This window comes from Geotrypetes seraphini, chromosome 18, assembly GCF_902459505.1.
Source record: "Geotrypetes seraphini chromosome 18, aGeoSer1.1, whole genome shotgun sequence".
NCBI lineage: Eukaryota > Metazoa > Chordata > Amphibia > Gymnophiona > Dermophiidae > Geotrypetes > Geotrypetes seraphini.
Genome location: NC_047101.1, coordinates 38,299,148 through 38,587,505, shown reverse-complemented (window position 1 = coordinate 38,587,505; position 288,358 = coordinate 38,299,148). Strand labels below are relative to the sequence as shown.

Genomic DNA, 288,358 nt, shown 5'->3' with positions numbered 1-288,358 from the left:
CTGTTGCCGGCTTCAGGCCTTGTTCTCTGCCGGGTCCTGCCTACTTCCTGTTTTCATGAAGACAGGACCCGACAGAGAGGAAGGCCTGAAGCGGGCAACAGCAGTGAATTGTGAATGCTGCTGCTGCCCGATGAAGTTCAGGACATCAGGACATCGGGGAAGGAGCAGGGAGAAATCGGCTGCTGGCTTGGGGGTGAGGGTAAGGAAAGAATTGTGGAAGTGGAGAAATTGGCACGATGGCTTTGTGGGGGCTAGGGGGAGAGAGAAAGAAAGGCAGAAATAAAGAGGGGTCGGGGGAGAGAGAAAGAAAGGCAGAAAGAAAGAGGGGGACCAAGGGGAGAGAGAAAGAAAGGCAGAAATAAAGAGGGGGGCCAGAGGGAGAGAGAAAGAAAGGCAGAAATAAAGAGGGGGTCAAGGGGGAGAGAAAGAAAGGCAGAAAGAAAGAGGAGGGCCAGGGGGAGAGAGAAATAAAGAGGGAGGTCAGGGGGAGAGAGAAAGAAAGGCAGAAATAAAGAGGGGGGCCAGGGGGAGAGAGAAAGAAAGGCAGAAATAAAGAGGGGAGCCAGGGGGAGAGAGAAAGAAAGAGGGGGGGCAGGAGAAGAAAGAAGAAGGATCAGAAGAAGGACCAGAGACTCATGAAAAGGTAAGAAAAATGATTTTATTTTCAACTTAGTGATCAAAATGTGTCCGTTTTGAGAATTTATATCTGCTGTCTATATTTTGCACTATGGCCCCCTTTTACTAAACCACAATAGCGGTTTTTAGCGCAGGGAGCCTATGAGCGTCGAGAGCAGCGTGGGGCATTCAGCGCAGCTCCCTGCGCTAAAAACCGCTATCGCAGTTTAGTAAAAAGGGAGGGGGAATATTTGTCTATTTTTGTATAGTTGTTACTGAGGTGACATTGCATAAAGTCATCTGCCTTGACCTCTTTGAAAACCCGCGGAATATAAATGATAATTAACATTTTCTCTGCGTACAGCGTGCTTTGTGTTTTTAAAATTTTATTGTTGGTAGATCATTTTGACTTGGCCACAAAGGTAAGGGGGAGGGAGGGAGGGGAGCTGCTGAAAGACATCTAGTAATCCTTGCTTGACTGTGCAGGGAATTATTTTTGTAAAATCATGTTTTGTTATGTGACTGGCATTATCTAGACTTTAATTTCTATGAATGAATAGAATGAAAATGATATAAAATTACTTGCTTGCGGGGACCGCGTGTTCCGGCTCACACAAGGAAGGAGGGGGTGAAAGGGAAAAAGTTTCTCTTCCTTGGAAATAGATTCTGAAGTGACCTCATCAAAGAAGACCAGCACCAAATGTACAAGAAATCCCTTAAACAATGTCAAAAGAGCCCAAAATAGAAAACTGCTACTGCCTTGAGACTCCATTATTGAAGGAATCAACTGGAAATCACAGAAGAGACAGGAAAAGGTTAAATGCCTCATGGAATCCTCAGGTACAAAACACAAACCAAATTGTGAATGAAATCAGAGCAGACAGTAAGAATTATAAAATTGATGTCATTATCCATCTGGAAAAAAAGGCGTACTAGAAATAATGCCTCAGCAATACAATTTTCAGAAGTTCTATTTGCTCATGGTAAGGGAGAAGAGAGACTGCTAGTGATGGTGGGGGGACTGATAGAAGATATGAAAGAAGGGTGGTAGAAAGAAACAGATGGTAAAGGAGGGAGGGAAGGGTGGTGGTGGAAAGGAATAGAACAGACTTTGAAAGAGGGTAGAGAGGAACAGACCCTGAAAGGAAATGTGGAAGGCAGAGTGGGGAGAAGACGCTGGAAGGGAAGAAGACAGATGCCAGACTATGGGGGAGCGGAGGGAAGAAGATGGGTGCTAGACAGGGACGGTGACAGGGCGGTGAATGGGATGGCAGTGGCGGTGACGGGGCGGTGAAAGGGATGGCGGTGACGGTGACGGGGCGGTGAAGGGAACGGCGGTGACGGGGCGGTGCAGAGGATGGTGGGCCGGGGACGGTGCAGTGACGGGGACAGATTTTTTCCCCGTGTCATTCTCTAATGAGGACTTCCCCATTGAGGAAGGTTTTAATGAGGTCGAGGTCAAGGATGAAGCTTTGGGCCCCACAGAAGAATTCAACAAAGTCGAGGTCGAGGCCGCAATTGAGGTCGAGGCTTTAGTTGAAGAAAAATCCATTCCCCGAATATTTTTTCAATCTAAACTTGACATTTAAGAGCTCGATTCTGAAGTGTAGCACATCGGGTGCATGACTCCGGACGATGGTTACGTCCTAAACACTGTACACACCACTTATGTGGGTCAGTAACACCGGCTTATGGGACCCGCTGACACCGGCTACACTTCTGAATCACAAAATCTTCTCGTCATACCGTCTTTAAAATTAATCAACACGTTGCGTTCCAATAACTTTGCTGTCACTGCCCCTACTCTCTGGAATTCACTGCCCAATCATTTGCGCAGTGAATCCGAAATAAAACAATTCAAATCAAAATTTAAAACATTTTTGTTCCAGGATGCCTTTGGACAATAACTGTCCTCTTAAGGACAAAACAAACAACCAAACAAACAAATTTTATCGCTTTTTACCCTAACCTATTGTATTTTCCTTTTTTGTTTCACTTTCTCTTTTACGATTGTAGTCCTTTCCTTTCTTTCCTATTGTTTGAAGTAAGTCCATTTGTCTTATCTGTTTTATTAAGATGTTTTGGTTTTATCTAGTACCCCTGCATTTTAATCTATTTTTATGTAAATTTTATATTGTACACCGCTTAGAAATTTGATTAAGCGGATTAAATTTTTTTTTAATAAACTTGAAACTTGATCCTGTGACCGGCCGGGACATCGAATGAAACACAGCCATGGCGAAATCGAAGCCTGCAGGCTGAGGCCGCAGACAAGGTCCCGCCGTGACACGACTGAAAAAATTAAACTTTTTTTAAATTCACACGCAACACAGCGACCCTGTAAATAAAAGAATTACATGAACTGTGGTGAAGAGAAGGCACGGGTTAGATCTACTCTCACGCAGAGCTTCTTGGCTCCACAGAAAAAGAGCTGAGTAGACGCACGCCCTACGTTGGGCAGGAAGGCAATCGCGCGGTGTGGCAGTCACAAACTTTCTAAAAGTTCTTCAAGCAAGTCTGCTTGTGAAGCTGTCCGCATCGGGGCTCCGAGGATGATGTCATTCATATGTTGAGAATATGCTGCCTGCTTGTCCTGGGATAATCAAAGTTTCTAAAAACGTTACCTTCATTAAACTGATGGATGTCAGGTCCCCATTCTGGTATTCTGATAGGAGCTCAAAACGACGTCTCTTGATATTGAAGACTCCCATGGTTCCATCACCACTGCAAAAATCAGAGCAACAAATGACAAGAGGAGACAAATGGAATGACATGAAGACATGAGTTGCTCTGTTGTTGTCTCCCATAAACCAACCAGAGCCATGTGGAGAATACCAGAAGGTAAAAGACCTGTGTGAGCAAGTCTCTATTGTCAGCTGCAATAACCGCAGACAGAATGATTCAGTTTATATGAAAAGAAACTACCTGTGGAGTATTGAGATTGGTCAGACAATTTCTGAGTCTCAATGGCCACGATTTTGGTCCTGAAGATTAAGATCTACAGAATCAGCATCTATGAGTCAAACTTGGATGTTTTTATTACATAGAGTTTTATGGACCCCTACGCGCTTACAAAAGATAGATAGCACTAGATCTAATAGATGCTGGCATTGTAGAGTAGAAGTTGGGACGTTAGATCACTTAATTTTTTATTGTCCCTGTGTAAATGCATTTTGGAAATTAATTTGGCCCCAAATTAATGAATTATTACAAAATCATGTAGGACTCTCATATGATACAATATTATTTGGTACAGCAATGAGAACTCAGAGTCCGATTTCAGCAAACAATAACAAACTATTATTAATATTGACAGGGGTCGCCATGCAACAAATAACTCAAAATTGGAAGGATTATACCAAATTAAACTATACATTTTGGTGGAATTCAGTCTGTCATATATACAAAATGGAAAAAACAATAGCATTAAAACAGGGAAATATTCATAATTTTAAGAAAATTTGGGAACCATTGACTCGTTATTCCAATGATCAGATTTCATAGCACATTAGTAATAGTTATATTAGAATGGGGAGGGGAATGTATATTATATGAAAATAAGAAATGAAAAAAGGGGAGGGTTATATTTTATATGATAAGATGAATTATTTGTAATCACAATTTCATATATTAATTGAATATAATATGTACAATTCAAATATTGTAAGAATGTAAAAATCTATAAATAAAAATTAAAAAAAAAGAAAAAAAACTACCTGGTAGTGAGAAGCATTTTTTTGTTTTTGTCAATGAGCATGTCGCTTATGTAATCGTCGTGGTTCTTCATCTCTAGGAAAGCAACATCTCTGCGGAGATCCCACACCTTCAGCACCCCACTGTCATCACCTGTAGCGATCAGGTTCTCATCTATCAGCAGCAATTTGTTTAGGGCAGCACTACAGAGAGCCCAAGACACAAAAATCTATCACTGGACAATAGGGGGAGATATGTTTGGTAAAAGAATGAGCAGTACTTCTGTTATACATCTTTATAGCAGAAGATAGTAACTCAGATAATAATAATAATAATAAAATGAATACACAATGGCCCAAATTCTGAAACTGGCGCCTAATTTGGAGGTGTCCACCTAGATAAGTGCCTATCTAAATGAAACAAGCTCAATAAAGCTTTTTAATTAGCAATAATTGAAACTTAAGCGTCTATCAAGAAAGAGCGATTCTGTAACAAGGCGCCTCTAAAAATTTAGGCACCCTTCAAAAAATAGGCGCTATGCATTTTAGGCGTGACTGTTACAGAATCGCTGCTCTTAAGCGTGCTTAAGCACTCGCATGGCTGCCTAACTTTTAGTTGTTATATATCAAACACTTCCCACTTTTATGAAAAAGTGCATAGTCTAGTCTACATACAGGAGGAGGCCTCAGTAATGGAGCTTACGCGTAGCCGTATTCAATGACTGGGGTGTTCAGCGTAGTGATTTAGCTCCTTTGTCTCCAATCATTGGCCATACTCCAGTATCTCTTATTCAAGTTTCAAGTTTTATTAACGTTTGATGAATCGCTTATACAAATTTTCTAAGCGATGTACAATTTAAAAGCCACTAGATAGTGGTCTCACGTACAATCACAAAACAAACTACATGGATCAATTAACATTTTAGCAATTGAAGTAGGGACAAACATGAATGAGGAGGAGAGGGGGGAAAAGTTACAATTTCGTTTTTTGTTGAAATTTACATAAAGGGAAAAATACAATATGGAGGGAAGGGGATTAATGAGTTTGAAAATCGTGACAGGATGTAAGGGGTCTAAAAAATGCAGAATTACACATCAAAGGCGTCTTGAAACAAAAAGGTTTTTAAAATTTTTTTAAAAGATAAAAGATCTTTTTCATTTCTAATATAACTTGGCAGAGAATTCCATAATTTAGGGGCCATAACGGAAAATATATCATTTCTTCTTGTGCCGATGATTTTCAAGGAGGGAATTGTAAGTAGGTTTGAGGAAGATGATCGTAGAGAGCGTGGAGCATTATATGGGATAATCATTCTTGACATAAATTGTGGTTCGTTGAAGATTAGTGTTTTATATACTAAGAATAGAATTTTAAAGTTAATTCGGTGGGAGATGGGAAGCCAATGTGATTTAATCATTAGTGGTGTGACATGATCATATTTTTTCGCTTTGTGGATTAGTTTTATTGCCGTTTTTATTGCCCTTAATCCAACCCGTTTTATTTATACAAGGTTTCTAATAACTTATTCTAATTTTTTATAAAAATTCCATAATACTATATCTTCCTTTGTTCATTTCTTTGCACTAGTTCATCTTCATGAGACTACACTAAAACTACTCTTCGTAATCTATACATATTCGTAATCTATACATACTCTTCGTAATCTATACATATTGAAAATATGTATAGATTACGAAGAGTAGTTTTAGTGTAGTCTCATGAAGATGAACTAGTGCAAAGAAATGAACAAAGGAAGATATAGTATTATGGAATTTTTATAAAAAATTAGAATAAGTTATAGAAACCTTGTATAAATAAAACGGGTTGGATTAAGGGGTTTAGAATAAGAGATACTGGAGTATGGCCAATGATTGGAGACAAAGGAGCTAAATCACTACACTGAACACCCCAGTCATTGAATACGGCTACGCGTAAGCTCCATTACTGAGGCCTCCTCCTGTATGTAGACTAGACTATGCACTTTTTCATAAAAGTGGGAAGTGTTTGATATATATGATCTAATGAAGTTTTCCCACCAGGGAATTTCAGTTTAGTGTGTTAACTTTCAGTTGTGCCTAGAGCTGGCCTATTTCTTGGGCGCCTCCAAAATAGGTGCCGCTCAGCACGAGTCACTAAACAGCAGCCAATTTTACTTGAATCGCGCTGAACGGTGCCTATTTCGGCGCCTAACTTTTGGGTGCTTCTTATAGAATTTGCCCCAATATGTTTCGCTATTATACACAGCCAGAGTCAAGTACAGTTTACAACATAACGGCTCTCTTTTCCTATTGGAAACAATGGATAGAGTAAATTATTAGGATCGGAGTAAGTGTAAAGATACCTAAAGCAAAACATAGTAGATGGCATATATGAGGGTAAATCAAAAAGTAAAGGCTGAATATATTTAACAGCTTTACTAGAAGGAACTGTGAGCAATTGAACATATTCCCATTCCAGCAGGGGAGAGCCGACGGAGGAGGGCTGCAGTCCGGCCATCGGACCAACGGTCGGCTCGGGGGCCCGTTCCAGCGGGGCACCCGACACTGTCTTCGCTCCTCCCCCATTCCAGCAGGGGAGAGCCGACGGAGGGCTGCAGTCCGGCCATCGGACCAACGGTTGGCTCGGGGGCCCGTTTCAAGCTGGACTTCAGTTTTGACTGTTTTGATTTGATTTTCACTTCTTTTTAGTTTATGATATATTTTTTCATCTCACTTATTGTTTTACCACTTATTTTGTTTTATTTTATCATTCAAATTTAATTTAAATTTCCCCAGAATTCTATTGCTTCAAGGGTTCTCCCTCTGCATCTATTCTTATCTCCCCTCTTTTTTCAACCTTTCAAAGTCCTTTAGATCATTGTAGTCCTGTTTATTTTCTTATTTTTCTTATCTATTCTCTATTTTATTTCTTCATTACTCTACTAATTGCCATTTTTCCAGGTACTTTAGTTAGATTGTGAGCCTTCGGGACAGTAAGGGAATTTCTAAGTACCTATTTTACTTATAATTTTAATGCACCCTATTGTCTATTTTTCTGTAAACCGCTTAGAATCCTAACGGAGTTTAGCGGTATATAAGAAATAAATTACATTACATTACATATCACTTTTCCACATAGTACCCATGCAATACGACACATTTGTTGTATCGTTCAACTAGCTTCTGCATTTGTGCAGAGAAGTTTCTTGGCTGCTCCCGATGCCAGGCGAGTACTCCTTCCTTTACTTCATCATACTTTGTCTTTTGCTCTCTGGGTCACAGTGATGCACCCATGTCTCGTCGCTGGTGACAATTCTCTCCAGAATACTTGGATCTTCTTCATACCATTTCAGGAACTGGGTTGCAACCTCCACAACTGTTGCTTGTGCAGATCAGTAAGCTGTTTGGGAACCCATCACGTGCAATCTTTCCTGTATCCCAAGTCATCATGCATTATGGCAAATGCAGATCCATAGTCAATATCCAAATTTGTAGCCAACTGAGACACCGTCATCCGTCTGTCTTCTTTAATCAAGGCATTTGCCTGTCAATGTGCTCTTGTGTGCGTGATATTGATGGATGACCAGAACGACCTTCGTTGGTTATACCTCTTTCTTCCCGCTATAAACCTTTTTACCTACTCATAAACCTTTCACTGAATCATGGTGTTATGACTATACTGAGTCTGAATTCAAAAGGGCCTGGGATAGGCATGTGGTATCTCTCGGAGAGAGAAAGAGATAATGATTATTGCGGATGGGCAAACTAGATGGGCCATTTGGCCTTTATCTGCCATCATGTTTCTAATATCAAATGGTAAATTTCCTCAGGTTTCACTCCCTCTGCCTAAAGAAAGCGCACTACTGCATGTTGTTTTTCGATGGTGCAATCTTGCAATGGAGCATCCATGTTTCTGACCTTGTGACTGCCACACAACTAAAGGCCAAGTGCTATAATGTACGAGTACATATATTGCATTTTGCTAGCTCTGTTCTGGTTAGCGTGTAATTTAACAATTGCCTTTAATTTTTGATTTGTCCTTGTGTTAAAGTATGAAAATCCCACAGCACTGTCATTGTTTTCTATGAACACATGGAAGAAAACCTAGATGCCTAGACCCCTTGAGTCTTCACCATTTCTCAATCAACAATCATGAAATACATGGGGTATGAATAATTAGAACTCTCTCTGAAGCAAGGAACTGGATCTATATATTGAAAGTCAGAATTATTGGACAGGTAGAAGGTTGGCTTTGTGTATGACATACCTGTGAGCTTTGGAGATTCTTTTGAGCAGTTTACCATCCTCAACATTTAGAATATGAATTGCCTTGTCCTTTGACACAGTGAAAAGCTCTAGAAAAGGGCAAAATACATTCATGAAGGCCTTCAATTCAGGAATAGTTTTAATTGTTTAGAGCAGCAGCTAAGAACTAGTGAAGCCAGGAAATGAATTCTACTTTTACCAAATGCAGATTCTTTATCTATTTCTAATCTTTATTATATCCCACAAAATAAAAAGATAATCGACAGAACCTGGAGTGGATCAATTTGTTTCAACTGAATTTGATTTAACAGGATTCCTAGAGGATTCACAAGATGTAATAACAACCAGAGCCACTCTGTTAATGACTTGATAAGAATTTAACATAGTAACATAGTAGATGACGGCAGATAAAGACCCGAATGGTCCATCCAGTCTGCCCAACCTGATTCAATTTAAATTTTTTTTTTTTTTTTTTTTTTCCTTCTTAGCTATTTCTGGGCGAGAATCCAAAGCTTTACCCGGTACTATGCTTGGGTTCCAACTGCCGAAATCTCTGTTAAGACTTACCCAGCCCATCTACACCCTCCCAGCCATTGAAGCCCTCCCCTGCCCATCCTCCACCAAACGGCCATACACAGACACAGACCGTACAAGTCTGTCCAGTAACTGGCCTAGTTCAATATTTAATATTATTTTCTGATTCTAAATCTTCTGTGTTCATCCCACGCTACTTTGAACTCAGTCACAGTTTTACTCTCCACCACCTCTTTCGGGAGCGCATTCCAGGCATCCACCACCCTCTCCGTAAAGTAGAATTTCCTAACATTGCCCCTGAATCTACCACCCCTCAACCTCAAATTATGTCCTCTGGTTTTACCATTTTCCTTTCTCTGGAAAAGATTTTGTTCTACGTTAATACCCTTTAAGTATTTGAACGTCTGAATCATATCTCCCCTGTCTCTCCTTTCCTCTAGGGTATACATATTCAGGGCTTCCAGTCTCTCCTCATACGTCTTCTGGCGCAAGCCTCCTATCATTTTCGTCGCCCTCCTCTGGACTGCCTCAAGTCTTCTTACGTCTTTCGCCAGATACGGTCTCCAAAACTGAACACAATACTCCAAGTGGGGCCTCACCAATGACCTGTACAGGGGCATCAACACCTTCTTCCTTCTACTGACTACGCCTCTCTTTATACAGCCCAGAATCCTTCTGGCAGCAGCCACTGCCTTGTCACACTGTTTTTTCGCCTTTAGATCTTCGGACACTATCACCCCAAGGTCCCTCTCCCCGTCCGTGCATATCAGCTTCTCTCCTCCCAGCATATACGGTTCCTTCCTATTATTAATCCCCAAATGCATTACTCTGCATTTCTTTGCATTGAATTTTAGTTGCCAGGCATTAGACCATTCCTCTAACTTTTGCAGATCCTTTTTCATATTCTCCACTCCCTCTTCAGTGTCTACTCTGTTACAAATCTTGGTATCATCTGCAAAAAGGCACACTTTTCCTTCTAACCCTTCAGCAATGTCACTTACATACATATTGAACAGGATTGGCCCCAGCACCGAACCCTGAGGGACTCCACTAGTCACCTTTCCTTCCTTCGAGCGACTTCCATTAACCACCACCCTCTGGCGTCTGTCCGACAGCCAGTTTCTGACCCAGTTCACCACTTTGGGTCCTAACTTCAGCCCTTCAAGTTTGTTCAACAGCCTCCTATGAGGAACTGTATCAAAGGCTTTGCTGAAATCCAAGTAAATTACATCTAGCATATGTCCTCGATCCAGCTCTCTGGTCAACCAATCAAAATTTGATCATGAAGACTTATTTTAAGAACAAGCAGACTAAATTTTGTGGGGATTTAGTAATGATTTTTCTAGATGTGGCTAAAGCCACTAGATTTAGATTTTCTTTCACTGAAAAATCATGTATTAGCATGTCACTTTTTATTTGAATTTCCCTGTAAATGTATTATAACATTTCAAGAAAAGGAATTTGTTTTTTTGGGATTCCATACAATTAGAACAGTTTTTGGATTTACAAGAACAAAAGAAATGATTATTAACTATTTTTTTTTTACTTGGTTTTTTTTTTAATTCTTTATTCATTTTAAAACTTACATTAAGTGCACAGTAAGTATCAAACAATTATAATACAACATCACTTGAAAAATCTTCAATATCATACACCAAGAAAGATTTAACCCCCACCCCCTCCCAGATTCATATATAACTTGAAAATTTTTTATTGGACAGAAATCATACCAAGATACATTACAATGAACTAGCCACAACAGACTGCAAATGGCAATGAAAACAGTACAATACAAATGCACAAGTCCACAATATAAGCCTCACAAAGCTAAGAACCATCAATCAAACAGTACAGTCCCTATCCAATCCCCTAGAAAACTAGGAAAAGCAAACCCTCTACCAGCAAAGCTTATAACCAACTAACAAACAACCAAACCCTCCCACCCCCCTCCCAAATAGGCTCCCAACCAACAAAACCCCGACCAACAATGGTAGGAAAACTGGAGAATTAGAAAAGAAAAAAAAAAAAAGAGCTCCCACCTCCCTCAAAACCCAGGTCAGCGTTCAAACTGGCGCCAAATACTATCGAATTTATGCTTAAGGGCGGTGAGTTTGTACAAAACATGGCAATGATGCAATTTGTCAACAACCAGCCTCCAATTAGGTTCATCAGGCTGCTTCCAGGAAGCAGCCAGCACCAGTCTGGCAGCTGTGAAAAATAATTTACAAAAACTCACTACCCACTCAGGCACAGAGGGGTCAAAGATGCAAAAGAGTACCATCTCCCACCCAACCCGTGGCTAACTTCCCAAGATAGCATGCAACAAGGTAATACAGGCAGACCAAAACTCACGAACCCAGGGGCAGTCCCACCACATATGCAAAAAGGAACTGAGCATGCCACAACCTCTCCAACACTCCCCCTGTCCCATTTTTGCAAACAGCACCGGGGTGTAATACCAACGCAAGAGCACCTTATACCCATTCTCAACAAGGGAGCAGCGATACCCATAGAGCCCACCTGAGAACAAATCCCCTCCCACTCAGGAGACAGTTTCCGCCCCAAATCACGCTCCCAAGCAACCACATAGGGGAGAGGAGACCCACACCCAGCAACCAAGCACCTGTACAAGGAGGATATAGCACCCTTCCGGATCACAAGACCTACCATCTGTTCAACCATTTCGCCTCCCAGGCCTCAAATACCCCCCCCCCCAATCCCGTCCAGGCTGAAACTCCAAATTATAGTGAAGGGGGGTGAACCACAAATATTTCCTACTATCCAACAACAAACCCCCGGACCATCTTCCACACCCTCAGAGTCACACAGATTGAGGAAAGAGCTCTCACCGCGTGAAAGCTCCCTGGGAGCCAAGGCAGATGCAAGAGAGGCACAGAAGCCAACTCCTCCTGTTCAATGGCCACCCAAGACTTACATTCCTGTGCCTGCCATTTAAGCACAGCCCGCAACTGGGCCGCCTGATAATACTTAACCACATTCAGCATGGACAGCACCCCTTCCCCCCGAAGCCGACAGAGCACCCATAGGCTCACCCGCGATCGTCTATGCACCCAAATAAAGGAAGACAATCTACGTTGCACCCCCTCCAAAGTAGAGCAAGGCACCCACAAAGGAAGAGTCTGAAAAAGGAAAAGAAGATGTGGGAGTATCATCATTTTCACGACTTCCATGCGACCTAGCCAAGAAAAGTACATCCCTTCCCACCTATCCAAATCAATACAAATTTGACGAAACAGAGGAACATAATTCAACTCAAAGATCCCCTCCTTCGGACCAAAACAGACCCCCAAATAGTGCATAGATTTTTTAATGTAATGTAATTTATTTCTTATATACCGCTACATCCGTTAGGTTCTAAGCGGTTTACAGAAAATATACATTAAGATTAGAAATAAGAAAGGTACTTGAAAAACTCAGCGAAAAGGGAAGAGCCCCCATAAGACCCCCCACTTCCACCTCCAATAATGTGACATTCAACAATTCCGACTTAGTAAGATTAACTTTAAAGCCTGAATCCGCCCCACAGGTAGAGAGCTCCTCTAGACATCACCAGCTCTTGAACAGTAAAGAGAAGATCGTTGGCAAACTCAGTTTGTACTCCCCTGAAGGCATCCGTTCATCAGTAATTCCGAGGTGCCCGAACCCGTTGCACCAGAGTTTCCACCACTACAGCAAATAAAAGAGGAGAGAGGGGAGAACCCTGTCGAGTTCCACGAGACAAAAGAAAGGGGGCAGAATAACTCCCATTCACCTTAATACACCCCAAGGGGTTCGTATACAACACCCGAATCAAGGCTAACATACAAAGGTCCAGCCCAATAGCTTCAAAGACCTTAAAGAGAAACAGCCACGACACGCAGTCAAAGGCCTTCTCGGCGTCAATCGATAAGAATACCATGGGCTGCCGCAACCGACGAACCTGCTCCATCAGATCTACCACCCGCCTAACATTATCCCCCACCTGCCTTCCTACAATAAATCTCTATTGATCAGGATGAATCAATCTAGCTCATCAGATGATCAGCCAAAATCCTAGTAAAAATCTTGATGTCGACCCTCAAAAGCGAAATGGGACGATAGGAGGCACACAAAGTTGGATCCTTCCTCTCCTTGGGCAAGAGGGTTATACCCGCCAATCTCGTAAAGAAGGGCAAATGGCTGCACAGCTGCCACGTATTAAAAAGATGAAGCAGTGGTGGGAAAAGCAAATCACTGAAACACTTGTAAAACTTTACAGTAAAGCCATCCAAGCCAAGTGACTTCCCAATCTTTATAGTCTTAAAAGCCTGGACCGTCTCAATAAGTGAAATAGGTCGGTCCAAACGCAAAGCATCAGGAACAGCAATTTTCCCTAAATTAGCCGAATGCACATAGTCCGCCACCCGATCAATATCTGGAATCATCTCCGGCCTGTACAGGTGCTGATAGTAATTCACAAAACAAGCTCAAATCTCCTCTGCACCCCTGTCACCTCCCCCCTATCACCACGTATCAACAAAATATTATTACGAGTACAGCGAGTCCAGTCTATGAGCCACCAATCTGCTCGCCTTATTACCGCCCTCAAAGTATTTTTGGTGCAAGAGCTAAAGATGATACCACATCATGTCCACAGTAAGCAGTTCCAACTCACTGCGCACCACTTTTAACTGTTGGAAGACCACCCAATCCCACGACCGCCGCTTATGGATGCTCTCTAAAGAACCTAGCAGCCTTAGCAGATGCTCTTCTTCTGCTCTCTGTAAACGTTTCCGAGAAGAAGCCAACGCAATAAGTCTATCCCGCAATGTCGCTTTCAGGCCCTCCCATACCGCCTCAAATGAAGCCTCACCATTCACATTGACCTCCAAATATTTCTGTAGCCAGCCCTCCACCTGCTGTAACACCGCTGGGTTATCTAACAACCCATCATTCAGGCACCAATATTTCTGTCGCACCCCCTCCAATTTAAGCCACAACGGAGTATGATCCGACCAGGTGAGGGGCTCAATACGAGCCTCCCGGACCCTCCGCAAGAGCACTCAATCCATAAAGATGTAATCAATTCTCGAATAGGATCCATGGACAGAAGAGTAATGGGTATAGTCCTGAACCCGAGGATATAACCACCGCCACCCATCCTCCAAATGAAGCTCCCTCAAAAACGCCCAAAACAACTTCCTATCCCACCTCACATAACCACCCTCACTGCCAGAGTTATCAATCAAAGGGGCCACAGTCAAGTTGAAGTCACCTCCTTCCAGGAGAGGTCCCTCCCCATGTTGAAGGACAATAGGCACCAGAGATTGTAGAAAGGTACCCTGGCCCTCATTGGGGACATAGACATTTACCAAAGTATATGAAAGGTACCATTAATAAACACCACCAGTAAAAGATATCTCCCCCCAGGGTCCCTCACCATTTTCTTAAGTTCCACTGACAATCCCTTAACAATCCACACCCCATTCCACTTAGAGGAGCCCACCCTAGAGGCCCAATAAGAAAGCGTGAATTTAGGGTGAGACATCAAATGTTTGCAAATGTGTCTCTTGGATCAAACTAATAGAAGCCCTCACCCACCCCAATTCCCGGTATAGAGCTGAATGCTTACTCGGTGAATTAAGCCCTCTAGCATTAATAGTGACTACACGCAGTCTATCTCCAGCCATTCCCGTCAAAAAGAAACCCAACATCCAAGTAGAGCCAATCCCCCCCACCCATCCAACCCAACCCTACCCCCCTTCCCCACCCCACACCCAACAGTGGGAATATCGCCACCTCCCACCACCACTGAAGAAGTAAACAGCCCCCTTGCCCATGACACTTCAGAAAGAATGACCTCTTCCCAATTCCCTCCAGAAGTAAACATTCACCCACAAGAGCAACCACACCCCAACCAGTTCCCCAAGACCATTCAAACTCCAACAGAAAACATCCCTTAATGAGTAGGCAGTCCATCCCTACAAACAAACCCCACAACACATGCACACTACAAAGCAAGCCCCCCATACATCCCTCCCAACACAATCAAACCTGCCCAACATAACCCACCACCCCTGCAGATACACCCCACCAGGCAAGCCCCCCCAGAGAAGACAAGGGACAGACAATAGTAGCACACCCAGGCCGAAGCCTGGTTCAATTGAGTCCCAAAACTAGTGCAAAGGCAAGTTAAATTTAATAAACAGATGATAAAGCCAAGTCCAACTAGCAGGGAGCTGAAGATTGCAGCAAGGCCGGTACAGGAGCCGCTCCCCAAGAGCCTCTGCCGGGCCACACCAGACACAGTTGGAGATTGCTCCAGCACAGGAACCTCAATGTCCTTTTTCAACAGCAAATCCCGAGTCTCCTTTAAAATGGAGACCCGAGTATGGACCACATTAAAGGTAATGAGGATCCCAAAAGGGAAAGTCCACCGGTACCGGACGTTCGCTTTCTGCAATGCCTGGGTCACCGACTTAAATGGCCGGAGAGGAAGCAAACGCGACCTTCTCTGGGCATGGCATCATGTGACCTCCAGCCCCATTTGTATTTTTAATGTAACTTCTTACTTGCCAGTAAAACTAATTTTTAAATATTTTTTCAGGCAATCAAAGAGACTAAAAGTACGAGGGGTATTAAACAATTTATCTACCTCCGTAGGAAAGAAGAGTTTTTTTTCAAAAAATTTTGTTTTATTTTTCAATATAATCCTGATAGCTCCATACACTTTTCCTGCAATGACTTTGTCTCCTTTGAAAATAATTATTTTGTTTGACCTTCAAACCAGGTCGTCACAGCTTCCTTAACGTCTTCATCATTTGAAAACTACTGTCCACGGAGAGATTTCTTCAAAACTTGGAACAGGAAATAATCTGAGGGAGCCAGATCAGGACTGTAGGTTGCATGGTTCAGCTGCTGAAACCTACATTCTCGGATAGCAGCCTGTGATTTTTGTGGCATGCGAACTGGCGCATTGTTGTGAAGAAGCAGCACATCCTCTCTGAGTTTTCCTCATCTTTTCTCCTTGATTGATTCCTGCAAAGTGATCATTGTGTTGACTTAACTCTTCCCGGTTATGGTTGTCCTGTGCAGCATGAACTCCAGAAACAAAAATCCTTTATCATCCCAGAAGAGAGTTCCCATGACTTTGCCTGCAGAATTTTCTGTCTTGAACTTTTTTAGGGTGGGGGATGACTTGTGCTTCCACTGCATTGACTCCATTTTGGACTCGGGATCTCTGTTATTGATCCAAGTCTCATCTCTGGTTACCAAACAATGAAAAGAATTCACTTTGTCTTCACAGAGTATTTCCAAGTTCTCCTAACAGCACTGGAGCCTCGTGGCCTTCTGACATGGCATCAGCATTCTTGGAACCCATCTTGCACTAACTTTGGACATTATTCATGAATTATTTTCCAAACTGTACCTACCAAGATGCCCAGTTCTTCAGTTATTCAGGAAACCTTAATATGTCTGACAAAATTAAACCCTTGACTTTTTTTTTTGTATTTGTCAAAATTTGTTAATACACTTCACAAAGAAAATAAAGAATGGATCTATATAATTAACACCTCAGAAATATCAAAACTTTATAGTTTTCATCAAGTCCCCATTATGAGAGGATAAACCTATATTACATTTAAATTATTTTCAAGGAAAAATTTAGCTCAATTTAATATAATTAACTTAATAATAAGAAACATTAAACAAACAAACCCACTAATTATGGTGACATTCCATTATAACTCCTAAATAAAGTCAATAATGGAGAAAGTGACATCACCGGACAAGATGGGAGCTTAAACATTGAGCTCCGATCTTAGCCTAAGCATATTCCCTGATTACTCTTGGTTTGGCAGTGGTGCGGGGTGCCTAAGTGTACGTGGAGTGTTGGAGGATTGGTCGCGTTTCAGATGGCTACTAAAAGATGCCAAGTTGGTGAGGGTATGGGCTCTCGCTGCCAATAGACAATGCTACCACCAAAAATGGACTAGATTTTCTACGTGGTGCATCTCTCATGATAAGGAGCCTCAAGTTTCCTCCTTATCTTCTGTTCTGGATTATCTTTTGCACTTATCCACCTCTGGCCTCAAGTCTACATCGATCAGAGTCCATTTCAGTGCAATTGCTGCTTTCCACCAGCCTATTGAAGGGAAACCCCTCTTTGCTCATCCGGTGGTTTCCAAATTTATGAAAGGACTTTTCAATGTTAAACCTCCTCTTTTCAAATTGACTTGTGAAGTAGAAAAGGCTGACATGGAATGATTTTGAAGATATGCATGATGGTTTTTCATATACGTCTTTTTCAACTCTATAGCTCCTATTCTATACTTTTAGTTTCATATGCAATATACAAGAGGTTGTATACCATAAACCATTTAGAGTTCTGCTGAAATTGAACAACTTATAAACTCAAATAAATCCAAGCAAAATAGAAGCATCTCACTTTGTCCATCAATGGAAAAAGCTGCATCCCGGCAGGATTTCAGGTGATGTCCAGAAGACCACAGCTCCTTGTTTCCTGCTTCCATGCACGAGTATGCATATCTGCAAGAAAGCAGAGTCTGTGTTAACCTCACTTACTGCATACTCTTCAGTCACTTAAGCAATCCCTCCAAAGACATCAGGATCTCTAATTAGAAAATGAAGGATGTAAATTAAAGAACTAAAGCTGGTACTGGACAGACTTGCACTGTCTGTGTTCCATATGTGGTGATTTGGTGTCGGACGGGCTGGGGAGGGCATTGTTGGAACTCTACTAACTTGGAACATGAGGATGTTACTGGCCAGACTTTATGGTAGACATCCTGCAAACAGGATGGTTGGATAGGATGGAATGAGCTTGGACGGCAACTTCAGCATTTGGAACCTAGGACAATATCAGGTGGACTTTACAGTCTATGATCCAGAAATATCAAAGAAGAGACATGTTAATTTAATCATGTATTTTTAATGAGTATAACTAATGGGCAGATTGGATGGACTGTTCAGGTCTTTATCTGCCGTCATTTACTATGTTAATATCTAAGGAGGGCAGATTTCTGAGCAAAAGCTGTGTAGTTTGAAATGGAAAAAGATTTTGCATGCTTCTTTATATCAAAATGATGCTATACTTAAGAAAATGACAATAAAAAAAAGTTGTGGATAGAGAGTAAGATCATAAGAATAGCTATATTGGGTTAGACCAATGGTCCATCTAACCAGTACCCTGATTCCATAGTGGCCAACCCAAGTCACAATACCTGGAAAACCCCCAAATAGTAGCAATATTCCATGCTATCGATCCCAGGGCAAGCAGTGGCATCTCCTATGTCTGTCTCAATAGCAGAGTATGGACTTTTTACTCCAGGAACTTGTCCAAACTTTTAAAAAAAAAACATCCTCTGGCAACAAATTCCAGAGCTTAACTAGTCTCCGAGTGAAAAAATATTTCCTCCTATTGGTTTTAAAAGTATTTCCCTGAAACTTCATCGAGTGTCCCCTAGTCATTGTAATTGATTCATTGTAATTGATTCATCTTACAAGCTGTCAGCTCTTTGGCTCTCATCAAGGGTATATGCAGGGTTTCTAATTAGAGAATGACACGGTGATTGTTACCCAAGGCTAGCCGCGAGTAGCCGCGGTTAACCTGCCAAAACGGGGAAAGAAAAATAGCAGTCGCTGCGGGGACGGGGACAAGGCCATTCACCTCCCCATGGAGCAGTGAATGGTCTTGTCTCCGCAGTGAGGCATCAAGGATCGCGCGATCGCCGCAGCCCCCACTCGCCCAATCGTAGCGTTTAGCCAGCTCTCTCCCTCACCTCACCTTATATTCCGAGTTTACCGGCTTTCTTTTTCTCGAGCCGCATGCGTTCAAAAAGCCGTGCATGCGTGGCTGCGCGAGTCGATCAATCTTCTCCTCTGACGCAACCGGAAACAGGAAGTTGCAGGAGAGGAGAAGATTGGTCAACTCGCGCAGCCGCGCATGCACGTCTTTTTTTAACGCGTGGGGCTCGGGAAAAAGAAAGCCGGCAAACTAAGAACATAAGGTGAGGTGGAGGGAGGGAGCTGCCTAAACGCTGTGATCGGGCGGGTGGGGGCTGCTGGACCGCGCGATCGTGTGTGTTCCCGGCTCAAACTAGGAAGGAGGGAGTGAAAGGAAAAAAAATTCTGGGCCAAGGGGATGAAGAGGGAAAGAAACCCACAGAAGGAAAGAAAGGGGAAGACAGGCAGGTGAGCCAGATGCTGGAAGCAGGGGGGGGGGAAGAAAGAGGGAAAGAAGCTAGATGGGGTTGAAAAGAAGAGACACATTGGTATGGAAGAGGAAGATAGGGGAAATCTGGACACAGGAAGGTAACAGAAAGAGGGAAAATTATGTGCATGGGCATAGGGGCAGAGACATAAAGGGGACATGTCATGGAGATGGTATATGGACACGGGAGGGGGGGCAATGCCAGATACATAGAGGAGATATTAGAAATGAGGAAAATAGGAACACAAAAGCGAGATGGTTTGTGGGGATGGGACAGGGACCGAGCTCGCAGGCTCCAGCGGCTTGCACAAATTACATTGTAACGTGCCACGAAAATAAGAGGGAGGGAGGTAGATAGATAGATAGGCCACGCGAGAGGAGCTGAAGGGTGGTAGAAAGGAACAGATGGTAAAGTAAGGAGTCAAGGGTGGTGGTGGAAAGGAATAGAACAGACATTGAAAGAGGGTAGAGAGGAACAGACCCTGAAAGGAAATGTGGAAGGCAGAGTGGGGAGAAGACGCTGGAAGGGAAGAAGACAGATGCCAGACTATGGGGGAGCGGAGGGAAGAAGATGGGTGCTAGACCAACTGGGGGGGGTGAAGGGACAGGCACAGTAACAGCAAATGGAAGAGGCAGAGAGAAGACACACAATGGATGGAAGGAATTGAATGAGAAGATGTGGAAAGCAGAAACCAGACAACAAAGGTAGAAAAAAAAAATTATATTTATTTATTTATTTTTTGCTTTAGGATAAAGTAGTATATTAGTTGTGCTGTTAAAAATTTATAAACAAAGCCCTGCCAGCTGAACATCTCTTTCTCTAGTTCAGCAGCAGGATCTTTGATTTATAAGAAAGGAATAAGCTAAATATTACAGTACTAAGGCTTATATGGATGTACGGCGACGGTGACGGGGCGGTGAATGGGATGGCGGTGACTGGGCGGTGAAAGGGATGGTGGCGACGGGGCGGTGAAGGGAACGGTGGTGACAGGGCGATGCAGAGGATGGTAGGCCGGGGACGGGGCGGTGACGGGGACAGATTTTTTCCCCGTGTCATTCTCTATTTCTAATTTTAGATTTTAGCTGATATCTCCTGATGAAGCTCAGTTTTGAGTGAAACGGAGATGCTCCATAGAGCCATTGATCAGCATCCCCATTTGTGATAATAGATTGGTAGTCACTTCAACAGAAATAAAGAAGGATTAATGTCTATAGAAGCTAAGTACCTCTAATATTTATACAAAAGCAAGTTTAATAGGAGTACTATTAGCGTTCATGGTGCTTGCTGAAACTGGTGAAAGCCCGCATGAGGCAGTCTTGACTTAGACTAGTTCTAAAAATCAAACTGTAGCAAGCACTTGAGATTTCTTTATCCCATGGGTAATCCTAATACTGATATCAACTATATCTGAGTTTCCAGTGCATGCTATCATGAATGGTTTAAAGATGATAAATGATTAAGAACATAAGAATTGACGCTACTTAGTCAGACCAGTGGTCCATCATGCCCAGCAGTCCGGTCAAGCGGCAGCCCTCTGGTCAAAGACCAGCGCCCTGAGACTAGCCCTACCAGCGTACGTCCTTGTTCAGCAGGAACTTCTCTAACTTTGTCTTGAATCCCTGGAGAGTGTTTTCCCCTATCACAGATTCCGGAAAAGCGTTCCAGTTTTCCACCACTCTCTGGGTGAAGAAGAACTTCCTCACGTTTGTACGGAATCTATCCCCTTTTAACTTTAGAGAGTGCCCTCTTGTTCTCCCTACCTTGGAGAGGGTGAACAACCTGTCCTTATCTACTAAGTCTATACCCTTCAGTACCTTGAATGTTTTGATCATGTCCCCTCTCAATCTCCTCTGTTCAAGAGAGAAGAGGCCCAGTTTCTCTAATCTTTCGCTGTACGGCAGCTCCTCCAACCCCTTAACCATCTTAGTCACTCTTCTCTTGAATACTACAAGAAGATGTAAGAAGTGGTTGATGAGTGACCAAATTGTATGAAAAGACATCATCTCTCTTCCTCATCATTTTTGTGATTAGGGTAATTTGGTTTTCCACAATTTCTGAGTGTGTGTTGTAATAAAATAATACTGCCTGCAAATTGCCTGTTGATATTTACTTCTGTATAATTAAGCAGACTGACAGGGCAACTGTAATTTTTTTCTCTTTCTGTTATTCCAGAGATAAGAATCCTTTTGATATGAAGGGCTGCACTAGCTATGATTGTAAGCCATGTAGGGCATATTTTGTTTAGGTAACCCAAAACAGTATTTGGTAATGATAGCAAAACTGAATGAGCAACAAATCCTGAGCAAAACATGACTTCACTTTCACTTCATTTATGGAGAACCATGTTATTGCCACATATATTTTAATGGGCTGGAGTTGCAATGTCTGACTAGGTCAAATTTGAAAATGTAGAGACAGGAACTCATTCACGAAAATAGGTTCACTAAGAGAACATACACAAAAACATCTCCATCCAAATCTCCTGCTGCTAAGATATCTTGAGTTGGGTGAAAAGCAACGGTGTTCACTGCAGCCTCAAAAGAAATGTCTTCTGGTGTATCCCGCAGCCTGGGCTCCTGGGACATTTCTTCTTCCTCCAAATCATCCTACCCATGAAAAAAAGAAAGAGAGAGAGAGCGAGTTTGCAAAAACAGATGCCAACTACATGGCAGCAATATACTAAAAACAAAGCTTCAGGATACAGAAGATGTATACACTACTGTACAATCCTATATAATAAAACGCTAGCCGCGCATGTGAACTCCTATCGGCGTGCTTCCATGATCAATAGGTCTGTGGCCGCAGGAGTGCGCATGCGCGAATCCCCAGCACCTACCTACACTCGCCGGAAGTACTGGACCCCAGCGCTGGACATCCTGCTCTCCTGTCGGCTCCTCTCACGAGCTGCACCAGCGTTGGAGAAGGCTTCCGATGCTGGCGGGGATCGAGAGGAGCTGCGGCGACACCTCAAGGGGCGGAAAGGGAAGCTCCGAAAAAAGATTCCAGCCGCTACTTTCTTTGCGGTCCCGACTGCCCCAAACTCGCGGCCCTCTTTGCATTCCAGTAGCAGCAACTGAGTGGTGGAGAGCAGCCCCGCTCCGCCCGTTGACCCTCCACAAACCTCCTGGCTCCAGCAGCGTAGGCAGCACTTTAAACATGCTGCTTCGTGCCCTTCTACTGCCAATTTCCTCTGCCGCATCTCTGATGACATCATCGGAGACAGAAGTGGGAGAGGAAATCGACAGTAGAAGGCCACGAAACAGCGTGTTTAAAGTGCTGCCTACGCGGCTGGAGCCAGGAGGTTTGTCGGCGGTGGGAGGGTCGGATGGGATGGTCAGGGGCAGGCCAGATCGAGCAGGACAACGCTGTAAAAGAAGGGGGAGGGGCCGAACGGAGCAGGCCAGATCGCGGTAAGAGAAGGGAAAGGAGGGTGGTGGAAATTGCTGCTGCTGCTACAGAGGGACCTGGAGGGGAAGGGAAATACCGTTGCTGCTGCTTCTGCACAGGAAAGGGGGGGGATAGGAGGAAAATGCTGTTGCTGCTGCATAGGGAAGTAGGATGGAAATGCTGCTGCACAGGGAAATGGGAAAAAATGACAGACAGACAGCGGGAGGAAGGGAGACAGAAAGAAAGAAAGACACAGGGAGAGGGACAGAAAGACAGACAGAGAAAGGAGGCCAGGGAGAGAGAGAGAGTCAGCGGGAGGGAGACAGACAGACATATATTCTAGCACCTGTTAATGTAACGGGCTTAATGACTAGATAAAACCCTAAACGGCGCATGCGCACTCCTACCTGCGTGTTCCGTATGTCCGTGGCTGGAAGGAGTGCACATGTGTGCCTACAACTGCCCCACACTCGCGAAGGGAGAAAATACAGAAACAAAGAAAGACTGACAGACAGCCAGGGAGAGAGACAGTAAGACAGGGGACCAGGGAAGAGACAGAGACACACAGGGGGACAGAGACAGAAAGAAAGGGGGGCAGAGACAGAAAGAAAGGGGGGCAGGGAGAGAGATAAAAAACATAAAGTAAGAAAGAAAGAAACGCCTCAGCGACCCATTGTGCTAAAAGTCTATACATCTATTCTAGCATCCGTTAATGTAACGGGCTTAAACACTAGTAATGAATAAACACATACCGTAATCTAAGCATAGTATATTTTTTAGGGGTTACTCAATTGAATGCTAAAACTGACCTATGGTTCCCAAGTATTATATAAAGAGTACTCACTCCACACACACGGCCTGATTCTATCTAATATAATAAAACGGTAAGCCGCACATGCGCACTTCCTATGCGTGCGTCCGTTTTCCGTGAGCTGTAGCACACATAGGAAATGCGCATGCGCGGCTTACGGTTCTTTCAAAGACGCGGCGGTGGCTACTCTCACGATCCCCGCCTGCGTCGGACTTCCGACGCAGGTGGGGATCATGAGAGGAGCCACCGCCGCGTCTTTCAACTAAAAAAAAAAATACTCGCTTTTAAAATCTTCAGGCGCGAGCGACGGCTTGCCAACTTCCCAACGCCAAGCACCCTTTTAAAATCTTCAGGCGTGAGCAGCGGCTTGCCGCACACGCCCTGACCTCCAAACCCCCCTGCCGGCATCTATTTTTCCTCCTCCTCCTTACAGCATTTAAATGAAAAGCGCTGCGCTGTGCTGCCACTGGCCTCAACCTCTCCTCTCTAATGCGGCCCGCCCTGTAGAGAAGACACCGAGGCCAGCAACAGCGCGGTGCAGCGCCTTTCTGTGAGGCAAGTAAATTTCTGTGGGGCATATGCACAGGGGGAGCAGGAAATGAATGCTGCTGGACGGGGGAGGGAAAAGGAAGGGAACAGGGGGAGCAGGCAAGGCACAGGGAAGAGGGGGAATGCTGCTGCACAGGGAAGGAGAGAATGCTGCTGCTGTACAGGGAAGTGTGGGTGAATGCTGCTGTACAGGGAAGGGGGGGAATGCTGTTGCTGCTACACAGAAGGGGGAATGCTGCTGTTGCTGCACAGGGAAGTGGGGGAGGGGGGGAAAGGGGGGCCAGGGAGCAATCTTGATTTGCTTTGGGGGGGGGGGGCGGAGACAAAAGGGGGCTATGGAGCGAGACAGAAAGATAGGCAGGCAGCGCACGAGAATGAAAAACAGACACACAGAAAGACAGCAGGCAGGAAGAGAAACAGACAGAAAGAAAGACAGACAGTGGGAGGGAGAGAGACGAAGAAAGACAGATAGACATATTCTAGCACCCGTTAATGTAACGGGCTTAATGACTAGTTGTATATATCACGCTTTAAAAATGGTGCAGACCAGTGCGATCCTATTAAAGCTATGCTTACAGAATCATGCTTAGCACCGGTATGCATCATCATTTTCAGACAAGCCCAGGAAGCGGCTATGGAGTTTACTAGTTCGCATGGATGATCAAACTGGCTTAACCCATACGGTCTTTATCAGCCGTCATTTTCTTATTTCTCGTTCACGCACCTTATTACTAGGACTATCCCTGTCTTCCTCTAGGATTGGAGCGGAACCCACATCCCTACCGCCAGCGGCCGCCATCTTCCCACCACGTTTCAGGGCTTCCTACCGTTTCACCAATCGCACGATAGCCCAGCACATAGAGGGCGTGTCTCACAAGGATAAATAACACAGTAGCCAATCATAAGTACAAGGCAGGAGGTCCTCCTCCTCCCCCCCCCCCACACACAGTTTCCGCCCTGATAACCAATCAAAAATAAATCCGAAAACTGTCAGCAACATCTCCATCGTCCAGTGACAAGGTCGTTGCCGTAGTAACTGAAGGAAACTATCGGCGAATGGGTAGAAGGGGCGGGAAGGGACGAGCCTCCGGTGGGTTGGTGCCAGCGTTGCATTGTGGGAAGTAGACGCGGCCTGGACACTGTCTGGGGCTGATATTTGGCGTCGCATTTGGAGGCTTTGCCGCTAAGCGGAGCGGAGCAAAGATGCCGGAAAAAAGCAGTGAGTGCTAGCCTTCAATCCTTCACTGTATCCGTGACATCCTGTTTGTCTGCCTTGGATGTTTAGATTGTAAGCTCTTTGGAGCAGGGACTCTTTTCTTCTTCTTTGTGACTAATAATGCGGAAAAGCGAAAGAAAATAGACAGGATCCGTCCCAAGCCCCTCTGGACTCTTCTGTTTTCACACATGCCCTGGTGTAGGCTGCTATTGGCGGGTCTCATTTTAAATAGTGGAATTCAAACCCTGGCTTTATAAAAGCTCACTTTTTCAAGGTTGCTTTTAGCAGCATCATGGGGTAAAGACCTAGAACAATTACTTTCGCCCTCTACTTATGAGGAATTTAGGAAACCTGTTCCTAAAACATCTTGACAACTGATCCACTTATCTCTTTCCTCTCAATAGCGACCTACTGACCTTTTGATCACTTTTCTCCTCAACAATGAATTTCTTGTCTAATTACTTCTCTTTCTTCTTCCCCTCTTGAAGTCAGTCGATTTGTACCTTTGCTTAATCTTTTGTAAACCGCATAAAACTTCACGGTATTGCGGTATATAAGCTGTTATTATTATTATTATTATTATTTAACTACTGAGCCCCACTCGCTTGCAAGCAACTATTCATGAGAAGCTCCTTAACCCCTACTTGTCCTGTTGTCTGTTGATTAGATTGTAAGCTCTTCTGAGCAGGGGTTGTGTTGAAAGGTCACTTGGACACTGAAGTCAGAGGCGTGAAGAAAGTACAAGAGGTTTATTCACAGCATGCCGGGACTCTAGTGCAGTGAACAGCCTGCCTACTAGAGTGTTAGAATCAGGAAATGCATGGACTTTTATGCCCTTTTCACTAAGCATATGCAAACTAATAACAGTATATGCAAAAACTACAATTTTCATTTATTACTTCTATAACTTTTCTACAATTATTATTGGTCCTAAGCCAGCACTTACGATAGGTTCAGGGATACAACTTATAGTCCTATAGGAAACTAGCTCATTTCTCTGCTTATCTAAATCTTACAGGTCTAAATGCTACATGTACAGAAGGGCAGGGCACATCATGGCTCAAACTCTTATCTATTCAGCTTACAATGTGGTAAGGCAGGGAGATACATTTCAGGCAGATGAGGTCAGTAGATTGTACACTGTTTTCAGCTATGTAGGCCAGAGCAATATTTTAAACAACAGTTGACCATTTCATGACCCTACAGTGTCTTGAATGTTCTAATGTACAGCGCTGCATACATCTAGCAGCACTATAGAAATTATAAGTAGTAGAGGTCCCCCCCTCCATATTTGCGAGTTCAGCACTCGCAACTTCAATTATTTGCGGGTTTTCATCTCTTTGACCCTCTCCACTTACTTTTTAAAGTCTGGTGGTGAAGCGAGGCGGGAGCGATCTTCTTACTCTTGAGCTGAAAACAAGAATGGCTGCAGGAACTCGCAGCGCCTAACTCCAAAGTAGGCATGTTTCGGGGCAGAGAAGAGCTTAGGCGTGACTCTCTAAATTGCTTAAGCATCTATACCAGGGGTAGGGAACTCCGGTCCTCGAGAGCCGTATTCCAGTCGGGTTTTCAGGATTTCCCCAATGAATATGCATTGAAAGCAGTGCATGCACATAGATCTCATGCATATTCATTGGGGAAATCCTGAAAACCCGACTGGAATACGGCCCTCAAGGAGGGACTTTGAGATCCCTGGTCTATAATGTAGGCTTTTAAAACCCTGACCTAAGTTATAGGCACCTATTAGGCATGATTCTGTAATGGGCACCTAAATGTGATTGACATGAGATAGGTGCCCAACTTTAGCCACCCAATTACAGAATCTGTCCCTTTATATCACTCCATGTACCTCAAGACATTTCCACAGGCATTATACCTATACTCTCCCCTTAAGCGCAAACATAGAAACTGTACAACCCACACATACCTCATAAACACCATCTCCCCTACACACAAACACATTCCTTCCATTCAAGTTTTTTAATGCTTGATGTCCCACCAAATAGGAGAACCTTTTAAGCAGTTTAGAATAAAATCAATTCAGCACATCTGCCACTCTACCAAGATAAATAGTAAAATATAACTTGAATCTCTCACACAGACATGACTGAACATGCTAACAGAGAAAGGGGAAATATGCCACTGGTGTGCATTTTTCAGTTTAAGTATTGATTAAAAAACAATTATTACATATCATTTATGAGTAAAATTCATTCAGTGGCAGCAAGGCTTATTTATAACAGAGCACTATGATGTCATGTTGGGTACGCTTATGCCAGTTGGTATTTTATACAAGATCTTTTATTTCTATATGTGGCCAAATACACTTAGGAATGTTTTCATAAAATGACCTTAATACTGCACAGTAAATTGTCATCTCAGTATTGCTAATATAGTAACCCTTCCCCCCCCTTTATGAAGCCAAGTTAGGGTTTTTTATTGCTGGCTATGGCAGTAAAAGCTCTGACGCTCATAGAATTCGTATAAGTGTTGGAACTTTTACCGCCGCAGCCAGCGATAAAAAATACGCTAACGCAGCTTCATAAAAGGGTGTGTGTAAATGTTTACGGTGCTGTAGAAACCGGTGTAAAATGCAGTATGTCAATTATCTTGAACCACTGAGGTTCCAAGGAGAAAAACGACTGGCCATACCTCCTGGCCTCTCCCTCAAAACTGAAACAAGCTGCAAACGCTCCTATTCACATTTCATACTCAGACTATGGTACACCAGCCCCCCATCTGTTAGAACACTAGATGGACTCTGGAGCTTCAGGAAGGCTGTGAAAACCTTCCTCTTCACAAACCCAGTGCCTTAAGGACATGCACTCAGAAATGCCATTCAGAGTCAATGCACCTACGGCTACCTACTCGCACCAGAGCTGCTTAGTGGATATGTTTTTTGTCATGTCTATAAATTATGTAATCTTTGTCCTGTCTCGATTATATTGTGGATGTACTTTGTAACCCGTTCTGGGCTCCTTTGGGAGGATGGGCTAAATAATTGAGTAAATAAATAAAAATTAATATCATTTAATACATATAAATTCTATATATTAATGTATAATCATTTTAGACAAGTTAGAATTATTAACACACGGTTGTTTCTGATGTCAAAATTTAATTTTTCTCCGTTTGTGTAAATTGCCTCACATATACATCCTAGTTTCCTGCAACATTTTTAATTTGGGTCCTGAAAACTGATTTAAGAGGCTCAGCATCAGACACACGTAGAAACCTATGATACTTTGGGCTCCCTTTATAAAGGCGCGGTAGCGGTTTAACGCGCGTAATACCACGCGCTAAACTGCTGGCCGCGCTAGCCGCTACCGCCTCCTCTTGAGCAGGCGGTAGTTTTTCTGCTAGCGCGGGGGTTAGCGCGTGATTAAAAGTTGTGCGCTAATGCAGCTTCGTAAAAGGAGCCCTTTGTATGAATAAGTGCTTTGAAAATGAGCCCCTTATTGTATTAAGTTTATGGTAGTATCCTGAATTTACATTATATTTTTGATTCCTCTTTCTAGTTGACATGTTTTCAAACCCTCTGGCCCCTGAAGGCCATGAGGTTGATGATCATCGATCACTTCAGTGAGTATTAACGTTATCTTCTCTCAACTTTAGAAAACTAGATGTATTTTGAGATAGATAGGTAGAGTCAACCTATTGGGTAATTGAGTAGCAAGATGATATCTTATTACTTGAATAAGATCTTTTAGAGGCATTCCTGTAAGCAAGTGAAGCTAACTTTACATACATTAAAGAGCAGGCATATTCTAACTTAGAATTTGTTTTTATTGGTACTTCCCATGTTTCTCAGCTGTGTTGTAAGTGATGCAGTAATATGTTATCAGCAACTACAGAAATCATAATATTCCTTGGTGTTGCAGACTTCCCTTATACAGCTGTGATTACCGTAGACAGCAGCATAGTAATTGAGAAGCAAAACCAGTGCTGGGCAGACTTCTATAGTCTATGCCCTGAAAATGTGTAGGAATGCCCCACAATAAACACACACACAATCTTAGAGTCAGGAGGAGACGCTCCAAATGAATGGTCTCTCCCTCTTTTTATTGAGAATCATATCTCCATTAATTACTTAGTTAATGCTCTACAAGGTTATAATTTCATAATGCATTTACAGTGAGGATTAAACCATTGTTTATCTATATCATGTGTGTCTCAAAGCTACTATCTCACGTGACATATGAATACATAATAACAGTTATAATAAAGTGATTTCCAATGTGTACATTTCTGATATGTCTCAAATCTTACTATGGCATGTGACAGTCCAAAGGTTATAATGCATGCTTCTTAAGCTCTCTTGATTAGCCTTGCTCAGGCAAAGTCTGATTGTTGCCCATATAAGGGATGCTTAAACAAGATAAGAGAAAAAGGGTAAATGTATGTCAGGTTAATATATAGCAAGAGTCAGGGAGGGGGGAATGCCTCAGTCTTCTGCTCAAGGTGCAACCCTTGTCCTTGCTTAGAATGTATATGTGGCAGGAGGGAGAAGGAGAGGGAGAGGAAATGAGAAACGGGGCCTCAGAACCAAATCCAGGCCTAGATCCACACACAGGCCCAGCTCCGCACACAGGGCCTAGGTCGGTGTGCCGACCCGGCCTGCGTTCAGAACCACCTGCGTGTTAACCCTGCCTGTGTTCTGATGCCCTGGATCAGAACTTATCAGATCTCCATCCCTACAAAAATGGCAAGGACAAATCAAGTGTGCATATGTACATGGACCAAACAAGTCTTTATCTGCCATCATCTACTATATTACTATGTTGCCCCTTGCTGAGATGTCAATTTGTTTCTGGGTTATTTACTGTTCCAAAATGTAAGTGCCTCTTGTGCCTGACATTCTTATGTGTGTTTTTCTGTGTTGTGACATCACAAGCAAATAGTGGTTTTCCTCTTGCATCCACTATAGTTTTAGTTGCTTAATTGATAGTCCATTTTTTAAAGCCAAAAGGAGTACCTCATAAAATCTACCTTGATGACATCATTGATGTGGCCTAGTGGTTAGAGCAGCTGCTCAGCACCCTGAGTTTGGTTCTCACCACAGCTCTTTGTGACTCTGGGCAAGTCACTTAACACTTCATTGCCCCAGGTACAAAATAAGTGCCATGGTAAAATGTGTAAACTGCTTTGATTGAGTAAACCACACAAATAAAGCAGCAGATCAAGTCCCATCCCCTTTATCCTTTATATATTGACAAAGTTAAAAGTATATCATTCAGAAAACGATTGAAAATATTACCATTGTCGTATACTGCCTCCTAGTCTGTTCATCTGTACCCCTACCCCCATTACACATCTGCCAACTCCTCATTTATGATATTTTGCTGCTCTTGGGTTTTCATTTTGTATCTTGAAAGACATCATAAAAATCCTAAAACAGGGTGAGGATTTTGAGACCATTCTGGTAGGAGACAGAGTGAAGGAACAACTGAGAAACAAGTTTATTGTGGCAATGACATATTATGTAATGATAACTGTTGGGGGTTTTCAGTGATGATACTCGTGTGCTTTTTTTAGGTCCAAGCTGACAAATGAGGATTTCCGAAAACTTCTTATGACACCAAGGTCTACACCATCAGCAGCACCCCCTTCAAAATCTCGCCACCATGAGTAAGTGACAGTCGAACTACCATATCGTACTGAAAGAACTTTGAGCAAAGCTGAACTACATTTACAATTTAGAAGCACAATTACAGTTTTAGGAACATTAGATTTTAAAATGAGCCTAAGCAGAAATGCTTACCACATAATGGATCAAATTCTATAAATGGTGCTGAAAGATTGGTGGTAGAAAAAAAATGGTGCTTAGGCCATTCTATAAACAGTGCTCAAAGTTATGCACCGTTTATAGAATAGTGCTTAATGCCAGGATCCGTGACTACCTGTAGGTGTAAACATTTATCCTAACTAAACCCTGCTGTAAATCCTTGCACCTAAATTAGGCACAGATCCCTCTTATACCATAAGAGTACGTATAAATTATGGGAATGCCCCTGAACTACTTATGGCTGTGCCTCCTTTTTGGAGCCTTGCATAAATATACATGTGTAAATTTAAATTGATACCAGCACAATTGCTAGGGCCCAATTATCAGCACTAATTGGCTTGTTCAATTAACTTACACGTGCCCAAATTTACACGCGCAATTTTTAATACCATTTATTGAATTGGGGGGAATGTGCTTTGTTGCCACTTCTAGGAGTAGTAGTGAGATTACTATCATGGTAGAACTTGAGACCTATTTTTGATTTGTGAGTGTACAGACTTATTTTTCTTTCTCTTCACTGTTGTGCTTTTATGTGCTTTTGCCTCCAAACAGTATGTTGTAGTCTTCTGCTGGGCAAATGAGCATTACTAAGCGACCTCTGAAAGAGGGGCTGCTAGTCTTTCTGACAAAGAGCAGTGAATCGTGTTTCATGCTCATTATATGAGAATGCTTGCTAGCTGCAGTTAGGCCCATATTCTATAAACGTTATGTGCAAAATGCAGTGTAAAAGAGGTTTGAAAAAAAAAAAAAAATTCAAGGCACCTATTGGTGCCTAAAAAAACAGCACCTGCATCGCAACTATGGAGGTGTTTTACAATGTCTAATTCTACTGTCAAATGTGGCATTAGGCATCGTAAAGCGCTTCCATAGGTGCGATTCGTGTGAAATTTAGGCGCTAGAATTGTAAGCCTTCAAAATCCTGGCCTACATTTCCAGCGCCTATCTTTCCCAAAGGCACGGTTCTTTAAATGGCGCAATCATGTGACTGACATGCGATTGGTGGCCATTTTTAAGACAGCTGCCGCCAACGGTACTGTCTATAGAATCCAGGCCTTGATGTTGACCACACCTTAACCTTCCAAAAAACCCATAGCTTTCCTCTTTAGAGCAGTAAAGTTAACAGCAAATCATAAACGATCTCTTTTCTTTGCAGGATGCCTCGAGAATACAATGAGGATGAAGATCCAGCCGCTCGGCGTAGGAAAAAGAAAAGGTAAATCAGAGAGGCAGCATGAAATGGAGCAGCCTGGAAACCATTTCATCTCAGGAGAGAAACTGATCTACAGACTGTGCCTTAAGGTGCAAAGATATGTTCTAGAAAACAAAGCAAAACCCTTTTAAAGGACAGTGAAATCCTTCCATTGTGCACATTTAGGTCTTGATTTTATAAGAAGAAGCATATGTGAAAAGAAGTGGTATGTGTATATGCTTATATTTTCTAAAATATGCTTGTACATTGCATCTTTGCCATTGGTCCACCAAGACTTTGCCCCAGGAACATCTGCATGTCAGATGTATATAAGTATGTGTCATCTTGCTGGTATGCCTATACTGCTTCTCAATTTTATAAAAGTCCTTTTCTGTATTAAAGAAGGCTTTACGCTTGGAAAATTACTCTTAAAATGATAAAAACATTTGCTCATGTTGGAGACATCAGCAGTGTTAGATTAACTGTGTTGAATAAAAAAATCTAGACTAGGAGTGGGCAACCTTTATACCCAGAGGGCTTCATGAATATTAGGACTATCCCTGGTGGACCACACACAAAATTAACAAATGAGCTATATAATTCACTGCCAACAAAACTCAATGTGATCACAAAACGAACATAAAATATTACCAGAATGGTCTATGCTTCTATTACTTTAAAGTTCAATTAAATATCTGTTGCTAGTCTGAAAAATTTGCAACATTGCCAAATCTCTGGAAAAATGACATTTCTTTAGCACTCTCCAGACCAGTAGAGGTTAACTTTACGATTGGGTATATATCTAATCATGACCAGCAGGTGGAGACTGAAAACAAAACTTTGGGACAGTATATCCTAGCCCCTCCTCTCTATTTCCCTCAGTCTTCTTTCAGTCTCCAGCAGGTGTTGAGTGATCTGTACCCATCTCCCTTGGTAGGGCTGTTGGAATTTGTTTAGAGGTTTATTGTCCCTGTTTTTAGCCGGACGGAGCTTGGACGGACTCTGTTTGGGGGTTCGTCCGACCTCGGGGGTGTCAAACCCGGCGGGTCACGAGCGGGGTCCCTCCCCCCACTTCCTCCACCTCCCCACATTTTTTTAGAGGAGCCTCAGCAGTAAGCCTTGCCCCCTAAATCAAGCAAGGCATATTGCTTCGAGAGCCTGTGGAGTCTGTTCTGTAAAAAAAAAAAAAAAAAAAAATCCTGAGGTAGTGCTGGTCTGGAGGGTTGTATCCCTTTAAGAAAACTGTATTTTACTGTATTTTTTCAACTAACCGGCACTTTTTTACAGCTAGGTCGCGTATGGAGCAATGAGCACTTCTAAAGGGAAAAAGTGCTCATTGTGCTCCAGACGCGAGGCACTCGCGGCCGGCCTGTGCAAGCGGTGTTCAGGCCGGTGCGGTGGAGGAGCTCCGTCGGCAGCGGCTGCAGGCGCCCAGAGCTCCCCGCCGATGGTGCCTCGCGAGTCGGCAGGGAACGGTGGAGAAGCCCGGTCTTCTCCGTCCGCCCACGGAGGGATTCCCCGAGCCGCCGACGGTCGGGTTTTAGAGGATTCCCTCTCAGCTGATATTTTGACAGCTGATGCCGGCTTGCCTGTTTTAGCGGCTGAGACTATTCAGGTCTCTCAGCCGCTGCAGGCTATGGAGGGAGCTGTTTTGGCGGGAAAGACGCCATCTTCTCTGTCTGGCCCCTCCATTTTGTCTTCCACCTCAGGTGACCTTCCCCCTGTTTTGGCTAAGCAGGGGCAGGTTTCTGCTGGGTCCCCTGCTGTGGCAGGGAGTCCCTTGGGACCCTCGGGGGGTTTTTTCCCCTGATTTTTTCTTTTCATTATGCAAAGCCTATTTTCAGGCGGCTGGGGGTCCCGGTTGCGCCCAGGGGGTCTCGGGGGGTGGGGTTTCCTCCGCGCTCCCTGCGGCTTTGCCTCTCTCGTCTGACGTGACGTCCCCTCCGCCGCCTCTCTTGTCCAAGCGTCCGCGGGTGTCGTGGGACGAGGATTTGTGGTCGGAGGAACGTGTCGGTCTGGAGGAGGACCTGGACCCTTCTGAGGAATTCCAGGACCCTCTGGAGGGGACGGAAGCTGGCGGCGGGTTGTCGGGTTTCCCGTTCTCCAGTGACGAGGCGTCCGTGGTGCGCCTTTTTCAGAGAGATGAGCTGCCTGACCTTATTCAACAGGTTTCTTCGGCTTTGCGTTTTGAGGACGCGCCGCCGGAGACTCCGCGTGTGGGGGACCCTCTGTTACGAGGGATCCGTTCCGTTTCCCGCTCTTTTCCTATGCATCAGGATATTCGGGATATTATTCTTGAGCAGTGGAAAACGCCGGAGACGCCGTTTCGGCTGGCGCGCAGCATGGCTCGCCTGTATCCCATTCCTGAAGGGGATCGGGCTACGTTAGCTTCGCCAGTCGTGGATGCGGTGGTCTCGGCTATTTCCAAGCGGCATACCGTGCCTGTTGAGGGCGGTTCTGCCTTGCGGGACTCTGAGGAGCGCAAATTGGAGACCATCCTTAAGCAAAATTTTCAAGTCTCTGCCTTTGGGGTCCAGGCGGCTATTTGTGGGGGACTGGTCGCTCGCGCCGTGTTTCGGTGGGCGGAGCGGGTCTTGGATCGAGAGTCTGACGACTGGTCTCTGGTGGATCAGGAGGTAGCGAAGATTGAGATGGCTGCCTCATTCCTCTCGGATGCTCTGTATGACTTGGTGCGGATCTCGGCTAAGTCCATGGCTTTTGGCGTGGCCGCAAGGCGTGTGTTGTGGCTGCGCGCTTGGGCGGCGGATGCTGCGTCCAAAGCTAAGCTTACTAAATTTCCCTTTCGGGGGTCGTTTTTATTTGGAGAGGACTTGGATAAGTTGATTCAGACTCTGTCGGACTCGAAAGTTCCCCGTTTGCCGGAGGATCGTGCCCGCCCGGCGTCTCGGGGTGGTGCGGCCCGGGGGCGTTTGCGGGAATTTCGCAAGTATCGCCCTGGGCGTGGGGCTGCTTCTTTCCAGTCTCCGGGGTTTTCCCGGGGTCGGTTCTTCCAGCGCATGCAGCCCTTTCGGGGGGGCCCGTCGGGGGGCAGGGAATCCCTCCGCCGGTTCCCCCGCTTCCCGTCCTGCACAATGACGCCTTGCCGGCGCCCCCCTTGGTTCCGGTGGGGGCCCGGCTGCGCGACTTTTTTCCCAAATGGGCCGAGATCACGTCCGATCAGTGGGTCCTGGAGGTGGTGCGGGACGGTTATGCCCTGGAGTTCGCCCGCTCTCTGCCGGATTTTTCCTCGCTTCTCCGTGTCAGACTCCTGGGAAGACGCTGGCGTTTCGCCAGACCCTTCAGCGCTTGCTAGATCTCAGGGCAGTAGTTTCCAGTGCCCCCCCCGGAGTGGGGCACGGGCAGGTACTCCATTTACTTTGTGGTGCCCAAGAAGGAGGGGACTTTTCGGCCCATCCTCGATTTGAAAGGGGTCAACAAGGCTCTCAAGGTTCCCTCTTTCCGTATGGAAACGCTGCGGTCGGTCATTCTGGCGGTTCAGCCGGGGGAGTTTCTCACTTCTCTCGATCTGACGGAGGCCTACTTGCATGTTCCTATTCGAACCTCTCATCAGCGTTTCCTGCGCTTTGCGATCTTGGGTCGGCACTATCAGTTCTGTGCGCTTCCCTTTGGGCTGGCCACGGCTCCCCGGACGTTCACCAAGGTGATGGTGGTCGTCGCGGCAGCCTTGCGGTCGGAGGGCATCCTGGTACACCCCTACCTGGACGACTGGTTAATTCGGGCCAAGTCGTTGCAGGAAAGCTCCCGGGTTACGGCTCGGGTGGTGGAGTTTCTCCGGTCGCTGGGCTGGGTGGTCAACCTTTCCAAGAGTCGGTTGGTCCCGGCTCAGCGTCTGGAGTACCTCGGGGTGCTGTTCGACACCTCCTTGGGGAAGGTCTTCCTCCCAGAGGCCCGGGTGAGCAAATTGCAGTCTCAGATTCGCCTGCTTTTGGCGTCCCGGTGTCCTCGGGCGCGAGATTTCCTCCAGGTCCTGGGGTCGATGGCGGCGTCCCTGGACGTGGTGAGGTGGGCGCGGGCCCACATGCGTCCTCTCCAGTATGCTCTGCTCCGGAGGTGGTCTCCCCAGAGGCACGGGATGGATGTTCCGGTTCCCCTGCGAGGCTTGGCGCGCTGCAGTCTGCGTTGGTGGCTCCGGACCCCTCACCTAGTTCAGGGGGTGGGTCTGGATCTTCCGCAGTGGACGGTGCTCCTTACGGATGCGAGTCTCCTGGGTTGGGGGGCCCAGTGTCTGGGTCACTCAGCTCAGGGAACCTGGTCCACGGAGGAGGCCTCCTGGTCGATCAACGTGTTGGAGACCAGGGCGGTCCGGCTAGCGCTGTTGGCTTTCCACTCCCTTTTGTTGGGCAAGTCGGTCAGAGTCCTGTCGGACAATGCCACGGCGGTGGCTTATGTCAATCGTCAGGGGGGGCACCAAGAGCACTCTGGTGGCGCAGGAGGCGGCTCGGCTCATGGTTTGGGCGGAGTCGCATCTTCTGGACCTCTCGGCCTCTCACATTGCCGGGGTAGAAAACGTTCAGGCGGACTTCCTCAGTCGTCACTTCTTGGATCCGGGAGAGTGGTGTCTCGGCGCCGAGGCGTTTCAGTTGCTAGTGCGTGCTTGGGGGCAGCCCCTGATGGATCTGATGGCTACAAGTGGCAACGCCAAAGTACCCCGCTTCTTCAGTCGTCGCAGGGACGGTCTGGCCGAGGGTCTGGATGCTCTGGTCCAACCGTGGCCAACGGAGGGGCTGTTGTATGTGTTCCCTCCTTGGCCATTAGTAGGCAGAGTACTGCTTCGCATTGTTCGCCATCCGGGGCTGGTGGTCTTGGTGGCTCCGGATTGGCCTCGTCGTCCGTGGTATGCGGATCTGGTGAGGCATCTGGTGGCGGATCCTCTTCCTCTGCCTCTCGAGTGCGATCTTCTGACGCAGGGTCCCATTCCCATGTTCGACCCGTCTCCCTTTTGTCTTACGGCTTGGCTCTTGAAAGGGGCCGCCTGAGTAAGAAGGGATATTCCGACAAGGTGATCTCTACACTTTTGGGGTCCCGGAGGCTTTCTACCTCTCGGGCTTATGTACGGGTTTGGCGTCTTTTGAGGAATGGTGCCGAGCGCGGGGAGTGGTCTCCTTTCGCGCTTCTCTGCCTAACATTCTAGAGTTTTTGCAGGATGGCCTGGATAGGGGCCTGGCCTGGTCTTCTCTTCGGGTTCATCTGGCGGCCCTGTCGGCTTTTCGGGGGCTGGTGACAGGTCAGCGTTTGTCAGCCATTCCTGATGTGATTCGCTTTCTTAGGGCGGCCAAGTTGATCAGGCCTCCCATAAGGCCCTCGATTCCCTCTTGGGATCTCAATCTGGTTCTCTCTGTTCTAGTGCGCCCTCCTTTCGAGCCGTTGGATGGCTGTTCGTTGAAGGACCTTACGCTGAAGTCGGTCTTTTGGTGGCCATTACTTCCGCTAGACGGGTGTCTGAGCTACAGGCTTTCTCTTGTAGGGCTCCCTTCCTGGAGTTTTCGAAGGAGCGGGTTGTTTTGCGGCCTGTTCCTTCCTTTCTGCCGAAGGGTAGTTTTCTCCTTTTCATGTCAATCAATCGGTGGTCCTCCCGGTCTTGGGTAGTCGGGAGGGGTTCTTCTGAGCAACGACAGCTGCGCAAGTTGGATGTCGGTCGGGTCCTCCATGCTTATGTGCAGCGGACCCGGGATTTTCGGAGCTCCGATCATCTCTTTGTGCTTCTGGCGGGTCCTCGTCGGGGGGCTGGCGCTTCTAAGGCTACTATTGCGCGTTGGATCAAGGAGATGATTGCTTCCGCTTATCTTCTGAGTCAGAAGCCGTTCCGGAGTTTCTCAAGGCTACATTCCACTAGGGGTCAGGCGGCTTCTTGGGCTGAGTCGTCGCTCGTGCCTCCGGTGGATATTTGTAAGGCTGCGGTTTGGTCCTCCTTGCATTCATTTGTTCGGCATTATCGGGTAGATGTTCAGGCGCGTCGGGACGCGGTGTTCGGTGAGCGTGTTCTGGTATCGGCCCTTCGGGGGTCCCGCCCGTGAGAGGGACTGCTTTGGTACGTCCCAATCGTAAAGTTAACCTCTACTGGTCTGGAGAATGCTAAAGAAGGAGAAATTAGGTTCTTACCTGCTAATTTACTTTCTTTTAGCTTCTCCAGACCAGTAGAGGTCCCCACCCTGTCTGTTGTTGTTGTTGTTGGGGCTGTTGCGCGGGCAGTTTTTGGTTTTTGCTGCGGGTTCTAGTATTTTTTCTAGGGCCGGGGAGAATTGAAGAACAGCGGCTGTGGCTCGGCTGGCTTAGCTGGCGAGCTGTGGGGACCTTCTTCCTTCGGGAATTTCTCCTCTGCATTTTCCAACAGCATTTTTGGGTATGTTATTTGTTACTCCTTTCGGAGTATTGTTTTTTCTCTCTGTTGTTTTCCAGTTCTTGGTTCTGCTTGGCTATTCGGCAGACTGAGGGAAATAGAGAGGAGGGGCTAGGATATACTGTCCCAAAGTTTTGTTTTCAGTCTCCACCTGCTGGTCATGATTAGATATATACCCAATCGTAAAGTTAACCTCTACTGGTCTGGAGAAGCTAAAAGAAAGTAAATTAGCAGGTAAGAACCTAATTTCTCCTTATGTGCGCCTTTTCTTCATATACTTCCCATGATCTTGTGGGCTACATAAAATTCAAAGGCAGGCCAAAGGTTGTCCATGCCTGACCTAGACAGTTATAGTCCTTATGTGGTGCTTCATTATGATGCAGGGAAGGTTACTTTTTTAATAGAAAAAGGGAAGTGTAAATGCATATACCAATTTTAAAGTCCATGGTATACAGCCAGTTTAAAAGAAAAGGACCTGACACGGGCCGTGTTTCAGCGTATCCGCCTGAATCAGGAGTCCACCATTCATTTGATTTTACATATATCGTAAAGCTTGATCATATTATGAAAGTAAAAAATAGACTGAAAAATGAACCACAAAAGTTTCCACCTAAATGTTGAAAATCCTGGCATCCTTCCTTTTTCGTGTGTGTACTTTTTTTATCCCAGGACAAGCAGGCAGCATATTCTTAACACATGGGTGACGTCACCGACGGAGCCCTCGGTACGGACCTTTTTAACTAGAAGTTTCTAGTTGGCCGCACTGCGCGTGCGCGAGTGCCCTTCCCGCCCGACGGAGGAGTGCGTGGTCCCAGTTTCTTCGTTTCCGCGGAGCGAAGAAGACGCGTGTGTTTTTTCAACGGCACGTTTTGAAACCACTTTTTTTGCCTTCCGCTCGCGCTTTTTTTCCTTATTTTTTCTTTCTTTACCTTCGGGTTTATTTTTCTTTGATTTGCAAAAAAAAAAAAAAAAAAAAACTTTGCTTTTTCCCTTCTTTTTCTTTCGTTTTTGCCCCGGCGGGGCCTGTTGCCAGTATACAGGCCTCGGGCTTCGATTTTGCGGAGGCTATCTTCCCCTTACATGCCCCCGCAGGTCGGTTTTAAGAAGTGCCAGCGGTGTGCACGCCCGATCTCCATAACTGACCCACACAAATGGTGTTTGCAGTGTCTGGGTCCGGAGCATCGGGCGGACTCCTGCACCCGCTGTGCTACTCTTCAAAAAAGAACCCTTAAAAAACCAAAGAATTCAACAAACTCTCCTCTTCGGCAGCCGAGTCGGCGATGGACTCCTCACCTTCAAACGGCGGTACCTCAAAAATCGGCACCGTCGACCTCGACACCGACCGACCCCGCATCGGCGTCGCTGGCGCCAGGTAAGCCGGCTAAGAAGCCTTCCTCTTCCCTCGAGCGCCCTCCAGCTACGGTGGCGACACCGTCCCTACCGGCATCGCACCGGTCCCGCAAACGCCCCGCCCCGATCTCGGTGAGTGCCTCGTCATCGGCCTCCTCATCGCCGGGGCGTGGAGCGGCATCTAAGGAACCGAAGAAAAAGAAAGCGGTTCCGATGCCACCCCTAGATGACCGTATCTCGGCCATCTTAAAGGCTCAACTCCAAGAACAGTTGAAGAAACAACTTGAGCAACTGTTGCCCACTATCCTGGCACCGCTCCTTCCGGTACCAGACCGGCCCGAGCCCCGCACCGAGCCCCCGGTGTCCACCCCTTCGGTACCGGTGAACACATCCATGCCGATCCTTTCGGCCCAACAACTTCAGGGCGATCCGGTGGTTCATTCTCAGGCCACATTGGATCCTCCTCGGCACCAGGCGGTACGGCATTCTTCTCGGGACCGAGATAGACGCCGGTCCGTCCTCCCCTGGTACCGTTTCGGTGCGCTCTGGAAAGTCTTTGTCCAAAACTCGCCATACCGCGCCCTCCACCCCGGTGTCTCGACATGCACCAGAAGTCAGGGACCCTGACTTATGGGAGGAAACTCCTCTCGGTACCGAGGAGGATCCCTCCTCATCTGATGAGGAACCATCGGCACCCGATGCCTACCTCTAAACCAGAGCAGTCCTCATTTTCTAAATTTTTGAGAGAAATGTCTGCTGCCCTGTCCCTTCCTCTGGAATCTGACTCAAAAAAGTCTCAAGCCTTTCTAGAGGCTCTAGACTTTGAGCAACCTCCTAAGGAGTTCCTCAAGCTTCCCGTGCATGACATCCTACGGGAAACGTTCTACAAAAAACTTGGAAAATCCCCTCACGGTACCGGGAGCCCCCCGTAAACCTGGACAACCTGTACCGTGTCATTCCCATATCCGGGATTCGACAAATCTCAATTGCCCCATGAGGTCCCTTCTGGTCGAATCCACCTTAAAGAAGACTCAGGGCTCCAGTGTCTATGCCTCTACCCCTCCTGGCAGAGAAGGTAAGACCATGGACAAGTTTGGGCAAGAGGCTTTACCAAAATGCCATGCTTGCTAACAGGGCAAACAACTATTCCTTCCATTTTTCCTTCTATCTGAAACATTTGGTCCAACAACTGTCTGCCCTCCAGAAGTACCTCCCTGAGCGCAAGGTCCCGCTATTCCAACAGCACATCTCTGGCCTTCTCCAAATGCGCAAGTATATGGTCCGCTCGATATACGACTCCTTCGAGCTCACCTCTCGGGCCTCTGCCATGGCCGTAGCCATACGTCGCTTGGCCTGGCTCAGAGTCTCCGACCTGGACATCAACCACCAGGATCGTCTGGCCAACGCCCCCTGTCTCGGGGATGAACTTTTTGGAGAGTCCCTGGATTCCACCACCCAGAAACTCTCTGCCCATGAGACCAGGTGGGACACCCTGATCAAGCCGAAAAAGAAGGCTCCGCCTGCCTGACCCTATCGGCCTCAAACATCTTATCAACGGAGGTTCTCAGCCAGACCACTCAACCCGCCTCCCCAGCAATCTCGGCGACCCCGTCAACAGCAACATCATGCTCAGGGTCGATCTCAGGCCACTCAACCTTCTAAGCCTCCTCAGCCTGCTAAACAATCTCAGCCCTTTTGACTCTTCATCTCCAGGGCATAGCCAGTCATCCACCCTTGCTACCTCTTCCACAGCCCATCGGAGGTCGTCTCACCTTTTCTCCAGCCGTTGGGAAGTCATCACGTCGGACCAGTGGGTCCTCAACATCATCCGCCACGGCTATTCTCTCAACTTCCAGACTCTGCCTCCGGACAACCTTCCCCGTAGAGTCTGCTCACACTCATTCTCAAACCCCCCTCCTCCTGAGGGAGGTTCAATCCCTCCTCCTTCTCAATGCCATCGAAGAAGTACCTCCAGATTCAAAGGGGTCAGGGATTCTACTCCCGCTACTTCCTGGTTCCCAAAAAGACGGGAGACCTCCGTCCCATTCTCGATCTAAAGGGACCTCAACAAGTGTCTGGTCAAGGAGAAGTTCAGAATGCTCTCCCTTGCCACGCTTTAACCCTCTTCTTTCTCAACACGACTGGCTATGTTCCCTGGGACCTCAAAGAGGCCTACACTCACATCTCCATCAATCAGAATTCTCGCCGCTACCTACGGTTCCAGGTACTGCACCACACCACTATCAGTACAAGGTGCTACCGTTCGGCCTAGCTTCCTCACCCAGGGTCTTCACCAAGTGCCTTATAGTGGTAGCGGCCTTCCTCAGGTCTCACAACCTCCAGGTGTTCCCCTACTTGGACGATTGGTTGTGAAAGCACCTTCGTCTCAACTCGTGCTACAAGCCACTCATCACACCATCTCTCTCCTCCACCTCCTGGGGTTCGAGATCAACTACCCCAAGTCGCACCTGCTTCCCACCCAGCGACTTCAATTCATTGGAGCAGTTCTGGACACCACGCTAATGAGGGCCTTTTCTCCCCTCCGATCGCCAGCGGACCCTGCTCCATCTCTGCCGTCAGGTACTCATGCACCCCTCCATTCCTGCCCGACAGATGATGGTCCTACTGGGTCACATGGCCTCGACGGTGCATGTCCCTTCCTCTGGCACGTCTCCACCTTCGTACGCCTCAGTGGACTCTCGCCAACCAATGGTCACAGACTACGGACCTTCTTTCTCGTCCCATCTCTGTGACATCATCTCTTCAGCAATCTCTCCAATGGTGGTTGAACTCCTCAAATCTTTCCAGGGTCTACTTTTTCATCTGCCCCCCCACTCTATGATCATCACCACAGATGCGTCCCCCTACGCGTGGGGAGCTCACCTAGGAGATCTACGCACCCAGGGACTTTGGACCCCACAGGAGCGTCGTCATCACATCAATTTCCTGGAACTCAGGGCCATGTTCTATGCCCTCAAGGCTTTCCAACATCTCCTCTGCCCTCAAGTCCTCCTCCTGTGCACAGACAAATCAAGTCGCCATGTACTACATAAACAATGCAAGGCGGCACCGATCTCGCCCCCTTTGTTTGGAGGCTCTGCGCATCTGGACCTGGGCCACGGACCGCAATCTCTTTCTCAGGGCGGTCTATATCCAGGGCGAACAGAACTCTCTGGCCGACAATCTCAGTCCGCATCCTTCAACCTCACGAGTGGATGTTGGAACCCTCCGACTCTGCTCTCCATCTTTGCATCGATGGGTGCACATCCGCAGGTGGACCTCTTTGCAGCACCTCACAATCATCAGCTGCCCCAATTCTGCTCCAGACTCTTCTCTCCTCACCGTCTGGCCCCGGATGCATTCCTGCTCGATTGGAGGGATCGGTTCCTGTATGCCTTCCCTCCACTTCCTCTGATGTTGCGGACCTTGTCCAAACTCCGCAAAGACCACGCCACCATGATTCTTATCGCACCTCGGTGGCCTCGCCAACACTGGTTCTCACTCCCTGCTCCAGCTCAGTTCCAGGGAACCCATTCTACTTCCTGTGTTTCCTACTCTACTTAACGCAACAGCATCAGTCTCTACTACATCCCAATCTGTCTTCGCTCCACCTGACAGCTTGGTTTCTCTCGGGCTGACCTCTCCGGAGAATCTATCTCAACCGGTCCGCCTCATTTTGGACGCTTCCAGGAAACCGGGCCACTCTCCAATGTTACCATCAGAAGTGGACCAGATTTTCCTCCTGGGTGTCTCCGGCATCATCAGGAACCCACCTCCTTAGCGGTGGAAACTGTCTTGGAATATTTGCTCTCACTGTCCAATGCTGGCCTCAAAACTACCTCCATCAGAGTCCACCTCAGTGCCATTACTGCGTTTCATGAGCCTATTCTCGGTAAACCCCTCACGGCTCATCCTCTGGTTTCCAGATTCATGAGAGGACTCTTCAATATCAAACCGCCTCTCAAAGCCTCCTCCTGTCGTCTGGGACCTGAATGTGGTTCTCTCAGCTCTCATGAAACCTCCGTTTGAGCCTCTTGCCACAACTTCACTCAGGCTTCTTACCTGGAAGGTGCTTTTCCTAATTGCCATCACCTCTGCCAGGAGGGTTAGCGAACTGCATGCACTGGTTGCCGACCCACCTTTCACTGTTTTTCACCAATGACAAGGTTTGTTCTACGTACCCACCCTAAATTCCTTCCCAAGGTGGTCTCAGCTTTTCACCTCAACCAGTCCATTGTGCTGCCCGTCTTCTTCCCTAAGCCTCACTCGCATCCTGGGGAAACAGGCGTTGCACACGCTGGATTGTAAGCATGCCCTTGCTTACTATCTTGATCGTACCAGAGAGCTCACCGAACAGCCCCTCAGCTCTTTTTGTCTTTCGACCCCAACCGTTTGGGTCGTCCTGTCTCCAAACGGACACTTTCAAATTGGCTTGCTGCCTGTATTGCTTTCTGCTACGCTCGGGGCCGGTCTCTCACTGGAAGGAACTGTCACGGCCCACAGAGTCCGAGCTATGGCTGCTTCTGTAGCTTTCCTCCGCTCCACGCCCATCGAGGGAAATCTGCAAGGCGGCCACTTGGTCCTCAGTTCACATACGTTCACTACTCACTACTGTCTGGATGCGTTCTCCAGACGGGATGGACATCTTCGGCCAATCTGTGTTACAAAATTTATTTCCTAATGGCCAACCATCCCACCTCCCTCTTTGTTAGCTTGGAGGTCACCCATGTGTTAAGAATATGCTGCCTGCTTGTCCTGGGATAAAGCACAGTTACTTACCGTAGAACAGGTGTTATCCAGGGACAGCAGGCAGATATTCTTACGTTCCACCCACCTCCCCGGGTTGGCTTCTTAGCTGGCTTATACTAACTGGGGACCACGCACTCCTCCGTCGGGCGGGAAGGCACTCGCGCACGCGCAGTGCGGCCAACTAGAAACTTCTAGTTAAAAAGGTCCGTACCGAGGGCTCCGTCGGTGACGTCACCCATGTGTTAAGAATATCTGCCTGCTGTCCCTGGATAACACCTGTTACGGTAAGTAACTGTGCTTTATAGACTGTGAAATGGATATGAAGGTTCCCTTTTAGAAGGACATGGTCATTCCTACCTTGGTGGTTGTATTGGGTCTCGTGACAGAAAAAGTTATTTTAATATGAGTAGACTTTTCTGTATCTCAGCATCTGTTTTTTACCAGATGTCTTCACTTTGTCACACTGTACACTTTTTTGGAGCTTTTTTGTAATTATAATTAGTTACATTTAATACCAGAAAATTTAAACATTTTTGTAAACTTTTTACTTTCTGCAGTTATTATGCAAAGCTGCGTCAACAAGAAATTGAACGAGAGCGAGAGCTGGCAGAGAAGTATAGGGACCGGGCCAAAGAGCGGAGGGATGGCGTCAACAAAGACTATGAGGAAACAGAGCTGATCAGTACGACTGCCAACTACAGAGCAGTGGGTCCCACTGCCGAGGCGTAAGCTCACTTGTGTGTTCTTCTCTCATTACATGGTAAACTAAAAGCAACCACTGGATAACGCAACACAATTTCATCCACAGGGATAAATCGGCAGCAGAGAAGAGACGACAGCTGATTCAGGAATCCAAGTTCTTGGGTGGTGACATGGAGCACACTCACTTGGTGAAAGGTCTGGATTTTGCTTTGCTGCAGAAGGTGAGGACAGAACTAGTAGAAAGGAAAATTAGAGGGCAGATAAGAGTTGCTAGAGGTTCTCTTAGGTTTTATTGATGCAGATCAGTAAATTCATGTCTATTTTTGGCACATAGTAGCATACAAGAAAAATGATTGAATTAGCAGATGTTTCAACTGGTCAATTTTTGTGTTTTTAAACGATGCTATATCGGGACATTTTAATGATCATTTCAGAATAAGGAGGCACTTCATATCCTTACTTGTGCACTGATCATCTCTAGCCTTAATTATTCTAATGTCCTGTAAATGGCTTACCCCACTTGGTTCTTAAATATCTACAGCTTCTCCAGAACAGTGTTGTTAGAATCAGATTATGCTACAACTCCTTTGCTAGAAAGTTACTGGTAACTTATAGTGTAGCAAGTCAAATTCAAAATTCCATTAGTGTTCAAGACCCTTAAAGTAGATCTGCCATGTATTTTCTGCCCTTTAATTCCACATTCTTGTGTCTGAGCCTTGCAATTACAGTCTGATAATTGTTTGTTTGTCCCTCCTCCAACGTGCCAGGCTTGATTCCGCTTAGAACCTGACATTTTACATTGTTGTCCCTCTTTTATGGAACTTGCTTCATCTTGAGTCATTGGTGCCCAGACTGAAAGCTATTCTCAAGGCTTACTTTTTCTTACGGGCTTTGACTTGGGCTGATATTGACTCTGGTAGCTGGAGACTTCTGCCTGTTTCCAGCTTCTCCTGCTCTTTTTACCTATTTGCTTTTGTTCCCCCCCATGTCTCTAATATTCTCAAATAATAGTATTGTAAAAAGATTTGTTCCCTTACAGAGGGCAATACAGAAAGTCTTGTAATAAACATAAGTACTACTATTCACATGGTTCAAACTTATCTTCAAGGTTTCGAGCTTACCTACTGTTATGAAAGATACACAAATTGTTGGTAACAAACTTTGAAATCGTACTAATGTAATCCTTCTGACTTGATTTGATCTGTAGGTATGTTAATGAGCCAGGTATGTCTGTTTTCATTTGTAAATTTATAACTCTAAAACCAGGTCTACAGACACCCCATAAAATATTCAGTTTTTTCTTAAGAAATGTTCACATATCGATGTTGAATTTTTTTTTATTTATCTCTGGAAAAGAAAGTGATGTAATTGCAGGTAAACAGCAAAAATTTTCCTTCATTTACTCATGAAACAAAAGATATCCACAAAAATGTGTATTCTAACTGAGAAATAAATTATAACACCCCCACATATTCTCCCACTTAAAGTGGATTAAATCACACACAGGTGAATCACATCAGGTGCACATGATTAGAACATCGTTACTCAGCATTTTGAAGGAGGTTTGCCCTATGTAGGAAGTAGGAGGACAGTAGGCTCGGGGTAGCGGCGAGAGTTCGCTCCGCCCCCCCCCCCCCACGCGTCACAGGCAGCGCCGGACTCCCCCTTGAAAAGGGGAGGAGCCAGCACGGCACACGCGGTGCCGAAGAGAGAGAGGAGAGAAGGGGAGCAGGAAGCAGAGGAGACAGGCAGCGTTGGTGCCGAGCACCGAAGAAAGCAGAAGGAAGTAGGAGGACAGTAGGCTCGGGGTAGCGGCGAGAGTTCGCTCCGCCCCCCCCCCCCACGCGTCACAGGCAGCGCCGGACTCCCCCTTGAAAAGGGGAGGAGCCAGCGCTTCACACGCGGTGCCGAAGAGAGAGAGGAGAGAAGGGGAGCAGGAAGCAGAGGAGACAGGCAGCGTTGGTGCCGAGCACCGAAGAAAGCAGAAGGAAGTAGGAGGACAGTAGGCTCGGGGTAGCGGCGAGAGTTCGCTCCGCCCCCCCCACGCGTCACAGGCAGCGCCGGACTCCCCCTTGAAAAGGGGAGGAGCCAGCGCGGCACACGCGGTGCCGAAGAGAGAGAGGAGAGAAGGGGAGCAGGAAGCAGAGGAGACAGGCAGCGTTGGTGCCGAGCACCGAAGAAAGCAGAAGGAAGTAGGAGGACAGTAGGCTCGGGGTAGCGGCGAGAGTTCGCTCCGCCCCCCCCCCCCACGCGTCACAGGCAGCGCCGGACTCCTCCTTGAAAAGGGGAGGAGCCAACGGTGCCCAGCCGTTCGGCGCGCGGTAAAGGCGCTCGCCTTAGCGAGATCGCCTTTGCGAAGGGCCTTGCAAGGGACGAGCGCTACTCTCAAGAACACCAGAGGAGAACAGACCGGTAAGGAACCGACAAGCACAGAAGATAAGGAAGAGACAGACACAAAAGAAACCAACCCGCACATACAATCAAGGTGAGGTAGAGCAGAGACAGCACACACGAGAGAGACAACAAGGCAAGAAACACAAGGAAGCAGCAGGTAAGGGACACAAGCACACAAAGGCACAGGCACTGTAACACAAACAGACTCACTCAAATAGGAAGACTGCAGTCAGGAAGTCAGAAGGTAAGGGGGAGGTAGGATCAGTAGGAAAAAGAGCAGCAGTAGGTCACAACAAATCACTCAGACAACCTACGAGTGAAGCACGAAATGGAAGCCCAAGGAAGTCAGAAGATGAGCTTTCCTGTCTTCTGTATCGACTGCAATATGTATGACTACCTCCCTTCGGGGATCCAGGCATACATTTGCGATCGATGCATGGAGATGGATAGCTTGAAATGTCAGGTAAGACTATTGGAGGGAACAGTGATGGAACTTGAAGACAGAATCCGAGCACAGGAGAAGATTCTAGTGGAGCACAGCCCAAACGACGAGGTCAAGGATCTAGAAATGTTCATAGAGGAAGCCCATCAGCATCACGTAGAGATCCCAGGGCTGGAAAACTGTACTCAGGAAACCCAAGTGAGGAGAGAAGACACCCATGCAAACACAGAAGAAAATGAAGACGAGGTAGGAGACAACCGCACACCAGGAGGAATAGTGAGAGCACAGGAAGATGTCCCCCCACCCAAAGAACAGGAAACAATTTCAAGAGTATCATTGGAGGGAGATGACAGGCCCTACTCCAAGGACGTGGACCTACGCCCCCCAAGGAACTCCCGAATAAAGAAGATGGGGATCATCGTAGGCGACTCCATTATACGACACGTGGACAGCCACACCGCAGGAGGAAGAGAGGACAGAGTAGTCACCTGTCTGCCTGGAGCAAGAGTAAAGGATGTGACCAACAGGATCTCCAGGATCATAGATGGCGCACGGGGAGTGGACACCGCTGTGCTTATCCACGTAGGAACAAATGATGTGAGCGGGGCGGAAGTATGACAGGGAAGAGATGAAGGGCCAGCTCCGCTCACTCGAAAGACAACTGAAGATCAGGGAAGGTGAAGGTGGCCTTCTCTGAAATCCTCCCTGTACCAAGAGCAGATGGAAAGAGACAAGGGGAATTGCAAGAGTGATCAACGCCTGGATGAGACGATGGTGCGAAGACGAAGGCTTCGACTTCGTGCGCAACTGGACGGCGTTCTGGGGAAAAAGCAAGTACTACAGAAGGGATGGACTACACCTCAACAAGGAAGGAGCAAGAGTTTTGGCAGGCAACATGAAGAAAGCAATAGAGAAGGCTTTAAACTGAAGGACAGGGGAAAGCGATAGTCGACCACCGGTCGATTGGCACGGACAACAGGATGCCCCGACTTAGGAACAAAGGACTACTACTCATACACAGAGAGGTCGACCCTCTACAGCCAACAAAGGAGAACAAGCAGGAAGGGACAACTCAGACACAGGAGGGGATGACCACACAGCAAACATGGGAGATAACACAGGAGCAGTAAAGGATACCGTAAATGAAACTGTAAGGACAGCCAAGAGTAGAAGGTCCAAAAAGGTAACACGAAGGGAAACTAGATGTATGTATACAAATGCTAGAAGTCTAGGAAACAAAATGGGAGAACTAGAGACGATAGGCAAGACATGAGAACATGGATATCATTGGCATAACAGAAACATGGTGGAATGAAGAAAACAAATGGGACACAGTACTACAGGGATACAAACTATATAGAAGGATCGAGAAGGGCAGAAAGGTGGAGGTATTGCCCTATATGTTAAGGAAGGAATAGATTCCTGTTGGAATGATTACAACAGACAGGAAAGAGAAGCTGGAGTCCCCTCTGGATCAAAATTCCTGGTCACAATGGCGCAGATACAAAAATTGGCCTTTACTATCGTCCCCCAGGACAGGCGGAGGTCACTGACTCAGAAATGATGGAGGAAATCAAACAAGTATGCAAGACAGGCAATGTAGTTATATTGGGAGACTTCAATTTCCCAGGAATAGACTGGAAACTAGGAGCCTCCAACTGCGGCAAGGAGGCCAAGTTCCTGGAGGTGCTAGGGGATTGCTTCCTGGAGCAAATGGTAAAAGAGCCGACAAGAGGCGACGCCACCTTGGACTTGGTCCTAAATGGTCTCACCGAACCGATAACAGAAGTAGAAGTCATGGTTCCACTGGGAACGAGTGATCACAATGTAATCAACTTTAAACTTGACATCGGGAAAGGGAAACATGCCAAAACCTTAACCACCACCTTAAACTTTAAAAAGGGTAAATACGATTGCATGAGAGCCATGGTAACAAAACGACTCGAGAAGATGGTGGACAAACTTGAAACAGTAGACCAGGCATGATGCCTATTGAAAAATACTATTGCAGAAGCACAAGATCTCTACATTCCGAGGATTTCCAAAGATCGGAGAACTAAAGGCAAAGGAGAACCGGCATGGCTTACCATACAGGTGAAGGAAGCCATAAAAGAAAAGAAGGACTCTTTCAAAAAATGGAAATGCACGAAGACAACTGAAGCCTGGAACAAACATAAAGATGAACAGAAGAAATGTCACAAGGCGGTGAGGGATGCAAAACAGGACTATGAGGAAAAAATAGCCCGGGAGGCCAAAAACTTCAAGCCCTTCTTTAGATACGTGAAAGGGAAAAAACCTGCAAAAGAGGCAGTGGGACCCCTGGACGACATGGGAAGAAAAGGGTACATCAAGGAAGATAAACAAATCGCAGACAAACTAAATTCCTTCTTTGCGTCTGTCTTTACGAAGGAGGACACCTCAACAATACCTGAAGTGGAGAAACTGTTTACAGGAGAAATAAAGGACAGCCTCACCACAGTTGAAGTGAACTTAGATCAGATATACTACCAGATCGACAAACTTAAAAGTGACAAATCCCCTGGACCGGATGAAATTCACCCGAGAGTCTTGAAGGAATTGAAGGTCGAAATCGGAGAGTTACTGCAAAAACTTGCAAACCTGTCAATCAGAACTGGTCAGATACCAGATGACTGGAGGAAAGCGAACGTCACGCCAATTTTCAAAAAAGGATCGAGAGGAGAACCGGGCAAACTATAGACCTGTGAGTCTTACATCTGTCCCCGGCAAGATGATTGAATCACTGATCAAGGATAGCATAGTTCAACACTTGGACACACACGACTTGATGAAACCCAGTCAACATGGATTCAGGAAAGGGAAATCGTGTTTGACGAATTTACTCCAATTCTTTAGGACCGTGAACAAGCAAATTGATAGTGGAAAGCCCGGTGGACATAATATACTTGGACTTCCAGAAGCATTTTGACAAAGTTCCACACAAAGGACTTCTTAGGAAACTACAAAGCCATGGCATAGAGGGAGATATACAAAGATGGATAGGCAAATGGCTGGAAAACAGGGAAGCAGAGGAGTGGGCATAAATGGGAAGTTCTCCGACTGGGAGAAAGTGGACTAGTGGTGTACCCCAGGGCTCGGTACTTGGGCGATCCTTTTTAATATTTATATCAATGACCTGGAAAACGGAACATCCCAGTGAGATCATCAAGTTTTGCAGACGACACAAAACTCTGCCGGGCAATCAGATCGCAGGAGGACAGTGAGGAACTCCAGAGCGATTTGTGTCGGTTAGAAAAATGGGGCGGATGAAATGGCAGATGAAGTTCAACGTGGAGAAATGCAAGGTAATGCATTTAGGCAGTAAAAATAAGGAATACGAGTACAGAATGTCAGGTGCAACTCTGGGAAAAAGGGATCTGGGTGTACTGATAGATAGGACCCTGAAGCCGTCGGCACAAATGCGCGCCGGCAGCGGCAAATAAGGCAAATAGAATGTTGGGCATGATAAAGAAAGGAATCTCGAGTAGATCGGAGAAAGTTATAATGCCGCTTTATAGGGCAATGGTCAGACCCCACTTGGAATACTGCGTCCAACATTGGTTCTCCCTACTTAAAGAAGGATATAAAACTGCTGGAGAGGGTGCAGAGACGAGCAACTAAACTAGTGAAGGGTATGGAGAAACTGGAATATGAGGATCGACTTAAAACACTGGGATTGTTCTCCCTTGAGAAAGGAGACTGCGTGGGGATATGATCGAGACCCTTCAAAATACTGAAAGGAATCGACAAAATAGAGCAGAAAAAAACTATTTACATTGTCCAATTTGACACGGACAAGAGGACATGAAATGAAGCTAAGGGGGGGCAAGTTCAGGACTAATATCAGGAAGTTCTGCTTCACACAGAGAGTGGTTGACATCTGGAATACTCTCCCAGGGGAGATTATTGCGGAATCGACAGTCCTAGGCTTCAAAAGCAAACTAGATGCATATCTCCTTGAGAGAGGCATATAAAGATATGGTTGGCTATAAAATAAGCCAGGTGTATACCTAGCAGGGCCTCCGCGTGTGCGGATCGCCGGACTTGATGGACCGAAGGTCTGATCCGGAGATGGCGCTTCTTATGTTCTTATGTTCAGACATTTAGTTTGGTGTGCTCATGACTGCTACGGTGAGAGTGAACACCATGGTGAGATCAAAAGAGCTGTCCAAGGCCTTCAGAAAGAAGATTGTAACAGCTTATAAGTCTGGTAAGGGATTTAAAAAGATCTCAAAAGAATTTGACATTAGCCATTCCACAGTCCGGAAAATAGTGTACAACTGCCAACATGCCCAGGTCTGGCCTTCCAAGCAAGTTGACTCCCAGAGCAGACCACAAGATGCTAAAAGAAGTCTCTAAAAACCCTAAAATGTCATCACAGGACCTAAAGAAGACCTTAGAATTACAGGGTTCTAAGTGACAATTTTCATTATTTTTAACTCCGATGACTTCCGGGTTCTATCTGACATTATCTTTATATTATCATCATGTAGTATTTGGAGAAACTCTGTTCTGGTGTTAAATTAATAAATAAATCAGCACATGTCATTGAACATCAAATTGCCCCACAAACCTCCACTTCAAATTCCTGAGAATGACTTTCGTTACAGTTAGAACCATGTAATTCTAAGGTCACGTCTTGCTACTGTTGATGTGAAAGTGCATGTTTCTACAATCAGAAAGAGACTGTACAAATATAACTTGCATGGGAGGTGTACAAGGAGGAAACCTTTGCTCTCTAAGAGAAACATCAAGGCCAGACTGAAGTTTGCCAGAGTGAGCATAGACAAACACCAGGACTTCTGGAATAGTATTCTATGGACAGTTGAATCTAAAATTGAATTATTTGGACACCAGAAAAGAGGACATGTTTGGCGTACACCAAATACAGCATTCCAGGAAAAGAACCTTATACCAACTGTGAAGCATGGAGGTGGAAGTGTCATGGTTTGGGGATGCTTTGCTGCAGCAGGACCTCGCCAGTTCACCATCATAGAATCCACCATGAATTCTACCGTGTATCAGAGGTGCTTGAGGAACATGTGAGACCATCTGTAAGAAAAAAGCTGAAGCAGAACTGGACCCTGCAACACGACAATGACCCAAAACATACCAGTAAATCCACCAAGGACTAGCTGAAAACTAAGAAATGGAGAGTCCTGGAGTGGCTGCGTCAAAGCCCTGATCTTAATCCCATTGAGATGCTGTGGGGTGATTTGAAACGGGCTGTACTTGCAAGAAACCCCTCAAACATCTTGCAGCTGAAAGAATTCTGCATTTAGACTGATGTCAGAGACTGCTAGATGGCTACAAGAAGCATCTCACTGCAGTTATTGCAGCCAATGGGGGTAATACTAGCTATTAGGGTGTAGGGTGTCTTTGATTGTTTATTAGGTGTTTATATCAGATTAGGTTTTATTATTAGGGTATCAAGGTTTTATCTAAGCGGTTTTGCAATCAGGTACTTGAGTCCTAATTTATTCCTCAGTTAGAATACACATTTTTGTGGATATCTTTCATTTCATGAGTAAATGAAGGAAAATTTTTGTTGTTTACTTGCAATTACATCAATTTCTTTTCCAGGGATAAAAAAAATTTGACATCGATATGTGAACATTTCTTAAGAAAGAACTGAATATTTCATGAGGTGTCCTAATTTTTTCACATGACTGTATTTGTTGCTGTAAAGGTAATTAGTTTTGATATTTTTTCTAGCTAATGTTTTTCTGTTAAGGTCCGAGCAGAAATTGCAAGCAAGGAGAAAGAAGAGGAGGATTTGATGGAGAAACCACAAAAGGAAACGAAGTATGTGCCTGAAGAAGGACGGCTTCATCAACTTGTTGACCAGTACTCCCAAGTCTCTTTCCTGGGGGGGGGGGGGTCTCCTCCAAGTACCGCCCCGGACATCCTGTATTCGTATATAAGATTTTTGTTACCGATATGCATCACATAAGAACATAAGAGTTGCCTCCGCCGGGTCAGACCAGAGGTCCATCGCGCCCAGCAGCCTGCACCCGCGGCGGCCCATCAGGTCCATGACCTGCTAAGTGTCCCTGCCTTTCCTGTACCTATCTCTATGTCTATCTGTCCCTGCCTTTCCTATACCTATCTCTATGTCTATCTGTACCCCTCAATCACCTTACACTTATCCACATTGAACCTCATTTGCCATATCATGGCCCATTTCGCGAGCGTGTTTATGTCACGTTGCAGGTCTTCGCAATCCTCCTGCGTCTTCACTACTCTAAATAACTTTGTATCGTCTGCAAATTTAATCACCTCACTTGTCGTACCAATTTCCAGATCGTTTATAAATATGTTGAAGAGCACGGGCCCAAGCACCGAACCCTGCGGGACACCACTGGTGACGCTTTTCCAGTCCGAGTATTGTCCATTTACCCCCACTCTCTGTTTCCTATCCGCCAGCCATTTTTAATCCACGTGAGTATTTCACCCTCGATTCCATAGCTCGCAATTTTTCAAAGTAGTCGTTCATGCAGAACCTTGTCGAACGCCTTATGAAAATCCAGATATACAATGTCGACTGGGTCACACTTGTCTATCCAGCTGTTTATTCCCTCAAAGAAGTGCAGCAAGTTCGTCAAGCAAGATCTTCCTTTGCTGAAGCCATGCTGGCTGGTCCTCATCAGATCGTGTCCGTCAAGGTGCTCAATGATGCTGTCCTTTATCAGCGCCCCCACCCATTATAGAGTTACGCATAGCGACGCTCAGCATCCTAACTTTTAGGTATTACCAATTTATGCCAGGGTTTTCTATGCCTAAAGTATGCACCAGTATCGGACCCTAATGGCACATGATTCACAAAGAGGTGCCTAACTCAAAAGCACACCCATGATCTGCCCTTAACCACGCCTACTTTTAGTGTAGGCATTTTGGGTAGGTGCCTAACTTTCAATTAAGTTCAATTATAGCTGATTGTGAGGTGTTGAGTGCCAATAAAGGCACTGATTATGCCTATTGCTCACTTAAATTAGATGCTAATTTCGGCACCTAATTTTAGGCAGACTTTATAAAATCAGGGCCTAAGTGCTTTTTCTCTCTTTCTGCAATGTGCCTTGGGGTAGAGGAGAGGTGGAATTACTTAATAACATAAAAATTACCCTACTGGGTCAAACCAAAGGTCTATTTAGCTCAGTATCCTGCTTCTAACACTGGCCAATTCAGTTGACAAATACCTTACAGAATCCCAAACATAAGAACATAAGTAATGCCTCTGCTAGGTCAGACCAGAGGTCCATCAAGCCCAGCAGTCTGATCATGCGGCGGCCCATCAGGTCCAGGACCTGTATAGTAATCCTCTCTCTATACCCTTCTATCCCCTTTTCCTTCAGGAAATCATCCAATCCCTTCTTGAACCCCAAAACCGTACTCTGTCTTGTCACGCCCTCTGGAAGCGCATTCCAGGTGTCCACCACCCTCTGGGTGAAGAAGAACTTCCTAGCATTGAACATAAAAACTGCTGCTACTGGGTCAGACCAGCGGTCTATCATACCTAGCAGTCCGCTCACACAGCGGCCCTCTGGTCAAAGACTATCCCTGACTAAGACTATCCCTATCAGTGTACGTCCTTGTTCAGCAGGAACTTGTTTAACTTTGTCTTGAATCCCTGGAGGGTGTTTTCCCCTATGACAGACTCCGGAAGAGCGTTCCAGTTTTCCACCACTCTCTGAGTGAAGAAGAGTAACAAGAATCCATGTTATTGATTCCTGGGGATAAGTAGTAGCTTTCCTGTATCAAACTTAATTTAAAAAATTTTTTAAATTAAATTTCCAACAAAGTGCAAGAAAAACATACGGAAGCGTTCATCAAAATCTCTCACATGTGCACAAACCATTCCCCCAATCCCCTCCCCCCCTTTATATAAAAATAGAGTCCAGTAACAGCTCAGGAAGTATGGGGTCATCTTCACAAATTCAACAATGTAATGTAATTTGTAATGTAATTTATTTCTTATATACCGCTAAACTCCGTTAGGATTCTAAGCGGTTTACAGAAAAATAGACAATAGGGTGCGTTAAAATTATAAGTAAAATAGGTACTTAGAAATTCCCTTACTGTCCCGAAGGCTCACAATCTGTTACGAGCATGGGGAGTAAGGTCCATCCAGAAATGTTCCCAAGTCTGATAGAAGCGGCGGCCCGGACCATCCTCTCCAAAGAGGCATGTACAATCATCAAGGATCTCCATTGAATATAAGAGTGCGGGTCGCGGGACAACTAGTTAGTCAATATAGCTTTTTTTCCCCATCAGCAACACTCTGGTCACAAAGGCTGTCATCCCTTTAGGCTTTGGCGTTGCTATGTTATAATAACCAAATAGTGCTCTTGGTGTAGGAGACCATCACCTGCCCCAGATAGATGTAGTATATTGTCCAAGTCTATGCCAGAACTGCAGAATATGCTTGAGCAAATTTTGGACAATTATGGTGTGGAGTGATTCCCATCTGGGATGCTCACTCAGGGGAAATGTAAAGTCTCAGAACAATCTTCAATTGTAATTCCCAGTAAGAAACATTAGAGGATACCTTCTGGATATTTTTAAACACTTGTTGAAACTGCTGTGCTGTCAAAGAGCATTGCAAGTCTTCCGCCCAGGATGCTGCCAAAATGTCCAAATTCGGCCCCGGTTGGCTGTCCCTGAGGCTTAGGAAGTGAAAGCGAAGTGGTATTCTCTGTTGTGCTCAAAGACTAAAAAGTTCAGAAAGTGCTTCCCGACTTTCCTCTGTTAAGTGTTCTGCTGGTAAAGCGTGAATATAATGTCGTATCTGATAATAAGCAAAAATATCCGATGCCGGTAAGTCAAACGTACGACTTAATGCCGGAAAAGTAGCCATCCGTCCCTCATCCGAAAACAATTGAAAAAGATATTGTAATCCTTTCGTTTCCCATCTTTTAAAGGAAATATTTTGTAATCTAGGCAAAAATGAACAATTGCCCTGGATGGGCAAATACATAGAGACCCCAGGAGACAACTTAGCAGATTTACATACCCATTGCCAGGTCCGCCTAGCTGGAGCAAATATAGGGTATTGTGCCACCACTGGGCGGAGCATCGGGTCAGAGACATGTAAGAAATAGCTGATATAAGGGGCTAACAAAGATAATTCTAATGGAGTAGCAGTAAAATAAGAAGTACCTCTAAACCATTCATTAATATTAAGGGGTCACTCGGAGAAATTGAGAGGGGACAGGATTAGAACAAATGCGAGGAAGTTCTTTTTTACCCAGAGGGTCAAGAGTCTCCAACCCGTCCCCCCTCCCCCATTCCTAGTCAAGTACAATTATAGGCCCACACCAAAGTGGCCCTAGAGGTGTGAGAGATCACAAAATAATGCCTCCCCAGGTCCCGAGTCTCCACCTGGACCCTTTAGTAGAAGAATCTCAAGATATACCTAGAGAAGGAGTATTCAAGTGGTTAACAGCATAAACATTTTTTTTTTTTTTTTTTTTTTTAATATTTTTTATTCTTTTTTTTAAATTCTTACATCAAGTGAAATACATGTAATACATTCAATTATGAAAAAACACTTGAAATTATTATTAAATGTTCTTACAATGTGAATTAAATAAACCCTTTATCAGAATTTTATATCATATTAATATTACAATAGTTTTCCCTCCCTACCCCTTCTATATGTTCTATACATGTGTTATTATATCTGATCAATAGAATAATTTGTCAATGGTCCCCATATTTTATTAAATTTTTTAATATAACCTTGTTGTAAAGCCAATACTTTTTCCATTTTATATATATGACAAATTGAATTCCACCAAAAAGTGTAATTCAATTTAGTGTAATCCTTCCAGTTCTGAGTAATTTGCTGTATAGCGACCCCTGTTAAAATTAATAAAAGTTTATTATTGTTAGCTGAAATCGGACTTTGTGTTCTCATTGCTGTTCCAAATAATATTGTATCATATGATAGTCCAACATGATTTTCTAATAAATTATTAATTTGGGGCCAAATTAATTTCCAAAAGGAATTAATGCAGGGACAAAAGAATAGTAACAGCATAAACATTAATTATAAAAGAAATTGTCAGTAATAATATAACCTGTCATAACATAATCAACAGTACCAATTCATAAAACAGATGGAACAGATAACGCTGAGGAGCCATAGTCCCTGTGACTCCCCGGTGCCACCAGACTGAAAGAATAGTGGCAACCCAAATTTGGTATGCAAACCAAATCAGTCGTCCCAATCAAGTAGGGTCCGATTGGTAGCACATGGGTGTTCAAATAATTAGCTGCCTCCAAAGAGGAATCAAAATTATGCCATTGGCCTTGGTAATGGATTTGCAGAACTGCAGGGTAAAGGAACATAAACCGTATCTTTTTCTATGCCAGAGTAGAGCAAAGTGGATAAAACAATTTTCTTTTCTCAGTCAACGCCACCGAGTAATCTTGAAAAATCCGCACTTCAGAGTCCTCATATTTCAATGAGTCCCGTATTTGCGCAGGATTTCAACTTTGTGGTTGTAATTAAGTAGTTTGGCGATGACCATCCTCGGACGCATCTCCTGGGCTTGCTACCTTCCCAACCGATGCACCCGTTCCAGGCGTATGGGGCCCATTCCGTCCCGCATGGGAAACATATCTGTAAGCCAGGTTTCCATAGTTTGTAACAGCGCAGATCCTGATATCGTCTCCGGTATGCCCAAAAAGCGACGGTTGGATCTGCGAGAACGATTTTCTAAATCTTCAAGCCTCACAGCCTGCGTACGTGCTAATTTTTGCAGGTCTTGAATTATTTTATCGTGGGCCCCCTGTGTATCATCTAGCCTAGAAACACGGGTTTCAAGGTCCGTTGTTCGGCGGTTGGTGTCTGCAAGTATATTTTCTAGCAGAGTAACTGCTCAGACAGGCGGTCATTTCCAGGCTGCATTGCTGCTATGACCGCCAGCGTGATGTCTCGCAGCACCTCTGGTGCTAGGTGGCTGACCGCGGCAGGATTTGTTGGCGCCATTTTGTCCGCGACTTGAGGGGGACGTTCGCGGTCTTTTTTTGCAGTTCTCGTTGTCATCGGCGGCACGGGAGACAATAAAAATCTGTCTATGTGCCATTACCTTAATGATTATTGTCTCCCAAAGGGCTCTCGCACAGCTCGGGGCAGTGAAGATTATCAAGTAGAAACTCGAGGCCCGGGAGCCCAGGCAGCACACGTCTGCCTCAGCTACTGCATCATGTGATCTCCCTTCCTGTATCCAACTTAAAATAGTTTATATAAATGTTTTTTTTAAACCTATTGTACTTTTTTTTTTTGTAAATCTTTTTTCATCACGTACAATAAGTATGATAATACATAAACATTTGCACATTGAGACTATCACTTAATATTCAGCAATAATACCAATCATAAAATCTTATCTCCCTCCCTTCCCACCCCTTCATAATAAATAATTAAATTACTTTGTATAAGATGTTATACTTAAAATCCCCCCCTCCCTGAAAAATTAACTTTAAGAATTAAGGGAAAAAGAAAACCATTTGTGTTTACCCGTTCCCACTTCAATGAGGGTTTTATAGATTGTATAGGTGTACTGCCTGCATGGAGGAAAGGAGCAAGGGGAGAGATGCATATCTATGAATTGCTTCCTAGGATTTTGTTCTACATTTAACTGCAATGATAGTAAAGGATGATATTAAGGAGGTTTTAACTTTTTAAGTTGTTTTGATTTATTGTATAGTGTGTTATTTTTATGTATGTTATCTTGGAAACCACTGAGACTCCAGGCGGTGTATACATTTAAAAAAAAATAAATAAATAAATTTGCCTGAGAAGAGGGAGGATAGTTGCCTTGTGCCTGCCTAGGTATGAGCGATGCAGAAATAGAAGATTAGATTAGATTAGGATGCTGAGAAAAAAAAAAAAAAAAAAAGTAAAAGTACCTGCATGTAATAAATGTAAACCTCTTTGGGTACCCTTTAAACTTTTAAAAAACTTTTTTTTCTAGGAAAGATGAAGATCCAGAAAATAAAATTGAATTTAAAACTCGCTTGGGTAAGACTAAACATTCTTTTTCTTGGACATATTGCTGCAAGTTTATTTGACTGTAGGATAATTGTTCTCTTAGCCCAGAGCACGTCTGAAGGGACAGGATATATATGCTGGGCAGTTCAGCGACTGGAAGATGGCTCAAGAACAGGGGTTCTCAACTCGGTCCTCGGGACTCACCTAGTCGGTCAGGTTTTCAGCATACCCACAATGACTCCACATGAGGGAGAGAGTGCATGCAAATTTATCTCATGCATAGTCATTCTAGATCTCTTGAAAACTTGAGTCATTCTTGGATATCCTGAAATCCTGAGGACTGAGTTGAGAAACTGCTCTAGAAAGAAATATGGATGGTTGTATTGTATTGATGGTTGTATTGTGAAATTTAAAAATGATCATTTTATTTGTAATCGAAAAGGACCCTGAATACCTTACTCTGATGTGGGGATCCAGATTTCATCATCTTTTTACATTTATTATTTCTTTTGCTTGTTCAGGTCGCAATGTGTACCGTAATCTGTTCAGGAACAAAGCTTATGAGAGGAATGAGCTTTTCCTTCCGGGGAGAATGGCATATGTGGTGGATTTAGATGATGAGTATGCAGATACAGATATTCCAACCACACTGATCCGCAGCAAGGCTGATTGTCCTACCATGGAGGTAACATGCATGACACAGCTCCACTGCGTATTCTGTGTCTTTCTCAGCGATATTCTGCTACAGTAGTTGATAAAATTAGATCTTACAATTCTACTGATGAGAGAAACCTATCTAGTTTTGTAAGGCAGATCCTTTTGCTGAAGAGTGTAAACAGGCCCACTGCTGTGAACTGTGAAATTTTACACTTGCATTTTGGTGGCAATTGAATAACAGGATGCCTTGCTTTAGATGCCCTTATATAGCTTACTGATCGCGCATATATAGCTTACTGGCATCTGGGCACTAAGGGCCAAATTCTATAAACGGCGTGCCGGTTGTAGGCAGCCAACTGATTCCTAACCAGCCAATTGGGACACATGTTTTTTTTTTAAAAAAACCTCGCGAGGCAGGCCACCTATATTGTAGGCACCTCCGGGAGCCTAGGGAGACACGTAAGTTCGCCTATGGCTAGGCATGGGCGTGCCTTGGCCTGGAAGTAGTCTTAGGCGGCCGTATTCACCTCCCTAGGCCCACGGTAGATGCGTACAATGTAAGCTAGAAAAATGCTGGCCTACATTGTAAGCAGATGCGGCCACTGAGCTTATCATAGCAAGGGATCTTCCTGCCACGATAAGTTGAGCAGCCACTTGCCCCCCCCCCTCTTTGGAGTGGCCTAAAGGATCTGGCCAATTAGAATTTTAGGCCACTCCCAGTGCATCCAGAATGCACTTCGAATGGGGCCTAAAAGTCCGGTTGGCCCAGGTGCCTAAGGCCAATTAGGGCCTAAGGGCACCGGGAAGGGGCAGGCCCACCAGTTGGAGGCAGGAAGGATGCCTCCGGACGGCCAACAATTTAAGATCGGGGGGTTTTCTGGGGGTGGTGATTTGGCAGGGGAGATGCCCGCAATGTTCAGGTGGGTGGGGGTGGGGTTCCGGCAGGAGGGTCTGGGCATCCCTCCTGCCAGAGGTCTTTGGTTGGGGGGGGTGCGGAATGCTGCTAATCTTATCGTGACAGGGAAATCCCTTGCTGCAGTAAGATCAGCGGTAACCTGATTCTCTAACCGGCACCTGTGACATGGATGTCGGTTAGAGAATCGGGTTATTAGGTGGGCTTAGGCAGACTGGGCATCCTATGCAAAATCCAGCCCTAAGAATCTGCTATAGAATAGGAACATAAGCCAGCATCAGCCTAACTTTATGTACCAACAGTTATACCAGTCTTAGAGCTGACTTCTGGTCTGTAAGTGTGACTAGGATTTGTGTAACAGGAGAGATGTGAATTGTGGAGGTCCCTTGATTCACATGAGCAATTGAGTCTAAGCTGGCAAAGGAAGCATGTACATGATCTGGAGTAAGTGGAAGTAGGCCTTGGGCCTAAGGAATTGGCGCCTTCAGAATTTGGCACCCAGGAGCTGCTTGGGCCAGGACCATGGAATAGAAGCAGCATCTTTTCTTCTCCTCCTTCTCTTCCTGCAAACAGAATTCTGCAGGATGGAGGAATTCTTCGCTGCACACAGAATTCCCACAGGAGTGTAAACTTAGAATTGTAGCAGAGAAGCTTCAGCTTATACTTATCAATCAGTTTGGGGTATGAACAGTTTCCTGGAGGAAAGGTCCGTAGTCTGTTGTTGAGAAAGACATGGGGCAAGCCACTGCTTTCTCTGGATCGGTAGCATGGAATGTTGCTATTTTTTGTGTTTTGGCCAGGTACTAGTGACCTGGATTGGCCACCATGAGAACGGGCTACTGGGCTTTGATGGACCATTGGTCTGACCTAGTAAGGCTATTCTTATGTTCTTATTCTGTAGGTTACATGCACGTATGTGGGTGCCTTGCCCATACTCTGTTCCTGTGTATGCCCCCCTTGCATTTAGACATTATAACACTTATACGTGTATCCCGATGGAAATATCCCATCTAAACACTATTCCGTTTATGTGCATATACTAATAGATGGCAGTATTCTGTAAAATTATGCACCCTGTTATAAAATTGCTCTTCTGCATGCAAAGTTTGTTTTACTTGTGGAAAATGCCTCTTGCAAAATATAGGAAGGGGGCTGTGCTTGTAAAAAGTAGGTGCACAGAAAGCATCTTCTTTTTGCAATGTGAACATGGATATTCACTACTACTACTGCTAATCATTTTCTATAGACATACGCATTGCTGTACAAATTATTTGCAGATACTTTTTCTGCCCCTAGTAGGCTCACAATCCTAAGTTTTTGTACCCAGGGCAATGGAGAGTTAAGCTACTTGCCCAGGGTCATAAGGATCTCAATCCACTGCACTAACCATTAAGCTACTCCTTAATGTGACCCTGGATGTACACACATCTTTATGCATGCCTCAGAGCAATTATAAATTTACCGTATTTTTTGCTCCATAAGACACACCTGACCATAAGACGCACCCTAGATTTAGAGGAGGAAAACAAGAAAAAAACAACATTCTGAACCAAATTCTCCCTGCCAGGCTCTGCACCCAACCCCACACTCCTTGCCAGATCTGCACCCTGTCCCCCCTGCTTTCCAGGCTCTGTAACCTGTCCCCCTCTTGTGGTCTAGTGGTAGGCCAGGACAGGGCAGGCGGGGACAGAGCACAGGGCAGTGCCTAGTGGTTGGCAGGCAGGTTGGGACAGGGCAGGCAGGAAAGTCTTTCTGTTTCCTGCTCAACTTTGGAAAATGCACATCTCTAATACCTTTACATTTTTTATTTCCTCTTTTTTTTTTTTTTTAAAGCAATTCACATGTCCAGCACAAGGCCTCTTGCCTCAGCTGTACATTTGTTGTAAATTTAAAATAGTGATTACATATACAGAATGGAAAGATCAATAGCGGTGCAAAATGGAAATTATAAAAATTTCATTAAAATTTGGGAACCATTAAAGTCCTTTTGTCATGATTGATGCCATTTTCTAATATTTCTATATTTAATATGTAAGATAAGGGTGGGGTGGGGGGAGGGTTTCTATTACATGAAAAATAAAAATTACTAAAAGGATTTCAGGATGGGAGAGGGAGGGTTATATTTACAACTATAAGTTATAATGATAAGATGTACAAGTGGTTAAATCTATGTTATTGTGTTGCAATTTTTGTACACTTGATGAAAGTTTTAAAATGAATAAAGAATTATAAAAAAAAAAAAAAATAGTGATTAATTAACTGTAATTCCAGCAGGAGGGCCCCTTTCCCCAGTACCTTTCTGCAGATTCAATAAACGATGCCATGCAGTGCCTACATTATAGGCACCACTTGGCGTGGTTGTCCAAAAAAAAAAAAAAAGCGCCATTTATATAATGACGCACAGCAGTGCCTAAACAGACTTAGACATTGCTAGGCATCCTAGACATAGGTGCCACTCCATTAGGCTAGCTTTTCACTCTCCTAATTTGGCAGTGCCTATGTCGGACGCCTAAGTCGACCATGCCTATTTTTTAACATAGGTGTTGTTTGGTGTGGGAGGGCGCCTCCATTTAAGCATCGCTAGGCATACTAAGGGGTCTTTTTATCAAGCCGCGCTAGCGGGGTTAGCGCGTCGGACATTTCATCACGCGCTAACCCCCGCGGCCGGCTAAAAAACTAACGCCTGCTCAATACAGGCGTTAGCGGCTAGCGCGGCAGGCGGTTTAACGCGCGGTATTATGCGAGTTAAACCCCTACCGCAGCTTGATAAAAGGACTCCTAAGAGTTTGGCGCCAAACTCTTAAAATTGCTTAATAATTTTTTTGATTGGCTTAAAATCAGCAATGGTCAATTACCACACCAATTAAAAAATTAACATTTGGTGTGGCTGCAATTACGGCGCCTAGCAGCACCTAATATAGACATTGTTTATAGAATTTGGGGGTAAGGGCCCATTTTACAAACCTGTGATAGTGATGCTGCTGTAGTAAATGCACCAAAGAAAAACTGCAGACGATGTACACGATGCAGGCAAGAATTTATTGTACCAAAGTTAAAATGCAGTAATATAAAAACCTTTTTACCAACCAAGAGACCCAACACGGTCCATGTTTCGGACAACACGCCTTTGTCAGGGGTCCTAATAAATAAAAATTGATATACTAAACACAGGGAAAGAAACATGCAGTGAACTAAAGATTAATAAAAATTATTAATCTTTAGTTCACTGCATGTTTCTTTCCCTGTGTTTAGTATATCAATTTTTATTATTTTCTATTCTTTTATTTTGTACTGTGGTCTCTCAATATATATCAGTGGTCTCCAACTCAAACCCTTTGCAGGCCACATTTTGGATTTGTCGGTACTCGGAGGGCCGCAGAAAAAATAGTTAATGTCTTAAAGAAATGACAATTTTGCATGAGGTAAAATTCTTTCTAGTTTATAAATCTTTCCTTTTGGCTAAGTCTTAATAATAATATTGTCATTTATAGCTAAAGAGACATATGATCAAGAAACTGTTTTATTTTACTTTTGTGATTATGATAAACATACCGAGGGCCTCAAAATAGTACCTGGCGGGCCGCATGTGGCCCCCCAGGCCGTATGTTTGAGACCACTGATATATATCATCTATCCCTGTTTATGTCACATCATCACCTTTTCTTTAGGCATGGCATGACAACACCTTTTTTCATTTCACTTATTTTTTTTTATATTGCCTAAATCATTTCAGTATTGCATTTTTATTTATTAGGACCCCTGACGAAGGCGTGTTGTCTGTGTTGGGTCTCTCGGTTGGTAAAAAGGTTTTTATATTACTGCATTTTAACTTTGGTACAATAAACTCTTGCCTGCATCGTGTACATCGTCTGCAGTTTTTGTTTGGTTCTCCTGCAGATTTGGTTAGATTTCTTTTTGTTGCTCTGTAAATGCACCAAAGACCATGGGAATTTAATGGGCTTATGTGTATTTAACGCAGCAGTCCTATTTTATTAGAGATTATATCTTTACTAAAAACTCACCTTTTGAAAAAAACCTTTTAAGCCAGGTGATTGCAACACCATGAAGGTCTACTGGACTCTGCAGTAGAGAATGACACGGGGAAAAATTTATCACCGTTCCCTGCCCCGTCCCCGCGAGCTCATTCCCTGTCCCCACCCTGCAAACTCAGATCCCACCCGCACAAGCCTCAAATAGTTATGATTTTATACTGATCTTATTTTATTAAAGTATAAAAAGAGACATATTCTGTACAATTGTAATTTTATAAACACAAATAATACAGAGTAAGGATCAACAAAACCCCTGTCTCCCCTCCCTTTCACAAATATCCCCTCCACTATTGTGAAAACTGAACAAACCAAATTACTACAGAATGCTACATAGAAAAATCAAGCTAACAGAATACTTCAGTCACACATGGCAGGACTAGTGTTAGGGAAGTGCAACTAGGGCAACTGACCCCTGGTCAGAGAGAGATCCCTAAGCCAGCGGGAAGTTAAAGAAGCACAGCCTGGGCTTTTCGGTACCAAGTTATGTCTAATACCAGCTCTAGCAGGATACATATTTCAAATCTGAAATATTCTAATCACAAAATATAAAATAATTTTTTTTTTCTACCTTTTGTTGTCTGGTAATTTTATTCTTCAAATCACATTGGTTTCAGGTTTTGGTTTCCTTCTGCCTTCATCGTGGCATGGCTGTCTCCTGAAGGTAAAATAGGCCCAAGAGGAGCTGGGGAGGAGATGCTGAGTCTGACACGGGCACAATTTTTTTACCACAGGAGCAAGACTTTTCACCGCTTCCATGGGTCTGTGAAAGTTCTTGTCCCCATTCCTACGTTAAACCACTTGCACATGTCCCCATTACACAAGATTTACTGCGGTGACCATGGTTTACCACGGTAAATGGTCCCCATGTCATTCTCTACTATGCAGTCTATTTTCCTCTATCCTGTCATCCCTCCTTCCCTCCCGTAATTTGTCCCTTAACATTTTTCCTATCTGAATTTCTGCTACTTTTCCTTTCTTTTATCTTTCCTATTAAAATTGGCATTCTTTTCTTATTTTAATATAAACTTTAAGTTTGCTTAGTTATTATTTAAGGTATATCAAATAAAGAAAATCATAATCCATAATGTATCAATTTGAAAACAGGTCAAGGCAGTTTAAAAGATGCAATTCCCAACTCTTTTAAATCCCTAAATTGTCCCACTCTTAAACCTGCACTCAAAACTCCAAATATCCCCACCCAAAAAACAAAAGAAAAATCTGCCACCCCATCTCCAAAACATAATCCCCAGTAACTCCTCTGCCATACTTCACAACTGCCTAACCCCCCAAAAACTACTTCCCACAACTACCCGTAAACTATGCCAACCCCTAAAAATAACCCCTTTACAAATACCCCTTGCCCCTAAAAATACATAGACTGGAAATGAAACTCCCCTAAAACTAATCCACTGGTAATGCCCCGCCAAACCACAAATTGCCCCAAACCAAAACTAGTCCTCGCAACTACCCCTATGTGGTTCAAAGTTTCCCGTCCACCTAAAATTTCCCAACCCACAAGTGCCATCCAACTCTTCCATCCTGCCTCACAGACAACAACATATGAAATTCATAGACCCCAAAGATGCAAATTTTACCCCTTCCCCCTATATTTATCCAGCATCGGGCCATGCAGTGACTGCCTGATGCTGGCAGTCCAACCAGATATTCAATTTCAGGTTGAATATGTGTTTTCATTTTTGACTGCAGCAACTTAAGCAGTTAAGTCGATATGAAGTGCTTAGTTAAAGATAGGCCTGCTATTTATGAGGCCTATTTATGGTGCTGAATATTCACACCTAACTGGCTTTGTCGTACTGGTTAGCGACTGTCCACTAAATGCGGATAGTCAGCAGGAGATAACTGGTTATTTCCCACTGAATATACACAATTAGGTGGTGTAACGCTGATAAATAGTTTTAAATATCAGCCAGACAGTGAATTTATATTTCCCTGTTTCTTTATATAATTTCTTTGCCCTTTAAAAAAAAAAATAATAATGGTAATGTGAAAACTACTTCAATGATTAGATATTTTTCTTATTGGCTGCTTTAAGTATTGCCAAGTAATATCTGTTGTTGTGGGCGGGGCCACATTAAACCGTTGTCAAACTTTGCAGGAGCCCTGTGACATCTGCTCAGAACTTAGGAGTTAGGAGTGCAACCGTTGGCATTTTTCTAAAAGTCAGACTTTTGTATTCATGTTCGGCAGGTTGAAGAGTCACAGCTGAGGTCAGAAATAGATAAGTTTTATGCTGGGAGGTCTTAAATAAATTTAATAGTGTAGGGCTTGCAAAAAAAAAAAAATATTGATAATTTTGCGCTCCGCTAATTAAGATGTATTCATGGCTCTAATTAATTTAGCAAAGTGTACAAAGGCAGAATGATCCTAGTGAAGTTAGGATGCGAGTAGAAAATGAGTACAAGAATTAAATCCTGTGAAAAAATATATCATTTTTTATTACAGATCTTCTCTTTGTTTTACAGGCACAGACAACGCTTACAACTAATGACATTGTTATCAGCAAACTGACTCAGATCCTGTCATATTTAAGGCAAGGAACCCGCAATAAGAAGATGAAAAAAAAAGACAAGGGTAATTTCTTCTTGAAGTTTGCTTCCTTGATTTGTTTCTCTATGTCTTGCTGCATCACTAAAACAGAGATAAAATATTCCTTGCAAACTCATCAAGCTGATTTACCTGCCAGGTTAATGTGCAGGGTTCGAGAGCTAATCCAAGGAAGATTGTCCTGGAGGCGTTATGGTGATGAACACTATTTAATATGAGCTTTTAATATAGAGATATAAGCAATAGTGTTCTATCTGTGCTGGCGAAGAAGAGGTTTGTCCTGAACCAGTGTGTGTACAGGTGAAGTTAAAACAAAGAGAACTGCAGACAGAAGTACAAAGATGCAGGCTAAATTTATTAAACCAAAATCATGAATGTGGTTGTACCAAACCAAAGGACCCGACACGGTCCGTGTTTTGGTAAACATGCCTTCATCAGGGGTCCCAGGTGGATAAGGTTTCAAATAAGGGTGGAAAGGGTAAAATTTGTATGTATTATTGTTAATTATGACAGAAATTCAAGTGATGTATTTAATTTCAATTGTCAATTTATTGATACACTTGTTGTAAGATATAAAAATGAATAAAGATTTTCTAAAAAACAAAAAACCACAAAACAAAAACTTAGCCTGATAAAATAGCAGTGACAGCAATGAAAGCTGTCACTGCTATTTTATCAGGCTAAGTTCTTGTTTTGCGGTTTTATTTGAAACCTTATCCACCTAGGACCCCTGATGAAGGTGTGTTTACCGAAACACGGACCGTGTCTGGTCCTTTGGTTTGGTACAAGGTGGTCACATTAACCGCATTCACGATTTTGGCTTAATAAATTTAGCCTGCATCTTTGTACATTTGTCTGCAGTTCTCTTTGTTTTGGCTTGTGCTCTTTTTACTGCAGATTGTGTTGGATTTCTCCCCCTTGTTGTTCGCTGTACAGGTAAAGCTTGCAGATTTTCAAGAAATTTGTGTTTTTTGTTTTCATTACGGACATTTTAATCAGATTCTTATAAAGCAAGAGCAACGGTGAAGATATTTTTTTTTCAGTTGTCTGCTCTGTCTGGCTAGAAAAGATACCTCTTCCCCCCTCCCCTCCCTGAAATCATAAACTGCAGGTTTGTACCAGTACATTTTTGGTGGTAATCTCTATTGGAGATTCTCTTTTTAGTTACCTTGGCTCTGCAGAGTTGATGTAAAGAAATAGACCAGTGATATGAGAGGACAATTTAGTTTACTAATGAATTGTCTGTCATTTGTAGGAAAACTGGATGAAAAGAAAGCCCCAGAGGCAGATATGAAGTAAGTGGATTGTCCGTCATCCTTCAGTCTGTATTGAAATTAGATTTCTTCTACAGTCAACATTTATGATTCGAAGCTTTTCAAATGCTCTGAAATTAGTGGGCTGGACTTTACCAGTGTTTATGGATTTGTGCCAGCATTTCTTTACCTCATCCTGTTGAAAAACAATACAAAGTTTTCAGTAATGTAAATGTCAGGTCTGTGGTTAGCCTCTACTCTAAATCTGGCCCTGGTTGATCCTCGTTGTGAAAAGTTGTTATGCCTCAGAGGCATCATATGTGTCCATTAGAATGGAGTCAATACTAATGCATCCCTTGATTGGGATTGTACCTTTAATCAGTTTCCCATTTCTTTTTAGTAGGAGTTGACTCCGTTGTTTACTGCAATGCAGCTTCCCTGTGTTCTTCATGTTTGAACCGATCTCCTTCTAGAGCTGTCCTGTGGTATTAGTGTTGTACTTGACTGCGGTGGGGACAGGATTGTCCCCCCATGCAGATTCCAGCACTACCTTTCTTTGCTTTCCATCTACTGACACCTTTTCTAGGTAGCCTCAAGGCAGCTCTTAAAATTCTAGATTAATTTCTGAATAGCTTTTTAGCAGTTGTTAACAATGTTTTAAAGTATCGCAATTCACAGCCAGTACTTATCCTTTCCAGCATTTTTGAAGACATTGGAGATTATGTACCAACCACAGTGAAAGTTCCACGAGAGAAGGACCGAGAGAAGCATAAAGAACGGGAACGTGACCGAGTTCGGGAGAAAGAGCGAGATAAAGAGAAGGAGCGTGAACGAGAACGAGAACGAGAAAAAGAGAGGGAGCGGGAACGGGACAAGGAGGAAGAAAAGAAGAAACATAGCTATTTTGAGAAACCCAAGGTTGATGATGAGGTAATGACTGGGTATCAAATCCTTTAATCCTCTAATCAAGATCTGGTGTAGATCCTTAATGGTATTTCTTACTAAGAAATGCTGTAGATTGTATGTTTGTTTGGAAACAGTTTTTTACTATTTTACTCATTTACTACTTAAAGTTAATATCTGAATTCTGGCTTATAAATAAATCAAAATCATCAAATCTGGGATATATTGTATATTACCATATATACTCGAATATAAGCTGACCCGAATATAAACCAAGATAACCTTTTCTCCCCCCAAAAAGGAGGAAAAAAGGTTCACTGAAATATAAACTGGGGGTATGTGGGTGTGTATAATATTCAAGTGCCCTGCCCTGCCTGGCTCTGAACCCTGTCCCCGTTCCCTCCCTCCCTGCCCTGTGAGGAAGGAAAATAAGGAGTAAGAACTTTCCTTTTGATGCCTTGCAGGCCTCCACCGGACACATGCCTTCATCAGGGGGCCCTAATTTGAAAAGGATCAAACCAAACCGCAGCTGAAATAAACTTACCGTATATACTTGAATATAAGTCAATCCGAATATAAGTCGAGACCCCTATTCCCCCCCCAAAAGGAGGAAAAATGGTTGACTCAAATATAAGTCGGGCGGCTTAATATTCAAGTGTCCTGCCCTGCCAGGTTCTGAACTCAGCCCCCCTTCCTGCCAAGTTCTGCACCTAGCCCCCTTCCCTTCCTGCCCTGCACTCAGTCCCATTCCCTACCAGGCTGTGAACCAAGCCCCCCTCCCTGCCAGGCTCTGAACACTGTTCCACCTTCCGTGTACCCTCTTCCCCCTAAAAAGAGCCAATCTCATCAGTGATGCCACAATGGCTTGATTGTCCTGTACTCCCCTCTGCCCTCTAACCCAGCCAGAAGATTAACCCTTCCCCTTAACTTAAACCACCTAGTGGTAGGCCGGAACAGGAGGGATCCCTCCCGTCTCCTGCCCCGGCTGACACTAATAATTACCACCTTCCCTCCCTCGTGTACCTGTTCCCTGGTGATCCAGCATGTATCCCATGCTGAAATCCTCCTTTGTAAAGGTAGTAGCCAGCGGCACACTTGGGCCGACACACAGGAGCGAGCTTTTCGTGCTGCCGGCTGGCCCTGCGCCGCTCCTTGATAGGCTGCTGCGAGAACCGCGAATCCCGTGAGAACTTGCGGCAGCCTATCAAAAAGCGGTGCAGGGCTGGCCAGCAGCATGAAAAGCTCCTATGTGCCGGCCCGGGTGCACCGCTGGCTACTACATTTACAATCTTCGGGAGGATTTCAGTGCGGGATACATGCTGGACCACCAGGAACAGGTACGCGAGGGAGGGAGGGTGGTAATTATTAGTGTCGACCGGGGCAGGAGACGGGAGGGATCCCTCCTGTCCCGGCCTAAGGCAGGCCTGCAGGAAGTCTGGAAGGGTTTCGGGTGGTCACTGGGGGATGACCCAAATATAAACAAAGATGCAGGCCCAAAAATCCCGGTTTATATTCGAGTATATACGGTAAGCCTGTGTCTAACCAAATATATCACTAGAAAAATATCTCCGGCGATAAATTTGGTTAGACACAGGCTTAAGTTTTATTTCAGCTGTGATTTGGTTTGATACCTTTTCAAATTAGGGACCCCTGATGAAGGTGTGTTAACCAAAACACGGACCGTGTCGGGTCCCCTGGTTTTGAAAAAAAGGTGGTAACACTAACCGCAACTACAATTGTTTTAATAAACCTAGCCTGCATCTTGTTTGTTCAGTTTGCATTGGTCCAGCAGAAGGCTTTTAAATTTTTCATCCTCATAAAGCTTGCTCTTCAGTGGTGGAATGGAATTTGTGCATCTAATGCTACAACTGGGAGTCTCCATTTCGGTGCCTTGAGGATGTCTGGTTGGGGCCTGTTCTATAATGGAATCTAAGTAACTTGTTTCTGTTATAGAATACCAGTGTAATCTGGTATTGGTGTGCCTGCAGTTACTGGAGATGACGTCAAACAGCAACTTTTATTCATAAAGGAACATATAAAACCACAAATACAGGAGGACCCAACAAGGCTAGTGTTTTGGCGACCAAGCACCTTCCTCAGGATCCAATCAGACACTTGAAAGAACAAGTTAATCTTGGTATCCAAATGTGTACAAAAATGATAAATCTGATTCAGGAGGACCCTTTCGCCAAAGAAGTGATCAGCATCCTTATGAATAAAAGTTGCAGTTTGACTTCATCTCTAGAGTGGAAGCATCTTTCTGTCCTTTCTCTTTGGCTCTACTGAACGTACCGTGGGAACATTGCCTATTTTCTTTTGATGTGCCTGCAGTTACACTAGCCATAGCACTGACATAAGTGTGGATGCTGAAATGTGTCAGGAATTCGTGTGTCCTACCATATTCTGCAAGCCTTGCCCTTGGGAATTCCATGTACCATGGACTATTAAGTGGGTATTTTGCAGACTAGTGCTAGCATTTAAGCATGCAAGCATTAATATTTTAGACATTTAGATGCTCCTAGATTATACAATTGCCATTCACATGATCAAGTGTCATATTAATGTTTACTTATTAAGAAAGACTCTCCTTAAGCTTTGAAGGATAAAAAATTCCATGAAAAATGCAAAAATAACCTTATTTTTAAGTAATGTTCCTATAGACACAAATTAACTTGTTTTTATATATTTCTCTCCTTTAGCCTGTAGAGGCTGAGAAAGGTAAGTTATGAATATTTACTTGCTTATTTAACTTCTCTTTCTAAAATTAGTGGTAGGAATAATATAGAGAATACAAATTAAATGCAGCATGTATACAAATTACTAATAATGAATATTACCTAAAAATAATGAAATAGAACTTATTGTGATGCTGAATTCTTATCATATGGACAGCATTTAAAAAAATAGAACCAGTAATCACAGTTTTAACTTTAACATTCCCCCCCCCAAACACACACGCATACACACAACCCCCCCCCCCCCTCCAACAAGCCAGAACTGATAACCAGATAGGAAGGCTCCTACCGGGCTAAATTCTGATAACTGACTTTGCCACCAGTTAGTACCACAGAATCGTAGCATAGACCACTGCACATTATTTGGTTAGTGCCAGGGTAGGCTGGTGGCAGAGTTGTGATGGAGTTGAAACTTACATAATTAGTGGTGATATTCAGTCTGCTAACTGGGTGAGTGCCCATATAAAGTTAGGTTAGCAAAAAGGCTATCCTAACTTTATCCAGTCACTGATCTGAATATGGTCCGGCACTCAGATAACTTGAAGTGGCTTCTTAAAGACCTATTCTGTGCTGGTGCTGGATTAGGTCTCTCATTGCATATCTGATTCAGATTGAGTCCACAGAAGTCAGCACCTTTAAATTCTTTGACCACTTCAGGCTGAATAACGGGAGCTGGAGGAGCAGCAAGTATTTAAGGCCAAATCTGAAAGTCATATATTATCCCCAGAGGTGTTTACTCTAAAGTGTTTTCCAGAATCCTCCACCTGCTGTTCCTAGAATTTCCCTCCACTTTGTGTGCTGCAGCCCTTCTCCACAGAGCTTTTACTCCTACATTAACACTTGATCAAATGGGATAGTGAGTGGCCTACGTCCTTCTCCAAGAAGTATAGGAACCCAGGAATATAAGAGTCCTTTATGTTCTTGGATTAGGGTGGGGGAGGGAGAGACTATTTTTCTTGTCAGATTATGAAAGCCTAATTTGTTTTGGGGTTTTTTTTCTTCAGGGCCAGCCTCAGCCAAGGACCTGATTAAATCCATCAATGAGAATTTTTCTGGAGCACCTGGATGGGAGGGTGCAGATCCATATCCTTTTAGTTTATACAAATGCGAATACACTGGCAGTTTCCTGAATCCTAACCTTCATTCCTTTTCTGCCTCATGGGATCTTTCCTAAATCTACAATGTGTTCCAAGAAAGCCCCACTGTCTTCTGACTAAAGTAAAGAACACCGCAAATAACTTTGAGTGCAGTCCCACCTACTGTGCCTGTCGTGCAGATGGCCTTCCATTCCTATAATGTCTGTTAGAGAATGACACGGGGAAAATATTTGTCCCCGTCACCGCCTTGTCCCCGCAACCACCGTCCCTGTCACCGCCCCGTCCCCACGACCACTGTCCCTACCCCGTCCCTGCGACTACTATCCACGCAGCATCAATACAAGCCTCAGTACTGCAATATTTAGCTTATTCCTTCCTTATAAATCAAAGTTCTGGCTGCTGAACTAGAGAAAGAGATTTTCAGCTGGCAGGGCTTTGTTTATAAATTTTTATCAACACAACTAATATACTACTTTATCCTAAAGAAAAAAAAAAAGGAAATAAATAAATAGAATTTTTTTTTTTTCTACCTTTGTTGTCTGGAACTGCTTTCTTCATCTTCTCATTCAATTCCTTTCATCCACTGTCTGTCTTCTCTCAGCGTCTTCCACTGTGCCTCTCCCTTCACCCCCCCCCCCAATTGGTCTGGCACCCATCTTCTTCCCTCCGCTACCCCCATAGTCTGGCATCTCTGTCTTCTTCCCTTCCAGCGTCTTCTCCCCACTTTCTGTTACCTATTTCCCTTCAGCATCTTTTCTCACCTCTGTCTTCCCCATTTTTCTTCAGCGTCTTCTCCCCACTCTGTCTTCCCCAAACCCCATTTCCCTTCAGCGTCTTCTCCCCACTCTGTCTTCCCCAAACCCTATTTCCCTTCAGCGTCTTCTCCCACCTCTGTCTTCCCCATTTCCCTTCAGCGTCTTCTCCCACCTCTGTCTTCCCCATTTCCCTTCAGCGTCTTCTCCCACCTCTGTCTTCCCCAATCCCCATTTCCCTTCAGCGTCTTCCTCCCACTACCACCACCCTTCCCTCTCGCCACCTCACTGCCCTTCAGCATCTCTCGCATGGCCCAAGAATTTCCCTCCCTCCCCCTTACCTTCGCGGCACGTTAGTAACTTGCTGAAGCCGGCCGAGCATGCCTGCAGTCGCGTGTGTGTGGGCGGAAGCTTCTCCTCTGATGCAACTGGAAGTTGCGCCGCAAAGGTAAGGGGGAAGGAGGGAGATAGTTTCGGTAGGTAGGAAGGAGGGAGGGGGGCCACGTGCGATCAGTGACCGCGCGCATTTCTTCTTTTAACTGCAGGGACAAGGCCATTCACCACACCACGGGGCGATGGATGGCCTTGTCCCCGTGCCCGCAGTGAGCACTCCCCCCCCCCCATTTCGGCGGGTTATCCGTGGCTAGCCATAGGTAACAGCCACCGTATCATTCTCTAATGTCTGTGTCCATAGCATCTATCTACATTCTCTGTACCAGAATCGTATCGGTGTAGTCCAACTTTTTCTTCTTTACGTATGCATTTGTGTTTCACTATTTTTTTTTTAGTGTTTAGTGTTCTTCAATGCATTTCGGACCCTGCCTATGCAGAAACCCAAGATCAGACACTGCTAGGTGCACCTCATTCCCAGTTCTTTATCGTTCCTCCAGACCGGCACAGAAACGGATAGGTTTATGCTCCTCTGCCAGCAGGTGGAGACTGAGATACTGACTTTTGGCATCAGTACAAGTAGGCTTTGCAGTCCCTCTTACAATCAGTCTTCTTTAGCACTCTCCAGACCAGTAGAGGTTAATCTTTACGAGTGGGTATATATCCAATCGTGACCAGCAGGTGAAGACTGAAAACAAAACTGTGGAATAGTACATAAGAGATACCTTTCCCTATTCCTATCAGTCTTCTTTCAATCTTCTTTCAGGTATTGAGTGAGTTGTACCCATCTCCCTTGGTAGGGCTGTTGGAATTTGTTTAGGGGGTTTCTAGTCCCTGTTTTTGGCCGGACAGAGCTTGGGTGGGCTCTGTTTGGGGGTCCATCCAACCTCAGCAGTAAGCCTTGCCCCCTAAATCAAGCAAGGCATATTGCTTCGAGAGCCTGTGGAGTCTGTTCTGTTAAAAAAAAAAAAAATCCTGAGGTAGTGCCGGTCTGCAGGGTTGCTTCCCTGTCAATTTACTGTATTTTACTGTATTTTTGCACTAACCAGCACTTTTCTTCTAGCTAGGTCACGTATGGAGCAATTGAGCCCTTCTCCGGGGGAGTAGGACCCAATTTGGTCCAGACACGAGGCACTCGCAGCCGGCCTGAAAACGGCTGTTCGTGCCGGTGCAGTGGTGGAGCTCCGTCAGCAGAAGCTGCAGGCACCCAGAGCTGCCCGCCGATAGTGCTTCGTGAATCAGCTAGGAGCAGTGGGGAAGCCCGGTCTTCTTCCACCGCCCACGGAGGGATTCCCTTGACCGCCGACGGTCAGGGTAAAAAGGATTCCCTCTCAGCTGATTTTTTTAACTGATGCCAGCTTGCCTGCTTTAGGGCTGGGACTGTTCATGCTTCCCAGCAGCTACAGGCCATGGAGGGAGCATTTTTGGCGGGAACTTCGCCATTTTCTCAGTCTGGCCCCTCCATTTTGTCTGCAACCTCAGGTGACCTTCCCCCTGTATTGCTAACACAGGGGCAGGTTTCAGCAGGGACCCCTGCTGGGATAGGGAGTCCCTGGGGACCCCCGGGTTTTTTCCCCCTGATTTTGATTTTTTTTTCTTTGTGCAGAGCCTTTTTCAGGCAGTTGGGAGTCCCACGTGCGCCCGGGAGGTTTCAGGGAGTTGGGTTTCCTCCGCACCCCCTGTGGCTTTACTTCCCTCTTCTTTGGCGTTCCCTCCTCCTCCTCCCTTGTCCAGGCGCCCGTGGGTGACTTGGGATGAGGATTTGTGGTCTGAGGAGCATGTCAGCCTGGATGAAGACCTGGACCCTTTTGAGGATTTCCAGGACCCTCTCAAGGGGACGGCCGCTGGCGGCGGGTTGTCGGGTTTCCTGCCTTCCAGCGAAGAGGCGTCCGTGGTGCACCTTTTTCATAGGGATGAGCTACCGCACCTGATTCAACAGGTCTCGGTGCTGCGTTTTGAGGATGCGCCACCGGAGACTCTGCGTGTGGGGCACCCTCTGCTTAGGGGGATCCGTACTGTTTCCTGTTCTTTTCCTATGCATCAGGATATTCGGGATATTGTACTGGTGCAGTGGAAAACGCCGGAGGCGCCGTTTCGGTTGGCGTGTGCCATGGCTCGTTTATATCCCATCCCGGAGGGGGATCGAGCTACGTTAAAGTCGCCAGTGGTTGACTCGGTGGTCTTAGCGACTTCTAAGCGGCATACCGTGCCTGTTGAGGGCGGTTCGGCCTTACAGGATTCTGAGGAGCGTAAGTTGGAGGCCGTTCTTAAGCAGAATTTTCATGTTTCTGCTTTAGGGTTCCAGGCGGCTATTTGGGGGGTGCTGGTGGCTCGTGCCGTATTTCAGTGGGCTAAGCATGTCCTGGATGACTGGTCCTTGGTGGATCAGGAGGTGGTAAAGATTGAGATGGCTGCTTCGTTCCTCTGAAAAGCTCTTTGACTTGGTGCGGATCTCGGCTAAGTCTATGGCTTTTCGCATGGCGTACTTTGTGGATTTGCGCTTGGATGCCGCATCCAAAACTAAGCTTACTAAATTTCCCTTTCAGGGGTCTTTTTTTGTTTGGAGAGGACTTAGATAAGTTGCTTCAGATTCTGACAGTCTCTAAGGTGCCCCGCCTGCCTGAGGACCGTGCCCGCCTGGCCTCTCATGGTGACATTGCCCGTGGGCATCTGTGGGAGTTACGCAAGTATCGCCCTGGGCGTGGGACTGCTTCTTTCCAGGCATTCTTTTTTCTCTAACAATTTGATTTTTCAAATTTGCTTACCAATATATTAACAGGAGGATTATTAATATGACATTTCAAGCCAAAGGAAAACACAGGGTCATTTGCTTTTGTCATTTAAAATACTGAGCAATCTAAGACTGCATGGTGCCTTTATTGGGTAAATATCTCCATCTACTGATGGAAGGTCATAATCCACAGGTTTCTAGACTAGTCTGATGGGACTAAAGGAAACAATTAGCAAGTATGTTCTACCCTGAGGCTACTGTTCACAGTACTGTCTCTGAATTGCAACACTGGAGCAGAGCCTCAACCGGTCAGAACCTCATGTATTGTATGCAGGTAATGTTTATTAACAACTTAGAGACTTTTAAATGGATAAGTTAAAACACAGTAGTGTGAGTTCATTTTCACCCACTTTCTAGAGGGAATTAGGCTTCTGGAATTCCGATGTCCGTGTGTGTTTGTCCACAGTAACTTTTGTGTTTAATGTCCTATCCATCTCATGCTTTCTGTACTCCACTGCGTGTGAAGGAATCTTGACAGGGTTTTTTTTTATGAATCCTGTATCTGCATGAATGTAAGGCTCCATTAGTTCTGTGTGAACCTTCTTGTTTCTTGTTCTAGCACTACAAAGGTGAGGATATATTGACAACCTCAGTTATTTTAAGCCATTTATGCCTTTTTCTTTAACATTTGAAACTTTAAAGAAGCATGAAGACAAGAAGCAGCTGGGAGATTTCTTTGGAATGTCCAATAGCTATGCAGAGTGTTATCCTGCAACGTAAGGATCCAAAAGCAGTGAAGACTTTTACTTTTAGTACTCTAAATGTTTCAAGTTTTCGTAAATGTTTTTTTCTTCTGAGCACATTCTAGTACTACTATTTATTATTTATGAAGCACTACCAGACACATGCAGCTCTGTACACATGCAAGAGATGGTCTCTGCTTGAAGAGCTTACAATCTAATTAAGACACATAGGACAAAGATGGCATATACATGTTACTTAGGTGGTGAAAATATAAAGGACCACCAGCCAGTCAGGTTTTGGGGATAATCCTAATGAATATGTATGAGAAAGATTTGAATATAATGAAGGTGACCGGCATGCAAATCTGCCTCATGCATATTCATTAGGGCTATCCTGAAAACTTGAGTGGCTGGTGGTCCTCCAGGACAGAGTTGGGAACCACTGGACTAGAGTGCAAAGTACAAAGAAAAAGTTCAGTTATAGTAAAATACAAACTTCGAAGAGGTGGGATTATGTGGGATTTGCTAATCTGTTAGAATCTATGTGGCCTTGTTGGTATTACTTACTATTACTGATGGTTTCAGTAGTGCTGAAATACTTTTTTTTTACTATTATTGGGGTATGGGGCTCATTATTCTTTATTTTGACTTGGTCTTGGTCCTTTGCAGAATGGATGACATGGCTGTGGACAGTGATGAAGAAGTAGACTACAGTAAAATGGATCAGGTATTAAACATCATCTTTAGTACTAAATTTTGGCCCCACAATAAAAAAAATAGGGGTTGGATTAATGCTATTGTTTTGGAAAGTTATTTAATAATAATAATAATAATAATAATAATAATAACTTTATTTTTGTATACCGCCATACCCCGAAGAGTTCTAGGCGGTTCACATTATTTAGACAGAGATTACAAGTGGTTACATATCAAATTGATCATGGAGTAGTTTGACAGAGATTACGAGTGGTTACACAAATTGATCATAGAGTAGCAGACAGCAAGGAGAGAGTATTTACAAGTGATTACATATCAAAATGTTCATAGAGTTGCGAACAGCAAGGAGAGAAGTATTGGGAAGAGGAGGGAGAACAGGGGGGGCGAGGATCAGAAGGGGGGGGGAAGAGGATTGGAAGGGGCATTGAGGGTCTTGGTCTCGGAATAGGTGAGTTTTGAGTAATTTTCTGAAGTCGAGGTAGTTGTGGGCCTTGAGGACCATTTGGGCTAGCCAAGGGTTTAGTTTGGCGGCTTGGAAGGCGTAGGTTTTGTCTAGGAATTTTTTTGAGTGGCATAGTTTTAGGGAGGGGAAGGCGAAGAGTTGAATTTTACGGGCGTTCTTGTAGTTGTGGTTAAGGGTGAAGTGAGGGGTGATGTAGCTTGGGGATAAACCAAATAACGTTTTGTAGCAAAAACAGGCGAATTTGAATATGATTCTGGATTCTAGAGGGAGCCAGTGAAGTTTATGGTAGAAAGGGGTGATATGGTCCCATTTTTTCAGGCCAAATATGAGGCGGACTGCGGTGTTCTGGATCATCCTTAGTCTCCTGATGGTTTTCTTTGTGGAGCCTAAGTAGATGATGTTGCAGTAGTCCAGTATGCTGAGTATGGAGGATTGCACTAGGAGGCGGAATGAAGAGTCGTCAAAGTATTTTTTTATGGTGCGGAGTTTCCATAGAGTCGAAATACTTTTCCTGACTGTGATATCAGTGTGTTTCTCGAGGGATAGATGTTTGTCCAGTGTTACTCCCAGAACTTTTAAGGTTTGTTCAAGGGGGAATGTGGATCCTTTCACTTGAATAGTGGTGTCTTTGATTTTGTCATTGGGGGTTGCTAGGAAGAATTTTGTTTTGTCTGGGTTTAGTTTTAGTCTAAAGGTTAGCATCCAGAGTTCTATCTGACTAATTATGCTTGTGAGGGAGTTGAGGAGCTCTTGAGTGAAACTGGTTAGAGGGATGACTATGGTAATGTCGTCTGCGTATATAAAGAATTTTAGCTTGAGGCTTTGCAGGAGGTTTCCTAGGGAGGTGAGGTATATGTTGAACAGGGTGGGGGACAGGGGGGAGCCCTGTGGCACACCACAGGAGTTTTCCCATGGGTAGGAAAGAGAGTCGTTTTTGAAAACCCTGTAGGATCTGTTCCGTAGGAACCCATTGAACCAGTTAAGAACCTGGCCGGAGATGCCAATGTAGGCAAGGCAGTCTAGAAGAATGTCATGGTCGACTAGATCGAATGCACTGCTCAGGTCCAGTTGTATGATCAGGGCACTGGTTCCCCGACTGAAGAGTGTGTGTATATGGTCTAGGAGGGAGGCTATGATGGTTTCGGTGCTGTGGTTGGAGCGAAAGCCTGATTGGTTGTCATTTAGGATATCAAATTTATCTAGGTATGTGGTAAGTTCGGCGTTTACCACCCCTTCAGTCATTTTGGTGAATAGCGGGATACTAGCAATAGGTCTGTAGTTGGATGGGGAGCTAGATGGTTCTTTCTTGTTTTTTATGATAGGAGTTATTGAAATGTGGCCTTGTTCTGCTGGGAAACTGCCAGTGGTTAGTAATAGGTTAACCCATGCTAACATATTAGTCTTAAAATGGATTGGAGCAGTTTTCATAATGTTGGGGGGGCAGGTATCCAGTCTGCAGAAGGAGTTTGAATATTTGTTGAAATATGTGTTGAAGGTTGGCCAGTCGATATTTGTGAATTGATTCCAGCTTAGGTCTGTTCTGGAACCTGGGTCTAGTTTGGGCCTGTTTGAGTTGAGAAGGATTGGGAAGTCCCCGTGGGGGTTGGTTGGGGCAGGTATCGATGATCTTAATTTTTGTACCTTAGTGTTAAAGAAGTCTGCAAGGGTGTTCGCGGTTAGAGTGGGTTCGTTTACGCAGGTGTTGGCGAGGGTTTCGAGGTTGTAGAGGTCGTTGACCAGTTTGAAAAGGTTACTGCTGTTGTTTGAAACATTTCCAATTTTATGGGCATAGAATTTTTTTCGTTTGTTCTTGGTAAGGTTTTTGTAGTTTTTTAGTTTGAGTCTCCATGTAGTTCTGTGTTCTTGGGCTCCAGATTTAATCCATTGTCTTTCTGATCTTCTTAGGTCTCTTTTTGCCTGTAATAGCTCTGAATCAAACCATCCGTCCTGGATTGTCATTGTTTTTGTACAGTATGGATAAGGGGTTTCTTTTGTGAGCCTTTGATAACATAATAATATAGTATATGACAACAGATAAAGACCCGAATGGTCCATCTAGTCTGCCCAACCTGATATAATCTAAAAATTTGTTGGTTTTTTTTCTTCTTCTTAGCTATTTCTGGGCAAGAATCCAAAGCTCTGCCTGGTACTGTTTTTAGGTTCCAACTACTGAAGTCTCCGTCAAAGCTCACTCCAGTCCATCTACATCCTCCCAGCCATTGAAGCCCTCCCCAGCCCATCCTCCCCCAAACAGCCATATACAAACTCAGACCGTGCAAGTCTGTCCAATACTGGCCTTAGTTCTTCAGTATTTACTATTATTTTCTGATTCTAGATCCTCTGTGTTCATCCCTCGCTTTTTTGAACTCCGTCACCGTTTTCATCTCCACCACCTCTCTCGGGAGAGCATTCCAGGCATCCACCACCCTCTCCATAAAGAAGAATTTCCTTACATTGCTCTTGAGTCTACCACCCTCAACCTCAAATTATGCCCTCTGGTTTTACCATTTTCCTTTATCTGGGAAAGATTTTGTTCTACGTTAATACCTTTCAAGTATTTGAACGTCTGAATCATATCTCCCCTGTCCCTCCTTTCCTCTAAGGTATACATATTCAGGGCTTCCAGTCTCTCCTGATACTTCTTTTGGTGTAAACCTCCTATCATTTTCGTCGCCCTCCTGTGGACCGCTTGAAGCCTTTTTGTGTCCTTCGCCAGATACAGTTTCCTTGAAACTGTCATTATAGTTTCAGGACCATTTGTAAGTTCAGAAACATTTTATTGGCTCAAGAAAAAAAAATGTCAGAGCCTGTGTGGGCTCAGATAATGCATTTCCTTTAGATGTACAAAGATTCCAGGTTTTTCCAGGACTAGACAAATTCAGAAAACTTTCAGAGATCTTTGAGTCCCCTACAACCTCAATTTTACAGCCGTCTCTCTTCTATGAGAAACATTTTTAATATGCTCTGGCCCTCTTCTATTATAAGTCCTTCTCCGTTTAGGTGGGGAATAGCTGGGTTATGGTTCTGTTTTTTCAAAATTGTGAGCTTGTTTATTGCTTTATTATGCTGTACCTTTTTTTTTTGACGAGCTCAATAAATATATTTATTGATAAGTCCTTCTCCAAACTGACTTCTAATGGACCTCTGACGCACAGTTTTGTCTCTGTTTCAGGGTAACAAGAAGGGACCTTTGGGACGCTGGGACTTTGATACTCAGGAAGAGTACAGTGAATATATGAACAACAAAGAGGCTTTACCAAAGTGAGTGTGAATTTCAGACAGAATTATTGGATTCATATACTTCCAGTATTTTTTTCCTCCGAAATTGTAAACTGTATTTCTGTGGCTAGCTGTGCAGTTTTTAACAGAACTTTCAAAGAAGTATGATCTCCTCTGTCAACTCTTTCCATTCAGAGCTGCCTTCCAATATGGCATCAAGATGTCTGAAGGACGCAAAACACGCCGTTTTAAAGAGACGAATGAAAAAGCAGAGCTAGACCGACAGTGGAAAAAGATTAGTGCAGTAAGGACCACTTTTTCTTGGGGTTATTCCAGGCTTCACTTTGGGTTAAGGCCATTGCTAGAACTAAATTCATTCATGAGTATTTTCAGATTGGAAATACTGGTAGTCTGCATAGCTTTATTTAAACATATTTATATTATTATTATTTTTTCCCAATTTTTATTCATTTTTTCATCTTCCATCAAATATTATATCAATTAAAATTATATACATCACTTGACATTCTTATCTATTGTCATCTTAAAAACATAAATTAAACTCTTCCCCCACCCTCCCTTTCCACATTTATATTATTATTATTATTTTATTTTTTTTTAAATTCTTTATTCATTTTAAAACTTCCATCAAGTGTACAAAAATTTATAATAAATAAAATAAATCTAAGCACTTGTGCATCTTATCATTATATCTTATAATTAAAAATATAACCCTCCCCCTCCCACCCTCGAATCCCTCTACTTATTATATTTTCATATAATGGAAACCCACCCAACCCTAAATCTTACATAATTAATAGAAAAATATTAGAAAAATGGCATCAATCATGGCAAAAGGACATTAATGGCTCCCAAATTTTAATAAAATTTTTATAATTTCCATTCTGTACTGCTATTGATCTTTCCATTCTACATATTTGACATACTGAATTCCACCAAAACTTAAAATTGAGCCTACTATGATCTTTCCAATTATTAGTAATATGTTGGATGGCAACTCCAGTCAAAATCAATAAAAGTTTGTTATTACATATTGATATGACAACAGACAAAGACCCGAATGGTCCATCTAGTCTGCCCAACCTGATATAATCTAAAAATTTGTTGGTTTTTTTTTCTTCTTCTTAGCTATTTCTGGGCAAGAATCCAAAGCTCTGCCCGGTACTGTTCTTAGGGTCCAACTACTGAAGTCTCCGTCAAAGCTCACTCCAGTCCATCTACATCCTCCCAGCCATTGAAGCCCTCCCCAGCCCATCCTCCCCCAAACAGCCATATACAAACTCAGACCGTGCAAGTCTGTCCAATACTGGCCTTAGTTCTTCAGTATTTACTATTAAATATTATTATTAATAAACTTGCCCAAAATAATAGTAAACAAACATTCTGAGATCAAAATTATTCCCAAACTTAATGACAAAATTTCAGAATATAAAGATTCTGCATATTTTAATCTGTATGGAATGCATTTAATCCTTAACAAACTGTACATGTCTACATCATTTTAAAACAAACAGGAAGATTCCTTACATCTAAGGAACTCTAATGCCCTGTGTACTGAACAAATTTGGAATCATACTGAACATGGCATTTATATTGCAGTCCCCATAGAAGTAATTTCTGAGTATACTGAGCTATACTTTTGTGATTTGAATGCAAATTTAATTTCTGTATTTTTCTGTAGATAATTGAGAAAAGAAAGAAGCTGGAAGCCGATGGGTAAGTAAAATCTTTGTTCTTCCAAAGTAGGGAAGAAATTAATGGTGACAGACACTGAGAATCAGTAGAAACTTGATCTCTTTTGCAACAAATAATTGCAAAGAAAGTTTCTTTAGCACTCTCCAGACCAGTAGAGGTTAACTTTACGAATGGGTATATATCTAATCATGACCAGCAGGTGGAGACTGAAAACAAAACTTTGGGACAGTATATACTATCCTCCCTTCTCTATTTCCCTCAGTCTTCTTTCAGTCTCCAGCAGGTGTTGAGTGATCTGTACCCATCTCTCTTGGTAGGGCTGTTGGAATTTGTTTAGGGGTTTATTGTCCCTGTTTTTGGCCGGACGGAGCTTGGTCGGGCCCTGTTTGGGGGTCCGTCCGACCTCGGGGGTGTCAAACCCGGCGGGTCACGAGCGGGGTCCCTCCCCCCACTTCCTCCACCTCCCCACATTTTTTTAGAGGAGCCTCAGCAGTAAGCCTTGCCCCCTAAGTCAAGCAAGGCATATTGCTTCGAGAGCCTGTGGAGTCTGTTCTGTAAAAAAAAAAAAAATAAAAATAAAAAATCCTGAGGTAGTGCTGGTCTGAAGGGTTGTTTCCCTTTAAGAAAACTGTATTTTACTGTATTTTTTCATGTAACCAGCACTTTTTTATAGCTAGGTCGCGTCTGGAGCAATTGTGCCCTTCTCCGGGGGAGTAGGCCACAATTTTAGTCCAGCCGTGAGGCACTCGCGGCCGGCCTGAACTCGGCGGTTTGGGTCGGTGAGGTGGTGGAGCTCCGTCGGCAGCGGCTGCAGGCGCCCAGAGCTCCCCGCCGATGGTGCCTCGCGAGTCGGCTTGGAGCAGTGGGGAAGCCCGGTCTTCCACAACCGCCCACGGAGGGATTCCCCGAAGGATTCCCTCTCAGCTGATTTTTTGACAGCTGATGCCGACTTGCCTGTCTTAGCGGCTGAGACTGTTCAGTCTTCTCAGCCGCTACAGGCCATGGAGGGAGCATTTTTGGCGGGAACTTCGCCATTTTCTTTGTCTGGCCCCTCCATTTTGTCTGCAACCTCAGGTGACCTTCCCCCTGTATGGCGAACACAGGGGCAGGTTTCAGCATGGACCCCTGCTGGGGCAGGGAGTCCCTGGGGACCCCCAGGGGTTTTTTGCCCCCAATTTATTTTCTTTCTTTGTGCGGACTTTTGGGGGTCCCACGTGCGCCTGGGGGGTTTCGGGGGGGGTTTCCCTCCGCGCCCCCTATGGCTTTGCCTCCCTCTTTTCGTTTGGCGTCCCCTCTTCCTCCTCCCTCATCCAAGCGCCCGCGGGGGGGCTTGGATTGCGAATTGGTGGGCGGAGGAGCGTGTTGGCCTGGTTGAGGACCTGGCTGCTTTGGCGGGCTTCCAGGATCCTCTAGAGGGGACGCCTGTTGGCAGCGGGGCGGCGGGTTTCCCGTCTTCCAGAGCAGATGCGTCCGTGGTGCGCTTTTTTATTCAGAGGGATGAGCTTTTAGACCTGTGTAGCAGGTCTCCTTGGTGCTGCATTTTTGCAGTGGCGCCGCCGGAGACCCCGCGTATGGGGGCCCCTCTGCTTCAGGGGGTCTGTCCTGGTTCCCGCTCTTTTCCTGTGCGTCAGGATTTGCGGGATTTTGTGTTGGCGCAGTGGCCTATGGGCGCAGTTTCGTTTGGTGTGCGCCTTGGCTCTTGGGTATCCCGTCCCGGAGGGAGGTAGGGCTACCTTAATTTCGCCAATGGGGAACGCGGTGGTCTCGGCACTTCCTAAGCGGCATACCGTGCCTGTTATGGACGGTTCTGCTCTTAGGGTCTCGGAGGCGCGTGCGTTAGAGACTCTTCTTAAGTATGATTTTGATGTCTCTGCCTTTGGGGTCCAGGCGGCTGTTTGTGGGGAGCTAGTCGCTCGCGCCGTGTTTCGGTGGGCTGAGCGTGTCCTGGATCGGGAGTCTGATGACTGGTCTCTAGTGGATCAGGAGGTAGCGAAGATTGCGATGGCTGCCTCGTTCCTCTCAGATGCTCTTTATGACTTGGTGCGGATTTCGGCTAAGTCTATGGCATGGCCGCGCGGCGTATTTTGTGGCTGCGCGCTTGGGCGGCGGATTCTGCGTCCAAAGCTAAGTTTACTAAAGTTCCCTTTAGGGGGTCTTTTTGTTTGGAGAGGAATTAGATGAGTTGATTCAGACTCTGACGGACTCGAAGGTGCCCCGTCTGCCTGAGGACCGTGCCCGCCCTGCGTCTAGGTGTGGGGCTGCCCGGGGGCGTTTGCGGGAATTTCGCAAGTATCGCCCGGGGCGTGGGGCTGCTTCTTTCCCGGCTCAGGGTTTTTCCCGGGGTCGGTTCTTCCAGCGCATGCAGCCCTTTCGGGGGGCCCGTCGGGGGGGCAGGGAATCCCTCCGCCGGTTCCCCCGCTTCCCGTCCTGCGCAATGACTCCTTGCCGGCGCCCCCTTTGCTTCCGGTGGGGGCCCGGCTGCGCAAATTTTTCCCCAAATGGGCCGAGATCGCGTCCGATCAGTGGGTCCTTGAGGTGGTGCGGGACGGTTACGCTCTGGAGTTTACCCGCTCTCTGCCGGACCTTTTCCTCGCTTCTCCATGTCAGACTCCATGGAAGACGCAGGCTTTTCGTCAGACCCTTCAGCGTTTGCTAGATCTCGAGGCAGTGGTGCCGGTGTCCCCTACGGAGTGGGGCACCGGCAGGTACTCCATTTACTTTGTGGTGGCCATAAAGGAGGGGACCTTTCGGCCCATCCTGGATTTGAAAGGGGTCAACAGAGCTCTCAAGATTCCGTCTTTCCGCATGGAAACGCTGCGGTCGGTCATTCTGGCGGTTCAGCCGGGGGAGTTTCTTACGTCTCTCGATCTGACGGAGGCCTACTTGCAGGTTCCAATTCGGGCCTCTCATCAGCACTTCCTTCGCTTTGCGATCTTGGGGCGGCACTTTCAGTTCTGTGCGCTTCCCTTTGGTCTGGCCACGGCTCCTCGGACGTTCACCACGGTAATGGTGGTCGTCGCGGCAGCCTTGCGGTCGGTGGGCATCCTGGTTCACCCCTACCTGGACGACTGGTTGATTCGGGCAAAGTCGTTGCAGGAGAGCTCCCGGGTTACGGCTCGGGTGGTGGAGTTTCTCCGGTCGCTGGGCTGGGTGGTCAACCTTTCCAAGAGTCGGTTGGTCCCGGCTCAGCGTCTGGAGTGCCTTGGGGTTATGTTCGACATCTCCTTGGGGAAGGTCTTCCTTCCAGAGGCCCGGGTGAGCAAATTGCAATCTCAGATTCGCCTGCTTTTGGCGTCCCGGGGTCCTCGGGCGCGAGATTTCCTCCAAGTCCTGGGGTCAATGGCGGCGTCCCTGGACGTGGTGAGGTGGGCGCGGGCCCACATGCGTCCTCTTCAGTATGCTCTGCTCCGGAGGTGGTCTCCCCGGAGGCAAGATTTGGATGTTCCGGTTCCCCTGCGAGGCTTGGCGCGCTGCAGTCTGCGCTGGTGGCTCCGGACCCCTCACCTGGTTCAGGGGGTGGGTCTGGATCTCCCGCAGTGGACGGTGCTCCTTACGGATGCGAGTCTCCTCGGTTGGGGGGCTCAGTTTATGGGCCACTCAGCTCGGGGCACCTGGTCCGCGGAGGAGGCCTCCTGGTCGATCAACGAGTTGGAGACCAGAGCGGTCAGGCTGGCGCTGTTAGCTTTCCACTCCCTTTTGCTGGGCAAGTCGGTCAGAGTCCTGTCGGACAATGCCACGGCGGTGGCTTATGTCAATCGTCAGGGGGGCACCAAGAGCACTCCTGTGGCGCAGGAGGCGGCTCGGCTCATGGTTTGGGCGGAGTCCCATCTTCTGGACCTCTCGGCTTCTCATATAGCCGGGGTAGAAAATGTTCAGGCAGACTTCCTCAGTCGTCACTTCCTGGATCCAGGAGAGTGGTTTCTCGGCGCCGGAGCGTTTCGGTTGATAGTGCAAGATTGGGGGCAGCCCCTGATGGACCTGATGGCCACGAGTGGCAACGCCAAAGTGCCCCGCTTCTTCAGTCGTCGCAGGGAAGGGCTGGCCGAGGGTCTGGATGCTCTGGTCCAGCCGTGGCCAACGGAGGGGCTGTTGTATGTGTTCCCTCCTTGGCCGCTGGTGGGCAGAGTGCTTCTTCGCATTGTTCACCATCCGGGTTTGGTGGTGCTGGTGGCTCCGGATTGGCCTCGACGTCCGTGGTATGCGGATCTGGTGAGGCACCTGGTGGCGGTTCCTCTTCCTCTGCCTCTCTCGGACGACCTTCTGATGCAGGGTCCCATTCCCTTGTTCGACCCGTCTCTCTTCTGTCTTACGGCGTGGCTCTTGAAAGGGGTCGCCTTAGCAAGAAGGGATATTCAGACAAGGTGATCGCTACACTGTTGGGGTCCCGGAGGCTTTCTACCTCTCGGGCTTATGTGCGGGTTTGGCGTCTCTTTGAGGAATGGTGTCGGGCGCGGGGAGTGACCTCTTTTCGCGCTTCTCTGCCTAACATTCTAGAGTTCTTGCAGGATGGCCTGGATAGAGGCCTGGCTTGGTCTTCTCTCCGGGTTCATCTTGCGGCCCTGTCGACCTTTCGAGGGTTGGTGTCAGGTCAGCGTTTATCGGCTCTTCCTGATGTGATTCGGTTTCTGCGGGCGGCCAAGTTGCTTAGGCCTCCCCTACGGCCCTCGGTTCCCTCTTGGGATCTTAATCTGGTTCTCTCTGTTTTGGTGCGCCCGCCTTTCGAGCCCTTGGACGACTGTTCTTTGAAGGACCTTACTTTGAAGGCAGTCTTTTTGGTGGCCATTACTTCTGCTAGGCGTATTTCTGAGCTGCAGGCTTTCTCTTGTAGGGCTCCCTTCTTGGAGTTGTCTAGGGAGCGGGTCGTCTTGCGGCCTGTTCCTTCCTTTCTGCCGAAGGTTGTTTCTCCTTTTCATGTCAATCAATCGGTGGTTCTCCCGGTCTTGGGTGGTCGGGAGGGCTCTTCTGAGCAACGGCAGCTGCGCAAGTTGGATGTCGGTCGGGTCCTTCGCTCTGATGTGCAGCGGACCCAGGAATTCCGGAAGTCCGATCATCTCTTTGTCCTCCTGGCTGGTCCTCGTCGGGGAGCTGGCGCTTCTAAGGCTACTATTGCGCGCTGGATCAAGGAGACGATTGCTTCCGCTTATCTTCTGAAACAGCAGCCTGTTCCGGAGTTTCTCAAGGCTCATTCCACTCGGGGTCAGGCGGCTTCTTGGGCTGAGTCGTCGCTCGTGCCTCCGGTGGATATTTGTAAGGCTGCGGTTTGGTCCTCCTTGTATTCTTTTGTTAGACATTATCGGGTAGATGTTCAGGCGCGTCGGGACGCGGTGTTCGGTGAGCGTGTTCTGGTATCGGCCCTTCGGGGGTCCCGCCCGTGAGAGGGACTGCTTTGGTACGTCCCATTCGTAAAGTTAACCTCTACTGGTCTGGAGAGTGCTAAAGAAGGAGAAATTAGGTTCTTACCTGCTAATTTACTTTCTTTTAGCTTCTCCAGACCAGTAGAGGTCCCCACCCTGTCTGTTGTTGTTGTTGTTGTTGGGGCTGTTTTCGCGGGCAGTTTTTGTTTTTTGCTGCGGGTTCTAGTATTTTTCTAGGGCCGGGGAGAATTAAAGAACAGCGGCTGTGGCTCGGCTGGCTTAGCTGGCGAGCTGTGGGGACATTTTCCTTCGGGTATTTCTCCTCTGCATTTTCCAACAGCATTTGGGTATGTTATTTGTTACTCCTGTTCGGAGTATTGTTTTCTTCCTGTTTTCCAGTTCTTGGTTCTGCTTGGCTATTCGGCAGACTGAGGGAAATAGAGAAGGGAGGATAGTATATACTGTCCCAAAGTTTTGTTTTCAGTCTCCACCTGCTGGTCATGATTAGATATATACCCATTCGTAAAGTTAACCTCTACTGGTCTGGAGAAGCTAAAAGAAAGTAAATTAGCAGGTAAGAACCTAATTTCTCCATTTCTTAAATGGGTCTTTCATTAACTATTTCCTCCTTTCTCCTATCAACTGTGAACTTCCAGGAAGTGAAAGTGTATAAGTCAGCAAAAGCTTCAGTCATGTTCTGGGAGGTTTCTAGCTTTTCACTGTACTCTGTGTATAAGAAGCCCTTGCCAATGACCAGAAGTTGTTAACCATTTGACAGCTGTTCCTTTGTGCATGTGAAATGAGTTAGCTACCACAGCCCATTCTTCAGCCAACAAATGCACAAGGAGAAACATTCACTATTATAATTAACTAGTATTTTAGCCCGTTACATTAACAGGTGCTAGAATATATGTCTGTCTGTCTTTATTTCTGTCTCTCTCTTTCCCTCCCGCTGTCTTTCTTTCTGTCTGTCTCTCTCCCTGGCCCCCTTTGTCTGTCTGTCTGTCTTTCTGTGTCTCTCCCTGCCCCTGCTCCTTTCTTTCTGTCTCCCTTCCTCCCGCTGTCTGTCTTTCTTTCTATCTATCTATCTATCTGTCTCTCTCCCTGCCTCCTATGCAGCAGCATTTCTCTCCCCCCACTTCCCTGTGCAGCAGCCATAGCAGCATTCCCTCCCCCTCCTTTTCCCTCCCCCCACACCACTTCCCTGTGCAGCAGCAGCGTTTCCCCTACCTCTCCTTTCACTTCCCGCGGTCTGGCCGGCTCCCTTACTGCCCTCTCCCTTCCCTTCCCGCGGTCCCGACAAACCTGCCAATTCCAGCAGCGTGTGCTCTACACACGCTGCTTTGGGGCCTTCTACTGTCCTGATTTACTCTGGCACATCCCTGATGACATCATTAGAGACGCGGCAGAGCAAATCAGGGCAGTAGAAGGCCCCGAAGCAGCGTGTGTAGAGTGCTGCACATGCTGCTGGAATCGGCAGGTTTGTAGTCGGGACCTTGGGAAGGGAAGGGGGGGGAGTAAAGGAGCCGGTCAGATGTAAGCTTTAGGTTTCTTCCCCCGTTATCAAGTCACTGTTAATATTCATATGCCATCTCTCTGTCTCGCAGAGGCTTGCCGTCTCCGGCCAGACAAAGTTCATTTTTTAGTTCAAAGCCGATGCTGCGTCTCCTCTCTCAATCCCCGCCAGAGTCGAAAGTCTTCTCCGACTCTGGTGAGGTTCGAAAGAGGAGCCGCGGCGGGGGCTTTGAACAAAAAAATGAACTATGTCTGGCCGGAGCCGGCAAGCCTACTGCGAGACAGAGAGGTGATTTATTAATGTGATAAGATAAATTTGTTTTATTATAATCTGCTTAGATTTAAGCAGAATTAAAAAAAATTAAAAAAGTAGGTGTATTGCCTTGTGCTTGCTACTGCTGGTCCCAGAAAAGGAAGTGACATCAAGCTCTGATATCACTTCCTGTTTCTGAGAAAGATGGAACCATACTAGATGATGGATGGAGGGGAGGACTGGAGCCATACTGGATGGTTGAGGTGCGGGGGAGAGACAGGGCTACTATGCTGGATGATGATAGTGGGGAGAGATGGGGCCAAATTGGATGAAGGAGAATAGATACCCCTGATGGTGTGAACAACATGAGGAAGGACCTAGCAAAGCTTGAAGAATGGTCTGTAATTTGGCTGCTAAGATTTAATACTAAGAAATACAAGGTCTTGCATTTGGGCAAAAACCTGAGGGAATGGTACAGTTAAGGGGGTGAAGAACTTTTGTGTACAAAAGAAGAGCGGAACTTGGGTGTGATAGTATGTGATGATCTAAAGATTGAAAAGGCAATACTGAAAGCTAGAAGGATGCTTAGGGAGAGGTATGGCCAGTAGAGAAATGGAGGTATGGATGCTCCTGTGTAAGACTTTGATAAGATCTCATTTAGAATACTGTGTACAATTCTGGAGATATAAACAGGATGGAGTCGATCCAGAAGAAGGCTACTAAAATGGTCTGTGGTCTTCGTCATAAAGCATATGGGGACAGACTTAATGATCTTAATAGGTATATTTTGGAGGAAAGGTGGGAGAGGTGAGATATGATAGAGACGTTTAAATACCTATGTGGCATAAATGCACATGAGGCGAATCTCTTTCATTGGAGCAGCCCTCTGGAATGAAAGGGCATAAATTGAAGTTAAGAGGTGATAAGCTCAGAAGTAATCTAAGGAAAATCTTTTTAACATAAAGGGAGGTAGATGCATGAAATAGTCTCCCAGTAGAGGTGGTGAAGACAAAGACTGTATCTGTATTCAAGAAAGCATGGGACAGGCACATGGGATATCTTAGGGATAGGAGGAGATAGTGGATGCTGTGGATGGGCAGACTGAATGGGCCATTTGGCCTTTATCTTCCTTTAAATCTCTATGAAAGAAAGGAAAAGGAGCAACTTTGGAAGGTGAGGGGTGAGAGAGAGAGAAAGGGTGATACTATAAATGATTGTTTTCAGCTTTAAATGATTATGATGATAAATGATACTATAAATGATTAATTGCACAATTAATTGTTTAATCGTTATTTTCCTCCTTTCTAGAGTATTCTGATGCACGTACTCAAGATAACGTGCATCAGGACACGTATGTAAAAATATTAAGTGATTTTAAACCACTTTTATCTCTCTCTGTTCCAGGGTGGAAGTGAAGAGGCCAAAATACTGAAGTAACAGAAATGAACTCCCACCTTGAATGCCTGACTTTTCTACTCTGCACATTTCTACTCTGTTTGTATAGACTTATTTTCAATATGAAGATTAAAAGCATATTTCTTGACAATATTTGGCCTAGTACTGTGTTGGAAAAAGACAAGGTTGGACATTTAAGTTAGGCTTGTATGGATTACCTGTTGCTGAAGAGGGTTTTACATTTTGACAGCCTTGAAGAATACTGAAACCTGAATGGAAACAGAGTGCTGTAACATTTTGTAAATCTTATATTCTGATTAATTTCTTTCTAGGCTTCTGTTTTCATTGTTGCAGACTGTAAATGTTGCTTCTTAATTTCATCCTTGTACCAGTAAACATGTAGACCTTTTGCAGTGTACTGTCCTTATGAACCACTGCAGTTTTAGATCTCTATGGCTGTCTGTCTTTTGGTTGTCAATTGAAAATTTTAATGTACTTTCTGGAATAGTTCAGATTTGAAGAGCATGAAAGACAAAACTCTTTGCTGTAAATAAAACAAAAAAAGAAATCATTTGTAAAATTTATACTTTATAAAGTTGTTGTTTTTTTTTTAAATCTTTATTCATTTTATTTCTTTCAACAAGTGTATAATACTGTTACAAATGATTCACATAACTCACTTGACATTCTTAAACAACGTTATTATACATATTTTAATTCCCCCCCCACCCACCTCCCATCCCTCCCCATATCCACAAAATAATCTATCCAAACATATACATACCTAGACATCTCTCTTCTATATTACAATTAATCTTACATTAACCTATCCCTCCCCCCACCCTTTCTTCCTCAAACTCTTTGTTCATTGTATTATATAAATTAAATGCACAACAAATATAACTCATCATATTACCTATATCCCTAAAATTCCATAGCAATATATTTCCAATATATTTACCCCCTTTCCTTTTCTGTTCATACATATATACCATATTTCTTATATGCATTAATCAGTTAAAATATACTGCTATTTAATTAGAATATCCTATCCCCCCCACCCCATTTTCCAAATTATCCCATAAGGAAAAAGAATAAACCTTAATCATTATAATATTCAATTAATGGCCTACATGCAGAGGGTCGAGTCGGTCCAAAGGATGGCCACCAGAATGGTCTCAGGGCTTAAAGGTCTCTCGTACGAGGCAAGACTAAACAATTTGCAGCTCTACACTCTCGAGGAACGCAGGGAGAGGGGAGACATGATTGAGACGTTTAAATACGTCACCGGACGTATAGAAGTGGAAGATAACATTTTCCTTCTCAGAGGCCCCTCAACCACAAGGGGGCACCCGCTCAAACTCAAGGGCGGAAAATTTCACGGCGACACCAGAAAGTATTTCTTCACGGAGCGAGTGATTGATCAATGGAACAAGCTTCCAGTACAGGTGATCGAGGCCAGCAGCGTGCCAGATTTTAAGAATAAATGGGACGCCCATGTGGGATCCCTAAGTGGGTCAGGGTAAAACATTGTATAGTATTAAGGGGAGGGTCTATAGAGTGGGCAGACTTGATGGGCCTTGGCCCTTTTCTGCCGTCATGTTTCTATGTTTCTACACACCTCCTGAAATCTTTTAAAATGACCCTTCTGTACTGCAAGTAGTCTTTCCATCTTGTACATATGACATACTGAGTTCCACCAGAAACTACAATTCAATCTAGAACAGTCTTTCCAATTAGTCGTTATTTGCTGGATCCCCACACCAGTAAGAATCATCAGTAACTTATTATTTGCTGCAGATATTTGGCATTTAGCCCTCATACACATTCCAAAAACCACCATGTCATAGGACAATGACTTTATAAAGTTTTGATAGGAAGAGATTTGAATAATCATGCAGAAATATGCTTCCAAAAGTTTTGGGTTTCTCTGTTCTTGCACTTTTGTGTAGTGAATCTTAACTCAAAGCAGTATAAAGTCATGCATTTGGGATGTGGAAATTCAAAGGAGCTGTACATTATGAGGATGGTGAAAACTGATGTGAACTGAGCAAGAGAAAAACCTTGGGAAGATTTGTGTCTCATCTCAAGGTGGCAGTAAAGTGGGGCAAAGTAGAGCCAGAGGGATGCTAGGCTGCATAGATAAGGCAAATCCATCATTGTAGTTTACTCTCTGAAAACCGCCTTGATGGACAACACAAAAGGGTGGTGATGCCTCTGTCCAGGTTATCAGGGAGGTCTCACTTAGAATATTAGAGGTAACTTTATAACAGCACAGCATGGCACAAGACATAAGATTTGCCTTATTGGATGAGGCTGAACCAGATCACAAGTACCTAACAGAATCCAAAGAAGTAAGATTTCATGTTACTGATACCTGGGTCTAACCTAACAACACTTTATGGACTTTACTTCCAGGAGCCTTTTTTTTTTTTTAAACCCAGCTTTGGCTAACTGCTTTTACTACATCCTCTGCAAGGTGCCTATTTGTCTTTATAAAATATTAGCATATTAGCAGAGAACATACTGTGAATGTAGGTATGTGCATAGATTAAGATATTTTATAATCCCCACATATAGTCACAAGCTCTTCCCATACTGTGCCGCTGTACATGCCCACTGGTACGTTATGCACCGTCTTATCCTGATGCATACTTTTACGCCTGTTGCAGTTTTAAGAGGTCACTGGTGTGCATATGTGACTAGATGTGCAAGGGAATATAAAATTTCCCCCTTCCTTAATTATTTATTTGCACCATTTAATACACCACTCTTCCAAAAGGAAATCAGAGCTGTGTACAATCATAATTTAAAATTCTATATTAAAAAAATAAAGACATACCCTTCGCAATCCCTTCATTCCAGACACGTGGCTTTATGCACTTGTACCAATAGATGGAGACTGTGAACTATCATCTTCAAAAGGATCCTAGTGCCAATAGTCAATGCATGCAAATCTTTTAATGTGTTACTGAAAAGAGGGTGTGGCCATGGTAGGGTTATCATATTTGTAAACTAAAAAAAGAGGACAGATGACCCCAGCCCTGCCCCTGACTCCACCTCTGCTGCACCCAAACAGCCTCGTCCTTACTCTGCCTCACCCCCTTAGCGCAGCCTCTCTTTCAAGCCCCCCACCCGAGTTTCCCTATGTACCTTCTTGGTGCTGCAATTTCAGACTTCGGGCAGCCGACAACCAGCAGCGTTAGCAACACAATCCTGTTGCCGTCGGCCTGCCTCTGAAACCTTTTCTCTGCAGCGTCCCGCCTCCTTGGGAACAGGAAGTCACTGCAGAGATGTATGGCGACAGACTTAAAGATCTCAGTATGTATACTCTGGAGAAAAGGCAGGCGAGGATATGATAGAGATGTTTATATAACTGCATGAGGCAAATCTTATTTGAAAGGAAGCTCCAGAATGAGAGGCCATAAAATGAAGTAAAGAGATGATAGGCTCAGGAGTAAACTTTTTTTACAGAAAGGGTGGTAGATGCATAGAGGTGGTGCTGTAACATAGAAGTTGTTTGCTGTAACAGGTTCTCCGCACTCTAGGTGACACTCCAGCTACACTCTAGGTGACAGAGCCCTACAATTCAGATTGCCTATAAAGGCATGCAGATTTCTCTCATGCATATTCATTAACTCAGATTCCTAAAACCAGCTATTAAATATTTAATACAAACAAGTATTATCTTAATTCAATTTGAATATTATCTCCCACAATTCTTTTCATTACAGTACAACTTATCAGTACTTAATTTATTAATAAATATCAGAATAATTTTAGTCAGTGAACCTAATCCCCATCGACTCACGCTCACTTCTCAACTTTCACCCACATACCACAGTCATCGGGCTCCTTTTACAAAGGTGCGTTAGGGCCTTAACGCACGGAATAGCGTGCGCTAATATGCCGCGCGCTAGCCGCTACCGCCTCCTCTTGAGCAGGCGGTAGTTTTTCAGCTAGCGCACCTTTGTAAAGGAGCCCATTCTGATTACTTTTATCCAAAACTGGATCTTAGTTAGTTCATTAGTCCATGATCATCTAGTCCGGGGGTCGGCAACCTGCGGCTCCAGAGCCGCATGCGGCTCTTTTCCACCTTTGCTGCGGCTCCGGTAGTGTGTCACGCAGGCATGCAGCTTAAGTCCGGCGTCGCGGCGGGAAATAGCCATGCTGAGCAGTGAGCTCAGCACATACACAGATGAAAGCCTTGCTTGCTGATTGGTCCGGCGGCCCCGCCCCGCCGGACCAATCAGCAAGCAAGGCTTTCATCTGTGTAGTGCTGAGCTCACTGCTCAGCATGGCTATTTCCCCCGCGACGCTGGACTTGTAAGGTGCCTGAAAAAGAAATCATCCTGGCCGGGGTCGGTGTCATGCTCCGGAGATCTACAGCCTTCCTATCTCCCTTCTACCTGCTTCCGGCCACATCCCCTGCTCCGCGGCTCTCTTCGGCAACTCAGCAGCAGCTTCTGACGTCGGGGCCTACCCTCTGCGAGTCCCGCTTGTTTCAACTTCCTTTTTCCACAAAGGCGGGACTCGTAGAGGGAAGGCCTCGATGTCGGCAGCTTGTCTTGATCACTGCTGCTGACGAGTTGCTGAAGAGAGCCGCGGAGCAGGGGGGTGTTGCCAGGTGCAGGTAGAAGGGAGAGGGCCAGATGCAGGACTCTTGGGTGAGGGAGCAGAAGAGAGAGAGAAAGAGAGAGGGGAGGGAAACAAAAGGAAATATTTCATACTGGGCTGGGCCGAAGTGGAGGGAGGGTGGAAAGATTCTGGCTACAGGGTGCATTAACAAAGGAAAAGGGGGGAAAGCTGAAAATGGAGATAGTGACACAAAGAAGAGAAAGGGTAAGCAGGACCTACTGAATAAGGATAGAGATACAGAGGGGACATGAAGAGGAGGTGAAATAGAGACATAGAAGTAAGGCTGAAAAAGTGGGGGGGGGGGAGATAAAGACATTGAAAGGGCAAATGGTGAACATGGCGTAAAGATAAGGACAGAGACAAATGAAGATTCTGAAAAAGTGGTGAGATAGGGATATAGGTGAGATGGACACAAAGAAGGGTGATGCTGGAAAATAGGTGGAATGGTAATTCTGACAGACACAGAAGGGAAATGCTGGATCAAGGAGAGATGGGGCTCAGGCTGGATGGAATGAGGAGAAATGCCTTGTTGGCCCGGAACTTCCTCTCCTAGGTCAGAATTGACGTCAGGGAGCGGAATGCTGGTCAGCGCAACACTTCTGCAGGGAAAGCTTGGGACGGCGGTGGCTTGGGGGCTGTTCCCCGATTGCGGTGGCAGCAAACCGAGTGGCTTGGGGGACGGCACGGAGACAGAAAGAAGGGGGAACAGGGAGACAGAAAGAAAAAGTTGGGGGAGAGAATGAGGTCTGGAGGAGAGGAAACATACAGGAGGCTGAAAGAAAGGAAGAAAGATTGGATGCACAGTCAGAAGAAGAAAGTGCAACCAGAGACTCATGAAATCACCAAATAGCAAAGGTAGGAAAAATGATTTTATTTTCAATTTAGTGATCCTGTATATAGCATTAAGATAAGAAACAATATATGCAGTGTTAGATTTGTTTTATAATGGTTTTGCGGCTCCAAGTTTTTTTTTCTTTTCGAAAACGGGTCCAAGTGGCTCTTTATGTCTTAAAGGTTGCAGACCCCTGATCTAGTCAAAGGGGCTTCAAGCTGAGAGTTGCACATGAGAATCACAGTTTCTTAAACACAACCGGCAGGCCTCTCTGTCCTCATGATGGTCCTGTTCTTCAATCGATAAAGCACAAATATCAGGAAGTTCTGCTTCACGCAACGAGTGGTGGACACCTGGAATGCTCTCCCAGAGGAGGTTATTGCGGAATCCACTGTTCTAGGATTTAAAAGCAAACTAAATGCACATCTCCTTACGAGAGGCATAGAGGGATATGGGTGACTAAAATTACGCCAGGTGTACACCTGGCTGGGCCTCCGCGTGTGCGGATCACCGGACTTGATGGACTGAAGGTCTGATCCGGAGATGGCAGTTCCCTATGGTGGAATGCCCTTCCACAATACATTCGTAACGAAAAAGATGTTTTAACATTTAAAAAACTTTTAAAATCCTATTTATTTAAAGACGCTTTCAATATTTAAATGTAGAGTTAGATTCCTAAGAATGCTGTGGCTTACTTCCCTTATCCTTTTGTTTTTTCCCTTCTTCTACCCCAATTGAAAATTGTAACTTTTATCCTTTCCTTCCCAATCTCACGTTTGTTTACGACATAAGAATATTGTTAAATGTGTACCTCTTTTATCTTACTATATTTTTGATTTGTACATCGCTTAGTGATTCTAATAGGCGATTCATCAAATTTTTATTAAGTTTATTCAAGTTTCAAGTTTATTATGTTCACTCAGCTCAACACAAGACTGTGTTTTGCCACCTGGTGTCTTCGGGAGCTGTATTTGCAAGTCTCGCCATATCTTTTTAAAGATGCATATGATTCCTAGCTTTCAAATTAACAATTTTTATTTAAGTAGCCAAAATTACCCCCCCCCCCTTTTTGTTCATTCCTTTTATGTTTTTCTTTCTCTCCTATTTAAAGATTGTAACTTTCTACCAATATTTTATCTGCACATTTATATTATGTTGTACATCGCTTAGCAATCTAAATAAGTGATTCATTAAGAACGAATAAACTTGAACTTGAACAACGTCACCAGTAAACTAAGCATGACTCGAGCAGGGACCCAGGGTTCGGCATGAGCCGGGATCAGCTAACGAGCAGGAAACACCGTCTACCAGGCAATCAAACTGCATATTCATTAGGGATATCTTGGAAACCCAAATGGCTGGCGGTCCTCCAAGACAGGTTTAAGAACCACCAATTCTTTTTTATATATATATATATATATATATATATATATATTTATTGAATTTTTCAATATAATCAAGCATAACTTGTACAGAAAGGAAATCCAGCAAGAAAGTTAGTAATTAAACATAAAACATAAAAAAAACATCAAATATAAGCTTAATCTCTACTCAAGTCCTCAAATAGGATCCAAGGTGGATGATGGGCAAGTAATAATAAGAAAAATTAAATTGGATAAATGTACTAGTAGACTGAAATAATACACCTTTTTCTTAAACTAAGCACTCATGTTCCATCTTTCTCCAAACATGAAGTTGATAGAAAGGTTGTCAGTTGAGATGGCTCAAAGAAGACAAATTTATGTGAACGATAATTAATTACACATTTACATGGATGTCGCAAATAAAATGTAGCCCCTAGAGCCATAACACCAGGTTTCCTTAACAAAAATTCACGTCTCCTTCGCTGGGTATCTTTGGCCAAATCTGGAAACATCTGTATTTTACAACCTAAAAATTATTTTTGTTTATTTTTAAAGAAAAGTCTCAACAACCAGTTTTTATCTGGCGCGAGCGCTACTGTTAAAAGTAAAGTTGCTGGTTCCGCCAATTCTTTATCAGATGTTTCCAGAACCACCAATTCTTAAGAGTACCTGTTTACTATTCAATACAGTATATTAACTAGTTAGGTGCCATTGACTTGTGTTCGAGTCCTAACGACATGAATTACAGATTAGAGAATGACACGGGGAAAAAATCTGTCCCCGTCACCGGCCCACCATCCTCTGCACCGCCCCGTCACTGCCGTTCCCTTCACCGCCCCGTCACCGCCACTGCCATCCCATTCACCGCCCCGTCACCGTCCCCGCTGCATCCATATAAGCCTTAGTACTGTAATATTTAGCTTATTCCTTTCTTATAAATCAAAGTTCCTGCTGCTGAACTAGAGAAAGAGATGTTCAGCTGGCAGGGCTTTGTTTATAAATTTTTATCAACACAACTAATATACTATTTTATCCTAAAGCAAAAAATAAATAAATAAATATAATTTTTTTTTCTACCTTTGTTGTCTGGTTTCTGCTTTCCACATCTTCTCATTGAATTCCTTCCATCCACTGTGTGTCTTCTCTCTGCGTCTTCCATTTGCTGTTACTGTGCCTCTCCCTTAACCCCCCCCCCCCAATTGGTCTAGCACCCATCTTCTTCCCTCCGCTCCCGCATAGTCTGGCATCTGTCTTCTTCCCACTCTGTCTTCCACATTTCCCTTCGAGGTCTGTTCCTCTCCACCCTCCTTCAATGTCTGTCCTATTCCTTTCCACCACCACCCTTCCCTCCCTCCTTTACCATCTGTTCCTTTCTACTACCCTTCAGCTCCTCTCACGTGGCTTATCTATCTACCTTCCTCCCTCTTATTTTCATGGCATGTTACAATGTAATTTGTGCAAGCCACTGGAGCCTGCGAGCTCGGTCCCTGTCCCATCCCCACAAACCATCTCGCTTCTGTGCTCCTATTTTCTCCATTTCTAATATCTCCCCTATGTATCTGTCATTGCCCCCCCTGTGTCCATATACCATCCCCATGGCATGTCCCCTTTATGTCTCTGTCCCTATGCCCCATGCACATAATTTCCCCTCTTTCTGTTACCTTCCTGTGTCCAGATTTCCCCTATCTTCCTCTTCCATACCAGTGTGTCTCTTCTTTTCAACCCCATCTAGCTTTTTTCCCTCTTTCTTCCCCCCCCCCCCCCCTGCTTCTAGCATCTGGCTCACCTGCCAGTCCTTCCCTTTCTTTCCTGCTGTGGGTTTTTCTTTCCGACTTCATCCCTTTGGCCCAGAATCCTTTTCCCTTTCACTCCCTCCTTCCAATTTGAGCCGGGAACACTAGCGATCGCACGGTCCCCGCAGCTCACACCCGCCTGCCCAATCGATTCTAGTGTTTAGCCAGCTCTCTCCCTTCTCCTCACCTTAGTTTGTAGATTTTCTTTTTCGGCGACCCGCATGCTATCAGAGAGCCGCGCATGCGCGGCTGCTCAGTGTTCAATCTTCTGCTCTGCTGCAACTTCCTGTTTCCGGTTGCGTCAGAGCAGAAGATTGAACACTGAGCAGCCACGCGTGCGCGGCTCTCTGATAGCGTGCGGGTCGCCGAAAAAGAAAATCTACAAACTAAGGTGAGGAGAAGGGAGAGAGCTGGCTAAACACTAGAATCGATTGGGCAGGCGGGTGTGAGCTGCGGGGACCGCGCGATCCTTCATGCCTCACTGCGGGGACAAGACCATTCACCGCCCCGCGGGCGGTGAATGGCCTTGTCCCCGTCGCCGCAGCGACTGCTAGTTTTCTTCCCCGTTTTCGGCGGGTGACCCGCGGCTAAAATGCGGTGGCCGCGGGTAAACCGCCACCGTGTCATTCTCTATTACAGATCTAAAAAGAAATCTGTTTTGTGCTAGTCCAGTCAGGTCCTCCAGCATCATCCCCGTGGTTGTTTTCAACATATCCAGCCATCTGATTTCAGATCGCCCTCTTCGCCTGGTTCCTTCGATCTTTCCAAACATAATGTCTTTTTTCAATGATCTTTCTCTTCTGACAGCGTGACCAAAATAAGATAGTCATAATGTCATCATTTGGGCTTTGAGTGACATAGTCAGTTTGATCTTATCTGCAGGCTGCTTCTCAAAAGTAAATGGTGCTGGGAGGCCAGGGGGTGAAGCCAAACGCTGGGGGAGGGGGTAGAATGCACGCCAGGGAGGAAACCAGACAGCAGCACTTCCTGACTAACCCTCGCCCTCTCAAACAGGTGCAGCAGTGGCTGGCCAGCAAGAGCAGTGCTGCCGCTACTGCTTTAGGGGCCGAGGGGGGGGAGGGACAGCTGAATCGGGAACCGATTTATTTTTTTTTGCTTTGAACCGAGTAAAATCGATTCACCCGAAGTGAATCAGTGAACCGCTTCGAATCGTGAATCGGGCAGCACTATCCCACACTGTTTCAGAGCCAACCTCATCAGTGATGTTACAATGGCTTAACTGAGTAGCAACATTCCATACTACTGATCAAGGGCAAACAGTGGCCTCCCCCATGTCCCTCTCAATAACAGACTAGGGACTTTTCCTCCAGGAAATTGTCCAAACCTTTCCAACAAAATTTATTATTTTTTGAAAGAAGAACAATATTTAAGATAAGTGGCTCTCATTCAACTGTGATTTCTTATATGAAGCTTAAGAAGATTTTTCATTTGTTTTTATTAATGAAGAAAAAGATTGGTGAAAGCAATGTCATCTAAGGATGTCTTTCCTAAAAGGAAGGAGGCTGGGTCTCACTGTCTTACCCAGGCTGCACTGCACCATCTATTCACAGGTGCAATCCCACTACTGCTGAGTATGGAGGCTTTGACCAGCTCTGTTTCCAACCTGGGCCAGTTCACCCCTCTTTACACAACCTGGTGCTCCTGGCCTCCCCCAGAACCCCCATGTTGATACCAAGCTTAGTGTGGACACCTACTCAAATTAGCTTGATACGATGCAGAAACTCTCAAGCTCAAGCAATCCACCAGCCACTGCCTCCCCAGATGCAGGGATTACAGGCCCATGCCACAGAGCCCAGCTGCTTGCCTGAGCCTCTTACTGGGCTAAATCTCTGCCTGTTTAACACCACTGTCCCTCCTTTCCTTTAGGGTATATATATTCAGGGCTTCCAGTCTCTCCTCGTATGTCTTCTGGTGCAAGCCTCCTATCATTTTCGTGCCCTCCTCTGGACTGCTTCAAGTCATCTTACGTCCTTCTTCAAGTCTTCTTACGTCCTTCGCATAGAGGAGGAAGATGAAAAATGCAAAGGAAAGGAAAGCCTGAACAAGGAATTAGGAGAGGAGAGGCACAAGGAAAGCAAAGCTGAGGTCAAGAGTTCAATTAGAAATATATCCTTTGAACGATAAAGATAGAAAAAGCCTTTTATTTTCAGCTGTGATTGCTAGAGATTGAATTCTTTGTAGGCTGTGGTAGCAGTCGTTGGACACACATAGAAATTATCCAAATATGTTCATGAGTTTTTAAGATCACTTAAGACCTTAAGGATATCATTTCTGAGATATTAGTAAAACCTGAAGAAAGGACCACAGACCTAAAGGGGAGGTGTTTTCTGCAGTGCATTTCTATTTCTAGAGTTTGGGAAATTCTGGAACTCCATTTACAGTTACATTCCTGCAATCTCTGGTTTCTTTTGCTGATGTGAGAGGACCCCTGCTGGATTACTGGTGAATTTTGTTGCTTTGGTCTGGATAATCTTCCCAGCCACCAGTAGGTGGTGAGCAAAATCCAGAGACAGAAAAAATGAAGGAGGTGGTGTTTCAGAACTGAACATAAGATAAATCCATCAATTGATTCTGTGAAACAGAAGAGTTTCTCTCTTCCTTTTCAGGCTAACCTTTTATCCTGTGAGAGAAATGAAATGAAACATAATGTTGCTTGTTACATATGTGCATGAGAAGTGGATGGGGGGTGCAGTAGGCTGCTGGATCAAGATAGATGAGAAGTACCTTTTGCAGCTTGGGCAAGAAACAACATCTGTGGAACTTGATTCTGTTTAGTACAAGGAGGATAGGTGAAGCTATAGATCATATAAGGGTCATTTTGGGAGGGGAAGATTTAGAGTAGTGGGAGATGTAAATAAGGGAAAAGGGAGGAGAGAACAGAAGAAGCTTAGGTGAGAGCTGATAGGATGTGAGCCACCTCTACCTCAACCAATGGGTATGTGAACAGGAGGACTTAGAATGAGAGAATAAACTACTGTATATAATGCAAAGTAATGCGTTTGCTGGTTGTGCCTACTTGTTGGATATTCGGTCTTGAAAAAATGATTAATAAACAATTTGCTACTTTACTCTGGTAGTCTCCTGGAGTTTGTCCAGAGAAAGACTGTTTCTTCTTACATATCCCAATACATACTGAAATGTGTACCAAAGCTGAGAGTCAGGCTATTAGCTACTAGTTTGGAACACATCTATGTATGTGATTTTACTTAACATTTTCTGACATTTCTTTTGGAAAAGAATGTTTGATTTAGATGGCTCTCATTCAATGTCTTTCCTAAAAGGTAAGAAGCTGGGTCTCACTCAGGCTGCACTGCACCATCTATTCATAGGTGCAATCCCACTACTGCTGAGCATGGGGGCTTTGACCTGCTCTGTTTCCAACCTGGGCCGGTTCACCTCTCTTTACACAACCTGGTGCTCCTGGGCTCCCCCAGAAACCCCATGTTGATACCCAACTTAGTGTGGACACCTGCTCAGCCTGATACAATGCAGAAACTCCCAGGCTCAAGCAATCCACCAACTTCTGCCTCCCCAGACGCAGGGATTACAGGCCCATGCCACAGAGCCCAGCTGCTTGCTTGAGCCTCTTACTGGGCTAAATCTCTGCCTGTGTATGACATCACTGCACAGCTGATTCCACAGGGCTCTGCTGCTACTACACAACATCACTGCCTACCTCAAGGCTTCCATCCCATTGCTCTTCCAAGGGACAGACATGAAAAAGACAATAAAAGTTACTCACTGCTCTGGGAGAGTGAGTTTGAAGATTTGTCTTCAAAACCATTAGTGTCTCTTCATAAAGGCAGTTAACAAATACCAATATATATATATATATATATATATATATATATATATATATATATATTATTAACTGTTGGCTTCCATTATCCTGCTGCCTTGTAGTGTTTACCTAGAAAAGATTTATTTGCCAGCTGTTTTGGACCTTTATGCAAGGCTTACAAAGTGCTATTGCTAGCTCACAGAGTTAAGGCGTAGTCTAGTTTTTAGTGCAGCTCTCTGTGGAACTGGGTTTGATTCTCGCTACAGTTTTTTGTGACTCTGGACAAGTCACTTAACTCTAGATTGTCCCATGTACAAAATAAGTACCTGTATATAATATGTAAACTGCTTTGTTTGTAACCAGAGAAAGGCAGTATATCAAGTCCCTTTCTCAATCATTTATATATAGGTAAGTACATCAAGTCACATTCCCTTTCCCCACCATTTACTGTGTATATCTCCTTATCCAGGAGAAGAGCCTGATCCAGGTCTGGTGTTGCACCAGTGCATGCATGGAGATATAATTCTGCTCTATTTAAGGAAAAACAGCACCAGATGTCCATGCATGGAAATGGCAGTAATCAGAACTCACTCAGCTTTCTCCATGGTATAGAGATAGTTGGAATTTCCTTAATTATTTACTAACAAGTAACTCTCTGCTACATAGTAGATGATGCAGATAAAGACCTGAAAGGTCCATCTACTTGCCCAACAGTCACACTAATTCCATTCATTGTATTTCAAGCGCCAATAAATAAATAAATGAATTAATAATTTGTAGGAGAGGTAAAGAGGATGATGGCGGAGACAAAGAGTGCACAATTTTTGAATGGGGAAAGGGGAGAGAGTAAGCCAAAAAAGGTGAAAATGTAGAGGGGGTCTAAAGATGGGATGAAAGAAGGGGAGGGAAGAAAAGATGACTCATGTGTGGACCCTACAAAAGAAGAAAGAGATCCACTAAGATGGCAATAGAGGAGAAACAGTAAGGGATAGATGAGAGAGAGAGGGAGCGACAATGCTGGGTATGGGAACAACTTTAGAGAGATGATGTAAAACCACGAGAAGATAGAGACAAGTAAGGAGATGTTAATGGAAGGGAAAGATTTAGAGGCAGGGAATAGAGAAATAGAGAAAAAGAGATAAAAATGAAAGACCAACATCAGAGACAAATGTAAAGGTGGAGATGATGGACAGAGGAGGAAGATGAAAAATGCAATGGAAAGGAAAGCCTGAAGAAGGAATTAGGAGAGGAGAGGCACAAGGAAAGCAAAGCAGAGGTCAAGAGTTCAAGTAGAAATATATCCTTTGAACGATAAAGATAGAAAAAGCCTTTTATTTTCAGCTGTGATTGCTAGAGGTTGAATTCTTTATAGGCTGTGGTAGCATTCGTTGGACACACATAAAAATTATCCAAATATGTACATGCGTTTTTAAGATCACTTAAGACCTTAAGGATATCATTTCTGAGATATTAGTAAAACCTGAAGAAAGGACCACAGACCTAAAGGGGAGGAGGTGTTTTCTGCAGTGCATTTCTATTTCTAGAGTTTGGGAAATTCTGGAACTCCATTTACAGTTACATTCCTGCAATCTCTGGTTTCTTTTGCTGATGTGAGAGGACCCCTGCTGGATTACTGATGAATTTTGTTGCTTTGGTCTGGATAATCTTCCCAGCCACCAGTAGGTGGTGAGCAAAATCCAGAGTCAGAAAAAAATGAAGGAGGTGGTGTTTCAGAACTGAACATAAGATAAGATAAATCCATCAATTGATTCTGTGAAACAGAAGAGTTTCTCTCTTCCTTTTCAGGCTAACCTTTTATCCTGTGAGAGAAATGAAATGAAACATAATGTTGCTTGTTACATATGTGCATGAGAAAGGGATGGGGGGTGCAGTAGACTGCTGGATCAAGATAGATGAATAGTAGCTTTTGCAGCTTGGGCAAGAAACAACATCTGTGGAACTTGATTCAGGTTAGGACAAGGAGGATAGGTGAAGCTATAGACCATATAAGGGTCATTTTGGGAGGGGAAGATTTAGAGTAGTGGGAGATGTAAATAAGGGAAAAGGGAGGAGAGAACAGAAGAAGCTTAGGTGAGAGCTGATAGGATGTGAGCCACTTCTACCCCAACCAATGGGTATGTGGACAGGAGGACTTAGAATGAGAGAATAAACTACTGTATATAATGCAAAGTAATAAGTTTGCTGGTTGAGCCAACTTGTTGGACATTTGGTCTTGCAAAAATTATTAATAAACAATTTGCTACTTTACTCTAGTAGTCTCCTGGAGTTTGTCCAGAGAAAGACTGTTTCTTCTTACATATCCCAATATATACTGAAATGTGTACCAAAGCTGAGAGTCAGGCTATTTGCTACTAGTTTGTAACACACCTATGTATGTGATTTTACTTAACATTTTCTGACATTTCTTTTGGAAAAGAATGTTTGATTTAGATGGCTCTCATTCAATGTCTTGCCTAAAAGGTAAGAAGCTGAGTCTCACTCTCTTACCCAGGCTGCACTGCACCATCTATTCATAGGTGCAATCCCACTACTGCTGAGCATGGGGGCTTTGACCTGCTCTGTTTCCAACCTGGGCCGGTTCACCCCTCTCTACACAACCTGGTGCTCCTGGGCTCCCCCAGAAACCCCATGTTGATACCCAGCTTAGTGTGGACACCTGCTCAACATAGCCTGATACAATGCAGAAACTCCCAGGCTCAAGCAATCCACCAACTTCTGCCTCCCCAGATGCAGGGATTACAGGCCCTTGCCACAGAGCCCAGCTGCTTGCTTGAGCCTCTTACTGGGCTAAATCTCTGCCTGTGTATGACATCACTGCACAGCTGATTCCACAGGGCTCTGCTGCTACTACACAACATCACTGCCTACCTCAAGGCTTCCATCCTATTGCTCTTCCAAGGGACAGACAAGAAAAAGACAATAAAAGATACTCACTGCTCTGGGAGAGTGAATTTGTCTTCAAGACCATTAGTGTCTCTTCATAAAGGCAGTTAACAAATACCAATATATATATATATTTTATTAACTGTTGGCTTCCATTATCCTGCTGCCTTGTAGTGTTTACCTAGAAAAGATTCATTTGCCAGCTGATTTGGACCTTTATGCAAGGCTTGCAAAGTGCTATTGCTAGCTCACAGAGTTAAGGCGTAGTCTAGTTTTTAGTGCAGCTCTCTGTGGAACTGGGTTTGATTCTCGCTACAGTTTTTTGTGACTCTGGACAAGTCACTTAACTCTAGATTGTCCCATGTACAAAATAAGTACCTGTATATAATATGTAAACTGCTTTGTTTGTAACCAGAGAAAGGCAGTATATCAAGTCCCTTTCTCAATCATTTATATATATAGGTAAGTACATCAAGTCACTTTCCCTTTCCTCACCATTTACTGTGTATATCTCCTTATCCAGGAGAAGAGCCTCATCCAGGTCTGGTGTTGCACCAGTGCATGCATGGAGATATAATTCTGCTCTGTTTAAGGAAAAACAGCACCAGATGTCTATGCATGGAAATGGCAGTAATCAGAACTCACTCAGCTTTCTCCATGGTATAGAGTTAGTTGGAATTTCCTTAATTATTTACTAACAAGTAACTCACTGCTACATAGTAGATGATGCAGATAAAGACCTGAAAGGTCCATCTACTTGCCCAACAGTCACACTAATTCCATTCATTGTATTTCAAGCGCCAATAAATAAATGAATTAATAATTTGTAGGAGAGGTAAAGAGAATGATGGCGGAGACAAAGAGTGCACAATTTTTGAATGGGGAAAGGGGAGAGAGTAAGCCAAAAAAGGTGAAAATGTAGAGGGGGTCTAAAGATGGGATGAAAGAAGGGGAGGGAAGAAAAGATGACTCATGTGTGGACCCTACAAGAAGAAAGAGATCCACTAAGATGGCAATAGAGGAGAATAAGTAAGGGATAGATGAGAGAGAGAGGGAGCGACAATGTTGGGTATGGGAATAACTTTAGAGAGATGATGTAAAGCCATGAGAAGATAGAGACAAATAAGGAGATGGTAATGGAAGGGAAAGATTTAGAGGCAGGGAAGAGAGAAATAGAGAAAAAGAGATAAAAGTGAAAGGCCAACATCAGAGACAAATGTAAAGGTGGAGATGATGCATAGAGGAGGAAGATGAAAGCCTGGAAAGGAAAGCCTGAAGAAGGAATTAGGAGAATCCAGGGATAGAAAAAATGAAGGAGGTGGTGTTTCAGAACTGAACATAAGATAAGATAAGATAAATCCATCAATTGATTCTGTGAAACAGAAGAGTTTCCCTCTTCCTTTTCAGGCTATCCTTTTATCCTGTGAGAGAAATGAAATAAAACATAATGTTGCTTGTTACATATGTGCATGAGAAGTGGATGGGGGGTGCAGTAGACTGCTGGATCAAGATAGATGAGAAGTAGCTTTTGCAGCTTGGGCAAGAAACAACATCTGTGGAACTTGATTCAGGTTAGGACAAGGAGGATAGGTGAAGCTATAGACCATATAAGGGTCATTTTGGGAGGGGAAGATTTAGAGTAGTGGGATGTAAATAAGGGAAAAGGGAGGAGAGAACAGAAGAAGCTTAGGTGAGAGCTGATAGGATGTGAGCCACTTCTACCCCAACCAATGGGTATGTGGACAGGAGGACTTAGAATGAGAGAATAAACTACTGTATATAATGCAAAGTAATAAGTTTGCTGGTTGTGCCAACTTGTTGGACATTTGGTCTTGCAAAAATGATTAATAAACAATTTGCTATTTTACTCTGGTAGTCTCCTGGAGTTTGTCCAGAGAAAGACTGTTTCTTCTTACATATCCCAATATATAGTGAAATGTGTACCAAAGCTGAGAGTCAGGCTATTTGCTACTAGTTTGTAACACACCTATGTATGTGATTTTACTTAACATTTTCTGACATTTCTTTTGGAAAAGAATGTTTGATTTAGATGGCTCTCATTCAATGTCTTTCCTAAAAGGTAAGAAGCTGGGTCTCACTCAGGCTGCACTGCACCATCTATTCATAGGTGCAATCCCACTACTGCTGAGCATAGGGGCTTTGACCTGCTCTGTTTCCAACCTGGGCCGGTTCACCCCTCTTTACACAACCTGGTGCTCCTGGGCTCCCCCAGAAACCCCATGTTGATACCCAGCTTAGTGTGGACACCTGGTCAACATAGCCTGATACAATGCAGAAACTCCCAGTATCAAGCAATCCACCAACTTCTGCCTCCCCAGACGCAGGGATTACAGGCCCTTGCCACAGAGCCCAGCTGCTTGCTTGAGCCTCTTACTGGGCTAAATCTCTGCCTGTGTATGACATCACTGCACAGCTGATTCCACAGGGCTCTGCTGCTACTACACAACATCACTGCCTACCTCAAGGCTTCCATCCCATTGCTCTTCCAAGGGACAGACAAGAAAAAGACAATAAAAGGTACTCACTGCTCTGGGAGAGTGAGTTTGAAGATTTGTCTTCAAAACCATTAGTGTCTCTTCATAAAGGCAGTTAACAAATACCTATATATATATATATATATATTATTAACTGTTGGCTTCCATTATCCTTGTGTTTACCTAGAAAAGATTCATTTGCCAGCTGATTTGGACCTTTATGCAAAGCTTACAAAGTGCTATTGCTAGCTCACAGAGTTAAGGCGTAGTCTAGTTTTTAGTGCAGCTCTCTGTGGAACTGGGTTTGATTCTCGCTACAGTTTTTCATGACTCTGGACAAGTCACTTAACTCTAGATTATCCCATGTACAAAATAAGTACCTGTATATAATATGTAAACTGCTTTGTTTGTAACCAGAAAAAGGCAGTATATCAAGTCCCTTTCTCAATCATTTATATATAGGTAAGTACATCAAGTCACATTCCCTTTCCCCACCATTTACTGTGTATATCTCCTTATCCAGGAGAAGAGCCTGATCCAGGTCTGGTGTTGCACCAGTGCATGCATGGAGATATAATTCTGCTCTATTTAAGGAAAAACAGCACCAGATGTCCATGCATGGAAATGGCAGTAATCAGAACTCACTCAGCTTTCTCCATGATATAGAGATAGTTGGAATTTCCTTAATTATTTACTAACAAGTTACTCGCTGCTACATAGTAGATGATGCAGATAAAGACCTGAAAGGTCCATCTACTTGCTCAACAGTCACACTAATTCCATTCATTGTATTTCAAGCGCCAATAAATAAATGAATTAATAATTTGTAGGAGAGGTAAAGAGGATGATGGCGGAGACAAAGAGTGCACAATTTTTGAATGGGGAAAGGGGAGAGAGTAAGCCAAAAAAGGTGAAAATGTAGAGGGGGTCTAAAGATGGGATGAAAGAAGGGGAGGGAAGAAAAGATGACTCATGTGTGGACCCTACAAGAAGAAAGAGATCCACTAAGATGGCAATAGAGGAGAATAAGTAAGGGATAGATGAGAGAGAGAGGGAGCGACAATGTTGGGTATGGGAACAACTTTAGAGAGATGATGTAAAGCCACGAGAAGATAGAGACAAATAAGGAGATGGTAATGGAAGGGAAAGATTTAGAGGCAGGGAAGAGAGAAATAGAGAAAAAGAGATAAAAGTGAAAGGCCAACATCAGAGACAAATGTAAAGGTGGAGATGATGCATAGAGGAGGAAGATGAAAGCCTGGAAAGGAAAGCCTGAAGAAGGAATTAGGAGAGGAGAGGCACAAGGAAAGCAAAGCAGAGGTCCAGAGTTCAATTAGAAATATATCCTTTGAACGATAAAGATAGAAAAAGCCTTTTATTTTCAGCTGTGATTGCTAGAGGTTGAATTCTTTATAGGCTGTGGTAGCATGCGTTGGACACACATAGAAATTATCCAAATATGTACATGCGTTTTTAAGATCACTTAAGACCTTAAGGATATCATTTCTGAGATATTAGTAAAACCTGAAGAAAGGACCACAGACCTAAAGGGGAGGTGTTTTCTGCAGTGCATTTCTATTTCTAGAGTTTGGGAAAATCTGGAACTCCATTTACAGTTACATTCCTGCAATCTCTGGTTTCTTTTGCTGATGTGAGAGGACCCCCTGCTGGATTACTGGTGAATTTTGTTGCTTTGGTCTGGATAATCTTCCCAGCCACCAGTAGGTGGTGAGCAAAATCCAGAGATAGAAAAAATGAAGGAGGTGGTGTTTCAGAACTGAACATAAGATAAGATAAATCCATCAATTGATTCTGTGAAACAGAAGAGTTTCTCTCTTCCTTTTCAGGCTAACCTTTTATCCTGTGAGAGAAATGAAATGAAACATAATGTTGCTTGTTACATATGTGCATGAGAAGTGGATGGGGGGTGCAGTAGACTGCTGGATCAAGATAGATGAATAGTAGCTTTTGCAGCTTGGGCAAGAAACAACATCTGTGGAACTTGATTCAGGTTAGGACAAGGAGGATAGGTGAAGCTATAGACCATATAAGGGTCATTTTGGGAGGGGAAGATTTAGAGTAGTGGGAGATGTAAATAAGGGAAAAGGGAGGAGAGAACAGAAGAAGCTTAGGTGAGAGCTGATAGGATGTGAGCCACTTCTACCCCAACCAATGGGTATGTGGACAGGAGGACTTAGAATGAGAGAATAAACTACTGTATATAATGCAAAGTAATAAGTTTGCTGGTTGAGCCAACTTGTTGGACATTTGGTCTTGCAAAAATGATTAATAAACAATTTGCTACTTTACTCTAGTAGTCTCCTGGAGTTTGTCCAGAGAAAGACTGTTTCTTCTTACATATCCCAATATATACTGAAATGTGTACCAAAGCTGAGAGTCAGGCTATTTGCTACTAGTTTGTAACACACCTATGTATGTGATTTTACTTAACATTTTCTGACATTTCTTTTGGAAAAGAATGTTTGATTTAGATGGCTCTCATTCAATGTCTTGCCTAAAAGGTAAGAAGCTGAGTCTCACTCTCTTACCCAGGCTGCACTGCACCATCTATTCATAGGTGCAATCCCACTACTGCTGAGCATGGGGGCTTTGACCTGCTCTGTTTCCAACCTGGGCCGGTTCACCCCTCTTTACACAACCTGGTGCTCCTGGGCTCCCCCAGAAACCCCATGTTGATACCCAGCTTAGTGTGGACACCTGGTCAACATAGCCTGATACAATGCAGAAACTCCCAGTATCAAGCAATCCACCAACTTCTGCCTCCCCAGACGCAGGGATTACAGGCCCTTGCCACAGAGCCCAGCTGCTTGCTTGAGCCTCTTACTGGGCTAAATCTCTGCCTGTGTATGACATCACTGCACAGCTGATTCCACAGGGCTCTGCTGCTACTACACAACATCACTGCCTACCTCAAGGCTTCCATCCCATTGCTCTTCCAAGGGACAGACAAGAAAAAGACAATAAAAGGTACTCACTGCTCTGGGAGAGTGAGTTTGAAGATTTGTCTTCAAAACCATTAGTGTCTCTTCATAAAGGCAGTTAACAAATACCTATATATATATATATATATATATATTATTAACTGTTGGCTTCCATTATCCTTGTGTTTACCTAGAAAAGATTCATTTGCCAGCTGATTTGGACCTTTATGCAAGGTTTACAAAGTGCTATTGCTAGCTCACAGAGTTAAGGCGTAGTCTAGTTTTTAGTGCAGCTCTCTGTGGAACTGGGTTTGATTCTCGCTACAGTTTTTCATGACTCTGGACAAGTCACTTAACTCTAGATTGTCCCATGTACAAAATAAGTACCTGTATATAATATGTAAACTGCTTTGTTTGTAACCAGAAAAAGGCAGTATATCAAGTCCCTTTCTCAATCATTTATATATAGGTAAGTACATCAAGTCACATTCCCTTTCCCCACCATTTACTGTGTATATCTCCTTATCCAGGAGAAGAGCCTGATCCAGGTCTGGTGTTGCACCAGTGCATGCATGGAGATATAATTCTGCTCTATTTAAGGAAAAACAGCACCAGATGTCCATGCATGGAAATGGCAGTAATCAGAACTCACTCAGCTTTCTCCATGGTATAGAGATAGTTGGAATTTCCTTAATTATTTACTAACAAGTTACTCGCTGCTACATAGTAGATGATGCAGATAAAGACCTGAAAGGTCCATCTACTTGTTCAACAGTCACACTAATTCCATTCATTGTATTTCAAGCGCCAATAAATAAATGAATTAATAATTTGTAGGAGAGGTAAAGAGGATGATGGCGGAGACAAAGAGTGCACAATTTTTGAATGGGGAAAGGGGAGAGAGTAAGCCAAAAAAGGTGAAAATGTAGAGGGGGTCTAAAGATGGATGAAAGAAGGGGAGGGAAGAAAAGATGACTCATGTGTGGACCCTACAAGAAGAAAGAGATCCACTAAGATGGCAATAGAGGAGAATAAGTAAGGGATAGATGAGAGAGAGAGGGAGCGACAATGTTGGGTATGGGAACAACTTTAGAGAGATGATGTAAAGCCACGAGAAGATAGAGACAAATAAGGAGATGGTAATGGAAGGGAAAGATTTAGAGGCAGGGAAGAGAGAAATAGAGAAAAAGAGATAAAAGTGAAAGGCCAACATCAGAGACAAATGTAAAGGTGGAGATGATGCATAGAGGAGGAAGATGAAAGCCTGGAAAGGAAAGCCTGAAGAAGGAATTAGGAGAGGAGAGGCACAAGGAAAGCAAAGCAGAGGTCCAGAGTTCAATTAGAAATATATCCTTTGAACGATAAAGATAGAAAAAGCCTTTTATTTTCAGCTGTGATTGCTAGAGGTTGAATTCTTTATAGGCTGTGGTAGCATGTGTTGGACACACATAGAAATTATCCAAATATGTACATGCGTTTTTAAGATCACTTAAGACCTTAAGGATATCATTTCTGAGATATTAGTAAAACCTGAAGAAAGGACCACAGACCTAAAGGGGAGGTGTTTTCTGCAGTGCATTTCTATTTCTAGAGTTTGGGAAAATCTGGAACTCCATTTACAGTTACATTCCTGCAATCTCTGGTTTCTTTTGCTGATGTGAGAGGACCCCCAGCTGGATTACTGGTGAATTTTGTTGCTTTGGTCTGGATAATCTTCCCAGCCACCAGTAGGTGGTGAGCAAAATCCAGAGATAGAAAAAATGAAGGAGGTGGTGTTTCAGAACTGAACATAAGATAAGATAAATCCATCAATTGATTCTGTGAAACAGAAGAGTTTCTCTCTTCCTTTTCAGGCTAACCTTTTATCCTGTGAGAGAAATGAAATGAAACATAATGTTGCTTGTTACATATGTGCATGAGAAGTGGATGGGGGGTGCAGTAGACTGCTGGATCAAGATAGATGAATAGTAGCTTTTGCAGCTTGGGCAAGAAACAACATCTGTGGAACTTGATTCAGGTTAGGACAAGGAGGATAGGTGAAGCTATAGACCATATAAGGGTCATTTTGGGAGGGGAAGATTTAGAGTAGTGGGAGATGTAAATAAGGGAAAAGGGAGGAGAGAACAGAAGAAGCTTAGGTGAGAGCTGATAGGATGTGAGCCACTTCTACCCCAACCAATGGGTATGTGGACAGGAGGACTTAGAATGAGAGAATAAACTACTGTATATAATGCAAAGTAATAAGTTTGCTGGTTGAGCCAACTTGTTGGACATTTGGTCTTGCAAAAATGATTAATAAACAATTTGCTACTTTACTCTAGTAGTCTCCTGGAGTTTGTCCAGAGAAAGACTGTTTCTTCTTACATATCCCAATATATACTGAAATGTGTACCAAAGCTGAGAGTCAGGCTATTTGCTACTAGTTTGTAACACACCTATGTATGTGATTTTACTTAACATTTTCTGACATTTCTTTTGGAAAAGAATGTTTGATTTAGATGGCTCTCATTCAATGTCTTGCCTAAAAGGTAAGAAGCTGAGTCTCACTCTCTTACCCAGGCTGCACTGCACCATCTATTCATAGGTGCAATCCCACTACTGCTGAGCATGGGGGCTTTGACCTGCTCTGTTTCCAACCTGGGCCGGTTCACCCCTCTTTACACAACCTGGTGCTCCTGGGCTCCCCCAGAAACCCCATGTTGATACCCAGCTTAGTGTGGACACCTGGTCAACATAGCCTGATACAATGCAGAAACTCCCAGTATCAAGCAATCCACCAACTTCTGCCTCCCCAGACGCAGGGATTACAGGCCCTTGCCACAGAGCCCAGCTGCTTGCTTGAGCCTCTTACTGGGCTAAATCTCTGCCTGTGTATGACATCACTGCACAGCTGATTCCACAGGGCTCTGCTGCTACTACACAACATCACTGCCTACCTCAAGGCTTCCATCCCATTGCTCTTCCAAGGGACAGACAAGAAAAAAGACAATAAAAGGTACTCACTGCTCTGGGAGAGTGAGTTTGAAGATTTGTCTTCAAAACCATTAGTGTCTCTTCATAAAGGCAGTTAACAAATACCTATATATATATATATATATATATTATTAACTGTTGGCTTCCATTATCCTTGTGTTTACCTAGAAAAGATTCATTTGCCAGCTGATTTGGACCTTTATGCAAGGCTTACAAAGTGCTATTGCTAGCTCACAGAGTTAAGGTGTAGTCTAGTTTTTAGTGCAGCTCTCTGTGGAACTGGGTTTGATTCTCGCTACAGTTTTTCATGACTCTGGACAAGTCACTTAACTCTAGATTGTCCCATGTACAAAATAAGTACCTGTATATAATATGTAAACTGCTTTGTTTGTAACCAGAAAAAGGCAGTATATCAAGTCCCTTTCTCAATCATTTATATATAGGTAAGTACATCAAGTCACATTCCCTTTCCCCACCATTTACTGTGTATATCTCCTTATCCAGGAGAAGAGCCTGATCCAGGTCTGGTGTTGCACCAGTGCATGCATGGAGATATAATTCTGCTCTATTTAAGGAAAAACAGCACCAGATGTCCATGCATGGAAATGGCAGTAATCAGAACTCACTCAGCTTTCTCCATGATATAGAGATAGTTGGAATTTCCTTAATTATTTACTAACAAGTTACTCGCTGCTACATAGTAGATGATGCAGATAAAGACCTGAAAGGTCCATCTACTTGCTCAACAGTCACACTAATTCCATTCATTGTATTTCAAGCGCCAATAAATAAATGAATTAATAATTTGTAGGAGAGGTAAAGAGGATGATGGCGGAGACAAAGAGTGCACAATTTTTGAATGGGGAAAGGGGAGAGAGTAAGCCAAAAAAGGTGAAAATGTAGAGGGGGTCTAAAGATGGGATGAAAGAAGGGGAGGGAAGAAAAGATGACTCATGTGTGGACCCTACAAGAAGAAAGAGATCCACTAAGATGGCAATAGAGGAGAATAAGTAAGGGATAGATGAGAGAGAGAGGGAGCGACAATGTTGGGTATGGGAACAACTTTAGAGAGATGATGTAAAGCCACGAGAAGATAGAGACAAATAAGGAGATGGTAATGGAAGGGAAAGATTTAGAGGCAGGGAAGAGAGAAATAGAGAAAAAGAGATAAAAGTGAAAGGCCAACATCAGAGACAAATGTAAAGGTGGAGATGATGCATAGAGGAGGAAGATGAAAGCCTGGAAAGGAAAGCCTGAAGAAGGAATTAGGAGAGGAGAGGCACAAGGAAAGCAAAGCAGAGGTCCAGAGTTCAATTAGAAATATATCCTTTGAACGATAAAGATAGAAAAAGCCTTTTATTTTCAGCTGTGATTGCTAGAGGTTGAATTCTTTATAGGCTGTGGTAGCATGCGTTGGACACACATAGAAATTATCCAAATATGTACATGCGTTTATAAGATCACTTAAGACCTTAAGGATATCATTTCTGAGATATTAGTAAAACCTGAAGAAAGGACCACAGACCTAAAGGGGAGGTGTTTTCTGCAGTGCATTTCTATTTCTAGAGTTTGGGAAAATCTGGAACTCCATTTACAGTACATTCCTGCAATCTCTGGTTTCTTTTGCTGATGTGAGAGGACCCCCTGCTGGATTACTGGTGAATTTTGTTGCTTTGGTCTGGATAATCTTCCCAGCCACCAGTAGGTGGTGAGCAAAATCCAGAGATAGAAAAAATGAAGGAGGTGGTGTTTCAGAACTGAACATAAGATAAGATAAATCCATCAATTGATTCTGTGAAACAGAAGAGTTTCTCTCTTCCTTTTCAGGCTAACCTTTTATCCTGTGAGAGAAATGAAATGAAACATAATGTTGCTTGTTACATATGTGCATGAGAAGTGGATGGGGGGTGCAGTAGACTGCTGGATCAAGATAGATGAATAGTAGCTTTTGCAGCTTGGGCAAGAAACAACATCTGTGGAACTTGATTCAGGTTAGGACAAGGAGGATAGGTGAAGCTATAGACCATATAAGGGTCATTTTGGGAGGGGAAGATTTAGAGTAGTGGGAGATGTAAATAAGGGAAAAGGGAGGAGAGAACAGAAGAAGCTTAGGTGAGAGCTGATAGGATGTGAGCCACTTCTACCCCAACCAATGGGTATGTGGACAGGAGGACTTAGAATGAGAGAATAAACTACTGTATATAATGCAAAGTAATAAGTTGCTGGTTGAGCCAACTTGTTGGACATTTGGTCTTGCAAAAATGATTAATAAACAATTTGCTACTTTACTCTAGTAGTCTCCTGGAGTTTGTCCAGAGAAAGACTGTTTCTTCTTACATATCCCAATATATACTGAAATGTGTACCAAAGCTGAGAGTCAGGCTATTTGCTACTAGTTTGTAACACACCTATGTATGTGATTTTACTTAACATTTTCTGACATTTCTTTTGGAAAAGAATGTTTGATTTAGATGGCTCTCATTCAATGTCTTGCCTAAAAGGTAAGAAGCTGAGTCTCACTCTCTTACCCAGGCTGCACTGCACCATCTATTCATAGGTGCAATCCCACTACTGCTGAGCATGGGGGCTTTGACCTGCTCTGTTTCCAACCTGGGCCGGTTCACCCCTCTCTACACAACCTGGTGCTCCTGGGCTCCCCCAGAAACCCCATGTTGATACCCAGCTTAGTGTGGACACCTGCTCAACATAGCCTGATACAATGCAGAAACTCCCAGGCTCAAGCAATCCACCAACTTCTGCCTCCCCAGACGCAGGGATTACAGGCCCTTGCCACAGAGCCCAGCTGCTTGCTTGAGCCTCTTACTGGGCTAAATCTCTGCCTGTGTATGACATCACTGCACAGCTGATTCCACAGGGCTCTGCTGCTACTACACAGACATCACTGCCTACCTCAAGGCTTCCATCCTATTGCTCTTCCAAGGGACAGACAAGAAAAAGACAATAAAAGATACTCACTGCTCTGGGAGAGTGAATTTGTCTATCAAGACCATTAGTGTCTCTTCATAAAGGCAGTTAACAAATACCAATATATATATATATTTTATTAACTGTTGGCTTCCATTATCCTGCTGCCTTGTAGTGTTTACCTAGAAAAGATTCATTTGCCAGCTGATTGGGACCTTTATGCAAGGCTTGCAAAGTGCTATTGCTAGCTCACAGAGTTAAGGCGTAGTCTAGTTTTTAGTGCAGCTCTCTGTGGAACTGGGTTTGATTCTCGCTACAGTTTTTTGTGACTCTGGACAAGTCACTTAACTCTAGATTGTCCCAGGTACAAAATAAGTACCTGTATATAATATGTAAACTGCTTTGTTTGTAACCAGAGAAAGGCAGTATATCAAGTCCCTTTCTCAATCATTTATATATATAGGTAAGTACATCAAGTCACTTTCCCTTTCCTCACCATTTACTGTGTATATCTCCTTATCCAGGAGAAGAGCCTCATCCAGGTCTGGTGTTGCACCAGTGCATGCATGGAGATATAATATCTGCTCTGTTTAAGGAAAAACAGCACCAGATGTCTATGCATGGAAATGGCAGTAATCAGAACTCACTCAGCTTTCTCCATGGTATAGAGTTAGTTGGAAATTTCCTTAATTATTTACTAACAAGTAACTCACTGCTACATAGTAGATGATGCAGATAAAGGACCTGAAAGGTCCATCTACTTGCCCAACAGTCACACTAATTCCATTCATTGTATTTCAAGCGCCAATAAATAAATGAATTAATAATTTGTAGGAGAGGTAAAGAGAATGATGGCGGAGACAAAGAGTGCACAATTTTTGAATGGGCAAAGGGGAGAGAGTAAGCCAAAAAAGGTGAAAATGTAGAGGGGGTCTAAAGATGGGATGAAAGAAGGGGAGGGAAGAAAAGATGACTCATGTGTGGACCCTACAAGAAGAAAGAGAATCCACTAAGATGGCAATAGAGGAGAATAAGTAAGGGATAGATGAGAGAGAGAGGGAGCGACAATGTTGGGTATGGGAACAACTTTAGAGAGATGATGTTAAAGCCACGAGAAGATAGAGACAAATAAGGAGATGGTAATGGAAGGGAAAGATTTAGAGGCAGGGAAGAGAGAAATAGAGAAAAAGAGATAAAAGTGAAAGGCCAACATCAGAGACAAATGTAAAGGTGGAGATGATGCATAGAGGAGGAAGATGAAAGCCTGGAAAGGAAAGCCTGAAGAAGGAATTAGGAGAGGAGAGACACAAGGAAAGCAAAGCAGAGGTCAAGAGTTCAATTAGAAATATATCCTTTAAACGATAAAGATAGAAAAAGCCTTTTATTTTCAGCTGTGATTGATAGAGGTTGAATTCTTTGTAGGCTGTGGTAGCATTCGTTTGTCACACATAGAAATTATCCAAATATGTACATGCGTTTTTAAGATCACTTAAGACCTTAAGGATATCATTTCTGAGATATTAGTAAAACCTGAAGAAAGGACCACAGACCTAAAGGGGAGGTGTTTTCTGCAGTGCATTTCTATTTCTAGAGTTTGGGAAATTCTGGAACTCCATTTACAGTTACATTCCTGCAATCTCTGGTTTCTTTTGCTGATGTGAGAGGACCCCTGCTGGATTACTGGTGAATTTTGTTGCTTTGGTCTGGATAATCTTCCCAGCCACCAGTAGATGGTGAACAAAATCCAGGGATAGAAAAAATGAAGGAGGTGGTGTTTCAGAACTGAACATAAGATAAGATAAGATAAATCCATCAATTGATTCTGTGAAACAGAAGAGTTTCCCTCTTCCTTTTCAGGCTATCCTTTTATCCTGTGAGAGAAATGAAATAAAACATAATGTTGCTTGTTACATATGTGCATGAGAAGTGGATGGGGGGTGCAGTAGACTGCTGGATCAAGATAGATGAGAAGTAGCTTTTGCAGCTTGGGCAAGAAACAACATCTGTGGAACTTGATTCAGGTTAGGACAAGGAGGATAGGTGAAGCTATAGACCATATAAGGGTCATTTTGGGAGGGGAAGATTTAGAGTAGTGGAATGTAAATAAGGGAAAAGGGAGGAGAGAACAGAAGAAGCTTAGGTGAGAGCTGATAGGATGTGAGCCACTTCTACCCCAACCAATGGGTATGTGGACAGGAGGACTTAGAATGAGAGAATAAACTACTGTATATAATGCAAAGTAATAAGTTTGCTGTTGTGCCAACTTGTTGGACATTTGGTCTTGGCAAAAATGATTAATAAACAATTTGCTATTTTACTCTGTAGTCTCCTGGGAGTTTGTCCAGAGAAAGACTGTTTCTTCTTACATATCCCAATATATACTGAAATGTGTACCAAAGGCTGAGAGTCAGGCTATTTGCTACTAGTTTGTAACACAACCTATGTATGTGATTTTACTTAACATTTTCTGACATTTCTTTTGGAAAAGAATGTTTGATTTAGAAGGCTCTCATTCAATGTCTTTCCTAAAAAGGTAAGAAGCTGGGTCCTCACTCAGGCTGCACTGCACCATCTATTCATAGGTGCAATCCCACTACTGCTGAGCATGGGGGCTTTGACCTGCTCTGTTTCCAACCTGGGCCGGTTCAACCCCTCTTTACACAACCTGGTGCTCCTGGGCTCCTCCAGAAACCCCATGTTGATACCCAGCTTAGTGTGGACACCTGGTCAACATAGCCCTGATACAATGCAGAAACTCCCAGGCTCAAGCAATCCACCAACTTCTGCTCCCCAGACGCAGGATTACAGGCCCTTGCCACAGAGCCCAGCTGCTTGCTTGAGCCTCTTACTGGGCTAAATCTCTGCCTGTGTATGACATCACTGCACAGCTGATTCCACAGGGCTCTGCTGCACTACACAACATCACTGTCTACCTCAAGGCTTCCATCCCATTGCTCTTCCAAGGGACAGACAAGAAAAAGACAATAAAAGGTACTCACTGCTCTGGGAGAGTGAGGTTTGAAGATTTGTCTTCAAAACCATTAGTGTCTCTTCATAAGGCAGTTAACAAATACCTATATATATATATATATATTTATATTATTAACTGTTGGCTTCCATATCCTTGTGTTTACCTAGAAAAAGATTCATTTGCCAGCTGATTTGGACCTTTATGCAAGGCTTACAAAGTGCTATTGCTAGCTCACAGAGTTAAGGCATAGTCTAGTTTTAGTGCAGCTCTCTGTGGAACTGGGTTTGATTCTCGCTACAGTTTTTCATGATTCTGGACAAGTCACTTAACTCTAGATTGTCCCAGTACAAAATAAGTACCTGTATATAATATGTAAACTGCTTTGTTTGTAACCAGAAAAAGGCAGAATATCAAGTCCCTTTCTCAATCAGTTATATATAGGTAAGTACATCAAGAGTCACTTTCCCTTTCCTCACCATTTACCTGGTATATCTCCTTATCCAGGAGAAAGAGCCTGATCCAAGTCTGGTGTTGCACCAATTGCATGCATGGAGATATAATTCTGCTCTATTTAAGGGAAAAAACAGCACCAGATGTCCATGCAGGGAAATGGCAGTAATCAGAACTCACTCAGCTTTCTCCATGGTATAGAAGATAGTTGGAATTTCCTTAGTTAATTTACTAACAAGTAACTCCCTGCTACATAGTAGATGATAGCAGATAAAGACCTAAAGGTCCATCTACTTGCTCAACAGTCACACTAATTGTCCATTCATTGTATTTCAAGCGCCAATAAATAAATGAATTAAATAATTTGTAGGAGAGGTAAAGAGGATGATGGCGGAGACAAAGAGTGCAACAATTTTTGAATGGGGAAAGGGGAGGAGAGTAAGCCAAAAAAAGGTGAAAATGTAGAGGGGGTCTAAAGAAGGGATGAAAGAAGGGGAGGGAAGAAAAGATGACTCATGTGTGGACCCTACAAGAAGAAAGAGATCCACTAAGATGGCAATAGAGGAGAATAAGTAAGGGATAGATGAGAGAGCGAGGGAGCGACAATGTTTGGGTATGGGAACAACTTTAGAGAGATGATGTAAAAGCCACGAGAAGATAGAGACAAATAAGGAGAATGGTAATGGAAGGGAAAGATTTAGAGGCAGGGAAGAGAGAAATAGAGAAAAAGAGATAAAAGTGAAAGGCCAACATCAGAGACAAATGTAAAGGTGGAGATGATGCATAGAGGAGGAAGATGAAAGCCTGGAAAGGAAAGCCTGAAGAAGGAATTAGGAGAGGGAGGAGGCACAAGGAAAAGCAAAGCAGAGGTCAAGAGTTCAATTAGAAATATATCCTTTAAAAGATAAAGATAGAAAAAGACTTTTATTTTCAGCTGTGATTGATAGAGGTTGAAATTCTTGTAGGCTGTGGTAGCATTCGTTTGTCACACATAGAAATTATCCAAATATGTACATGCGTTTTTAAGATCACTTAAGACCTTAAGGATATCATTTCTGAGATATTAGTAAAACCTGAAGAAAGGACCACACACCTTAAAGGGGGAGGTGTTTTCTGCAGTGCATTTCTATTTTCTAGAGTTTGGGAAATTCTGGAAACTCAATGTACAGTTACATTCCTGCAATCTCTGGTTTCTTTTGCTGATGTGAGAGGACCCTCATGCTGGATTACTGGTGAATTTATGTTTGCTTTGGTCTGGATAATCTTCAAAGCCACCAGTAGATGGTGAACAAAATCCAGGGACAGAAAAAATGAAGGAGGTGGTGTTTCAGAACTGAACATAAGATAAGATAAATCCATCAATTGATTCTGTGAAACAGAAGAGTTTCTCTCTTCCTTTTCAGGCTATCCTTTTATCCTGTGAGAGAAATGAAATGAAACATAATGTTGCTTGTTACATATGTGCATGAGAAGTGGATGGGGGGTGCAGTAGACTGCTGGATCAAGATAGATGAGAAGTAGCTTTTGCAGCTTGGGCAAGAAACAACATCTGTGAAACTTGATTCAGGTTAGGACAAGGAGGATAGGTGAAGCTATAGATCATATAAGGGTCATTTTGGGAGAGGAAGATTTAGAGTAGTGGGAGATGTAAATAAGGGAAAAGGGAGGAGAGAACAGAAGAAGCTTAGGTGAGAGCTGATAGGATGTGAGCCACTTCTACGCCAACCAATGGGTATGTGGACAGGAGGACTTAGAATGAGAGAATAAACTACTGTATATAATGCAAAGTAATAAGTTTGCTGGTTGTGCCAACTTGTTGGACATTTGGTCTTGCAAAAATGATTAATAAACAATTTGCTACTTTACTCTGGTAGTCTCCTGGAGTTTGTCCAGAGAAAGACTGTTTCTTCTTACATATCCCAATATATACTGAAATGTGTACCAAAGCTGAGAGTCAGGCTATTTGCTACTAGTTTGTAACACACCTATGTATGTGATTTTACTTAACATTTTCTGACATTTCTTTTGGAAAAGAATGTTTGATTTAGATGGCTCTCATTCAATGTCTTTCCTAAAAGGTAAGAAGCTGGGTCTCACTGTCTTACCCAGGCTGCACTGCACCATCTATTCACAGGTGCTATCCCACTACTGCTGAGCATGGGGGCTTTGACCTGCTCTGTTTCCAACCTGGGCCGGTTCACCCCTCTTTACACAACCTGGTGCTCCTGGGCTCCCCCAGAAACCCCATGTTGATACCCAGCTTAGTGTGGACACCAGCTCAACATAGCCTGATACAATGCAGAAACTCCCAGGCTCAAGCAATCCACCAACTTCTGCTTCCCCAGACGCAGGGATTACAGGCCCTTGCCACAGAGCCCAGCTGCTTGCTTGAGCCTCTTACTGGGCTAAATCTCTGCCTGTGTATGACATCACTGCACAGCTGATTCCACAGGGCTCTGCTGCTACTACACAACATCACTGCCTACCTCTTGTCTGTCCCATTGCTCTTCCAAGGGACAGCAAGAAAAAGACAATTAAAGATACTCACTGCTCTGGGAGAGTGAATTTGTCTTCAAAACCATTAGTGTCTCTTCATAAAGGCAGTTAATGAATACCAATATATACTGCATTGAGATGTAGCTCTGCTCTATTTAAGGAAAAACAGCAGCAGAAAACGGCAGTAATCCGGTCTCACTCAGTTTGCCTCATAGTATGGAGATATCTTGACTTTCGTTGCCTATTTTCCAAGGCGTAACTTACTATTACATAGTAGATGACGCAGATAAAGACTAGAAAGGCCCCTGTAGTTTGCCACAACAATCACACAAATTCAATTTATGGTATATCAAGTGCCAATAAATAAATAATTGCAGGGGAGGAAGAGTACAGATGAAAGGGGAAAGAAAGAGTACAATGGGGGAGCCAGAGAGAGCACAGTTTTTGAATGGGGAAGGTAGAGAGTGTAAATCAAAAAGGGTGAAAATGTAGAGGGATCTAAAGATGGGATGACTGAAGGGGAGAGAAGAAAAGATTAATCATGTGTGGACCCAACAAGAAGGATGAGATCCACTGAGATGACAATAGATAAAACAGATAGGGAGGACTAGGCTGGGTATGAGAAAAAATTTTAAGACTGAAAGGAGATGATGAAGAAAGGGATGAGGGGAAAGATATGAGGAAGATAGAGACAAGTGAGGAGATTGTAATGGAAGGGATAGATTTGAGGCAGGGAAGAGAGAAATAGAGAAAAAGAGATGAACATGAAAGATCAACATCAGAGACAAATATAAGGGTGGAGATGATGGATAGAGAAGAAAGATGAAAAATGCAATGGAAAGAAGAGCCTAAAGAAGGAATTAGGAGAGGAGAGGAGAGGCAAGGCACAAGGAAAGCAAAGCAGAGGTCAAGAAGAGTTCAATTAGAAATACATCCCATGAACAATAAAGATAGAAAATCCTTTTATTTTCAGCTCTGTTTGCTAGAAGTTGAATTCTTTGCAGGCTGTGGTAACATTCATTGGACCCACATAGAAATTATCCAAAGATGTACATGTGCTTTTAAGATCCTCCAGATATCATTTTGAGATATTATTAAAACCTGAAGAAAGACCCAAACCTAACGTGATCTCAAAAACTCACATCCAGCATTGCTGGATATTTAAGCTCAAGTCAATATAAGGTATCAGAATATGCCAATAATCCCATGATAGGAAACTCACTGTAAAAATTAAGTTATTTATGCTGTAAGAAAAAAAGGAAATTGGTCCCTATCAGATTTGATGTATGGAGGGTTAAATCATCTTATTGAAACAGTTTCTCAGTGAGAGGTCCCTGACTGAACGCTGTCAGCACATGTCTGATCATTTAAATTATCTGTTGTATATTTATTTTATTTTAAAAAGTATTTATCATTTAACCTGTATGCTACAGGCAATGAAGAGTCAAGAAGAAAAAGAAATTTTAATACTGTACTAGCAATATAAAATAATAATAAAAAAAATGTAATGACTACAGTACAGTTCAAAAACAATGCAAATAGATTTAACAGTAATAAGACTTTATAAACTCACAATTATGAGCAAACACAAGAAGATAACAATGGTTTCCTAGCAGGATAAATAGGTCTGAAATGAAAACTAACATGGCACTACTAAAGCCTTTAAAATGTCTTTCTTTGTTCCTAATATTTCGTAGGTAAATGCCATTTTTTTAAGAAAATAATCTTGGATTTTCTTGTGGGTTTGATGGAATGTCTTCTTGATGACCCTTCCCCCACCCCTCAGTCTCCCTGAATTCATGTTTGCCAACTGTCTGCTCTATGAAGAGATCCAGTAGATCCCAGCCTATCTCTTTCCTGTAATCTAAGAACACAGGATATCCAGACAGTGGACCAAGAGATCTCTACTGCTCGCTAAGGCTTCCATTGCTGGTGTCATGATTGTTGCAATTTTCCAGGTATTGCTGAGGCTGGGTAGGCAGAATCTACCCAGGTGCGGAGAGACCTGGAAAACTGCAACAATCAGAACTCTACTGGTTTCCTGGAAGCTATGAAGTTACAACAGAAACTGACATTCTTTTGAAGTGTGGTGGAGATGAGCAATGCAATAGAGAAAATGATCATATAGCAGGAAGAGAAAGAGGATGGATGGGACATGGAAACCACTAATATATCTCTGTAGCAACATCACCAAGCATTTGTTAATACCTTGCTTTGAAGGGGCTTTTACCTGTTGGCATTTAATAAAAAAATCAATAAAAACAAGAGAAAAAGGAAGCCGATATGGTTCTCCAACCTAGTGGCTGAGAAAATAAAGGCGAAAGAGTTGGCGTTCATGAAATATAAAAAAACCCAAGAAGAGGAGAGCAGAAAGGACTACAGGGTGAAACTGAAAGAAGCCAAGAGAGAGATACGTTTGGCGAAGGCACAGGCAGAAGAACAAATGGCTAAAAATGTAAAAAAAGGGAGATAAAAATTTTTTCAGATATATTAGTGAAAGGAGGAAGATAAAAAAATGGAACTGCTAGGCTAAAAGATGCTGGGAACAAATATGTGGAGAGTGAATGAGGAGAAAGCAAATGTGCTAAACAAAATACTTCTGTTTCTGTGTTCACAGAAGAAAATCCTGGAGAAGGACCGAGATTGTCTGGCAAAAGTTTACATGAGAAAATGGAGTAGATTCTGCGCCGTTCACGAGGAGGGTGATTATGAGCAACTTGAAAAACTGAAGGTGGGACATAAGCGATGGGACCAGACGGGATCACATCCCAGGATACTAAGGGAGCTCAGAGAGGTTCTGGCGAATCCTATTAAAGACTTGTTCAACAAATCTCTGGAGACGGGAGTGATTCCTGGGGATATGGAGAGAGGCCGGATGTGGGTCCCTATTCATAAAAGTGGTCACTGGGATAGAAGCAGGAAACTACAGGCCGGTGAGCCTCACTTCAGTTGTTGGAAAAATAATGCAAGTGTATTGCTGAAAGAAAGGATAGTGTATTTCCTTGAATCTAATGGGTTACCAGGATCCGAGGCAACATGGCTTTACAAAAGGTAAATCGTGCCAAACGAACCTGATTGAATTTTTGATTGGGTGACCAGAGAGCTGGATCGAGGACATATGCTAGATGTAATTTACTTGGATTTCAGCAAAGCCTTTGATACAGTTCCTCATAGGAGGCTGTTGAACAAACTTGAAGGGCTGAAGTTAGGACCCAAAGTGGTGAACTGGGTCAGAAACTGGCTGTCAGACAGACTCCAGAGGGTGGTGGTTAATGGAAGTCGCTCGAAGGAAGGAAAGGTGACTAGTGGAGTCCCTCAGGGTTCGGTGCTGGGGCCAATCCTGTTCAATATGTATGTAAGTGACATTGCTGAAGGGTTAGAAGGAAAAGTGTGCCCTTTTTGCAGATGATACCAAGATTTGTAACAGAGTAGACACCGAAGAGGGAGTGAAAAATATGAAAAAGGATCTGCAAAAGTTAGAGGAATGGTCTAATACCTGGCAACTAAAATTCAATGCAAAGAAATGCAGAGTAAATGCATTTGGGGATTAATAATAGGAAGGAACCGTATATGCTGGAGGAGAAGAAAGCTAGATATGCACGGACGGGGAGAGGGACCTTGGGGTGATAGTGTCCGAGATCTAAAGGCGAAAAAACAGTGTGACAAGGCAGTGGCTGCTGCCAGAAAGGATTCTGGGCTGTATAAAGAGAGGCGTAATCAGTAGAAGGAAGGAAGGTGTTGATGCCCCTGTACAGGTCATTGGTGAGGCCCCCACTTGGAGTATTGTGTTCAGTTTTGGAGACCGTATCTGGCGAAAGACGTAAGAAGACTTGAGGCGGGTCCAGAAGAGGGCGACGAAAATGATAGAGGCTTGCGCCAGAAGACGTATGAGGAGAGACTGGAAGCCCTGAATATGTATACCCTAGAGGAAAGAGTGACAGGGGAGATATGATTTCAGATGTTCAAATACTTTAAAGGGATTAACGTAGAACAAAATCTTTTCCAGAGAAAGGAAAAATGGTAAAAGACCAGAGGACATAATTTGAGGTTGAGGGTGGTAGATTCAGGGGCAATGTTAGGAAATTCTACTTTACGGAGAGGGTGGTGGATGCCTGGAATGTGCGCTCGCCGAGAGAGGTGGTGGAGAGTAAAACTGTGACTGAGTTCAAAGAAGCGTGGGAATGAAGCACAGAAGATTTAGAATCAGAAAATAAATATTAAAGATTGAACTAGGCCAGTTACTGGGCAGACTTGTACGGTCTGCGTCTGTGTATGGCCGTTTGGAGGAGGATGGGGCCAGGGAGGGCTTACAATGGCTGGGAGGGTGTAGATGGGCTGGAGTAAGTCTTAACAGAGATTTCGGCAGTTGGAACCAAGCACAGTACCGGATAAAAGCTTTGGATTCTTGCCCAGAAATAGCTAAGAAGAAGAAAAAAAAAAAAAAAATTTTAATTGAATCAGGTTGGGCAGACTGGATGGACCATTCGGGTCTTTATCTGCCGTCATCTACTATGTTACTATGTAACAATATAAATGAATAATGTTGGCAAGACATTTTGTGCAGTTTATTTTCTATTTTTAGAGGTTCAGTTTAAATGTCTATATTTCCCCTATTCCTCCTTTCCTCTAAGCTTTACATAAGAAGAGAGAGTGTGGTATAGTGGGTAGAGTCACAACCTACCCTACCTTACAGGTGTGGGTTCAAGTCCCAAACTTCCGCCTTGTCACCCTCTGCAAGTCACATAATCCTCCACTATCCCAGGTATATTTGATAGATTATGAGCCTACAGGGACAGATTTGAGAAATTGCTTGGTATCCTGTTCCAAGGACAGGTAAATAAACATAGACTTTCAGTTTCTTTTCAGGCACAAGCTCTATATTATTTTTTCTTACTTTCCTCTGGATCACTTCAAGTCTTTTTACATCCTTTGCAAGATACAGCCTCCAAAACTGAACACAATGCCACAGGTGGGGCCTCAACACCTTCTTTCATCTGCTAGTTATGATTACTCTCCATAGCAGCCTGGCATGCCTTGTCACATTTTTGCATTACCTTCAGATCAGACACTGTCACCCCTCTTCCAGTGGTCATAGCGAGGGTGGCCGGTGCCTAGTGGTGGGCACCCATCTTTCGCCCTCTTTTTCCCCCCCCCCTACTGTATGCACATGGAAGTGACATCAGAGGAAAGCACTGAAGCTGACAGTGGGCAGCAAGTTCATCGCTGCTTGTGCCAAAGTTAAAAAGGTGTGGGCGTGTGCACATGACAGGGGGAGCATGGGAAGGGGGGCAGAGAGGAGGAGAGTTCCCTCATAGAACTCTATGAGTGGTCGGGAACAGCGCATGGAAGTTACATGTTTATTTTTATTTTTATTTTCCTCTAACTCTACTTTTCACTTCTCTATTACCCTTCCAGGTACTTTAGTTAGATTGTGAGCCTTCGGGACAGTAAGGTAATTATTTCAAGTACCTTTCCTATTTCTATATCTTAATGTAATATTTTCTGTAACCGCTTAGAACCTACGGATGTAGCGGTATATACAGAAATAAATTACATTACATTTACATTACATTACATCAAGGAAGGGACTCATCTAGTAGAAGGAAGGCTTTGGTGCAGGCCTCTGAAAATTATTTGTGGCGCATGGCTGAGGCTCCGGCTCCTGAAGGTAAAATAGGTTACAAGGGGAGATTAAGGAGGAGATGCCAAGTCCGACCCAGGAACAAGGCTTTTAATTGCTCCTAAGGGGCATTAAAAGGCCTTGCTCTCATTCCCATAGTAAACTGGCAACAATGTTTCCCATTTCTGCGGATTCACCATGGTTTTGCCGCAGGAATCCATCCCCGTGTAATTCTTTACTCTCGATAATCCTCTCAGCCACCAGTAGGTGGTGAGCAAAATCCAGAGACAGAAAGAAAATGCAGGAGGTAGTTTTTCAGAACTGAATGTAAGGTAAGATAAATCCATCACATGATTCTGTGACTGGAAGATTAAAGGCACTGAATAGAGCTAATTATGTCCCAGTCCTTCTTCAGACTGAAGTTCCCCATCTTGCGCACAGCATTGTTGCTAGGGATTTTTGTGTTTGGGAGGAGGAAGCCCTGGCGCCAGCAGGGTCATGATCCTTGAGGTTTCCATGCGGGTCTTGTTAATCATGTAAGCTTCAAACATCAAATTGATGAATTCAGGGGGAAACACCTGAACAGAACATCCAGATGGACCTGTGGACACTCATGAGCTCCTTTCTGGGGTTTTGTGGCCATGTCATGGCTGCACTTTGTTCAGGGATGCACTCTGCGTTGCTCCACAATTCTAATCTGGACTTTTAGCTAGGTCCTTCGAACCCAACTGGCACTAACACCTTCCGAGGGACCAGAAGAGACTATGCCAGAGGCTCCCAACCCCCTCATATGCTGCGTCGTGGCATGTGGAAACATGAATGATTCTCAAATGGTCATCCCTACAAAACTTGGCACGAATCCAAGGAACCCTGGCCTAAGACTCAATCACACCTGTTTTAAGCAAAATTGAGGTGTTTTAAGGCAGATAGAAGTTTTTATTTTCAAATCTGGAAATCCAAGATGACCATGGTGGCAATGATTTTAGCACCAAAAACAGTCCAGGAGAGCTACACTGGGGAATAAAAATTAACAATTTTTGGATTTTAGAGATGGGGGAATCTAACTCTAATCCCAGAACCCAAACCCCCTTGATTTTGTTTGCCAGGCTGTCAATCTGTTATTCATTGTGCCGTGCTGTGTGCTGGGAGCTGCAAGTATAGAACCTGGAAATAGCTTACAAGGAGAACCTTTGCTTCAACAAGCCTGGATCTGGATAGCTTCTGTCTTCTGACTGCCTCTCAGGCCCAACAAACTGGCTGGAGACCTCAACCCTCACCAGACCTTGCACACACAAATGGAGGGAGGAAAGCAGTCAGCCCCAATCCTGGAAAAACTGCCACAGAGCAACTCAGCCAGCTCTCAAGCCTACTGAGGATGAACCTGGGGCGAGCCTTGCTCCCAACAGAATGGTCCCTGAACCCACAAAATAGTAGCGCAGGCTGTCCAAGCACAAAGCAGTCTTCCCCTTGGAAGCAGACCCTCAATTTCAGTCTGCACTCTCCCACAGTCAGAGCTGTCCCAAGAGTGGGATACTTTACAGCACCGTAAAGCCTTGCAAACGGTCAGGACAGGATTAATTCATTGAGATCCCCTAGGTACACAAGTCTACTGGGCCCCCTGCCCTACCCCACCCACCCCACCCTTGTCCCCATCGTGCCCCACCCCCCTGCCCTCATTTATTTACTTTCCTTATTTCCACTTAATTTATTTTATTTTATAAATTCCAAAACAAACAACAAAGATTACCATACAGTACCAGTGTACAGTTTTTCTTCTATGCAACCTCCAAACATCTTCCTGAACAACCTCCCCCTTCCTTTCTAGAGGAAGAGATCTTCAGCTGGCAGAGCTTTGGGAAGCCCACCAATTTATATTTTGCATTTGGGTAGGAGGCATGGGGCATAACGGGAAGAAAATTTAGTGCCCATCATTTTATTGGACTAATACATTTCTCACTTAGCTTTCAGAGGTTAAAACCTCTTTCTTCAGGTCAGTAAACTATACTGCTGTTACAATAGCCCTGCTGTTACAGATCAGGTACATGTGATGGTCAGTGTATCAAGCCATAAATAAACTTGAAACGTATGGTCTCTAAATTACTAAAAAATGTATTAAAATTAGTCCAATAAACAATTATTAACACAGCTACAATAATACTTTATCCTAAAGCAAAAATAATTAAATAAAACAAATAGAATTTTTTTTATACCTTTGTTGTCTAGTTTCTGCTTTCCTCATCTTCTCGAGAAAACCAAAAAAAACTCTGTGGAGTGACGATGTTCCTAAATGGGCTTTATTTGAAAGTGTCAAAGTTCCAAAGGTACACTGAAATCATCCACATAAAACTAAATCATCCACATAAGAGCCTTAAAGGACCTAGTCCGCCAGGGATACAGGACCCAACACGGTCTGCATTTAGACAAAATGCAAGCAGTGTCTCACTTCCGGCTCACCACACAATTGGACCCCTGAAGAAGACTTTTTGTCGAAACGCGGACCGTGTTGTATTCTTTCTTACTATTCAGTCCTCAGTTTCCCTCTTTTCATTGTGTCTACTCACGCTTGCCACCCCTTTCCTTCATCCCTCCACTATCTCACTAACTCTATCTTCTTCCCCCCATCCAGCATATGCCCTTTTTCTTTATCCCCTCTTTCCATCCAGTATGTGTTCTCTTTTCCCATTCAGCATTTGCTCCATTCAGTATGTATTCTTCCATTCAGCATTTGCTCTCCCTTCTCGTCTCAACTGACATCCGTTTACCCTCTTCTCTCTCTCCCTTCTCCCCACTTTCATCATCTGCCTCTTCTCGCTCTCTCCACCCCAGGCAATTCCATCGCGTTATCCTGCCCCCTCACCTCCTCTACGCTGCTGCTGCTTTCCCACTTGCTCCTGATGCTGACGGCACACAAGTTCTCCCCACTTCCATCATCTGCCCTTCTCTCTCCCTTCTCCCCACTTCCATCATCTGCCTTCTCTCTCTTTCTCTTCTCCCCACTTCCATCATCTGCCCCTTCTCCAGTCTCCACTTCCATCATCTGCCCTGCCCCCTTCTCGCTCTCCCTTAAGTTTGCCCCACTTCCATCATCTGCCCGACTGCCACCTGCTCTCTCTCTCCACCCCAGGCCCATTTCCCTCCCTTCCCCTCACCTTCGCAGGTCACCACCATGGCACTCACTCACCTTTCCAATTTTTTTTATTTTTTTTCAAACAGCGACGAGCCTGGGGCCCTAGCATTGATGGCATCGCATCAGCAAGTAAGATCGGCAACAACAACCTTTATCTTGCAAGCGATGCTGCTGCTCGGCCAAAGCATCCTTCTGACACGAACCGCCCAAGTGGAAACAGGAAGCTGCATCAGAAGAGACGTTTTGGGCTGAGCACTGCTTGCAAAATAACAGTTGCTGCCGATGCCGGGGGGGGGAAGAGGGGCATCGCAGTTTGAAAAAAAATTGCTGAGTCGTCTGTTGTTTGCCCTACTTCAGCAGGCCCCCCTGACAAGTTCAGGCCCTAAGCACGTGCCTACTGGGCCTACCCATTAATCCGGCCCTGCAAGCGGTAACCCCCATCCCCCCCAAATATAATTGAAAAATAAACATGAATGGCTCCTATCATCTTGCTTATAGATAGACATCTGAGGAATTGGAGGACAGCCCAGAAGGATGGGAGGTGGAGCAAAAACAATGCTAGTGAAGCTCCCTATAAGAATTCTTGCAAGAAGATTGACTGCCCACACGTTCAGGAATGAAGTGTCTGTTGCGCTAGAAATAATCAGAGAAACCCAAAAAAACTCTGTGGAGTGACGATATTCCCAAATGGACTTTATTTGAAAGTATCAAAGTTCCACAGGTACACTAAAATCATCCACATAAAATAATTTCATCCACATAAAAGTAAATCATCCACATAAGAGCCTTAAAGGACCTAGTCCGCTAGGGATACAGGACTCAACACGGTCCGTGTTTCGACAAAAAGTCTTCTTTAGGGGTCCCTGGGGGTTCTATAAAGGTGAGTGTCTCACTTCCGGTTCACCACACAATTGTTTCCCACGTATTCACCTTTATAGGACCCCTGAAGAAGACTTTTTGTCGAAACGCAGACCGTGTTGGGTCCTGTATCCCTAGCGGACTAGGTCCTTTAAGGCTCTTATGTGGATGATTTACTTTTATGTGGATGGAATTATTTTATGTGGATGATTTTAGTGTACCTTTGGAACTTTGATACTTTCAAATAAAGTCCATTTGGGAACATCATCACTCCACAGAGTTTTTTTGGTTTTCTCTGAATTTTCTTCTTTGTGGCATTTTGGGGTCAATTCCTTTTGTTTTTTTGCTTGTTGCTTTTCATTGAAGCACAGAAAACTGACAGAGGACGGAGGGTCCTCAGACCGCCTCCTGCTCCTGCCTCAGACGAGGAAGCAATAGCCACGGCCAACTCTAATAACATTAGAACGAAAAGAGGGAAAAGGCCACGTGACACGATTCATTCGCGTCCGGGTCGGTAACGCTAGCAACCGACGACCTCTGAACACCGGAGCCGGAAAGAATTCTGGGGCACGCTTTTCGCGCTCTCGTTGGCTCTTAGGCTGTGTCTTCCCGTAAGCCCCGCCTTTCTCCCGCTTCGTGATTGGTGGGACGATTGGCAGGGGGGTGGGGGTTACGGTTGGCAAAATGGCGGCTGCCACAGTGAAGAGCATCGGGGCGAATCTGAGCAGACACCTGAAGGAGATTCGGGTTCATCTGTGCCAGAAGTCGGCCGGCAGCCAGGGCGTCAGGTGCGCAGGGTCAGCGTTTCGCTATTGCTGCTCGAGTCGGGGAGGAGGCATTTGCCGCTCTCTCCATCAGTCGATTATATGGGGCTGGATTTCCGCTTGATCCTGGCCCGTTGAGCCCTCTTTGATGCCCTGTGGGGTGGATGCATGGCACTACTTTGCATTACTATTTATGGACCGCTGATATACCTTAACCCTTTCAGGACCATAAGGATCGTAGGCCAATTTTTGTGGTTTTGACGACATTTTTATGGTAAAAAGGGCTTGCAGATGCCAAAATATTGATTTTTTTTTGTGAAATATCTTTTTTTTTTTTTTTTTAAATCACACTTCTGGCTTATGGACAGTGTGGCAAGTGAATCTTCTCGTCAATCTGGCAACGACGCTAATGAATGAATGTCGGAACCAGTTTGTTTACATAAAGGCAGTATCATATGGAATCCGTACATATCAAATTTAGAACTGTAGACTATCCCAATCAAAATTTATAGGATTTTAAAGTTATGGGACAAATATGTCCCTTGGTCCTGAAAGGGTTAACAGGAGTTCAATGCGATTTACAGCTTAAGAAGTGGCTGGCCATATCCAGGAGTTTTTTTTTTTTTTTAATATACTTGATATTTATTTAGTAAGACTCATATACCATGTATTTATTAATGTATGTATTTATCAAAATTTAGAATTATGTATGTGTAATTTATTAATCTCACCTCACACACTCCACTTTATTTAGTGCTTTTTGTGTTGGTTTAGTCTTTAAGGGATATATGTTGTGATGTCTAATCTAATCTAAACCTTAAATTTATATACCGCATCATCTCCATGAGTATGGAGCTCGACACGGTTTACAAGAACTTAAAATAGTAGGTAGAGAAGAAGAAAAAGGATTACATGAACTTATGTGAAGAAGGGGGGAGAGAAAGGGGGGAAGGATAGAGTTACAATTTGATGAAAAGCCAGGTTTTCAGTTGTTTGCGGAATAACTGAAGGGAGCTCAGTTATTCCTTATTCCAGTTATTCCTTATTCCCCCTTCCTCCTGAGTGTTAAGTCTGAAAAAAATTTTCCATTTGGAAGTATAACTATTATGTTCACGGATGATGATTATGGACTACATGATGTATGAGGCAATCTCATTTAGACTTATGTCTGGTGCTGGTCACCTTTGAGATTTAGCCTGAGCCAGAGGTTTACATGATCCATGACGGGCTCATACTGATGTCCTGTATTCTAATCCCAGTGTCCTTCCAAGGAATAATTGTTTTGTCAGACTTTCCTCTCAGGTCTAAGGTGTTTTAGGCAATCCTTTAACAGTATCTTGTTTAGGTTTATATTGGCTATATAGCTTAAGAGGGTTTTTTCTTTCTGCCATATCCAGGAGTTACATATCTAGGGGTTACAATCTTGCCTAGGGTTCAAGGCGCAAATATTCATAATTATGTTCGTGAAGACATGCCAGGAGTTTTAAGGAGAGACTGGCCTCTTACAGAGTCACCCTCTTACATTCAGGTGATACTCGGGCAATGTACATAAATTTTATGGGTTAATTTTAGCAAAACCTTTGCATGCTAAGGTCTGCTGTATTTATTCAAATTTCTTATATGTACCGCTTATTATTATTTTATTTCTTCCATTTGTGCGTCGCACATACCTATACAAGCTTATTAGGGGATTGGAGGATGACTACCAGTGCTACATCTAAATCTGAAACTGCTTTCCAGGGCCAAGAGGCATTTAATATCAAGCTCTTCATAAACTTTTTCTAATTAAATCAGATAAAGGGGACATCTAAAGTAAAGGGAAAAGATCATTTTTTTGAGAGAAAGTTTGTATTAAGTAAAATAAATGATCCCAGGATTATGTTTGGCCTCCTTCTTGTTATTTTAGTTAATAAACCAGTGTTTGTTTTCTTAAGATTCTCTTCTGCCTTTCATGGTGATTTGAATGCTTTATGCCAACTAAAACTTTTTGGTAGGATTTTGCTCAGTTTATAAAATTGAAAATGGATAAATAGTGCTTCATGCATCAAGTCTGGGTGGTGGTGTTTCTTCTAGTGCATTCTTTTTCCCCACACGGAAACCCAATTGTCTTCCTATAGAATGAATCATACTGTCCTCTACTAATAAAAATGCATGTATATTTTTTATCAGGGCCATAGTTTATTAAGGATACTGTAGGGATTTGCAGCCTAGTGTCTCTTTAATTAAACATACTTTGGCTGGTGGATGCACTTCATACCAATAGGTCTTATTTTCATGGTCTATACATGCACAGAAGCCACACATGGAAGGGCATGATCCTACATCCTGCTCTCTCTTAGAGCCCCTGCCTCTCCAGCCACCGGGGATTGCCGACGCAGCCCGACTTTTGAGTCGGATTTTTTTCTTCAGCCCTTGAGGGCCACCGAAAGCCTCCCCCCCCCAGCGACTTCCTAGGCAGAGGAAGGAGAAAGTTTCTGCCATCTTGTCCCTCCTTCCTCCGCCCGACGCCGTGCAAGCAGGAGGACACTGCTCTCTCTTAGAGCCCCTGCCTCTCCAGCCACCGGGGATCGCCGACGCAGCCCGACTTTTGAGTCGGATTTTTTTCTTCAGCCCTTGAGGGCCACCGAAAGCCTCTCCCCCCAGCGACTTCCTAGGCAGAGGAAGGAGGAAGTTTCTGCCATCTTGTCCCTCCTTCCTCCGCCCGACGCCCTTAGAGCCCCTGCTTCCTCCAGTCACCGGGGATCGCTGAAAGCCTCCTACCAGTGCAGGTTACCTATCTGGCTGCCTCTGCCCAACTTTAACTGGGTGTTGCGACCCAGTTCTACCCCCCCCCCCCCCCCCAGATTACTGAAACCACGCGGATCTCAACCAGAGAAGGGCTACTGGCCGGTTTTCAACCGCCCTCAGTCCCAGCTCTCCTACAGCTCTCTTCTTTTGCTCCTGCATTGTACCTTACAGTCACTCTCCAGCCGCTAACCAACAACATGTCACCCCCCACTACCAAACTCCTATGCACACTATTACTTCTCTCCCTACTCACAACAAACTGGAGAACAGCAGGCCACCACTTTTCACCAATACCAATAGTGACAACAACATACAGGCAGACACTATCACCCAAGAAACTTCACCAGACAAGAAACCTAATAGAATGCACAACAGCCTCACAAGAAAGCATCCCACCCACTTGGGGACGAAAACCACCCCCTAACACAAAGAAGTCGGGTCATAAACTCCCCCATACACCCAAGAACCTCCTTCACCCACAGATTAGCCCCAACTACCACAAACATCTTTTCTCAATCCCCTGTGCATACATGAACATAAGATCAATCAGCCCAAAGGCAGACCTAATAAAAGACTGGATAGTTAATAAACAGCTAGGCTGCCTTTTCCTATCCGAAACCTGGCTATCCTCCTACTCGGACCCAAGCATTACAGAATTTTGCCCCAAGGGATACAAACTTGAATTAGTCTGCCGAGAAAAAAAGCGAGAGGGCGGTTTGGCCATCCTAGTAAAAAACTTTACCATCACTGTCCTAGACAAACACTCCACCCCACAATCAGACCTGCTTGCCGTCCAAATTTCCAGTAACTCACTCAAAGACACCCTTACCTGCATCCTCTGCTACATAGCTCCAGGAAAATGGAACACCACAAAACACGATCTTGAAGATTTCATCTTCCGGAACTCATTAACCTCAACACACAACCTGCTCCTCGGAGACATAAATCTCCACCTAGAAGACACCTCCTCCAAACAAGCTTCTGGCATAATTTCATACCTCAACGCACTCTCTTACCAAATTCTATATCCTCAACCCACACATGAAAAAGGCCACCAACTTGATATTGCAGCCTACATGTCACAACACCCCCACGCACCGAACATTCATATCTCCAATGGGGCCTGGCACCCCTCCCTCTGGTCTGACCACTTCAAATTCACCTTCAACATCAACTGGACTCAAAGCACAAACAAGCACGAAACCCACAAAACCTCCTTCAAAACCCGACCAAAAATCGACCCTTCTACATTCTGGACCACAGTAGACCCATTAATCGTCTCCATAGACCACGATGTATTCATTCACCAGTGGCGCTCGCTGAGCGAAATAACCTTGAACGGTCTAGCCCCAGAAAAGACAAAACACAAACTCTGCAGATCTTCAGACAAATGGTTCGACACAGAACTTCTTCAACTAAAGAGACACTGCAGACAACTCGAAAGAGCATGGCAAAAAAAGAACCAAGAACCAACCAAAGTAGCTTGGAGAAACCTAATAAAACAATACAAGATCAAACTTAAGGAAAAACGAAGAGCTTATTACTCCAAACTAATAGGCACAGAATCCTTAGACACAAAGAAACTCTTCCAACTTGTGAAGAACCTCACCGACACTCAACCATTCCTAACCACTCAAGGAATCCACCCTCCAACGGCCACCCAACTAGTGGACCATTTCAAGAATAAGATCGCCAATATTAGAGCCTCCTTCACCCTCCTAGACGAGATCATAATAAACCCTACAACAGATGAAGCCACTGCAGCTGACAGGCACTGGTCCAACTTTACAAAGGTGCAATGGCTGGACATGAACAGACTCTACAGAAAATACAGTCGAGCGTCATGCGACCTGAACAACTGCCCGTCATATCTACTGACAAACGCATCCCCCAAATTTAGAGCTTGCCTCTTGCAATGGATCCAAACAACTCTCACGGAAGGCCAAGTCCCACAAGACCTAGGGGAAATCATAATCACCCCAATACTGAAAGATCCCAAAGGACCAATAGACACCCCCTCCAACTACAGACCCATCGCCTCAATTCCATTATATGTTAAACTAATAGAAGGTCTGGTTGCCAAATACCTCACCAACTACCTTGAAGACCACAACCTACTCCACCCAACTCAATCGGGGTTCAGATCTAACCACAGCACCGAGACACTGCTAGCTTCCCTTCTAGATATAGCCAGACAGCACCTTAGCAAAGGAAGAAGGATGCTGATAATTCAACTCGACCTCTCTGCCGCATTCGACCTGGTCGACCACACCATACTTCTTCAGATATTAGAAGCAATAGGGATCTCAGGCGAAGTATACAACTGGTTTCAAGGATTCCTTTAAACAAGAACATACAGAGTAAAAACAAAGGATCTTATATCGGAGCCTTGGACCAACCCCTGCGGAGTACCCCAAGGTTCCCCACTGTCACCCATGCTCTTCAATCTTTACATTTCCTCCCTCGGTACCCTGTTAGACAAACTCAAAGTAACTTCATTCAGCTATGCAGACGATATCACCATACTCCTCCCCTTTGACACATAAGACCCCACCAAATCAGGCACCCTGGAAAAAACTCTAGAAGCAGTGGAAAAATGGATGACAGAACATAAACTGAAGCTCAACCCAGATAAAACTAAATTTCTACTGCTTGAAAAGGACAAAACCCCTTCTATAACTGAGCTAGAAATAAAAACCACCAAATATCCCCTACAACCCACTCTCAAACTCCTTGGAGTAACAGTAGACAGAGGTTGCACTCTTCAGGTGCAAATCAACAAAATCACACAAAAAGCTTTCTTCACCATGCGCAACCTTCGCAAAATCAGAAAATTATTTGAAAAAGAACAATTCAGACTCATAGTTCAATACCTAGTCCTAAGTCTATTGGATTACTGCAATATCCTCTACCTTTCTTGTCCTACCTACCTAATAAAACAACTACAGACCATGCAGAACACTGCCCTCAGAATGATCTATTCCCTTGGAAAATTTGACCACATCACCAACGCCTTCCTAGACTCACACTGGCTTCCAATACAAGCCCGCATCCAATTCAAACTATACTGTATTTTATTCAAAACCTTAAACGGAATGGCACCCACCCACCTAAACAACCGTCTAAACAGGAACCTCTCAACCAGACAGAGGAGAACCCAATCCCCTTTCTCCTTCCCCCCTTTTAAAGGAACTAAACGCAAAAAGATGTATGACAACTTACTTGCAACACATGCAGCTAAATTGGACCCCTCCATCACCAACCTACTGACAGCATCAACTGACCTCAAGGCTTTCCGCAAAGAAATCAAGACCCTACTATTCAAGAAATTCACCCAAACGTCCTAATCCCTTCCTTTTCCCCTCTCTCCCCCTCTTAGAATCTACTCATCAAAATTGCTTTAGACCTTACGCCTTAATTGTAATTTGTATTTCTCTTCCTGGAAATGTCCAGTTATCGTTCTGATGTAATCCGCTTAGAACTGAAAGGTACAGGCGGAATATAAGCCAGTTATGTAATGTAATGTAATGTAATTCATGAGGGCAGCTGTCTTTATGGGACAGAATGGATGACATTTTATTGGGGATGAAAGGCTGTCTGTGGACAGCAGACTGACAACATGGCTTTGGAGGCCTGCATGGCCTGATGGATATTTCCAGTGGATGAGTTGGTAGGAAGTGGGGAAATTTGGTATGGGTCAGGCTAGATGCAGAGGTGGAGGGAGAGTTGGGGCTGAATACAGATGTTGCAAATGTGCCAGGATATGTCTTCACAACAATATTGGGAGTGGGCTAGTGGATAGCTATAATTGATAAAGTGGTTGTTGAGGAAGGGAGAATAATGAGGGACTAACAGTACAGTAATAGTCCACAAGGAGGCTGATTAAGTCCATCAGATTTGACAGGCATGTTTTGCTAATATTTTTATCATAATTGATAGCATTATATATTTATGTTACTGTTCTGATTTACCCTTTCTTTTTGCACAGAGATTTTATTGAGCAGAACTATGTTGATCTGAAGAAAGCAAATCCTGCTTTCCCAATTCTGATTCGGGAGTGCTCTGGAGTACATCCCAAACTCTGGGCACGCTATGGTGAGAAGCAAGAGGTTTTTCTTTACAAACTTTTAAATTGGAAATACTGAAAATCATGAGTCTTAAGAGTAGTTGTATTAGATAATTTGTGACCATATCTGGGAAAAGGTGATCAAAGACACCAGAAACAACAACAACAACAAAAAAAAAACAATTGAGGTCCTAAGGAATTCTGTTAGTGCAAATAATTGGTAGTACAACAGTCCAAACCCCATCCTTTTATGTGAATTTTTTTTTTTTTTAAAGTTACACAAGTTCAAACAAGTAACTTTTGCAGACTACAAATCATCCATTTTCTACATTTTGGATCTGCTACTTTAGTTACCTTTCCCAAAGACAGCTGCATTTGATTGTCACATTTATATAAGGCTCTTTGAGTGGTTTAATTGAAGGTTTTGAGTAATCCCCAAAAATCAAAAATATTTGGTATGCTTTTGCATTGTTACATTTTCCCTCCAGTTGTGTTTCGTGCTTACCTCCTTCCTCCGCCGCGCGGGCCATCTCACTCAGCCGTGTGGGCCCCACAAGTAACAGTAGCAGCCACCCGACTTTACCCAGCGACATCGTGACCCCGCGCTACTGTACAGCAACACCACCTGCAACCATCCTCCGAGCACCTAAATCCAGCATGCTCCAGTGCCACCCTCCGCCGATTGGTCAGCCCGACAAAATACCTAACCCAGTAGCCAATCAGCTACGCCCAGCTTCTTCTAGGCCGTACATGTGCGTCGCATCGCTTCATGTAAAAAGACCAGTATGGGATACATACAGCCTAGGCTCAGACCGGCCCACCTTCTGTTTCTAACCTTCCAGGTGGTCATCTAAATTAGCCGGGTGGAGTGCCCGGCTAAAAGGCCCTAGGAAGTACACTGTAGTGTGTTAACAAATTATATGAGGACGCACAACATATAATATGGTCATATAATGATTCAAAATATGTGATTGTGGCACCGAGGTACCCTCCTCTTCAAACCCAGCATGCACCCAAAAAGAGGGAGTAAAAGCCTCAGACTAATGTAGCAGTATAGAACCAAAAGGTAACATAGTAACATAGATGATGGCAGATAAAGACCCGAATGGTCCATCTAGTCTGCTCAACCTGATTCCATCTAAAAAATTTTTGGTGTTGTTTTTTTTTTTTTCTTCTTAGCTATTTCTGGGCAAGAATCCAAACTGCCTGGAACTGTTCTTAGATGCCAACTACTGAAGTCTCCGTCAAAGCTCACTCCAGTCCATCTACACCCTCCCAGCCATTGAAGCCCTCCCCAGCCCATCCTCAACCAAAAGGCCATATACAGACACAGACAGTGCAAGTCTGCCCAGTACTGGCCTTAGTTCTTCAATTTTTACTATTTTCTGATTCTAGATCCTCTGTGTTCATCCAATGCTTCTTTGAACTCTCACCGTTTTCCTCTCCACCACCTCTCTCGGGAGCGCATTCCAGGCATCCACCATCCTCTCCATAAAGAAGAATTTCTTTACATTGCTCTTGAGTCTCCCACCCCTCAACCTCAAATTATGTCCTCTGGTTTTACCATTTTCCTTTCTCTGGAAAAGATTTTGTTCTACTTTAATACCTTTCAAGTATTTGAACATCTGAATCGTATCTCCCCTTGTCCCTCCTTACCTCTAAGGTATACAAATTAAAACTGCTTTTGATACTTTCACTGGCAAAAAAACTCCCTCACAGAACAGCTCAGGTTTAGAAAAGGGCAAAGTCATCCATAGGCACATTCAAGGACTTAGCTGACAAAAGGTGACTTGAGCTCCAACGCTGTCACGTCTTCTCCAATTTTCCCAACAAGCAACCTTGTTTCACCAATGTTGGGCTCATCAGGGGAACAAATAATACAGCCTTGAAAAGTGTAGCGACACTGAGACCAGCCTCCAGGTGACTTTGCCCTTTTCTAAACCTGAGCTGTTCTGTGAGGGAATTTTTTGCCAGTGAAAGTATCGAAAGCAGTTTTGATTTGTACCTTTTGGTTCTATACTGCTACATTAGTCTGAGGCTTTTTATCCCTCTTTTTGGGTGCATTCTGGGTTTGAAGAGGGGTACCTCAGTACCACGATCACACAACATTTTGAATCACTTTAAAAATTATCCCAGGGAATTTATATGCTTACGTTTACAGCAGCTCTCTGGCACCCACAAATTTCACAGCTAATTTTGAGTGCAAATATGCGTAGTTTACAATGTATGCACATAATGCAAACGTTTCCCCCTCTCTGCCCTCTGGATCCCCTCCATTCTCTTGCAGTAAATTCACAACCTGGGATTGTCAGAAAGTGAGGACTGGCCTGAATTATCCCTCTTGGAACTGGGCAGTGGCCATCCTGATGTAAAAGTCTCTTCTACATATTCCTTGTGGATATCCTGAAACCTAACCTAGCTCAGCCCATCTGGGGATGCCCCTAAGACTGCACTGATACTCACAGGGAGTAGTATTGGGAAAAGATGCAAGTGGGGGGTTTTCTGCCCTGCTGAGCTCCCGTAGTTTCTCGAGACTATGACGGGAGCTCAAGGCAGCCATTTCCTATTAGCGTTCTGCACGGGGCAGGAGCGTGGGAAGATCGCTCCTGCCCTGAAAACCCGCTAGACCACCAGGTAAGGCTTAAGGGGGGGGGCTTACAGAGCTTAAAATAGCCAAGGGGAAGTGGGGGTTAGGGGCAGAACCGACCCAAATATTATTTGCGTTTTTTTAATATTCGCGGGCCGGCTCTGCCCCTAACCCCCCGTGGATAAGGAGGGAGAAGTGTAATGCGTATTGTGTGATTGACAACCTGACTACCCAACTAAGAATCTATTGACAGGTTTGCTGGACATTCTGCTGTTTGCAATTTATAGTCTCTGCTAAGATCTGCAGTGAGAGGGTGATTCCTACTTCTTGATATAGAGTCAAGGTGTGATTTGCATTTTGTGTTCTAGACTTTGGGAAAGAGAGGAGTCTGTCACTGGATAATCTGAACGCCGATCAAGTTGCCAAGGCTCTGGAGTCTGTTGTCAACAGCAAGATGTGAAGGAAGTGCACTGAATGTAACATTTTATTTTATTAAGCTATGTCGCACCTGTGGATCTGAAAAATGCAAATTTCTCTGTAAAAGGCAGATTGTACATAAAATCTTAAATGTGTATACTGTCAACTTTACTTCTTGTATAAAAATACAAAAGCTGTTTAATCTCCTCCCCCTCTCAACACAACTGTTTGGTTCTAGAAGGGATTCACATCTCTTGCTTCCTTCCGACCTTTGGACTTTCCTAGTTTTATAAGTCATCTCTGTGGGTGTTCTGTTTTCATAGTAGGTTATGCTTAAAAAGGAAGGAAAAAGCACTGGATATAGACTGAAAAGGAATTCTTCAAGACTGCTGTTTATTTTGAATATACTTATTACTTGTCACCTAAAGCTGTGAATTTTCAGAAGTGGACTTAACACGCAGGTCCGCGGACCAGAGATCTAGTACAGAGCTGATACCTAGAAAATACGAAAGCTTACTATATAATGTTAAATCAAAAGGAAGCATCTTCAGCGGTGGAGCATGGGAAATTCTGGTATCCCGTTCGATTTTGTTAACTACAAGGTGACAACTTATTCTTTCAGTAAAGAAATATTAATATGTTAAGCTCTGAAATTCGGTGCCAGAAGATGTGGTAACAGTGGGGTGCTTGGCTAGGTTTTAAAAGGTTTAGACAAATTCCTGGAAGACAAGTCCATAGTCTACTATTGAGACAGACAGGGAGAAAACCAGCACCTGCCCTGGGATTGGTAGCATGGAATAAGAACATAAGAAATGCCTCTGCTGGGTCAGACCTGAGGTCCATCGTGCCCAGCAGTCCGCTCACGCGGCGGCCCAACAGGTCCAGGACCTGTGCAGTAATCTTCTATCTATACCCCTCTATCCCCATTTCCAGTAGGAATTTGTCCAATCCTTTCTTGAACCCAGTACCGTACTCTGCCTTATAACGCCCTCTGGAAGCGCATTCCAGGTGTCCACCACACGTTGGGTAAAGAAGAACTTCCTAGCATTTGTTTTGAATCTGTCCCCTTTCAACTTTTCCGAATGGCTTCTTGTTCTCTTATTTTTCGAAAGTTCGAAGAATCTGTCCCTCTCTACTCTCTCTATGCCCTTCATGATCTTGTAAGTCTCTATCATATCCCCTCTAAGTCTCCTCTTCTCCAGCTTCTCCAATCTCTCAGAATATGACAGGTTTTCCATACCTATTATCAGACGTGTTGCTCTCCTTTGAACCCTCTCGACTAATGCCATATCCTTCTTAAGATACGGCGACCAATATTGGACGCAGTACTCCAAATGCGGGCGCACCATCGCCCGATACAACGGCAGGATAACTTCTTTCGTTCTGGCTGTAATACCCTTTTTGATTATACCAAGCATTCTATTCGCTCTCTTAGCGGCCGCTGCACACTGTGCCGACGGCTTCATTGTTATGTCCACCATTACCCCCAAGTCCCTTTCCTGGGTACTCTTATTCAATAACATCCCTCCCATTGTATAGTTGTACCTCGAGTTTCTGCTCCCCACATGTAATACTTTACATTTTTCAATGTTGAACTTCATCTGCCATTTCGCCGCCCATTCTTCTAATTTGTTCAAGTCCCTTTGCAACTTTTCGCAGTCCTCTGTAGTCCGAGCTCCATTAAATAGTTTGGTGTCGTCCGCAAATTTTATTATCTCGCACTTCGTTCCTGTTTCTAGATCATTTATGAAGATATTAAATAGCAGCGGCCCGAGCACCGAGCCCTGCGGGACACCACTCGTGACCCTCCTCCAGTCGGAGTAGTGACCCTTCACTCCTACCCTTTGTTTTCTACCCTCCAACCAGTTTCTGATCCATCTATGTACGTCTCCTTCCACCCCATGGTTCTTCAGTTTCCGGAGTAGACGTTCATGGGGCTAAGTTGCAAATTTGCTGCAGTAGTTCCGCTATCTCCTCCTTTAATTCCTTCAGAACCCTTGGATGTATGCCATCCGGACCCGGGGATTTGTCAGTTTTTAGTTTTTCTATCTGCCTACGAACGTCCTCAAGGCTCACTTCTATGGATGTTAATTTTTCTGCCTGACTTCCGTTGAAGAATTGCTCAGGTTCCGGTATGTTGGACGTGTTTTCGTTTGTAAATACAGACGAGAAGAACATGTTAAGCCTTTCTGCCACTACCTTCTCCTCCTTTACCACTCCTTCACCAAATGTTGCCCCATTTGAGATTTTGGCAGGTACTTGTGTCTTGGATTAGCCACTGTGGAAGCAGGATATTGGGATGGATGGACCGTTGGTCTGACCCAGTATTGCTATTCTTATGTATCTCATTCACTTTTACTGTCAAATCCATGGCTTGATCACCTGTGATTATTTCTTATACATCACCACCCACCTCATACAGGCCCCTTTTTTGTCCTACCTTAACTCAGTCATTGTAGTGCCAGTCCTTGGTCTGGGGTAATGCAGCAGCACACTTTCCAGAACACTGCAATCACATGCCTTAACTCTAAGCTAATATGATTCTTAAGTGCTTGGACTCCTTACCCCTGGGGTGCCTCTGCATCTAACCTGGGCCAAGATTTGAAATCAGATCCTCTGCATACCACTTACCAGCGAAAACATGTCTTAGGCCAGTTTTTGTTTCCATTTGCAGTTCTCTCTCTCCTCTTACCTGTATTTTTGGACTAAGGCTTCAAGAAGTTGCAATAAGAAAAGGGATTGGGACTTGTATACCACCTTTATTGTAGTTATATTCAAGTTTCAAGTTTATTAGGATTTTTTATATACCGCCTATCAAGGTTATCTAAGCGGTTTTACAATCAGGTACTCAAGCATATCACACTTATACAATCATACTCAAAGTGGTTTACTTGCAGGTACTTCAAATATTTTCCCTATCTGTCCCAGTGGGTTCATATGTACCTGGGGCAGTGGAGGATTAAGCAACTTGAGCAGCGTGGGGTTTGAACCCACAACCCCAGGGTGCTTAGGCTTTAGATCTAACCACTGTGCCACACTAATAGCTCTTGATTTTCCTGATAAGCCTTTCTGATATAGAAAGTCTCCAACAGTCTGCTCAGAAAGCAGAGAGTAAAGATTGTGATACCATAGTTCACAATAGCACTAAGAGAAATTAATATATTATACTTTCTCTTATATGCTAACATGTCAAAGAATTCATGCAGTATGCAAGGGAAGAGAAGCTGCCCAGCTTTCTAAAAGATTAGATAAGTGGCGAAGGGATGTAGTTCTTTCTGACTCATGCGTGTGAACATGTTTTGTTGCCTCTGTATGTATGTTTTTTGTTTTGTTGTTGTTTTTTTTTGACCAAGAGGGGAAGGACGATTTTAATGGAGCACCACACAAACATTCCTTCAGTCTTTGATGAAGTTAAGAGGTGATAGGTTCAGGAGTACGGTAATCAAAGGAAATTCTTTTTTACAGAAAGAGTGGTAGATGGGTGAAACAGGCTCCCAGCAGAGGTGGTGAAGACAGGCACGTGGGCTCTCTTAGAGCAGTGGTTCTCAATCCTGCCCTAAGGGACCCCCCAGCCAGTCGGGTTTTCAAGATATCCCTAATGAATGAGAGATTTGCATACCTGTCACTTCCATTATATGCAAATCATGCATATTCATTAGGGATATCTTGAAAACCCGACTGGCTGGGGGGTCTCCTAGGGCAGGGTTGAGAACCACTGTCTTCGAGAGAGGAAGAGATAATGGTTACTGCAGATGAGCAGCCTGAATGGGCCTTTTGGCCTTAATCTATCATGTTTCTATGTAATGGATGAGCCTACTACTGTATTATGCCTTTCTGTATGCAGGTCTGGTGCCATCTGGCATCACATCTGCCATGAGATAGAAGCAGAGTTCTGTCAGGCTATTCATCTCATCCACTCTCTCTTCCACACCTAGGCGATCTCACATGCTGCCTGTCCCATGCTTTCTTGAATTCAGTTGCAGTCCTCATCTCCATCACCTCCACCAGGAGGTTGTTGCACACATCCATCATCTTTTCCGTGAAGAATTTTCTTAGATTACTTTAGAGTCTATCCCCCTTTAACATCTATTTTATTCTATTCTATATAACATTTATAGCTCGCTTTAATCTCCAATCAGATTCTAGGCGGATAACAATATTACTTAAAAATAATACACCAAATTTACAATAAATCAATTAAAATAATGAGATTTAAAAATTTTTCAAAACATACTTGTATAATATGAAGAAACTTTCCTTAATTAACTTTCCTTAATTAAGTAGGAAGGTCATTCCAAAGTTTGGTTCCTACATATTCAAAAGATTTACTCATCAAAGACTTCAAACAAATATATTTACTTGTTGAATTACTGAACTTCAGAAAATGCTGAAATGAGAACCCATCTTACGGGAAAGGATAAATATCTTAATAAACCTCCAGGTCCCACCTATGCCATATAACATTTTATAGATGAAGGGGTGCTGAAAATTTCTCAGCCCAACTATAGATATGGTTCAGCCTTTATGCTGTCCTAACTTTGGGCCTTTTTACAAAGCTGTGGTAGGGAGTCCCCCATGGCAAATGCAGCGAAGCCCACTCCATTCCTATGAGCTCTGGTGCATTTGCCACTGCACAGTCTGAATATTACTGCTAACTGGTTAAGTGTCAGCTCTGTTCAAACTTCACCCCTGGACTACCCTGACACCAGACGGTGCTTAGTATTGGCAGATGGCTAACTCAACAGGGTTTCCCTTTCTGCCCAGTTAAACCCTTTTGATTATTGGACCTAATTGGTCCAATTTTCAATGGTGGTGGCCACTCAGGCATGTAATATATATATAGTAGTGCCAAACAATACAGAAGGTGGAGCCTTTTGCAAAATATTTATAAGGAAGCTAGCAAAAGCACTGATTTCACAAAAAAACAACATAAAACAAAAACAGCATTAACATCTGCTTTACATATTGTGATGGGGTAAATACTCTGTCACCAAGATTTTCTGCAGAGCAAAAAAATATGACCATGTTATACTCCCCCCCCCCCTTCTCTGATACGCATACTGGTTGTCCATAACATTCTTCTGCTTACCTTCAAAACCAAACATAAATACTCCAGCTTTCATTGACAAATATCTAATCCCCTACACTCCCTCTTGGACGCTTCAATCTATCAACCAAAATCTACAAGATTTGTAACAGAGTAGACACCGAGGAGGGAGTGGAAAGCATGAAAAAGGATCTGCAAAAGTTAGAGGAATGATCTAATATCTAGCAATTAAAATTCAATGCAAAGAAGTGCAGAGTAATGCATTTGGGGATTAGAAATCTGAAGGAGCCGTATGTGTTGGGGAGGTGAGAGGCTGATATGCACGGATGGGGAGAGAGACCTTGGGGTGATAGTGTCTGCAGATCTAAAGGTGAAGAAACAGTATGACAAGGCGGTGGCTGTTGCCAGAAGGATGCTAGTCTGTATAGTGAGAGGCGTGACCAGTAGAAGAAAGAAGGTGTTGATGCCCCTGTACAGGTCAATGGTGAGACCCACTTGGAGTATTGTGTTCAGTTTTGGAGACCGTATCTGGCGAATGCCATAAAAAGACTTGAAGCGGTACAGACGAAGGTGACAAAAATGGTAGGTTTGTGCCAGAAGACATATGAGGAAAGACTGCAAGCCCTGAATATTTATACCCCTAGAGCAGGGGAGTCAAAGACCCTCCTTGAGGGCCGCAATCCAGTCGGGTTTTCAGGATTTCCCCAATGGATATGCATGAGATCTATTACCATACAATGAAAGCAGTGTATGCAAATAGATCTCATGCATATTCATTGGGGAAAACCTGACTGGATTGCGGCCCTCGAGGAGGGACTTTGATACCCCTGCCCTAGAGGAAAGGAGGGACAGGGGAGATATGATTCAGACGTTCAAATACTTGAAAGGTATTAATGTAGAACAAAATCTAGTTCAGAGAAAGGAAAATGGTAAAACCAGAGGGCAGCATTTGAGGTTGAGGGGTGGTAGACTCAGGAGTAATGCTAGGAAATTATTCTTTACGCAGAGGGTGGTTTATGCGTGAAATGTGCTCCCGAGGGAGGTGGTGGAGAAGAAAATGGTGACAAACAGGTATGGGATGAACACAGATGATCTCTAACCAGAAAATAATGGGTATACATTAAAGGAACTAAGGCCAGTACTGGGCAGGCTTGCATGGTCTGTGTCCTGTATATGGCCATTCAGTTGAGGACAGGCTGGGGAGGGCTTCGATGGCTGGGATGATTAAGATGGGCTGGAGTGAACTTTGATGGAGACTTCAGTAGATAGAACCTAAGCACACTACTAGGCAGGGCTCTGGGTTTCTGGCCCAGAAATATCTAAGAAAAAGGGCCATTTAAATTAATTTATGGAGCATGTATGGTTGGGCAGACTGGACGGACCTCTCACTATGTTACTAACGATCCTATCCATCTGCAAGATATTTTATGCCACAATCCATAAAGCCATCTTTTTGGTCACAGCCCCCTCTCTTTGGAATGCTCTACCATTGGACATTAGACTAGAATCCTCCCTGGATAGATTTAAATCCAAACTTAAAACTTTCCTTTTCAGAGGTGCTTTTAGCCCCTGAGGCGAGTCCCTTTATTCAGAAAATGCCAAGATTACAGCTGAGAAAGACAAACGCTTCTTAAGAAGCAACCCCCTCCCTGTGTTCTTCCTCCCCCTCGTTCCTCCCTTTTCTTTTTAATCTATTTCACTTTTCCTTTTCTCTCCACTCCTAGTTATATGTATTCTTTGGTTTTGTTATCCCCTACTATCATTTTAAATTGATATTTTAAATTTTTATAATATTGTAAACCGTTTAGTTATCCACTGATAGGCGGTATTTCAAGTGACAAACTTGGAAACTTGGTAGGGGGAGACGTAAAAAGGAGTAATGCGCCAGAAACTGCTTCGTATAGTCTCTTTCCATGAGGCCAAGCTGGTAAAAGCCTTATTTGCATATCCTTTGCATAGGACTTAATGCTCCAGAAAACCCACCTAAAAAAGAGGAGTGAATCCAATTTGACTCTGGAGTGCACTGTAAAATCAGATAATTCATCTCAGATTTCAAGTGTGATGAACAAAAGATGATAAAGAAGATGACCTCACCTTAAGAATAGAACCCTTTCCACAAGACCAGAAAGATTAGCAGTGAGTGCTTGACTGTAAGAATTTCCAGGGTACTCTCGGGGAGTATGTATGTTAGCTTGTACCTAATCCACAGTAAACTCTACCTTGTATGGCCAGAATGTGACTAAAGTTGAACCTATCTTGTGTGGCTGGAGCATGCCCAAAAGGGAACCTACCTTATGTGGCTGGATCAGTGGCTAAGGGAGAGTGACTGATGACCAGGAGCTAAAAGATAACCAAAAAGCACTATTACCGAAGACCTGAACTGACTTGGGAGAACCAGAAAGTGACGGAACCAGAGGAAATCTCTTTACACACATATAGGTATCTGGAAATACATGTGCACTTACTGGTAATTGCACAATGCTGAATTTATAAGAGGAACTAAGGAATGGAAGATTTTTTTAATTGACTGCTTGAGGGTGGTCTTAGACATTATGTTCAAACTCTCTGTGATGCTGTGACCTCACTTCCTCCCCCACCTAGATGTACTTTCAATGTGAGGAAAGGAGATGGGGTGAGTTTACCCAGTTCCCCCATTTTGCTCCACTAGGGAGCTGATTTGGTGTGTGGGCAGCAGATGATATTGATATAAGGTGGGAGTAGAATATTACCCCGACCCCAAACCTAAAGCTTTTCTCCTAGGTTGCCCTTGGTTCTGGTACTGTCCTTCACAGAGGATACAGCTTCAGCCAGAGTCCCCATCAACAGGGGGTTTCACAAATTCTTCTCAGGAGACATTTATTTCTGAGACTTTCCAAGTAGAGAATGACACAGTGACAAAATTCATCACCGTTCCCATCCCCGTGGATAACCGCGGGAAATAATACCATATCATTTTCTAGTGTCTATTTCAACCTCGGTCCTTCTACACCAGCATTCTTCAAAGCAAAGCTTGCGGGTCAGTGGTTGTGGCCATTCATACTCTGATTCTTATGTGAGCCAAGGATAATGAAGCCATTGTGACATCACTGATGTGATTGGCTCTTAGGCACTGGTGGAATGAGGCATTATGACATCACAATATCTGCTCTGGAATGTTGCTGCTCAATCTCAGCATTCTTCAAAGCAAAGCTTGCGGGTCAATGGTTGTGGCCATTCATACTCTGATTCTTATGTGAGCCAAGGATAATGAAGCCATTGTGACATCACTGATGTGATTGGCTCTTAGGCACTGGTGGAATGAGGCATTATGACATCACAATATCTGCTCTGGAATGTTGCTGCTCAATCTCAGCATTCTTCAAAGCAAAGCTTGTGGGTCAGTGGTTGTGGCCATTCATACTCTGATTCTTATGTGAGCCAAGGATAATGAAGCCATTGTGACATCACTGATGTGATTGGCTCTTAGGCACTGGTGGAATGAGGCATTATGACATCACAATATCTGCTCTGGATACCAGAGACTGATATTCTGTAGTGTCTGTTTCAGCCTCAGTCCTTCTACACCAGCATTCTTCAGAGCAAAGCTTGCGGGTCAGTGGTTGTGGCCATTCATACTCTGATTCTTATGTGAGCCAAGGATAATGAAGCCATTGTGACATCACTGATGTGATTGGCTCTTAGGCACTGGTGGAATGAGGCATTATGACATCACAATATCTGCTCTGGATACCAGAGACTGATATTCTGTAGTGTCTGTTTCAGCCTCAGTCCTTCTACACCAGCATTCTTCAGAGCAAAGCTTGCGGGTCAGTGGTTGTGGCCATTCATACTCTGATTCTTCCCTCTCTCCTTAAAGAATGATATGAAGATGGTTTCCCATGGTTATCCGCGGGGACGGGGACGGTGATGAATTTTGTCACCGTGTCATACTCTATTTCCAAGCACCAGAGACTTGTAATTTCTACAGCTGTACACATGATGGACAAAGATTCAGCAAATGCTGTCCACTGAGTGTCGTTTTTAGTGTGTAACACAGGGATCTGTGACTAACTTTGGTGTAAATTGAAAGGGACATTGAATACTGCCTTTTTCTAGTTTTACAACCACATTCAAAACAGTTTAGAAACATAGAAGATGACAGCAGAAAAGGGCTACAGCCCATCAAGTCTGCCCACCCACCCCCTGTCTATGCCCTAATGACCCAATTTCCTTATCTTGACCCTCGTAGGGATCCCACATGGGTATCCCATTTATTCTTAAAGTTTACATACAGGTACTTCAAGCATTCTCCCTCTCTCTGTCCCAGTGGGCTCATACTCTATTAATGTACCTGGGGCAATGGGGTATTAAATGGGTCACAAGGAGCAGCATGGGATTTGAACCCACAACCTCAGGGTGCTGAAGCTGTAGCTCTAACCACTGTGCCAGACTCTCCTCCAGTACATCAGAAGTGAACAAAGTATAGAACAGTGAAACAATTGTGACATCACTGATGAGGTTGGCTCTTAGGCATTGGTGGAATAAGGCATTGTGACATCACAATATGAGCTCTGGAATGTTGCTACTGTTTGGGTTTCTGCCAGGCATTATGACATCAGGGAAAGGGGTTGGGACTTGTATATTGCCTTTTTGTAGTTTTACAACCACACTCAAAGCAGTTTCCATACAGGTCCTTCAAGCATTCTCCCTCTCTGTCCCAGTGGATTCACCTGGGGCAGTGAAGGATTAAAGGATTTGCCCAGGGTCACCAGGAACAGCATAGGGTTTGAACCGGCAGTAGCTCTAAGCACTGCACCACACGTTCTTACGTTTTCTGACATTGTGCAGCATCTAATTAGGAACGTATTAGCCAGTGAAATGTTATGCAATGAAGGGCATAGAGAAAGTAGAGAGAGATAGATTCTTCAAAATTTCAAAACATAAAAGAACAAGAGGGCATTCGGAAAAATCGGAAGGGGATAGATTCAAAACAAATGCTAGGAAGTTTTTCTTTACTCAGCGGGTGGTGAACACCTGGAATGCGCTTCCAGAGGACGTAATAGGGCAGAGTACGGTACTGGGGTTTAAGAAAGGATTGGACAATTTCCTGTTGGAAAAGGGGATAGAGGAGTATAGATAGAGGATTACTGCACAGGTCCTGGACCTGTTGGGCCGCCTCGAGAGCAGACTGCTGGGCACGATGGACCTCGGGTCTGACCCAGTGGAGGCATTGCTTATGTTCTTATGGGAGAGGAGGAGATAGTGGATGCTGCGGATGGACCATTTGGCCTTTATCTGCCATCATGTTTCTAGGTTTCTATAACCATAAAGCTCTATGACATCACAATGCAGGTGCAAAGAGCCTTAGCCTATAGGAAGAGGAGATGCAAATGTTAAGAGCCTTAGCCAATGCGCTTCCAGAGAGCATAATAGGGCAGAGTACGGTACTGGGGTTTAAGAAAGGATTGGACAATTTCCTGTTGGTAAAGGGGATAGAGGGGTATAGATAGAGGATTACTGCACAGATCCTGGACCTGTTGGGCCGCCGCGTGAGCGGACTGCTGGGCACGATGGACCTCAGGTCTGACCCGGCAGAGGCATTGCTTATGTTCTTAAGAGCCTAGTAATTGATTATGACAGGCACTGCAAGGTGCTAGTGAAGACGTGAGAGGTCAAATTCTGACCTGACCAATTTCTGCAAATTGCACATGCTCGGAATGCACTATTTTAGCTGCTTCTGCTAAGATAGGCAGTCTGATTCTAGAGACAGTAAGTGAGGTAATTAAGTATATTACCAATTAGTATGATATTCATGCATGAAGAAACCAAGTATGTTTTTTTCCTGAGTGTACTTACGGGAGACAGAGAATCTGGTTTTTGGTTATCACTGTCTCCCAGAGCTGACAAAGCTAAAACACTTTTATATATTACTATAACGAGTTTCAAGTTTATTAGGTTTCTTGATTAATCGCTTAATCAAACTTCTAAGCGATGTACAAGTTAAAATTTACATTTGTTAGGTGACAATACAAAAAATAAAATATTTTAAAAAGACAAAATTACACTCAATTTAACATATTCATAACATTAGATAAGGAGGAATGAAATACAAATCTTTAAAGTAAAGAGAGAACACTAAGGGAAAATACAAGGGGTTAACAAAATATAATTCAAATAGAATGGGGTTGCAGGATAATAAAATTAGTTTGCAAAGGCATCCTTGAAGAGGAATGTTTTTAAGTTACTTTTAAATTTTCCAAATGTGTTATTGGTGGATGGGAATCTAGACCTTGATCTACTTTAGAGACTGTTTTCCATTGCCCAAAGATATTGCTTATATGCTTTCTTGCTCCCGTCAGTGCCTCTGAATATCTCCTGTTCTTTTTCCTCCTGTTAGGGCAAAGCCAATCTGGCATTATGGAAACTTTGACTTTGACTGAATAACTTGGCCAAATATTTTGGCTTGCAATTTTGATATTTCTACTTCACCGCTGGGAATATTCCTGTTTTAATCCCAGCAGTCAGATTGATTTTTAATTTAAAGACGTATGACCATGTCACTGATTTCTATCGGCGATTGCACTGGCTTCCAGTTGAGGCATGGGTTAAATTTAAGCTCGGCTATATTTGTTTTAAGGCACTAGCAGGTTCAATTCCTGAGTATTTTATGGAATCTTTTATCATTACAAATTCTAAACATTCTAGAAAATCTCATTCATTATTTTCATTCCCTTCTGCAAAGGGATGTAAATATAAGAAATTTCAGAAACGATTGCTACCTTTCAGGCAGCCTTATGAACTAGGCCAGGGCTGCCCAGGTCCTGCCCTTGAGATCTACTGGCGGGCCGGGTTTTCTGGATTTCCACGGTGAACATGCATGAGAGAGATTTGCATACCAAGAAGGCAATGCAGGCAAATCTCTCTCATGCATGTTCGTTGTGGATGTATGGGGGACCTGGCCTGCCAGTGGGTCTCGAGGACCGGACTTGGGCAGCCCTGGACTCGGGTTTTAACTCACATATTCATATTCTCAAATTCGTATCAACAACTTCGACGTGCCTTAAAAACGTATCTTTTTAGGAAATCTTTCGGAAGTTAGATATTGGATGTTTATTCATTTGTATTACAAGTGTTTGTGAACCGCATAGAACTTAATGGTATGTGCGGTATACAAGTGAGTTTTATGTTATATTATGGGTTGGTTTCCTGTTTGAAGAATCCTCAAGCCCTCTGGGTGATACCCCTCTTTTCTGCTTGAGGCTTTTGATCTGTCCCTTCAAAATCCTCACAGGCAGTGGCGTAGCGAGGGTGAGAGGTGCCCACAGGGTGGTGGTGCCCCCTCCCACCTCCACACGCTCCTTCCCCACCCCCTCCTGCTGCGCGCACGCCGCTTCCCTTCCCCCAGACCTCTGTAACATTCCTGGCGTGAGCAGCAACCGCCAAGCTTCTGTCAAGTTTCAAGTTTTATTGGTATTGGATGAATCGCTTATTCAATTTGCTAAGCGATGTACAATTTTCTAAAAAAACATAGTTATAACATCCAATAAAATAACAAGAGACTTACAGGTTAAACCGACATGAGTAAGGGAGGAGAGAAGGGAAAAGTTACAATTCTTTCTTAGAGAGAATAAACACATAGTAACATAGTAGATGACGGCAGATAAAGACCCGAATGGTCCATCCAGTCTGCCCAACCTGATTCAATTTAAATTTTTTTTTTTTTCTTCTTAGCTATTTCTGGGCAAGAATCCAAAGCTTTACCCGGTACTGTGCTTGGGTTCCAACTGTCGAAATCTCTGTTAAGACTTACTCCAGCCCATCTACACCCTCCCAGCCATTGAAGCCCTCCCCTGCCCATCCTCCACCAAACGGCCATACACAGACACAAAAGGGAGGGTAAAGAGTTAAAGGGTTAAAGGGTTTAGTTGTATAACTAAAGTTTAACTGTTAAAAGCGTCTTTAAAAAGATAGGTTTTTAAGGATTTTTTTAAAGAAGTAAGATCCTTTTCTTCTCTAATATATTGAGGTAATGAGTTCCATAATTGAGGAGCCACTATCGTGATATGAGGAGACATATCGTGTCTTCTAGTGCCTACAATTTTCAGGGATGGAATAGTTAGGAGATTTTGAGAAGTGGATCACAAAGAACGTGAAGTATTAAGAGGAGTGAGCATTCTGGATATGAATTGGGGTTCGTTAAAAATTAGCGTTTTATAAACTAAAAGTAGAAACTTAAAGGATGCGGTGGCTAATTGGCAGCCAGTGGGAATCAATCATTAGGGGCGTAACATGATCATATTTTTTGGCGTTATGGATAAGTTTAATAGCTGTATTTTGAATAATTTGGAGTCTTCTTTTTTCCTTTTGGGTGATGTTTAGGTGCTGTCGCATCAGCATGGGCTCTTCTAGGAAGCGGGTCCAGAGGAAGAGCGTGATGCTGGCGCCACAGAAGCTTGTGGGGTTGCTGCTCGCACCAGGAACATTGCAGAGGAAGGGAAGCGGCGTATACGCATGGCAGTGAGGGGGTGGGGAATCAGGGGGGGGGGGTCAGAGAGGAGGACGGATGCCTGCACCCTCTCTAAGATGGCACCTGGGGTGACTTGCCTAGGGTTGCAGGGAATTGCCAGCTTTCCTGTTGTACAGGTTGTTACAACCTGCAGGAAAGTAATGGAAAGGAGATCAGGCCCAACACCAAACTCTGAAACCCCAAATCTCTCCCTCAGGCTCCTTTTGCAGTCGAGAGCTCAGCTCTGACATCTACAATCAACCACTCTGAAGGAAGAATTTCAGGAAACTGTTGTGAAATGGAAGAGGTGGATTCTCAGAAGTCTGCTCCGGGGGGAGAAACACAGGAAGGCAAGCAGACAGACCACAGGATTGAGGCAACTCTGCAGTGGACTGGTTGTTAACGGGTAAGTGCAGTGATTTCAGTACAATATTAAAAATGGATCATGTTGAGGTTCTTGGCACTTTCTCCCGGGATCGGACACCGCATTTCCCTTTTTTTTTTTTTTTTCCAGTTGTTGAGGGGGGAAAGGATTTTTCATTGGGTCTGCCGGGGGCCACCAGAGCACGGGCCTTTGGCAATTTGGAGTTACGTCTTTTAGCTTCTGTTTGATTTTAGGGATGGGGTGGGGGGTTTGTACGGGGGGGGGGAGTTCGGGGCTGGGGGGTTGTTTCTTCTGTTATGCCTCTACAACGCCCTGACTTGTGTATTACTGACTTGTGTATTCATTGCCATTGTTGTATTTGTTGTTTGCTGTTTCCTATTTCTTCTAATAAAAAGATTTGAACGTAAAAATGGATTTACAAACTAACAGCAACTCGGTGCCTCTAGTCTGCCTCTTGTCAATGTGGCACTAGGGCAAGGCGTGCCCTAAAGATTTTGTGACAAATCTATTAGACAACGGAGTCCCCTGATGGAAAAAAAAAAAAGCCTTGCCAAAAATATTTGACCCCCATAGTGATTTTGAAATGTTAGCATTAAACAAGAAGAACAGAAAAAGTGAGGTATTAGGCTGAGAGCTGCAGAATATTTCTTGTGGCTGAGCCAACTTGCATTTGTAGGGGAAGGGGGTAAAACACGGACCTGACGGATCTTCCCTTTCGTAGTGAAACCTTGAAAAATCGGACTCCAGTGTTGGGGAATGAACCCGATTTTAATGATTTGCTCTGAAACGCAAAAGAAGGGGCCATCTTAAAAACTAGAGAAGAAAAGCCTTAAGAGTGCTTTTTCACCCAACGTTGCTCGGGATCATTTTCTCTGCTGTTTGTCCTGCTCTTTCGTTTCGTTTCACCGTTCGGCTGTTACGTTTGCCCTGGAGACCGATAGGGGGCGCTGCAGAGCAACGTGTGATCTGAAAAACTTCACCCACCAATCCCGAAAGTTTTCCGAAGGGGGAGAGTGTGTTTCGGATCAGAGTCAGGGCGTGTCGTTGCGCGCGACATTTTGCCCCGCCTTCTTTGAACCAAATGGAACGAGAGACGCAAAGATTGAAAATTGACGCATTCTGTTCTTTTAACAGGGGCTCCATCATGCAGATTTTCCCGTCGTTTGCGGTTCTTCTGCTCATCGGGCACAAGCTCCCAGGCTCCTTTGCATGCACGGTCGACCTTGCCAGGAGTCACTGCACTTGCTCATTTGCAGATCTCAAAAACTTCTACAAGTTTCTTGTCTGCATGGATGCATCTGTTTTTGAGTTTAGAGATGGGAATTTCGAAGATCTCAGTGATATTTCCCGGTACACACAGACCCTAAGGATCCTGGCGCCCAATTTGGAACTCCCAATTGACAAGATCATTTTGGGGAATTCAGTTTTAGATGAGAATTTCTTAAAGATGTTTTTGGATGTGACCCAGAATGTTAAGATCAGAGAACTAGTGTTCGAAGACTGCATTTTCACTGGCAGGGCAGAGTGGCGATCAATGAAAGGAACATTGCCACAAATGCGTTCTCTACAGTTTGTCAATGTGTCTTCAGCATCACTGACTGACAGAGGGGAAGACTTCTCATATCTCAGCAGTTGGATAGCACAGGTGGAAAACTTTGTCCTCACTAGATCCCAAATAACCCAGATCCCACGCTCCATCAGTATGCATTTCAAAGACTTGCGTGTTCTGGATTTGTCTGAAAATGGGCTGCAGGATCAGGGTGTGAGCGGTTCTTTTTCTGATGGCCTTTTCTTCAACTTAATGACATTAAAGCTTCGGCACAACAATCTGACTTCTTTCGATGTGGCCTGCAAAGCTCTCTCCCAGCTGCCTAATCTTCAGGACTCAGATTTGAGCCAAAACAACTTCGCCATGCCACCGTCATCCCCCTGCGAATGGCCACCGTCCACGCGCCTGTTAAACCTCTCCGACACCGGCCTGGAACATGTGAACGCACACCTGCTACCGCCAAGCACCGAAGTACTTGATCTGAGTTACAACCAACTTTCTGTGCTTGACGTGTCTCTGCCCCATTTGAAAAAAGTTTACCTGTCCAATAACAGGCTACTTAGTTTCCCGTCTTCAAATAACCTTCCAGACTTAGAAATCCTCTTTCTGGATGGAAACAGGATTACTCATTTTCCAAAAGACCAACTGCAGACCTTCAAACATCTAAGCATCTTGAAAGCTGACCAAAATCCATATAATTGCACTTGCTCTGTTGTTAATGAAATGAAAGAATTATCCAACAGATCTCTTGAGGTCCAGCAGTGGCCAGAAGGTTATTTTTGCGATTCGCCCTCTGTATATAAAGGCCAGCAGGTTAAAGAGGTTGAGTGTTCTGTTTCTGAGGGCCATAAACCACTTTTCATAACCATCATTTCTGTTGTTATTGTACTAGTGTATATCGTGCCGGGTGAAGACTCGCTGTTTTGCTTCATTTAGAACTTAGCATGCACAAGAAAAAAAAAAAAGTGAAAATAAGTGGTCATTATCACGCGCCAGTGGCCAAACCGTGGCGACAGCATATTAGCAGCAAGTGTGCCCCACAAGTTTCAAGGTAAAAAACCTATGTGTGCACCAAAAATACCCTTGAAAAATGACTGATTAGCTCTACTTATCACATACTGAAAGGTAAGAACAATTAGAGAAATTACACTGGAGACATCAGATTAGCACTTAAATTCATGTGTCCTTGAAAGATCTGGATAAACCAAATAATTTATCTTTGCACCCTGATTTTAATCTGGGGATGTTTAGGGCTGGCTCCACTGCTAGGTAAACCCATCAGCCAACTAGGGACAGTGTTTCCCAAGTCATTCCTGGAGAACTCCTTTGCCAGTCAGACTTTCAGGATATCCACAATCAATACACATGAAATTGATTTGCAAACACTGCCTCCCTTATATGCAATTTTCTTTCATGCATATTCATTGTGGTCATCTTGAAAACCTGACTGGCAAGAGGATACTTCAGAACAGACTTGGGAAACATTGACCTAGGGAACTAGAGTTTATGGGGCAGCGAACCAGCTAGTAGAGCTGGCCACATGGAAAGACGGGGTGTGTGTGTGTGGGGGGGTGTCTCTATGCTCCACCATCCCATGAGTTGACTGAAGTGTTAACTTTGAAGTGGAGGCACCCACAGATAAGGAAGAAGGAAGGTGTCTTCTGGACATTCCTCCTTACCTTTTTCTCTCGTCCTGTATAGTGGCAAGTCTCCGAGTAGCCGCATCAGCAACTCTGATAGCAAAATTCAACGTAGGACCTGCACACTTTTCTGTGCTATAAGTATACTCTCACATGGGCTTCCTGTTACCATGGAAACCTAGGTGAGCAGAAGTGGAGGGCTCACAGCCCTAGGTGGAGTTGCTGCTGCTTAGAGCTGATGGTAGACATATGGGAGCCCAAGGTAGAAATGTGGAAGGCAAAGTTACCAGATTTCCTCTAAAAAAAAACAGGATACCTGGCCAGGAACTTTATAGAGGTACGGGGGAAGGGAAGCGGCACGCACGCACGGCGGTGGGAGGGTGGGGAAGGAGCCTGCACCCTCACCAAGATGGCGCCTGGGGCGGACCACCCTCCCCCATGCTACGCCACTGCTGGAGACATGGACACAGGCTGTACACACTGCAGAACAGTAGATGCATTCATGCATGCAATTTCTGAGTGCCTGATACATGTGGGAAAACACCACAGAATTAATAGGTGTGGTCACTTCCTTGCGAAGCTTGCCTAAGAAAAACAGCAGTAAGCACCGATCTGATGTGCTGAAGGTGTGTTTGTTCCGTTTGTCTTCTTTTTATCTAGGCATGGGCAGGACTGCGCTAGGCTGACAGTGTACATGTAACATCTGGGTTAGGGGTTATCTGTGATAGGCATTAATTGTCAGGTTTCATTGTGCTAAGAAACTATTATTATAATTATGTAATTCTGAGGTTTAGGTTTGTCAGGTTTCATTGTGCTAAGAGATTATGTAATTCTGAGGTTTAGGTTTGAACAATGTAATAAGCAAATTGATATAATTGTTTCCTCCCTCTTCCCATCCTCCCATGCCTGTCTCTCTTCAGGAACTGACAGAACTCCCCCCTCCCCATAGGTACATAATAATCTGCTCAACGACACGTTATCAAAACTGAAATCGATCAAATATGGCTCTACTATCCAACCTATTATTCAATCTCTACATTAGACCTGTCCTAGACATAGCCCGCAAATATCAAATACAGATTCACTCCTTCGCGGATGACATCCAACTGTACCTACCGCTAGGAGAAGCCTGCGATGCCCAGATTGAGAAACTCCTAAACTGCCTATCAGAAATCAAAAACTGGATGCCCGTCAATAAACTTTAACTAAATGCCTCCAAGACGGAACTCCTTTGGATCCCACAAAGAACGCTGCGACCGTGCCCGACCTCACTGTGCTGGGATTCAACTACTCTAACTGCAAAAGATCAAGTGCGCAGCCCAGGAATACTCCTTGACTGCAACCTGTCGCTCTCCGACCATATCTTTTCAGAGTCTGGCTTTGCCCAACTACTCCATGCCCTAGTACTCTCCCGCATGGATTACTGCAATATGCTATTCGATGGTCTCATGGCAAAGAACGTATGATGACTCCAGTGTGTTCAAAATGCGGCAGTCAGGCTTTAAAAAACTTCCATGCCCGTGACCCTGTCTCCCAGGCTCTAGCATCGGCTCACTGGCCGCCTGTAGCTAAACGTGTCTTCAAGGGCCTGATGCTAGCGTTCAAATCCTTGCATGACATGGCACTGGGCTATGTGATAGCTAAACTTCCTCTGTATGTGCCAAACCGGTCCCTCCGCTCCCGGGATGAAATACGCCTCGAAATGCCCCCCGGGTCGTGCCCTTCAACCACAAACTGCCAAACAACGGTCCTACTCCTACTTCAAACCGAGCCACTGGAATCGACTGCCATCACAGGTCAGATGTCTTGAAGGTCTCAGCTTCAGAAAAGCAATAAAAACCTACCTCTTCATCTGACCCTCCCTGCCCTTGATCCATGGACTACAAAGAATTGTATATTGGTAACCGAACCAGTCTGTGTCACGTAAGGATAACTACACCTAATATGTGCCAACTAGGATGAAAACTTGCATTGTAATCTTGTACTGATATTATGTATGTTTAATCTGTAACCCGTTCTGCGCTCTTTGGGGACAACAGGATAGAAAATGAATGAATTAAATAAATAAATAAATAAATGTTCATTTTAATGGTTTTAAAAATACCTATTCAGGGAGCGGTCATGTTCATTCTTTCCCAAAATACTAGGACTAGGGGGCATGTGATGAAGCTACTAAGTAGCAGATTTAAAACAAACCCGAGAAAATATTTCTTAACATGTAATTAAACTCTGGAATTTGTTGCCAGAGAATGTGGTGAAATCAGTTAGCATAGCGGGGTTTAAAAAAGACTTAGATAATTTCCTAAAAGAGAAGTCCATAGGCCATTATTGAGATGGCTTGGGGAATTCCACGAAAGCAAACAAAGGAGGATCCAACAAAACTACAGTAAACGTGGGCCCAAACAAGACAAAGAAAAATACTGCAGGGACGGTGTACTTGATTCCAAGTCTTTTATATAAACATTAGACAATATTTTCCACTGCTTATTCATAGGATAAGCAGCATAGAATCTGTTTTATTACTTGGGATCTAGCTAGGTAGTTGGGACCTGGGTTGGTCACTGTTGAACACAGGATACTGAGCTTGATGGACCTTTGGGTCTGTCCTAGTATGGCAATTCTTATTTGAGCCAAGTATAGGACAATCAAGCCATTGTGACATCACTGATGAGGTTGGTTCTTAAGCATTATGACATCACAGTCTCAGCTCTGGAACGTTGCTACTCTTCGGGTTTCTGCCAGGTTCTTAGAACCTGGGTTGTCCACTGTTTGGAACAGGATACTGGGCTTGATGGACCTTCGGCCTGTCCCATTATGGCAATTCTTATGTTCCCACTGTGGCACCAGGGATGTCTGCTGAAAAGTGTCATCTGAGGTGAAGTGCTACACAGGTGACTTTTTTGCTCCTGCACTGGAATCTTTATGCAACCCTGAGCTAAAGTAAAGCTCTTACACTACAATCATGCCCACATTTCGCTTTTTCTTTTTTTTTTTTTTTGTTAACATTTGTCCTTTGCATGTGTACATATCCACCCTGTAGCAGAGTGGTTTTTCTGCTGAGTTTTCTGCACTAAGGGTTCCCTTTACTGAACGTTAAGTGCTAGCATGTACTTAGCGCAAATTATAAAGGCTTACTATGGGATACTAGTCTTTAAGCCCGTTACATTAACGGGTGCTAGAATATATGTGTCTGTCTGTCTGTCTGTGTTTCTTTTTCTCTCTCTCCTTGGCCACTGTCTGTGTCCTTCTATCTTCCCCCCCCTCCCAAGCAAAGCTGTCTGCCCCCAGCACACCCCTCCCCCCAAAGCAGCCCCCTTTCCCTCTCCCTGACTGTCTCCGTGGCCCCCTTCTGTATTTACCCCAGAGCAAAGCTGTTTGCCCCCAGCACACCCCTCCCCCCAAAGCAGCCCCCTTTCCCTCTCCCTGACTGTCTCTCCGTGGCCCCCTTCTGTATTCACCCCAGAGCAAAGCTGTTTGCCCCCAGCACAGACCTCCCCCCCCAAAGCAGCCCCCTTTCCCTCTCCCTGACCGTCTCTCTGTGGCCTCCTTCTGTATTCACCCCAGAGCAAAGCTGTTTGCCCCCAGCACACACCTCCCCCCAAAGCAGCCCCCTTTCCCTAACGGTCTCTCCATGGCCCCTTCTGTCTTCCCTTAGCAAAACAATAACTTCACCTCACTGAGTATGAAGAGAAAATCTTGTAGATAATGTGGTTAAAACTCTATTTAGAGATATACCACAAAGTTCAGTGCATGATATGCCTTGAATACTTGCTGTGCATCGTCAACTTCTTTATAATATGAAGTAAGACAGGCAAATGACCTTTAATGTTTCAATCATTTATTCATTCTTTAACCATGCTAGGGGCATGCTAGTAACTCTGCATGGTTAAAGAATGAATAAATGATTCAAGGCATATCATGCACTGAACTTTGTGGTATATCTCTAAATAGAGTTTTAACCACATTATCTACAAGATTTTCTTTTCATACTCAGTGAGGTGAAGTTATTGTTTTGCTAAGGCTTGCACAACCTCACTTTCATCTTTTTACTACATTGGGCCCTTCTGTCTTCCCCCCACAGCAAAGTGTACTGGCATCTCGCAGGAAATATGCCTTTTTGCACACGTACACCATGCGATAAAAAATGTTTTATTTTCTTCGAAGAGGGCGTGTTAGGGGGGGGAGAGTGGGTGTGATAGTTCTGATAGTGTAGCGTGTGAGGCATTGCCGCACACCAGTTGATTCGTGTGGGGGTAGCGGAGGGGCCCTTAGGCTCTAGTTTTGTAAAGCCCGCCTAAAGTTAGGTGCCGATAGCGCAGATTCTGTAAAACGTAGGCACCCGTTATAGAGTCGTGCTCAACGTCCAAATATTTAGGCGCCCCCAATTTATGCCAGGATTTTCTATGTCTAAAGTTAGGCACCAATAACAGAGCGTAACAGCACCTGATTTACAGAGAGGTGCCCAACTCAAAAACACATCCATGATCCGCCCCCCTAACCATACCCTCTTTTAGTGTAGGCACTTTGAGCTAGGCGCCTACTTTTTATAGAATCGAGATTTTCGAATTAGACGCCTAACTTTCAATTAAGTCCAATTAAAGCCGATTTTGATTCCCTTTAAGCCTATGGTGCCTAACGTTAAGCTGGACTTTATAGAATCAGAGCTTTACCTCCTACAAACTAGGCGGTAGGGGCTCGTGCAGTAAGTTTTTATAATGGCTGCACGCTAATGGCAAAATTAGCACGTGAACAAGCAACAAAAAGGGGGAACCAACAGGGTCTGCAATCAGAGATACAAGGGCAAACCAAAACAAGAAAAACTGCAGACAGGCGTGCAATGATGCAGGCAAAGTTTATTGGGACAATAGTTAAAATGCCTAAAGGCAAACGAACCAGTGGACCCAACACGGTTCGTGTTTCGGAAAACACACCTTCATCGGGAGTCCCAAATGAAGAAAGAATCAGTAAAAAATGCAAATAAGCTTTTGCCTGTATGAGAGGAACTCCGGAAAGGAGTCTGTGCATGTGCTGCTGAAAAGCTTTGACAAGTACTAAGAAAAATTTGGCTAGATTGACCCTGGTTTAGAATACAGCAGTAAGAATGATTTATGGTCTGAGGAAGTATGACCACTTCAGTGGCGTACCAAGGTGGGGGGCGGTCCGCCCCAGGTGCACGGCTTGGGGGGGGTGCACAGCCGGCCAGGTCCGGGTCCTCCTGCCCTACTACCCAGATCCTCCTGCCGTTCCTTTCTCCCGGTCCGCCCCACTGCAGTCTTATCTCCCCGCTGCTGCTGCTAATCGCCGACAAGAAGTCTTCTTTCCGACGTCAATTCTGACATCAGAGAGGACGTTCCAGGCCAGCCAGGCAGTGATTGGCTGGCCTGGAACGTCCTCTCCGACTTCAGAATTGACGTTGGAAAGAAGACTTCTTGTCGGCGATTAGCAGCAGCAGCGGGGAGGTAAGATTGCAGCGGTGCGGACCAGGGGAAAGGAAGGAGAGAGGCGCTTTTTTTTTTCCGCGGCAGGGAGGGAAGGATGTAGGCAAGCAAGCTGGCTGGCTTTAGTGCGGCAGGGAGGGAGGGAGATAGGCAGGCAGGCAGGCTGGCTTTGGGGGTGGACAAAATCTGGAAGGCAGTGGGGGGACATAAGAAGAAGGCACTGGGGGCACTAAGGACATGGGAAGGGGGCACTATGGACACAGGATGGAGGCACTGGGGGCACTATGGACACAGGACGGAGGCACTGGGGGCACTATGGTCAGAGGAAGGAGGCACTGGGGGCACTATGGACACAGGACGGAGGCACTGGGGGCACTATAGACACAGGAAGGAGGTACTGGGGACACTGGATACAGGATGGAGGCACTGGGGACACTAAGGACACAGGACGGAGGCACTGGGGGCACTAAGGACATGGGACGGGGGCACTAGGGGCACTATGGACATGGGAAGGAGGCACTGGGGGCACTATGGACACAGGACGGAGGCACTGTGGGCACTAAGGACATGAGAAGGAGGCACTGGGGACACTAAGGACACAGGACGGAGGCACTGAGGGCAATAAGGACACGGGAAGGAGGCACTGGGGCACTAAGGACATGGGAAGGAAGGAGGGAGGGAATAGAAAGGAACAATTGTTGGGCCTGAATGCAGAAAGAAAGGATACACAGTCAATTAATAGATGTCCCCTTTTGATGAAAAAAATAAATGGTCACGTTACCTCTGACTTACTTTCTCTGCAGCAGAGTCGGCAGCCGCGCTGAGGTGCAGGAAGGTCCCGCGATGACTCATCTGCTGGCTCTGCTCCAGAAGAAATAAGTTCCGTTGGAGGGGGTGGACCCAGCAGACACAGTCATTGCGGGACTTTGCCACAACTCCCTGCGTCTGCCAGGTCCACCCCCTCTGACGTAACTTACTTCTTCTGGAACAGAGCCAGCATACGAGTCATCGCGGGACCTTTCTGCATGCGGCTGCTGAATCCGCTCCAGAGCAAGTACGTCAGAGTGGGGTGGACTGGCAACCGGCAGCTACAGTCATCTTGGGACCTTGCTACATGAAGGGAGAGAAAGGAGCAGGACTGCTGGAATGGAAGAGTGGTGGAGGGAAACAAAGGGGGCAGGATGGTATAGAAGGGTGGTGCTGATGTAATTGATGTACAGAGAAAGGGGAGAGACATAAGGGGGAAGGATATTGGAGGGAAAGAAAGGGGGCAGATGCTGATTGAAGAGGGGTGGATGGCGAGAGAAAGGGCAGACATTGGATGGTAGTGGGGAGCCTATGCTGGATGGAAGTGCAGATGGGAGAGATAAGGGAGCAAATGCAGAAAGAAAATGGGAGGAGAGAAAGAGGGGAGCAGACGCTGGATGAAAGTGGACAGAGAGAGGAGAAGGTACTAGATGGAAGGGTTGGAGAAAGAGGGTACATGATGGAAGAAGGGAATAAATAAAAGGAGGGCACATGATGGGGAGAAAAGGGTTGAGTTAGGGAAACACTGGAGGGGTGAGGGAAAGAGGTGGCAAGCTTTAGGTAGACAGTAAAAAAGGACATTGATGTAAGAACGTAATCTAGACAGATGCAGAAAATAAATTGAAAAGGAAAATGAGGGAAAAAAGGGAAAGGGATTGCAGAGGAGAGATGTGGGAGAGGGAAGGAGAGGAGAGAGATGCCAGACCAATGGGGGTGAAAGGAGAGATGGAAGGGGGAGGCATACAGTTTCTGGAAGGGGCATAGAAGGAGAGAAGATGCTATATAGGGGAAGAGAGACGGCAGACAGTGGATGGAAGGAAGAGAGTTACAAGAAGATGAGGAAAGCAGAAACCACAGAAGACAAAGGTAGAAAAATTTTTTCTATTTATTTATTGCTTTAGGAGACATGTGTCACTGTTTCTGTGGTGCACTTTATGCAGAGTCCAGCTTCTTTACTGGTTCAATTTAACCTTTGCCTATGTATTTCTATTTTATCCTCCCTTTTACAAAACTGTAGAGCGTTTTTTAGCGCCAGCCGTGGTGGTAGGAGCTCTGATGCTCAGAATTCTATGAACGTCAGAGCTGTTACCACCGTGGCTAAAATCCACACACAGTTTTGTAAAAGGGGGAGGGGTTAGTTTGTGATGACATATTCCACACTAGGCAAAGGTGTTTTCTGTGTTCTGTTTGTTAGGATTGACTGCAGGATTAATCTATACTAGTCTGGCTTGTTTAGTTTTACAATGGGTGTATTGATGTTGTACTGCTCATTGCAGTATGTAACATGCTGCCTTTTCCTAGGTACTCATGTGTGACGTGTGGATTGTTACTAAAAATCATGTTTTTCGTACAGATGGTGGTGGGGGGGGGGGTGTAAAAAAAATGATGGGCCCCGGGTGTCACATATGCTACGTACGCCACTGGACCACGTTACTCCCTATTATTGTGAGCTGCACTGACTTCTGGTAGAGACCCGGATGATCTTTAACTTGGGATGCTTATACTATAAAATTGCTTTTGGTGTTGCCCCATTATATCTTGTCGACAGATTTCTTATCGTGGTGCATGAGAATAGTAGAAAATCTCACGCCCTATTTACGTTCCCTTCAGTTAAGGGTTGTAAAAGTAAGAAACATCCTGAAAACCCGACTGGATTGCAGCCCTCGAGGAGAGACTTTGACACCCCTGGTTTGTGCATGCGTCAGGATTGTTACCCAGTGATACGTGTTGTCGGATGGGGGCGTGCCTCCGATCGCCTCCATTTGCATGAAGGTGAATCGGTCGGCCTGCCTCCAATTGCACACGGATGGGAAGGTTGACTCTAGCCCTTAATCAAGATCACAAAGGTGCTGCAGTGAGATCTAAACTCCACTTCACTACTTCATTTCCACTGCACTGCCACTGGCACGGTCCCTTTAAGAGAACTTAATCCAACCTAGATCTACGGAGGTAAACTGAGTGAATTAAAAATTAACAGCAGTCAGAGCCATCAATGTCTACAGCAGACAAAGGCTTACAAGTCATTCATGGCTGCAGAACAGGTGAGTGCCTAACGGGTCATAGCGACGGAGAGAACTGTTTCCTATCCACGAATATGAAAGCAGGAGGAACATTAAGGTTAGATGGACACTGCCTTTTTTCCAGGAATCTGTGAAAGAATACCTACGTTAACTGCCCTATAGCTGTTACACCTTCAACCTATTTCTTACTGTGAGAACGTTAAGATCAGAGCATGCTATGTTGTTATCTTAGGAGAACTGCTACTACTGTTATTTATCATTTCTGTAGCGCTGAAAGGCGTACGTAGCGCTGAAAGGCGTACGTAGCGCTGTACATGTAACATTCAATAGACGGTCCCTGCTCATAAGAGTTTACAACCTAATTTGGATAGACATAAGAACATAAGAATTGCCTTACTGGGTCAAGCCCTGTAATCTAATCTAATCTAATCTAAACCTTAAGTTTATATACCGCATCATCTCCATGAGTATGGAGCTCAACACGGTTTACAAGAACTTAAAATAGTGGGTAGAGAAGAAGAAAAAGGATTACATGAACTTATGTGTAGAAGGGGGGAGAGAAAGGGGGGAATGTTAGAGCTACAATTTGCTGTAAAGCCAGGTTTTCAGTTGTTTGCGGAATAACTGAAGGGAGCTTAGGTTCCGCAGCGGGGTGGTGAGGTCGTTCCAAAAACCTGTGATTTTGAAGAGAAGGGATTTTCCCAGTTTGCCTGCATAGTGGATGCCGCGTGGAGAGGGGAAGGCTAGTTTAAGCCTTTGGGCAGTTCTGGAGGAGTCGGGACTGGAGGAGTTGAAAGACAGTGGGATAAGAGGAGGGAGGATTCCGTGAATGATCTTGAAAGCCAGGCAGGAACATTTGAAATGGATTCTGGAGATTATTGGGAGCCAGTGAAGTTTGGCAAGGAGTGGGGAGGCATGGTCAGATTTGCGTTTTGAGAAGATCAGTTTGGCTGCAGTATTCTGGATTAGCTGGAGTCTTAGAATACTTTTTTTTTGATAGATTTAAGTAGATGGCGTTGCAGTAATCTAGTTTGGAAAGGATGATGGATTGGGCAAGGATGGCAAAGTGTTGTTGGCTGAAGTAGGATCTAGCTTTCCTCAGCATGTGAAGGCTGAAAAAGCATGATTTTGCCAAGGAGTTGAGGTGGTCATTGAGGGAGAGAGAGGAATCGATAGTGATACCAAGGACCTTGCATGAGAATTCGAGCTGTAGTGTATCGCCTGTGGGTAGTGCGAAAAGTGTGGGCAGGTGTTCGAATTTTGGGTCGAGCCAGAGTAGTTTTGTTTTAGATTCGTTTAGTTTCATCTGTACCGAGAGGGACCAGGCACGGAGTCTCATTATGCAAGCTGTAATGTTTTCGTGGAGGTTGGTGAGATTCTGGTCAGTCTCAAGGAGGACAAGGATGTCATCTGCATAAGTGTAGATTGTTTCCAGGGGGGATAGTTGAAAGAGTTTCAGGGAGGACATGTAGATGTTAAAGAGAATAGGGGAAAGGGGTGATCCTTGAGGTAGAGCAGCTTTTAAACTGAGACACACAATTCGACCGTGCTCATTTGTCTTGTCTGGTTACCGTCTGTTGGGTGTTCTACTAGGTTGGACACCCCATAAGGCGGGGGGGGGGGGGAAGGAAGGGGCTTCTCATGTTGCCTGTCTGGGAGCTTTTTCCAGGACCCATCAGAGCCCAGGGTCCTGGAAATACCTTCTTTCTTTTCCTCCAAGGGGGGAGGGGGGAAGGGTTAGGATGCCGCAGCTAACCCGACTGTGATGGCTTTATCCAAGCATTACGGGCTGTAAATACAAAACCTTTCTGGATAGGACTTTTATGTACCAAGCAAACACACAATAACACCGGTTAGACGACTACATAAATGGAGCTAAACTGACCTATAACCAGTGTTCCCTCTAAGCGGGCGGGTGTTGTGAGCAAACTTTTTTCACCGTGAGCCAAAAATATCGGGCGCCAGCAAGTTATGAGCCAACTCGCCCGATTCTCCTCTCGCCGCCCTGCCATCTGCCGTACGCCTCTTCCGATCGTGCGCTGTGACGAGAAACGTGTGCGCTGCGATGTAATATTTTGTGCGCCAGCGCACGCCAGCGCAGCTTAGCGGGAACACTGGTTCAAATGGTTTTATTTATTTCCCCAAATTTATTTTTGTTATATGCATTGAAAATATTTGATATTGCGTTTAAATCAAAATCTCAATAAACTTGAAACGAGTGCCCGTGAGATTGTGGGAGGGTTAAATACTCAAAACTTAGAAGTTTTTGCTACGCCAGCTTTCTGGTATCTTTACATACAGTGGCGTACCTAGCATATGTAACATCCGGGGCCCATCATTTTTTGGCACCCCCCCCCATCTGTAAGAAAAACATGATTTTTAGTAACAAACCACACGTCACACATGAGTACCTAGGAAAAGGCAGCATCTTACATATTGCAGTGAGCAGTACATCAATACACCCATTGTAAAACTAAACAAGCCAGACCAGCACAGATCAATCCTACACCGTCAATCCTAACAGAAAACCATGTCTTTCGAACACACAGAACACAGAAAACACCTTCGCCTAGTAAGGAATATGTAATCACAAACTAACCCCTCCCTCTTTTACAAAACTGTAGTGTGGATTTTAGCTACGGAGGTAACAGCTCTGATGCTCATAAAATTCTGAGCATCAGAGCTGCTACCACCAAGGCTGGTGCTAAAAACGCTTCACAGTTTTGTAAAAGGGGGGATAAAATAAAAATACATAGACAAAGGTTAAATTGAACCAGCAAGAAGCTGGACTCTGCATACAATGCTTCACAGAAACAGTGACACATGTCTCCTAAAGCAATAAATAAATAGAAATTTTTTTCTACCTTTGTCTTCTGTGGTTTCTCCTTTCCTCATCTTCTTGTAACTCTCTTCCTTCCATCCACTGTCTGCCGTCTCTCTTCCCCTATATGGCATCTTCTCTCCTTCTATGCCCCTTCCAGAAACTGTATGCCTCCCCCTTCCATCTCTCCTTTCACCCCATTGGTCTGGCATCTCTCTCCTCCCCTTCCCTCTCCCACACCTCTCCTCATAGTCTGGTATCTCCCCTTCCCTGATTCTCTGGCATCTCTCTCCTTTCCTTTTCTTCCATCTTTCGCTCCCCCTCCATGCTCTCACATCTCCCCCTTCCTTTTCCCTTAGACTGGCATACCTTCCTCCTACGCTCCAAGCCCTGGCATCTCCTTTAATTCCCTCCCTCATCTTCCTTCTCCCTCCAGCTGGGTACCGCAACACTCTTCCCTGCAGCTCTGCACTTCCCCACAATTGCCATGCTTCGGTTCCTCTTCTTCCTTCCTTCCTCCCCCCCCCCCCCCCCGCGGGACCCTGCGGCACCATCAACTCTTACTCCCTCTAATGTCGGCCCTGCAGCTCCAGACTTCCTCGCACCTTCTCCCCTCCCCCTTTGGATCGCTATTATTTTAAATGTTATAGCCGCGGAGCTGTATCCATCAGTGGAGATGTCTAACCTCGGCCTGCCCCGGAACTCTTACTGCAACAGTGACTTCCTGTTCCTGCCTAGACGGGCGTCTGCTGCAGTAAGAGTTCCGGGGCAGGCCGAGGTTAGACATCTCCACTGATGGATACAGCTCCGCGGCTATAACATTTAAAATAATAGCGATCCAAAGGGGGAGGGGAGAAGGTGCGAGGAAGTCTGGAGCTGCAGGGCCGACATTAGAGGGAGTAAGAGTTGATGGTGCCGCAGGGTCCTGCGGGGGGGGGGGGGGGGGAGGAAGGAAGGAAGAAGAGGAACCGAAGCATGGCAATTGTGGGGAGGTGCAATCCCCCCAATGCGTCCCCTTACCTTACCGACGCGTGTGTGCGCTGTGAAGAGAAACTTTGCGCTGCGATGTAATATTTTGTGCGCGAGCGCAGGCCAACGCAGCTTAGCGGGAACACTGCCTATAACGCTTTTAGAAAAGCCATAAAAACTGCCTTATTCGATAGATTTATCGCCTAAATAATAACTATTTCAATCTCTAAATCAATCTCTTTTCTTTCTAACATGTCCTCCCCTGCGTATACTTTTGAAATTCTAACAATCTGTATATTGTAATTCGCTACATCTTATGATTCGGTATACTGTAATTCAATGACTATTTGCATATTGTAATTCGCTGACTGTCCAGCTCTCTTTCAATGTAAACCGCCTAGAAGTCTCAAGATTGTTGGCGGTATAGAAAAATAAAGTTATTATTATTATTATTAACTGCTGCTGCCCTGTTGGCCTGACTTAGGCTATACTTTGGTTGGTTTACTTTGTAAGTGTCTTGGGCTTTTCTCTGGTGCCTTTATTCAGGGGGGGGAGGCTATGTGGAGAGGTAGGTGGGGGGAAGCACAAAAACCAGATGATGCATTGTGTAACGTATTGTTCTATTGTACGTTCAGTTTTCTCTGCAGTCATCAATAAAAATTGTTAAACATTAAACTGAGACACACAGACAGGAGAAAATGGTCAAGACACATTATGCAAGTTATGGAATCATTTACCTGGTTCAGTACCACAATGTAGTGCCAGATGGAAGTTGAAAACCCAACTGTTTGCAAGGGCATTTATTTTGTCTGCTTGTTTGTTATAAGATCTAGGGCAGGACTTGAGGGTATTGCAGTGACATGTATTTTGATTGCTCTGCTCGGTTGGGCTGATTCTTTGTTTTCATATGCGTCTTTTATTATTATTATTATGCTGCTTGTGAACCACCAGGTACTATATCCATTTTTAAAATAAATACATTTGCTGATGACACAAAGTTGTTCAAAGTTTTTAAATTGCAAGAGGATTTTGGGAGACTGGGCATCAAATGGCAGGTGACATTTACCCCCTCCTTTACTAATGCGTAGTGTGGGTTTTAGTGCCGGCAGCGGCGGTAACTGCTCCGACACTCATATGAGCTAGGTACTTGGAACCTGGGTTGGCCACTGTTGGAGTCAGGATACTGGACTTGATGGACCTTCAGTCTGTCTCAGTATGGCAATTCTTATGTTCTTATACTCCTTCTCGAGAACTCTGTTCATCGGGCCAGTCTCTCTTATCTGTACCCTTCTCCTCTACTGCCAGCTCCAAACTATGTCCTTTATCTCTTGCTGCCCCATACTCCTGGAACATAAGAACATAAGAATTGCCACTGCTGGGTCAGGCCAGTGGTCCATTGTGCCCAGCAGTCCGCTCCCACGGCAGCCTTTAGGTCAAAGACCAGTACCCTATTTGAGACTAGCCTTACCTGCGTACGTTCTGGTGCAGCAGGAACTTGTCTAACTTTGCCTTGAATCCCTGGAGGGTGTTTTCCCCTATAACAGCCTCCAGGAGAGCACTCCAGTTTTCTACCACTCTCTGGGTGAAGAACTTCCTTACGTTTGTACAGACTCTATCCACTTTTAACTTTAGAGAGTGCCCTCTCGTTCTCCCTACCTTGAAGAGGGTGAACAACCTGTCTTTATTTACTAAGTCTATTCCCTTCATTATCTTGAATGTTTCGATCATGACCCCTTTCAGTCTCCTCTTTTCAAGGGAAAAGAGGCCCAGTGTCTCTAATCTTTCATTGTACGGCAACTCCTCCAGCCCCTTAACCATTTTAGTCACACTTTCGAGTATTCCAGATGGGGGCGTACCATGGCCTGGGTACAGCGGCAAGATAACCTTCTCCGATCTGTTTGTGATCCCCTTCATAATCATTCCTAGCATTCTGTTCACCCTTTTCGCCGCCGCCGCACATTTTTGTTACCGACATGCATTACCTTACACTTATTCACGTTAAACCTCATTTGCCATGTTGCAGCCCATTTCTCGAGCATATTTATGTCACGTTGCAGGTCTTCGCAATCCTTCTATGTCTTCATAATCATTCCTAGCATTCTGTTCACCCTTTTTGCCGCCGCCGCACATTGTGCAGACTGCTTCATTGACTTGTCGACCAGTACTCCCAAGTCTCTTTCCTGGGGGAGTCTCTCCGAGTACTGCACCGGACATCCTGTATTTGTGTATAAGATTTTTGTTACCGACATGCATTACCTTACACTTATTCACGTTAAACCTCATTTGCCTTGTTGCAGCCCATTTCTCGAGCATATTTATGTCACGTTGCAGGTCTTCGCAATCCTTCTGTGTCTTCACTACTCTGAATAACTTTGTATTGTCTGCAAATTTAATCACCTTGCTCGTTGTACCAATTTCCTGGTCGTTTATAAATATGTTGAAGAGCGGAATTCCACTGATGACGCTTTTCCAGTCCGAGTATTGCCCATTTACCCCCACTCTCTGTTTCCTATCCGCCAACCAGTTTTTAATCCATGTGACTATTTCACCCTCAATTCCATGGCTCGCAATTTTTCGAAGTAGTCGTTCATGCAGGACCTTGTCGAACGCCTTCTGAAAATCCAGATATACAATGTCGACTGGGTCACCCTTGTCTATCTGCCTGTTTACTCCCTCAAAGAAGTGCAGCAAGTTCGTCAAGCAAGATCTTCCTTTGCTGAAGCCGTGCTGGCTGGTCCTCATCAGATTGTGTCCGTCAAGGTGATCAATGATGCAGTCCTTTATCAGCGCCTCTACCATCTTTCCCAGTACCGAGGTCAGACTCACCGGTCTGTAGTTTCCCGGATCTCCCTCGAACCTTTCTTGAAGATCAGCGTAACATTCGCCACTTTCCAGTCTTCTGGAATCATTCCTGATTTGATCGACAGATTGGCTATTAGTTGGAGCAGTTCAGTTATAACCCTTTTCAGTTCCTTGATTACCCTTAGATGGATGTCATTCAGTCCTGGGAATTTATCATTTTTAAGCCTATCAATCTGCCTTCATACCTCTTCTAGATTGCCTGCATACCTCTTCAACCCTGTCAGTTTCCCATCTTCGTTTCTTGCGTATAGCCTGTTGGCTTCTGGTATGTTGTGTATATCCTCTTCGGTAAATACAGACGCAAAAAATGTATTCAGTTTGTCGGCGATGGCTTTGTCCTCCTTTAGCATTCCCTTTATTCCATGGTCATCCAACGGCCCCACCGCTTCCTTCACGGGTCGTTTCCCCTTAATATATCAAAAGAACAGCTTGAAGTTTTTCACCTCCTTGGCTATTTTTTCCTCGTAGTCTCTTTTGACCCCTCTTACCGCCTTATGGCACCTGCTTTGATGTTGATTGTGCTTTTTCCAGTTTTCGTCCGTTTTTGACCTTTTCCATTCCTTAAACAAAGTCTTCTTGTCTCTGATCGCTTCCTTCACCTTTACAGTGAGCCATGCCGATTCCTTGTTCTTTTTCCTATTGGATCCCTTGTTGATACGCGGTAAATATAGATTTTGCGCCTCGGTGACTGTGTCCTTAAAAAGAGACCATGCTTGCTCTAGTGTTTTTACAGTGCTTATCCTGTTCCAAATCTTCTTCCCCACCATGAGTCTCATCCCTTTCCTAATTCCCTTTTCGGAAGTTTAGTGCCATGGCTGTTGTTCTGGATCAATGTTTTGCCCCTGTGTCCAGGTTGAAGTAGATCATATTGTGATCACTGCTTCCCAGTGTCCCTTCTACTTCTATATCTTGCACCGGTCCTCCTAGTCCATTTAGAATTTAGTCCAGAATTGCATTTCCTCTCGTATTTTCCTTGACAAGTTGTTCCAGGAAGCAATCGCCTACAGCATCCTGAGTCAATATGTCAAGCTTTGTCCCTGGCAGTATTCAAATCCAGGCTAAAAGCCCACTTTTTCAAGGTTGCTTTTAACTCCTAAAGCACCCATGCCTGAGAAGCTCCCTACTTGACCTGTTTTTCTGTTTGATTAGATTGTAAGCTCTACTGAACAGGGACTGCTTCTTGTATGTTTTAATGCACTATAGAAATGATAAGCCATAGTAGTAAGTCAATGCTAACTTAACTGACCTGTCTAAAAAGTTTCCCCTCCAGAGTGGAGCAGCCTAATGGTTAAAGTACCAGGCTTTAAATCCCACTTCTGGCATCTTGTGAAATTGGGCAAATCATCTACCCCTCCATTGCCTCGGGCACAAGCTTAGATTGTGAGTCCTCTGGAGGAAGCAAATATCTAATATAGCTGAATAACTCACCTTGAGCTGTAACTGAAAAAATTCAAAATCTCTTTTCCTTTGAAAATTGTGATACACAGTAAAATTACCTGCAGACTTTGCAACTATCCTACCTTCATACTCTTGAAGTTAGGTTACTTAGGGGCTGATGCTCAGAACTAATGTCAGCACTAAAAAGCAGCTGGCATTTGATTTGCACACACGTTATTGTGTGCAGAATGCTCAAACGTCTGGAACATGGGTGTTAATGTGTACTCTAAACATTGCCGCAAATTACTCGTATATCGAAATGCATTTAAATGATGCAAATGAGATCAATTAGTATTCCCTTACAGTGCTCAGAGGGCAGCAATGCAATTTCATACAAATGAGGCCACCACAGGTATCTCACTTCTTATGGTTTATAGTTCATGAATTGGATATTCCGTTCTTCATAATAGACACAAAAAAGCGGTGTACAATTTTTACAAAATTAAAAAGGGAAAGAACATAAGAACATAAGAAGTTGCCTCCGCTGAGGCAGACCAGAGGTCCATCTCGCCCAGTGGTCCGCTCCCACGGCGGCCCATCAGGCCCATTTCCTGAGCAGTGGTCCCAGACTATCCCTATGATCTACCTCTACTCCTATCTGTACCCCTCAATTCCTTTATCCTCTAGGAACCTATCCAAACCTTCTTTGAAGCCTTGTAACGTGCTCCAGCCTATCACAGCCTCCGGAAGCGCGTTTCATGTATCCACCACCCTCTGGGTGAAAAAGAACTTTCTGGCATTTGTTCTAAACTTGTCCCCTTTTAATTTCTCCGAGTGCCCCCCTTGTACTTGAAAAGGAGTCTGTGTAGAATCACAGAGGAAAACACAAATACCAAATTCTAGTTTAGGGTTTATTCCCACTTCTCCTTTCTTTGATGCCATTTTGTATTTTAATAAGGAGAAGTGATTATACCGGATGAATCTGAAGCAGTATATTGGAAAGGCCTCAGAGCCTTCCCATAATGTGAAAGTGGTTTCATTTACCAGCTGAAAGTTTCTCAATCTCTTCTCCTTCTGGCCAATCCTGTCCTTTTTACTGTTGATATGTTTGGTTATAAACCACAGGCCTTCCCAAAGGCTACGGAAGGTCAGACAGCATGCTTCAGTAGAACTGGCTTTTTAAATTGCTCAGAGGAATGTATAACAACTTCAGATAAGAAAACCAGCATTTTAGAGCTTCCAGTTCCCTCCCAATACGACTGTCGTTAGTCATTGCTGTAGTGCTACTTGTTGAGATGTCATCTATCCCATTATAAAATTGTGTATCTTTCTATTTTTAGTTGGGGTTGATGGTTTGTGGTTCTCCATTTATTTTTTTTATAATTTCTGAAGTGGTATATTTACTGTTAGTGATGCCTGCCGTGCCATCCCCGAAGAGGAAAAAAGAGCAATGGAATTCAAAAAGAAATGGGATATACGAGTATCCAGAGGATTCCTATAGGACAAGACACTAGAACTCAAACATAGACCCCTAATTCTATAAAGGGGTACCTAAATTTATGTAAAACCAGGCCTGGTATATCGGCGCCTACTTCTGGGAAGCCTAGTAACACCTAGGTCTGCTTAGGCACTGCTGGGCGTGATTCCAAAGGATGCCTAGCGGTTGACTGACAGCCATGTGGAGTGGCGCCTATAAGTAGGCGCCGCTAGGCACTATTTATAGAATCAGGCCCACACTGTCCAAAATCAGACTTAGATGCCCCTCTGTATAACTATGTGAGTTGCCTTGTTTGGTCTCAGGTTACATATGTTAGCACCAATAATATATACATGCTAGACATATGCAGCACAGTAAATAAGAACAGCCACACTGGGACCGACCGAAGGTCCATCAAGCCCAGTCTCCTGTTTCCAACAGTGGCCAACCCAGGTCCCAAGTACCTGGCAGAAACCCAAAGAGTAGCAACATTCCAGAGCTTAGATTGTGATGTCATAATGCCTCATCCCACCAGTGCCTAAGAGTCAACCTCATCAGTGATGTCACAATACCTTGATTGTCCTATACTTGGCTCACATAAAAACATAAGAATTGCCATACTGGGACAGACAGAAGGTTCATCAAGCCCAGTCTCCTGTTTCCAACAGTGGCCAACCCAGGTCTCAAGTACCCAGCCAGATCCCAAGTAGCAAAACAGATTTTTATGCTGCTTATCCTAAGAATAAGGATATCCTAAGAATAAGATCCACTGCTTAGTGGATTTCCCCAAGCCATCACAATAATGGGCTACGGACTTCTCTTTTTGGACATTATCCAAGCCTTTTCTAAATCCTGCTAAGCTAACTGATTTCAACACATTCTCTGGCAACGAATCCCAGAGTTGAATTACACGTTGTGTGAAGAAATATTTTCTCCAGTTTGTTTTAAATCTACTACTTACTGTAGTAGTTTCATCGTAGATCCATAAAAGAGGCAATCCCTTCCCTACGAAGCTTACAGGCAAGTCAGGGAGTTATGATAAGCTTTGGAAGAATTAGTGTGTATGGAAAAAAACCCAAAAATAACCCAGCAGCCTTAATAAGAGAATTTGGCATCTTTGGGCATTGTTAACCTAAAAATAAGTGCTCTGAAATATGGCAATGACAGCTTCAAAGTGGATGTTATGAAACTCTGATTTGTGATGCCTGAATATTGATCCTTTTGAAATGAACACTAGATTATAGATGCTGGAAGATTCCACTATTTACTGAAAATACATTGTTCTTTATGTATATATTTTATATTTAAAAAAATAAATGAGTCAGGTTTTTGAAAGGATATTTGAAGAGTGTGATGATTATATTAAAAGATCCTTTTTTGTAACCCCTACGTATGGACTTCTGACACTATGATGTTTATTTACGCATATCTGGAAGATGGTGTAGAATTCTCTAATTTCTTCAATGTTTAGATGGAAAGACTTCAGTAAAGCACTTTCTTGGTGAGATACAACTAATATTTTCAAACTGCATATCTTTTTGTTACATAGAAACATAGAAAAAGACGGCAGAAAAGGGCTATAGCCCACCAAGTCTGCCCATTCCAAATACCCGCCCCCTGGTTTCACTCCCTTAGGGATCCCATGTGAATATCCCATCTTCTCTTAAAATCCGACACGCTGTTGGCCTCAATCACCTGCAGTGGGAGTTTGTTCCAATGATCCACCACTCTTTCAGTGAAGAAGTATTTTCTGGAGTCGCTATGGAACTTCCCTCCCCTGATTTTCAGCAGATGCCCCCTGGTGGTCGAGGGTCCCATGAGGTAGAAGATATCTTCTTCTGACTCGATACGGCCCGTGATGTACTTAAACGTTTCAATCATATCACCCCTCTCTCTCAGATAACATTTAAGAAAATAAATACATTTTGGGCTACACAACCAAAGACGTGAAAAGTTGTTTTTTCTGTTTTCCTTATAGCCAGAACAAGAAGTGTATGTGAAAGTGGCAGTGGGACTCAGAGGAGCAGAAGGTGGGTATGATGGATACTTTTGATTAGGCCCAGCAAAGTAGGGCCTGGTCTCACAGCTGGTAAAATGAGAAATGGTTTTATATTGTTCTGGCTTTCTTGTCAGAATTCAGGTAAGATGAGAAAATTCAATTTTTACTGTCTACTATTCAAAGCCATGAATGGAGACAGCCCAGCCTACTTAAACAAGCACCTTATCCGAACTACCACAACCAGGCAAAGGATAACCCAGACGCCATTCACGCACCCCATAATCAGACGCATCAAACGCAGGCAGCGAAACTAGACCACCAACTCTCCATGATTTCCCTAATGAATATGCATTGAAAGCAGTGCATGCACATAGATCTCATGCATATTCATTGGGGAAATACTGAAAATCCGACTGGATTGCGGCCCTCAAGGAGGGCCTTGACACCCCTGACATACAGGGTGGTCAATTTTCTATGGGTAGGGTTACCAAATGGCTCCAGAAAAAGGAGGATGGATTGAGACATCCAGGTTTTACTTCCAGTGCTTCCAGCATATGGTAACCCTATCAATGGATAAATCACTGTTTTGCCTGTAGAAATAGTTTAAAAAATTATCCTCCCTCCATATATACATTTTTCTGCCTTCTGCTTAAAATAGAACATGAGCTATTTACATTCCAGCTGTTCAAGTAGGAACTGCTATTCTCACTGGCTAACTTCCCATTTTATGTTTTAGGTTTGGCTCATGAGGACAATGGCGTAATTATTAATGAAGATGCCAAATGCTTGTTGTTTAGAAATAAAGCAGAGGAAGAATTTCAGGTGATGTCAACTTAAAATGCTCTACACAGAGGGAAAGATTAACTAGAATGGATAAAAGGGAGAGTGTCACATGGGATCCAATCAAAGCTTCCAACAGAGTCAGCTGGGGCAAATGTTTTGTAACGCAACATAGAAACATAGAAGATGACGGCAGAAAAGGGCTACAGCCCATCAAGTCTGCTCACTCTGCTTACCCACCCCCTGTCTATGCCCTAATGACCCAATTTCCTTATCTTGACCCTCATAGGGATCCCACATGGGTATCCCATTTATTCTTCAAGTCTGGCACACTGTCTGCCTCGATCACCTGCACTGGAAGCTTGTTCCAATGATCAACCACTCTCTCTGTCAACATGGACCTTCCTGTCCAACTACCAAAGGTAGTTGTCTCCTTCCATTTATGGTATTTTGGTCACTATAGAGATGGTCCTCAGTCAGGAGTCATGAAGCTGTGATCCCTACATCTGGTCACTAGATGTCGCTGTTGAACAATGGCTGAGGCATTCCTTTCTTTAGTGTTCCACATCATCCCTAGCTACAGCCACCCCAGGGAGAAGAGTATAGGGTGGGGGGCAATGCTCAAAACTAACACCAGCACTAATAAGCAGTTAGCACTTGATTTGAGCACATATTATTGTGTGCAGAATGGTTATCTTCTTTTTTTTTTTTAAATATTTATGTGTTTATAGGCCACTTACAGCCTTTCCTCCACAGATATCAAAGCATCTTAGAATATATTTAAGGTATACTACTCTAGGTTTCCTCTAAATAGTTTCTTTATCTGTCCCTGGGGTCCTTACAATCTAAGGGCCCCTTTTACAAAGCCACTGTAAGTGCACTAAAGCTTGTTCAATTCCTATGGGCATCAGTGCATTTACTGTGGCTTTGTAAAAGAGGCCTTAAGTATGGTACCTGGGGACATGGTGGATTAAGTGACTTGCCCAGAGTCACAAGGAGCAGGCTGGGATCAACCTAACCATTAGGCTACTTCCTTCCCCACGTAGGCTGAACATTGGACATGTGGAGGGGCATAATCAAAACATACATCTAAGTCTGAATTGGGTATATGGCACTAGATGCCCAAAGTTGGCAGTGGGAAAATGCCCATTTTTGAAAAATACATCTAGAAATTTATTTATTTATTTTTTAAATCGTCTATCTGGATGGCCAGGCTGCCAGGATGTCTATCTTTATACCACATTTTCAGCCATTTTCCAAGTCCCAGATGCCCAGAGCAAGACCGTTTGGATGTGGGAGGAGCAAATCTTGCACTGGACTGCCACCCAGACATGGCAACAGAGCAGTGGGGCACCTTATAGGGCACTGCTATGAACTTTGCAAAAAGGGTGCCACATAAACAACTCAACAGAACTCCCTTATAGAGCCCCCAAAACCCACTATACTCACCTATCTATAACCCCTATAGCCTTTATGGCTGCAGGTGGCTTCTATATGGCAGTAGAGTAGGGTTGGGGGGGGGGGTTGGTGGCCTCACATATTCCACAATAAATGTAGTGGTTAGAGTAGCATATGGGCCTTGGTCCTCCTCTCTATGGTTTACTAGCCCACCCCCCAGACTATTTAAGACACCTTTGTGCAGCTCTACTAGGCTTTCCTATACCAGGTGCTGATGTTCTGGACATAGCTATATACTTTTTTATTCTGATCTTTGTGGGGGTGTGAAGGGGTCAGTGAACAATGGGGGAATGTGTGTGGGTCTTTACTTTGTCTCTGTAGTGGTTATCTGGTCAATTTGGATACCTTTTTGGCACTTATACCTGTTTTAACATCGTCTAACTCACAATGTTTAAGTTTCATCCAGGATGTCTAGTAAAATATTTGATTATCCCTGTCTAGGTTGGCCTCCATCCTGCCCACATACTGTCCTAACCACTCCTCCAGATATGCCCCTTTCAGCTCCCATCACACATCCAGAAAGTCAGTTTGATTTTTGGTACTTGGACGACCTGTCTTTTAGGTCATCCAAGTGCCGATTTGGGTGGGTTTTTAGACGTGTTTAGGTTTTGATGATGAGCCCCATAGCCTTCATTTCTCAACTCCTGGGCTAAGGAATTCTAGAGTGCCAGAGACAGAGAATAGAAAGTAGTTTGTGTGGTTAGTTCCTGTCTGATCCTTGAAGGAGAAGGAAAGCTAATTTTGTGAGGATCTTAGGGACTGCACTTGAGCATAACAGACCAACAATGTTGCAAGTTATAGAGAGTGCTTGTGTGATCTGTACTAATTCTCGGTGCACTGTTCCTATAGTGCTAAAAATTCATGGATAAGGTACGTAGAACATTTAGCTTTTGAATCCTGGGCCCTTTATTTTTCTAGTTGTGGATGTCAGGGATGGGCTAGTAAGAAGAAGAACTACAAATCTGGTGAGGATCTTGGACAGATGAGTGAAAGTGGATTTTGTGAAGGGTTACATCACATGTGTACAGCCCTACCTATGTCTAGAAATGCTATAGAGATTATAAGTAATAGCGGTACGAGTAATAATAGTGCCACTGAGGAATACAATTCTGGGTCCATATCCAAACAATGTCATTCATTCGAAAGATACCAGTATTTTATTTGCATTTATCTCTGAGAACTGGTAGCACAGCACTATGGAGACCAGGGCTGGCTCAACCTATGGACCAGATGAGCCCCTGGCCCAGGGTATCAGTGATAAAGGACACCAGAATCCTAGTCTGCTCTACCTTCAGACTTCAAGAGGGACAGATGCTGGGCTGGGATTTTGCCACTCTTTATCATCAGTGCCCTGAGCCAGTGCCTCACCTGGCCCAGAGGGAGGGGGAGATTTGAGAGAGAGGGGGGAGATGCCAGATCACAAGTTGAAGGCAGGAGGAGAGAATCAGATTGCATGGGGGGGGTCGCTAATGCAAAAGTTGGTTCAGGACACTACAGTCCCTACAGCCAGCCTTGACAGAGACAGAGCTCACCCCCAGTGGTGTAGTAAGTGTGGGGGCCGCCCCAGGCGTTGACACCTTTCCTTCCCTCCCCATGGTATAGCTCACTGGTGCGAGCAGGATAGGTCACGGCATAGTTCACTGATATGAGCAGCACCTTTCACCCTCTGCTTGTGTCGGCCATAGCTACCTTTTGATGTCACTTCCTGGTTGCAGGATCAGGACGTGACATCAGAAGGGAGCTGAGGCTGGCGCGAGCGATGGGTGGAAGATGTTGCTTGCGCTAGTGAACATTTCAAGAAGGATGTGGGGGACAGGGGGTGGGTGCTCAAGCGGTGAAGGGGGGAGCACAGGGTGCAGCTGAGAAGAGCAGGGGGAGCATGGTGCAGTGATGCCAGGTGCCACCGCCCCGGGTGCCAAGCTCCCTAGCTATGCTACTGCTCACCCTGCCTTATATCAAGCCACGGTGCCGAGCAGTGCAAGCTAAATGCCAGGCCGCTCATAAGATTAGAATGGGCAACTTGGCATTTAGCTTGCGCTGCTTGACAGGGGTGGGGGGTCAGTAACATTTCCAGTGCATGATTTAAGTAAGAGGCACACACTCATTAATCCATCCTGAAACCACAGGAGCAAATTGTGGAGTCAGGTGAGGCGTATGGCAGCACATCAGTCCTAACACAAAGGTGAGGGCGCAGTGGTTAGAGTTACAGCCTCAGCACCCTGAGGTTGTAGGTTCAAATCCCACACTGCTCCCTGTGACCCTGGGCAAGTCACTTAATCTTCCCATTGCCCCAGGTACAATAGATAGAGTGTGAGCCCACCAGGACAGAAAGGGAAAAAATGCTTGAGTACCTGAATGTGAACCACTTAGACCAGTGGTCTCAAACTCAAACCCTTTGCGGGGCCACATTTTGGATTTGTAGGTACTTGGAGGGCCGCAGAAAAAATAGTTAATGCCTTATTAAAGAAATGACAATTTTGCATGAGGTAAAACTCTTTATAGTTTATAAAACTTTCCTTTAACAGTTAAAAGGAAAGATATATAAACTATAAAGAGTTTTACCTCATGCAAAATTGCCATTTCTTTAATAAGACATTAACTATTTTTTTATGCGGCCCTCCAAGTACTCTATTTTTTTCTACAGCACTCACATTTAAAGTTCAATATCTTTTCTTTCTCAAAACTGGCACATTTCAATCACTAAATTGAAAATAAAATCATTTTCCTACCTTTGTTTGGTAATTTCATCAGTCTCTGGTTGCACTTTATTCTTCTGACTGTTCATCCAATACTTCTTCCCTTCTTTCAGCCTCCTGTATGCTTCCTCTCCTCCAGACCTCATTCCCTCCCCCAACTTTTTCTTTCTTTCTCTGTCTGTCTTTCTCTGATTCCGTGCCCCATTTTTTGCTTTGTTTCTGGATCCCTGTCCCCCCCCCCTTCTTTCTTCCTTCCTCCGTGCCCCATTTTTTGCTTTTTTTTCTGGCTCCCTGTCCCCACCCCACCTTCTTTCTTTCTTTCTTTCTTTCTTCCTTCCTTCCTGCCCTCCCCCATGCCACCGCCGCCACGGAATAGGCTGCTGCTGCTGCCGCTATCGGGAACAGGCCATCTCCCTGCTTCTCTTCTGCACGGGGCCGACCAACTCTCGCTGCCCAATGTCAATTCTAACATCGGAAAGGACGTTCCGGGCATCCAGGCAGTGATTGGCTAGCCAGAACGTCCTCTCGACGTCAGAATTGACGTCGGGCCGCCAGAGTTGGTCGGCCCTGCAGGGAAGAGAACAGTGGACCGCCCCCCCCCTTGGTACGCCACTGGAGCAGCAGCGTGTCTGGCCGGCTCGTTCATTCAAAGCCGCGGGTGGCGGCTCCTTGCGAGATCCGCGCCTGCGTCTGAAGCCTCTCCGATGTTGTGACATCAGAGAGGCTTCCGATGCAGGAGTGGATAGCGCAAGGAGCCGCCAATCCGCGGCTTTGAATGAACGAGCCGGCTGCTGCTCCAAAAGGAAGAGAATGATGCCTCCAGACCGCGAGCTGCAAATAAAACCTGGAGAGCCACATGCGGCCCGTGGGCCGTGTGTTTGAGACCGCTGACTTAGACTATAAGTGGTATATAAATACTTAAATAAAGCCAGATTTTGGTGCTGAGGGAAGAGATAATGCTGAAGTTATTGTAGTAACCCAGATGTCTTTCGATTGCAGGAGGACAGTTTCACTGTCGACGGAATCTTCTGGCTGAACAGGGGACTCGTAAGTCTTGTAGCATATTTTCAATGTTTTTTTTCTGGCTTTATCCGCAGTTTTATTTTAAGGGTCAATATTCAGCTGGTGGCGATTAGGGTTTTGCTAACGGCCGTTGATGTAATGCCCGGAAATTCAATGCCGGGTCATGTCCAGGCTTTGGCATTGAAATTCTGGGTTGGTGGAGCTGGCTGCAGCAGAGTCAGCTAAATGCACTATTCAGTATTTAACCAGATGCGGGTTACTGCATAAAGACAGGACTGACTTATGAGGTTCAACATATGCAGTTACCTTGGCTGGTTAAGTGTTGAATATAGGCACTTAAATGGGCAAGTGCCAACTCCACCCACTGGAATGCCCCCCGAAATAGCCAGTTTTTAGTTTGGCCCTAACTACTCATTTTCAGTTGAACTAATTGGATAAGGGCCACTGAAAATTTATACTTAGCCCCCAATAGGCAATTTTACTGGTTGAAAACCATTTCTGGCCACGTTTGTTGCAGTTTATCGGGTCTTGCTGTGTATTTGTAGATAGCAGTGGCATAGAAGGGTGGGAGCGGACCACCCTGGGTGCTGTCTTGGTGGGGGCACCAGCATCTCTCCTCCTCTCTGCCTCCTGGTCCTTCCCCCCTGCACATGTGCCTTGCCTTCCCCCCATGTCTCTAACACTTCACTGGTGCAAGCAACAGCACCAACCAGCTGCTCGCGCTGGCTTTGGCTATCCCTCGGAAGTCACTTCCTGGTCATGGGCCAGGAAGTGACATCAGAAGGAGAGCTGAGGCCAGCATGGGCAACAGGTTGGAGATGTTGCTTGCGCTAGTGAACTTAAAGAGGTACAGGGGAAGGGAAGGGGTGTGTGTGTATGATGGAGGGGAGGGCTGAGAAGAAGGCGGGGTGTGCCACCACCCTGAGCACCTCCCACCTTAGCTACACCACTGGTAGGCAGAACCAATATTTCAGCCATCATGCTGTGGCTTTATGGTGAGAACATCTTTAAACTCACCAGGGACTCTTCCATTCTACGGAAAAAGAGACTAACAAGTTTTCCCAACAAAATTCAAATTGGTGACCAATGGACTTTCCTTCCTCATTCACCAGCCAACTGGGTTTGAGGACCCACTGTATATATAAACGAGCAAATTGATAGTGGGAAGCCTGTGGACATAATATACTTGGACTTCCAGAAAGCGTTCGACAAAGTTCCACACGAAAGACTTCTCAGGAAACTACAAAGCCATGGCATAGAGGGAGATATACAAAGATGGATAGGCAAATGGCTGGAAAACCGAAAGCAGAGAGTGGGCATAAATGGGAAGTTCTCCGACTGGGAGAAAGTGACTAGTGGTGTACCCAGGGCTCGGTACTTGGGCTGATCCTTTTTAATATTTATATCAACGACCTGGAGGAAGGAACATCCAGTGAGATCATCAAGTTTGCAGACGATACAAAACTATGCCGGGAAATCAGATCGCAGGAGGATAGAGAGGAACTCCAGAGCGACTTGTGTCGGTTAGAAACATGGGCGGAGAAATGGCAGATGAAGTTCAATGTGGAGAAATGCAAGGTAATGCATTTAGGCAATAAAAATAAGGAATACGAGTATACAATGTCAGGTGCAACTCTGGGGAAGAGTGAACAAGAAAAGGATCTGGGTGTACTGATAGAACCCTGAAGCCGTCGGCACAATGCGCGGCAGCGGCAAAGAAGGCAAATAGAATGTTGGGCATGATAAAGAAAGGAATCTCGAGTAGATCGGAGAAAGTTATAATGCCGCTTTATAGGGCAATGGTCAGACCACACTTGGAATACTGCGTCCAACATTGGTCTCCCTACCTAAAGAAGGATATAAAATTGCTGGAGAGGGTGCAGAGACGAGCAACAAAACTGGTGAAGGGTATGGAGAGACTGGAATATGAGGATAGACTTATAACACTAGGATTGTTCTCCCTTGAGAAAAGGAGACTGCATGGGGATATGATCGAGACCTTCAAAATACTGAAAGGAATCGACAAAATAGAGCAGAGAAGATTATTTACACTGTCCAATTTGACACGGACTAGAGGACATGTAATGAAGCTAAGGGGGGACAGGTTTAGGACTAATGTCAGGAAGTTCTGCTTCACTCAGAGAGTGGTTGACACCTGGAATGCCCTCCCAGAGGAGATTATTGCGGAATCGACCGTCCTAGGCTTCAAGAGCAAACTAGATGCATATCTCCTTAAGAGAGGCATATAAAGATATGGTGGACTATAAATTACGCCAGGTGTACACCTGGCAGGGCCTCCGCGTGTGCGGATCGCCGGACTTGATGGACCGAAGGTCTGATCCGGAGATGGCAGTTCTTATGTTCTTATGTTCTTATGAAGACCTCACAGCATACCCTGAAGAAAGCCACAGCACGATGGTTGAAATGTTGGTTCTACCTGGCAAGACACAGCAAGACCCGGAAACCTGCAACAAGCATGGATCCAGCAGTGGAAACCCTGAGAGAACATATAACCCAGCATCATGGGAAGAACATCTCTAAACTCACCAGAGACTTTTCCATTCTATGGGAAAAAAGAGACCAACTGATTTTCTCACCAAAATTCTAATTTGTGACCAACGCACTTTCCTGCCTCATTCACCTCAAGCCCCAACCAATTGGGTTTGAAGACCTACTATATAAAGACAAACTGCAGACCTCACAGCATGCCCCGAGAAGAAAGCCACAGCATGATGACTGAAATGTCGGTTCTACCTGCAAAGATGAGGCGAGACCCGGAAAACTGCAACAAGCATGATGCCAGCTGTGGAAGTCTAAGAGAACATTTCTGGCCAGTTAAATCACTTTGAATATTGACCCCTTAAAGGTGCAATCACAGTAATCTTGCAACTTTCAGAATGTGCTTTATGCTTCACAGCACTGTGCAACTCTTTCGCCTTTTTGGTTTCCAGTTGGTTTTAGCTGTTAATGTTTTTACTATTTCAGGACAAGCTCTACCATGATTTACTCAGCTCAGCGATTGGCACAGTAGTATTGGGATACAATGTAGCCCTGCTTGTTTGTGGCTCCCAATGCCCAGGGAAGGATACACTGCTCCAGGGCAGCAGTGGCCAGAACGGCATTGTGCAACAGGTGATGACTTTAGAGAAACCATTTAAAGATGGCCTCCATGCTCAAAGTTCAAGTTATTGTCCCGCCTGATGAAAGGAGCTTTTTGGTCAACTCCAGATTTAAGCTCACTGGACCTGATTCTGAATAGTGTGACCAAAGTTGTGCATGCAAATCGGTGCACATTGCCGATTTGCGACTTGTTTAACAAGCTAATCTGTGCTAATAATTGGCACTAATTAGAATGTATTGCTTACAACTTTCTAAGCACATTCTGTAAAGTGGTGTGTGTAAATTCTAGTGCATGGATGTCAAAAGGGGACAAGGCCAGGGGTGGAGCTTGAGCGGGTCATGGATGTTCCTAAAAGTTAGGTGCACTGTTACAGAATATGCCTAGACTAAGTACAACTTCGGTAGAGATATTTAGGCCTGGTTTTCATCAGCATAAATGGCTGTGCCTACATGTTATTCACACTGATGGGCGCTACGTGTGATTCTATAAATTGCGCCTAACTCCAGAGGTGGGTTATAGAATTGGGCTAAGCGCCGTCCTTTTCGTGACCGATTTTTTAGGCAATATATTTATATAGAATAAGGCCCGTTGTGGGATGGCTAATGCTGGGCAGACTTCTACAGTCTGGGTCCCATAAATGGAGACAGCAGCGCAGGATCAAGGCTGGAGGGGGCTTTGACACCAACTCCAGTGGTTGGGAAGTAGGACTGGCGCCAGGCAGACTTCCACGGCCTGTGCCCCAAAATTGGCAGGGAGAGGTAGAGATTAAGTATGCACATATCAGATCACATTCAAAGCATACAATATGATTGCAGGTGCTGGGGGAAGAGGAAGAATCATGAGGTTCATATTAGCAAATAGTGCGCTAATTAGCAGTGCAGGAGGGGGAAAAATGCATAGGGTTCAAAGCAACATTACTATGGTATTATGCTCCAAGCAGTGGCATAGTAAGGGGGAGGGGTGAGGGGGGGAGGACCGCCCTGGGTGCCATGTAGGTGGGGGCACCGGCACCCCTCCTCCTCTCTGCCCCCCCCACCTCTTCCCATTTCTCCCCTCCCCCTCCACGCGCATGCCCCCACCCCTTCCCTTCCCCCATACCTCTAGTCAAAGTTGTTGTTCGCGGTGGTCAACAATGTGCTCTTTGCGACCCCCATCGGCTCTCCTGCTGACATCATAGGAAGTGACATCAGAGGGAGAACCGACAGGGTTGCGAGGTATGGAGGAAGGGAAGGGGAAGGCGAGCATGACAGGTGGGATCGGGGAAGGAGTGGAGGGGTGGGGGAAGGGGCCTCTCACCTTCGCTGCGCCACTGGCTCCAAGATGGCATCATATGTAGTTGGTAAGGTGGCAAGTTGCTGTCTGCTCTGTTTATGATGCCAGCGTTTAATCATGACGTAGAACCTGCTTAGGGTGCCAGATACAACTCTGGCCACTTTGTTGGGCAGACTGTTTTATGGCTTATAGCTACCTGATATACTGCATTTTTCCAACAAATGAATCAGCGCTCATTACAATAAAAGCAATCTCATAAAAGAAGGAACTCCCTAAAATTATGACAGGAAATATCAACACTCATACTAGGAAAAAGATTAACCCCCTCCCCTCCAGGTGTGTGTCTCCTGGACTCAGCCAGATTAAAGCACTGGATGGATTGTACAGATCTTTATCTGCTGACATTTACTATGTTACTATGAATTTTGGTTTTGGGTGGTTAAAGTTAGAACAATTTTCAACCAACCAATTTTCAACTCTTACCCCCGCTTCTACGAAACCGCGCCAGAAGTTTTTAGCACAGAGAGCCAGGCTGAATGGCCCGCGCTGCTCACGACACTCATTGAGTTCCTATGAGCGTCGGGAGCAGCGCGGCTCTCTGCGCTAAAAACCGCTAGCGCAGTTTCGTAGAAGAGGGGGTTAGATTCCTTAAAATTAGCCTAACCTTGCGCTCCTAAAATTGAGGTGTGAACTCAGAGTGCTCAGGCTTCCTTTGAACATCAGCCTTCATGTCTGACCATGGGAAAGTTTGTCTTTTCAGGTGCTTCACAGTGTGTTTCAAGAAATCCAGTCAGCAGAAAAGGGTGAAGAATGGCAGGTGACCATCTCTTTCATTCAGGTAAATGGTGCCCACCAACTAACGCAAGAACCTCCCCAGATATGCCACAGCTGGGAGTCAAAGCAAACCAGTCTACCTTCTGGTTTCCTAAAGAATATTAAACTTTAACCCAATGTCTCTGAAACATTTTTAGCTCTGGCACACTAAACTGAGCAAATGTTTTTCATGCCACATTATAATCTACTATAATAAAATGCTAAGCCCGTGCTTCCTTGATCCCTGATCTGTCACATTGTGCCGGCAAGAGTGCGCATGCACGCTTACTACGTCACACATGGCAACTCGGCATTTAAGAGCAATTGAATGTCTCACTCAGGAAAAGCGAGGGCCCAACACGGTATAAGAACAGCAGCAGCCCCCGAAGCTCCTCTCCAATCCAACCCCTCTCCAACCTCTCCTTCCTCACCGACGCCAAAGAAGCTGCAGCTGGGGCAGTCGGAGCCTCCCCCCCCCGTGCCCAACCCCCCCAGGCCCCGCCCCCTCTCATGGCGCTGGCGGCAGCTGCCAGGAGGAGGGCTCCGAGTCGCTGAAGACTGTCCCCAAAACACCGGCGGAGAGTCGGGCGTTGGCCCCGCACAGGGCTGGCGACCTGAACATGTTCCGGGCGGCGGCTGGAACCTTCACCGACGCCGAAGAAGCTGCAGCTGGGGCAGTCGGGCCCTCCCCCGCCGCGCCCAACACACCCAGGCCCCGCTCCCTCTCGCGCTCCAAGCACTCACTCCAGGTAGCTGAGAGGAATGGCTAGAGGGTGTCGTGCTGATGCTGTAGGTGAGGGGGGGCTGCTTTTGTTGGAGAGGTGTGCTGGGGGCAGACAGCTTTGCTCGGGAGGGGGGGGAGACAGAAGGGGGACACGGAAAAACAGTCAGGGAGAGGGAAAGAAAGTTGCTTTGGAGGGAGGGGTGTGCTGGGGCAGACAGCTTTGCTCGGGGGGGGAAGACAGAAGGGGGTCACGGAAAAACAGTCAGGGAGAGGGAAAGAGGGTTGCTTTGCAGGGAGGGGTGTGCTGGGGGCAGATACCTTTGCTCGGGGGGGGTGGAAGACAGAAGGGGGCCACGGAAAAACAGTCAGGGAGACAGAACGGGGCCACGGAAAAACAGACAGCATCCAAGGAGAACGAAACAAATAAAAATAGACAGACAGACAGCGGCCAAGGGGAGAGAGAGAAAGAAAGAAAGACAGACACACATCTATTCTAGCACCTGTTAATGTAACGGGTTTAAAGACTAGTTGAAATTATAAAATTGCAAAGCCAACAAAAAAATAAATTTGAGATATGATTGAAGTCTACAAAATCCTGAGTGAAGTAGAACGGGTACAAGTGGATCGATTTTTCACTCCGTCAAACATTAGAAAGACTACGGGATACTCGATGAAATTACAGGGAAATAATTTTAAAACCAATATGAAGAATAATTAAGCTCTGGAACGCGTTGCCAGAGGATGTGGTAAGAGCAGATAGCATAGCTGATTTTAAGAAAGGTTTGGACAAGTTCCTGGAGGAAAAGTCCATAGTCTGTTATTGAGAAAGACATGGGGGAAGCCACTGCTTGCCCTGGATCGGTCAAAATAAGAAAAACTGAATTGTACTAGAACAGCACTAATATAGTGAACAGAAAAGTTCTAGATGATAGTTGATTGAGGCAGAAAAATGTGTACTGCAACAATATATATATGTATGTAACACTAAAATCAGTAATAATAACAAAAATTTTGTAGCGAAAAGATCTCAGTGTGGATTGGTCAGTCAAATGAATGGAAACCGTTCAATCCTTCAATCCGTGCGCGGGTGATAACCCAGCACACCACACCATCATAGAATCTTACTCGTGTGTAGTGAATCAAAATAACAGTGTACAACACTCGTGATAAATCATACAAAATTATATAAAGCTGCAGTAACACATTAACTGATGACAAGGTAGAATAACTGCACAGTTTATCCAAAAAGCAGTAAAAAGACTTAACTTAAGTGGACGGTCTGCAAAAGCAGGAACTCCCCAAACGAGTTTCACAAGGGGTCCAATTGCAGAAGCTGTACTCCAGGAAACATAGATGGTTCAACTGATTCAGTTTCGGAAATAATCCTTCTTCAGGAACCTGTCCTAAATGAACTTCCAAGAGAAAATGCCCAGATTAGAAATGGCAGTTGGAGAGGCAGAATCCAGTGAGTCCCCTGTATCGGAAGCATGGAATATTGCTATTCCTTGAGTTTTGGGTACTAGTGACCTGGATTGGCCACCATGAGAACAGGCTACTAGGCTTGATGGACCATTGGTCTGATCCAGTAAGGCTATTCTTATGTTCTTATGTTCCCCGTCCCCGGCGAGTTCTTTTCCTGTTCCTGCAAGCTCTGTCCTCATCTGCACAAGCCTCAAACACTTGAAAATCCTAAGAAGAAACATTCTAGAGCTTAGATTGTGATGTCATAATGCCTCATTCCACCAATGCCTAAGCTCCGTCCTCATCTGCACAAGCCTCAAACACTTGAAAATCATAAGTAGCAACATTCTAGAGCTCAGACTGTGATGTCATAATGCCTCATTCCACCAATGCCTAAGCTCTGTCCTCATCTGCACAAGCCTCAAACACTTTAAAATCATAAGTAGCAACATTCTAGAGCTTAGATTGTGATGTCATAATGCCTCATTCCACCAATGCCTAAGCTCCGTCCTCATCCGCACAAGCCTCAAACCCTTTAAAATCATAAGTAGCAACATTCTAGAGCTTAGATTGTGATGTCATAATGCCTCATTCCACCAATGCCTAAGCTCCGTCCTCATCCGCACAAGCCTCAAACCCTTTAAAATCCTAAGTAGCAACATTCTAGAGCTCAGATTGTGATGTCATAATGCCTCATTCCACCAATGCCTAAGCTCCGTCCTCATCCGCACAAGCCTCAAACCCTTTAAAATCCTAAGTAGCAACATTCTAGAGCTCAGATTGTGATGTCATAATGCCTCATTCCACCAATGCCTAAACTCTGTCCTCATCTGCACAAGCCTCAAATACTTTAAAATCATAAATGTCCGAGGCTTGTGCAGTTGAGGCAGAGCTTATAGGAATGGGGCAGGGACAGCGATAAAACTCACGGGAACGGGATGGGGAAATTGACTTCCTGTGGGAACATGGACAAATTTGTCATTCTCTTATTTATACCACAATAGGTGTGATACTCATTTGTAAAAGATATCCTAAACTACTATGACATTAGAAATGTACCAGTGCAGCAAACAGATAAATAACTGATGAGGGAAGTGCACAAAAATTGTAATCAATCGCAGATGATATGGTAACTCAGTAGGCGATGGTGGTCTGTCCTGTTATTCTGTACATAGCATTAAGGATATATCCTTTGCTGCCAGTTACAGAATATGACCAGCTACAAGATTTCTCTCTATGGGCTCCTTTTACTAAGCCGCGTTAGGGCTTTTACACGCGGAATAGCGCGCGCTAGACCATAACGCCAGCATTGAGGTAATTTCCTGTGCGCGCTAAAAACACTAGCACACCTTAGTAAAAGGAGCCCTAAGTGAAAATGAGCCCCAATATCTACTTTACTGTCTCCTTGCCCCCCCTTTCATTCTTTCTGGCTCCATGCCCCCCTTTCTTTATGTCTCCCTGTTCTGCCTTCCTGTCAAAAAGCACAAGACCCAGGACGCTCTTTTCTACACGCTTTTCTCAGCATCTTACTTCTAATACTTCTACCATTTCAGTTTTATGCGGATGGAACAGCCAAGGATTTGTTTAATTCCAGCCACCAGGATCTGAAGGCCCTGAATATTTCCATGTTAAAACTGTAAGTACTGGAAGCTCTGAATATGTCTATCCTAGAGGAAAGGAGGGGCAGGGGAGATATGATTCAGACATTCAAATACTTGAAAGGTATTAAAATAGAACGAAATCTTTTCCAAAGAAAGGAAAATGTTAAAACCAGAGGACATGGTTTGAGGTTGAAGGGTGCTAGACTCAAGAGTAATGTTAGGAAATTCTTCTTTACGGAGAGGGTGGTGGATGCATGGAATGCATTCCTGAGGGAGGTGGTGGAGAGGGAAACAGTGACAGAGGATCTCGAATCAGAAAATAATGGGTATATATTGAAGAACTAAGGCCAGTACTGGGCAGACTTGCATGGTCTGTGTCCCGTATACGGCCATTTAGTTGAGGATGGGCTGGGGAGGGCTTCGATGGCTGAAATGGTTTAGATGGGCTAGAGCAGGGGTGCCCACACTTTTTTTGGCTTGCAAGCTACTTTTAAAATGACCAAGTCAAAATGATCTACCGACAATAAAATTTAAAAAAACACACAGCACACTGTACACAGAGAAAATGTTAATTATCATTTATATTTGGGGTTTTTTTTCAAAGAGATCAAGGCAGATGACTTTCAAATATGCAATGTCACCTCAGTAACAACTATACAAAAATAGACAAATATACCCCCTCCCTTTTTACTAAACTGCAATAGCTGTTTTTAGCGCAGGGAGCTGCGCTGAATGCCCCGCGCTGCTCTCGATGCACATAGGCTCCCTACAATAAAATCCGCTACTGCGGTTTAGAAAAGGGGGCCATAGTGCAAAATATAGACAGTAGATATAAATTCTCAAAATGGACATATTTTGATCACTAAATTTACAATAAAATCATTTTTCCTACCTTTGTTGTCTGGTGATTTCATGAGTCTCTGGTTGCACTTTCTTCTTCTGTGTAAGCAATATTTCTTCCCTCCTTTCTGCCTCCTGCATGCTTCATCTTCTCCAGATCTCATTCCATTCCCTAACCAACATCTCTGTCCTTCCATATCCAACTTTTTCTTCCTCTCTCCCTGCCTGCCCCTTGCCACTCCATTCCCTCCCCCTTTTCCTTCCTCTCTCCCTGCCCCCTCCCCATTCTTTCTTTCTGTCTCCCTGTCCCCTTTCTTTCTTTCTGTCTCCTTGCCTCCCCTTTCATTCTTTCTGGCTCCATGCCCCCCTTTCTTTATGTCTCCCTGTTCTGCCTTCCTGTCTTTCTGTCTCCCCTTCCTTTCTCCCCAAGCCACCACCGGCGCTGTTGCCTGAAAACAGGCCCCCAAGCCACCGCTGATGTCTGGGAACAGGCCTCCAAACCACCACCGCCAAGTTCTCCCTGTTTCCCGACATCACAACAGGCCTGCAGCCTTCCCCCCAACATCAATTCTGACGTCGGAGAGGAAGTTTTGGGTCAGCCATGCAGAATTGACGTCGGGGGGCTGGCTTGCCTGGCAGTTCTGCAGTCGCTGATGGCTTGTTGTTGTTTCGGGGAACAGGGAGAATGCAAAGGCAATGCGAGATCCTGGGCTCCGCGATCAACTGGTGTTGCCTTTGCAATCGATGGTCAATCGCAATCAACCTTTTGGGCACTCCTGGGCTTTGACAGTCTCCAATAGATGGAACCTAAGCACAGTACCGGGCAGAGCTCTGGATTTCTGGCCCAGAAATATCTAAGAAAAAGGACCATTTAAATTAAATTATTAATTTATAGAATGTGTACAGTTGGGCAGACTGGTGGATCATTCAGATCTTTATTTTCCGTCATGTACTATGTTCCTGCTACATGTAGTACAACATTGCACATGATAACAATGATCTGTTATCCTTAGAATAGTACAAAATGCCGCTGTCCGCCTCATTTTCGGCCTCAAAAAAATATGACCACGTCAGCCCCTATTACACCAAACTCCACTGGCTGCCGGTGGAGGCAAGAATCATCTTTAAATTCGCCTGCCTCTGCTTCAAAACCTTAGCAGGCTCTTCACCAATTTACCTATCTGAGCACCTTGAAATTGCAGGCCCCTCTCGTACTCGAAATACCTACCTGTTTTCTTTTCCCTCCCAGAAGGGCTGCCACTACAAAAAATTCCTCGACCGATCCCTAGCATTCCAAGCGGGCAAATGGAACAAATGCCTCTCCACTCTCATCTCCAATTCCCCCCCCTATCAAACTTTCAGGAAGTTAACTAAAACCTACCTTTTTGACAAATTCCTCTGAATGTTCCGCTCTCCTCCCTCCTCCCCCTCTGACCTCAACTCCCCCCCAGACTCTTTACCGCCGTATGTAACACTTCTATTTGTAACACTTCTGTATGTAACTCATAGCAAACATAACTACTCCGAATATATTACCTACCTGCAAAAATTAACTTCTCCGTAAATGTATCGTCTAAAATGTAAATTTAACTTGATTGAAAAATGCATTGTCTAAAATGTTAATGTAACATTAACGAAATTGTAACTTCGTTGTAATTGTACAGTCTCTTCTTCTGTTAACTGCATAGAACTTCCATGGTAATGCGGTATACAAGAATAAAGTTATTATTATTATTATTATCCTTATTCCAATCAGTACAGCAGACAGTTGATAATGAAACTCAATTAATAGATAATGGCACTTATTTTAAAAGCCTTATTTGCAATTTGCATATCACAAAGACATGTAAAACACAATTTTTTTTTTATTATTTAATATTTATTGAATTTTTCAATATAATCAAGCATAAAACTTGTACAGAAAGGAAATTCAGCATGAAATTAATACAATTGAAAACATATATAAAGAAATATCAAATATAAGCATAAATTTCTACTGAAGTCCTCAATAAGATCCAAGAGGGGAAATAGGCGAATCAAAGTAATTAAATCTGCATTACATGGGGAATGGTTTAGGTGGGGCTTGGGATATTTAAGGGGATATCGCTAAACGAAATTAAACGACTTCAAATTATTCAGAACATATCCATTAAACTCATCACTAAGTCTAGAAAATATGACCATGTTACACCCCTTTTGATAGATGCACATTGGCTTCCAGTTAATCATCGGATAACGTACAAACTCTGTCTGCTTGTTTTTAAATCTCTTCTTCATAAGACCCCAGCATTCATATTTAAACATTTAATTCCTTATCATTCAAATAGAACTCTGAGGTCTAATGAGCAAAACCTATTAACCATTCCATCACTTAAAATTATTAACACTAGACGTCAATTTATTTTTTCAGTAACTGCTCCTCAAACTTGGAACGATCTTCCCATTTACCTGCGGAATGAGCAGGATTTAGGAAAATTTAAAAGCAATTTGAAAACATTTCTTTTTAAAGATGCTTTTAATATTTAATTAAATAGTTTTTAATTTGGTGATGTTCTTGTACTGTGTTAAGCTACGAGTTAACTGATTTCCCTAATGTATTTTTCCTTTGTTTTACTTTTCTTTATCAATTGTATTTCTAACCCTTATCCTACCCTATGTCATGAATATACAATATTATGTATTAGTTTTTACCCAATGTTAGTATTTAAAGTTTGTTTTGTATTGTATTGTCCTTATTTGACTATATTTTAATATGTTCATCGCTTAGAATTTGATTAAGCGATTAATCAAGAAAAATAATAAACTTGAAACTTGAGGGAACGAACTATACGTGCATTCTCTGTTTCAGAAAAGGAATACGTGTGTATTTCCCAATAGGTCATCGTCAGGATATTTAGTTGCTCCCTTGCATGTTTGTTTTCCAGAAGTGCTTAGTTTTGCTCAGCCCTATACTTGATGGATTAAGAGATCTATCCCCCTTAAACTCCCACGGCTAATTTCTCCTTCCAAACTGTATATAGATAAGGCTTACAGGCTCTGCTGTGAATTAGTGACAGGCTTAGGTGTAGGTTTGGAAAATGGCAGGCAAACATATATAACTGACCACACTTACAGTACAGGTGTATGTTGTGAAATACCAACTTAGTTACACTGTTCTCCCAGGGGAGATCAGAACAGTTTTCATTAATTTATTCAGGTACTCAAGCATTTTTCCCTGTCTGTCCTGGTGGCCTCACAATCTATCTAATAATGTACCTGGGGCAATGGGGGGATTGAGTGACTTGCCCAGGGTCACAAGGAGCAGTGTGGGTTTGAACCTAGAGAGTTGCGCAGGGACAGAAATCCCACCCATCCCCACCCGTCCCCACCAGGATCCTCTCCGTCCCCACCCGTCCCTGCCAGGATCCTCTCCGTCCCCACCTGTCCCCATCAGGATCCTCTCCGTCCCCACCCGTCCCTGCCAGGATCCTCTCCATCCCCACCTGTCCCCATCAGGATCCTCTCCGTCCCCACCCATCCCCGCAAGGAATTACCTCCATCCCCGCCCGTCCCCATAAAAAGCAGCAATTACTTCTGACAGGATCATCAATTCCACAGTATCTTTTGTGTTTGTGCTGCTGTTTACCTTGTGGAATCTCTTTGGTGGAACCCTTTTTTTGTTTTCTGTTCAGGTAATTAACTTATAAACCCCCTCTTTTACTAAGGCTGACGTGTCCATTATATTATATGGACGAACCCTGCTTCCAAACCTTCCATCCTCGTGGGAGTCCCGTTGGCTAGAGGCGTGTCCCCGTGGGAGTCCCGTGGGCCAGAGGGGGGTCCCCGTGGGAGTCCCGTGGGTTAGGGGGGGATTCCCACAGGACCCCCGCGGGAACCGCGGGATTCCCGTGATCCCCGTTCCTGTGCAGACCTCTATTTGAACCCCCACCTTCAGGGTCCTGAGGCTGTAGCTTTAACCACTTTTCCACACTCTCCCCTTATGTATGTAACTGGTGTCACATATGTGCAAGTTGCTGAGGGTCCTCTGTTTAATATTTCAGTATATCAAGTGGCTGCTCTGTCCTGCACATATTCTCCTGCATATAGTTTTAGATAAAGCTCTGTGTCGGTAGGATCCTTTCTAACATACTACCAGAAGCGTACACGTCTTGACCTGGACATATCAATGCTGATTTCTAGATTCTGTAAAACTGGGCTGCCCGTGATGACCAGAAGCTAGTGGAATGTTAAAAAAAAGGTGTACGTGTAATTGAGGAAAAGAAATCTCAGGATGCACAGTTGGCAAAAGACACCTATAAACTCACATTCTACTCAATTAAAAGTGCCAATGCAGGACTCATGTTGAATCTAACTCAATAAACCTAGGGGACAACAAGGTTTCTATCTTGTTCCCCACTACTGCTCTTTGGGCAAGATTCTGGAGGAAAAGTCCATAGTCTGTTATTAAGAAAGACATGGGGGAAGCCACTGATTGCCCTGGATCGGTAGCATGGAATGTTGCTATTCTATGGGGTTCCGGAATCTTGCTATTCTTTGAGAATCTGTATGGAATCTTCATACTTTTTGGGGTTCTAGAATCTTTTGTTACTTTTTGGGGTTCTAGAATATTGCTACTCCTTGGGTTTTGGCCAGGTACTAGTGACCTGGATTGGCCACCGTGAGAACGGGCTACTTGGCTTGATGGACCATTGGCCCAGTAAGGCTATTCTTATGTTCTTTGTAATCTCTCCCACTGAGGTTCTATGTGATCTTGGGAAAGTCACTTAATTGTCCATTGCTTTAGATGCACATACAGACTGTGAGTCCTCTGGGAACAGAAAATGACCTGCTGTACCTGAATATAATTCACCTTGATTGATCCACTGAAAGGAATGAGCTAAATCCAAATCCCTTCCACTTCCTAAAGTGAGCTGGTTTCTATTAAAAGCTAATTATGAATATAGTCTTGACTCAGTAAAATTGTAGATCATGTATTTTGTAGGTAAACTAGCTGATCACCCGGCATTGCCCGGATATAAATTCTCTTGAGGAACATCACTTGAGGATTAACATCACACAAATTTTCAGTTTTCAGTTTTGGCTTTACCACACCACAGCTGCACTTCCTTATATACTGTTGACTGTGACATCATTCCCCAAACTTCACACCATTGGTCAAAGCAATATCTGTCTTTTTCGAAGATTCTTTACATGTCACCCCCTTCCCACCCCCACAGTATTTTCCCCCAGATAGTAATTGATATGTATACCAAGTTTGGTTGAAATCTGTACATGCATTTCGAAGTTATGCTGGAACATACATACCATGTATCCTTTCAAATGTTCTTAATGATGAAAACAATATACAACACCAGTCTCAGAGTCGCAAACCAAGGAGAAAAGGAAGGCCTATACGGGTATCAGACAGCCCGCCAAACAAACTATGTTTGCGGGGAAATTCCTCATTTACCCAACAGTGCCTCCACCTCCTATTTAATGCGATTTTTATCAAAAAATTTTTTTAATTTTACTTTATGTTATTATTTTTATCAGTTATGCATCTCTGCAATATCCATTATGAAGAAACTTTACTTAGCTTTCAGCGTAGCATAGTAATCTATCCCCAAAACGCCAACGCGTTTCGATAATCTTTATCAAGGCGGACAGGGGAGCTGAAAAACCAAGCATAGACATAACGGGCATTAAAGACAAGCATAAACATAACGGGCATTAAAGACAACAAGATAACCCTGAACTTCTTTTATATATAAAATTTCTAAGTACTTACATTTAGTTAAATGAACGTCACATACCAACCACCGGCATAAGAAGCACGCCGGGGTCGGCCGACTCAGAGACTTAAATAACCCACCCTTAGGACGTCATATCCGGGGACCACCCTGTCACTCACTCTGTCAATCACTAAACTTTATTTTAAAGGGACCATAACCTAAAAAAGGACTCAAAACCCAAAGTTAGACTAGACTGGACGACCTAGCAATCGGCTTGAGCTAACCAGTCAGTTGTTTCGTTTAACCCATTAGGGGTCATGGAGTTCAATGTGAACATCCACCGGAGTTCACATCGGTTCAACCTCCGGACAGTGTTCATTTTGATCATGAAAGGGACTACTCACCTACAAACTACTCTTTATAGAAAAAAAACGGATCGGAACAGTTTATTAAGGTTCCACAGTTTTCACCCTGAGAGCTTGAAAAGGAGCTTACCTATAAGCCAGTTTTTAAGGCTTAGAAGGATTTGCCACTCTCTGAATGAATTTCGCTGCCAAGCTAAACAGATGAAAGTTCGTTTTTATCAGGGGGGTTATCCATATTTCACTGTGAAACAGGCATATAAGAGGGCTAAAAATGCCCATAGAGATTGGCTTTTGCAGGATGGAAATAGAAATGTGCAAACCCATGAGTCGGTGTCCTTTGTACAGGATTTTTCCTCCTTGTCCCACAGTATCTCCAATATAGTGAAAAAGCACTGGCACATTCCTAAATTGATCATTCCTGAGCTTGAAGACTCCCCACTATGCTCGTATCGTAGGAGAAGTAATTTGGGGGAGATGTTAAATCATTACAAGCTTCAAGAAAGAACCCCCATGAGCAGAGGTAATCACCTGCCATGTGGGTCATGCCAGTGGTGTGAATACACCATTCCGGGTGAGAGTTGGACTCACCCTGGTACAGGGGTTACTTACAAGATTAAATACAATACCACTTGTAGATCAGATAATGTGGTGTACGTTATACAGTGCCCCTGCCCCAAGTTATATGTAGGCAGAACTACGCGTGCCATACGGACCCGGTTGACGGAACATAAATCCAGAGTCCACACTCATTCCGAATCTTCCCCGCTGGTCCGTCACTGGATCAGTTGTGGGCACACATTAAGAGATCTAAAATGGAGAGTTTTAGACCGTATTATAGTAGGGTGGGAGGGGGGGAACACTGTCCGGAGGTTGAACCGATGTGAACTCCGGTGGATGTTCACATTGAACTCCATGACCCCTAATGGGTTAAACGAAACAACTGACTGGTTAGCTCAAGCCGATTGCTAGGTCGTCCAGTCTAGTCTAACTTTGGGTTTTGAGTCCTTTTTTAGGTTATGGTCCCTTTAAAATAAAGTTTAGTGATTGACAGAGTGAGTGACAGGGTGGTCCCCGGATATGACGTCCTAAGGGTGGGTTATTTAAGTCTCTGAGTCGGCCGACCCCGGCGTGCTTCTTATGCCGGTGGTTGGTATGTGACGTTCATTTAACTAAATGTAAGTACTTAGAAATTTTATATATAAAAGAAGTTCAGGGTTATCTTGTTGTCTTTAATGCCCGTTATGTTTATGCTTGTCTTTAATGCCCGTTATGTCTATGCTTGGTTTTTCAGCTCCCCTGTCCGCCTTGATAAAGATTATCGAAACGCGTTGGCGTTTTGGGGATAGATTACTATGCTACGCTGAAAGCTAAGTAAAGTTTCTTCATAATGGATATTGCAGAGATGCATAACTGATAAAAATAATAACATAAAGTAAAATTAAAAAATTTTTTTGATAAAAATCGCATTAAATAGGAGGTGGAGGCACTGTTGGGTAAATGAGGAATTTCCCCGCAAACATAGTTTGTTTGGCGGGCTGTCTGATACCCGTATAGGCCTTCCTTTTCTCCTTGGTTTGCGACTCTGAGACTGGTGTTGGAACATACATACACCAACTGACAATGAACAAACTAAATTGAGTTCTAATTACGCTCAAGAGCTCAAACACCCGACACTACTTCTATTTTTTTTCGTGTCCTTAATGGGGTGACATGTTCATCATCGGTCTTGTGCAGGTTTTTTTTAGTTGACAAACAAAATATTTTTATATACTTAATTGTGGTGGAAAATTTTTATACAGAAGGGTACTTAACTTAGAGCCCGACGGCTTCCCAGTCATTTCACTGGTAAGTTTCCTCGGGGGCTATTGCTCTGCTCCAACACACTTTTGTCTACTTAGACGTTAGAAATGTTCGTGTGCTTCTCTCACACCACTGCAACTGCAATCTAACCAGGACAATGAACAAACTTAAGTTTGATCTGCTCCAAAACCAGTTGATTTGTTTATTGGGGAGTCCACAGTATATGCAGTTTTCTTCTCGAATACTATAATTTTGGACATGTTTTCTTCTTGTCTTTCTTCTTCACTCTCCAACTTTCACATCCATATTACATTGGAGGCGGGAACAAAATGTGAGGTTATTAAATTTGCGGATGACACTAAATTATACAGCAGGGTCATAACCATGGAGGACTGCGAAGACCTCCAAAAAGATCTGACAACGCTGGAAGAGTGGGCCAAAAAGTGGCAAATGAGCTTCAACATAGGGAAATGCAAGGTCATGCATATTGGGAAAAAAAACCCGATGTTCACTTACAAGATGGGGGGATCACCGCTAGGGGTGAGCAACTTTGAAAGAGACCTGGGAGTGATGGTGGACACAACATTGAAGGCGTTGGCGCAGTGTGCCACAGCCTCAAGGAAAACGAACAAAATGTTTGGTATCATTAAGAAAGGTATCACAACCAGGCCGAAGGAAGTCATCCTGCCACTGTATCGTGCAATGGTGCGCCCGCACCTGGAGTACTGTGTCCAGTACTGGTCGCCGTACCTCAAGAAAGACATGGAGGTACTTGAGAGAGTCCAGAGAAGAGCAACTAAGCTAATAAAGGGTATGGGGGACCTCTCATATACTGACAGACTGAAAAAGCTGGGGCTTTTCTCCCTGGAAAAGCGACGACTCAGGGGAGACATGATAGAAACCTTCAAGATCATGAAGGGCATAGAAAAAGTGGATAGGGACAGATTTTTCAAACTAAGGGGAACCACAGGTACAAGGGGGCACTCGGTGAAATTGAAAGGGGGAAGGTTTAGAACAAACGCCAGGAAGTTCTTTTTCACCCAGAGGGTGGTGGATACATGGAACGCGCTGCCGGAGGATGTGATAGGCAAAAGTACGCTACAGGGCTTCAAAGAAGGTCTGGACAGGTGCCTGGAGGACAAAGGGATTGAGGGGTACAGATAGGAGTAGAGGTAAGGTTATAGGGTCAGGATTAGAGGTAAATTACAAAATTAGTCAGAGACCACTGTTCAGGCAGTGGGCCCGATGGGCCGCCGCGGGAGCGGACCGCTGGGCAGGATGGACCTCTGGTCTGCCCCAGCGGAGGCAACTTCTTATGTTCTTATGTTCTTATGAGAATTCAATGGCTTGGACAAGTCACATTTTTTTCTCTTTATTTCATTAAATTATTACTTTTCATATTATTATTATTATTTTTGCTTTTCTCCTTTTGCAAGGATTTTTCATTTTCTTCTAATGCAACTTTCCTGATGGAAGTTAACAAAATGCGAAGTGGAGCAGAATGGATAGACATGGATCATTTATTTACTAGGGGGCAGGCAATGAAACCTACTAAGTAGTAAATTTAAAACAAATCAGAGAAAATGCTCAACATGTATTTAAACTTTGGAATTCATTGCCAGAGATTAGGGTAAAAAGCAGATAGCTTAGCAGGCCACAAGAGTCCAAAACAGAGAGGTAATGTTTATTGACACTCGTAACACAGGAAGAACCTGACATGGCCAAGTTTTGTCAGAGCTGGCTACATTAGGGGTCACAATCTCTTAGAAATTTTCTAAATTAAATAGAACTTTGTGGTGATTCTGAAAGCTGACATATCAAACATTACACAATCAAAATTGTACTCAGCGAAAGATTCCTTCTGTCACTTTCATTTCTACACTTGTAAAAAAAAAAAGAAAGAAAGAAAAACTTCCAAATAGACTGAAAATTATATACTATCTTCCTTAGACCACTATAATTGAGGGTAGGCTTTGGAAAAGGGAAGAGAACCACATTTAAACCCAGAATAATAGTAAAGACCTAACGGTTGAGGGTCCGAATTATTCATAACAGCAGTTCTAGATTTTAACTAAACCATTCATGTCACCAATTTCTTCAAATCCAGGAATGGTCTCAATTGCTCTGGTGAATAAAAAAACATATTTTATTCCTAAGTATTTAATCATGCACTAATTAAATAAAACTTCACGGTGCTTCTTAAAAACTGGCACATCAAATATCACACAATTAAAATAGTCCCTTAACAACAATTTTTATTGAACGAATCAAATAATCAGTGCAATAGGATAATACAAAAATACATTCAATACAATAAGAATCACAATACTATTTCATACAAATTTAAATCATTCTTTCAAATTTAATTTCCATATGAATTAATTCAATCTTATCTACACCCCCCTTAATTCCATCCCCTACCCACTATCTTCCCCTAAATGAAATCCCTCACTGTATTTCTTGAGCAAGAGTTGCCTTGTTAATTGTTTAATTATATGTGTAATTGTAATTAAGTTTTTATTTAATTGAGTTTTCAACAGATGCCCGTGATGCAGCTTGCTCTGACGAAACTTGGTTCTTCCTGTGTCAAGAGTGGTCCCTTGCCAACACCCCTTTCCTCTCTGTTTTGGACTTTTGTGCTCTGGTGCTACTTTCCTATCCCCCTTGTTGATCCTGCAGCACTTGCTTCCTGTTTATCCTATTTATTTTCATGTTCCTGGTTTTATCCCTGTATAGCAGTGTCTCTCAAACTATTTTTTAGCTCCAGCACACTAAACAGAGTAAATGTTATACAATGGCACATTACAAGTGAAATTATAAAATTGCAAAACTAACATAAAATTAAATTTGAGAGTTATTTATTTAAAGTTCTTTAAGCTATGTATGGGTAATTGTAACAATGGTGAAACTAAAGTAGATAGAATAGAATTGGTAATCAATGCGATGGATGTGCAAATTAACTCAAAATGTGGCTCGATAGTTGACAAGCAAACACGCATTTCATCATCCACCATCTGCAGTCGTTCTCTTTTTTTAAATTTAATTTCTGTCACAGCTGAAAATCCAAGGGCTCCTTTTGAGCTAAAATGCAGCGCACACTAGCCGCTACCGCCTCCTTTTAAGCAGGCGGTAGTTTTTCGGCTAGCGTGCGCTAAAAACGCTAGCGCGCCATCGTTAAAGGTGCCCCAAATTCGCAAAGATAAGAAGATCCAAACAGTAACAAAGCCTTGATCGCTGTGTTGCTCAAGTTAGGATAACTACTGCATAAAAAATAAAACTAAAATTACTCGCCGTTAGTTTTCAAGGACCATCACATCAAAGAATGATGCTTGTCTGGGCGGTTGTATCCTTACGCACACAGACACTCATAAAATTGACAGACTCTTGCATACGCGACGTACATGTCATCTCTTCTAGTGTATACTTATGAAGGGAATTTTTAAAAATAAAGTACAATTCTGGAATCTGTCGTGGCACACCTGGAGTCTTTTCAGGGCACACCACACAGTTTGAGAGACACTGCTGTATAGTTAAAAAGTAGAGAATGACACGGTGACAAAATTCATCACCGTTCCCGTCCCTGCGGATAACCGCGGGAAACCATCTTCATGTCATTCTTTAAGGAGAGAGGGAAGAATCAGAGTATGAATGGCCACAACCACTGACCCGCAAGCTTTGCTTTGAAGAATGCTGGTGTAGAAGGACTGAGGTTGAAACAGACACTACAGAATGACAGTCTCTGGTATCCAGAGCAGATATTGTGATGTCATAATGCCTCATTCCACCAGTGCCTAAGAGCCAATCACATCAGTGATGTCACAATGGCTTCATTATCCTTGGCTCACATAAGAATCAGAGTATGAATGGCCACAACCACTGACCCGCAAGCTTTGCTTTGAAGAATGCTGAGATTGAGCAGCAACATTCCAGAGCAGATATTGTGATGTCATAATGCCTCATTCCACCAGTGCCTAAGAGCCAATCACATCAGTGATGTCACAATGGCTTCATTATCCTTGGCTCCCATAAGAATCAGAGTATGAATGGCCACAACCACTGACCCGCAAGCTTTGCTTTGAAGAATGCTGGTGTAGAAGGACCGAGGTTGAAACAGACACTACAGAATGACAGTCTCTGGTATCCAGAGCAGATATTGTGATGTCATAATGCCTCATTCCACCAGTGCCTAAGAGCCAATCACATCAGTGATGTCACAATGGCTTCATTATCCTTGGCTCCCATAAGAATCAGAGTATGAATGGCCACAGCCACTGACCCGCAAGCTTTGCTTTGAAGAAGGACTGAAGTTGAAATGGACACTAGAAAATGACATGGGATTATTTCCCACAGTTATCCGCGGGGACGGGAACGGTGATGAATTTTGTCACCGTGTTATTCTCTATTACAAAGGCTCTTCTACTGTATCCCAGTTTAGCATTCAGTTTTGTGGAGCTGTTCAGATCAGTTTTTCTAAATATTGGTTTTTGGGGTTGTTGTTTTTTTTTTCTTTAATGCTTCTTTTCTTCTACTTCTAAGGGTTGTGGAAGGCTTGAGTGAAATAATTGTGTCCAGTGCTGAAGCTGCATACAGTATATATCTGCAAGGAGCAAAGATTGTGGAGGAGAAGAACAGGTGCGTTTACTTAGTTATTTAATTTGATTTATATTCCGTCCTCCCCAAGGAGCTCAGAACGGGTTACATGGTAACATACAGAACAGCAATTAACAATGGGGAACAGAAGACTAATAATCACAAGAAAGATAATATAGGATTGACATGGGGTGATGTCGTCCTGTAATTAAAAAGCTGGCCTATCTCAATCTCACTTCCTTCCAAGAAACATAAGTATGATGTCATAAAGTTTTATCTACCAATCAGCTAATGCACAGAGTGCCAACCAATCAGATAGCCACACTACTGATGGGACAGGAAGGCTTGTATAATAAAACGGTATATCGAAAATAAAGAAACTTGGAAACTTGTCAGTGATACTTGTAGCAGTAAGCACTATGCAAAAATAAGAGCTTTGATGATTTCTGTGGCAGGAGTGCTTCACTGGAATAGTTTGACGGGGCCGCTTAGAGTACTTTCTGATATTGGTACAAAAATGCTTTTTTACATTGTGGAAATTAACAACCAAAAAAAAATATTTTGATCCTTTATCGTTCAGACTATTGGTGGGGGCATTAGTTTTATCTATTTTAGACTATTGTAACATCATCTATTTAAGAGCACCCAAAAAAATTCTAATGAAATTAAGGATAACTCAGAATACAGCTGTTCGATTGATTTGTGATTTAAAAAAGAACGACCATATTGTCCATATTATCATTTGTTTCATTGGTTGCCTTTGGAGGCACGAGTATTATTCAAATTTTCCTGTATCTACTTTCAGCTGTTATCAGGACTATCTCCAGCTTACCTCTTTGCTCATCTAGTGTTGCATAGACCATCAAGAGAAACTAGAAACTTCTACTTATTTGCTTATCCAAAAATTAATGGATGTAGATATAAGACCTTCTTAGATAGGACCCTAGCATTTCAAGCTGGTAGGCAACAATCTTGGTTAGGTAAATGTATTCAGCAAGCAATGTTATCCTATTGCTGTTTTCGGAAATTCATTAAGACCACTTTTTCGATAAGTTTATTACTTAGTGAGTTTTATTATTGAAATTCTATTTTACAAATATTTGTATTTTTTACAGTATTATTGTATTTTGCTGATTGTCCAGCTCTTTTTAGTGTAAACCGCCTAGAACTTTTGGTTATGGCGGTAGAAAAGAATAAAGTTATTATTATTATTAAGAAATTTAAGGGCCTGTTTTACAAAGCCACGCTAGTGGCTGCCGCGCGGCAACAGCCCTGAAGCCCTTTAAATCTCTATAGGCTTCAGGGCCGTTACCGCACTGCAGCCGCTAGCGCAGCTTTGTAAAACAGGCCCTAAGAGCATGTTAAAAACGACTTTATTTACAGAAGCTTTTTTAATGAGATCTTTTGTATTATATTTCTATTTGAAGATTATTTAGGTGCATGCTATTTATTTTTTGTACTGTGACTTAGGGGTCCTTTTATCAAGGCGCGGTAGGGGTTTAACACGTGGAATACCGCGCGTTAAACCGCCTGCCGCGCTAGTCGCTAACGTCTCCATTGACGAGGCATTAGTTTTTTGGCTTGCCGCGGGGGTTAGCGTGTGATTAAATGTCCGATGCGCTAACCCCGCTAACGCACCTTGATAAAAGGAGCCCTTAGACTGTGGATGTGCTATGTGAACCGCTTAGGTTTAAGCGGTGCACATGTTTTTAAATAAATAAATACTATTTACTCTAAGCTCGTTTTACTTCTCTTAAAGTTGCTATAAAGAATTTCCTTCTTTCCGTCTGTAAAGGCACATACACATATGGCACATACACACATGCACCTACGGTAGAAATTGAGACTGTGAAAACTAGTCAAATTGAGGGGATATTAAGGCAGGGAGGGCTCACTATAAGGCAGGCTATAAAGTCATTTTGATGCGTAAAGGGAAGGAGCTGCTGAACGGAGAGATTGAGGCTGGAGGGGGCAGTTTGCATGAGCTGCAAGGGCTGATATTAGCGTGGAATCATGTTTTTCCATCTCTGAAAAGCCAGATCTTTATTCAGAAGGTATGTTTTATTTTGTTTTATTATTTCTTTATTCAGTTTTCTATACCATTCTCCCAGGGGAGCTCAAGCATTTTTCCCTGTCTGTCCCGGTGGGCTCACAACCTATCTAATGTACCTGTGGCAATGGGGGGATTAAGTGACTTGCCCAGGGTCACAAGGAGCAACGTGGGTTTGAATCCACAACCTCAAGGTGCTGAGACTGTAGCTTTAACCACTGAACCTCTCTAGAAATCAAAATGTAGTAAAAGTGAGCCAAGTAAAGGACAGCCAAGCCATTGTGACATCACTGAGGAGGTTTGGAATGAGGCATTATGACATCACAATACCAGCTCTGCTCTGGTTATCAAGGCTGAAACTTTTCACACTATTTATTCATGCAATTTTCTATAACAGAATGGTTTACATGAATTTATTCAGAGACTCAAGCATTTTCCCTGTCTGTCCCGGTGGGCTCACAATGTCTCTAATGTATCTGGGGCAATGGGGAAATTAATAATAATAATAATAATAACTTTATTTTTCTATACCGCCATAGTCAGGCGACTTCTAGGCGGTTTACACTGTAAGAAGGCTGGACATTCAGCGAATAACAAGGTCACAATACAATACAATAAGTCAACATACAATACAAGACAAAACAATACAACACAGTACAATATAATACAATGAGTCTAAATATAATACAATACAATAAGGCTAAAGACAACACCATACATAAGTCTAAATACAGTATCGTACAATGAGTCTAAATATAATACAATAGTGAAGAGGGGAAAGTTACAGATTGGGGTTCAATGGGTAATGAGTAACTGAGTATTTCTTTAGAATTAAGGGACTTGCCCAGAGTCACAAGGAGCAGCATGGGTTTGAACCCACAACCTCAGGGGTAATTTTGGGCAATTTTATTTGTAAATTAAGCATTCATTAAAATAACCAATGGCATGCGTTTTATACTCTTTTCATAAGAAGATAAGTTTTGCCGCTGCTGGGTCAGACCAGTGGTCCATCATGCCCAGCAGTCCGCTCACATGGCGGCCCTCTGGACAAAGACCAGCGCCATGAGACTAGCCCTACCAGCGCATGTTCTTGTTCAGCAGGAACTTGTCAAGCTTAGTCTTGAATCCCTGGAGGATGTTTTCCCCTGTAACAGACTCCGGAAGAGCGTTCCAGCTCTCCACCACTCTATGGGTGAAGAATCTATCCCCTTTCAACTTTAGAGAGTGCCCTCTCTACCTTGGGAGAGTGAACAACCTGTCCTTTTCCACCAAGTCTATTCAGTTCTAAAACATGTGACATTAGATCCTGAGGAACTAGAAGAAGTTTTTAAATGTCTGCTTCATCAGTAGCCTATAGAGTGTTCTGAGAATTTTCTATGTTAGTTACTACATTTAAAATCCCGCGCAGGAAAACTTGGAACATCCCTCCCCTTTAGAACCACGGAACTCTGGAACAGCCTCTCATCCCCGCTCAGAAATTCTAGCTCCTTCCAATCCTTCCGTAAACGCTTGAAAACTTGGCTCTTCTCAAAAATCTAATCTCCTCCCGTTCTCTGGTTCCCTGCCCCTCTCTATCTTCTCAGTCCCTCTCCTATATCCCTTCTTTGTAATTTCCTTTCCTCCTAACCTCTGTAAACCGCGCCAAGCTCTGCGCATGCGGAGATGGTGCGGTATACAAACCTAAGGTTTAGTTTAGTTTAGTTTAGTTTAAAAAAAACCCCACTTCTATTTGCCATTTTTATTAGTCCCCGATGCCAAAAAAAGGCTCTAAATGACATACAATTCTTAATTACAGCTGGTACATTTGCCAGGAACTTCACGGGTGTGCTGAAAAGTTCTCAGCCCAGCCAAGAAAAGAATGATGTAAATATGGTTCAATCAATGATCTGAAACAATGTGAAAACGTAGAATTTTGTTTCTGCAAATTGACACTTAGCAAAATAAGATAACCCTCTTTTCAGCTCCAGTGGCAAAATAACGCTCAGAATTGAGGAAGTTGGTTGGTTGGGCTGAGAACTTTGCAGCAGCTCCTCATACAAGATATAAAACAATTCCAAAAACTAAACTAGACAAAGAACTTACCCCCTCCCCCCCCTTTTACTAAACCGTGATAGCGGTTGTTAGCGCAGGGAGCCGCGCTGAATGCTCCGCGTTGCTCCTGACGCTCATAGGAGCTCTTTGGGCTAGATTCACCAAGCAAACCGATTGTGTGCCGATCGGTTTGCGACCCCTTTGCGACCAAGGTTCAAGGTTTATTAATATTTGATTTATCGCTGAATCTGTTTACAAAGCGATGTACATAAGTAAAAGAATAAAATATAAAGATACAAATTAAAACTCAATAACGACAATTTTAAGACAAGACAAACTTGAATTGGGAGGAAAAAAGGGGGAAAGATTACATCTGTTATATATAGAAAAACAAATACGGGGAAAAAACATAAGGGAACAGGGATAAGTAAAAGATTAAAAAACTAAAAAATTTTTAATAATGAGTATTAAAAACATCTTTAAAAAGGTGAGTTTCCCTCCTGCACTATTCACTAACCTCTCTGCCGACCATCCTCCGATCCGCGCATGCAAATGAGGGCATGCAAAGTAGGCAGGGACGCGATCCACTAACCAAAACCCTGCAACACCGACTGGGCTGGCCGATCACAAACAAGCGACTGCTGAGGACCAGTCGCTCAAGCCCTTTCCAACTGCCCTGCCTTCTGCCGCCCTGCTCTCTGCCCTGTCAGCCCCGATCTCCTGCTGCCCCGAATGCCTTTCTGCCCCGACTCTCCCACCCTTCCCCGCAGTGCAAGCCCATGGTTTTAACCCATGGGCTTAAGTGGGTTAAAACCACGGGCTCCAAAGTTAAAAAAAAGAAGAAAAAAAAAATCTCTGCCGGGCCTGGAGGTCCAGCGCATGTGCAGACCATCTACAGATGGTCTGCGCATACGCTGGAATCGCTATAGAGCAATGCAGGCAGGCAGATGGGGGCATTCCTCCTATCGCCCTGAAAAGCCGCCTGTTTACGGCCTTTCAATACCACTGGCTTCATGGAAACTCAATATGCTGTTATAATTAATATATATTTATTTTATTAACAATCAATAACAGGTTAGAAGAAGAAATCTTTACAGCATATGGAGCTGACAGACAGTATGCCTCAAGCGCTTGAGTATACCTGGATGACTGTCCTGTTTTCACAATCACAAAGGCTGTCTCTTATACAATTCTTGACAGCTTGAGGCCACGTTGGCACATATCATATTGTTCGTTTTTATTGGTCACTTACAAACGTCATTACATTTATCAGTTTATTAATTGGTTCATACTATCTGTGTCATACCATACACATGTCCTGTTTACCAGAAAATCTATCTTTTCCCGCATATGCCGTTTTAATTATCATGTCAGCAATTTCAAGCCATCGGCCAGTAAAAGCCTGTTTGTCACAAGGTATTCTTGTAAAATAATGTACTTTTATATTCTTGATCAAGACATGTTCTCATCCTTCTTAGATTCACTTCCCTGGTATTACTGCAGATGTGACACCAGTTGCCATGTAAAAGAATAAGTTCCGTTTCACTCGCTCGTTTGTAGCATAAGTTTCGCTTAGCTGCTGATTTCAGCAAGCATAGATCGTGCAAAGGCTTGACAGTTTTAGTCAGAGCATTCTCAGCCATCTTAGGCCTTTACTTGTGTTTATGGCCTAATATGTTAGGGGATTTCAGGGGAGGCTCTTCACCTGTCACCTGTACAGGACTCTCTCTCTCTCCTCCCTTCTCAACCCCCATCTACATGTTAGAGTTCGTAGAATTCATCGGACCTGCCCAGATCGGGCACGGATCAGGCCCGGTTCGTGAATCAAGCCCTATGAGCGTCGGGAGCAGCCTGGAGCATTCAGCGGGCTCCCTGCACTAATAACCGCTATCGTGGTTTAGCAAAAGGGGGGTTTATTTATCATTAGCATAATGCTGTGCAAGATAACAAAATTCAATGCATGTTGAAAACTCAGATAAAAGAAATCTGCCTGATATGCAAAGATCAACCATTCTGAAGCTTACATTTGAAACAAACAATAAAAAGAATCAAAATCCTGCTTCAAATCTACCTTTGGAAAAAAATATGAACTACCCCCACTTATTTCAAGAGCGTCACAAAAAAAGATCCAGTTGCAAAACTGCAACTCATTTTATGTAAGAATATAAGAGTTCCAATACAACAACTGGGTAAGAGTGCACAAATAACGTCCCAAAAAGTAATTGAAATCAAACAAAAACAAAAAAATGGAACAAAATATATTTTAATGCCTTTAGACCAAGATGGTGCTCAGATTCCATAGATGGAACGGAAATTCTCAAAGCAGGGGACTGGCCCCTGTAGAGTCTTTCACCAAATCTATCACTGCACCAACTTCTGAGGTAGAAAGGTGATTAAAATGTAGTCTGTTGTGATATAATTGTGTAAAGGACCAAGAAAGTTGATAGGAGACAGATTCAAAACAAATGCTAGGAAGTTCTTCTTTACCCAACGTGTGGTGGACACCTGGAATGTGCTTCCAGAGGACGTAATAGGGTAGAGTACGGTACTGGGGTTTAAGAAAGGATAGAGGGGTATAGATAGAGGATTACTGCACAGGTCCTGGACCTGTTGGGTTGCCGCGTGAGCGGACTGCTGGCACGATGGATCTCGGGTCTGACCCAGCGGAGGCATTGCTTATGTTCTTATGGGAGAGGATGAGATAGTGGATGCTGCGGATGGACCATTTGGCCTTTATCTGCCATCATGTTTCTAGGTTTCTATAACCATAAAGCTCTATGACATCACAATGCAGGTGCAAAGAGCCTTAGCCTATAGGAAGAGGAGATGCTAATGTTAAAAGCCTTAGCCAATGCGCTTCAAGAGAGCATAATAGGGCAGAGTACGGTACTGGGGTTTAAGAAAGGATTGGACAATTTCCTGTTGGAAAAGGGGATAGAGGGGTATAGATAGAGGATTACTGCACAGGTCCTGGACCTGTTGGGCCGCCGCGTGAGTGGGCTGCTGGGTGCAATGGACCTCAGGTCTGACTCAGTGGAGGCATTGCTTATGTTCTTATGTTCTTTTTTCTTTTTTGCTAATTATTTCTATATCTTAATTTTGGTTCTAACAAGAACAACCAAGTGCAAAGATAGCGACTTAGCTTAAATGTCCATACAGCGTAATCCGGCAAGGTTCTAACGCGTTTCGCCCGATGGCTTCTTCAGAGAACCTGCTTGTGCTGAATGTGACTCCGATTTCAAATCCTTCCTCATTTCAAAACTGTTCATTTCCTGTGACCTCAGACGTTGGTGCAGATAGATTTGGTGAAAGACTCTATAGGGGCCAGTCCCCCGCTTTGAGAATTTCTGTTCCATCTATGGAATCTGAGAATATAAGAGTTGTCATACTGGAACAGACTGAAGATCCATCAAGCCTGATATCCTGTTTCCAAAAGTGGCCAATTCAGGTCCTAAACAGTAAAACAGATTTTATGCTGCTTATCCTAGATTTACTATTCTATATTTTTCACTCAATGTACCCACTCTGCTTAACTTTGCCTGGTTCTCTACCTCTCTCTGGGGCTCCTTCTTCCTTCTCATCTTCTTTTTGGTTTTATCTTTAATATATGAATCATGTTATTTTTCTCTTAGGTGCTTTAAAATAGGAACATGATGGCAGATAAAGGCCAAATGGCCCTTCCACAGTAACCATTATCTCTTCCTCTCTCTAAGAGATCCCATGTGCCTAACCCATGCTTTCTTTTATTTATTTTATTTTCTATACTGTTCTCCCATGAGTTTATGCATGTACTCAAGCATTTTTCTCTGTTTGTTCTGGTGGGCTCACAATCTATCTTATGTACTTGGGACAATGTGGGGATTAAATGATTTGCTCAGAGTCACCAGGAGCAGTGTAGGTTTGAACCCACAACCCCAAGGTGTGGAGGCTGTAACTTTAACCACTGCGCCACACTCTCCCCCTTCTTGAAATCAGACACCTCTTCCGGGAGACTGTTCCATGCATCTACCACCCTTTCTGTAAAAAAAAGTATTTCCTTAGATTACTCCTGAGCCTATCACATCTTAACTCATGCGCATTTACACCACATAGGTATTGAAACATCTCTATCATATCTCCCCTTTCCTCTAAAGCAGTGGTCTCAAAGTCGCGGCCCGGGGGCCACATGCGGCCCGCCAGGTCCTATTTTGAGGCCCTCAGTATGTTTATCATAATCACAAAAGTAAAATAAAACAATTTCTTGATCGTATGTCTCTTTAGCTATAAATTACAATATTATTATTAAGACTTAGCCAAAAGGAAAGATTTATAAACTAGAAAGAGTTATACCTCATGCAAAAGTGTCATTTCTTTAATAAGACATTAACTATTTTTTCTGAGGCCCTCCAAGTACCAACAAATCCAAAATGTGGCCCTGCAAAGGATTTGAGTTTGAGACCACTGATCTAAAGTATACATATTGAGATCTTTAAGTCTGTCCCCATACACCTTATGATGAAGACCACACACCGTTTTAGTAGCCTTCCTCTAGACCGACTCCATCCCTTTTATATCTTTCTGAAGGTGCAGCCTCAAGATTTATACACAATATTGTAAATGACGTCTCACCAGAGTCTTATACAGAGGCATCAATACCTCCTTTCCCTATTGGTCATACCTCTCCCTTTGCACCCTAGCATCCTTCTAGCTTTCACCATCACCTTTTCAACCTGTTCGGCCACCGGTAGTGCCCGTTGATGAATTTTCCTTAAGTACTTCAGAACTACATCTCCATGCATGCAATGGGGCAAAACGAGGTCTGGATTAGCCTTTTTACCTAGGCAAAGAGATATGTAAATGATTTATTTAGAAAGATTTACAAAGACATAGGTCCTCGATGCACACATTTTCCCATGCACGGCAGCTCAGTCTCCAATGCTAGGAACTCATTAATATTTAAATGAGCACTCCTTGTGATGTTATGGGAGGTAACTCTGGAGCTGCTGGTAGCTGTTTGTGTGTCTGTCCTGGTGTCAGGTCAAAAGCACGCCGGGACAAAGACGCGTGCAGACAATTGAGCGCAGTGCGGAGGCGCGCGCCACAGAAAATTACTGTTTTTAGGGCTCCGACGGGGGGCGTGGGGGGGGAACCCCCTCACTTTACTTAATAGAGATCGCGCCGCGTTGTGGGGGCATTGTGGGGGGTTTGGGGGGTTGTAACCCCCCACATTTTACTGAAAACTTCACTTTTTCCCTGTTTTTAGGGAAAAAGTGAAGTTTACAGTAAAATGTGGAGGGTTACAACCCCCCAAACCCCCCATAACGCCGGCGCGATCTCTATTAAGTAAACTGGGGGGGGGGCTCCCAAACAAAACACCCCGTCGGAGCCCCTAAAAACTGTAATTTTCTTCGGCGCGCGCCTCCGTCTTGCGCTCAGTTGTTGGCGCGCGCCTTTGTCTTTCGTGGGGTTGTCTATGAACCGTCTGTCCCACACCTATGGGCAGAATGCAGTTGTTAGGCATGGGACATACACCTAAATAATACAGGCAGTCCTTGAGTTATAGATGCCCACCGTAAGTATGATATGTACTTAAGAATGCGGTTTCAACTTCATTTGATTTCACCGAGCAGTATTTCCAGTGGTATAGACTCCTACACTTCTCCTGTTGCAGATTCAGGAATGACACATGACCACATTAAGCATAGGGCTCCTTTTACTAAGGTGCGCTAGCGTTTTCAGCGCACGCAGGAAATTACCGCGCGCTACGCTTCTAGAACTAACCGCAGCTCAATGTTGGCGTTAAGGTCTAGCGCGAGGGACAATGTAGCGCGCTAAGGCCCTAACGTGGCTTAGTAAAAGGAGCCCATAGTGTGTGGTTCTGCATGCTATAGCTTAGAGAGGGAACAATGGTAGGGATAGTTGACCCTTTTATCACCTGGGAGCAGAGGTAAACAGCAAGAATCTTATACTCTACAAGTTCACAGTTAGATACAAATCTGACTTAAGAGCAGCTTTTAAAAAATAGTTTGTTCTTAACCAAGGAACTGGCTGTACTGTAGATGTGTTTGTTGAAAACACTCTAAAGCTATTGCTCAGGATCAAACCCACAGCCTGAGGCTACAGAGTCAGGAGCTGTAACCATGTCTCCTCTGCTTGAGGTTTGGTGAACAAGCAAAGAAAAGCTCTTCCAGACTCTTATTTTTATTTTTTGCTGCTCCTGCTCCTTCTTATCAGAGCTCAAGCACAAGCGACTCTGCAGCGTGGAGAGTATTTGAAGGGTTAGAGCACTTGCTTGCCAGCTAAAGGCTGTGGGTTTGATACCAGGGAGATGTGCTGCTTTGCACAATTCTTCCCCTTTTACTGGACTGCTCAGCAGAAATAATGTGCATCTATCTTGCATGCTATTTGTGCTAAGCACTGCCCAGTAAAACAACATCAACGTAGGTTTTTTAACAGGTTGCCAGAGCTTCATGCATCTGGACCTAATGGTCTTGAAAACAATCCTTTCAATCTAAAATCCCAGAACAGTGAGCGTTATTTGTTGCTGTTTTCTTGTCTGTCCCTTGGAAGAACAAAGGGCTGGAAGTCTTGAGGTAGGTAGTGATGTGTATTTGCAGCACAGTCTGAGGAATCAGCTGTGCAGTGATGTCACACCCAGATAAGAGTTTTAGCCCAGTGAGATCCTAAGCAAAGTAGCTGGGCTCTGTGGCGTGGGCCTGTAATCCCTGCATCTGGGGAGGCAGAGGCTGGTGGATTGCTTGAGCTTGGGAGATTCTGCATTGTATCAAGCTATGCTGAGCAGGTGTCCACACTAAGCTGGGTATCAACATGGGGTTTCTGGGGGAGCCTAGGAGCCCCAGGTTGTGTAATGAGGGGTGAACCGGCCCAGGCTGGAAACAGAGCAGGTCAAAGCCCCCATACTCAGCAGTAGTGGGATTGCACCTGTGAATAGATGGTGCAGTGAAGCCTGGGTAAAACAGTGAGACCCAGCCTCCTTCCTTTTAGGAAAGACATTGCTTTCACTATTATTTTTCTTCATTAAGAAAATCAAATGAAAGACTCTCCTTGAGCTTCAAAGAAGAAATCAGAGTTGAATGAGAGCCATCTAGATCAAACATTCTTGTCTTTTCAAAAAGAAATTTTGTTGGAAAATGTTAAGTACAATCACAATCAAAGGTGCTTTAGAAATTAATAGGCAGCAGCCCAGCTCTCTGGATTGGTCCTTATCCGAGTGCATAATGGGACAAAAGGTTAGTCCAAAAAGGAAAGGAGAAATGACAGAAACACTAGACATTTATTTGATATTTAGGTCTGAATCATCAGCTCCTGCATTTGGTCTTTGCTCACCACCTGCTGGTGGCTGAGAGGATTATTCAGCCTGAAGACAAGAAAAGGCACCAGGTTTCCAGCAGGGGTCTTCTCAATGCCATCTAAGAATTTAGAGAGTTCAGAGCTATAACCCTACATATACCTTGTCATGAATTCCAAAACTACAGAAACACATTGTATGAAAAACACAATTCCATTGTAGAAAATGCGATATTCATAGGAATTCTATGAGCATCCGAGCTTTTACCGCAGTAGCTGGCAATAAAAAACCCTAACGCAGCTTGATAAAAGGGGGCCAAAATGAATTTAATTAAATGGCTAATGGGGTAGGAGGATGCCTAGGCTCTAGCGGCTTTGAAGTGTCATGAATGTGCTGAAAATGGCATGATCTAGCAATTATACATGCATGATCAAATGGTTGATTGCCTCGGAGGATTCTGGAGAGCTCAAGGGAGGTTGGAGGAAACCCTAAGAAGCCTCAAAACAGCAGAAAATAATTCTACATGCCCAGTAAGGCAAAAGGAGACTGGAACTGACACATCAAGAGGATTTAAAATTGTTTACTTCTAAAGCTGTGGAAATGTTAAAAAGAAAAGTTTAGAGAAGTGCTATGAATTAGTGGTGCAGTTCTGAGGTGATGAATGAAATGCTGAAGAGCATTACACACCCTTTTTGGGTAATATGGAGTGCTGCAGATTTGGATGTTTATATAATTCAGATAAGAGCCTGCTTTTGACCTGATATATTGTGCTTAAATGCAAATAGAAACAGTATTTAGTTAATCATTTAATGAGCTTTTGATCACTAGGCTGGATTTTTGTATACATAAGCATTGCCTCTGCCGGGTCAGACCAGGGGTCCATCGTGCCCGGCAGTCCGCTCCCGTGGCGGCCCCCCATGTCCATGACCTGAAAGTTTTCCCTACCTAACCTAAAATGTCCATACCCTATTCGCTCAATGTCCTGTAAGGTAAACCTCTATCTGTACCCTGTTATCCCCTTCGCTTCCAGGAAGTCATCCAGTCCCTTTTTGAACCCCAGAATTATACTCTGTCTTATCACCTCTCCGGGAAGCGCGTTCCAGGTGTCCACCACCCTCTGAGTGAAGAAGAACTTCCTTGTATTCGTTATGAATCTGTCTCCTCTCAATTTTTCTGAATGACCTCTTGTTTTAGTTGTCCCTGCTAGTCTAAAGAATCTGCCCCTCTCCACCTTCTCTACGCCTTTCATGATTTTATAAGTCTCTATCATGTCCCCTCTCAGTCTCCGCTTCTCCAGGGTAAAGAGCCCCAGCCTGTCTAACCGTTCGGCATATGAAAGGTTCTCCTTACCCTTTATCATCCTCGTTGCTCTCCTCTGGACCCTCTCTAGTATTGCCATGTCCTTCTTGAGGTATGGTGACCAGTATTGGACGCAGTATTCCAGATGTTGTCTTCTATAGAATCATAGCGCATAAAGCTGAGTGGCAGGAGGCTTTCCCTTCCTCTCAGCTGTTTGGGTTCCCCTGCTAGTTCTGCACATGTGTGAGTTGCTCTCACAGTGATCAATTGGATGGGAGAGACGGGGGTTATGACGAACCTCCACGCGAATCATTTGCAAGCAAATTTTGGTTGGACACACATGGGGCTCCTTTTACAAAGGGGTGCTAGCGATTTTAATGCGTGCGGCCGAAAATATACCGCCTGCTCAAAAGGAGACGGTAGCAGCTAGCGTGCGCAGCAATGTAGCACGCATTATTCTGCGTGATAAAGATCGCCTCAGAAAACTGGGACTATTCACCCTTGAGAAGAGAAGACTGAGAGGGGATCTGATAGAGACTTTTAAATTGTTAAAAGGGATCGACATAATGGAGCAAGCTCACTCACCAGCCGAGGGAAAGGATGGTGAGCAAGAAACAGCATTATTCACATTGGCAAATGTAACTCAGTCTCGGACCAGAGGTCCTACCTATTAACCAAAGGCTACCAAAGGACCAGAGGCTACCTATTAACCAAAGAATAACATACAAAATAGCTCTATTAGTATTTAAAACAACAACTACCAATGAACCACAGTTCATTGATCGCCTTCTAATTCCACAAACCTCAAATCGTTTTCTCCGATCTAATACACAAAATCTATTAATGGTCCCCTCATTAAAAACAATAGGAACGAGACGCCACGACATCTTTTCAGTTAAGGCACCGCTTGTTTGGAATATCCTTCCTTTGTATATTAGAAATACTAAAGATCTTAGCTCATTTAAAAATAATTTAAAAACATTCCTCTTTAAAGCTGCATTTAACCTCTAAATTCTTATCCTTCCATGTAAATTTTAATTCCAGAATTTTTGTACCCAAATCCTAATGTTCTTAACCTCCCCCCTCCAACCCTCATTTTCTCCGCACTAGGAATCAAAATTTTGTAACTTTTTCCCTCACGTTTTCTCCACCTTATTCCAGTTTTGTAGTATCTGTCAGTATTGTCAGTCTGAAATTGCCCTGTGTTATTTATTGTAGAAATTTTATTAATATTTTTAATGTTTTACTCCAATTGTACATTTTATGTAATTTGCTTAGAAATATTAAGCGAACCATCAAATTTAAATAAAACTTGAAACTTGAAACTTGTCATGGCCTGAAGCTGAGAGGGGACACGGCCAGGACAAACGTCAGAAAGTTCTGCTTCACACAGCGAGTGGGGAACGCCTGGAACTCTCTCCCGAAAGAGCTGGTGGAGGAAACCACCATTCTAGGATTTAAGGGAAAATTGGACGCACATCTTCTTGCAGAAGACATTGAGGGATACGAGTGACCAGTGTATTCGCCAGGGTGTGCCTGGCTGAGCCTCCGCGTGTGCGGTTCGCCGGACTAGATGGACCCCAGGTCTGATCCGGTGCAGGCATTTCTTATGTTCTTATGCATGTTAAGGCTCTATCGCGGCTTTGTAAAAGGAGCCCATGGTCTTACTGATCCTATTTAGTGCACTTAGCTCTAAAGCTTTTGCGCAGGATCAAACCCACAGCTGAGGCAGGAGTAGAACCTTCTGTGCTTAAGCTTTGATAAAGAAGCAAACCCCTTAAAAGCGCTCTGTTTTGGGGTTTTTGTGGGGGTTTTTTTTGCTGCTGCTGCTTATCAGAATTCAAGCACAGCTTTGTACCGTGTGTGAGTGGTTAGTGCACTTGCGTTGATAGCCAAAGGCTGTAGGGTTTGATAATGGGCAGAGGTTCTGCTTTTCATAGTTCCTTCTCCTTTTTACTGGGCTGCTCAGCACAAATAATGTGCATCTATCTTGCATGCTATTTGTGCTGAGCACTGCCCAGTAAAACAACAACACAGGTTTTTTAACAGGTTGCCAGAGCTTCATGCATCTGGACCTAATGGTGTTGAAAACAATCCTTTCAATCTAAAATCCCAGAACAGTGAGCGTCATTTGTTGCTCTTTTCCTGTCTGTCCCTTGGAAGAACAAAGGGCTGGAAGTCTTGAGGTAGGTAGTGATGTGTATTTGCAGCACAGTCTGAGGAATCAGCTGTGCAGTGATGTCACACCCAGATAAGAGTTTTAGCCCAGTGAGATCCTAAGCAAAGTAGCTGGGCTCTGTGGCGTGGGCCTGTAATCCCTGCATCTGGGGAGGCTGAGGCTGGTGGATTGCTTGAGCTTGGGGGTTTCTGCATCGTATCAAGCTATGCTGAGCAGGTGTCCACACTAAGCTGGGTATCAACATGGGGTTTCTGGGGGAGCCCAGGAGCCCCAGGTTGTGTAATGAGGGGTGAACCGGCCCAGGCTGGAAACAGAGCAGGTCAAAGCCCCCATACTCAGCAGTAGTGGGATTGCACCTGTGAATAGATGGTGCAGTGCAGCCTGGGTAAGACAGTGAGACCCAGTCTCCTTCCTTTTAGGAAAGATATTGCTTTCACTAATATTTTTCTTCATTAAGAAAATCAAATGAAAGACTCTCCTTAAGCAGCAAAGAAGAAATCAGAGTTAAATGAGAGCCATCTAGATCAAACATTCTTGTCTTTTCAAAAAGAAATTTTGTTGGAAAATGTTAAGTACAATCACAATCGAAGGTGCTTTAGAAATTAATAGGCAGCAGCCCAGCTCTCTGGATTGGTCCTTATCCGAGTGCATAATGGGACCAAAGGTTAGTCCAAAAAGGAAAGGAGAAATGACAGAAACACTAGACATTTATTTGATATTTAGGTCTGAATCATCAGCTCCTGCATTTGGTCTTTGCTCACCACCTGCTGGTGGCTGAGAGGATTGTTCAGCCTGAAGACAAGAAAAGGCACCAGGTTTCCAGCAGGGGTCCTCTCAATGCCATCTAAGAATTTAGAGAGTTCAGAGCTGTAACCCTACATATACCTTGTCATGAATTCCAAAACTACAGAAACACATTGTATGAAAAACACAATTCCATAGTAGAAAATGCGATATTCATAGGAATTCTATGAGCATCCGAGCTTTTACCGCAGTAGCTGGCAATAAAAAACCCTAACGCAGCTTGATAAAAGGGGGCCAAAATGAATTTAATTAAATGGCTAATGGGGTAGGAGGATGCCTAGGCTCTAGCGGCTTTGAAGTGTCATGAATGTGCTGAAAATGGCATGATCTAGCAATTATACATGCATGATCAAATGGTTGATTGCCTCGGAGGATTCTGGAGAGCTCAAGGGAGGTTGGAGGAAGCCCTAAGAAGCCTCAAAACAGCAGAAAATAATTCTACATGCCCAGTAAGGCAAAAGGAGACTGGAACTGACACATCAAGAGGATTTAAAATTGTTTACTTCTAAAGCTGTGGAAATGTTAAAAAGAAAAGTTTAGAGAAGTGCTATGAATTAGTGGTGCAGTTCTGAGGTGATGAATGAAATGCTGAAGAGCATTACACACCCTTTTTGGGTAATATGGAGTGCTGCAGATTTGGATGTTTATATAATTCAGATAAGAGCCTGCTTTTGACCTGATATATTGTGCTTAAATGCAAATAGAAACAGTATTTAGTTAATCATTTAATGAGCTTTTGATCACTAGGCTGGATTTTTGTATACATAAGCATTGCCTCTGCCGGGTCAGACCAGGGGTCCATCGTGCCCGGCAGTCCGCTCCCGTGGCGGCCCCCCATGTCCATGACCTGAAAGTTTTCCCTACCTAACCTAAAATGTCCATACCCTATTCGCTCAATGTCCTGTAAGGTAAACCTCTATCTGTACCCTGTTATCCCCTTCGCTTCCAGGAAGTCATCCAGTCCCTTTTTGAACCCCAGAATTATACTCTGTCTTATCACCTCTCCGGGAAGCGCGTTCCAGGTGTCCACCACCCTCTGAGTGAAGAAGAACTTCCTTGTATTCGTTATGAATCTGTCTCCTCTCAATTTTTCTGAATGACCTCTTGTTTTAGTTGTCCCTGCTAGTCTAAAGAATCTGCCCCTCTCCACCTTCTCTACGCCTTTCATGATTTTATAAGTCTCTATCATGTCCCCTCTCAGTCTCCGCTTCTCCAGGGTAAAGAGCCCCAGCCTGTCTAACCGTTCGGCATATGAAAGGTTCTCCATACCCTTTATCATCCTCGTTGCTCTCCTCTGGACCCTCTCTAGTATTGCCATGTCCTTCTTGAGGTATGGTGACCAGTATTGGACGCAGTATTCCAGATGTTGTCTTCTATAGAATCATAGCGCATAAAGCTGAGTGGCAGGAGGCTTTCCCTTCCTCTCAGCTGTTTGGGTTCCCCTGCTAGTTCTGCACATGTGTGAGTTGCTCTCACAGTGATCAATTGGATGGGAGAGACGGGGGTTATGACGAACCTCCACGCGAATCATTTGCAAGCAAATTTTGGTTGGACACACATGGGGCTCCTTTTACAAAGGGGTGCTAGCGATTTTAATGCGTGCGGCCGAAAATATACCGCCTGCTCAAAAGGAGACGGTAGCAGCTAGCGTGCGCAGCAATGTAGCACGCATTATTCTGCGTGATAAAGATCGCCTCAGAAAACTGGGACTATTCACCCTTGAGAAGAGAAGACTGAGAGGGGATCTGATAGAGACTTTTAAATTGTTAAAAGGGATCGACATAATGGAGCAAGCTCACTCACCAGCCGAGGGAAAGGATGGTGAGCAAGAAACAGCATTATTCACATTGGCAAATGTAACTCAGTCTCGGACCAGAGGTCCTACCTATTAACCAAAGGCTACCAAAGGACCAGAGGCTACCTATTAACCAAAGGCTACCAAAGGACCAGAGGCTACCTATTAACCAAAGAATAACATACAAAATAGCTCTATTAGTATTTAAAACAACAACTACCAATGAACCACAGTTCATTGATCGCCTTCTAATTCCACAAACCTCAAATCGTTTTCTCCGATCTAATACACAAAATCTATTAATGGTCCCCTCATTAAAAACAATAGGAACGAGACGCCACGACATCTTTTCAGTTAAGGCACCGCTTGTTTGGAATATCCTTCCTTTGTATATTAGAAATACTAAAGATCTTAGCTCATTTAAAAATAATTTAAAAACATTCCTCTTTAAAGCTGCATTTAACCTCTAAATTCTTATCCTTCCATGTAAATTTTAATTCCAGAATTTTTGTACCCAAATCCTAATGTTCTTAACCTCCCCCCTCCAACCCTCATTTTCTCCGCACTAGGAATCAAAATTTTGTAACTTTTTCCCTCACGTTTTCTCCACCTTATTCCAGTTTTGTAGTATCTGTCAGTATTGTCAGTCTGAAATTGCCCTGTGTTATTTATTGTAGAAATTTTATTAATATTTTTAATGTTTTACTCCAATTGTACATTTTATGTAATTTGCTTAGAAATATTAAGCGAACCATCAAATTTAAATAAAACTTGAAACTTGAAACTTGTCATGGCCTGAAGCTGAGAGGGGACACGGCCAGGACAAACGTCAGAAAGTTCTGCTTCACACAGCGAGTGGGGAACGCCTGGAACTCTCTCCCGAAAGAGCTGGTGGAGGAAACCACCATTCTAGGATTTAAGGGAAAATTGGACGCACATCTTCTTGCAGAAGACATTGAGGGATACGAGTGACCAGTGTATTCGCCAGGGTGTGCCTGGCTGAGCCTCCGCGTGTGCGGTTCGCCGGACTAGATGGACCCCAGGTCTGATCCGGTGCAGGCATTTCTTATGTTCTTATGCATGTTAAGGCTCTATCGCGGCTTTGTAAAAGGAGCCCATGGTCTTACTGATCCTATTTAGTGCACTTAGCTCTAAAGCTTTTGCGCAGGATCAAACCCACAGCTGAGGCAGGAGTAGAACCTTCTGTGCTTAAGCTTTGATAAAGAAGCAAACCCCTTAAAAGCGCTCTGTTTTGGGGTTTTTGTGGGGGTTTTTTTTGCTGCTGCTGCTTATCAGAATTCAAGCACAGCTTTGTACCGTGTGTGAGTGGTTAGTGCACTTGCGTTGATAGCCAAAGGCTGTAGGGTTTGATAATGGGCAGAGGTTCTGCTTTTCATAGTTCCTTCTCCTTTTTACTGGGCTGCTCAGCACAAATAATGTGCATCTATCTTGCATGCTATTTGTGCTGAGCACTGCCCAGTAAAACAACAACACAGGTTTTTTAACAGGTTGCCAGAGCTTCATGCATCTGGACCTAATGGTGTTGAAAACAATCCTTTCAATCTAAAATCCCAGAACAGTGAGCGTCATTTGTTGCTCTTTTCCTGTCTGTCCCTTGGAAGAACAAAGGGCTGGAAGTCTTGAGGTAGGTAGTGATGTGTATTTGCAGCACAGTCTGAGGAATCAGCTGTGCAGTGATGTCACACCCAGATAAGAGTTTTAGCCCAGTGAGATCCTAAGCAAAGTAGCTGGGCTCTGTGGCGTGGGCCTGTAATCCCTGCATCTGGGGAGGCTGAGGCTGGTGGATTGCTTGAGCTTGGGGGTTTCTGCATCGTATCAAGCTATGCTGAGCAGGTGTCCACACTAAGCTGGGTATCAACATGGGGTTTCTGGGGGAGCCCAGGAGCCCCAGGTTGTGTAATGAGGGGTGAACCGGCCCAGGCTGGAAACAGAGCAGGTCAAAGCCCCCATACTCAGCAGTAGTGGGATTGCACCTGTGAATAGATGGTGCAGTGCAGCCTGGGTAAGACAGTGAGACCCAGTCTCCTTCCTTTTAGGAAAGATATTGCTTTCACTAATATTTTTCTTCATTAAGAAAATCAAATGAAAGACTCTCCTTAAGCAGCAAAGAAGAAATCAGAGTTAAATGAGAGCCATCTAGATCAAACATTCTTGTCTTTTCAAAAAGAAATTTTGTTGGAAAATGTTAAGTACAATCACAATCGAAGGTGCTTTAGAAATTAATAGGCAGCAGCCCAGCTCTCTGGATTGGTCCTTATCCGAGTGCATAATGGGACAAAAGGTTAGTCCAAAAAGGAAAGGAGAAATGACAGAAACACTAGACATTTATTTGATATTTAGGTCTGAATCATCAGCTCCTGCATTTGGTCTTTGCTCACCACCTGCTGGTGGCTGAGAGGATTATTCAGCCTGAAGACAAGAAAAGGCACCAGGTTTCCAGCAGGGGTCTTCTCAATGCCATCTAAGAATTTAGAGAGTTCAGAGCTGTAACCCTACATATACCTTGTCATGAATTCCAAAACTACAGAAACACATTGTATGAAAAACACAATTCCATAGTAGAAAATGCGATATTCATAGGAATTCTATGAGCATCAGAGCTTTTACCGCAGTAGCTGGCAATAAAAAACCCTAACGCAGCTTGATAAAAGGGGGCCAAAATGAATTTAATTAAATGGCTAATGGGGTAGGAGGATGCCTAGGCTCTAGCGGCTTTGAAGTGTCATGAGTGTAATGAAAATGGCATGATCTAGCAATCATACATGCATGATCAAATGGTTGATTGCCGTGGAGGATTCTGGAGAGCTCAAGGGAGGTTGGAGGAAGCCCTAAGAAGCCTCAAAACAGCAGAAAATAATTCTACATGCCCAGTAAGGCAAAAGGAGACTGGAACTGACATATCAAGAGGATTTAAAATTGTTTACTTCTAAAGCTGTGGAAATATTAAAAATAAAAGTTTAGAGATGTGCTTTGATTTAGTGGTGCAGTTTTGATGTGCTAAATGCTGAGGAATTTTACACACCCTTATGGGTAATATGGAGTGCTAAAAATTTGACCTGATATATTGTTTTTAAATGCAAATAGAAACAGTATTTAGTTAATTATTTAATGAGTTTTGGGCCACTTGGATACTAGGCTGGCTTTTTGTATACATGGGTCTTCTATAGAATCCTAGTGCATGAAGCTGGTTGGGTGCACAAAAGTCTCCTCAGGGACCTGCTTTTTGTGCAGTGCTGAGGTGAAAGTCCTCCATGGACAAGCAGGATGAGTTAGCCACCCTTGGTGATGTCATCTGACTTCCCTGAAAGCGGATTTGCTCTCCCAGAGCTTAGAGGAAGGCTTTGGAGCCCCCGCTGAGCATTGTTCTAGCCCCCTCCCCTATATATTCCCATGCTGCAGCCTCATGGCCTCAGTTTTTACTATCCGCTGCCCAGCGGACAGTTCCTGCTCTCCTTCAAGAACCGATACTAGAATGAGAATGGAAGAACAAAAGAAGGGCTCCACTAAACCTGGCTTCAAACCTTGCCCAATGTGCAAAATAAAGATGAGCTCGGTAAATGCCCATGAAGTCTGCGTTCGGTGCCTGAGCCGAGCGCACCTCATGGCTGCCTGCCCACTCTGCCTATAGATGTCCCCGAGGGCTAGAAAGCACAGACTGCAGACACTCCGTGACTTCACAGACGAGCTGCTGACGGTTTGGACAGAGTGTAAAAATTGTGAGAGAGAGATTGAGCCTGCAGAGATGTCAAGTTATCCAGGTCCAGGCTGTAGATTTTTGATCACCCCATCCTAGTGTAATATGAGACTTGTAGCACTGATTTTAATGGGCAGGATTAGGCATATAAGAACATAAGAACATAAGCAGTGCCTCCGCCGGGTCAGACCACAGGTCCATCCTGCCCAGCAGTCCGCTCCCGCGGCGGCCCAAACAGGTCAAGACCTGTCTGAATCCCCAGAGGGGGTCCCCTTGCCACCCTGGTTTCTCATCGAAGTCCTAACCCTCCAGTCTTGCACATGCACATATAAACCCCACAATGTCAAATCAGGACTGGCAAAACATCTCCAACCTGGATCTGGGTACCTTGGCATCTTTGAGTCTGAGGGAAAACCAAATATGATAAAACTAAAAAGATGATTTAAAAGTACAGTAATTGAGTATAAGCTGGTGAATGTGTTTTGGGAACGTTCATTCATTTCTTCAGATATTAAATTGTTTTATTCCCAAAATGTGAGTAAAGAAGACAACGATTTTTGTGAAAGATTCTGAGAAATTAGAATTGGAAGTATACCTAAAACTAGGAACTATTTAATGAGGGAACTATTTTATGAGACATTCTAGGGATTTTTTTTTAAATGTGGAAAATCTTTACTTTAAAATTAGTTTTTGTGAAGTGATAAATTTCAAATAAATCCTTGACAGGGATTATAATTAAATAAGTATCTGTGAGAGTGAGATTTAAGGCCTGTTTTACAGAACTGAGGTGAGGAGTTCCATGGGGACAAATGTGACACAGCCCATAGGAATGGTAAGTTATATGAATTGCACCATGTCACAAAGAATTGCAGTAGAATTTGAGCTACTCCTCTACTTCTGGTAGTCAACATTGGGAGTTGACTCTGGGGACTTGAGAAACAGATAGGAGTGGAGATGCAAAGATGAATAGGGGGACTGGGAACACAAGGATTAGGTGGGAAAGTGGAAAGCATGAAATCAGACTGAGAATTAATTAGAGAAATACAAATGACTGGGTATTTGAAGGAGTTTGTCTTGATTGAAAGTGCTACTGAGCAGGGACTGTCTCTTAAATTGTGTAATGTACAGCACTGCATACATCTAGAACATAAGAACATAAGCAATGCCTCTGCTGGGTCAGACCTGAGGTCCATCATGCCCAGCAGTCCGCTCACGTGGCGGCCCAACAGGTCCAGGACCTGTGCAGTAATCCTCTATCTATACCCCTCTATCCCCTTTTCCAGCAGGAAATTGTCCAATCCTTTCTTAAACCCCTGTACCGTACTCTGCCCTATTACGCCCTCTGGAAGCGCATTCCAGGTGTCCACCACTCGTTGGGTAAAGAAGAACTTCCTAGCATTCGTTTTGAATCTGTCCCCTTTTTAACTTTTCCAAGTGTCCTCTTGTTCTTTTATTTGTGTGCTATACAAAGGAATAACACAAAAAGAACCCAGACACCTACACATAATACACATTGGCTACCAATCTCTCACAGAATAGCATATATAATAATGCTCCTAGCATTCAAAACACTTTCTCTCCATACCCCCAAATTTATAGACAGACTTCTGATTCCATATATATTCAAGATCTCTCCAAACACTCAACATCTACTGCGTCAAATGATAGACGATACCACTTGCTCATCGATTTTCTCGGTAAATTCACCGCAATTATGGAATTCCATGCCAAATTATTTACAGGAAGAATCATCATTAGACCGCTTCAAATCTAACTTAAAAACTTTCTTATTTAGAGACGTGTTCGATCTATAATCTCTGCAACTCTACACCCCCGATCACTACACAGACAGAAATTCCTCCCCTAATTTACTTACCCTCATCGTCTCACTTTCCTGTCCAATATTGTATTTCTGCCCTCTAACCTACTGTCTGACAATGTATGTTTGTCTTTGAAATGTAAATGTAAAACCCAGATTTTATATTATTTACCTATGTATATCGCTTAGAAATATGATAATAAACTGGAAACTTGTTCATATTTTGGATGTCTCATTTTGGATATTTTCAGCACAAGAACGTCCTTCTCACCTATTTTCAAACAGGAAATCCCAATATTTTTCCTCTTTGAAACTGGCTGTGAGATGGATGTTATGAGTAGGATGTTCCAATTCTCACTTGGACGTTCTTTCAAAAATGCCCCTCCAAGCTGTAATGCATATTGTTATTTAAATGTGTTTATTGATATATTTTTGCCTATGTCCAGATTGTTCTTGCTGTGCACCGTCTTGGATGAATGCCTTCAAAAGGCAGTAATGAATCCTAATAAATAAAACAAAAAGTAGAAATCACACTTCCTATGCTTTTCATATAGAAACAGGAAGTTATTGACTTCCTGAGCCTATGTTTGGTTGATGAATTGATGCAATGGTAGTTATTCTAGCCGAGAACAGCATCATGTCTGCTTTTTACTTAAGAGTTGCTCTGTAGTAATACATTGATTGTGAAATCATGGCAGCTGTTGTTTGCTGATTTGAAACTCATTGCTTTTCTTTGTGGTGTAGCACCCTCTTCACACTGACAGTGGAACAGAAGGATAGGGTTGACCATTCAACAAGCATTATTCAACGCTCCACGGTACAAGTCTTCGATCTAGTGGGAGAAATCCTGTCGACTCAGCCCGGAAATCAGTAGGTATCATAGAAATGGTAGAAATAAGCATCCAGTCACCATAAACCTCACACATTATTATACATGGGCAATATTTGTTCACAAGAACAGGTAAGAAATTATAATGAACAATATACTGTACATAATACTAGAATTAGAATTAAATCCTGTCTCCAGTAAGATGAATCTCTTGGCTACCACTGCACCTACTGTATGTCTAGTCTAATTTGTAAAATAATTAGAAATTGTGATAACTGGAACCACAACAATATCTATCCTCTGCTGCTTATACAATCAGGGGAAGTCTATATATGGCACTAGACATTTGGTGCTACTTTGGAGAAGAAACGCATTCTAACCGATGCAAGGCGCTGAAATAGGGTAGAAATGGCAGATCTGTGTTAAAACACACACACACTTACATGCCCATTTATAAAATAGCAAAGAAGGCATGATGATGGGAGGGACATGGGCAGGTCAGTAGTATAGCCAGACCTGTTATTTTGGGTGGGCCCACAGTTATATTGGGTGTGCCTTCCCAAAATATCCCCATCCACATAATTTATCCTGTATCTTTCCCCCTCTCCTTCTGCCCCTGGATCAGGCATTTCCTGCCACCCTTCTCTGCCCGCAGCTTAGCAACTGTCCCGCTCCCTGGTGTATCTCAGTTCCTGGGCTGCAGTGACGTGCATTTGCTCTTTGCACTGACCTTGCAGGCTTCCCTCTGCCACATCTCACCAGAGCGAAAACAGGAAGTGACATCAGTGAGGGCTGGGTGTGGCAGGGGGAAGTCTGCAGGGTCAAATGCAGGAAGCGAATATGCATCACTCCTTCTGTCTGCAAAGGCAATGATGTTTGGGAAGGGGGAGGTTTAGAGAGAGGGGGAGTGGCCAGGATGTGGGCCGGTGAGTGGGAACAAATACCATATCCAGCTGTAGCAGAAAGGGGGGAAAGGTGGTCACCACTGAATTGGCTTATGGGAGGGGTCTTAGGTGCCTGGGGCAATCAGGGCCTTAGGCCCTTTCCAGTGCATCCCAGGATGCACCGGGAAGGGGAAAGCCCACCATTTTTAAAGGCAAGCCTGCTGGCAGGAGAGAATGAGCATCCCTCCTGCTGGTCTTCTAAAAAAAGTATGAGGGGGTCAGGGGGGGATGGAGGTGGGATGGCCCATTAGATCACTAGGCTTGGTGTGGTGTGGGGTTGTCAGGGAGGGGAGCTTGCTGGTAGTGGAGGTCCCCGATCCTTTGGCAGGAGGGAGTGGGCATCCCTCCCTCTGATCTTCCATATGGGGATGGGGGGCATTGGTGGGGGGCGGCAAGGGCCGGGGGGCCACTAGACTAGAGTTACCAGATTTTACTCCCATAAAATCTGGGCCCATAACTCCACCCCGGGCCTGCCCAGTTCCGTCCCAGCCCCACCCAATTACGCCCATGCTATGCTCTGTTCTGACTCAGCCTCACCCCACCCCCCAGCCCTGCTCCCCTCAACCTGTTCTTGTCCTCGGGAAGGCATCTACACGTGTATTGATGCAACACAATGATGTCATAGGTGTGTGCACATGCACATGACATCACTGCATTGCTTCCGTGCATGCGCAGATGCTCTCCTGACGCGGTTCTGAGGTGGAAACTTTTCAAAACCTGGACAAAGCCGGATTTTGAAAAGCCATCTGGATGGCCTGACATATCCTCTAAAAAGAGGGCATGTCCGGGAAAATCCGGATGTCTGGTAACCAGGCTTTTTTTGGGGTTTCATTTAGGAGGAATCAGGGTCATTCATGGTGGCGGGTCTGAGCGGCTTTATTTTCCTGTCAGTGCCTGAGCCAATCAGCGCTCAGGCACTGACAGGAACGTAAGGCTACGACAGCTCAGACCCTGCCGGTTAATATTGGCCTCAAGTTCATGTAAATGGAGTGGTGTTCCTTTTGGAGAATCACCCAGAGAACTCATTTTAATATTAATGAACTCATTATACTGCCGATTTAATATTAATGACCTTATTGCATAGTACAATCAGAGGCTGCTAGAAAGCATGGAAAAGACCACGGCGAGTCGTTTTGATAATCGGCGAGAACTGACGACAGCCATTCAGGGAGCGGAGCAGGCCCAAGCTGGAGCGCAAAAAGCTCGCTGCTGCCTTGTGCGCCGCTGGCCCTGAGATAATGAGGCAGCCGTCCAGTGAGGGAGGGGCAGGAGCTCACTCCTGCCAATACACCGCTGGACCACCAGGATTTAAGGGGGATTAAAAAAGATACAATGGGAGGGATTTACAAGGGTATAATGGGGGGGGGGGGCGGCGGGTAAAAAATTGTTATATTCACTCCATAAGATGCACAGACATTTCCACCCACTTTTTGGGGAAAAAGTGCATCTTATGGAGCCAAAAATAAGAACATAAGAAACGCCTTCGCCGGATCAGACCCTAGGTCCATCTATTCCGGCGACCCGCACACGCGGAGGCCAAGCCAGGTGCTCCCAGATGGAGACCCTGGTCACCCGTATCCATCGATGTGTTTTGCAAGGAGGTATACATCCAACTTACGCTTGAAACCCAGAATGGTAGTCTCCGTCACCACCTCCTCCGGGAGAGCATTCCAAGCGTCCACCACCCGCTGTGTGAAACAGAACTTCCTGACATTTGTCCTGAGCCTGCTGCCCCTCAGCTTTAGTCCATGACCTCTTGTCCGTTTCACATTTGACAAGCATTTAAACGATGGTTTAGTGATTTTTTTCAACTTGCATTTTGCCATATCTACAACTTGCCTCTTAAATAATATCGTGTATCACACTATCCTCTTATATATAAGCGTTGTCGCACAAATTTCCATACACTATCATAGATAATATTGAGAATAACAGGGGTCTCAAGTGCTCTTAACCAGAGGCTCGAGATACTTTTCACAGCCAAAGGTTATTTTAGTGAGCTATCATCGGTCCCGTGATTTTTTCTCTAGATCTATGAATTGTGCCAATATTAAACCCAATAATTTAATTATAAAATATATATCTCTCTAATTATAGTGATTTGCTATTTCGATTAATACATAACCGTATTCATTGTTATGTTATATTTTTCTTTTTCTCCAACTAAGATAGTCAGTCAAAAAACTACTTAGCTCTTATTTTTCTTGTTGATTTTTTTCTTTTATTATTTCCATATTTTTCTTTTGTTGGTATTTGTCCTGTTGATATTTATCCTACGGAAGATCTCCGTTTCGCACCCAAGTTTACTACGGGGCTTCCTCAGGAAATTGCTAACATTATCTCATTACGTTTTGTTAGCACGGAAATTCTCGAGTCCTCCTATGTTCAAGGACTTCATACATTCACCAACTGGCAAGTTGTGACTATCTTAGTTGGAGAAAAAGAAAAATATAACATAACAATGAATACGGTTATGTATTAATCGAAATAGCAAATCACTATAATTAGAGAGATATATATTTTATAATTAAATTATTGGGTTTAATATTGGCACAATTCATAGATCTAGAGAAAAAATCACGGGACCGATGATAGCTCACTAAAATAACCTTTGGCTGTGAAAAGTATCTCGAGCCTCTGGTTAAGAGCACTTGAGACCCCTGTTATTCTCAATATTATCTATGATAGTGTATGGAAATATCTACAACTTGAACATAATATGACAGTAACAATGATCAGCGCAGTAATGATTAATTTATCAACATTTATAAACTGCCCTTGTAAGAGAGAGCTGTGGGTAGGTGAGCAAACTTACAACAAAACCCCTCCATATTTTATTTATTTATTGGTATTTATAAACTGCCTGTATGAAGAGTATCATATATTATTTCCTGAATCAAAATATAATATGGTGCAATCAAGCATATGAAAGCAATGAAACATTTAGGGGTTTTTTTGTTAATGAAAAGAAACAGCTTTTGAGCGATCGGGACGTTCCAAGGCTTTTCTTCCTCACGGATACATTTCACATCTGGTATTCTCTGTCCACAGCATTTCACCCCTGATGTGTGTACTGGAGAAAGAAATCACCGGCAAAGAAGGTTTCCTTCCTTTGGCTTTGCAGCAGGCACTGCAGGGAAACTCCATTACAGTTCTGCTCTATTGCTTCAACACACAAGGTGTGTAGCTCAGAATCTCATCCACTCCAGATGGTGGCATAAAACAATGGCACATTTTGGGCTGGATTCAGTAAATGGTGCTCAGAATTTGGCACCAAACAAAACTGGCGCTAAGCACGATTCCATGAAGGGCAGAAACGTTTTCCAGAATCACGCCTAGTGCCAATTCCCCGCTCAGCTGATTTTCACCATATTCTCCAGCAATAAATTCCAGAGTTTAATTACACGTTGTGTGAAGAAATATTTTCTCCGGTTTGTTTTAAATCTACTATCTAATACCCTATATTCCCACAAAATCCTTAATCCCTTCGCTAAAATTCATTTATTCAAGGAGGGATGTGATTGATTTTCTGTTACAGCCCCTCAAATTTGGAATTCGCTCCCGAACAACATAAGAGAAGAAAAATTACTTAGTAAGTTTAAAAGTCTCCTAAAAAGTTGGCTTTTTAAGGACGCTTTTAACTGATTCATTTAAATTGTATTATTTTACAGTGGACTAGGAATACTGCTAAATGAAAATTAAGTAGGTAACCTTCCCCAACCTCTTGTTTCATTACCTATCCCTTTTTATTTGTTTATGAATTGTATTTAAGAACATAAGAACATAAGCAATGCCTCCACTGGGTCAGACCCGAGGTCCATCGTGCCCAGCAGTCCGCTCACTCGGCGGCCCAACAGGTCCAGGACCTGCGCAGTAGCTCCCTATCTATACCCCTCTATCCCTTTTTCCAGCAGGAATTTGTCCAATCCATTCTTGAAATCCAGTACCGTCCTCTGTCCCATTACGTCCTCTTTTTTTTCTCCTCCCTTTTTCAAACGTATTATTTCATTAAAATTAATTTAATTGAATTCTTATATACCGCTAATAACCGTGAGGTTTCTAAGCGGTTTACAAAAATGATGCATTAAAGATACAATAAATAAAAAACTAAATCAATAAGACAGGTACTTGGAAATTCCCTAACTGTCCCAAAGGCTCACAATCTAACTAAAGTACCTGAAGAAACAGTATGAAAAATAAAAATAAAAAGATAGAGGTAGAGATAGAGATAGAAATGAAATATTCCAATAAGTAATGAATAAATAATTTAAAGATAGAATTAAAATAATAATTAAAGTAAACAAAATAGAGATAAAAATAAGCATAGAGAGAAACAGAAACACACTCCAAAAAAGCATCAAGATCTTTGACTTGTAATTATTATGATCATTTAACACCAGATCTTAAATGCCTTTAGTATTAATTGTCTTGTTTTTTTTATTTTTACCTAATTTTTAACTAAATGTAAATTGGATTTGGATTTTGTGATCAAATCAAATATTTTAAATAAACTTGAAACCTTAGTAGCTTCATCATATGACCCCCCCCCTAGTATTTTTGAAAAGAGTAAACAAGAAATTCAGATTCACCCTTTCTCCTCCACTCAATATATTATAGACCTATATCATATCACCCCTGAGCCGGGATAGAAACGTGGGATCTCATAGAGAGATCCTCTGGATGGGCAGTTTGGATGGGCCATTTGGCCTTTACCTGCCATCATGTTTCTGTGTCTCTTCTCCAAGCTGAAGAGCCCTAGCCGTGTGTTAAGAACATAAGAAGGTCCATCTCGCCCAGCGGTCTGCTCCCGCGGTGGCCCATCAGCCGAAGAGCCCTAGCTGTGTGTTATGCCAATGATATTGAAGACTTATATGCGCCTTGTTCTATTTATGATACATTTTATGGGTCTTGGAACCCGTTTAAGTTCAAGCGGGCTATAAGAGTTTTAAATAAATAGATAAACATCATTAATTGGTTGTTAGCTGCCAATTATTGATTTTTATTTAATTAATTTGTGTGCACATCTTGAGCACATGCACAAATTTGGACGTGCAGTTCTAGGCACCATAGATAGAATCCAGGGGTAAACGTTGAAACATTATTTAAATGCTACTTTCCAAAGAAAAAAAAAACAAGCTTGCATAGCTAACAGACCCCCCCCCCCCCCTTTTACTAAGCTGCGATAGAGGTTTGTAACATGGCCTGGAGCGCTACATTTAGCACTCCAGGTTGCAGTAGGAACCTCTACCACAGCTTAGTAAAAGGGAGTTTTACTATGGGATCCCATGTATGCATTCATATTTCTCTTAAATGTAATAAAATAATGCAGAAGCCAAGCTATGATGACATCAGTCAGATCAAGTTTGCTGTGATGTGATGAGACAAACATTTGGCTTCACTAGACCCTGGTTTGATTGAGGGTCTCCACTTCTGCATGAACTGTTTTCCCATCCCATCGCCGCAGGTTTTGTCACTGTCCTTGTCCCTGCCCCATTCCTGTAAGCTCTGCCTTGACCACACAAGCCTTGAACACTTATGATTTTAAAGTGTTTGAGGCTTGTGCAGATGAGGACGGAGCTTAGGCATTGGTGGAATGAGGCATTATGACATCACAGTCTGAGCTCTAGAATGTTGCTACTTAGGATTTTAAAGTGTTTGAGGCGAGGCTTGTGCAGATGAGGACAGAGCTTAGGCATTGGTGGGTGAGGCATTATGACATCACAATCTGAGCTCTAGATTGTTGCTACTTATGGTTTTAAAGGGTTTGAGGCTTGTGCAGATGAGGACGGAGCTTAGGCATTGGTGGAATGAGGCATTATGACATCACAGTCTGAGCTCTAGAATGTTGCTACTTATGATTTTAAAGTGTTTGAGGCTTGTGCAGATGAGGACGGAGCTTAGGCATTGGTGGAATGAGGCATTATGACATCACAATCTAAGCTCTAGAATGTTGCTACTTATGCTTTTAAAGTGTTTGAGGCTTGTGCAGATGAGGACGGAGCTTGCAGGAATGGGGCAGGCACAGGAAAAGAACTCACCGGGATGGGACGGGAAAATGAGTTCCCGCAGGGCCGGGAAAAAATTTGTCCCCATGTAATTCTCTAACCTGGTGCCTGGACATGTTCAGCGTTGAATATCTGAGCTGGCCACCACTGGCTGCAAATTGACCAGTGTGTTGCCAAATATTATATAATCTCTGCATATTATTACGTTTTTAGACATTCACAAGCCATTTGGAATTAGTTATTGAACTCAGTGTTTTTGTTTTACATTGATGGATCTCTAGGACTCTCTGGAGATGAGATCCTGCGTATACTTAAGGTACTTGATCGAGTGAGGGGAGAGACAAAGAGAGTCTCACCTAATTGTTGGAATCCGTCCCAACTGATCCAGAAGCTTCGGGATGAAGTGAGGGAGCTGAGATCCCAGCTTCTCTCCTGCAGTCCTAACCAGGAGAGTGTTGTCTTCAGTTTAGGAAGGGTGCTGCAGCAGCTACAGGTCAGTTTGGGACTGATCTGCACCATATTTTCATGACTGTGATATAGCAACATATATGTAGATAACAGCAGAAAATACCAGTTGGTCCATCCAGTCTGCCCAGTAATTCCTATGCACACTTTTAAGGATGCAATCCATCTGCCAGTCATAAAGCAAGACTAGTTTGTAACATGTCACTTATTCACCACTGCTTGTCATCTTTCTGTTTATTACTCCAATCTATTGGGTAGATAAGCAGGCAAGATTTTATTTACTGAAAAAACATTATATACCACAACTCAGACATCCTTCCTGCCCATCTTCAGGGATACGAAACAAGAAGCAGACCAGCAAATATTAGGAAAATTCAATTTATTCAAATAAGATACTCAGCGTGGCCATTTTTTGCCTCAACTTAGCTTTCTGAATTGTGAGTTTTTAGGAGGTAATTCTCAAAATGTACCTTTTTCTTCTGGTATTCAGAATTTATTATTTTTTTTCTACATTTTTGTTAATTGATGTCTACATAAAGCATAGATTTATCGCTGTCCCTTTGCCAAGTGTGGACCTACATCACTTTCCACACAGTAAATACACCTTGTGATTTCTGAACTTCTGCATTCAGTCTTACATATGCTTGTGAAGGCCTCAGGGTGAAATAGGAATGACATTGAACCCTGACTGATCTGTTGTGGTTTTCAGATGGTGAAAAATCAAAGCTGGGAGAAAAAGAGAGAGATATCAAACCTGGTTGAAAGAAAAATGAAATGGCAGAATGAGGTAAAAAGACTGTTTTTGATGTATTTATTAAAAATGGAAAATAAGACTTGGATAAATGAATGCACTTATTGTAGTACTGCAGTAGAACAGCATGAAAAAAAATCAAACTGCAATGTAATGCAATCACTTTAATTATTAATATCACGTGATAGTATATTTCAGTGGTCTTCATTCCTTTTTATGCTGGGGCCACTTAGGATTCCGAGTTGAAGGAGAGCCACCAGATAGCTTCCCATGTGAGACCATGACTCTATCGGCCAGTGTGTGTCAAAGATATCCATTCCCACCTTCATTGAGGGTATCCTCAAAGTTGTGAGCATTTCCACATGCATTCTCTTTTGTCTATTGAGAAATGCTTTGTCCTTCAAGCATGCGGTTATTCCCTCAATCCATTTTCCCTTTGCTGTTCTGAGCCTGGGTAGAGAAGAAGGAAAACAAAACCTCAGAAAGACCATGAGGGCCACTCTAGAGGTCTCTGGGTGGCCACCATTGGCCTTTGACCCTTGCATTGAAGAACACTGGTATATTGAGTTGGTATTCGGATTAGAAGACATTCATGTACTGATTCTCAAATTAGGTCATTGGGTAAGTGAATTAGAACAACTTATATGCTGAAAATGTGGAAAATTGTTTTCAGCCTTTGAATAATGAAGGACAGCAACCTTAAGTCCAACATAAATGTCAGAGAGTCTACCATGGTTATTCATGAGCTCTAGTGACTGTTATTATCATGAATTCTATAAAGCATACCATAGTACAGACCTACGTGTTAAGGTGATTTCATAAACTTGACTTGTTGGGAAGTCTTCAGGGACCAGCAATGAGAATCTAACTAAAGTACATACTTGAAGAAGCCACCATTATTGAGATGACTTGGAGAAATCCACTGCTTATTCCTAGCATGAAATCTGTTTTGCTACTTGGGACCTGGGTTGGCCACTGGGCTTGATGGACCTTTGGTCTGCCCCAGTATGGCAATTCTTATCCCATATTTTTTTGAATTCCGACACCATTTTCATTTCCACCACCAGGTTTTATTTTCAATAGGGCTGTACATGCTAAATTTATTTCAACTCTCTTTTTCATTTAGATCATGCGATTAATAGTGTGATTAAAAATTTTAAGCGATATTCAGTCCTAACAATAATGCAAGGGTCTGCGAATTTCCAGATTTTTTTGACCCAAAACAAAGTGTGTTTATTCCAGAAACATAGATTTAACAAAGCCACATCAGTCTTTTTTATCGCCAGCCACGGTGGCATTAGCTCTGACGCTCATAGGAATCCTATGAGCCAGCGATAAAATAGCCTAATGTGGCTTCGTAAAAGGGGGGGGGGGGATCATTTATGTGAGCAATTTTGTATACAGTCATTTGGAAGCCATCAAAGTGGTGTATGTACGATTACATGAAAATATTGTTGGTAGGAGGAGGGAAAGCTAATCAATGCCAATCTGAGGGAAAGGGGGAGAAAGTCCATGCTCTCCTTCACCAAACTGACCTCCCTACCATTTGCTCCATGAAACCTTTTGTTTTGAATTTCTTTCCACGGGTGGATGCAGGGCCTGCAATGTATGGTGGCATAACTTGCAGCATGGTGTCTTGGGTGGGGGGAGGGGGGCTGTTTAAATGCAATAGAACTGGGTTGTTTGTATAAGGGACAGATGAAGTGAGGATAACTTTCAGTGATAGCTTGGTTTTGGATTAACTTAATTTATTTTTTTTACAGCTGATTTTCAGACCCTGCAAGTCCAAGTAGACTAACACAGCAACCACAATCTTTGCTCTGTGGTATTTCCTGTTTAGTAAATGCGGATGTGTCCTAGCTACAGTACTATATTCCGTCTTTGCCCCCCCCCCTCTACAGCCAGTCGCAGCCAATCTGGAGACACGACATCTGCAGCGGGAGAGGTCAGGATTGGCTGCACAGCCGGAAGCAACGGGAAAAGAACCACCAGAAGCATCCACGTCCCAACAGCAGCAAGAGGAAGCCAAGGCTCAGAAACAGCACATGCTACAGGTCTGCAACCTCACCACACGCACACGTTAAACTCCTCAGTGCTTTCTAAAGATTATACACCAAACTAGAATATTCTCTTTATATAAACCTAGCAAATATTCCAGTTTGTTTAGCTTTATGCCCTTCCCTCCATTCTGCCACCTGTGCTGGATGAGTTTCAGGCAGATAAAGTTCCTATACTGTCATAAAATATGAAGCATATAATCTGGAGGTAGATAAAGACCACATATGGTTAACATAAGAACAGCTTTACTGGGTCAGACTAATGGTCCATCAAGCCCAGTGGCCAATCCATGTCACTAGTACTTGGCCAAAACCTAAAGAGTAGCAACATTCCATGCTACTGATCCAGGGCAAGCAGTGGCTTCCCCTATGTCTGTCTCAATAACAGACTATGGACTTTTCCTCCAGGAAATTGTCCAAACCTTTCTTAAAAACAGCTACGCTAACCACTCTTACCACAACCTCTGGCAACACATTCCAGAGCTTAACTATTCTCTGAATGGAAAAAAAAATTTCCTCCTAGTCTTTGTCATTTTTGACAGAGTGAAAAATCGATCCACTTGTACCTGTTCTATTCCACTCAGGATTTTGTAGACTTCAATCATATCTCCCCCCTCAGCCATTTCTTTTCCAAGCTGAAGAGCCCTACCCTTTTTAGTCTTTCCTCTTATGAGAGGAGTTCCATCTCCTTTATCATCTTGGTCGCTCTTCTTTGAGCCTTTTCTAGTGCTGCTATATCTTTCTTGAGATAAGGAGACCAGAATTGAACGCAATACTCTAGGTGAGGTCACACCATGGATTGATACAGAGGCATTATAACATTCTTAGTCTTGTTAACCATCCCTTTTTTTAATAATGCCTAGAATCTTGTTTGCTCTTTTGGTTGCTGCCACACATTGGGCAGCAGGTTTCATCATATTGTCTACAATTCCAACCAGATCTTTTTCTTGGGGTTCTGTTTACTAAGCATTTCCCTCATAGACGCAAAGGTAGAAATTCTATAAATGGCAAGAATTCAGCCTAAGTACTATTCTTAAAATATCTGCTTACCTTATATATCCCCAAATTCCATATATAGAGCCTATGGGGCTCATAATCAAAAGAGAAAAATGTCCAAAAACCAGCCTAAGTCAGCACTTGGACGATCATAAATGAAAGACATCCAAGTGCCGATAATCAAACCGGATTTTGGGCGTATTTCTTTTCTTTTTTATACATATTTTTATTGAAAGTGAAAAAGGTCACAACCAGACATAACACAACGAGTACATCAATATTTGTAAATGACCTAGGCCTTTATAGTGCCGCTGAATGACCATAGCTAAATGGGGCGTGTAAAGAGGAGTGTTGAGGGTGGGATTTGGGATGGATGTGGGCAGGCTTAGACTTAGTTGTACTACATGTATAACCAAAAGTTATACAGCACAGGATCGACAGAATTTGGACGTTGTGACTTAGACCATTTAAAACATGTTATAAGTCACAAAAACCCACCTAAAGTCACCAGATAAGCATTGCAAACACATAATACAGACCCCCCCACACACAGTATCCCAGTGATCACCGACCTCCCCAACCCCATAAAATTCATAATCACACCTTTAAAATTCAGCCTCCAGAACATCATCACCTGGCAGCCTGGCATAGGAAAGCCTAGTTATGCTGCACAGAGGTGTCTTAAGCCGTCTTGGGGGTGGGTTAGGGACCCATGGAGAGGAGGCCCCATGCCCATAAGCCCCTGTAATCACTGCATTGTTACTGAAACATGTGCACTCCCCTATATACCCCCAAAACCCTTTTGTACTGGCATATAAGTGGCTCCTGCAGCCATAAGGGCTATTAGGGTGGTAGATAAGTGGGTCTAGGGGATTCTGGAGGTGGTTTGGGGGGCTCACCATGACCTATAAGGAAGCTGTAGTGAGGAGAAGACATGGCACCCTTTTTGTGAAGTTCACAGCAGTGCCCTGTAAGGTACCCCACTATTTAGGTGCCATGTCTGGGTGTTCAGTCCATCACTTTGCAGATCCCTCCCACGTCCAACAGAGCTTGTTCTAGGCATTTTTGACTTGGACGAAAAGTTGGACGAAAATGTGGTATAAAGATGGATGATTTAGCAGCTTAGACGATCAGATCGGCAGGACGTATAAGTAGACGATTTTTAGACATATTTTTCGAAAATGTGTCCTAGGCTGTTTTTCACTTTGGACGACTTGCGACAGATGAAAACGGACTTAGACGTTCCTTTCGATTATGCCCCTCCACGGCTGTGCACGCACCCTGGTGGGTGTAGCCGATGTGCACAAACAACTTGATTAATTGGCCTCCTCAGCACCAATATCTGGCAGTTACCTCTTTATTGATGCTAATTGACAGTAATAAAAGTTATGTGCACAACTCAGCACAATTCTATAAAAAGTATGCGTCAGTCACACTGTACTAATTTGAAAAGGGGACATGGCCAAGGGCGGATGGTGGGCATTCCTAAAAGTTAGATGCATTGTTACAGAATACGCCCAATTGGCACGAAAAAAGGGCTCAGGCATTTAGGGAGCGCCTGTTATGCGATGCGCACAAGTGCTAATCACGAATCTATAAGGTACACACAACATGTAGAATCATGCTAAGTGCCATTCTAGTTAGTGCTGATTTTGGGGGCACTATATATAGAATCAGGCCCAGAGTGCATATTTCCAGCGGCCGAGGGGGAGCCTAATGGTTAGTGCAGTCGTGATCCTGGAGAACTGGGTTCAATTCTCACTGCAGCTCCTTGTGACCCTAACCATCTATTGTCCCAGGCAAAGCTTAGACTGTGAGCCTACAAGAGAGAGAGAAAGTGCCTGCATTATAATGTATAGTGCTATGTATCGAAAACGTATCGAAAACGCTAAGAAATTCGATCACGTTACGCCTGTACTTGAGAAAGCACATTGGTTACCGGTTGCCTATCGAATAATATAGAAATTATGTTTGCTCACTCTCAAATCTATAATTTTCAAAACCCCAGCATTTATTTATAAAGTTTTAATCCCCTATAATACTTCGAGAGTATTACGGTCAACAGAACAACATCTATTGGTTGTTCCTTCTTTAAAAGTTATTAGTACACGACGTCATTCTATTTTCTGTTACGGCTCCCCTAGCTCGGAATGCCCAAGAGAGGAAAGAGTTCTAGACAAATTTAAGAGCAAACTTAAGGGCTTCCTTTTTAAAGACGCTTTTAGTGATTAATTGAATTCTTTTCATTTTTTATATTTTATATTAAATTTCTTCCCCTTTTCCCAATGTTATTTTACCTTAATTGTTTCTTTTATATTGAATTGTATTTCTTCCCACAACTTTACCTTTTTAGAAACATAGAAACAATAGACGGCAGATAAGGGCCCACGGCCCATCTAGTCTGCCCACCTTAATGTCCCTCCCCTACCTTTGCCCTGTGAATAGATCCCATGTGCCGATCCCATTTGGCCTTAAAATCAGGCACGCTGCTGGCCTCAATCACCTGTAGTGGAAGACTATTCCAGCGATCAACCACTCTTTCAGTGAAAAAGAATTTCCTGGTGTCACCTCGTAGTTTCCCGCCCCTGATTTTCCACGGATGCCCTCTTGTTGTCGTGGGACCCTTGAAAAAGAAGATATCTTCCTCCGCCTCGATGCGGCCCGTAAGATACTTGAACGTCTCGATCATGTCCCCCCTCTCTCTGCGCTCCTCGAGCGAGTATAGCTGTAATTTGTCAAGCCGTTTTTCGTATGGTAGATCCTTGAGTCCCGAGACCATCCGGGTGGCCATTCTTTGCACCGACTCCAGTCTCAGCACATCCTTGCGATAATGCGGCCTCCAGAATTGCACACAGTATTCCAGGTGGGGCCTCACCATGGATCTATACAATGGCATAATGACTTCCGCCTTACGACTGACGAAACCCCTTCGTATGCAGCCCATGATTTGTCTTGCCTTGGACGAAGCCTGCTCCACTTGATTGGCAGACTTCATGTCCTCACTGACGATTACCCCCAAGTCTCGTTCTGCTACCGTTTTTGCTAGGATCTCGCCATTAAGGGTATAAGACTTGCATGGATTCTGGCTGCCCAGGTGCATAACTTTGCATTTTTTGGCATTGAAGTTGAGTTGCCATGTCCTAGACCATCGCTCCAGTAGGAGTAGGTCGTGCATCATGTTGTCGGGCACTGAATCTTCGTCTGTTGTGCATTTGCCCACTACATTACTCAGTTTGGCGTCATCGGCGAATAATGTTATTTTACCTCGAAGCCCTTCTGCCAAGTCTCTTATAAAGATGTTGAATAGGATTGGGCCCAAGACTGAGCCCTGTGGTACTCCACTAATCACCTCCGTCATTTCGGAGGGGGTGCCGTTCACCACCACCCTTTGGAGCCTACCTCCAAGCCAGCTCCCAACCCATTTCGTCAATGTGTTACCTAATCCTATAGAACTCATCTTGCTCAGTAACCTGTGGTGTGGTACGCTATCGAATGCTTTGCTAAAGTCCAGGTACACGATGTCCAGGGACTCCCCAATATCCAGCTTCCCCGTTACCCAGTCAAAGAAGCTGATCAGGTTGGATTGGCAGGATCTCCCCTTAGTAAATCCATGTTGTCGGGGATCCCGTAGATTCTCCTCATCCAGGATCTTATCTAATTGGTGTTTGATTAGAGTTTCCATTAGTTTGCTCACTATCGATGTTAGACTCACTGGTCTGTAGTTTGCTGTCTCCATCTTTGAGCCTTTCTTGTGGAGTGGAATGACGTTAGCCGTCCTCCAGTCCAACGGGATGTATGTTAAACAGTCTTGTTGGTTATGTTTAGTCATGTTATTTTATGTTATGTATGTTTACCCTAACTTTGTAATTTTTAGTTGTACATCGCTTAGAATCTGGAATAGGCGATTAATCAAATCCTATAATAAACTTGGAAACTTGCTGTGTATTAAGAGAATGACACAGGGACAAATTTGTCCCCATCCCCACGTGATCTATCTCCATCCACATTATGTCACTGTCCCATCCCTGTAAGCTCTGACCTCATCTGCACAAGCCTCAAACACTTATGATTTTAAACTGTTCGAGGCTTGTATAGATAAGGCCAGAGGTTGCAGGGAAGGGGCAGGGAGAGGGACCGAATTCGCAGAGACGGGTTGCAACGGGGATTGAGAGAGATCTGGCAGGGGTGGGGACAAATTAGTCCCCTTGTCATTCTCTATTGTGTATAGCTAACAGCACTATAGAAATGATCAGTACATTACCTGGCTCTCTGCTCCAGTGAGGTTTTCACCCTTAACTAGGGTTACCAGACATCTGGGGGGCCGGATGGCTTTTCAAAACCCAGCACTTTGTCCAGGTTTTGAAAAGCCTCCTCAAAGCGTGTCGGGCAGGTTGGAAATCCACGCATGCATGTACGTCACATGGCCTCGCGCATGTGCAGACTTCCTCTCTGCCTGACAAGAGCAGACGGCGGGGCTAGGGCAGGACTGGAGGGTGGGCAGAACTGGGCAGGTCTAGGAGTCCAGATTTTCTGATTGGAAAATCTAGCAACCCTACCATTAACACCAGTTCTATGGTTGGTGTAAGGGTGAGCACCTAAACTTAGGCATGTCAATACCATGTTACACTTGCATTCGATAACTGAACCTAGATAGGCTCCTACCTTGTACCCTTGGTGTGCCTAAATGCAGACATCCAGTTTACGAACGGCCCCCAACATGGTTTTACTGGTATTTTGATTCAGTACACACAAATCACAACCTGGGCCCTTTTAAGCTTGTCTGAAAATACAGATTTTGCTTGCTGTAGTCTCACCACCGACTGCTGTGATCTTAAAAGTTCCTCCTTCCCCCTTCCAGGGTCGGTCCTCCCACTCTGAGAGGCTGGCAAGAGGGCACCCCGAGCCGGCACATCAAAAAACGACTCCTCCATCGCAGCGGGGCAGCTAGGCGGACTTCACTCATCCGGAGATAGAGTGGCACCCTCAAAGGAGAAATGCCACACCTCAGCTTGCGCATTCTCTCCAGCCGTGGAAACCTCCAGTTGTGAGATTCGTGAGCCACGGTCCACAAATGCGTCCATCGGGCCAATTGGTGCTGGTGCTTCATCCGGGAAAGCCTGGATTTTCAATTTTCTTTTAACCCTAGCATACAAGGGAACTCTTTACCAGAAGCATGATGGCATCCCCGCAGATGCATCAGGCCATCTTGGGTAAGCTCTCAAGAGAATAGTTAAGCTCTGAAACGTGTTGCCAGAGGACGTGGTAAGAGTGGAGAGCGTAGCTGATTTTAAGAAAGGTTTGGACAAGTTGCTGGAGGAAAAGTCCATAGTCTGTTATTGGGGAAGCCACTGCTTGGTTGAAAACTAGCAAAACCCGAAAAATGGGAGATGAAACAATACTCAAACAAGAGGTCTCCCAAAGCCCCAAAGAAAAGGAACTAGATAAGAGGGAGAGGCTGCCTATAGAGTGAAAACACTAAACACTAAACAGTAAAAATTAAATATATAAATTTTGAAATTTTTTAGAGAGCCCTCAGTCACACAGCCTCCCTCCGGGAACCCCCCAGAAGTAACGGCTGCCACTGGCTTACACCCAAGAAGGTGTGAACTGTGAAACATCCCAGGGCTCTCTGTGTGAATTAGTGATAAATAACACAAAAGTGCAGATAAGTGTTATACTAAATCAAAAACACACTCTATAGGTAGTCTCTACCCCTGATCCAGGGGGCTCGAACAAAGCGTTCGCAAGTCCAAATTCAACCATGCAAAGCCAATAGGAAGTACTTAGCTTCTCTGAAAAAATACAGCCAGCAGATAACCAATCCGTCCTACGGGACTCCGTTTCGGGGGTGAAGACCCCCTTCCTCAGGAACGGCTGGGCTGAGCTACAGTCTCCAAATCTTCGGGCTGCAGCGGTTTGGCAAAGTGGAAAATGGCGCTTGTACCGGAACAAGCGCCTCCAATTTAAACTGCAGATGAAAGGCGTCACTGAATTGACAAGTCACATGACTTGAACGGTCACGGGCGGGGGAACAGAAAGACACTCCCCACCAAAGTTCAAAAGAATCAAAAAACCAAAAAGAAACTGAGAAGCTGAAGTTAGACCAAAGGGCAAAAGTTTTTCAAAAAGTAAGTACACCCTTCTTGGGTGTAAGCCAGTGGCAGCCGTTACTTCTGGGGGTTCCCGGAGGGAGGCTGTGTGACTGAGGGCTCTCTAAAAAATTTCAAAATTTATATATTTAATTTTTAGTGTTTAGCAGCACTTTTAACTCTATAGGCAGCCTCTCCCTCTTATCTAGTTCCTTTTCTTTAGGGCTTTGGGAGACCTCTTGTTTGAGTGCTCTGTATTGGTAGCATGAAATATTGCTACATCTTGGGTTTTGGCCAGGTACTAGTGACCTGGATTGGCTACTGGGCTTGATGGACCATTGGTCTGACCCAGTAAGGCTATTCTTATGTTCTTAAGCTAGAGATCTTTTATTCTGTCCAAAAATGTTGACTGCACTGACTTTGGCTAAAGATTATTTCAGGTGTTTTTCCCATTTTGCGGCAGGTTTTTCATGCATATCGAGGTTTATTGGAAGAACAAATGAACGGGCTGGAGCAGCGATACCGTAAATTGCTGGAAGAAGCCATACAGGATGCAGTTTATGTATCTACTCGAAATCAGCAGCTTGAGGCAGAAAACAAACAGCTCAGTGCTGGTAAGAACACAGCATTGCATCAAGATTTTTTTCTGAAAACCAAACAAAGATGTAATATAGCAAATACCTGTTCAGATTCCCGTTTCATCGTGCCTGTTGTCACTTTTCAAGAGGAAGCAGCCTTGTCCTTGCGGTTCAAGGCGGATTACAAACTAAAAACAAGAATTACATTCAAAATTTGAAAGAATAGATTAAGCCAGTGATTCCCAACCCTGTCCTGGAGGAACACCAGGCCAATCGGGTTTTCAGGCTAGCCCTAATGAATATGCATGAGAGAGATTTGCATATGATGGAAGTGATAGGCATGCAAATTTGCTTCATGCATATTCATTAGGGCTAGCCTGAAAACCCAATTGGCCTGGTGTTCCTCCAGGACAGGGTTGGGAACTACTGGATTAAGCGATGGTATACAATTTTTAAGGTAATAAAAAAAACCCACAAAAAAACAAAAAACATTGGGTAAAGAGTTACCAGCTGGAAGTAGAAGTCTTTAGGAGATAAGAATGGGGTGAATTATGTGGTTTTAGATAACATTAGGTAAATAGAAGAATATTAGAGAGTACTAAGGGTATAGAGCAGGGGTGTCAAAGTCGATCCTCGAGGACCGCAATCCAGTCGGGTTTTCAAGATTTCCCCAATGAATCTGCATGATATCTATGTGCATGCACTGCTTTCAATGCATATTCATTGGGGAAATTCTGAAAACCCGACTGGATTGCGGCCCTCGAGGACCGACTTCAACACCTGTGGTATAGAGAGTGTTGGATGGTGGGTTGGGATAAGTTCTAACTCAACTTTATTTTGGGGGTTCTCAGAGTGTTCTCCATGTGATAATTTAATGACTGTTCACATATTTTTCACTCTTACGTTCACTGTATTATTTATGCACACGTGAGGTAGCCGTTGATGGTGTGCTGGTAGGGATTTCTGCACTGGAGATTTTACCTCCGTTCGCGGACCCCCCACACTCAGGATACCCCATTTTACTTAGTGTACCATTGAGTATTTGTTTTGCTCATGAGTGGTTACCTCCGGAGTTCTCTCTGGGAACCTACTGACCGTTACTGCCTCTTGTGTAGCGTATAGCAAATACCTGCGACAGACTGCAAGCTTTTGTTGCAGATTTTAGCATGTTCTGTAATATCATTTACAAAAGTATTAGAGAACCAAACCAAGAACTGGTCATTGCACACACTAATGACAACACCCCTATCCACAGAGCGAACTCCACTTACCACTCTCCTCTCTTGTCTCCTACCACTTCCTAATCCAGTTGGTCACTTCAAGTCCTCACTAGGAATATGGTGTAGTGCTGATCTTGGTGGGGGGTTTTTTGGGAGGGTGTCAGGCAGGAGGGAGTGGGCATCCTTCCTGCCAATCTTGGGGGGGCCTCAGCTGTTCACAGGAAGGGAGTCCTGTCAGCTCATCTGATCAGGGATTCCTGTGCCACGATCAGTTGATGGTAAGGATCCCTCATCAAAGATAGGCGGATGATAGAGGGAAAAAAGAAAGGTAAGTAGTTGAGTGCCTCAGGGTTTGGTGATTGTGTCATGAATTAGCCCTAAAGAAGAAGTAAAAAGCATGAGGAGATTTAGAGCAATTAGAAGAATTATCTAATATTTGGCAGTTAAAATTTAATGTGAAGTAGAACAGAGTGATGCACTTGTTACCGAAGTCCAAAGAAGATGTATGTAACTGGAGGTGAAAGACTGATAAGCATAGCTCAAGAGAGAGACCTTGGGATGATAGCAAACCAATGTGACAAAGAAGTGGCCCCATACAAGTCATTGGCTGTATCTTGCTAAAGACATAAAAAAATTTAAAGCAGTTCAGAAGAATGCAAAATGGTATGAGGTCTGTGCCCAAAGACCTATGAGAAGAGACTTGAGGATCAGAGTATGTATACCCTAGAGCAGTGGTTCTTAAATATGTCCTGAGGAACCCTCCAGTCAGTCGGGTTTTCAAGGTATCCCTAATGAATATGCATGAGGCAGATTTGCATTTAAGAGGTGAAAGGCATGCAAATCTGCCTCATGCATATTCATTAGGGATACCTTGAAAACCTAACTGATCAGTGGTTCTTAAACCTGTCCTGGGGGACCCCCCAATCTAGAACAGTGTTTCTCAACTCGGTCCTGGAGTACCCACTTGCCAGTTCAGGGTTTTAGGATATCCACAATGAAAATGCATACATTTGATTTGCATACATTGCCTCCCTTATATGCAAATTTCTTTCATGCATATTCATTTCTGTCTGAATGGGGCCCTACATTGTGCTCTTGTAAGAAAATTGTAAATAAAGGCACACCTCAGGTCTAAAACAGTGATCGTACTGAAAAAAAGAATAATTACAAGAACTTCCTCATTTGTACAATTAATCCTTCCGTTTCAAAACCGAACTACGCAGGCATACCTCAGTCCCAAAGAACAGAACCAAGTACGAGAGCACTGTTTGAATAAATGAAAACTGTTTGCATGCCAGCAGCTCTGTCTTCTTCTTGTTTTGCTCCAATCTTTTCCTTGTGCTTATTGTTCTTGGAAATTTTATAACCTACTGTTCCTTCCCTACAGTTGTGGCTGAGCTGAAGGGAAAAAAATGTTAACACACTCTGAGAGGATAATAGACTATCATCTCTCGAAGAAGACCCTGCAAGAAATATAGAGGACTCAGATAATTAATCTCCATTTCGAGACATCCTCGAGCAGGAAGCTACAGTTTCTTAACAGCATTATTATAAACTCTTCCAACTTTTGCTTCTACTGAGAAAAATCAGAGGCAAACAGAAAATGGGTGGGAGTGGAAAGTTGCCTAGAGAATGGGGATAAATTTCTCCCTATACATTACATTACATTAGGGATTTCTATTCCGCCTGTGCCTTGCGGTTCTAGGCGGATTACAATATAGAAAATATCTGGGACATTCCAGTAGAGTTACATTTCAGGATAAGAGTAAGTTACAGGAACAGTAATGAGTTATGATACTACAATTTCACAGAAGATAATACTTATTACAGAAGATAATACATATAACAGAAGATAATGCATTTTACAGAGGTAATACATGTCAACTCGATCGGAACTCAAGTGTCCCTGTCTCTGCCCCATTCCTGTAAGCTCTGCCTTAACTACACAAGCCTTGAACACTTATGACTTTAAAGTGTTTGAGGCTTGTGCAGATGAGGATGGAACTTGCAGGAATGGGGCAGCGACAGGAAAAGTACTCACAGGGACTGGGCGAGAAAACTTTCAGAAAAGAAATAAAGACTAAACTTTTCAAAAAATCCCTGAAAAAGTCCTAACCTCTCAAGCTTCCTTCTTTCATCCCTCTAACCCCCCGAACCCCCAAATCAACCTGCTCTCCTCAAATTTTCCCCCCCACAAGACCAGAAATCTTTTTGTAAAAAACACCCTCTTTAACTCTTTTGTAATCCGCCTTGAACCGCAAGGTAATGGTAGAATAGAAAACCCTAATGTAATGTAATGTAAAAATGAGTTCCCGCGGGGACAGGGAAAAATTTGTCCCCCATGTCATTCTCTAGCCTAGTGGATTGACAACCAGGGAATCACAGTTCAAACCCTGCTGCTCTTGCCTTAGGCAAGTCACCTAACTCCCCATCGCCTCAAATACAAAAATTTGGCCCCCTTTTATCAAGCTGCATTAGGGATTTTTTTTTTTTTAATCGCCGGCTGCTGCAGTAAAAGCTCCGATGCTCATAGGCTCCAGCGATTGTAAGCCTCATAGAAACAAGAAAATACCCAAATGTAACTCACCTTGAAAAAGATGCAAGATAAATTAAAAAAAAAAAAAAACAACCCAAAACATTTTGCAAGACAGAAATATATCTGAAACGGGCCCAATTATTTACTTTGTAGAAAAAGGACAATATTTAGTCCATCTAGGTGCAGATCTAAGAAATGTTATGTTTGTTATACAGGTTCTTCTATTCTGCCTTTACCTATTCATTTCAAGGTCAGATTACAAAATCATGAGACCAGGTCAGTTAACCCAGGAATAAAAAAAAAAAATAATTAGAACAAATTTGCTATGCATTATAAATTAAAATGTAATTAATTCAGTGTTCTGTAACAAAACTGATTTTAATAATTTTCTAAATCTAAAATAATAGCCCTATGCCTGCAAACTCAGAGACGGTTCCAAAAATACACGTCGATGTTGGATAGAGAAAGAAAGCTGTCTGGTTGATTTCAAATTCTTAAACATTGGAAATTTCTAATAGGATATTTAAGAGTTCTACAATAATATTGCTAAATCAGTTAAACAACTAGGAGCATCACCACCTAAAATCTTATTAGAACCCTCATCTTTCCCTGAGCATGTCCTGAAAATCTGGTGTAGATAAACTATTTATTTGCAAAAATTATGAGATATGTACTTGGACCTAGTGATTTCTTAAGCTTATGCCTTCTTTTCTTTCAGATGGTGGACTAAAATAATGTTCAATAATTTTGTGTACATAGGACTTTTTCAGAACTGAAACCTTTACGATTTGCCTCCTATTACATTAGTGATAGGTCCTTTAGCCAGTGCACCCCGTCTATTAGTACATTTATGTAGCGTTATTCTCTCATTATTTTCTTTGTGGGTGTGCTGGAGTTTGCTTAGAACAGTGTTCCGTGGGCTAGATTTTCAAAAAACCATGTAAAAAAAAAAAAAAAAAAAGATGGGCTGCGAGCCATTCTCCAAAAAATGCTCATTTAAATGAGGTTGGTGGAGAGTAGCAAAGGGTGTCAGGTCAAAACCGCAGAAGACAAAGGCGTGCGCCGACAACTGAGCGCAGTACGGAGGCGCGCACTGAAGAAAATAACTGTTTTTAGGGGCTCCGACGGGGGTGTGTGAGGGGGAACCCCCCCACTTTATTTTATACAGATTGCGCCGCGTTGTGGGAGGTTTGGGGGGTTGTAACCCCCCACATTTTACTAAAAACTTTACTTTTTCCCTAAAAACAGGGAAAAGTCAAGTTTATAGTATAATGAGGGGGGTTACAACCCCCCAAACCACCCACAACGCCGCCGCGATCTGTATTAAGTAAAGTGGGGGGGGGGGGCTCCCCAACAAAACCCCCCGTCGGAGCCCCTAAAAACTGTCATTTTCTTCGGCACGCGCCTTCGTCTTGCGCTGTTGTCGGCGCGCGCACCTTTGTCTTCCACAGTTTTGTCTATGTACCCACTTATTACATTTGCATGTGCCCATTGCTGGTTATAGTGATGGGCACATGCACAGAATAAACAAAACACCACCCCCCCAAAAAAAAAAAAATAAACCACAATAGCGGGAAAGATGCCCAATCTCTCCCATTGCCAATCGACACCTCCCCCCCCCCCCCCGGCAGTGGGAGGGATGCCCAATGTTTCTCGCTGCCCCAGTTCTATTGGCATTTACACTTCTTTGTGGGTGTCATTGACTTTTTTGTGTATTCTGATTCTGTTCCTTGCTTTGTACTTGTCTTTCCAAATATTATTACACATACTATGAGAGCAATGATCCCCACCCTTATGCCATGGAATACTGGCTATTATCTAAATCAGGGCTGCCCAAGTCCGGTCAGGTTTTCAGGATATCCACAATGACTATGCATGAGAAAGATTTGCCTGCACTGCCTTCCTGGTATGCAAATCTCTCTCATGCATAGTCATTGTGGATATCCTGAAAACCTGGCCTGTCAGTAGATCTCAAGGACTGGACTTGGGCAGCCCTGATCTAAATCATCCGAGCTGTGTGAGACTTCTTGTGAGGTATGTACGTATATGGTTAGACTGAGGAGCAAGCTGTATATTTCCCAATGTACATACAAAGCAAAAGATACCAGAGGTCTGGGAAAAAAAGAAGAAGTTAAGATTACTGTACTTGTATCCTTTTAAGCCAGTTTAAGGCCATCGTCTTAAATAGAAAAAATCAGTTTTGTAAGGTGAATAATGTAATGTAATGTAATTTATTTCTTATATACCGCTACATCCGTTAGGATTCTAAGCGGTTTACAGAAAAATAGACAATAGGGTGCATTAAAATTATAAGTAAAATAGGTACTTAGAAATTCCCTTACTGTCCCAAAGGCTCACAATCTAACTAAAGTACCTGGAAAAATGACAATTAGTAGAGTAATGAAGAAATAAAATAGAGAATAGATGAGAAAAATAAGAAAATAAACATTCTAATAAGACTACAATGATCTAAAGGACTTTGAAAGGTTGAAAAAAGAGGGGAGATAAGAATAGATGCAGAGGGAGAACCGTTGAAGCAATAGAATTCTGGGGAAATTTAAATGATAAAATAAAACAAAATAAGTGGTAAAACAATAAGTGAGATTAAAAAATATATCATAAACTAAAAAGAATTGAAAATAAAATCAAAACAGTCAAAACTGAAGTCCAGCTTGAACGTGCCCCCGAGCCAACCGTTGGTCCGATGGCCGGACTGCAGCCCTCCGGTCGGCTCTCCCCTGCTGGAATGGGGGAGGAGCGAAGACAGTGTCGGGTGCCCCGCTGGAATGGGCCCCCAAATGGAATGGAATTACTATTGCAAATGTCTACATGCGATTTTCTATGAAGTAAAAACAAAAAACAAATGAATGGACATTCAACAAAAATGTGTTTGTGTGCCCAAGAGTAACTCTAAAAAAGAAATCTGCATCTAAAACCCATGAAAATGCTTTCACTGACATTTTTCTGCTTTAATATATGGAGACCGATGGTTGATTTTTGTAGTGAATAGGCATCATTTTTCTTTGATAATATACATAGGGGGGTGGGGGGATTGGAAGATGTAGCGAAATTGAAATTTTGAAGGAATATGATAGTTTTAATGATTGTATAGAAAGATGGGAGGGGGGAGGGTTTTTAATTAATTTACATATTAAGAATATAATGTATGATGTTCAAGTGTTATATGATAGTATTTCATGTTGTTCTTTTTGTGCACTTGATGTAAGTTTGAAAAAGAATAAAGAAATTAAAAAAAAAAAAAATATATATATAGAATATATTTTAGGAAAGAAACCAAACCATATAGTTTTTCACAGTTCTTTGTATGGCTGCCTGCTCCCTACTGAACTACAATTGTAACGCTAAAAGAAAAATTGGTGAACTAGAACATTCTCTCCCACTGACTAAAAACTACCATTGTGCTCACACAGTGACTGTCTTAGCCAAAAGAAAATTTTGTCTATCAAAGCATTCATTTAAAAAAACAGCAATCATATCCGAAAGCCCACTCCTACTCCCCAGCACTCCAGGGTGAAATTGGAATATGAATCTGCTACTGAATTGTTATGGGTTTGAACTCAATTAACTCTTTCAAAAAAAGTTACCGTACATAAATGTATTTCTTATACCATTCTCCCCCAAGCTCAGGATGGTTTTTACATGAATTTATTCAGGTACTCTAGCATTTTTTCCTGTCTGTTCAGTGGGTTCACACTCCATCTAACGTACCTGGGGCCGGGGTAGGCAATTCCGGTCCTCAAGAGCCACAGGCAGGTCAGGTTTTCAGGATATCCACAAAGAATGTGTGCGAGACGGATTTGCAGGCACTGCCTCCTTGAGATGCAAATCTGTCTCATGCATATTTACTGTGGATATCCTGAAAACCTGACCTGCCTGTGGCTCTCGAGGACCGGAATTGCCTACCCCTGGGGCAATAGGGGGATTAAGTGACTTACTCCCCGGACCACAAGGAGCAGCGTGGGGTGCTGAGGCTGTAGCTTTGAACCACTGCACTACACACTCACCATGTCTTGGTTGTCAGGATGTCCAACCTTAAAAGTACAACTAACTTTTGTTAGTGCCATGGAGCTTAATAACAGTGCAAACAATATACCCCCAAATTGCAAGCACAATTTAACTGATTAATGAGCCAATTAGTATCAACGAGCAATTATGGGCATGTTTTGCATTTAGGCACCTAAATTGGACTTAGGTGCCTATATTTAGGCCAAGAAACCCCCAGCACCTAAATCCAATTAAGGCACTGCTAGGCGCAATCCTATAATGCAGTGGTTCCCAACCCTGTCCTGGAGGACCATCAGGCCAATCAGATTTTCAGGCTAGCCCTAACAAATATGCATGGAGCAGATTTGCCTGCCTGTCATTTCCATTCTATGCAAATCTCTCTCATGCATATTCATTAGGGCTAGCCTGAAAACCCAATTGGCCTGATGGTCCTCCAGGACAGGGTTGGGAACCACTGCTATAATGGACGCCTAACTCGAGAATGACAGCTGCTATGCTTTGCTCGACGCCATTTAGAGAATCAGAGCCTAATTGCTTTTCATCAAAAGTTACATGCCTACATTTTATGCACAAGTCCAACAAAGGGAGCAAGGAAATGGGAGGGTCATGTGTAGATCAGGGGCATTCCTCCAAGTTAGGCACGTAGCCACAGAGTAATGAGGGGGTCCGCGCCTAATTTCAGTGCAGGGATTTCCACATTTCCGTTGGTGAAAATGACCAAGCCTAAAGTCAATCAACAGATTTGCACTAAAGATCTCTGTAAAGGGTGCAATTCTTCTCAAAACAGTGCTCAAAAACAGTGGTTCACTTATCCCCTGTTTTTTCTTACAATCCTCATTAATATGTATTTAATTTTTATCCAGGATCCTCAGTGGCACCACTTAGAGCTCAAATTTCCTCATTATGTGTCAACTCGTCATCGGGTCCCACTTTTTATACTTATATATCTTTTTTTAAAACTTTTATGTGCTTCAAAGTTATTTAAATTATTTTAAGCATTATACTTAGCTTAAGATAGTGTGGTCTCTGGCTAGGGATTTTTATGCCAACATGTTTCGCCCAGTCAGCTTTGTCAAGGCTCAACCCCTAACTGTTCTGCCGCCAGCAACTGTGACCACTTAATCTTCAGCACATAAAAAGTTAAACGTTTTAAAAAAAGATATACAAGTATAAAAAGTGGGACCCGATGATGAGTTGACACACAAATCTTAGAGCAATGAGGAAATTTGAGCTCTAAGTGGTGCCGCTGAGGATCCTGGATAAAAATTTAAAAAAAAACAGGGGATAAGCAAGTCTAAAGTCAGGCACAGTTCCTGGAGTTAAGTACTATTCTATAAACGGGTGTAACTTAAGCACTATTTAATAGTGCTCAGCATTTTTTAGGTACCATATGTAGAATCTAGTTCATAGTATTTCATTATAAAGTACAGGTAATTTCCAAAATAGCCTGGTGTTCTGAGAAATAAATGAAGATTGGACTAATGACACAGAATTGCTCTTATTTACCTCTTTATTTGGTATAGTGAATTTTAAGAGAATTTTTCAACAGTTTAATCAGGAACTAAGCAAGAAGAATGATCAAATACAACCCAGTGGACAGGTACTGTCACAATTCCGGTACTCTAGAGTAAAACAAAAGCAGCACTCCCCTAAATGAAGTAATGAAAACTTTGCAAGTTTACTGAAGTTTCAAATATTCAACACACATACCGTATTTACACTTCTCCCTCCGTATCCACAGGGGTTAGGGGCAGAGCCGGCCCGCGAATACTGAAAAACCGCAAATAATATTCAGGCTGGCTCTGACCCATCCCCCTGCTTCCCCCAGCATCCCTTAATCCTTACCTGGTGGTCTAGCGGATTTTCAGGGCAGGAGCGATCTTCCTACGCTCCTGCCCCGTGCAGATCACTCAGAGGAAATGGCTGCCGTGAGCTACCATCGTAGTCTCGAGAGACTACGGGAGCTCAAGGTAGCCACTTCCTACGAGTGATCTGGACGGGGCAGGAGCATAGGAAGATCACTCCTGCCCCGAAAACCCGGTAGACCACCAGGTAAGGCTTAAGGGGGGGGTCTAAGAGGGCTTAAAAATAGCCCGAAAAATGAAAATGGATTAAAAAAAAAAAAAAATCGTGAATAACCGAATCCGTGGATGCTGAAACCGCGGATTCGGAGGGAGAAGTGTATACTTCCACTGGAGATAGCACAGTATATAGGCAGATTTTACTTGGAGAACAGGAAAATAAGTGTATTATCATCAATTAATCAGCTTATTTAAAATGTATCCCTTGGTGAAATCATACTAAATTTGAAACAATACTGAAACTAATATTCCAAAATACGCTCCAATGTGCTCCTTCAGAAACCGATTACTGAGCCCAATTCTAAAAACAGCTCCCTAAGTTAGGCGGTGGTAGGAACCCTACCCCCACCTAACTTAATTGGTTTAATTGGCACACTAATTGGCTGGGTCAATTAAAAAGCCATTCAAACAACAGAGAAGCCTAAGGCCGCCTCCAAAAAGAGAACCGTTACCATGCTTACGGAACCGTCTTATGGTGCCTAATGCCACTGTAGGTGTGGCTAACACCAGAGGTGGACTTAGGCATTGTAAGGTGACTCCGTGGCTGTGATTCTTGTGAAAGGTAGGTGCCGGAAATGTAGAGCTTCAACACTCAGGGGGAAAGGGGATTGGGACTCGTTTACTGCCTTTTTGTAGTTATACAATCACTCAATGTGATTTACATACAGGTACTTCAAGCATTTTCCCCAACTGTCCTGGTGGGCTCACAATCTATCTATAGCTAATGTACCTGGGGCAGAGGATTAAGTGACTTGCCTAGGGTCACAAGGAGCAGCATGGGGTTTGAACCCACAACCTTGGAGTGTCAAGGCTGTAGCTCTAACCACTATGCCACACTCTCCTGGCCTACATTTCCAGCCACCTACATTTCATGCAACTGCGATTCTGTAAACAGCGCCGTTGTGCGACTGACATGCGATTGGCAGTTGTTTTTAAGGCGGCTGTCGATAATGATGCCGTTTTACAGAATCCGGGCCAGAACGGAAGAAAGGACTCAATTTACTAAGATGTTCTGTTGATACTGTTCGTGGTTCGATCATGCAACTTTGACAGCAAACGTATAGCATTTCTCATCAACACTTTGTAGAATGATTCAATCCTAAAAGAAAACAACTTGCCCTCCATTTTGCAAGTAAATTACATCTATAATGCAGGAGACGGCAGTTAGAAGGCACAACAGACCCTTGCAAGTACGTGGCTAGAATACAGGGGTTAGGTCAAAGCCTTATGACCCTAACCGGCATGCAGCGCAGCACTCATTACCACTAAGCATGAACTATAAATGGGTCATTCCAATAAATCCGCTCCATAATCATGGTGGATGCTCGCATAATGAGGCCTTATAAGCCCTTGCAGAATGGTGTTAAAAGGCTTTTATGAAGAGTTTTCTTGGCAGCATAGCTGCATTTTGCAGGGTGTGGATGAAAGGGAAAGGGTATGGGACTCGATATACCGCTTTTTTATGTGGTTTACATGGGGCAATGAAGTGTTAACCGACTTGCCCAGCGGGAAGAGCACTTATCTGGACTCTGTTAGCCGTTTTTCCACAACAGAATTAAAACTATGTAAGGCCACGCAATCTGAAAGAGCAGCCAAAAAAATTAATAAAGGAGGGCCCTTTAACTATTTCACACTAGCATATACTATAAATTGAATTAAATAGTCTCATGATTTTTTTTTTAATTCAACAAAAAGATCCAAAACAGATCTCAATCTACCAAAAATGGAGGAAAAAAGCCTCAGGAGGCACACAAAAAAATCTCTCTATAAATAATGTAACTCAGTACGTAATGCAATTGAATAAATATAAATAAACCATCACATCTTGTGGCCCGATGGGGACCAGTTTCACATACAAGCTTCTACAAGGGATCCAAGTACTGTGTCTTGATCAGATTTTATCAAAAAACTTTACAATGCCTCAACGAGGCAAGACACAGCACTTGGATCCCCTGAAGAAGCTTGCATGTGAAACGGGTCCCCGTCGGGCCACAAGATAAGTGATGGTTTATTATTTAAGGCTTTTTTCCTCCATTATTGGTAGATCGAGATTGGCAACCCCCCCATCCCCACCCCCAAACAAAACCACAGTATAAGAAAATACATTTCAAATGGAAGGCACATTGTAACAGCAAGCTGCCACTCTCACAGCAAGCACTCCAATTACTGAAATGCTCCTGTGATCAGCAGCCATGACTAAGGAAAAAAAATCTCAAAACTAGTTTATGTAACAGGCACCAAGAAAGGTAAAGCACTGTAACGCTTCCTATCCAAAACAAGTATTTCTGGATAAAAATCAAGAAGGCGCAGAAGGATAGCTATAATCAGCTAGTCAAATGGGAATAGCCTAGCAAACATTCTGTAGTAATTAGTTTTTGCTATGAAATATCATTTCAAATATTCACAGCCTGTGATTCTGCAATTCTTCTATCCACCAACAAAGAAAGGTTACTTTTCAGTGCTTTTACATACAAAGATGACAACACAGTACTTTGGATTACGAGCATAATCCGTTCCAGGAGCATGCTCGTAATCCAAAATGCTCGTTTATCAAAGCGAGTTTCCCCATAGGAAATAATGGAAACTCGCTTTGATAGGTTCCCCCCCCCCCCCCCGAGGCCAGCAGCGCTGCTCCCCCTCCCCCGAGAACCGGCATTGCTCCCCCCGAAGACCCCCCCGCGAACTGGCACCCTCCCCCCCGCGATCCGCAACCCCCCGCCGCCATCGGGCACCCCCCCGCCGCGACCTGAGGTCCCCCCAACCCACCCAAACCCTCTTCTTACTTTTCTGTAGCCTCCGCAGCGGCACCAGCACCAGCATGTCCTGTACGTGGTGCCGGTGCCTGAAGATCTGCTTCCTGTGCTGGGCCTTGAGAGTTCACGTTCGCAGGCCGGTTCGCAGGGGGGGGCGTTCGCAAATCGAAGCGTGCTCGGTTTCCGAGGTGCCGATTTTACATATGTTTTGCTCGTCTTGCAAAACACTTGCAAACCGGTGCACTCGTAAACCGAGGTACCACTGTATAAGCTTTTGCATGTCAGGTGAATGCAATTTTCCTTTTCAGCATAGATACGAGGGGCTGCTGAAAAGTTCTCCACCCAACCGACTTCCTAATTTTCAGGTGGAACTCTTGAGCCATCATGAAGTTTCTATTCCTGCAGAAGAAAACTCCAAAGGAAATCCATGAATATATGATGCAAACATTGAGTGACAAATGCCCATCATGCTCCACAGTGAACAAGTGGCATGCAAACTTACAGCGTGGAGATTTTGAGACCGAAGATGCAAAAAGGTCTGCAAGGTCTGAAATTGACCATTTCCATGACCTGATTTTGGCAGATCAGCAAATATTGGCTAAAGCAATTGCTGAGACACTACAGATAGCCAAGGAATGTGTTGGGAGTTTAACCCATGAGCAGCTGAGTATGCAGAAGCTGTTGGCCAAGCGGGTGACCAAATGTTTGAATGCTGAAGAGAAACAATGTCAAGTGGACATTTCCAAGTTGATTTTGCCCATTTCCAGTAAGCTGGTGCTAATTTTTGGAACTATTTACTATTGATAAAATATGGTTATACCGAGCCAAAACAGTCCATGCAATGGTGGCACTCAGGTTCATAGACAACCCCGTGAAAGACAAAGGCGCGCGCCGACAACTGAGCGCAAGATGGAGGCGCGCACCGAAGAAAATTACAGTTTTTAGGGGCTCCGACGGGGGTTTTTGTTGGGGAGCCCCCCCAGTTTACTTAATAGAGATTGCGCCGGCGTTGTAGGGGGGTTTGGGGGGTTGTAACCCTCCACATTTTACTGTAAACTTCACTTTTTCCCTAAAAACAGGGAAAAAGTGAAGTTTTCAGTAAAATGTGGGGGGTTACAACCCCCCAAACCCCCCCACAACGCGGCGCGATCTCTATTAAGTAAAGTGGGGGGGGGTTCCCCACCACACACCCCCGTCGGAGCCCTAAAAACAGTAATTTTCTGCAGCGCGTGCCTCCACACTGCGCTCAATTGTCTGCGCACGCCTTTGTCCCGGCGCGCTTTTGACCTGACACCGGACATTCAAGACCCAAAAGTCAGCAGGAAAGTTCATGGTAGAGGTCTGCACGGGAACGGGGATCGCGGGGGTCCCGCGGGAATCCCCCCCTAACCCATGGGACTCCCACAAGGACCCCCTTCTAGCCAACGGGACTCCCACGGGGATGGAAGGCTTTGGAAGTAGGGTTCATCCATATAATATAATGGATACGTCAGTTTTAGTAAAAGAGGGGGTTTATAAGTTAATTACCTGAACAGAAAACAAAAAAAGGGTTCCACCAAAGAGATTCCACAAAGAAAACAGCAGCGCAAACACAAAAGAAACCGTAGAATTGATGATCCTGTCAGAAGTAATTGCTGCTTTTTATGGGGATGGGCGGGGAGGATCCTGACGGGGACGGGTGGGGACGGAGAGGATCCTGGCGGGGATGGGCGGGATTTCTGTCCCCGCACAACTCTCTAGTTCATGGTCATAGTGTTTTGGGATCAGGAAGATGTTGCAATGACTAAGAGGCCAAACAGTTAAATGCAGAATACTACAGTAACTTGCTGTGCTGATTAAAGGAGGTACTGAAAGAAAAAAGGAGGGGGAAGCTGCGGATAGGAGTTCTCTTTTTGCAAGACAAATCCACCTGCTCACAAGGCTGACAAAAACAATGGATGTTTTGATGCAGTTGGGTTTTCAGTGCATAGAACCTACTCATCAGATCTTGCTCAATCCGACTATTTTCTCTTTCCAAACAATAAAGAGAGTTTGAAAGGGTGACAATTTTCAAGCAGTTTGGAGGCGATTGCAGCAGTGAAACAGTATTTCAGTGACCAGACATCAGAGTATATTTTGGAAGGGTTACAGAAACATCAGACACGATGTGCCAAGAGGTGTTGAATATTTGAAATAACTTGTAAGTTTCATGGCTCTACATCATTCCCCTTCTTGGTTGGGCTGAGAACTTTACAGCACCCCTCATATTTAACTATACAAAGTTTACCCTTTAACTGCACAAACATACAGAATAAGCTGGGGAAGAAAGTTCTTTGACCGATGTCTAATCTTGTAACTTTTTCTACCCATGCACCCACCCCCCTGCTTAAAAAGCAGCAGCAATTATACTTAAAAACAAATTAGTTTTAAAAAGTGTTAATAGTATCAGTAAAATGCAGGATACTGACTGTGGCCTTGTGTTATTAAATATGCACCATTAGTAAATGGAGAATAGGACCTGTGGTAAAAGAATGTGGGCCGATGGCATCAACGTGGCAGCCCACATTAGTAACACTAGGCCCGTATTTTGGTGCGCAGCAGAAAATAACTCAAATAAACAAGGTCAGATTTTGGCTCTAGCTGAACTTGAAAACCAGTGCATAATTTTTTTGTAGATAATTATGGCTGCATACATGTTGTATATTCAGGACTGAACCACTGTCAACGTTACATCTCATTACAAGGACACAATTAATCAAATACTAACAAATCAGAAACATCTTTCAAATGTACTTATTTGATCCCATAATACAGATAGACAGATAAACTAATTAGCAGGATAGCTAGGAAGAATAAACCAGTGAGCTGGAGGCCAAAAAGTAAAAATGAAAGAAGGCCATTAACGAGCAGGGAAGAGGAAATAATGAATAGCCTGGCGATATTACTACTGTGTTTCAAGACAAGCGACATAATCAAGCCATTCAAAGCCTGGCTGGCAATAATTACCAGCACCCAAAAGGAGAAGCCGTCAAAAAATCCAGCCCCGGGGCTATATGCTACATTTGCACCCAAGTTCAATACAATTCCAAAGGAGTACAAGAACAGATTTTGCACATTAAGTGGCACATTCTGTGTTTTTAGAATGAGCTCTGTATAAACAGCAGACAAGCCAGATATAAGGCAGTAAATGAAAACCATCCCAAATCCTGGCAGGGTGATATAAGGCTGCATGTTCGCAGCAGGATCCTGATGGTCCTGAAGTCCTCCGTAGGCATAGCACACGCCAGCTACTGTAAGTAGGAAGAGCGCAAACCATTTGCGGAGAGTCAGTCTTTGGTGCAGGAAGATGCTGTATAGCACAGCCGTAGTGCTGATCTTCAGATTGCTCAGGACTTGGTAGGTGCTGGGGTCCATGAACTGCTGTATGAGCACTACCAAGTTGTTATTTACCCCATATAGCAAAGCAGGAAGGGCAAAGGGTGCAGCAAGGTGCCACGACCAAGGTGCTTGAAATGAGTCCCGATCCCAGATAAGCATAAAGACAAAGGAAAGCACCAGCTTTGATGCTTCAATCAGAAGGACAACAGAAGAGGATCTGAAAGGGACCGTGCCATCAACTTTACAAAGAGTTATTAGAGGGCCGTGTGAACCATAAATTATTACAGAGAGCAAAAGCATCAGGCCCCAAAGCAGCCTTTTGCCCCGGTGCTTTACAAGGAGGGGCCCAGAGCTCTCAGATCTAATATTGTTAATAATCATTCTTAATGAGTATAACACAAGTAAACCAGAGGGCCGAGCCTACACTTCTCAGAGATGCAAAATCATTTTGTAATTATTCTTATCTTTTCAAACTGCTACACGTTTCCTGGAAAATACATTGATATAATTGGAAAGTACAAGTTTGCCATGTTAAGAGATAAGTTAGAAGAACAGGGCAATTCTAAATATCAAAACCCAAAAGGCAGAGTTGAAGACATTTCATTTTTCTGCCTGGTAACAGTGAGATTGCCATATAGTGGTGAAGCAATGAGGCTAGAACCCAAGCTGTAAAATCATGTTCAAATATGAAAAGTTAAGCAAAACTAACTCAGCAGCATCAGTGACTTCCAGTTCCAGCTATGCCCTCAGGAAGAATTAGTAACCCGTGCTTAAGAAAGATTTATAGGAGTAAGGGGGGGAAAAAAAAAAATCACCAACTGTGCCTTGCTTGGGGGTTTAGGATGCGTAAATTTAGTAATTTTTTTTTTAGGAAGGAATTCTGAGATTAGGGTCCAGAGAAGATGTATTTAGCTCTTTTCTCATATAACTAAAATGGAAAAAAAGCCTTTGTACATCTGACTCTCACTAAACTCCATGTGCAAATATGCACTACAGTACTAAAAGGACTTGGCTGAAGTTTCAGAGTAAAGGCAGATCAGAGAAAGGGGGAAGGTAGATACCTATACAAGTTTCTGTGAAACCAACAATATACCTATACCCTGATTAAAAAGTACCAAAACAGACCTGCTGAAAGTTCTTGCACCAATATTTTTTCCAGTTCATATAGCATAAAAATGTATACATATCGACCTTTATGAAAAGTACATAAGCCTATTTCTTCTTTCACTTTATATACTACTTATAACAGCTATTATATGGCCTCCTGGGACATTTTCTCTCAGTCTAGCCTGGTCCTTTTTTGAAAGATTCCAGATAGTCTCTAACTGTCTTTTCAACGTTGGGGACAGAATAGTTCTGAGCTGCATAGATCCCACTGCAGGTTCCGATCACAAATCCTAAAATTGCGGGAGACCTAAGTTTGGCCACGATAAAGCCAGCGAGAAATCCTTTCAGAAATGGAGACGACAGCAAGGATCCATCCTACAAGAAGCAAGATATAAAAAGTTAACAAGATTGCCATTTGCACAGTAATTCACAATAATCACATGAAATCAAAACATAAGTTTTATAATACACATTTTCTTTTTAATGCCTGTTAAGATTTTACACTTCCTCTTATATATCGGAAATAGATCTCTATCTCCCAATTCTTTTAACTTTACTGCTTGAAATGTAAAAAAGGTAAAATTACAGTATTTTTCGGTCTATAAGACACCTGCCCATAAGACACATCTACTTGTAGAAGAGGAAAAAAAAAAACAACAAAACTAAGGAGAAATTTAAAAAAAAAAAAAAATTTGGTTCAGAATTCAGTATTCTCCCTAGAAATTTTTTCCAGCCGGGTGGCATGAAAAAGTAGCCGGGCAGGATGGGGAAATTTGGTGGTGGGGAAAATTAAATGTGCGTTATTTTTATTAGTTAATTATTATTAATTATTTTCCAATGCTCAATATGACTTCCTTTTTTAAGGTTTGACACGTAGGCAGTGTTCCAGTAGCATTTAAGCCACCCTTGAAAAAAAAGTAATGCAGATCCTCTTATTCCGAATAACTACTGACCAGTATCAAACTTTCCATTTCTTTCAAAACTACCATACTTGAGAGTGGTATTCAACCAACTTCAAACTCATGTTGAATCAGTTAAAGCTTTGCATCCCCGGCAATCTGGTTTTTGTTTAAGACATAGCACAGAGACTGTAGTTCCTGCCTTAGGGCTCCTTATAAAAAGCTGCAATAGCAATTCTGTCACAGCAAATGCACTGAAGCCCATAGGAATTGAATGGACTTTGGTGCATTTGCCATGGGAGAATCACTACTATGGTTTGTAAACTCCATAGTCACCTAGACCAGTGCTTCTCAACATTTTCAAGCCAAGTACCCCCTAGACCAGTGCTTCTCAACATTTTCAAGCCAAGTACCCCCTAAGTCTAACAAATACCAACCAAGTATCCCAGCCCAAGCTCCGCCCCAGACCCCACCCCCATTATAATAGTACTAATTGTAATGCAATTTCTGCCATTCATTTTTCATGTACACACAATATCTTATTCATAATGGTAGCCAGAAAATTATAAAAACAACTCAAAGCACACTGTATGCAGAGAAAATGTTAATTTATCGTTTATATTTCAATCGGGAGCTGCCCCAACCTGACTAAAACCAGCCGCAAGAGAAGGAGTTGGTCGGGTGGGGGGAGCCCAACTCCACCCCCATCGGCACCTACGACGTTCCTTTTCTTCTTTTAACCCCCCCCCCAAAAAAAAAACAACCCAAATAACCTCCTACAACCGCACTCTCTAGAACTCCTACCTCCCATCGTACCCAATGAAGCCTACAACACAAAAACAAACGCAAACTATCCTAGTGAACATCCTACTCCTAACCAACTGGAAAGCAACAGCAAACAACATCTCCCCAATTCCAATTATTACAATGACTAAAAGAATTCACCACCCAACCAGGAGAACAACATTGGCAGGCACATAAATTACCAGACCTATGCACACCACACCATCACACCAACATGGGGAAGAAGACCGACAAATCCCTCCATGACCAAACCACATCCTCGCCCAAGACAACTCATCTATCCAAAAACAAAAAGCAGTGCACAAACAGAATACACAAAACTTGCATGTGCCTACATAAACATCAGAGCTCTAGGCCCTAAGACAGAACACATTAAACTGGATAGAAAATGAAAACTTGGACTGCCTATTCCTCATAGAAACCTGGCTTACATCAGACTCAGATCCCAGGATAACAGAAGTCTGCCCCAAGGGATACAAAATAACAGTGGTCTACAGAGAAAAAAAAGAGGAGGAGGTCTAGCCATCAGTCAAAAACTCCCTAAATCTGAATATACTAGCCCAAACGTCCACCCCTTACATGGATCTACTAGCCTGCCAACTCTCATGCACCGCACTAAAAGAATCCATAACTTGCATGCTCTGCTACATAACACCAGGGAACTGGAACACAGCCAGACCTGAATTTGAAGATTTTATATACCAAAATTCACTAACAGCAACTTAAAACCTAATCCTAGGAGACCTAAACTTCCCATCTCGAAGACCAATCCTCCAGACAAGTAGAAAACCTACTGTCATTCCTCAAAACCCTAACATACAAGATTTTAGACCCACAAATCACACATGAAAAAGGTCACCAACTAGACATAGCAGTCTTCATGACCCAACAGCCCTTACTACCAGAGATTCAAACATCAAATGGAAAATGGTCTAGATCCCTCTGGTCAGACCACTACACATATTCCTTCAACCTCAACTGGGCCAAAGACAAAACCAAACCAAAACCTCAAAGATCAACCTACAACTCTCGTAAATACATCGATCCCTCCAAATTCTGGACTAAAACAGATGCAGCAATCCAAGAATGCAACTCCAAGGACTTCATCTCACAATGGTGCAAGCTAAGCACAGCTACCCTAGATGAGCTAGCCCCAATACAAACAAAAATCAATGCAGACGAATAGAAAGGAAATGGAGAAAGAATAACCAAGAACCCACGAAAACAGCATGGAAAAAACTAAACCAACAATATAAACTGAAACTAAAAGAAAAACAAACTACTCCAACCTAATAGGCAAAGAAACCCAAGACACAAAAAAATTATTCTTAATATTAAAAGAACTCACAGACATCAAACCCTATCTGGCCAACAACGGAATCCCTCCCCCCTCAGCTACACTTTTAGCAGAATACTTTAAAAACAAAATCACAACTGCCAGGACCACCTTCTCCGGAAAATCACAATGCCCCCCACAGAAAAAGATTCAGCTGTGGCAGATAGAACCTGGTCCCACTTCCCCACAATGCAATGGTCTGACCTAAACAAACTCTACAAATAATACAGCCACGCAACCTGCGATCTCAACCACTGACCACCATACCTAAGACCCTAAAGGAGCAACAGATCAACCATCCAATTACAGACCCTAAGCCTCAATACTTACTACTCTATGATAAAACTAATGGAAGGCCTGGTAGCCAAACTCCTCACCAACTACCTAGAAGACCACAACATACTCCATCCTACACAATCAGGCTTCAGAACCAACTACAGCAAAGAGACTCTACTAGGTTCCCTCCTGGACACAGCTAGACAACACCTCAGCACAAGTAAAAAAAATGCCGATTATACAGCTGGATCTCACTGCAGCATTTGACCTGGTGGACCACAACATCTTATTACAAATACTAGAAACAATAGGAATCACACACATGGTTTCAAGGCTTCCTACAATCAAGAACCTAGAGTCAAGTTGAACAAAGAAAAATCAGAACCATGGTCCAACCCCTGCGGCGTACCCCAAGGATCTCCACTATCCCCAACTCTCTTCAATCTCTACACTGCATCCCTCGGCACCTGCCTGGACAAATTAGGCTTAACTTCCTATAGCTATGCAGATGACATCACCATTCTCCTTCCTTTTGCCCAACCAACGTCCTCCATGACAGACACTCTACACAGGACACTTGAAACAGTTGCAACATGGATGAATAATCACAAACAAACTGAACCCAGAAAAGACAAAATTCATTCTCCTCGAAAATAATAAAACCCCAACTATAACAAATCTAGATATAAACTCAATCACATACCCTATACAACCCACTCTAAAACTTCTAGGAATGACAATTGACAGATGCTGTACCATGCAACCACAAATCAACAAAACAATACAAAAATCATTTGGGGTCATGAGAAACTTAAAGACAGGTTCGAAAATTCTTCAACAGAACACAATTCTAGCTTTTGGTCCAGTCCCTAGTCCTAGGTCTTCTAGACTACTGCAACATACTTTATTTCCCCTGCCCCACAAGCATGATAAAACAACTACAAACTGTTCAAAACACGGTGCTAAGACATATCTATTCACTGAGGAAACACGACCACATCACAGCGGCATACCTAGATTCACACTGGCTCCCAATACAAGCAAGAGTACAATTCAAATTCTACTGCCTACTATTTAAAACCATAAACGGAGACAGCCCAGCCTACCTAAACAACCACCTAATCCAAACTACCTCAACCAGACACAGGAGAACGCACAAACCGTTCACTCATCCCCCAATCAGAGACGTCAAACGAAAAAAACTATGACAGCCTTCTAGCCACTCAAGCAACAAAACTAGATTACCGACTCTCCAATTTACTGATAACGACTACAGACTACAAATCGTTTAGAAAAGAAATAAAACCCATCCTATTCAAGACATCCTTGAAGACAAACTAACACCGCAAAACTCAGCCCAATTCTCTGTAGGAAATCGCTCTACTATTCAATTCCTCTGAAAATAGCCAGATAACTTCTTTTGTAATCCGCCTTGAACCGGAAGGTATTGGCGGAATAGAAATCACTAATGTAATGTAATGTTTCCTAAAATCATCCCAATCAGGATCAGCAAAAATACCCCACTCTAGATTGACATAATAGGAGTCAGTTAATAAAGGTAGGAAATCATGTTTCTTGCTTACAACCAATGAACAAGATGATCGTAAATTATCAATTTTCTTGCTAAAATAGCTTGCTAGATCTGCCGAATGTGGGGGACTTACTTGAGCTGACTGTGAAAGGGAGTTGATTTCAAAAATGTTAGTAACAATTTTAAAGAATTCTTTAGTATTAGTTCCAGTTATACTGGTCAGACCACAATGGTCAGACCACACTTGGAATACTGCGTCCAACATTGGTCTCCCTACCTAAAGAAGGATATAAAACTGCTGGAGAGGGTGCAGAGACGAGCAACAAAACTGGTGAATGGTATGGAGAAACTGGAATACGAGGACAGACTTATAACACTAGGATTATTCTCCCTTGAGAAAAGGAGACTGCGTGGGGATATGATCGAGACCTTCAAAATACTGAAAGGAATCGACAAAATAGAGCAGAGAAGATTATTTACATTGTCCAATTTGACACGGACTAGAGGACATGTAATGAAGCTAAGGGGGGACAGGTTCAGGACAAATGTCAGGAAGTTCTGCTTCACTCAGAGAGTGGTTGACACCTGGAATGCCCTCCCAGATGAGATTATTGCGGAATCGACCGTCCTAGGCTTCAAGAGCAAACTAGATGCATATCTCCTTAAGAGAGGCATGTAAGGATATGGTGGACTATAAATTACGACAGGTGTACACCTGGCAGGGCCTCCGCGTGTGCGGATCGCCGGACTTGATGGACCGAAGGTCTGATCCGGAGATGGCATTTCTTATGTTCTTATGTTCTTATGATTTTTTAAGAATAAAATGTCTTACGTTTTACTTTAATTGTTTATAGGAATAGACCTCTTTCCTCCAAGAAACTCGGTCATTTTGATTCCCTGATTTTAACCAAACTTGTTCCAATTTTCTACTTTACATTTTAAGGCCAGGAGCTCATCATCAAACCACTGTTTAGATTTGCAAAAATGTTTCTTAATGAAATGTTGTTTTTGTTTAGGAGCTAATTTATTTAAAATAGCTGAACTGATATTTTCCCAATGTGATTCAAACTCTTTAGGAGAGTCTGGACCTTGGATTTGTTCAGAAGGAAGATGGATCAAAATGTATTCTTGAAATTATTTCCCTTTTTTGAGATAGTGATCGCTTAATTGCTTTCTGACTCCATCTAAGATTAAAATAATAAATAAAATGATCTGACCATATATTTGGGCTCCATAAACATTACATTACATTAGTGATTTATATTCCGCTTGTGCCTTGCGGTTCTAAGCGGATTACAATTTATAAGACTGGACATTTCCAGTAGCGGTGCAGTACATAGATTCAAGAATGTGTCAAGATACAATTGTTAATCTGGGTTTTTCGGAGGAACTTGAAAGCTAATAGTAGATTGTGATAAGTTGTTGTTGTGATGAGTAGATATAATAAAGTCAGGATTCTGGTAGGTTGTTGTGATGAATAGAAATAATAAAAGTCAGGGTTCTGATGTATTGCTATGGTGGTGATGGTGGTGGTCATGAGAGTATTTTCTATTGTTGTTGAGGGGTTATGATGATGGGAAGTGTTTTTTGAAGAGATAAGTTTTGATTTCTTTTCGGAATATTTTGATGTCTGTTGAATTTATCAGTAGATTGTTGATGGTGGGATCAACCATTGGTTAATGAAATAGATGGATCAAGGATTTCTTTAATGGAAAAGATCACTAAATCCAAATGATGGCCCTTCTCATGAGATTGAGAAAATTCAGGAATATTAAAGATAGAAAGGTAATAAGGTCCGTTTTATCTGGGGAATCTTCCTCTAAGTGTAAATTGATATCCCAAGTACAAGACTATAGGAAGAAGAAGTAGAATTATGTACTACAAATTCTTGGAAGTTATTCCTTGCCTTCAACCAACTTCCAGGGGGAACATAAAATAAAATACAAGAGAGGGAGCCTGATAAATCTTTTCTACTTATTCTGCAGGATATTATCTCTAGGGAATTAGTAAGTCTAGATTTCAAAAAGGTAAATTCAAAATTATCCTGCAGAATACAGTGTAGTCTCCTGCCGCTGACCTCACTCTGCTGCGATCTGCCCATCGCTAACCCAGCCCAGAGACAAGCAGAAACTAGGCAGCTGAGCACAGAGCCGAGTCTCCCTCCAAAACACCCACAGGCCCCATGCAATCAGAATGCGCAGAACATTAACAACTCAGGAGAAAGACCCTACCGAGCCCGACTGCTGCGACAACGGCTGCCCTAAGACTGCCGACGCGTTTGACTCCAACACACCAGAGGCCGCACCAAACGTTGACTAAATTCATCCCCGGGGAGAAAGCCATGAACGCTGCAGCGCACCCTACAGCGTATAAGAATATGTGCATGCATCCTGCGCTTGGAAAATAAGCAACTCCTTACCACCATATCAATCACACCCCCGGAGCACTCAGAACAATTAAATCAATGTGGTCTGAAAGATATCCGCCGCTTACCCCAGCACAAACTCTGTTAACTACTTTGGCAGTCCTACAAAGCCCAGCGAGCTATAAATAAAATTCCACCCCTGCAATGCTAAACCCGTACAAACACTCGCACAATGATACTCACATTGCTGCCCATTCCAATCGAATCAACTTTGCTACCCATTCCAATCAAATCAACTTCGTTGTTAGGGCCAGCAGCTGCAGGAACTCAGCACTGGCAGGGCAGAATCCAGATAGCAAACACGGTCTCACTTTTTTTTTTATGGGAAAGACCAATAGAGACACCTCAATCACCGGAGGGAGGGTGGGGAAGGGAGCTGGGGGGGGCCCAGATGTTGCCCCTAAAGTTGGCACCATTTATCCAACACCCCAAACTCTACTGAAACTGAAGCAACAGGGGAAGATAGCCTTTTTCTTTTTCCCAGGAGCTAGAAGAATAGCAGCCATCCAACCTGCTGGAGATAGAGTATACTAATTGGCCAGAAGAGGTTCCATCCAAGATATACACCTGCAAATCAGTTTTCTATCTCCACCTGCTGGCAGATGTGTGTTATCCTGCTAGTCTCTGGATTCATCTGCTGCTGTTGCTAAGGAAGCATCCCTTTTATTAGGTCACTGACAAGTATACTGCATCAGGCAGTATAAGATCTATTAGTTAAGAGGAAATCAAGCAAGGGAAAAGCAGAAAGCTAAAGACTCACAGGATTGAGAGATTGTATCTTAGTCTAAAACAATCCTGTGTCAGAACAGTACAACATAGTCAATGTAGGACACTGGCTGTAGAACAGCTTGTGTAATTAAATCTGCCATCACTTGCCAATAGTCAAATAGGTTCTTAACAAATAATTCCAGAAGGTTTGTATATCATAAGAACGGCGGCAGGCATATGATGAAGCTACTAAGTAGTAGATTTAAAAGAAACCAGAGAAAATATTTCTTCACACAAAGGGTAATTAAACTCTGGCATTCATTGCTGGAGAATGTGATGAAATCAGCTTAGCAGGGTTTTAAAAAGGTTTAGATAATTTCCTACAAGAGAAGTCCTTAGGCCATTGTTGAGATGGCTCAGGGAAATCCACTGCTTATTCCCAAGATAAGCAACATAGAATCTGTTTTGCTACTTGGGATCTAGTTTGGTGCTTGGGACCTATTGGCCACTGTTGGAAACAGGATGGGCTTGATGGACCTTCGGTCTGTCCCAGTATGGCAATTCTTATGTACTTTTTCTGTCCCTTGTGGGCTCTTAATGTAAGCTTTTTTACCTGGGATAATGGAGGGTTCAATGACTTGCACAGAGTCACGAGGAGCTGCAGTGGGAATTGAACCCCATTCTCCCAGTTCCCAGCCCACTGGGCTAAAGGCCTAGCTCATTAAGCTATTTCCTCCAAACATACAGCAAAAACGCAACTGTATGACAATTAAAACATAAAACAATGAATATATAAAGTGATAAACATACTTAAGGTAAATGTCTCTCCTATGTTCCTTACCTGCGCCACTCCAGTTTTTACCTCTTCTTCCACTCTGCGTTGTAAACCTTCCAGTTGATTCTTTAGAAAAGCCAGGTCCCTCAGATTTGATGTGGACTTCTACAAAATGAAATTATCAAATTACTCAAAACAAGGTACTTTTTAGCTATTTTTGCACTGTTCAAAGTAGCACTGTAATGGAAAAAGCCTAAAATCTGGATTGGAATTCTTCCATCAAATATTTCAGTCACAAAAAGCTAAATAATCATTTTACCTTACAAAAAACCCCAATTAATTTTTCTTAACCAGAGATGTATTTTCACTCTCCTAAGCTTTGGTAACATGAATCTAAGAACTTTTTTACTGGAAAAGGTGAACACTTAAGGACGACAACAGACAGCACTTTTTCTTCAACAAGTGTATGCTCAAAAGTAAGCCAAGTACCTATCTGTAATCTAAGAATTACTCTCCATTGTAATATTGGACTTCTGCACAGCCCTTCCAGGATCCCCAATATTTCAGAGGCAAAATGCAGTTAATTTCAGAGATACCAAACAAAACATGTCCTCCCCCTCAAAAAAAAAAAATCTGACCGAATGGACTTGTTTCCTTCTGTCACTGCAAGGCAGCATTCTAGTATCAAGGAGTTCAAATGAGGCCTGTAAACCACAAAAGCAATACTTTAACAAAGCAGCAAGGGGACAGATACCTATGAACCTCCAGTTCTTCTGATACTGGATATTTGGGTAAGATATAAAACCAGAAACAAATGGCAGTGCAATCATCATCCAGAGGAGGAAAAATAAGTGATGAAACTCATGCTCTACTAACAAAGGCAAAAGCTGTGAAGGCAGATTAGGAAATTTACTCTATGAATGTTAGATACGAGTTGTGAAATGCATTCAGACCTTACAAGAAAGGTGGAAAGAAGGCAGTTTTATTCGGGAAGGAGCTCACTTTATTGTGGTTACACATTCAAAGCGGTTTACAGATAGACAGGTACTTATTTTGTCCAAAAGAAAAAATAAGTGAAAATTGTTGAAAAAAATGCAAGAAATATCTGTGTAGGTAAACATTATTGCGAGAGGAGCCACCGCCGCGTCTTTCAACAAAAATACACGACTTCTAGGCTCAGCGGAAAAATTTGAACTGGAGACCACGAGGGGGAGATGCACCCTCTAGTGGAGCAGGAAGGCACGCATGCGTGGAGCAGCAGAGCAAACTTAAAATCTTCAATCAAGTTTGCTTGAAAAAGCTGTCCGCATCGGGGCTCCGTAGATGACGTCACCCACATGTGAGAATATCATGCCTGCTTGTCCTGGGCTAAAATACAATACGGCAGGGAGCAGGCCAGATCTAGCAACAGGACGAAAAACAACCCTAAACAGAACCCATTCCATGCAATACCTTGAGATTCAGCATCACTCTAGCCCCTACCAGCAGCCAATATCTAATAGAATAAAACGGTAGCCGCACATGCGCACTCCTACCTGCGGGGGGCCTACAGCACATGGAAAACGGAATACGCAGGAGGGAGTGCGCATGCGCGGCTAGCGTTTTATTATATTAGATTCCTAACTTGAGGAATACAGGAAACAAAATACATCAGCTAGAGCAGTGTCTCTCAAACTGTGTGCCATGGCACAGTGGTATGCCCCAAAGAGATTCCGGATGTGCCATGAGAGATTCCAGAATTTTATTTTTAAAAATTCCCTTCATAAGTATAGACTAGAATAATTACACGTATGTCACGTACACTTGTACTCTTGAAAGAGTATGCCAATGTTATTAGCATCTGTGTGCATAAGGATACCACCGCCCAGGCAAGCATCATTCTTTGACGTAATTGGTCCTTGAAAATTAACAATTGTAACTACTTTAGTGTCACCGTTGTTTTAATTACCCATACATAGCTTAAAGAACTTTAAATAATTCTCAAATTTATTTTGTTGGTTTTGCAATTTTATAATTTCAATTATAGTGTGCCGCAAAAAACATTTGAGAGACACTGAGCTAGAGAAAGGAGACTCCACAGTTCTAGACTGGTTCTCAAAATTCTTACGTTCCCGTTCTTACACCGTTAACATGAACGGCACCTCATCCTCCCCCTGGAAACCGACATGTGGAGTCCCGCAAGGTTCACCTCTATCTCCTATTCTTTTCAATATCTATATGTCCTCTCTGAAACTCCTCCATCTATCCCCCCTTGAAACACTTTACACTTATGCTGATGACATCCTTGTCCTCCTCGAGACTGACTCGAACCTCACTAACCTCTCCGAGAACATATCCTCATGTATATCGAACCTCCAAAACTGGGCCCCCACTGTTCCAATGAAACTAAACGAGTCCAAAACAAAACTACTTTGGCTCGGTCCAATATTAGACCATTTACCCACCTCCATTCCACTGTCCTCCGACACCACACTACAGCTTGAGTTCTCAAGCAAAGTTCTGGGCATCATCGTGGACTCCTCACTATACTTCAATGACCACCTCCACTCCCTGGTAAAAAAAATGCTTCTCTAGCCTTCATATGCTGAGGAAAGTGAGATCCTGTTTCCATCAAAAACACTTTGCCGTCCTTGTACAATCCATCATCCTCTCCACATTAGACTATTGCAACTCTATCTACTTAAGCCTAACTAAGAAAAGCCTCCTCAGACTCCAGCAGATTCAGAATGCTGCGGCTAAGCTTATTTTCACAAAAAGTAAATTTGATCACGTCTCACCACTTCTGTCCAAGCTTCACTGGCTTCCAATAATCTCCAGGGTCCATTTCAAATGTGCCTGCCTAACTTTCAAGATCCTTCACGGCATTCTTCCTCCCGTTATTCTACTATCTTGGAATTCCTCTAATCCCAATTCCACCAGATCCTCCCAAAAATTAAAACTATCCTTCCCGTCTATAAAAGGTATATCCCATGCTGGAAAACTAGGGACATCCCTCCCCTTTAGAATCACTGAGCCCTGGAACAACCTTTCATCCCCTCTCCAAAATTTGAGCTCCCTCCAATTCTTCCGAAAACATCTGAAAACTTGGCTTTTCTCAAAAATGTAACACCTCCCCCCTTCTCTGGAACCCTAAACCCTCTATTCCTCCTTTACTCTTACTCCAGAACCATCCTTTGGAGTTCCATTCTATCTTAGTCCTGTAAACCATGCCGAGCTCTACGATCATGGAGAAGATGCGGTATACAAACCTAAGGTTTAGTTTAGTTTAGATTGTCCTTCTAAAATCAGCACATTATAACTCCAAAAGGGGTAAGATCTGGAGATCAAAGAGTGAGTGAAAAAATACATTTGCACGTATCAAAGACTTGGAAGGATACGAGGACGTGCTGAAAAGTTCTCAGCCCAACCAACCAACTTCCTAAATTCTGAGAATTATTTTGCCACTGTAGCTAAAAAAGTATTATTTTATTTTGTTAAGTGAAAATTTACAGAAACAAAATTCTATGTTTTGACATTGTTTCAGATCATTGATTGAACCACATCACTCTCTTCTTAGTTGGGTTGAGACTTTTCAGTACCCCCCTCATATAAGAACATAAGAGGTTGCCTCCGCTGAGGCAGACCAGAGGTCCATCTCACCCAGCGGTCCACTCGCGCGGCAGCCCATTGCCTGAGCAGTGGTCCCTGTCTAGCTCTATAGCCTATCTCTACTCCTATTCCTGTAACTTACCTCTACTCCTATCCCTACAACCCATATCTACACCTATATATACCCCTCAATCCCTTTGTCCTCTAGGAACCTATCCAAACCTTCTTTGAAGCCCTGTACAGTGCTCCTGTCTATCACAGCCTCTGGAAGCATATTCCATGTATCCACTACCCTCTGGGTGAAGTAGAACTTCCTAGCGTTCCTAGCTGTCCTATAACCTAATAAGTCTGTGCAAGTTGTAGCACCAATTATCAGGGCTGAGATTTTCAGCACTGGTGCTACTGCTCAAATCCCTTTATTCTCATCAAGTATCAAAATTAGGGCTTTATTGAACATTCATATTTGATTTGTATCTGGCCAAAGATTGATTTTAAATTGGAATAAGCTAAGGTTCTACCGTGCTAAACTTTACTGAACTAAACACTTGATCTCTGATTTCAAGTTGCTTCTTTTATTATTTGTTATGTTAATGTTCATGATTTGTATTCAGCCAAATAATACTTTCCATGATTCATATTTGGCCAAATAGTAAAATATGCTATTCAGTCAAGGCTAAACTAGAGTCTGGGGACAAAGGAGTAGCCTAAAACAGTATTTCTCACGTTGGTTCTGGAATACCCCCCTTGCCAGTCAGGTTTTCAGGATATCTATAATGAATAAGCATGAGATTGGTTTGCATTAGAGAATGACACGGTGACAAAATTCATCACCGTTCCCGCGGATAACCGCAGGAAACCATCTTCATGTCATTCTTTAAGGAGAGAGGGAAGAATCAGAGTATAATTGGGCACAATCACTGACCCGCAAGCTTTGCTTTGAAGAATGCTGGAGTGGAAGGACCGAGGTTGAAATAGACACTAAAAAATGGCATGGGATTATTTCCCGCGGTTATCCGCGGGGACGGCGATGAATTTTGTCACCGTGTCATTCTCTAGTTTGCATACGTTGCCTCCATTCTATGCAAATCTTTTTCATGCATATTCATTGTGGATAGCCTGGAAAACCTGGCTGGCAAGGGGGTATTCCAGGACCGACCCGAGAAGACCAGTGGGCCCAGATTCCTTCAAATCCCACGGCAGCTTCTTGCCTCACCCCAACTAGGGCCGCCGTGAATCACTGCCAGCAGGGGCCAGAGAGAGAGAGAGAGAGAGAAAGGTTACCCCCTAGCACCCTTCCTCTGTTATCCCCACGCGCTTCCTTCCTGCAACCCGGAAGCCCTTTCCCGCGGTGCCTCCCAATCCCTTCCGGCGAGAAGCAGCCACCCGTTCCCCGCCTTAGGCGGAGCCGAAAATAGCCTCGGACCGGCCAAGGGACAGGAGCCGTCGCTCCCGCCCCCCGCAAAGAGAAAACGCCGTGCCGACAAAGCTAACTCACCTTATCATCCCCCATGTTTCTTTCCCCGCGCAGGCGCACCAGCGGCACGTTCGGCCATCGATTGAGCTGGCTGAGGCAGCAGGGTCTGACCTTGTGCTCGGCAATCGGCTCTGCAGAATAATGAAAGCGACGCTCGGCGATTGGCTGCATCCAGGGCTGACGTCAATATCATGCTCTTGTATGATTTATGTACAGAATCAGCCAGCATCCGCATAATAAAGTGCGCTATTGTTGCATTCTGCGAAGGATACGTTCCCTAAATCATTAAGATTTCGTTTTTGGTGTTACAATTAAAGCGATTTAAACATATTGAATTCAGCCACTTGTCTCTCCCTGATGGGCTCACAAGCTTAATTATTAATTCTATTTTGATTTATTCCTGGGTTTCCTCATGGGCTGATTATTATTGTTCCAGCCTATCACAATATTTAAACCTCGGAAGCAAATCGCCCCACCTTTTTATCCCGTTTTAACAGATTTCTCAAATAATGGTGTTATTTAAAGCAGTGGTTCCCAACCCTCTCCTGGAGGACCACCAGGCCAGTCGGGTTTTCAGGACAGCCTTAATGAATATGCATGAGAGAGATCTGGATATAATAGAGGTGCCAGGCATGCAAATCTGCTCCATTCATATTCATTAGGGCTATCCTGAAAACCCGACTGGCCTGGGGGGTCTTCCAGGACAGGGTTGGGAACCACTGATTTAAAGCATACAATCAGTTACATGTTTGAGAAGAAACATTTGCAAAGGCTAACATGGTACACAGAAACGAGGTAGGGTTACCATATGGCTCACAGGAAAAGGAGGACAGATTCAGACATCGGGGTTTTACTTCTATTGAAAGCAAAGGAAGTGAAACCCGAATGTCTCTTTTCGTCCTCCTTTTTCTGGAGCCATATGGTAACCCTAATTTACCTACCTATAAGTAGCCATTTTAGGAAAAGACTTCAGTTAGTATAGATTGATTGTACAATGCAGTTTTCTCTACCCAAGAAGGCAATATATGTATATTTTATAAGGACCATAAATATACAGTACATCTGTTCAATGTCATGAATGCATAACTCCCAACTAAAATATCTTTGGACCTCAGGTATGTCTACTCGATGGTGGAGATTTATATACTTCTTCAAGAAACAAATCCCTTCTCTCCAGGGCCAAAATATATGTTTCTGAGGTCACTCACGGTGCATGCATGTTTTTAAAATGACTCACAAATTATAAATGTCACTGTATATACGCATATGTCATAGCTGTTTATAAATGGATGGTAGGTATATTTAGAACTCTTATACATGTATGTACTCAGAGCCAGATTGCCTAACAGGCACCGTTGTCGGCGGCTGCCGATCACGTGTCAATGACGTGACTGTGGCGATTATAGAATCGCACCAGCAGCAAAGATAGACACTGGAAATGTAGGCCAGGGTTTTCCAGCGTCTACGTTTGATATGAATTGTGCCTCTGTAGACACTTTAGGCTGCCTAACACCACTTCCGGCATTAGCTATGCCTACAGTGGCGTTAGACGGCCTAAAACACCTATGAAGGTGCAATTCTGGCACCAATTTTTTAGATGTCTTGAAACTCAGTTAAAAACATCATTTAAGCAGTGGGGTTTTTGGGGGGTGTTTTTTTTTTTTTTTTTACTGAGCTCAGGTGCTTAATAGCGCCTAAAAAAATCACAGTTCAGAGAATCTGGGCCTCAGTGTGTTACCACTGTTTCGTGGGGTATTCATGTTTATAAATTCCCCTTTGACTGTACTTACACATATTTTATACAAGGTTCAGTACTCACTGAGCCTTTTATAAAATATTGTTATACGTTTAAATGGGGTATATTTAGACATCTGTTTTTCCAACCTAAAAAACAAATACAAAATTATTCTCTTAAGCTCTACTAAAATAGGGATGTCAAACATAAGACCTCTGGACTGTTTGCAGCATGCCCAGCTCCTACTTCTGGTCTGCAGAAGAAGTGTGGTACTACTTTAGTATTATTTTTTTTTTTAATCTGTCTTACTTTTTGTTGATAGTCAGTATTGGCTGAAGGCATCTTTAAGGGGAGCTGGATGAGAGGCAGTTGCAGGGGCTATAATCTAAAATGGCTCATATCTTTTCTTTGTAGCCAACACCCATCACTAAAATCCCTTTGCCTCTCAAAAGATGACCAAATAAACTAAACCCCTCTTCTACGAATCCGTGTTAGTGGTTTTTAGTGCAGAGAGCCGCGCTGAATGGCCCACGCTGCTCCCAACACTCATAGGAACTCTATGAGCATCGGCAGCAGTGCGGGCCATCCAGCGCAACTCCCTACGCTAAAAACCACTAGTGCGGTTTCGTAGACAAGGGGGTAAGTGGTCATAAAAATGTTGTTGTTAGGTCCCTTTAACTCATGTTTGAGTCCTAGTGAGGCTGCGAGGGGACATGATCGAGACGTTCAAAATGCTGAAAGGCATCGATAAAATAGAGCAGGAAAATAAATTATTTACATTGTCCAACGCGACACGGACAAGAGGACATGGTTTGAAGCTAAGGGGGGACAAGTCCAGGACAAATGTCAGGAAGTTCTGTTTTACGCAGCGAGTGGTAGACGCCTGGAATGCTCTCCCAAAGGAGGTTATTAAGGAATCCACTGTGCTGGGATTCAAAGGCAAATTAGATGCACATCTCCTTATGAGAGGCATAGAGGGATATGGGTGACTAAAACTACATCAGGTGTATACCTGACTGGGCCTCCGCGTGTGCGGATCGCCGGACTCGATGGACCATGGGTCTGATCCGGAGATGGCAGTTCTTATGTTCTTATGATGAATTTCAGTACTTCTACAATAGTAGTATCATTTATATAGCACTGAAAGGTGTATGCAGTGCTGTACATTTTGACATTTAATAGACAGTCCCTGCTCAGAAAAGCTTACAATCTAATTTGGACAGAGAAGACATGACATATAGGGTTAAGGATGTGAGGAGTCAGGAGATGAAGGCAGCCTCAAAGAGGTGGGCTTTTAACTGGGCCTTGAACACTGCCAGAGACGAAGCCCACCATAGGGATTTGGGCAGCTTGTTCCAAGTATATGGCGCAGCAAGGTAGAAGGGACAAAGTATGGAGTTGGCAGAGGAAGAAAAGGGCACAGAGAAGAAGGATCTAAAAAGAAATTGGTTTTGTGCGAGTCCAGTAAGGTCCTCCAGCGACATCCCCATGGTTGTTTTCAATGTATCCAACCATATGATTGCAGGTTGCCCTCTTCACCTGGTTCCTTAAATTTTCCCAATCATGATGTCCTTCTCCAGTGATCTCTCTCTTCTGACAGTGTGACCAAAGTAAGATGGTCAAAGCTTCATCATTTGGGCTTTGAGTGACATAGTCCATATGATCTTTTCCAGAATCAATTTGTTAGTTCTTCTGGCGGTCCACGGCATGCATAAAATCCTTCTCCAGCACCAAAGCTCAAATGAGTCAATCTTCTTACGGTCTTGTTTCCGTAGTGTCCAGCTTTCACATTCGTAATTGACCACTGAGAAAATGAGTGTGTGGACATCTGATCTTTATTTGGACTGTTATTTCCTTGCCTTTGAATACTTTATTGAAAGGTGATCAAGTGCTATTTTGAGGAGTATTTTTTTCTCTGCTGATTGCTTCTTTGTTTACAAAAGAGCCCAGGAGATTTAAATCCTTTACAACTTCTATTCTGTCATGTTCAAGCTCAAAATCTTCATCATTTTCCATGTTCATTATTTTCATCTTGTTTATGTTCAGTTCTAATCCTATGTTATGACCCGCTTCGTCATGATATTTACTTGAACCCAGATATTAAGGGGGGTCAACCTGGGGACTCAGAGTTTTAAACTTGAAGCTTTTGCAGACGATCTTTTGGCTCATCTAATGGACCCTATCCACTCTTTGCAGGCTC

General features: G+C 43.7%; 7 protein-coding genes across 13 annotated transcripts in view; 4 read left to right on the top strand and 3 right to left on the bottom strand.

Annotated features, from left to right (window-relative positions):
• WDR55 (WD repeat domain 55) overlaps positions 1-24,925 on the bottom strand; it is a 38,622-nt gene extending 13,697 nt beyond the window's left edge. Inside the window, exons 1-6 of the mRNA XM_033927220.1 lie at positions 24,772-24,925; positions 21,758-21,906; positions 17,515-17,615; positions 8,554-8,641; positions 4,332-4,511; positions 3,240-3,339 (exon numbers count right to left, since the gene is read on the bottom strand). Coding sequence (XP_033783111.1) covers positions 3,240-3,339; positions 4,332-4,511; positions 8,554-8,641; positions 17,515-17,615; positions 21,758-21,906; positions 24,772-24,846 — 693 coding nt within the window. The 5' untranslated portion in view covers positions 24,847-24,925. The remainder of the gene's footprint in view (positions 1-3,239; positions 3,340-4,331; positions 4,512-8,553; positions 8,642-17,514; positions 17,616-21,757; positions 21,907-24,771) is intronic.
• Positions 24,926-25,112: 187 nt separating this feature from the next.
• On the top strand, positions 25,113-93,824 carry IK (IK cytokine). The gene is made up of 20 exons (XM_033927219.1): positions 25,113-25,266; positions 28,782-28,845; positions 30,799-30,891; positions 32,202-32,261; positions 45,252-45,419; positions 45,503-45,617; positions 53,985-54,055; positions 60,232-60,278; positions 60,770-60,933; positions 68,354-68,462; positions 69,691-69,730; positions 70,387-70,618; positions 73,291-73,309; positions 74,331-74,409; positions 78,992-79,072; positions 79,709-79,766; positions 83,392-83,480; positions 83,634-83,742; positions 85,141-85,175; positions 93,681-93,824. Exons 1-20 carry the CDS (start codon positions 25,251-25,253, stop codon positions 93,706-93,708), a joined length of 1,677 nt encoding a protein of 558 aa, XP_033783110.1. The 5' UTR covers positions 25,113-25,250; the 3' UTR covers positions 93,709-93,824.
• Positions 93,825-136,491: 42,667 nt separating this feature from the next.
• On the top strand, positions 136,492-146,688 carry NDUFA2 (NADH:ubiquinone oxidoreductase subunit A2). 2 transcript variants are annotated; one of them, XM_033927470.1, is made up of 3 exons: positions 136,492-136,649; positions 143,401-143,507; positions 146,434-146,688. In XM_033927470.1, exons 1-3 carry the CDS (start codon positions 136,546-136,548, stop codon positions 146,523-146,525), a joined length of 303 nt encoding a protein of 100 aa, XP_033783361.1. In that variant the 5' UTR covers positions 136,492-136,545; the 3' UTR covers positions 146,526-146,688. The 2 variants fall into 2 exon arrangements, with proteins under 2 accessions (XP_033783361.1, XP_033783360.1); XM_033927469.1 differs by having other exon boundaries at positions 136,510-136,658.
• A 13,437-nt stretch (positions 146,689-160,125) lies between these two features.
• On the top strand, positions 160,126-162,920 carry LOC117351709 (toll-like receptor 2). The gene is made up of 2 exons (XM_033927433.1): positions 160,126-160,420; positions 161,534-162,920. The coding sequence occupies exon 2, from the start codon at positions 161,544-161,546 to the stop codon at positions 162,882-162,884; it is 1,341 nt and encodes a 446-aa protein (XP_033783324.1). The 5' UTR covers positions 160,126-160,420; positions 161,534-161,543; the 3' UTR covers positions 162,885-162,920.
• Positions 162,921-163,066: 146 nt separating this feature from the next.
• LOC117351708 (osmotic avoidance abnormal protein 3-like) lies at positions 163,067-256,522 on the top strand. Of its 4 annotated transcripts, none has more exons than XR_004537498.1 (15): positions 163,067-164,214; positions 183,558-183,609; positions 184,315-184,400; positions 189,512-189,559; positions 192,521-192,667; positions 194,689-194,766; positions 198,480-198,562; positions 211,780-211,875; positions 235,558-235,683; positions 239,638-239,765; positions 242,873-243,084; positions 243,766-243,843; positions 245,709-245,861; positions 251,719-252,070; positions 253,413-253,542. XR_004537498.1 is itself a non-coding variant. In XM_033927430.1 (15 exons), the coding sequence occupies exons 1-15, from the start codon at positions 164,119-164,121 to the stop codon at positions 256,164-256,166; spliced, it is 1,566 nt and encodes a 521-aa protein (XP_033783321.1). In that variant the 5' UTR covers positions 163,067-164,118; the 3' UTR covers positions 256,167-256,522. The 4 variants fall into 4 exon arrangements, 3 of the variants coding, with proteins under 3 accessions (XP_033783321.1, XP_033783323.1, XP_033783322.1); XM_033927430.1 differs by lacking the exon at positions 251,719-252,070 and adding an exon at positions 256,135-256,522 and having other exon boundaries at positions 253,413-253,563; XM_033927431.1 differs by lacking the exons at positions 163,067-164,214; positions 251,719-252,070 and adding exons at positions 171,764-172,094; positions 256,135-256,522 and having other exon boundaries at positions 253,413-253,563.
• Positions 256,523-267,789: 11,267 nt separating this feature from the next.
• On the bottom strand, positions 267,790-284,585 carry SLC35A4 (solute carrier family 35 member A4). Of its 3 annotated transcripts, none has more exons than XM_033927835.1 (3): positions 284,445-284,585; positions 279,428-279,526; positions 267,790-270,982 (listed from the first exon to the last, which is right to left on the bottom strand). In XM_033927835.1, exon 3 carries the CDS (start codon positions 269,879-269,881, stop codon positions 268,916-268,918), a length of 966 nt encoding a protein of 321 aa, XP_033783726.1. In that variant the 5' UTR covers positions 269,882-270,982; positions 279,428-279,526; positions 284,445-284,585; the 3' UTR covers positions 267,790-268,915. The 3 variants fall into 3 exon arrangements, with proteins under 3 accessions (XP_033783726.1, XP_033783727.1, XP_033783728.1); XM_033927836.1 differs by lacking the exon at positions 284,445-284,585 and adding an exon at positions 284,163-284,403; XM_033927837.1 differs by lacking the exon at positions 284,445-284,585 and adding an exon at positions 284,231-284,403.
• Positions 270,785-284,459, bottom strand: LOC117351845 (SLC35A4 upstream open reading frame protein-like). Its single transcript, XM_033927694.1, has 3 exons — positions 284,445-284,459; positions 279,428-279,526; positions 270,785-270,982 (listed from the first exon to the last, which is right to left on the bottom strand). Exons 1-3 carry the CDS (start codon positions 284,457-284,459, stop codon positions 270,785-270,787), a joined length of 312 nt encoding a protein of 103 aa, XP_033783585.1.
• Positions 284,586-288,358: the final 3,773 nt, after the last annotated feature.

Coding starts and splice junctions, on each gene's coding strand:
- LOC117351845 (XM_033927694.1), bottom strand. Junction 270,983..279,427: donor TAAAAACTGGAGTGGCGCAG/GTAAGGAACATA, acceptor TGCTTCTTGTAG/GATGGATCCTTGCTGTCGTC.
- LOC117351709 (XM_033927433.1), top strand. CDS start 161,544: ATGCAGATTTTCCCGTCGTTTGCGGTTCTTCTGCTCATCGGGCACAAG.
- LOC117351708 (XM_033927430.1), top strand. CDS start 164,119: ATGTGGGAAAACACCACAGAATTAATAGGTGTGGTCACTTCCTTGCGA. Junction 189,560..192,520: donor TCTGGCTGAACAGGGGACTC/GTAAGTCTTGTA, acceptor TTACTATTTCAG/GACAAGCTCTACCATGATTT. Junction 243,085..243,765: donor GGGTGCTGCAGCAGCTACAG/GTCAGTTTGGGA, acceptor TGTGGTTTTCAG/ATGGTGAAAAATCAAAGCTG.
- NDUFA2 (XM_033927469.1), top strand. CDS start 136,546: ATGGCGGCTGCCACAGTGAAGAGCATCGGGGCGAATCTGAGCAGACAC. Junction 136,659..143,400: donor CAGGGCGTCAGGTGCGCAGG/GTCAGCGTTTCG, acceptor CTTTTTGCACAG/AGATTTTATTGAGCAGAACT. Junction 143,508..146,433: donor CAAACTCTGGGCACGCTATG/GTGAGAAGCAAG, acceptor TTTGTGTTCTAG/ACTTTGGGAAAGAGAGGAGT.
- IK (XM_033927219.1), top strand. Junction 45,618..53,984: donor ATTTTGCTTTGCTGCAGAAG/GTGAGGACAGAA, acceptor TTTTCTGTTAAG/GTCCGAGCAGAAATTGCAAG. Junction 79,767..83,391: donor ACTACAGTAAAATGGATCAG/GTATTAAACATC, acceptor TCTCTGTTTCAG/GGTAACAAGAAGGGACCTTT.
- SLC35A4 (XM_033927835.1), bottom strand. CDS start 269,881: ATGATTATTAACAATATTAGATCTGAGAGCTCTGGGCCCCTCCTTGTA.